This window comes from Misgurnus anguillicaudatus, chromosome 2 (genome assembly GCF_027580225.2).
Source record: "Misgurnus anguillicaudatus chromosome 2, ASM2758022v2, whole genome shotgun sequence".
Classification (NCBI taxonomy): domain Eukaryota; kingdom Metazoa; phylum Chordata; class Actinopteri; order Cypriniformes; family Cobitidae; genus Misgurnus; species Misgurnus anguillicaudatus.
Genome location: NC_073338.2, coordinates 49,293,391 through 49,581,748, shown reverse-complemented (window position 1 = coordinate 49,581,748; position 288,358 = coordinate 49,293,391). Strand labels below are relative to the sequence as shown.

Genomic DNA, 288,358 nt, shown 5'->3' with positions numbered 1-288,358 from the left:
AGGCGGCTCCAGGTTCGATTCCCTTTGAGGCAATATTTTTTTTATATAAACTTTAACCAAGCGACCACCGTTACAACTGGCTTGTAAACGTGAGCTACGCGATCTTTTGGTGTTTGAAAAAAATGAAACCCATGAAATTATATTATATGACACATGACATGCATGCTGGAAGGCACACTTTGTGACCTAAAGAGTTGTTGTCTTTTCCTTTTGCGACAGTGGTGCTGCGCTTGTGGCCTCTAGGGGCACTAGACATGAAAAATACATGTTTAGCAAACCTAGTGGCCAAAAAGTTCCATGGTGTGCCTTTAAGAAATCACTCAATATAAGTAATTATATGTCCACTCTGCCCGCCATAGAGCACGAAAGATACATTAACACATTTCATTTGGTCAATTTAAAAACATGTCCCTTTCATTCTCCCAGCGTCAAATTTGTGTAACAACGCTACCCAGTGGCCAAAGTGTCTTACCTGGACATTTACTCGTACCTCATCGAGTCAACAGGGAAGCCAGTGAATGATTTTACTTCGGATTTGAAAGTTACTTCATATATATTATGTCTTTATATTTAGAGTACAGAGTGCACTTTTCCGTCCAGCTATACAACTAACTGGCTAAGCGATATTTTCAAAATAGAAATACACATTTTACACCTGGAGAATGAAAGGGACATGTTTGTAAATTGACCAAATTGAATCTGTTAATATATCTTTCGCACTATATGACAGGCATGGTGGACATATAATAACTTGATGTGTTTAATCTGAGTGATTTTTTAAGTTATTTACGCCTGCCGGCTGTGTACGAACGTTGCTTTCTAGCTATTTTGTATGGAAGTCTATGGGAAATCTCGTTTGTTTTCCCCCAAAAGTGGGTGTGAACGTGTTTAGAGACATTCTATGATGTTGCACCTGTTGTGCTTATGTTCAGCTTCTGCCGTGAGCAACAGCCGTGACGTTGACGGATCCACAATTCAGTTCGGCAACGCATGATGTCACTCATTAAAAGGAAATGAGAATCGTTAACGCGTACGCCCCGTGTGAATGTACCGTAACCGGCCCGAATCACATTTTACCTGACGTGTGTGACAATATTTTTTAAAGAAAGACCCGACGAGACAAACCACAGAAAATTAGATGCGGTTTCGACCTGAGCGAGTGGCAATTTTTTTTTTATTTGGTATCTGACGACGACACCAAACTAACCACTAAAACGTGCATTCAAAATGAATTCACAGGTCTGGCTCAATGAAAATTAACCTACCGCCAGCCACACTATGTCGCAAGCACAAAAAGATGATGCGTTGGAAAGCGTTGAAAATGCATTGGTCCATTTGGCAAAAATACATTTATTTTAAATTACCCGAGACCCGATGCCGCTAATTTTATAATCGATTCGTGTCTGAAGCACACGCGAAACATTTAGACCCGAACTGTCTCGGGTCAGACCTTGGGTTTTCGGATCTAAGTGGACCTGCGAAGATCTCCTAAATCAGATCTCCCCCGGTCCAGCTGCCTCCTCATCCAGGGTTCCCGTCTACCTCTTGCCCTGGGGTGAAATGTAACCCCAAGCACACATGATTTACCCCCATTTAGGATTCTGATGCCCTGCAGTACAGCAGCCCGGAGTGATGAGGTCACCCATCATGAGGATCTGGCTGTGTGTGTGTCCATTGGATGCCTCACCGCTTGACCCAATTACAATGATGTGTGTAGATTTGGAGTCGGGCAGATGGAGGAGAGTTAGATAGTTATTTGTTTAGGAATAGTAGCTATTTACAGATTTGAATGGTGCTTCGTGGTGTGTAAATGAACTTGTTATTAAGGACATTTGACTTTTATCTGTATGGTTTGGTTTACAGCTCACTTCGACATTGCATGTATTCCCTCTTTGCTTGTGTGTAAAATTTTTGTTTTACTACCCTGCAGTTTTGTTGCTGTCATGGTACTGCATCTAAAAATATCAGAGCCTGATCGGCCAGATCATGTGTCTTTGTTTATTTATGAAGCATGGTTTTTATTTTAAAACCATTTTGATGTGCCAGTAGCATCGTGTGTTTAACTAGTTTGCCTGGTTATTTTTAAGTTGATTTAGACTACAGATTTGAGGGTTTGGAAGAGGTTACAATTTACACACAGTTTAATATTTACAAACTTAGGTTAAAGTTCTTTATAGCTATTGCTCAACTGAGTTCCTCTTAAATGTTGTACGTTGTTGATAAACACACACACGTGTGACTACATGGTTCTGTTTTGTTGGGCAACTATACTGTTATATGTCTACTCTTAGAGATAAAGTTTTAAATATCATTCTAAATTTAGAAGAATAGCGGAGCCCACCCCACAAATACAATGATATGGAACAAAAATATCATTGTGATAACTTGAAGAGCCATGTTTTCAACAGCTGATGAATGACAAACACTGACAGTCAATCCAAAGCCATTCGAATTCAAAGGTCTTTAATTCAGAGTTGAAGGCGGGTGAGCTAGAGGTCTTCTCAGGTCCAAGCAATGTACCCAACCAGAATCACTTTTTACTCAAACACAACGTGCACATTTTTTTGAGAGACAAACCCACGAAAATTAGACCCTAGTCTGACCCGAACCATTGGCAATTGTTTTGAATCCTACTCAATGTAAACCGCACCGACGTGTCTGCATCTCTGCATCCATGCATGCATCAGACAGAAAGAAACCCCATTGGCTTGTTAGCATGGGCGCTGAAAAAACACCCATTATCGGATGAGAAAGTGTTTGTTGACAGTTTCTATTAGTAATATCAGCACAATGACAGATCGCGGTCATACCTGGAGTTGCGAGGAGGTGCGGGCGGAGCCTCAGAAATTAGCTGTCTTTGCCGTTTGTAGTGCATTAAAACAATGCAGTGTTTCCCACAGGATTTTGAGGATACTATGGTGGTGATGACGTTACCCGCTAATTAGCATATATGTGACGTCATCATGTCGTGTTTGAGTTTGATCTAGTGTTGGCACCTGAAATATGTTTCACTTCTACTCTTTGATCTGTATCTGTATTTGATCTGTATTATATATCAAATTATATTTTAAGCCGAATTAAGCTGTTTTAAATAGTGAAATAAAAATGTTAATGGAATCATGAAAATTCTATTTGTGGGGGCCAGTGTTGATTCTGTGGTGGGCCACCACAAATAAATCAATGTATCGGAAACACTGAAATGAACAGTTTGTCTAAAGCGCTGTATATAATCTATGTATATCAACCACGGACATTTGTGCAATTTTGTGCATGTTGATTCTGACCAATCGAGAAGCAGTTTAGGAAATACGTTCAAATACATGGCCAATGAGTGATGTGGATCTTATCACATGACTGAATTTTGGTTTGTTTCAACTAGTGCGGACCGGAGCATTTAGTGTCTGAATCGGTACATAAAATCACAGACGTCGTGTGGGACACGTTAAAACTCAAACGTCGTTTGGAACTCTAATCCCATCCGTATAGTGCTTTTGTCTTTAGAGCAGTTGCGCCTGCCTTTATAACCGGCCAGCTCACACTATTGCAATTCGTTTACCACCATTTTCATTATTACAATTATCAAATAATTGATTAGTTGTTGCAGCTCTATAATACATCTGTAATCTATTTTTTGCTTTACTATTATTCAAATTGTCTCTGGATAGATTAGACTCAAATGTTTGGTCAAACAGGGTTGTCTTTTTTATTTTGTATACTATTTATATTTTAAAAAAGCTAGCATGATACATAGCTTAACAGGTTGTATATTTTTCTGTTTTTTTATGTTTCACAGAGAAGCCAGCCATAGCTCCTCCAGTCTTTGTGTTTCAGAAGGACAAAGCCCAAAAGGTTTGTCTGCTTTCATCTGTATTAAGAAAATATGAATGAAAATAAACTTAATATCTTTATCTGTATTTAACATCTACCATGTTTTCAGTGAAATCTAGTCCTGCCTCAGGATTAGTCGCGACTAGTCATTTGCAGAATAAAATAATAATTATTATACACAGTTCACCCACATATATTATGTAAATAAGTATAAATATTTATTATTTTCTTAAAATTATACATGCATGTGTGTGTATTTATATATACATAATTATTATACACAACACACACACGTATATTATGTAAACAAAAACTTTTATTTTGCAAATGATTAGTCACGACATACCAAAAAGATTTGAAATGGTTTCCCAAACTTTAATACAGAAATAATACTTACTGGGAATCATGTAGGCTTTCTTAATATTAGCCATTCTAGTTTAAATATATGTTAATAAAGGCACTAGGTTAATTTTGTAAAGGCAGAAATATCCTGGGAAAAGATTCATAATCCATTACGTACACGGTTTTGTATTTTATCGCAGTGAAATTATGCATTTTTAATAAAGGTTCAGGCATAGCAAATAATTCATGCCAACTTTCATCGTTGCCAGGTTCACCCACCAACTCTGCTTTCTAGTTTGGCTGGTATTGAGATGAGTTTCATCTGCCGTCTGACATAGATACAAATCATCTCCAAAATATGAATTCCCAGAAACCAATTAAGCAAAGCAAATCAAACAGTGCAATGTTTTAAATGGTTGTTTTTGACCCGGCCATGAAATCGTTTGAAATGTGAATCTTAAGATGTTGTCTTCCAGTAGACTTTGTTTATTTAGCCAACCAATTAAAATGTTTTTTTTCCATCTGTTCTAGAGATCCGCAGATGGGTCGAGCGCGGAGGATGGAGATGGTGAGTTTACAGCAAGAAGTTACAGATGGATAAAGCTCAGTGTCATAGTCAGACGCTCATGTTGTGTCAGACGAAGCTGTCTGCGAATTCTAGCTTCAGTTTCTGATCAGTCTGCCGATTTGCTTTGCCCTCAGATTCGGATCGAGATGATGGAGAGTACTGTCCCCCAGTAAAGAGAGAGAGGACCTCATCTCTGACCCAGTTCCCCCCGTCACATTCAGGTGAACATGCTCTCAGTAATTCCTATACGAGTGATTCTCACGAAAACTTGGTTTTAAAAATGTCAAGCATGAAAATGTAAAAATTGCTTAAATTTACTTTTTTTCCCACCAGACATTGAAAAACAAAGTCTGGAGTAAATGGGAACATTATTTTAAAAACTTTTACTTATCATTTAACACTTTTTGTAACATAATTTAAAAAATGAGTCCTAAAAAATCTCATTACCGCAACAGTCAGAAAACATCAACACTGACATATTTTCAAAATGACATGACAAACCTGAAAGAACATAATTTTGGAGATTCTGCACATGCATTTAAAATCAAAGTATTATGCTTCTATTAATTAAATTAACATTTAATAAGCATCTGTTGTGGTAATGATAATCAAAATGTCGTGTAAGCATTCTGACAAGACAATATTTCAAATTAACTGTAAAAAAATGATCTTACCTGGTAGCCATCTTGAAGTAACTGGTCCATGTGCTTGGTCACTCAAAATCAAACTTTATTAAAATTCTGTATGTGTGCTTAAACTGTTCTCAAAAAGTGTTGCGGAGGATGAGAACATCAGGCATGGACACATCATTTTCCTAATTTTTCTTCATTATTATTATACATGAATATTCAGTAAATATTTTTTCTGTCATCTAAAGTAGTCTAGCAAAACATCCATTTATTTTTTTTTCTTAATATTTTTGTGTTAATTTGATTAAATTACAACATAACGCATGTTCAAACACAGCCGGACACATTGCGGTAATGAGAATTTCAGCAGAAAATGAGATAAAATTTCCAATTATAAATTCTTATGTTGAAATCACACATTGTGCAAGGTAGAACACAGTATTGTGTTAATTCTGATGCTTTTTAACGTTACTGTATTACACATTTTAAAGCTAAAATCATTAGTGCCGTGGTGTTTCAATGGTTTTGTGAGAATCACCCATACACGGTCGTTCATTCTAATGGGTTTGACTGGTTTGTCGTTGTTTTTGTTTTATCAAACTGACAGTATAATACTGCATCTGTTTTTTCACCTGTTACAGTTCCCAAGAATAACATCTTTATGCCCTCAAGTTTATGCCAGTCTCCAACTGGCAATTCAGACTCTGAACCAGGTAAGAAATCACCATTATTTATTATCTATCTTTCCAGTTTTCTCCTTTTGTGGCATTCACAAAAGTGGCACTGGTTTGTTATTTTACTGTGGTACCTCGGTATCAAATGTGCTTCTGTTCCATGTCACGTAATGAAGTTTATTTATCTAAACAGTTCGGGGGAGAAACATGGTCATGTAACTAATAAATGCAACAAGGTCTCTATATAAAGCCATCCCTCACTTCTGTCTCGTGACTATCCCATTTAAGGAGGAGGGAGAGCCCTCCCCTCGGACAACATGCCAAATATGCTTTAGTATCATATCTGATTACGTGTTAATACAAACTCGTGAAATACTGATGAATATGAAATGCATCATCAATGCTGAGATCAAACATACAGTAGTTGTTTTGTTATAGCTTGTGCATGCATGTGTATTTTTTTATTTGCACAATTATTTTATTTTAAACCTAGCTGATTAACAGGTACAATCACAGACCCAGCCTGAGTCTGTACTAGGGATGCTCCGATCGATCGGCCGCAGATCGGTATCGGCCGATAACGTCATTAAATGACTCGATCGGTCCTTGCTAAATTTGCCGAACTCCTAAACCGATCTTTGTGTTTACTTTTGTCAACATACGGCTCCTGAATGCGGCTGCAGTTAGAGACCATTTTTACGCAATGCGAGCATTTTTATAATTTGGATTTGGATTTCTCTCTTTGCCTTTGCAGAGATAAGTGAATTTTCTATGAGGACGCGATCCGATCAACAGCCCGACGCGTCTTTACATCCCCATCAAACAGTGTATACAACACACATCTATCGCGGACAATAGAATCCTCATGCCAAAAGTTTATTATTTGCATGCGTTTTAAAGTTTTGAGCGTTTAAACTTTCATTTTCAACACAGCTGCTCTCGTCCGCGTGAACGGAGGGATCTCTCTCACGTCTTAAAGCTACAGTAACCTAATTCATCTCTCAATAAAATCAATTTCTGCTTTTGACTAAGGAACTGTTATACTTCATACGAATGCGTGTATGTTTAATTCATACAGTTTAGACTGTGAAGTGTTTTATTTTCAGCACTTTTATATTGCTTAAATATGATATATCAGGCCACTTCTTCATTTCATGATTTTAATCATTTTTTGTGTGCTCCCACGACTTGTGTCTTACATAAAGAAAAGGAAATGTGTTTTTATCAATAAGGTGGATAAAGTGCTAATAGTTTAAGCACAAACCTAACCAAGCACACCAAAGCCAAATGTCTTTAAGCTGGGCGCATTCAGAGGCCTGTATGACACCAAGATCTTACAGGAAGTGGTCAGAGCAATTTTCTCTGATGGAAATGAGCCACAAAAGGAGAACTTTAGAAAGATGATGACTGCGGCTGTGTTAAGAATACTAGTGCTTACTGCACAGTATCATTTACTATCTGTTAAAAATAGTAGGTAAACAAACATTCGGTATGCAATAAAAAAATTGTGCTATGTTACATTGTTCTTGCATTGACCTCACCACATTTTAGTTTAGTTCTTTTTCTGTTTTGTCAAATGTCGTTTTATTATTACTTTTGGTTTTGATTATTGTTTGACATATTGGATTGCATTGTGGTTTAGTATCTTACACAGTGTCAAAGGGGTCCAAAATAGTGTTTATTTTGAAAAGCAAGCGCTGTATGTTCTGTGATGTGACTAGTGCAGATGCATGCATTGCGGTGTCAATACTGGAACGATATATTGTGTGGCCCTAATGTACTATACATGGTGCATAAATATTATTATGCCATTTTAAACAATTTTACGGTGTCTTTATTGTTCAAGGCACACACCGCTCCGTCTGATGTTGTGTCTTTAAGGAATAGTCCATTTTCTTAAAAGAAAAATCCAGATAATTTACTCACCACCATGTCATCCAAAATGTTGATGTCTTTCTTTGTTCAGTCGAAAAGAAGTTATATTTTTTGAGATTTTTCTCATTTTAATGGACTTTAATGGACTCCAACACTTAACACTTAACTAAACACGTAACAGTTTTTTTCAACAGAGTTTCAAAGGACTATAAACGATCCCAAACGAGGCATAAGGGTCTTATCTACCTAAACGATTGTCATTTTTGACAAGAAAAATAAAAAATATGCACTTTTAAACCACAACTTTTCGTCTAGGTCTGGTCCAGCACGACTTAACGTAAATGCGTAGTGACGTAGGGAGGTCACGTGTTACATATATAAAACGCACATTTGCGGACCATTGTAAACAATAAACTGACACAAAGACATTCATTAGTATCATTTTGTATTTTTCTTGTCAAAAATGACAATCGTTTTGCTAGATAAGACACTTATGCCTCATTTGGGATCATTTAGAGTCCTTTGATACTCCGGATGACATGGTGGTGAGTGAATTGTCTGGATTTTTCTTTTGAGAAAATTGACTAATCCTTTAAGAATGCACTTTGTGTGTTTGTTTATCCATGAGATTTTTATCTGGTGTTTCATAAGAGATGTTTACTTTAGTGTTTTTTAACGATTATTCTGTTTGTCTGTCCCAGAAGAGAAGCCTGTCGGGTTTAGGTTGAAACCTCCAACCCTCATTCATGGCCAGGCCCCAAGCGCAGGTAAGATCAACTCATTCCTGCTCTTCATATTTTACATGCAAATACACATGACCTTATACTCGTGTTCAAAGGAGATCTGGGAAATTGTTAGTGTTGTAAAATACAGCCTGAAAGCATTAAGAAAAGGAATTAACTTCTTGTTCCTCTTTCGTACCTCTTTTTTTTATTGTCTTACTCTGCTGAAAGATTTTTAAATAGATTTCGAGATCATTTTAAGAAGTTAAATCTAAATTGTTTAAATTAAAATATTTAAAAACTCGCATACAAAAACCAAATCATCTCCAACAGGCATAGTTTGCATCAGTAGCTATGATTACATGCACAACATTTTCTCAGTCCGATTGGAGGTTACAACATGTACCCTAATCTGATTAAAATGTTTGTTTACATGTACACTATATGATGACTTATCACTGCCCTAAACTAAACAACTAATAAATGAAAGCCTTTAATTTTTAACCCACAGAAAAAAATCAGCTTATGGAAACGGTTTAAAAGTACCCCAAATCTAAAGTCCGCAAAAAATGCAGGGGACTTGGCAACGCAGCGCACAGCATCTTTCGTCGAGTTCACGCTTTGTCTCTGGATAAATGTACAAAGTCAAAGTTGATTTGGAGAAAGTTGTTCTTAAGAAGATTTCAGATCTAGACAATAAAAAAAAATACACTTTCTGAAAGGCACAACGCTATTTTATTGCTTTATGTAGCCTAATGTTATAAAATACATGAACGCTGCAAAATGTACAGCGTGTGATCCCATTACCTTGGGGCGGCAGTGGCTCAGTGGTTCATGTAGGTTGTCTACAAACCAGAAGGTTGGTGGTTCAATCCCCGGCCCCACCTCGAGGTGTCCTTGAGCAAGACATCTAACCCCAGCTGCTCCCGACGAGCTGGATGGGACGCCTTGAATGGCTGACACCGTCGTCGGTGTATGAATGTGTGAGTGAATGGGTGAATGCGAGGCAACTTGTTGAAAAGCACTATATAAATGCCGTCCATTTACCATTTTACCTTAATAATGCATGTTTCCATTGCCTCGCTATTGCATTTTCCCTGTGACGAGAATCATGTTATGCGTATATAAGAGGTTTAAAATAAGACGTGAACTCTTCTGCGCATATGCACAATGTATTTTTGCATCCGATTGAGAAAATACTATGATTCACGCGTTTACATGCATACTTTTCTCCTGATGCTCGGATCGCAGATCGGTCTGCACCACACCTTTTAATACGATCGAAATTTGCATCCAATCGACCTCAGTTGCATTGATTAAGGTTTTTACTTGACGGCTTTTCAATCCGATTGGTTGCATGTAAACGTACCTAGTGTTAGTCAACAGCAATCATCACCTGAATTGCTGGGATGTTTTTAGTTGAAGTTTTGGGATGTGTGTGTAACCTGCTGTGTTTGGTTTCTGATTCAATCCGTCAGTAGGTTGTTTTTCAGGCGTTCCAAGTCAAAAGCCTAAGGAACATCAACGTAGTGTACTGAGACCAGCGGTTCTGCAGGCACCACCAGCCAAGACCCTCACGGATTCCATCAAGACCAGTATGTCCTTAAACTAAACACTGCTGTTTCTTATAGTACTTCCCTGTTTTTAATGCATATCTTTTTTGTATTTGTTTTAATAATTTTTTAATATATTCTTTTATGTACAGTGAAGCGCTTTGAATAACCGTCTTGTATGAAATCTGCTATGTAAATGAACTATTTTATTTGCCTTTCTCAAGCAAGCGGAGTCTTTTATGTATTTAGATTATTGTGTGTGACAATTCACTCTAAATTGACTGATTCCTGGTCGTCTTATTTATGATTCATGTTATTCCAAATGAAAAATGTCTTTTCGCAGACTCCAGCTGTGGAACAAATGGCGTGGGGAAGTTTGATGATGCAGCGTCAGAAAGTAGTTCCGTTTTCCAGAACAACACAGAGAGCTCGGACAAGTCGCCGGTGAGTAGGGGTGGGCGATATACCGGTATGATAGTAATTACCGGTATTGTGTCACGCCATGATATGGATTTTGCAAAACCGTTGATACCGGCGTTACATATTTATAAAATCTATTTTTGCACTTATCAAGGTTCCCGCAGGGTGTTAAAAAAACTAACCTTTAGAAAGTTATATTTAAGGCCTTAAAACGGCCAGATCTTCATCCTAGGACTTAAATTTAACTTTATGAATTTTTGTTTTTTAAAAGACCATGCGGGAGCTTACCCAAGTCTCCGTACCCATACCTCCGTTCCCGAGATGTGCTGTCTACAGAAACACAAAACGAAAAGCTCCAATCGCACTTGAATCCATTTTTAATCATCATTTTTTTAAGAGAATGCACATGTAGGCTATTATAGTGCACGCAAATCCTGCCAAAGGATATATTTCAATGGTCACTATCTGCTTTGTGTTTACCATAATTTCTCAAAATATCTCCTTTTGTGTTCATCAGAAAAAAGAAATTCATACAGGTTTACATCAACATGAGGATAAGTAAATGATGTCAGATTTTTCATTTTAAAGTGAACTATCCTTTTAATGTAGCCTAATTCAGAAATATGCCAAAAGGCCACGGACCTGGCAGCGTAAGTACGCTTAGCCCGCGGTGAGAAGCAGCGCCGGATAAACATGTAGCTTGTGTTGCATCAAGAAAAAGTGCCTGACTTTGCGTTGCATGCTTGACTTTGAGCACAAAGCTCACAGCTGGCACCGTATTAAGTTGACACATGTCCGTGCTGTGAGATGAAGAAAAAGTGCCCGACTTTAACTATAAATGTCCGCACTGTCCGACAGTGGTGCAGGAGCATGTGACCAACTAATCGATAATGAAATTCCTGATGAAAAAAGACAGATACTTTTAAAAGGAGCCAGGGAAAAAAGACCTGATGCTGAAAGTATTTGAGCCATCCTGATGAAAGACAGAGACTTTTAAAGACTTGAACGAATTAAGATTAATTTTGTTTCTTTGCAGAAGCGAGAAAAGGACGGTGAAGAAAATGGAGGTGGAAGGAAAGAAGACAGCAGTCAGAAGGACGGTGGAGTGGACTCGACATTTGTCTTTGGCCAGAATATCAAAGAGCGAGCAAAGGTCAGTGATTTTGTTTCTGGGCAGGGCTGTGAAGTTAATCGTTTTTTATTCAAATGATTACAAAACACGATAATTAATTCAAGCGATTAATGTGCCACTTTTCCGTTTTTGCCGTTTCGTTTTGTTAGCGCGTCATAATTAGCTGCACTGCGGCGCGCTTTCTCTCGCACGTGCAGTGAGCTGTGCTTTCGCATCTGTCTGAAGTCAGATCGCTAAGTAGTAGTCTAAGTTTATATTTATATGCAAGTTTTATGCATTTCAAGTGAGCGAAGGCCAACCTATCACTCGCGTTTAAAATATGAATAGCGTGCCACTGGACAGATGTGTTTGTATCCACATCTGAATGCACAACTGCTAGCCGTTGCAACAACACTATAAATGCATTGAATTGAGTACAGTACAACTAGCTCCCTCTAAAGACGCATAGATCATTTTTTACGTTTTAATGTCCCTCTTAGGTTTCATAAATCCCCCTGTACTTTCATAAAAAGTGTAGTTTGTATATTATTATGAAAATATAAATAAAAATGTTTTTTAATTTTGTTCAGGACTACAAAACACTTAGGAAATCATTTCCTAAGCATCAAAATTAGGAAATTTTATAGACTTTCCAAAACAGCAGTTATGGTCAAAGGTCGCACCAAAAGATTTGATGACACTTTAAAAAACAGAAAATTTACAAATGACGAATGGCTTTTAAAAACTTAAAGGATTAGTCAATTTTCTTAAAAAAAAAAATATGATAATTTACTCACCATCATATCATCCAAAATGTTGATGTCTGTTTTTGTTCAGTCGAGAAGAAATTATGTTTTTTTTGAGGAAAACATACCAGGATTTTCTCATTTTAATGGACCCCAACACTTAACAATTTTAATTCAGTTTAAAATTGCAGTTTCGAAGGACTCTAAACTATTTCAAACGAGGCATAAGGGTCTTACTTAGCGAAACGATTGACATTTTTTGACCAGAAAAATAAAAAAATATGCACTTTTAAACCACAACTTCTGTTCTTCCTCCGGCTGTGTGATGAGCCAACGCGACCTCACGTAATTGCGTAATGACGTGGAAAGTTCACATGTTACATATACAATATTGCGGATCATTTTAAACAATAAACTGACACAAAGACATTAATTAGTATCATTCGACATACAACAACGTCGGAACGGTCCTTTTTCTCCACACTTGTAAACACTGGAGTGTAGTTTCGCATATGGCATACGTGACCTCTTGACGTGATGACGTATTACGTGAGGTTGCGCTGGCTCATCACACAGTTGGAGAAAGACGAGAAGTTGTGGTTTAAAAGTGCATATTTTTTTATTTTTGACAATCCTTGACAAATTGTTTCGCTAAATAAATCCCTTATGCCTCATTTGGGATCATTTATGCATTAAAACTTAAGTATTGGGGTCCATTAAAATGAGAAAAATCTTGGTATGTTTTCTTCAAAAAACATCATTTCTGATTTTTTTTTTTTTTTTAAGAAAATGGACTAATCCTTTACAAGTGAGTACATGCATGGGGGAATTACTACATATTTGGGTTTTTTATGCATTAAAACAGAAAATAATGCCATCAGACAGGAAATTTAGGTGTCACGTCATTGACTGGTGTGTATATATAAATCTTTTTTATAGTTGGAGGAAAACAACACAGTCAGCAACTCAAAGGACGGCACACAAGATTCTGCGAGCACAAATTATTTCCTACAGTACATGGGCACCCCTAGGTAACCGACTTTCAACCTTCTTGAATCTTTCCCGCATGTTCTCTTTCTCTGGGTCAAGTATTTATGCCCGGTTCCGTAAACCTTTCTCTGTTTGGTTTTCAGCACTAACGCTGCCAACAGCTCAGATAAAGGCTCCAAGTTTGTCTTTGGCCAGAACATGTCTGAGAGAGTCCTGGTGAGTAAATAATCGGGTGTTTTTACTTCAGACAGATGTGACACTTAAAGGGATGCTTTACACGAAAATAGGGCTGGGCCGATACCACTTTTTCATGTCTGATACCGATATCGATACCACAACCTTGAGTATCTGTCGATACCGATCCAATATCATCTCTATCGCTCTTTTAATCAATTAAGCTGTAAATAACACATGTGCTAGCCGTACAAAAACCTTAAACAGAGCTACAGAACTCAAACATTTTACTGTGCAACAAATGACTCAATGAAACATTGTGCAATACTGCTGCTTCATTTTTATTTTAATGTTTCAGACTAGTAGCAACATTTATGGTTAGCCAGCAAAACAATTAATTATCAAAAATGAAATTTAAGGTGTAACCTTGGACAATTTAAAATGCGAATTTGTGCAAATTCATGTTGCGCAGCAAGTTGCGCTTTACCCCAAGTTGGATCAGATTGTACTTCCCGGCTTATTCGATATTCGATCCTGCCATTTTCGCCAATATCGGACTAATGTCGATACTGAATATCGTATCGGCCCACCCCTACACGAAAACTGTAATTGTCATCATTCTCACGCTCGTGTTGTTTCACACCCACATGACTGACTTGGTTCGGTGTGGCATACATTTTTTCTGAGGTCTGATGTAAATGGAGTCAAAAACAATATCATAAATGTTTTCCCGTGCATCTTGTTCCAGGTCTTAAAAAGCATGATGGACGGATAAATGATGAACTATTCAGAGTTCCCACAAGTCCTTGAAATCCATATTATTCCCTTGTGTAGTGTAGGATAATATTATAAAATCTTTTTGCATAGTTGTGTTTGACACATGAAAATGTCTCGGGTTACGCGCATGTAACTGTTGTTCCCTGAGAAGGGAATGAGACGCTGCATCTCCCTTGCCATACTTCCTGCGTCCCTGTAATGCCGTCTTTGGCAATATTTTAGATAGCGATATACTTCCTGGCTCCCGCATCACCCTGTCTTTGTTGTTAAGCATCACCATTGGTTGAATTTGATGTACACATTCAGATGCATTTACCCCTGTAGGCATCCCCAAAGTGTCACCGCAGTGACGCAGCGCGAGTTCCCTCAAAAGGGTAACAATGTATCTTTAAATGTAACACGATGTAACCTTGCTCTCACTTGAAATGTGTCCCCACATTTAGTCCTTGAATTTGAGTGAATTGGACCTGGAAAGTCCTTGAAATAGGTCCTTGAATTTAAAGTTAACTAAGGTGTGGGAACCCTGACTATTCTTTTACTGTAAATAATTTTAAAACACGAGTAAAAACACAGCGGGTTATGTATCGGATGTATGACGTATGTATTTTTGCATGCTTTGTTTTAGAGCCCACCTAAAGGAGGCGAGCCCCCAACAGAGAGCAGTAAAGATACTTCAGCTCCGGTCTCTGAGCCGTCATCGCAAGAGGCCACGCCTGAAAAGAGTATGTGCTTATTTTCACTGAGTACCATCACAAGTGCAATGTATGTACCATTGTTGGCAGTATGTACCATACAGTTGGGCTGCTTACAGTACAGTCCTGTTGATTTGTACATATGGGCACATAAAATATTTTTGTCCTCCTATGTGCGCATGCCAGATCACAGTGTGACCGAGTCTCTTGAAGAGTCTGCAGCCGCCTACACCAAAGCCACTGCCAAGAAGTGCATTCTCGAGAAGGTGGAAGTCCGTACCGGGGAGGAATCGGAGAGCAATGTCTTACAGATGAAAGATGTTAAAAAGATTACCGGCTGGTCTCATCCTTTTATGCGTGACCGAAAAATAACATTACTCTTACTGGTCACTAAAAGCGTCATCAGACTAGCCAAAATGTACACGAGGAACACATTATATGCAGATCTGATGCATCTTTTGTCCACAGATGCAGTGTAAGTTGTTTGTGTTTGACAAACCAGTTCAGTCGTGGGTCGAGCGAGGCCGCGGACTGCTCAGACTCAACGACATGGCGTCCACCGACGACGGCACGTTACGGTCTAGATTAGGTAAGAGACTTACCGACAAGCCCATCCCAACATTTCACAAGACTATGAATAGATCATCATCAACCAATCCGTCTTTCTCTTTATCGTAGTCATGCGAACACAAGGCAGTCTACGGTTGATTCTGAACACAAAGCTTTGGCCTCAGATGCAGGTGGACAAAGCCAGCGAGAAAAGTGTTCGTATCACAGCAATGGATACGGAGGACCAGGGTGTGAAAGTCTTCCTAATATCGGTAAAACTCTCCTTTAATACTTTTGCTCACAGAAATTGTCTACATTATGTATTAAATCCTTGTTACTTCAGTCATGAAGCCTTGAATTGTATTGAGTTTGCATATCTTTTGCAGTTTATTCCCATTGTTGCTTGTGGCTCATTCTCATGTTTTATTGGTGTTTCTCAGGCGAGCTCTAAAGATGCCGGTCAGCTGGCCGCAGCTCTGCATCACCGAATCCTGGGACTGCGGAGCCGCCTGGAACAAGAGCCCGAGAGCACGCCCGCCCCGGCTGAACCCGAGATACCCCAGTCAAGCGATGATGATGAACCCGCTAACAATAACAGCACCAATAACAACACCGGTGCTGCAAACTCCAGCGTCAGCGGTACGATCCTTTTTACTTTGTGTGTATAAAATGGTTTGATTTGAACCTGAATTTAGAGCGACTTGGGGATGTATTCACATTATTTGAACCATACCCTTGTATGTTTGACCCCAAAGTATGGTTCGTTGGGCTGGTGTGATCGATCCGTACTGTATTAGTGTGCGGTATATGTTAGGGGTGGGAATCGTTTGGATTCTTAAGGACCTAATTCAATTCAAAATCAATTCCCGACTTACTACAGTGTTTCCCACAGGATTTTGAGGAGACTGTGGTGGTGATGACGTCACCTGCTAATTAGCATATATGTGATGTCATCGTGTCATGTTTGTGTTTGATCTAGTGTTGGCATCTGAAATATGTTTCACTTCTACTCTTTGATCTGTATCTCTATTTGATCTGTATTATATATCAAATTATATTTTAAGCCGAATTAAGCTGTTTTAAATAGTGAAATAAAAATGTAAATGGGAATCATGAAAATTCTATTTGTGGGGGCCAGCGTTGATTCTGTGGTGGGCCACCACAAATAAATCAATGTATGGGAAACACTGCTTACTAATTAGCATATTTGGGACGTCATTACGTCACATTTGCGTTCAAAGCCAGACTAGTGTTTGCACTTTTGCTACTAGTCTCTGAACTGTCATATACTGTATTTTAAAGGGACACTCCACTTTTATTTTTAAATATACTCATTTTCCAGCTCCCCTAGATTTAATCATTTGATTTTTACCGTTTTGCAATCCATTCAGCCAATCTCCGGGTCTGGCGGTACCACTTTTAGCATAGCTTAGCATAATCCATTGAATCTAATTAGACCATTAGCACCGTGCTTAAAAATAACCAAAGAGTTTTTTTAAAACTTGACTCTTCTCTAGTTACATTGTGTACTAAGATTGACAGAAAATTTAAATTTGCGATTATTATAATTTTTTTGGGCAGATATGGCTAGGAACTATACTCTTATTCTGGCGTAATAATCAAGGACTTTGCTGCCATAACATGGCTGCAGTAGGCGCAATGATATTACGCAGTGCCCGAAAATAGTCCCCTGCTATTAAAAAAGTTAACAAAAAAGTTATCACTATGCCTCCTGCAGCCATGTTACAGCAGCAAAGTCCTTGATTATTACGCCAGAATGAGAGTATAGTTCCTAGACATATCGGCCTAGAAAATCACAACTTTTAATTTTCCGTTGATCTTAGTACTCAATGTAACTACAGAAGAGTCAAGTTTTAAATAGGAAAATTATTGAAACTCTCTGGTTATTTTTTAGCGCGATGCTAATGGTCTAATCTGATTCAATGGATTGTGTTAAGCTATGCTAAAAGTGCTAGCGCCAGACACGGAGATCAGCTGAATGGATTCCAAAACCGATAAAAATCTAATGTTTAACTCTACGGGAGCTGGAAAATTAGTATATTTTCAAAAAAAAGTAGTGTGTCCCTTTAATGCAACTAAGTGCTCAATAATGTCATTCTTGTATACATATATTTTGTTTCCATTGTTGGACATTAAAACCAGTAAAAAAAGTAATTATAATGTTTTTTTGCTCTAAATCATCAATAATGATGAATAAGGGTCGTATCTAGTGAAACAATCGACACGGAAAAAAAACCTTTTTAACCACAACTTCTTGTCTTGCACCAGCCGTGTGATGCACCAGCATGACCTTATGTATTACGTAATCACGTCGAAAGGTCATGCATGATGTATGCCAAACTACTGCCCTAGTGATTACAAGTCCGGTGAAAGAGGAACATTCAATCATTGTTGCATGTGTAATGATACTAATTAATGCATTTGTGTTAGTGATGCACCGATGCATCGGCCGCCGATATTTATCGGCCGATTTTTGATGAATTTGAAACCATCGACATATCGGCAATAGCACGAGAAAGGCCGATACCGATTGTTTATTAATTAACCGCATAAAGTCAATGAATTGCATGTTCAATTAAAATGATTTAATGTTTGGGTGTGCACTAGGGCTGTTCCGAATACCATTTTTTGAGCTTCAAAGCTCTAGTAGAAATCAAATCAAATATTAAAAGCTTCGGAAGGAGGGGCTGAACATATTTTTCTCTTTAATAAAGGCAGGAATCTGTGTGCGTATGTAGCGGCGTGCCTGTCACGCGTGCTGCGAGAACAGCATTAGTGAAACAAAACACGAGCAATACTTTTAATAAGGTAACGTTAGCCTAACATTTTTCTAACAAACAAACACTCCCGTATAAGAAATTAGAAGCATAGTAATTACTGATAACGTAAAGGGTAACTTAGCCCATTTAAATAAAACAACGTAAATAAATGAACGAATGAAGTTCAACAAACTGTAATAAAACGGTAGCATATACTTTTAAAATCAAGTTTATTTACTAACACTTACACCATCCAATATGTTTTTCATCAGTAGAACAATAAAGAAGATATTTTGCAGAAACCCCAGTGCTCCGTCATGCAAGTAAACCGATCCGCCACTTTAAACATGTATATCTCATACAAAAGTAATCCCCCATAACTCCGTGTGACATATTGATGTCTTGTGAAGCAAATCAATCAGTTTTTGCAAAAAACTGAACGTTATTTACAACACTATTAGTGTGAATGCCAAAGCAGGAAGCCCGCTTTGAGGCGATCTCTTTCTGATCTCTTCTACTGGTGCAGTTTGGTGCTGTTGGCTATGGATGTTGATCTCTCTGCGCCACCTATAGAGCTGGAGCGTGAAGCGCACTTCCTGCTTGGCAAAAGCTCTGCATTAACGCTGTAAAATATATATATATTCGAATCTCAAAACTGAAAATCGAATGTCAACCAACGGAACGAATATTCGAACATTCTGGTCCAGCCCTAGTGTGCACTATACTTAAGCACCGACAGAAAACCTTTGTTGAGCTGGCTCAAATGTCTTGGACAATAAAAGAAACAGACTGCACTTTAGTGGGGCAAGAAGTCCAACTTTTTTGAAGTAGCAATATTTATACTCTGTTTAAAGCAATAAGCACTGACATTATTTATGTTTATTAAAGAAATCCATTATATGTAAAAAAAAAATTAGTTAATGTTGTTAATAAAAGAAATGCTGAATAGCAAAAACCACCTTTGAAGGTTGTCATGTTGTCTTATTATATTTGTTTTAGCTTAATTTGTGCCTCTTATTATGTTGGTCAGTTGAATGTTAATTAGATACAATCCATGTTCAGTAAAAATAATTTGATGCAGAAATAAACTAGCTAATAGACCAACTGTATAGTGTTGTATAGTGTTTAATATCGGTATCGGCATCGGTATCGGCCAGAAGTTGTCTGCTTAAATCGGTATCGGTATCGGCCCAGAAAAATCCTATCGGTGCATCCCTAATTTGTGTCAGTTTATTGTCTAAAATGATCTGCAAGTGTGCTTTTCACATATGTGACACATGACCTTTTGACGTGTTTACGCAGTACGTAAGGTCATGCTGGCGCATCACAAGGATTGTGCAAGACAAGAAGTTGTGGTTTAAAAGTACATATTATTATTTTTATTTATTTTTTGTGAAAATGATGATCGTTTCGCTAGATAAGACCCTTATGCTTGACATCTTGGATGATCTATTTAATTATCAGGATTTTTATTTTATGAAAGTTGTTTTATAAGATGGTAAAGGAGTTCAATTTAAAGGGGTTAATGCAGTACTAAATAAAAGTAATAGCAATACATTACAGCAACATATTTTTTGGAATGGTTAATCACTATTAAATTGCCAACATTAACCATCTAAATATTCACAAAGTCAAAAAGATGTGCAAAGTGATAAACGGATCAATCTCTAAGTTTTGTCAGTGTCATCTGATCACACAGTGATTAACATCAAGAGTTAACATCAAGTTCATTTCACTTTTAGGCAACTGTGAGAACAGCGAGACGGCAACATCTGAGAGCACATAGCACCCTGATCCACCGCTTTACCGACAACTGCCCACCAGGATTTTAGTGCAGGCATCTTTGTGGACAGCCCAGACCTGCACTGCCCCTCAGACCGGTGCTGTGGACCCCAGGGGCGGAGTCTCTCTTACCCAAACTTCTGTAGTTAATTTTCCCTTCTACATTTATTGTAAATCTGGAATTGATTTTTTTTTATCATTTGGTTTGTTTTTAGTTCTTGTTTTTCCTTTTGGACTGCAAATAAACAAATTAAAGACAACAAAAAAGGAAAAAAAAAACACAGAGACTTCTCCATGTATGGCTTTGGACTTGGTTGCTCATCATATTGATGAGCGTGGGGCGTTTCTCCATTTAAACATGGCTCATCAAGACTGCTGTTTCTACCGTGGGACCGTTTTGTACGCATTCTCTATGTCTCTCTCTCTTTCTCTCTTGGGCGGCTCTTGGCTTCAGAACACATCAAGACTTGCAGGCTCTTGCATCATCACGCGAACCGGCCAATCAGCTGGCCGGTAGCACCACAGTCGCCCGACCTCTGATGTACCCCTGTGTTTAGTGTAGTCGTAACATATTCCCAAAATTCAGTTAACTTCTGGCAGTCTCACCATACATCTGCTGGATATGCTCACTGGTTCTTAGGTTACAAGCTGATATACTTACTAGTCTGTTAGTTAGATTTCTCATCTGTTTAACGAATAAAGGACTAAACCAGCACAAGGACTCGTGCTGTAGTGAATCTGTTTCTAGAACTCTCGCCCCTTGTGTAAGAGAAAACTATCCTTACTTCAGTGTCTCTTGAAACATCAAAATGGTTTGTGTAGCGTAATTTAGGGGCAGATAATGTTTATTCGTTTTTAGTTGGTTTGATGAGAATTTAACATTTAAAACAGCATCTCGATATTTGTTTTTATTTTCCATATCCTGAGGGTTTGTATTGTGTTGGCCTTTTTTTTAAATATTGGTTTACTATATTAACTTTTTATCTATTTCCATGTCATTGGAGACCATATGTTCGAAATGAAGATTATTCTTCGTGTGTTGGAAGTTTTGAGTTAATTTAGTCAGGAAAAGGACAAAAAACATGTACCCTTGAATGTTCTGTAAATTTCTATGCGTATATTATCACTTACTAGCACACGGTGTCTCCGACCTCCTTTACAAAATAAATAGTAATATCAAAGTAAAAAAAAGAAACATTTGAAATAAATTTTTGTCTTATGTCGAAACGTGGGCTTCTACTGTAGTTCAATTTCTTAAAAGTGACTGTGAAAAGATAGGAGCAATTGAAAAAAAAACAAGCTATCACTGTAAAAAAATTCAGTAGAAATTTGCAGCTGGCTTGCCGGTAACTTGCTGTAGATTTGGATTTATGTTGTTGCTGGCAACATTTTGTTCAAAGTTAAATGAACATTAAACATTTACAAGTCTTTGTCTTTACAGAATAAAACTAGAAAACTGCATCAAGCAAAACATTCTGGGAAACAAAATCTGAAGCAAAAAAACAGAAAAAGTTTGATGATGATTTCTGGTTCCCAGAATGCTTTGCATGAGGCCGTTATTGCATGGTTTTGTTCTGTAAAGATAAAGACTTGTTGATGTTTGGAGTTTATTCGACTTTGAACAAACTTTTGCCAGTAAATAACATAAATTTAAATCTACGGTAATTTACCGGCAACCCAGCTGCAATGACATTGTAATTTCTACGGATTTTTTACAGTGTATATTTTATATTAATTCATAATTTATTCATAAATAATATAATGTTATTCACATATTATTGTAGCACAGATTGTGCTAAATACAGTGTTGTGTGATATTAGCCATTAATATGTTATAAGCAAATGAAAAAAGACCAAATGTAAGGGCATAACAAAACTTCTCCAGTGCCAATACCTAAATTTTTTAAACAATATTTTAAAAAAAAAAATCAGGAATAATGTGTTTTAAAGTTTTTATTTCAATGTATTTTTGAAAAATGTCAGGTGGTATAACCAATAATTTTCTTTTTGCCAGATAAGTTTTAATGCGCTCTGTGTATCATCATGATTGTTTGTTTACTTGAGTGGCATTTTAAATTATAATCCTAAAATATATTTTAATGTGTAAAACAATATTTTAGCACAAAATAAAAAAAATATATATATAATAATATAGATGTATTAAAATTATTGAAATTATCTGAAAGTTTATTTCATAGGGACATTCATTGCACTTGCACACTTTTACAGGGTTCCCACGGGTCCATGAAATCCTTGAAAGTTTGTGAAACTGGGGGAAATAATTCAAAGCCCTGGGAAGAGTTTGAAAATATACATACGTAGATACAGGTCATTGAAAGTGCTTGAATCTATTTTATGCAACAAAAAAAAATTCTGGGAAAAAAATCATAATATTCCTTGTGTAGTGTAGGATAATATTATAAAAATTCTAGACTTCACACGTGCTAAATGCATATATCTTCTGTATGCCAATGTTGATTCATACCAAAATGCTTTTTTGCATAGTTGTGTTTGACGCATGAAAACATCTCTGGTTACGTATGTAACTGTTGTTCCCTGAGAAGGAAATGAGACGCTGCGTCTCCCTTGCTATACTTCCTGTGTCCCTGTAATGCCATCTTTGGCAATATTTCAGATAGCGATATACTTCCTGGCTCCCGCGTCACCCTGTCTCTGTCGTTAAGCCTCATCATTGGTTGAATTTGATATACACATTCAGACGCACTTACCCCTGGAGGTGTCCCCAAAGTGTCACTGCAGTGACGCAGCGCGAGTTCCCTTAAAAGGGAACAGTAACAATGTATCTTAAAAGGTACCTCAATGTATCCTTGCTCTCACTTGAAATGTGTCCCCACATTTAGTCTTTGATTTTGAGGGTACCTGGAAAGTCCTTGAAAGGTCCTTGAATTTGAAGGTGTGCAAACCCTGCTTTTACTTCCTGGTTGCTCCATCTGACTTTTGCAACTAATTTATATTAAAAAGGCTTCTGCTTGGATGCTTGTATAAATGTTTGTCTCTGATACAAAGTTAATAAATGTAATTTTTAATTAGAATTAAGTTTTTGATCAAATATAATTCTCCTAGTTTTACACTGGTTGTACCACCTGACACAAAAAGTGTACCACCCATTACATTAAAGTAGCTATTTTCCAGTGCTTCAGAGAAATCTAAAATATTTTCATTCAGCCATAAGGATAATTTAGGGGTCCTCTGGATGATGTGATATCATGTCTACTGTTAACATTTGTTAACTTTTTAATAAAAGGCCCATGATAGCGGTTGTACCACCCTGACATTTGAAAACATCCAAATTGTTGGACAAACGTTTTGCAATTATCCCAACCTTCCAACAGCCGCTTCTATTTGTGAAATGTTTTGAACATAAAACCCACATTTTTTTATAATTTAAACACCATTTTTAATAGTTGTCTGTTAATTTGTACGGATATTTCCCCTCCAACTGAATATTTATTATTTAAAAATACTGAAAATGTATTAATACTAAATAGTTTATATAGAATAAAGTACTGCATTTCATTGATCATTTTTACAGTAAATAATGCCCCAGAACACAAAAATCTGCATGTCATGTCATTGACCCATGAATGTTGATTATTGAGCGAATCTCTGCCAACATATATGGGTCATATTTCAACCAAAAATCAAAACCTTGTGTGTAAAATGTACTTTTATCCCTAATAGTTAAAACGCACTTAGTGGGTGCCACATGATGATGTACACAGTAGCTGTTTTTTTACATCGTAGCAAAGCTAAAACATCCTTTTACATAACACCTATATATCAGCATCAAATGTTCAGTAACTAAATATGATTGACTATCACTTTGCTATAGTGGTGTAGTTTTGTGAGTGTTCACCAGATGGCGCTACACAAACAGTGTTTAAATAAGTCTTCCCATAGGAGATAAATTGCATCGATTTAATCAACGCACAAAATTAAAATGTTTTCCTCCTCTGCACAGCTGGTGTGATTTAACAACTGTTTGAACGCTGTTTGTCCGAGAAATCAATAAACATCTTTTGATGCTGACATCTTTCCAACCCAGATTTTGACGAGTGTCATCCAGTCACTTGCGTGTCGTACTTGTAATTTACAATTGAATTGACTGGGAGGAAATTGTTTTACCGTGGTATAAACGCCACGGTTGATGAAATTCAGATGTTCTTGTGAGAGCTCTGAGGGCTTTGCATGCATTTCAGCATTGATGGTCTTCAGGAAACAAACAAACAAACAATGTGCCACGCATTAAAGCAAGATGTAGAAATCAAAGGTTTATTGATAACAGACACAATCATTTGTACAAGTAATTATTTTAGCATAAGCACCATTTTACTATTTAGTATTTTAATGGCGAATCTAATGCACTGTATTTTGAGTTTAAGATGACGTGCAAACATGAACTATTTGATTATTTTCAGTGTTTTTCCAATGTGGCTCCCCAGCACTGCACATTAGTATACATACCTGATTTAATGCATCACTAATCTGCCTGTGTCAGATCAGTGAGATGCTTAAAATATCCCGAGGAGCCAGATTGAGAAACACTGATGTCAACGTTTCAGGACAGATCTGAATGGAAGGCCTCCTGAGGCGTGACTAGAGTTTCCATGCATTTTTCATCATGGTGATGAAATACTCATCACTGTCAATAGAGGCGCTGACTCCGCTGTAGTAGTTTATAAACTCCTCAAGCGTGACCTGGCACATAAAGAAACGAGGTGTTAGCACATCTGACTCATATAGATGCTGAAGGATATACCTAAATATAAAAAAAACTTGAGAGTTTATCTCGGCAACAAGACTGAAATGTATATTTAAGAAGGTCCTTGTTCATTTCTGTACGAGTAGCACATTTCAACAGAGACTGATGAGTTGCAATATCATTTACAAATACTGTTGAAGTCTTAAAATTATAATAGCAGAATACATTGTTTTAATTCTAGGATTCTCGTGAGTGGAAATGCATTAGAAACTAGAAGGTACCTTGCCATCCTTCTCATACGGTGAATCAAAGCTGTCTAGGAAAGAGCGGAAAACTTGTTCCTCTGTCCATTCGCCGCTCTTGTATTTCGGGTGATGTTTGCTGTTGTAAACACCCTGTAGATCTTCTATGGTCACAACTCCATCTCCCGTCTTGTCCAACTTCTGAAAAGCCTGGTTGATCACCTGCTTCCGAGCGTTCGACATGGGTGGCTAAAGCATTGAATCAGAAAAGTAGGAGGGCAATTAGCAGAAAAAATGTTCTTCAGAGTAGGCGGATCTTAGTGCTTTAACTTTAATTGGTTGGGTACATAATACGTTTCTTAATTTAACCCTTAACTTTAGATTTTCAATTCAGTGGCTATTAAAGTTTGTCCTGACCATGGGTGCTGGAGCACATAAATGGTTTTGTAACAGTCAATGTGCATTATACACTATGATTGATAGGGTTCTGGATCTTTACAAGCTCAGCATTGTGACATGCAATGTGTTTTTTAGTGCTGTCAAATTTAACGCATTAACTCTTTCCCCGCCATTGACGAGTTATCTCGTCAATTAAGAGAAAGCGCTTCCGTGCCAATGACGAGTTTTTACGGCAATCTACACTGTTAGACTTTTTATTGTATATATGCGGTAACTTACTGGCCCCATTACAGTACCAAAACTGTACATGTTTTTACAGTATGATGCCCTTACCGCAGTTCCATTTTACAGTATAATACCCTTACTGTAACCTAGTTTTAAAAAATATATTGCCTTGAAGGGGAATCAAACCCGGGTTGTAGGTCTGTAACACTACCACAGTGCCAAAGAGTCACTTGATAAAAGTTACTCGCCACACTCCCCAAGTAACCTCTTATGTCACTCTCCCGACACTCCGAGAAGCGAAATCTTGGCATCACTAGTGCTTTGAAATCTTGAGGTCAAATTCAAATCTGACGGTCAAGCATTTATCCATAATCCCCTTCTTGTTTTTATCTACAATTCTCAATAAATTATTTACACTGCTAAAAAACAATTCACATTGCTTCACTGCTAAAAGCATAACAAATAAAATGTATTTTAATTTCATTTTTCCATTTTATATGCTTTTATAACACTGTTTTACTGCTGTTGTTTACAGCAGTCTACCGCAAATTCAAAACATACAGTAAATCACTGTAAATTAAATGTTAATACCCATAATGCAATGCATATTACAGTAATGAACTGGAAAATAAAATGATGGTATTTTACTGGGCATTTTGTGGTAAGTAACTGTAGAAATTACAGTCAAGTCTAACAGTGTATAGCTACGCTATTATCCACCAGGTGGCGCTCTTACCTAACTTATAAAACACTGAAGCATCAACTGATTCAAAAACAGCAAAAAATCTGTGTATGTTTTGATCTTCGTTCTGAATCTGACCGTTAACAAAAGTCCTTTACAAAAATGCAATTATCTTTTGCTTACTCTTTTGCCTACTCATATGTTTATATATTTAAAGAAGAACATTTTCTGGAAGGCAGTAAACTTCTGTGAAAATCAGAGAAAATGCTGGCAATGACTGACAACTTTTTTAAAATGCTGGTGGGAAAAGAGTTAATAACACATTAAATAAAGTTTTAAATATGGATATTTCTACAACAACACCGCGCGGATTACACTCAGAAGACCTTATCATCCTGGAGCCATTTGGATTTATTTTGTGAAGGATGGACGCACTTTTTTTGGACTTGAAGGTCGTGGACCCCGTAACTTCACATTAAATTAACTGAAAGATCTAAAATGAATTTTTAGCAGTGTTATTGTAATTTGCCTTGCTACCTACCTACGCTATGACCCCTTTAAAAGAGTTATTAAGAGCAACCTGATTTGAAAACATGCACACAGGCCCCGATATATGCACACATAGACAGAATTAATGTTTTAAAAATATCTGTTTTGACAAGAATTCTCGCAGATATAATCTGTTATGTCTTAAGTAAATGTTTGGGTAACGGTTGCGGAAAATATCTGATGTGTAACATAACGCTATATTAAATCTTAGCATTACAGTAGATCTTAAAACAATGTAAATGTCAATAAAACAATAAAAGAAAGAAAAAAGCTTAACATATATTGGTATTGTTTTTAACTTTGCGTGCCAAATCTTACAAATCTTTAACTGGATTTTTTTCAAAATTATTTTTGCTGACTTTCACTAATAATAAATGTACATTCGCATAAAGCATCTATATTTGTCTATCATGCCCATATTGATTAGAGTATTAAAAAGTTAACTCATGATTCATGACAACTCCTGAAGCATGGGCATGCAAAAAAAGTTGCAATACTGTTATGAAAAAAAATGGTAATTAACATGATCATAATTTCATCTGTTACTTTTTAGCAAACTTAGATGAACTTTCGCATCCTCCAAACAGTGATGCATGCTTTTACCCTTAATTTTTCAAGAAATTCATCAAAGTTGATGGAACCGCTACCATCCTTGTCCATCATGGCAAATATCTGCTGGGCTTTTTCCTTCCCAACAGACACGCCATAGTTTTCCAGTCCTTTCTGAAACTCCTGGAAGTCCAGAGATTTACTTCCATCATCATCCATAATTCTAAACGTTCTGGAAAGAATACAGAGACGGGATTTGAGTTTATATTCTCAAATTTCACTCTTAAGCTTCAAATACATTTTTGCCCAGTTATATTTTTCTAGTGGCAGTATGAAATGGAATGATATTAAGAAAAACATCTCTGTTTATAACCCTCATAACCATTGGTTCATTGGTTTCAGCAAAGATATAGTAAGCACCTTATTAGATGCTTCCAAAGAAACAATATTATTGGTAACAAAGGTTCGATCCCAGGGAAACACATGATAAAATTGTACATGTTGAATGCACTTTAAGTTGCAGAAGAATGTAAGTGTTTTCATTTTTTTGTTTTATCGAGTGAAAAGTGATCTGGACCTCTTAAGATCAGATTCAGAATGTCAGACTGGGATCAAACCAACAACTTTACAAGTTTGAATACAGTAAACTATTTCAGTTTGTTCTCATCACAGAATGTAGTTAATCGCAGATGTACAGACGAAAATATTTCACACATGCAGCAGTACCTTCCAAGTCCCTTGATTCCTGATGCACCCCTAATAAGACACTGCTGTCTCAGGTCCTGCAACGCATCTGTACCCATTATCACCTTAGTTGAGGCTCTGTGGATCCCAATTCAGCTATCTGCAAATTAATGGATGTAGATTATATAAATTAAATATATGAGCAAATATATTTTTGTCTTAAAACTCTTTTAGGCATGAGGAATGAGGTGGTCGCCAAAACGTTTATGGTCGTCATGACGTGACATCAGCAAACAAGGAAGTGTTTTATGTATCCAGTTATGTTGCCTTGGAAACATTAAGGAAAAAAGTGTAGCCGTGGAAACTGCAAACATACGCCGCAAATAAAATAAAACAGACGCTAACGTTATGTGATCTTTATATTATGTGATAAAAGACATGTTATATTGGATAACAAGCCTTCATTAAAACTTTTTTAAAAAGACAAGAAATAAATAACAATAAAATAATAACACAAAAAAATCCGAAAGGACAATAAATGAAGAAATCAATCTATCAGTATATAATATTACATAATATTTAGCTTGCTAAGTATATACATATTATATTTATTCAATTACTTATATATATGAATTCAAAGAGATTTAAGATGAGGTAAAGTTACCTAGTTGCTGTGATCTCCAGTGGCAAGCTGAGGGTCTTTTGTGTTTGTATCCCAGGTACACCTGCTGGTTCTTCCGCCTCTCGCAACTCAACTCTTTGTCTGATTGGCTCTCACGTCTGTCAGTCATCGCCTGACGAATCTTCCTGCGATGTGTAAAATGCTCATACTTGTTTACACAGAGAATTGTTTTCAACGCAGAACAACGACGTTTCAATACAGGTAAAAAGAGAAATATGTGGACTAGTTGATATTAACATTTTGTTTCTGTACAAGCACGAACTATTTTGTTTTTGGGAACCTATGTAGCAAAAAAGTTTGCAAGTACTGGGACAGCGCAAACGCGTAACGGAAGTAACCGTTGTTGCCTAGACAACACATTATGATCAATCTCTCACACACACATCAAAACTCAGCTCGTGCATTTCGACTTTTTTATTCATCATTTCTCTTCTTATAATTAATTATATTTCTTATATACTACATACTGAAATTTAATTTATGAACAGTGAAGCTTTACTTATTCAATTAATTAATTTTGTGTAGCTATAACTTTACCCCTGCACAATGAGTTTTGGTGTATGGATCTGCATGAATTTTCGCTGGGATTAATCCATGATCCGGCTACTTTACTTTTAGCACACTACGAATTAAGACATAGGCCTAATAATTGCAATTTCAAATACTATTTGGGGTAAATAGTATGCAAACTGGAATGCAGGGCACGACATGTTTTTACCACAAAATCAAAAGAAAAATTTAAATGAGAAGTTATATTTAAAAGGTACCCCGGTTATAAACACATGTATGATTTAATATATAAACACTGGGATTGGCAATATGAATGTGAAAATAAAAGCAGTACAAATGTCATAGTTTTAATAAGCATGAAAAAAATCTGTTTTTGATCAGAGGTTGTCATTTTGTTTTTATCACTATATATGACATCAATGGTTGCAATATAACCCGTTCTATTAACGCTACAGTGAGCTAAAAGTGGTGAACAAGCCTTTAAAGGGGACATATCAAGAAATCTGACTTTTTACATGTGTAAGTGCTATAATTGGGTCCCCAGTGCTTCTATCAACCTAGAAAATTTGAGAAAGATCAACCCAGTAACTTAGTTTTGGTAAACCATTTAATGCAAGCATGAATTGCAATGATTGATTGAAAAAAGGTCATTGAAATTTGGCTCCCCTTTGTGATGTCAGAAGGGGATCTTCTTATAATAATGCTGCCCCTTAATCTGCACTATTCAACCCTGGCACTGCCATTTAGTGCAGAGATCAGCTCATTTGGATGTTAAAGTCTCCATGAAACGGAAGTAGCGATTGCCTTATTTTCCCCGTGGTGACGTATATCCGAATGAAACGGCTTTTGAGATGAAATAAGGCAGGGCTGGATTTGAATTTGTCCATCGAGATCTGATTGGATCGTTTGAAGTTGGGTCGTGTTGCTAATTGCTAATCGCTGCGATCTTCTCCCGGACCCCGCCCACCAGCCATACTTATGACCGGAAGTGAAGAGAGATCATTTTGAGGAGGGGGGATTTGCATTTTTGATTAAAGATTATGAGCACACACAAATTTTTAGACAAATAATGAAGCTCACAGATAAGTCATTTGTTAATAATACCACAATATTAATATATATATATATATATAAAACGACACATTTTTGCTCACACCTATAAAGTGCAGGGCTTCATAACTTTTTTCACTAGGAGCGCAGTGGCCCCCAACTGCAAATTTTAGGGGCGCAACCAGAAAATTTAGGGGCACACACCGTAAATCAACATCCTAACCAAATATTCACATTTCTACTAATTTCCACTTTATTACTAATAAACACGTTAATAATAGATGCAGAAAGTACAATGTGCTGTTTTGAGATTCAGTGTCACATCACAAAAAAAGGTCAAATTTACTGGTCGCACATGTGCGACTGGATGTAAAATTCATTTGGTGGCAGTCTGGAGCCCTGAAGTGACAATTTTAACATGCTATAACAAATTATCTGTGGGGTATTTTGAGCTAAAACTTCACATATGTACTCTGGAGACATCAAAGATTTTTTTGACATCTTAAAAAAGTCTCGTAAAATGTCCCCTTTAAAATGATTATTAAATGTTGTATTTTTTTAAAAGTAATGACAGTATTTAATGTTTTTACATTGTATTACTTGAAGGCAAATATAGAGTAAGCATTCAAGTCTTCATATTTGGGGTACCTTTAAACACAAGACATATTTAACAAGAAGCCTTTTAAAAATGCTGGGTTATTTTCACCCCAGCATTCATGCTGTAATTTAACTTATGCTGGTTTGTTTTAAACCAAAATGCTGGGTTGTTTTAGCCCATTGTTGGGTCAAATAAATTTTTTTTGGTTAATTTAAACAGCTGGGCTTGTCCCTGTTTGACCCGACACAGGTTTGAAATTAACCCAGCATTGACAATAAAGAAAAAATGTTTTGTTCATGATATTGTTATGAAAATAATTATTCTTATTATTAAGTATTTGTTTCTTTTTGCACGGTTGTCTTGAGATTTACCCAGTGGTGTTTTATGAATGACAGGAAAACTAAACTTGCACTTTAGTTAAGACTAAACATGTTTTTTGGGTGTTTGTGTTTACCATACTTTTGTTTTGACTTACCAATTTTACAGTTTAAGAGTGCAAATGCCGTCTCAGGGGAAGCAGTTGAACTGATTTTACCTGTGATGAATGTGGAAACTCACATCAGTCTTTCCAATTAGTAACACTTTTAGGAAGATTTGAATCTTGGGGCTCTTTAGACAAATAGTTTATTCTAATTTGTTTACTGTGTCTCGGCGGCTTTAAACAAAACCGGATTTCACAAAGTATGTTAGAGGTCACTTTACTCTCACGTAGAGTCAACAGATTCCATTCATGTGCACAACAGAGATATGCACCGGTACAGTCATGGTCTGAATGACGCCCCCAGAACGAAATGGCCCAAATCTGAGAGTCGCCTCACAATACAGTAGGGTAAATGTTTACCACCAATGGCAATGCTTGTATATGGCCAATTCCATGCGCATGTCAGCCATGGAAAATTTGCCATGGAAAATCAGTGAATGAACAAACCCCCCTTGAAATAGTTGATTTTGTATATTTCTAAAATTGGATTTTAGGGAAATGCATTGTTTATACACCACACATGAGGTGTATGCCAACACTGAAACATTTCAACCAGCCATATGTCATGGCTTTAAAAGGGGGATCAAAGGACTACTTATGTCAACAATAATAATTTTCCAGAAAGACTTCTGTGAAATATACAGTAAACGCCCACTTTGTCATAACAGCGCTCCATTCTGTATTTATAATCACAAACAATATTTATACAAATAACTCAAACCTTCTGTCCAAAGCTAATTTATGCCCATTTTAAATATGATCAGCAAATAGTCACCCTTATTTAGTTTAAACAACCATAATTATGAGTTACAGATGCATCAGTGTCAAATTGTAAATCAAAAATGGCAGAACAAAATGTTTATTTTATTTTTAGGTCATTTGATTTTATACTATTATGGCCTGCAATCCATAACAGTGGGGTTTGGTTTTTGTCAGTATATGTCTACTGTTAGCACTAGCAGATATAACACACAAAGCATACTTGAAACGTTAGCCCTAGAGATGCATTCCAAAGTAAGCTTTTCAAAGCACACAGGATTTTATTAAAGCTGTTGGTCACAGACCAGGCATGCATCAGTTTGGGACATATTAAAATAGCAAGTTTGAAGTCTGAAGAAGACAAACAAATTCAGGTCACCTGTTTTACATGCTGAACAACTAAAGGGGGGCCGATAAAGGTTCAAGTGTGTCCTGACAATAGTTCATGTAAAGTTTTGCTTTCGCTGTCTGATAAGGAGACTGTGGTGCTGCAGATCTTGCTTAAAGCTCCACAGATGCTCAATAATATCAGATCTAATCTGCACACTGATCACAGTGTTCCCCTCCGTTGTGTGGTCTGATTGAGATCTAGAGTCATATGCCGTCATGAGCGACAGCTTGGAACCTGACAAAGAGATCTGTTGAGGCATTCCTCACCAAGATCATAGAAATCTTCAAGAGAAACATCTTAACATTGGACCGCCTCAGCTATTCAGTGACAGCTTCATTTTAAAGCTGGTTTCATGTCAATCATTTAATGGCTCTGTGTTTTTACCACTGAATTGGTGCTTTAGATAATGTGGGTCACAATAGTAAACCGTGCAGTGCTTACAGATATCCTCATCAAGCTAGCAGTCTTAAAGATGATTCCTGATGTTATAGAAGAACCAGTTTTGGCTAAATGATTCCACCTTTAGTGTTTCTTTAGATTATAAAAATGCATAAATGAAATGGAACCTTGACTGAGTGGTTCCTTGGGGAACCAAAAATAGTTGGCATCGCTGTAAGGAACCCTTTAAGAACCTTATGCAGCATCATTTGTGGACCATCCAAGCATTAAAATCACTCTGATCACATCCATTGACAGTTTTACTTGTCGACTACTGGCAGGGATGCTCAAATCGTCCATCATACTGAGCCAGTATAGAGGACATTAAAACTGGACGTCTTTTGATCCAGTTTAGGCAAACAAATCATTTAGACAGTTTGTTGGGCTTGTGAATAACCAAGACCATGAGGCACTTGAAGTTTGGTTTCTGAGAAGAAATATATTTTTTTGCATCTTATCTAGTGAGAAAAAAAGCTAGGTGACACTTGACAAACTTTAAATTCAAAGTAGTCATTTTACAAAGACATTGATAATATATTAGAGAGAGAAGAAATACTTTTAATATCTAAATACTCATTTACATGTATTTATTTAAGCAGACACTTTTATCCAAAGTGCTTGCATAAAGTGCAGTTTACAGAGCCAACTTGTTGATTTTGTTAACATATCTATAATATCAATAACAGTTAAATGTTTTAAATGCATGACATTGGTCATATGGTCATCATTACAGACCATTTTTCAATGTTTACAAGAACATTTAGAGATACAATTGACTTTAGAGTTTAGAAAAAGATTTGCTGAACTACTTAAAGGAAAACCAAGCTTACTTGTGTAACTACTCATGTAACAGTCATTTAATATGAAAAACATGGAAGTGTTTGGTGGCTTATAAATTCATCCATGTTTGGAGCTATAGGAATTAATGGGGCTAGGCTAAATGCTAAAACATTCACTAGGGTGACCATACGTGCCATTTTTCCCGGACGCGTCCTGGACAGGATTTCAATGCGTCTTCCGGAAGTCGTATTTGTTGTCCGCATACGCCATTCAGTTAAAAACATAAGACATACAATCATAGTTAAATTCTTACCTTAAAATGTAATGGTTGTTTTTCTGTAATAATAATAATAATAATAATCCTCTATGACGTATGCGGTGGAATAATACGACTTCCGGAAAACGAACCTGAAATCCTGGCCCCGTCCTGGAAGAATGGGACATATGGTCACCCTACATTCACAAGGCGCTGTACAAAGATTAAAAGCGCACACATTGAAAAAAGATAAGTATGTATTAAATTTGTCTAAGCTGAGGTAAGAACATAGTAAAATATTGAAAAACGGTGGTGTTTTCCTTTAAAAATATATTTTGTTAAAGTGCATCTATTTCATGTTATTTTGTGTATTTGGTAATTAATACAATGTGTTTGCATTGTTTATGGTTCAAAAACACATTATTTTCCATATACCGTATGTTTTTGTAGCTCCAGATTTTTCTGTCTTCCTGAAGCGCACTGATTTATGTACAAAACTCATAGATTTGGAAAGTGCTGTCCCTGATTGGCCAGCTAATCTGATTGGCATGAATACCTCTGATGATTATAACATGAATTTTCTACTTTAAACCTAAAATAATCTTAACAAACTATATATAATTGAAAGCTGTAAGAAACCTTTTTGTAGTAATAATAAAGCAATGACAGTAATTTATTATTTGTGACGAGTATGCTGCAAACCAATGACACCTGCAGTAGTGGCATTTGTTGGTAAACCACTAAAAGTGTATGGAAAATGAAATGTCAAATCTTTAATTTAATTTTATTTTTCAATTTGGCCAGAATGATGCTTCATCACTTTGAAAATGAAAATGAAATAATTTAATTTAATGTTTAAATTTTTATTTTATCATTTAATTTTCAAATTTGGGACATATTTTGCGATTGTATTTTTTATTTTATCATTTAATTAATTAATTTAAAACAGTCCAAATACCTTCCATAAAAGTGTGATAAAATTATCAAATTTATATTATACTTTATTGATTTTTTTTTTAAATAAAATGTATATAATACTTTATTGCATTATTTTTGTTTTGGTGACAGTAAAGGGGTTTTAATTATTGTTAAAGTAATTTATTTTTATTCCCATTTTTATCCATCTATATTTTTTGTTCTTAATACTGTACCACCCTCCCTTCTGTTTTTTGAGACATGAAAACATACATAAAACATAAATATTTAAATTATTTTTAGTGTATTGTTTGTCTAATGATTACTTCATATTTAAATTGTTACATGAAGCATATAAAATGTTGCTAAAAATAAAATGTTGGCAGGAAAAGTAAAAGACTGAACTACTGACCTGAATTATTGCTGAGCTTGAAGTTTGCTCTGTTAATTTTGTAACGGTAAAATCCATACATGTGTTGGTAATAAAACAACTACTTACCTTATGTTTTACTACAACACTAAGCTATAGAGTTTTTAATTTGGACTTTTAAGACCAGAAAACTATATATTTTTTTATCAACAGAAACGTGTTCTTTTATCTAAAGTAAAACGTTATTAAACACAAAATAACCACTTGCATAAGTCAAGTCGATATTTAATAGATACCTTTGGCAGTGAATAATGCTTTGAGTCTGTGTGCATAGCTCTGTATCAGCTTTCTACATCTGGCCACCTTTATATGCCACATTTTAACTCTGTGTTAGATTGCATTGAATTTTGTGAGTGAATAGCAAATTTCCAAGAGACCAACAGCCAAGACCACCTATAAAATCCCTATGGGATCTGGACTTTGATTTTGACATTGTTGTTTAAGACATTCCTGTATAGCATTGGCTTTATACTGCTGCTTATTGTCCTGCTGGAATACAAATTCAGTCACAGGTGGTTTGCAGGTTTTTCTTCAGTTTTTTCTGTGTTTAAATTTTACCCTCATTTATTTCACATGGAAACATTCACATTAAAATGCTGTTGTTTACATCATTCACGCATTTGGCAAACACTGTTATCTGAAGCATTTACACCAAAACAGCATTTTGCCATATGTCGCAAAGGGTCAGATAAGAAGCGTGCTTTTGAGATCTATTCCCTGCACTAAAATGCTTTGCTCAGCTGTTTACGTGTCAAATAGTTTCTCAGATGTGTATGCTAACTTGTCAAGCCTGTTAATACTAATGTTTAATAGCATGAATATTAATGACTTTAAAGCGTTTACACTACAGTCATAGGAATATTAATCACTATTTATAGTGAGTGCTTTTTGTTGTGGGTGACCTCATAAATTCAATTAAATTTGTTTATTTGTCACATACAAAGTTATACACATGATACAGCTTGCTGTGAAATGTAGTCAGCGTGTTGTCAGAAGTGAGATGTTTTTATATAATGTAAATCATGCACATTTGTATTGTAAATAGGATTGAGCAGAATATAATTGAATTAATACATAAAGTTCACAGTTGTGTTTTTCTTCTGTATCATCAGGACACGTAAGTGGAACATGGCATTGAGTTGAGACCAGATGTAGGAGTTATAAGGAGCACTCAAAGGTGAGGAGAAATAGAAATTTTTATTTTTTAATTAATTCTCTTTTCAATTAAATTGCTTGGTTAGAAAAACTTGATCTTACTCACTACTGAAATGATTGCTACACACCCCTGCCCATATCTCCCTCAGTTTTGTTGGTCTTCTGAACGAAGAGACCACCAAGAAGATTTCTTGGTGGTCTTGCATGGTCACTCAGTTTTTGAGGACAGTCTGCTCTTGGTAGATTTACAGCTGCGCCATGCTCTTTCAATTTCTTAATAACTGATTTATGTCTGATTCAAAAGATATTCAATTTGACTTGGAGATCTTCTTGTATCCATCCTCTGCTTTGGATTACGTTTTAGCAGAGTTGATTGTAGTGATGTTTTTTCTTCATGATGAAACGTCTTTCACTTTTCTTGACACACCAAAATTTGAACCTTCCCGATTGATGTATATGGAAATTGTACTAGTCAATAGAAACCCCTTGAGTGCACTCAATTGAAATGTTAATGGGATTTCTTAAACAATTATTTTAGGTGTGCCATAAAACGGGGTGAAAAAACCTTTTCCTGATGGCAGGAAAGCATATGCGGAGTTTGGGGGGGTGCAGGGGGAGCACTGCCACCCCAAACCAGATTTGCTTCGGGCTATTACGGAAATAGAAATATGATAATTCATATTTTATTAGTCTTATCTTAATATTGTAGTGGGTAGACTGAGTACCTCAAGGTTAAAATAGTTTTAATTAATTTAAACCATTTTTAAAAACCAATCGCTAATCTCAAGTAGTGCAGTTCCCTTGTTTGGCGATAGGTGCCCCCTCTGCCTATGCAGGAAAGCCAAATTAGGACTTAACCTCTTGAAAAGCTCCCCCACTCTAGCCCAAACCATGAAAAGACCTACTTTCACTAAAATGGTTGTTTTTACTAAACCATTTAAAGCATAAGCATAACTGGTATCATTAGAGAGAAGACACTTTGAGCTTCATTTTCCAGGTTTCAAAATTATTTTAAGTTAAAAATTAAAAAAGTTAGAGAGACTGAAGTTCTTTGGAATAAAACAATTTTTGCATAACATCTGTTTTATTACTAAAAAACTTAATGAAAAATATGTGTGTGAAACCTAGAAATGCAATGATGCCAAAGCCACAAGTCTAAAAAAGTTATGTTTCACGTTTAAAGGTCAATAGGCCCAATTGTGCCTTTTCTAAGTGCCAATCAGCCCCCAAATAAAAGTCTTTTGTTTACATGCATACACGTTCGTATTTATTATTATTATGTATCCTTATGTTAGCATATAAAATGCAGTTTCCACACCAGGAAATAAAACGTCACACAAAGATTGTTGGATTCGTTATCTAATAGGCTTTATGCCCAGCAGCACTACATCCTGAACTTCAGCCAGCTCCTTGTTTCCTGTCTGCCATTATTGGACAAACTGATTAATCCAGGTGTGTCTGATTATTGTTGTTGTGGCTACTGAGGTCAGGCACACCTGGATTAATCAGTTTGTCCAATAATGGCAGACAGGAAACAAGGAGCTGGCTGAAGTTCAGAAAGTAGTGCAGCTGGGCATAAAGCCTATTGGCTCCACGTTCTGTCTATCATTATTATTTTTTCCATGAAGTCATTGGAGGAACGAGCGTGTCAAATGACGTCACGATTTTTGACAGCGCTGTTTGGATTATGTATTATACTCCTGCCTACTTTTTAAAACAAAGTTTGAACGCGGGTTTATGTGTTTAGCGGAACCAAAGTGTGATCTCATATACAGTGTTACGACGTAAATAGTCCTCAGATTGTATATTATATTCTATTACAAGACGTTCATGCGAAATCTGATGTAAACAACAGACTTTATATCTATATTTCACGGATTATACGCATTTGTGGACAAAATTGGTCATTGGATTTATTCTATTAGACGGTTTTCGTGGGTTATTCACACATCTGAAACAGACTGGATTTGACTCGCGATCATTATATCAACACCAGGTTAGAAGTCCCGTTTATATTTAGCATGTTGTCATCTGGGTTTCTGCCACAAAATACTACATTTATGATGCTAGAGCATCTGTATCTCAAAACAGAGACCATACACTGATGCTAAAGCCGTAGATCTTTTAAACAATGTGTAGTAATGTTAATATTATTAATGTTTGTAGATAGTAGGCTATATAGATTTTGTTAGCAGCGTAAAAAAACCTGACGTCATCCCGCCCACGAATTAGTGCACGTCGAGAGGTTAAAGGTGCATTGTGTAACTTTTAGAAGGTCTCTTGATAGAAATGCAATATAATATACAGTACATAACTATATTATCCTTACAAAATAAACTGTTATGTTTTCAATACTTTAGAATGAGCTGGTTTTATCTATATACACCACCGGTCGGTCTCCTTAGTGACAAACTATTTTTTAGAGCGAGTTTTGTCACTAAGATGTCTCAGATAATGTTGTGTTTGTCCTGTGCCGGCTAACGTAGCTTCAGAGCTGTGGACTAAACCGTTGGTTGCAATTCCCATTCTCATCACTAGTTGAAGATAAAAATCTACACAGTGGACCTTTAAATTTTAGTGCTGTAAAGCAACAAGGATATTTTTATAGTTGCATGTTGTTCAATAGCATTTCCTAATTCTAATAAAGTTTTCAGAGCACAGGTGCATCTTAATTGATTTTTTTTACTGTCAAATCACCCCAGAAACTAGCATCATACCAAAAGCTTAAATCCCAAAACTTTGTATACTAGATAGATCACCCAAGTTTGTCCCATCAGAACTGAACTCTTCTGTTTGTGTCCTGAGATTGCAGCTTTGTAAATCTACACTCGTCACATCTGGTGCTTGAGCGTAAACAGGAAAGAAAATTTAGAAAGTCAAGAAAGACAAATAAGCAAGTTTTTTGTTTTAAGCTGGGTATGTTTATTCAGACTTTAGAAATTCCATTTGGCACAAGTGTGAAATAATAAATAAGTTTTTGACTCCCTCAGAACTGAAATATATCTAAATATGAATGAAAAGCATTTTGCAATAAATACCGTTTATCCACAATACAGATGCATTGCATCGACATTTCTGCTGTTGGTGTGAAAAATCCAACATTGACAAAGCCGGACGTCACAGACCGTGAAAAGCTGACATGGGAAACAAACACGCACATACACACACACGCGCGCACACACTCGCATTCATTTAATACTGCCGCAAAACAATCAACTTATCTTTACACACAACTATACACAGTCAAGTCTACCAGACAGATATAAAGTCACTGAACCCTGTGTCGTATTTTTTGGATATTTTTAAAAGTGAAAAAAACTTTGTTTTGTAACCTACTATTTGATTTTTTACGTTATTTTCAGCGCTTTTTGTTCTTCAAAAGAAAATATGAAAGCTTGTCACAATTTTATTTGTATAACCAATCTGTCTGGTTGAAGCAAGCGATCACGTTCTGTATCCCATTAGCAAGCTTAGACACGGTTTAATCACTTAGGGTTCTGTTGGCTAGATGCCCTAAATTTCTAAAAACAGATCTAAAACAGATTGAAGTCCTATCCACTGAGAATTTTCCACATGCCAAGATTCATTCGTTTACATTTGACAGCGTGGTAAAATTATGTCAGTTTCATTTCCATTAAGAAGATTGATTTTAAAATTCGGATGTATTGACAAACCAGATTTTCCGCCTGTTTTATGTTTATGTCTAGAGTACTACTGAACTAAAATGGAAATGAACCATATAATTGACATCATGTTTTATTAGCTGGTAGCTTTTTGCAGTAATTCTGCAGAAATTATCGGAAAGAAAAGAGTGGGCTACATTTTTACAACATGTTTCCAAACCACTAAGGGTTAAACTTAAAGGAATACTTCAGCCAAATATCAAAATTACACCACAATCTACTCACCCTCAAGCAATCCAAGATACCAATGTTCATCATCCCTCAGACAAACACATTTGGAGTTATTGTAGTAAATGTTTTTATTAGATTTATAATGATAGAAAACCGGGATCAGGAACAACTTCTGATGATTTTAAACCCTAAATAAGTGCATTCATCCTTTTTAATCCACATGGCTCCAATGGGTTAAAAAAAATCCAGATTTCAAACTTTATAAACTTTACTAGCTTGCACTTATGGGTCATCTTCGACTCAAGCGCCAGAGCTTTACCATAGTAAGTGTTCGTTGCCATAGGTGCGCAGTGACTCTCGTGAATCGCGTGAGTCCAAGATGGCGTTGTTACCAGGAGCTAGTTATTAAAGTTTATAAAGTTTAAAGGGGACATATCATGAAAATCTGACTTTTTCCATGTTTAAGTGCTATAATTGTGTCCTCAGTGCTTCTATCAACCTAGAAAATGTGAAAAAAGACAATAACCCAGTAACTTAGTTTTGGTAGTCCGTTCTCTGCAAACTTGTGAAAAAATAGGTAATTGAAATTCGGCTCCCCTTGTGATGTCAGAAGGGGGTAATACCGCCAACCTAAATGTCAGTGCCAACCACGGTGCAGAGATCAGCTCATTTGAATTTTAAAGGACACACCCCAAAACGGCACATTTTTGCTTACACCTACAAAGTGGCAATTTTAACATGTTATAATAAATTATCTATACAATATTTTGATCTAAAACTTTACATATGTTCTCTGGGGACACCAAAGACTTATTTTACATCTTAAAAAGGTCCTGTGAAATGTCCCCTTTAACATCTGGATATTTTTCTTACAATATTGCATAGGGATGCACCGATATGGAAATTTTGGCCGATGCCGATAACTCTTTATATTTGGGGGGCGATAACCGATATAGGCCGATAAATATTCATATTAATTTCACAATGAAAAACTCCCAGACCGCGGACATCTTGTCTTTGCGCTAGACCAGCATACCCTTCTTAAGCCCGCAACATGTGTCATCTTCGTGCTATGTCACAGAAAGCACCAATCAAAACTCCACATGGCCAGCAATGAGCAAGTGAAGTGGTTCAACAAACCAAAATAATCCATAATTTATCGGCTTTCATTTGTCGGCCTAATTTTGCTATCAGACCGATAACCGATAATATTAAAAATAAGCAGTTATCGGCCGATAACGATATGTCGGCCGATATATCGTGCATCCCTGATATTGCATCAATTACTCGCAAAATACCTTTATTAAGCTCTTGTCGTATTACCTCTGTGAATGATGAAAGCACTTTTTGGGGGTTTAGAGTCAGAAGTTTTTCCCCGATCCCTGATTTTTCCCATTATAAGCTTGGAAAGCAATAACTCGAAATGTGTTCATCTGAAAGATACTGGACATATGTATCCCGGATTGCTTAAGGGTAAGTATATCATGGGGTAATTTTGATACAGGTATTTGGCTGGAGTATCACTTTAACACTTAGAACCCTCGACTATACTGTTGGCCTTTTATACTTGTCCAGAGACTATGATGTTTTTTCTGATGAGTAATACATTATACACCCCTCAAAACAAGAACTGGAATAAATGCTGAACTTTTTTTTCAAGCACTACAGAAAAATGATTCTCATTACTGTAATATATTACTTATTTATATTATATTATATATATATTATGTATATTTAGCATAAATGGGGCAATTATATTTAAATATGCACAATTTAAAGGCAGAATGTATTATATTGCCATGCTATATACAGGAGCTACATTTTTTTGTATTACAGTAAGGAGAATCTGAGTTTTTTGCCCTTTTTAATTTACCATAATTTGAGGGAAGAGAATGTGTGCAAATTATCAGATAAACGTTTGCCTTTGATTTTGGGGTAAAGTGCTTGATAGGTTTTGTGAAGTTAACCCCTATGCTTTAAAATCCCAGAAACCAATACACTACATAAACATCTATAAAGAACAATATAGCAACGTACAAACACCCAACATGGCCAATTAAATATATTAAAGCGTGTAATGCCTATACAAAAAGGTTGCAATGACACAAACGGCTAAAGTGTTTAAGGATAATTGAAAACTTCTTGAGTTTTAGGAGAAACATGACTGTAGTTCATTGAGGTCTGCAGTTTTAGAAATCTCAGTATCAGAAACTGGCCATTTGTCTGTTGTAAGCATATAAAACTTAGTACAGCTGTACCTCGAGAAGAATGTTTGTTTTGACATGTTTTGGCAAAACACATTTGAGGACTTGATTTATGGTTATTTATGCTTAACATGATATGGTTGCTATTTATAAGACACTCTTGAGAGAGAAGTATTTCACCTTCTGTGTACCTTTGATTCATTTTTGTGAATAGTGTAATCCAGATAGTGGGTGCGGTAGAGCTAGATTCATTGCATGTACATTTCTTCTAAGAAAACAAACAATAAAAAGAAATAAAGGAAGAAATGAGGTAGTTTTCACAGCTGTGTTGCACTTCATACTGCAGTATTCAGGTTGGATTTATAACAAAAGCGAGCAGCTCTCGGTGTAGCCCTGTAACATACATATTTATGTATTTGATTAAGTATTATTTCATCTGGAAAAGTTTCAAGTGGAAGGCAAAAGAAGTCTCCTGCCAGGTATCGGTCTCAGAAAATTAAACCAACAACCCACCTTTGGTTTAAAAAGTGACCTCGTAATATTTTCAGTTTAGTGTCCAATACCCTGTGCCGGTCAAAAGTGAACAGCCCTCTTTGTTTCATAGACTTTCCACAGTTACCAATGGCTTTAGACCTTAGTCCAGGCTTTTTCTTCTTGTAATGGACTTTCTTTCATTTTTTTCCATGGTGGCATACTACACCCCCTTAGCATTTTTTAAAAAATTGCAATTTGCCCTGCGTTCTAGGATCGCTCCACGGTCTCTTGCGCATCATGCGGTAACACTTTCCAAAGTTACCGTGGAATCCTGCACAGCCGCATGCCCTGAAGTATATCCACTGATGCCATGGTAATGAACGAGCAAACTCCCTGAACTTCCCAAAATGTCATACGCAGCCGCACGCCCTTGCAGATACATTCTGAATGGTGTAGAATCTGTCTTTATTGTCAAAGAATGACATTTTCCTCTCAAACTTTGTAGGGCGACAGCAAGGTGTGTAGCGTGCCTTGTCTTTTTTTCCATTTTCCCGCCCTCGCCGGCCTTTCTCACTGGATGCGTTGTTCAACTGCAAATTTTCCATTACAAAGTCGTAGTTGCGTCGTTCATGGGCGCACTTGCCACTGCAGTACCTGAAGCGCACGGTCTCGTCGCTATCATAGCCGAGACCTAAGTCGCTTACGGTCACCTCAAGCTCATGGAGAGAACATGGTTTCGGGCCTTTCCGCGCCCGTTTGGTCCTTCGTCCAGCCTCAGTCCCCATTTCTCTCTCCTTTTTGTCTATCAGGGTTGCGATCACCTTCTGTAGTTCACCCTCGGTGAAGCTTTGAAGGATGTAGGAGACTAGGAGAGAAAAACAAAGTTAATGTGGAACTCATTTAATTTATTAATTTCATTCATCACATTCATTACACTATGCATTTGACCGACAATTTTACCAAAAAGACCATGAACATTTGAAATGCTAGTGCAATTGCGATTGAAGACCACTATAGGCTTCACGATATTGAAGAAAAATGCTTGCTAAGTGATGCAATATATGATATGCAATGTGATAATACTTTACGTTTGTAGAATCTATTTAAATGAAATTAAAAATGTTTTACATTATTACAAAGAAAAGAAATCATTACTCTCTCGGTTTCTCCATGCCAGTTGTTGGCAACAGGCGTCCCGCGGGCCCGCCAGCAATATTATCTGGCAAACACCCAGCCAGATTATTTTATAGTTGCTGGTTCTAAAATAGATCTGTCATGACATCAACAGTTACTAACAAAAGCTATATTTGACTTCACACATCGCTCCAAAAACCAACAGAGTAACGCAAAAGAAATTTGACATCAGATTCCTCGTATGATTTCTCAAATCATTCTCGCGGTAGTTTGATGTCCTCGTCCTGTCAGTAAATGTAGCACCACATGAAGTCAAACACACTTAATCACTTCGTTAATAGTGAGTATGAGCATTTTTGCATTGAAACGTTTGCATATAATGCAGGGCATAAAGTATAACACATTTTCTCTCACCAGCTAGCTTAAATGTTAACATCACCCTGCACATGACATAATAGCGTACCTTCAGCCAGAGGCGTTATGCCCATTTAAACTGAGGGGGCACGTGCCCCCTTGTTTTTTTTTTGTCAAATAGATTTTGCATGCAACCTCAAAATCAAAGAAGCGTCCATTAATCTGTTATTTGTCTTTTAATCTGTTTAATATGCACAATATTATCATTTCTGTGCTGCATCCTTGTCACTTTTCAGAGATTTTCACCGTTTTGATCGTGTCACATTACTTTATTCTGCTTTCTGAGGAATTAAAATGTGTAAGAAACGCTCACAACATTTCCAAACCCCAGTACGGTAATGTGCAGTTAATGTCCTCTGTGTAGAAAATGTGACCGTCTCAATGTTATATTAGTAGAGATTTCTAGATTCATCTTCTTGGTACAACGCCAGAGTTCACGGGGGCGCGGAATCACACATGCTCACATATGAGGTAAAAATTGATGCATTGATGCGTTCCTCTAATAATTTTATCTACACATTTTTTTAAATAATTAATACACATTAAAATCAATCACGTGGCTATAGCTTATGTCGTTTTCGTTGTTTATATACTTTATGGATTTAAAATTACATAAATTTTATAAGATAATGCAGTTGTTGTGCAAAATGCATTAATGACACAATTTAACAAGTAATTTATTAAAACTTAAATAAATAAAACATGCCGTTTCAGATGTAAATATGATACCAATATGTCATTATTCCAATTAAATAGTATTTAATATGAAAGTTAGTCAACACTTTTATTTTGGATGTTTTTGCATGAAAGCAGGGGTCTTCAGATTGTTAGAAATGTAAGTGCCATGGAAAAGACTTAAAGCTCTATAATATTTCGTGTGATGTCTGTGTATGCACAAATTTCTGTGAGCTGTGCACACTGTGCCCCCTTAAAAAAATTAGGGGAAAGGCGCCCCTGCGTTCAGCATGCAAAAATATGCAGTTTGAGGATGCTAAGGAATAATTCTGAGTGTAAAAGTAGGCTATGTAAAACAAAAAAGTTTTTCAAAATTATTACAATAAGTTGTAAGACTTCATTGTGTAACAAGCAAATTAAAATTATACACATTTATTATTCACAATATGAAAAAAGAAAATAAAACTTAATCATGCCGTTAATGGATTTATTCAAGTGCTCTTTTATTTTTTATTTTTTATCCATCTCCAACATTGAAATTAAGGGAATGTTCCAGAACTAACCTTCCCTTGACTATAGCCCTTTCACACAGAGATTACGTAAAAAACACGGAAAATGTGTCCGTGAATTGTTCGGGATCGTAAAGATCTCATAAAGACACGTGTCATATTTAAAGTCCTGTACTTGTTAGGTTTTTTCCACAGCATCTGTTTGCTAATATCCGTGATTTCTCCCTCAAAAAACTGTGAATTTTAGTATATGGCAAGATCATAAGGAGCGTGTGATGCGCTGCTCAGATGCGCTGATGGTGGGGAGCTCCCTGATCTCTGCTTCACTCCAGGACGTTTCTCGTTGTGAATGTTGATCTGCCTTTAAATCTCTGTGTCAAAGAGCTGAGCCATAACTTTTTGTTGCGATGACACGCACGTCCTAACTACAGCACGCCCCTTACGGCATTGTTTCTGCTTCTTGTTTACGCAAGATGTGTTCTGAAAATGTTAAAGCAATGTTCTCTTTACGGAGGCGGTCCCAGAACATTTACGGGACGTGTTTGTGTTCACACAGAAGCGCCTCTGCCAAATCTATAGAATTATTTTGTGACCAAAGTGCTGTGTGAATGGGTTATGTTGTGGCCCACTATCTAGTGTCCACATCTTTATTTTGCCCCAATGCCTCTGCATCTACCGATAACTTTGACTATGGATAACTTTTAAAGTATCAAAGTCATTCAGTTATTGCAAGTTATCACGGTATGCATATTGTGTTATAATTATTTGTGATATACCGGTCTTGCCACCGTAGCATTTGTTATTTTACTGTAGGAGAGATATGGGAAATTATAAGCAAGAAATCACAGTTAAACTTTCCATTTGATCGTATTGCAATCTAGAAGAATCAGTTTGCATATTAAAAAAAATCTTTTTTTCACAGCACAACGGTTCTTCTGTTTTAAAAAAGCGTTTAAAATTTTTATGTAACACACAAAAGGACAGTTTAATGATTATCCTCCAAAGACCCGAGCTTTGGTTTGGCTTGCATTTTAGATTTCTTCCAGCAATTTGGGGTTAGAAAGAACCAATAAATAAAATAACCAAATATGAAGCAATTTAATTTGTCCACATTTGTGTACAACAGGTTTCACATTATACAGAATTAAGTATTATGGTGCAAACATCAAAAAAATGTGTTGTCCACATATGTGCACACACCAGGTCTTAGGAGGTTAAGGTTGTAAACCAGAATTTCATCTTTAAAATGGATTTAAGGCATTTTTGCACTGACCTTATATTAGATGAGAGCCAGCTTTTCGTTGTGGTACAACAAACCTTAGCTATTACTTATGCTTTGGTCAAATTGCTTGTGTGATTATGTACATGTTTACTCCTGTAACCATTTTAACTGATTAATAATTTTTTCCCCGTCAGCGTTTTTTGCCAGCCAGCACCAGCATTTTTCATGATTTTCACAAAAGTGTAATGCCTTCCAGAAAATGTTCTTCTTTAAATATATAAACAAACAAAATGTCAAATGGAAAAAAAAAGGTTTCATCCTACCTTCATTAGTTCTATTTTAATCACCTTTTAAATATGGGAAGGTTTCTTCAAAAACACCCAATTTTGAGCAAAAAGCAGAGATAATTCAATTTTTTTGATCTTTTTGGTTGATCTTTAAAACATACATGGGCTGCGTCCGAAACCGCACACTGTATAGTATGAATCCTGGTAGTATGAATGAGATTCGGACGTACTACATCCGCTATGTTGATACATCACGTGACATACATCGTCATCACGTCATGTCATTTCAGCGCGAAAACAGCCGCATGCCTCTTCTTCCACGTTGGATAACTCCTCTCTCCGGGCATCATGGGATAGTGAAGTGCCCATCGTATGCACGCTGCAAAATCTAACCGGAAGTAGTAGGTCATCCGGGTAATTTTTGCATACTTTTTTTTTTAATACTATGTATTTGGACATATACTCGCCTCGCCTACTGAATTTCGCCTACTATATAGTATGAAGTAGGTGGTTTCGGATGAAGCAATGGAGTTCTTTCTCTTTCATGTGAGGCGCTACTTCCGGGTTGTATAAGTTGCGGAATAATAGTAGTTTTAAGGAAAGCCGGAAATTCTCATCATTGGCAGGGAAGTGTTTTCTCTTAACTGATGAGTTATGACTGGTGACTGGTGACTTCTTTTTTTGAAGCGCACGATGCGAAGTTCGTCACAACATGTATGTAGCTTGTCATGTGTGTGGTTCGTCATTTCAAAATGTGTGTTCTGCGCTTTGAGAGACCGTGTGTGCATCACGTGTCATGCCAAAATAAGTGCCTGCTGCCTTGAACTTGAAAGGAGACGCTTGCGTGTGCCAGATACTCGCACAATCTCATGCGTAATCACAGTTTACTGTTAAGGGAGCGTCTTGCGTGTATATAGGGAACGCAAGCGTCTCTTTTATCATAAACGGTTTTGACGCGTTTCCAGCAGGCACTTATTTTGACAAAACACGTGATGCACACAGGATATTTCCACAAGCATGACACATATTTTGGAAAAGGGAACCACACATGTGAGAATCCGAACACTTATTATGAATTAGCGCATCCTCGGAAGTGCAGTCACGAGCCGCCACTGGTGGTTATTCATGTGAATTCATCATAGTCTGCCCTAACAGCTTATAACGTTTTTGCAATTTTTTATTTGTTGGTTATCCTATATCTTTGATATTCTTGTTCCTAGATACATCTCTGGTATCTCTTGCAATATCAATTAAATTCTTTTAACCTTTTCATTTCTTTTTCATCTGAACCTCCTAGAGCAGTGTTTTTCAGCCCGGGTCCTCAGGGACCCCCTTCCAGAGAGTTTTAGATGTCTCTTTATTTAAAACACCTGAACCAACTCATCAGCCTCCTTCCAGAATGTCTCCCTGTCAAGCTAATAATTAAATCAGGTGTGTTGGTTGAGGAGACATCTGGGGCATTCTGGAAGGGGGTCCTTGAGGACCAGGGTTGAGAAACACTGTCCTAGAGGCCCTGGACCCCTGTTTGAAAACCCCTGGTCTAGTGTGCCCTACACCTTAGCCTTGGTATTTTACCTTAACTGTGTTCTTGTATAGAAACATTCCTCTAATAACTCTTATGGGTGTATATATATTTGATAGAACATGCAGAATTTGTCGGTCTCTGCCCTTTATCATAACATAAGCAAAACCTTTCAGCACATCGGCAAAACCTACAATGTAGTTTAAAGAGTTTAAATCTAAGTGAGTTGACAGACGGTGTTTGTGATATTGATATGTGAGCAGTTCTGCGATCAGTTATTGACTGCTGGGACATGTAGTACAAACACACTTTAGGATCTGAAGAATGACACAGTAATTCCTGCCTGTCAGTCAATGCTGTCACTAAGGAAACATAACTTGTTTTTCTTACACTCGGAGAGAATAGAGGCCATGTCCTCCGTAGCTCTGACCGGCCGCCGGGGTGCTGATTTCCTCACCGTGGTTGTTGATGATGATGATGATGAAGGTGAATCATGTGAGGGTAATAGAGGTGATGATGACAGCCCTAAGGCCTTTGGGTGGGAAGGCCCGACAGGTAACGCGGTTCTCAGAAGCAGGAGGAAAAATGAGGCACCAAACAGGATAAAGAAGAGGGCGACCTCTTTCCATACCCTCATCTTAAAACAGCATGGAGCATTGAAACTCTGAAAGACATCAAACAAAATGGTAGTTGACTGATCGAGTGTTGCATGCTGCATATTTCGGATAGCTGAATGAATGGGCATATACTGTACGCTGTGAGAAGTGAGAAGAAAATGCCTCCCACAATTTTTGTTGTTGATTGATATCAAACCCTAGTTATTTTGGCACATATCTGTCACTTGTAGACTTGCAGCTTGGCAAATCGAGCAGATTTCAACATCAATGTTTTCTTGACATTGTTTATGAAAACCTTGAATAACTGCAAATACACTGTTTAAGGTATGCATGAATATTTACTTATGCAGTGGAGCAAACGTGTCTTCGTTTATTTTATCTCTGGCTATTCCAAAGATTTTCATCTGAAATATTTGATAAATGTCTCTGAAATGTGTGGACTGTACAAGACTTCCCGAAAGTGATGGAAAATGTGCACTTTTAAATTATATCTTCATTTATCATTTGCTCAACCTCACACATTATTTTCTTTTGTGAAACGCAAAGTTTTTGTCACAATGTCTACATTTCTGTTTTTTAAACAACAGAAGTAATTCATTTAAAGGATTCTCCACTTTCAAAAAAAAAGATAATTTACTCACCCACATGTCATCGAAGATGTTTTTGTCTTTTTCTCTTTTTTATAAGGAAAAGATTCCAGGATTTTTCTTAATTTAATAAACTTTACTGGACCTCAATGGTTTACAGTTTCAATGCATCTTCAAAGGGCTCTAAACAATCCCAACCGAGGCATAAGGGTCTTATCTAGTGAAGTGATCGTCATTTTCACACACAAAAAAAAACTTTTTAAACTACACACTTTTCACACAACTTTTCTTATTGCAATAGCTGTGTGGTGCGCCAGCATGACTTTACTCGTCATTTTCACACACACAAAAAAACTTTTTAAACCACACACTTTTCACACAACTTTTCTTATTGCAATAGCTGTGTGGCGCGCCAGCATGACTTTACGTTTTATCTAGTGAAGTGATCGTCATTTTCACAAAAAAAAAAAACTTTTTAAACCACACACTTCTTTTCACACAACTTTTCTTCTTGCATTAGCCGTGTGGCGTGCCAGCATGACTTTACGTTTTATCTAGTGAAGCGATCGTCATTTTCACACACACAAAAAAAACTTTTTAAACTACACACTTTTCACACAACTTTTCTTATTGCAATAGCCGTGTGGCGCGCCAGCATGACTTTACGTTTTATCTAGTGAAGTGATCGTCATTTTCACACACACAAAAAAACTTTTTAAACCACACACTTTTCACACAACTTTTCTTATTGCAATAGCTGTGTGGCGCGCCAGCATGACTTTACGTTTTATCTAGTGAAGTGATCGTCATTTTCACAAAAAAAAAAACCTTTTTAAACCACACACTTCTTTTCACACAACTTTTCTTCTTGCATTAGCCGTGTGGCGTGCCAGCATGACTTTACGTTTTATCTAGTGAAGCGATCGTCATTTTCACACACACAAAAAAAACTTTTTAAACTACACACTTTTCACACAACTTTTCTTATTGCAATAGCCGTGTGGCGCGCCAGTATGACTTTACGTTTTATCTAGTGAAGCGATCGTCATTTTCAAAAAACAAAAAACTTTTTAAACCACACACTTCTTTTCACACAACTTTTCTTCTTGCAATAGCCGTGTGGCGCGCCAGCATGACTTTACGTTTTATCTAGTGAAGCGATCGTCATTTTCAAAAAACAAAAAACTTTTTAAACCACACACTTTTCACACAACTTTTCTTATTGCAATAGCCGTGTGGCGCGCCAGCATGACTTAACGTTTTATCTTGTGAAGCGATCGTCATTTTCACAAAAAAAAACCTTTTTAAACCACACACTTCTTTTCACACAACTTTTCTTCTTGCATTAGCCGTGTGGCGCGCCAGCATGACTTTACGTTTTATCTAGTGAAGCGATCGTCATTTTCACACAAAAAAAAAACTTTTTAAACCACACACTTTTCACACAACTTTTCTTATTGCATTAGCCGTGTGGCGCGCCAGCATGACTTTACATTTTATCTAGTGAAGTGATCGTCATTTTCACAAAAAAAAAACTTTTTAAACCACACACTTTCACACAACTTTTCTTATTGCAATAGCCGTGTGGCGCGCCAGCATGACTTTACGTTTTATCTAGTGAAGTGATCGTCATTTTCACAAAAAAAAACTTTTTAAACCACACACTTTCACACAACTTTTCTTCTTGCATTAGCCGTGTGACGCCCCAGCATGACTTTACGTATTATGTAATCACGTCAAAAGGTCACAAATGACGTGTGCAAAACTACCGCTTGTTTCTCACAGTTTCTGACGTTGTTATTGAATTAACACTTTTTTATTTTTCATCTGAACCTCCTGGAAGCCCCCCGGACCCCAGTTTGAAAACCATTGAAACTATAAACTGTTGAGGTCCAATAAAATCCTCAAAAAACGTTCGTTTCGTCTGAACAAAGAAAGACATAAACGTTTTGGATGACATGGGGTGAGTAAATTATCAAGATTTTTATGAAAGTGAAGTATTCGTTTAAATAGCCTATTTAACTAAAAAAAAAAACACCATAACAGTGTCATAAATAGTTTGCGAGCTCAAATTTTGATTCGTACTTCACACATAAATGACTTGGAGGTGAGCCCATGAGTCGTATGGACTGCTTCAAAGGTGTATTCATTAAATCTTGGCTGTAAAACCGCCATCCAGATTTGCTGTATTAACCAGAGCAGCTTGGATACTCTGCCTAATGTTTCTTTTGTGCTGCAGAAATAATACAGGGTTGAGTAAACGATGACAGAATTTTTATTTTTGGGCGAACTATTCTTTATTGATTGAAACGTGCAAATTATACACACTTATGGGCTTAACCTTTTGCATGATTCTCTAGGTTTAATAGCATACCTGGCATATTTGGCAGAGTGCTTTGACCTCTATGTGGCCTAATACTGTTAAGAATACTACAATACAATCTAAAGAGTTACTGTCTGTGCAAACCAGTTAAAGATCGACATGTTCGGGCGACATGAATAGATAGAGGTTCTCTCTCTCAGGATGCAAACATTTTCACGTATTTGTTTTCTCTTTCTAATTGATCCCTCATCTTTATGAAGGTGTGGAACATCCGCCTGGGTGGAGACCTGACATCATTGTAGACATGCAAGTCCTAACGATTAGTCGTATATTTCCTAGGGGGGAATGCTTTGTGTGCGGAGATGTTCCAGTCAATGGAAGCAGATTTGTTATGGTAAACAGACCTCCATCACTGTTGACATAAAGGGGTGGAGTTAACTCAAAAGAAATAAAGCTAACCACTCACTAATATGCAGGCCCAGACGGAATCCACAGAAATTTCTGGAATTTTTTCCATGCTGATTTAATGTCCGTTCGCAACTATAAAGATTAGTAATGCATCGAATGTTCTGCAACCGAAAGTGCTTAAATATAATATAATTTTCGGTGTTCGGCCGAATAAGTGAATAGGCAAATTAAGTTTATTCATGGGTACCAAAGACGTCACTTCCGCCTTGCCCGACCCCATATTTGTGTCTGTCTTGGCATATCTAATGCACTAAATGGTCACATTTATTAGTTAAATTGAGGGTTTACCAGAGACAAAATGCTGATTGTACAATCTGAAGTTAGATGTCGGCTGCCAGTCAATCCCTTCAGTTGTTCGCGATCGCTGAAGAGCGCAAAATCAACAAAATGTTGAATTTTTGGTATCCTGCATTATTTGTCATATTCTGCATTAAATATTTCCAGAAATTAAAAATGTCTCATAAAAGTACATTAATTGTAATATATCTGCCATTATAAATAGAGTAGACAACCTGGTGAATGTTTTTGGCTGTAATTGAAGAGTTTCGTTGCAAAACGAGATAACCACCGTTTTTTTATTTGTTCAGAAATCTCGTTTTTTGTTTGTGCATTCCAATTAATTTCAATGAAACTGCAGTTGGTTTGTTTTGATTTAAACCTTCATAACTTAAAAATACAGCTAAGAAGCACCATAAAACTAAATAATAACATGATAACATAATAATAAACATGTTTTGTCAAAATTTAAAAAAAAAATGGATTTATCTCGTTTTGCAACGAAACTCTTCAATTTATAACGCGAATGAACAATCCCTCTCATAGCACGCTGTATCCCGTTATCATTAACAGTCATGCACCCCACAGTTAACAGTGAATCACATCTTCTGAGTACGCATAAAACCATTATCTCTACTTTATTCCACGGGTCTGTTGAATGCTGAATTCTGATTGGCTGAGAAATGTTCCGTGGGTATGCATTAATTTCTGATAACCGCACACTTAACTTGTCAAATGTCTTAAAAATAGGCACCAGAGCAATGTTTGTGGTAACCGTGGTATAAGAGGAATAATTGACTCAGGTCCTTTGTATTATTTGAAAATAATGCACACCCTGCTTCGTTTCGTGCCGCATTACGACCTTGGGTGTACATTATTTTCTTATAATTCAATGGCCCGTCATCTATTATTCCTTACTTATACCACGGGTCTGTTGAATGCTGTATTCTGATTGGTTGAGAAATGTTCCATGGGTATGCATTATTTTTTGATAACCGCACACCTAACTTGTCAAATGTCTTAAAAATAGGCACCAGAGCAATGTTTGTGGTAACCGTGGTATAAGAGGAATAATTGACTCCGGTATTTTGAATTATTTGAAAATAATGCACACCCTGCTCCGCGTCGTGCCGCATTACCACCTTGGGTGTACATTATTTTCTTATAATTCAATGGCCCGTCATCAATTATTCCTTACTTATACCACGGGTCTGTTGAATGCTGTATTCTGATTGGTTGAGAAATGTTTTGTGGGTATGCATTATTTTTTGATAACCGCATACCTAACTTGTCAAATGTCTTAAATATAGGCATCAGAGCAATGTTTGTGGTAACCATGGTATGGGGGGAATGGTTGACTTCGGTCCTTTGAATTGTTTAAAAATAATGCACACCCCGCTTCGCGTCGTGCCGCATTACCACCTTGGGTGTGCATTATTTTCTTATAATTCAATGGCCCGTCATCAATTATTCCTTACTTATACCACGGGTCTGTTGAATGCTGTATTCTGATTGGTTGAGAAATGTTCATTGGGTATGCATTATTTTTTGATAACCGCACACCTAACTTGTCAAATGTCTTAAAAATAGGCACCAGAGCAATGTTTGTGGCAACCGTGGTATAAGAGGAATAATTGACTCCGGTATTTTGAATTATTTGAAAATAATGCACACCCTGCTCCGCGTCGTGCCGCATTACCACCTTGGGTGTACATTATTTTCTTATAATTCAATGGCCCGTCATCAATTATTCCTTACTTATACCACGGGTCTGTTGAATGCTGTATTCTGATTGGCTGAGAAATGTTCTGTGGGTCTGCATTATTTTTTGATAACCGCACACCTAACTTGTCAAATGTCTTAAAAATAGGCACCAGAGCAATATTTATGGTAACCATGGTATAAGAGGAATAATTGACTCCGGTCCTTTGAATTTTTGAAAATAATGCACACTCTGCTTCGCGTCCTGCCGCATTACCACCTTGGGTGTGCGTTATTTTCTTATAATTCAATGGCCCGTCATCAATTATTCCTTACTTATACCACGGGTCTGTTGAATGCTGTATTCTGATTGGCTGAGAAATGTTCCGTGGGTATGCATTATTTTTTGATAACTGCACACCTAACTAGTCAAATGTAAAAATAGGCACCAGAGCAATGTTTGTGGTAACTGTAGTATAAGAGGAATAATTGACTCCAGTCCTTTGAATTATTTGAAAATAATGCACACCCTGCTTCGTGTCGTGCCGCATTACCACCTTGGGTGTGCATTATTTTCTTATAATTCAATGGCCCGTCATCAATTATTCCTTACTTATACCACGGGTCTGTTGAATGCTGTATTCTGATTGGCTGAGAAATGTTCCGTGGGTATGCATTATTTTTTGATAACTGCACACCTAACTAGTCAAATGTAAAAATAGGCACCAGAGCAATGTTTGTGGTAACTGTAGTATAAGAGGAATAATTGACTCCAGTCCTTTGAATTATTTGAAAATAATGCACACCCTGCTTCGTGTCGTGCCGCATTACCACCTTGGGTGTGCATTATTTTCTTACAATTCAATGGCCCGTCATCAATTATTCCTTACTTATACCACGGGTCTGTTGAATGCTGTATTCTGATTGGCTGAGAAATGTTCCGTGGGTATGCATTATTTTTTGATAACTGCACACCTAACTAGTCAAATGTAAAAATAGGCACCAGAGCAATGTTTGTGGTAACTGTAGTATAAGAGGAATAATTGACTCCAGTCCTTTGAATTATTTGAAAATAATGCACACCCTGCTTCGTGTCGTGCCGCATTAGGACCTTGGGTGTGCATTATTTTCTTATAATTCAATGGCCCGTCATCAATTATTCCTTACTTATACCACGGGTCTGTTGAATGCTGTATTCTGATTTGCTGAGAAATGTTCCATGGGTATGCATTATTTTTTGATAACCGCACACCTAACTTGTCAAATGTCTTAAAAATAGGCACCAGAGCAATGTTTGTGGTAACCGTGGTATAAGAGGAATAATTGACTCCGGTCCTTTGAATTATTTGAAAATAATTACCACCTTGGGTGTGCATTATTTTCTTATAATTCAATGGCCCGTCGTCAATTATTCCTTGCATATTTCTAAGTTTAATGGTAAGTTATAATGCATTATTTATTTTCTCGCACCTGCTGTCTCATATGCAAGGATCTGGTAAAGCAATATCATAATGCATTACAATTTATTGTTGTGTAGTCCTTAAAATAAGTTGCTGGGACACAAAAGAAAGTCTGCCGCCCATAACATCTCAGCGGGAACAAACGTGCACATGCAGGACTGTGATCTTTTAGCCTTTGACGGTCACATACGCTCATAATTAAGTCAAAATGTTCATTGGCGTGTGTATAAATGTGTATAAAAAGGTTATGTGTAAAATGCAAAGTTTAGGGAAAAGTGTTTTAAAGTGACAGCTGTATATGTTACTCAAAAAACAATCTGCTACTTAATGTTATATTTATTTGTTTAATAATAAATGTAATTATTTTCTCTGTACTTATAATATTATCCCTTACTGCTTACTTGATTATTTAATTACTTGAGAACTTTTTACTGTTCATTTAATATTAGGCAAGCATTTAAGTTATCCTTGGTCACTTCTGATTGAAGGCAATCCTTTATTCTGCCGATTTAACTCCTTTGGAATAGAAAAAAAATGTAGTTCGGGGTTCCTCTGACGACTGTTGTTACAGCCAAAATCGCAACATATCCCGGGCAAATTGTAATCTTGTTGTGAACCTCCTGGGAGTGTTTTATTGATCTCCATCTGGTAGTTGTGCCTGCTGTGAACATAGAATAAAGCAGGGGGCGCACAGCTGTGACCGGACACAAAAATGGCGGCGACGACACACAGTGACATCATGCGATCTGGATGAATAGAACAATAACGTTTTTAATGGACACCATCAAATAGCAACCAGTGTAGAGTGAGAAATGTTACAAATGTTTACAAAATGAACAATTTTGCGTATTGGGCAATGCCGATTCTGTGTGGCACTGCTAATTGGATGTTTTGTTGTGTTTGGTTGGATAAGATAAACAAAGGTCTGTGAAACCTAATTTAGTTCATGCATGCGCGTGTGTGCCTGTTTTTCTTTCACTTTCTCAAAAGGCCAAATTCTTTCACTTCTGAGGAATTTCTTCTCGTGATGATATTGTTTTCTAATGTGGGGGAGAACTGTTGCACGGGTCAGGAAATGGCATATGGGTAATTTTTTTAAGGACAAAACCAGACGGGGTGCTCAAAACGTTTTGGCAGACTGACTAAAGGTGGTCTTGCTAGGTCATGTGGGACGGTCAGACAAGCCTCATTTGCTGTGATCAGTGGCAGCCGGTGAATTCTTTTTTGAGGGCGCACGATGTGAAGCTCGTCACAACATGTATTTAGGCAGTCATGTGTGTGGTTCGTCATTTAAAAAAATATATTTTATATGTGTCATGTAAACTTGTGTCATGTCAAAATAAGTGCCTGCAGCAGATGCGTCAACAGGGTTTATGATAAAAGTCATGTTTGCCAAATACTCGCTTAATCTCATGTGTAATCAGAGTTTAGTTTCATGTTAGTGTCTTGCCAAAGTATTTTGTGAATGTGAGCGTCTCTTTTATCATAAACCCTGTTGATGCATCTGCAGCATGCACTTATTTTGAAATGATGAATGATGCACATAGGTTCACATGATGAAACGAACGCATATTTTTAATTCACGCCCCTCGGAAGAGAAGTCACCGGCCACCACTGGCTGTGATTAAAGGGGTAGTCTTGGTTAAAAAAATATTTAATTGTCCGTGTATTTCACTCCAATATAAGAAATTATATTACAAAAATAATACAGATGAAAAAACAAATTAATAATTTTTAATAAATATACAAATATATTATACATAAAATAATAAAACATTGTCTTACAGCAGTGATGCGGGTCAATGTATAAACAACCCGCACCCGACCAATGGTTTTAACTAACCTGCTCACAACTTGGACCGCGAAAAAAATATTGTACCCGACCTGCTTCCTGGCCTGCTTTTTTTAAGTAGTAAATGTTTAAAATAGTTAATTTTATCTTTATTTCAAATGACCTGACAGCGACCTGAATATCATTAAAAATAATTTTTGATGACTAGTAACCGCAGTTGATCGCAGGCACGCGCTCATTTTGGATCAACCCTTGCATCACTGTCTTACAGTAATAAAACTATAATTAATATGTTAATGTTTATTTAAAAACAATTGTGTGCTGTATGCACCGGTATAGCTCAGTGGAAGAGCAAAGCATAAGCAGTACAAATTGTCATGGGTTTAAACCCAAGAGACACACATACTGATAAAAATCTGATTTTAGTGGAAAAATGTACCTACATTTTATAAAAAATAATGGCACGTGAAATACTTATATGAGCAGTTTCCTGGACAAGGCTTATCTAAGTGCCAGACTAAAACACATGTTTGAGCTGCATTGATTTAAAAACATCTTGCACTAACATATCTTAAAGGGGACATATCATGAAAATCTGACTTTTTCCATCTTTAAGTGCAATAGTTCGGTCCCCTGGGCTTCTGTCAACCTAGAAAATGTGAAAAAGATCAACCTATAACTTAGTTTTAGTAAACCATTCTCCAAATTAGGTCATTGAAATTTGGCACATAATACCGCCCCTTAATCTGCACTATCCAATCACGGCACTGCCATTTACTGCAGAGATCAGCTCATTTGCATTTAGAATTCCCTATTATGTTTTTAAAGGGGTCATAGCGTGATAATCAGACCTTTTTCATGTTTAAGTGCTATAATTGGGTCCCTAGTGCTTCTATCAATCTAGAAGATGTGATAAAGATCAACCCAGTAACTTGATTTGGGTAAGCCATTTTCTGAAAGCATGTGAAAAATTAGGTTGTTCAGATTTCACCTGTTTTGTGGTAGGTAGCAAGGCGAATTACAAAAATACCGCTCTCTTTATCTGCACTATCCAACCACAGCACTGCAATTTAGTGGAGAGAAAGAAAAAAAAATTGACAGCACAATTGAGTTTCAATTACAACAAACCACCATCATTGTGAACAGTGTTTGCACTTCATCCGCTCATTTGCATTTTAAATGACACACCCAAAAACGGCACACTTTTGCTCAGGCCTACAAATTAGCAATTTTAACATGCTATAATAAATTATCTGTGAAGTATTTTGGGACACCAGAGATTTCTTTTACATCTTAAAAAAATCTCATGACCCCAAAAAAAATACTTAATTTGATTCTTTTAGTGTGAAATTATTCAATTTAAAATTGAAAGATTTCAATTTCTAGATGAGTTTATCATGTCGTTGAAAAATATGTGGTAATTTTTGTTGTGTTTTGGTGTCTGTATCTGATTTATTGTCTGTTTTCGAAGCTGTATTATCACTATTCCTCCATGCAAACAAATATAAATCAAAGCATCTCACTTTATGTGAGTGGTAGGAGCAATTTTAGCAATTTTATATAAGGTATAGGTCACAGTATTTTTACTTTGCTAGAAATGCCATGGAAAATAATTTACTTTCAACTCGTACCAGTCTAGCTATTTAAATACGTTTGATGGACAAAATCAAAAAATAAGATCTTTAATGATTTGTATGGCATCAGTGTAAAAACATTTCACAATGCAACATTGCCGTTAAAAACAAAAGGCTCAAAACAGTACAAAAAAAAAATCAATAAACAAAAGTGTAAGGCACTAGAACTATAGATTTTAGTTTGAGCTTTATAATGCACCAGAGTTAGGATAATACATTTTTTAGTTGCCTAAACTATTTTTATTGCGATTATTATATTATTTATTTACATGTTTACATGCATGTGGCAGACACTTTTATCCACTTTTTATCAGTATGTTTCCTCAGTCCAAACCTTTTGCGCTATTAACTCAATGCCGTACCACTGAGCTATAACAGCTGCATTACTGCATTAAAATGCCATTCATGAGATGATAGGCAAGTTGTTTCATGTCTTTTTGTATTATTCCTAAATAAATGTGCATCACATGTTTGTACTCCTTTAAACATTTACCATGGATTTACCATGCTCTGTGTTGGATTTAGTCAAAAACCGCCACGAATCTAATAACAACAAGTTCTTTTTTATCTTGTTAAGCTTTCAGCTGTTTCCACTGAAAATCTAGACTGCCAAAGCATTGAGATATAGCAGTACATGTACACTCCTACATCAATCAAGCCTTTCTTAGACTGCTAGTGTTTGTAAAGGCCTGTCCACTAATGATTTCTCGGCTTTCTGTCATTTTTAATCACTGAGCTAATAATCAAGCAGCGATTTGAGTTTTCAGAGACAGATGTTTGATGAATTGCCCCGTTGAGGTGAATAGCTGCCATCCGTGGTGATTATGAACACAGCGGACAGTTCTCTTTTAAACTCTTTTATACTCTCACTATAGAGTTTGACAGATGCAATTTGTATGATGAATGATTGATAGTTGTTATATCATGATGTCAGCGAAAATTTATTGGTGTAAAAGAAGTGTTACCTCATATGTTACTTTTAAATTGCTCTGATCTGATTGGCCAGCGTGTAATTTAGCCAAAGTCTGTCTGTAGCATACAAAACCGAATCTACGCTTTACTGCTTGCCTCTTAAAGGGATAGTTCACACACACACAAAAAAAAAACTATTCTGTCATCATTTACTAACCCTCAATTCCTTTCAAACCTGAGTAAGTTTCTCTGTTCTGCTCAACACAAATGAGGATACCCTGAAAAATGTTCGCAACCAGACAACATCCTGGGCACCACCGACCTCCATAGCAGGGTAAAAGAATACTATACCGCAGAAGTCAGTGGTGCCCCAGATGTTGTTTGGTTACAAACTTTCTTCAAAATATCTTCATTTGTGTTGAGCAAAACAAAAAATGTGCATAGGTTTGAAACGAATTGAGGATGAGTAAATGATGACAGGATTTTTTGTTTTCAGGATAACTATCGCTTCAATGGAAGTTATTACGAAGCAAGTGCTGCTGGCTCGTGTGACCTAAAATAAAACAAACAAAAAGAATGAAACTGCCTGTTATTCAGGCTGCTGTCTTTGACAAGATCGTTAATAAAATATATCTAAAATTTTATATGTATAAATGATGTATAAATTTAATAAAAATTTTATTTATATGTAAAAAAAATGGTATATAATATAAAAATAATAACAACTAAATGTTTCTTAAATATATACTTGAATGTTTGTAAATTTATAATAATTACAATCATAATAATTACACGGTATACACACATTTTATGCAAACGGGTCAGTGACAAAAACGGTTTGGCAAGATAAGAAATTCAAAAATCTTTAAAAAAAAAACTTGTTTTAAAAGCATTCATAAGGTTAACTTCAATGCACATAGTGTATTTATGTTAATTGTGTGCAATAAAAATTACATTTGCAGCATTTTTGTGAAAGTTAAGACTTAATGGACCTGAAAATGTCAAATGGTGTAACCGCCAAATGCGCCAAAGAATGAGAAATATTAAATATTTTATCCACCTTGATGGCATGTAAACGTAATCATCAAAAAAAAAAAAACAATTTACAATATAATTTTATTAGTACCTAGCCCCTAAGGTGACATTGGAGTAAAAAAATCTAAAGGTTAGTTTCATGTGCTCACGCAAAACCTTCAGGTGCAGAATTTTTTTCAAAGTTTAGTTTCGCGTGCTCGCGTTAAACTATCACGTGCTCGTGTGAAACTCTTGCGTGCGCACGTGAAACTTTTCACATGAAGGTTTTGCGTGAGCACATGAAACTAAACTTTATAAAATTTTTGTCACCTTAGGGGCTCGGTACACGTGTGCATGCAAAACTAAACTTTAAAAAAAAATTCTGCACATTAAGGTTTCGCTTGAGCACATAAAAAGTTTCACGTGAACACGCGAAAGTTTCACATGAGCACATGAAACTAAACTTTAGATTTTTTTACTCCAATGTCACCTTAAGAGCTCGGTATATTAGTTATTTCTAAATGTATATTTTTATGCATTTTTGTAATATTTGTCCTGACATATGCTAAAAACAGCTCTGTTTTCTGTTTACATGCCATCAAGGTGGATAAAATATTTAATATTTCTCATTCTTTGGCACAATTGGCGGTTACACCATTTGACATTTTCAGGTCCATTAAGTCTTAACCTTCACAAAAATGGTGCAAATGTAATGTTTTATTGCATACAATTAACATAAATACACTATGTGCATTGAAGTTAAGCTTATGCATGCTTTATAAACAATTTTTTTTTAAGATTTTTGAATTTCTCATCTTTCCAAACCGTTTTTGTCACTGACCCGTTTGCATAAAATGTGTATATACCATGTAATTATCCCCCAAATATTCTTTCAAAATAAAATTAAACCAGAAATTTTAGACTTGGTTCTCAAAAACAGAGAATATATGCAAGTAATCTGCAAATTTATTTTGAATTTTTAACCCTTTTACATTTAATTTAACAATACAGACACAAAATAATTAACGTCATGTTATTGGCCCAAACAGACTTTTAGTTTGTATGCGATCAATTGCGATTAATCATTTAGCAGCCCTGACTAAATAGTGGGTGTAACTGCAAGAATGTTTGCTGTAATTTTGGATATAGCAAGAAAATTTGCAAATTGCTTCATGCAAAATGATATTAGGATGTTAAAAGCAGTGGCGGCCGGTGACTTGTTTTTTCGAGGCCGCTCAATGCGAACTCCGTCACAACATGTATGTATCCTGTCATGTGTGTGGTTCTATGTGTTCTGCGTGTCGAGACATCCTGTGTGCATCACGTGTCTTGTCAAAATATTGTAAGTGCCTGCTGCATGCGCGTCTAAAGGGTTTATGATAAAAGAGACGCTCACGTTTCCCAGATACTCGCATAATCTCATGCGTAATCAGAGTTTATTGTTAAGGGAGTGTCTTGCGTGTATTTTGAGCGTCGGGTTTGTGCAAAACACGTGATGCACATGGTTCACATGACGCGATGAACACATATTTTGAAAACACAAGCAACACACATGACACTCCGAACACATATTTTGAATTTGGGCTCCTCAGATGAGCAGTCACGGGCTGCCACTGGTTAAAAGATCCTAGTTCCTAGGATGGTACTATTCACCAGCTATGTTGTTTTGAGTGGTTTTGGTGTGTTCCTAAAGTGGCATATGTGAAAGCAGCCGACCCCCAAGATTAATGTAATACATGGGATTTGGAGTTAGTATCTTACCGTAGGCCAGTGCTTCTCAAATAGTGGGGCGGGACCCCCAGGGGGGGCTCGAAGCGACACCAGGGGGGGCGCGCGAGACCCGGGGAAAATACTTTTTCAGGAAGTGATTTTTTTTGCACCGTCACTTAAAGACATTACAACCCAAACACGCTGATAAGCCGCTTGAGTTTTTTATTATTATTTATTGATTATATTTAATTTTTCAGTATCAAATGGTCAAAAAATATACTGTAAATAAGGATTGATTTATTTTATTTCAGGCAAATTGATGCATTTTTAGTCTTTTCTGTTACAGACTTAAAAAACAATGTTAATAAAGTTATTCTTTGTTGTAAGTTGATTGATATTTCTTTTTTTTTGTGTTTTCTTTAATGTTAATAAGGATACAATGTTTTGCAGATGTGTAATTTTATAGACAAATTATACTATTTACAGTCGCGACGGAGAGTTGGGGGGGCGCGAAAAGTTTACTTCTTCCTAGGGGGGGCGTGACAGAAAATAATTGAGAAGCACTGCTGTAGGCTTATAAACCACAAAAATAGTGAGATTTGCAATTGTGTAGATCCTAAATCCACCGGAAAAGCAGTATATTGTACTGTGCATTACAGTTTGCATTTTTTCCCTTTCAGTTCTCATTTTTTAAAATATTAAAGATGTCCTATAGCAAATGTTTAAAGGAGCAGTGAATTAAGGAATCAATTTTAACTTTTGTTTTTGTTATTGTACTTGTACATCATATAAGTTTCAGAACTGAAAACTTCTGAATATCAAATATCACCCAGAATAAGCCCAGAAAATGCCAGGTTAAATGCCACAGTCAAGCGATTTAGATTCTGATGTGCGCTTACCGTGTTGTTACAGTAATTTCTAGGCCCGTCACATTTGAAGATTTGTTGTTTGCTACTTCACCCATATGCATTGTCATTTATGTGTATCATCTCTTGTGCATAGAACATCTTGCGGCTCGAACGGCTTCCATTTTTCCACATCGGTTGTTTTCAAAACAATTCCTCACATGTAATGACTGCGATTGAAAGCTTTACTATATCCAATCATAGCAGTGGGTGTTTACTTCCAGTCTTCAATGTGACCCGCCCATTAAAACTAGGTTACAAAATACCTTATTACTTATAGCTTTAGATGTTTTTGAATGTAAAAACCATGCGAATGACACGTGTAGACCTCAGACAACAGTATTAAAGAATAAAAACGCCCGATTCACAGCACCTTCAATAAAAAGGTTTTCGCTGGAAGGGTGTGTGTTTCTGTATCATTTGAACCATAACAATATATTGTAGGTCAAATCAAATTTTATCAGTTATCTAGACAGATTGTTTACCAAGAAATTCCATGTTATCCTGTCACGGTTTACATGACAGATGACCGGTTTTCTAGAGAAGTGTGCGTTTAATCTGATGAATGAAGAAGTCCAGAGGACTATGCACGGGAAAAAAATGATTCATTGAATTTACTCAATTTTTTTAAGGTAAGTGGTTGCAATCAATTTATTTAAGCTACATTTAAACAAAAAAGATTAGTAAAGTAAAATAAATACAAAACTTTTGTTTAAATGTAGCTTAAATAAATTGATTGCAACCTTTTACCTTAAAAAAATTGAGTAAATTCAATGAATCATTTTTTTAAGTGTGCTGGCGCACATGACACGATGGAATATTTGGGAATAAACGGACATTGTGTTGTTGTTTGGCATCACAGCAGGTATTGATGCCAGCCTTTTAGCTTTCTCTGCCAATCCAATGTCCTGCTTTCCAACAGATATTAGCATTCGGTGCATAATAAAATATAATTAGGGTGTGATATAGGGGTGGGTGGCATGACGTGCCGTATCCGCCATGTGAAGGTAGAAAAATGACAGCTGTATCATTTATTGATGATGTATTTATTAACGGAAAGAACGGCATTACCTAATTGTCTGGGAGTAATGGGAGAATTCAAAGAGGGATATGTCCTAAAATAAAATCCCATTCACACAGCACTTTGCTCCTAGAATATTCCGTAAAATTGGCAGAGGTTTCTGTGTGAACACAAACATGTCCCTTAAATGTTCTGGGGTCGCTCCCATAAAGTGCACATATAACGTAACATAACATTCACGGAAATCATTCTGTGTGAACAAGAGGCAGAAACAATGCCGTAAAGGGAGTGCCGTAGTGAGGACGCGAGTGTTATTGCAACAAGAAGTTATGGTTCAGCTCTTTTAACATTCACGACGAGAAATGTCAGTAAACTGGATTGAAGCAAAGATCAGGGAGCTTGTTACAATCCGCTCTGAAGCTGAGATCATTCACCAGCATGACAGAACAGCACATCACACACTCCTTATGATCTTGTCATAAACAAAAATGTATGCGCGTGGTTTCTCCAGAGAGAATTCACGGATAATTAGCAAACTTCAAACGCTGTGGAAAAAATATGGCACGTGGCTTTACAGGATCTTTATGGTATGTTCTGGAAAATCATTGGCAGTGTGAATGAACCAAAAATCAAATGATCACAGAAAAATCCATGACGCATTTTCCGTAATCTCTGTCTGAAAAGGGTGTAAATCAGATGAGGAATAACTAGGGGGTTTAATGTCCACTTTTTATAAATTTTATAGTTGCAGAGCATTAAAGAGACTTCTGCTGAGTGGTCACATGTACATTTGCGTTTAAAGACTTTGACTTTTGACAGATTTTAGAGTGGGAACTGATTTATAACAGTAGTTTTACTGTTTAGGCTTGCAAGGCTGTTTTACACTAATTCATACTATGAATAATCGTGGTTTGTCTTTATCGAGTTCTACATAAAGACAGAAGATAATCAAATGAAATGAATTACTCTTATTAGTGAAGCATTTGATTTTATTTATGTATTGCCAGATGGTATTAAATACACAAACCTTTATCATTAAAGGCACGTAAGAACTTAGTCACTCTTTCTACACATTTTCTGGGTGGCAGAATGAGGTCGGGAACACACTCAAAAGATCAAGCTGGGATTAGCACTAATGCGGCTTGCTTTATCTAGCATCACGTGGGCTAACACCTGGGATTGGTTTGCGGAGTGTGAAAACAGCCGTCCCGGCTAATCCGGCTGTCACCTCATCCTGTGGATTCACGCATATACGCTAGTCCCATAAACAACACTACACACCAAATACAAATATATCAAAGAAATAGTCACAGCATTTTATGTAAGATTAAGAAGACTTTAACTTGAAATTACCTTGTTTAATTAAATTGACACTGACCCAACTGTATGCAACATATATTTCTACTATACAGCATAGACACAAACTTGCTTAATATGGAATCTGTAATGTATGCACTAAGCTATACGCAATCTATACACTCACATCTACGACACTGAATCTGTAACTGAATCTATGACTTAATGCATAACGTAAAATCTATAGCTACAGTATGCTGAATATAGAATCTACCATATATGCAAACAAATATGCATGATATAGAATTTATATGCAAACTATATTTAATTTAAAATCTACTGTATATGCACACAGCTATGCATTATATAGAATCTGCAAAATCGACATTAAGCTATCATATACAATGTATACTAGGGATTGACCGAAATTGATTTTTTTTGTGCCGATACCGATTTTTGTTTCATCAGCCTAAGCCGATGACCGATACAGGCTGACGATTTTCTTCAGCCGATATTTGGGGCCGATACTGCTTTTGCTCACTCATTTTACATCATAAAAATGACACGATGATGCCAAATGTTACAAGTCTCAATTTAAAAAAAGTAGCATTTATTGAACTTAAAAAAAAAAACAATATTTAACAAATAGTAAAAACAGGTGAGGGTGCTATGGAACCATGAACTGCACTCTTCACAATCTCGAGGAACTATCAGCAAAGGATATTGATTTCTAGCACTTTACTACTATATATATATATTAGGGATGCCACAATTCTCAATACATAATTGAACCGTTCGGTTCGACCCCCACGGTCCAATACGCGCAGGTGAATTGCGGTTTTTCGGTTTATCCATCAAAATCTGTCAGTTTTATATACCCTGCACTTTTGTTAATGTGCGCATGCGCGTGATCTGCACGCTTATAAACGCCACAGCGAGTTGATATCCAGTCACTGTGCGCTAGCTGCGTTAAACTCTGCTTGAAACCTGCTTGCAATGCTGGTGTCAGATTTCATTCGCGTGCACACACACCCAACAGAAGTACGACAACAAAAAGCAGCAGCACGACTGTCTTTTAAATCTGAGGTGTGGATTAATTATTTGTGCGTGTAGATTACATACAACATCAATGTAAAGATGCAAATTCGCGTGCGGCAATGCGAATGACGCAAATTGGGCTTGTTATTGATGCAAACGCGCGTTATTTGCCTCAAACACATCTTCTGCGCAATGATGCTAAAATAAATCCCACCAGTAATGTTGTTTGAGGAATGCATTTTTGGTTTCTACACAGACAGCATGATGTTGGACTTAACAGTAGTGCAGTAAGGTATAGCCTTCATTTACAATGTAAAGTTTAATTTACTAAGTACAGGTATATAAAATGGCCAATTTATGTAATGTAATGAATTCACATGTTCCCCAGTTTTAATAGGATATCATTTTTATATGTCTTTATTTAATTATATCTTATATTGTTGTATCAGGATTCAGTACACTAGAAATATGTAAGATGATTTTTGCATTTACATAAAATAAAGAGAACTGCAATTAAAACCAGTATTTTTGCTTCTTAACATCTCAATGTTCCTGTTACCTAAGCATAGAATAATTAAAAACAGTTTAATAGGCCATGGCATCAGAACCGAAACCGAACCGTAAACCGTGAACAAGAACCGAAATATGTATTGAACCGTGAACTAAGTGTATTGTTGCATCACTAGAATCTACCATATATGCAGACAAGCAGGTTTGATATAGAATGTACTGTATATGCACACAGCTATGATATAAAAATCTGCAGTATAAGCACCAAGCTATGATATACAATCTCTATCACACACACCGCCGTACATAAAACAGAATCTATGGTCATTTCTGATGTACAATCTATAGACATACCATTCATAACCATGTTTAAAATAGAATCTACCATACAGCCACCTTATTTTCGAACATGGTGTGACATATTTTCTTTTTGTTGTGCGAGACTTTCGTTTCAATAGCCATCCGGTAGAACACAATGTCCTAGGAGCAGGCACAAAACATGATTAAAAACCATTATGGAAAAAATTTACTACACCCGTCATGTTTAACCCAGTGTGATGATGAAATAAAGAAGTGGCCTGATATCTCAAATAAATATATATTTGATTATTCGTGTTGTTGCTCTGAGTTGACGGGTCTTGGATTCGCAACTATAAAAGTACAGAGTCATACCTGTACCTGTGCAGTGGGGAAGTCAGTCAGAGTTTGTACACGAAAAATCCAAGAATTCGAGTTTTTACCTTTTTCATGCGTATGTTTAAAATTTCCCAACTGTCTCGCAGGAGTGAGTTTTTGTAAACAGCATTTTTTAAATGACTGTTATAAAGTTTGAGTTTCAATCTTAACACATCAAGATGTGAATGTGGCGCTTCCTCCTGACAGTCAGCAGCAGTATCAACACATTATTTGAGTTATTTGTTCAAACCATATAACATATTAAACTATTACATGTATTCAGTATTGTTTTTCGCTTCTTATGCACTAGAGGAAGACATGGACAAGTAATTTAGGAAGTGACTTGCTTTTTCATTTAAAACTTAAAGTACGGCAAGCACATTAAGAACTATTAAAAACATTAACTAATAAGCAGTTTGTGTTGCATATATTCTATTCTGTAATCTGCTTTGGGAAAAAAACATTTTCGTTATAATATATAATAGCAAAATAAATAAATCAGCATATTTTCATCAGTATAATATTAGTTGTTTTTGAACAATTATTGTATTTATTGTTTGTTTCTATGAAAGGTTTTACTGGATGGATGTGTGGATATGACCATGGGTGCGTGTGCACCACATTCAGCTCTGGTGTGTGGGTTATGGTCAAAACAAATGTTTTGTAGAGATTTACTCTGTTTGTACTAACTATTATGGCAACCTCTAACTGCACAAATGATGCAGTCTTTTTGGATTTCATAATAAACATTAAAAAGGCAGTCAAAACAGCACACTAGTGTCCCTCGCAATACAACTACCATTAGTTTTAGTGGCTCACCGGAAGTCTTACACCATAATAAGGTGGATACAAAACCATCTTCTGTATATGCACACAACAATACATGATATAGAATCTATACACAACCATTCTTAACCATGCTTGGAATCTATACACAAGCATCCTGTACAGAGTAGTATTAAATCCTTCATATCTCCAAAGAGTCTTTAGTTTTATCAGATTTATAAAAGACAGATTAGCTCTAGAGATTCTTTCCGATAACGCAGAGAAACATTCGGAAGGACGAGTCACGAGCTGCAGGAGGAGCGAGTCACGAGTCATGCAACTCTATTCAACACTGGATAACTTATGATTTACTACATGTTCATACCATTTACATTATATGCATAGGTGCCGAATTACAACATAACACAGAAGTCTTACCCCATGCAACTCATGACCCGGCTAGGACTTTTCAGTGTTAAAGGAATAGTCAACTGATTTTCAATATTAAAATATGTTATTACCTTAACTAAGAACTGTTGATACATCCCTCTATCATCTGTGTGCGTGCACGTAAGCGCTGGAGCGCGCTGCAACGCTTCGATAGCATTTAGCTTAGCCCCATTCATTCAATTGTACCATTTAGAGATAAAGTTAGAAGTGACCAAACACATCAACGTTTTTCCTATTTAAGACGAGTAGTTATACGAGCAAGTTTGGTGGTACAAAATAAAACGTAGCGCTTTTCTAAGCGGATTTAAAAGAGGAACTATATTTTATGGCGTAATAGCACTTTTGGGAGTACTTCGACTCGGCGCAGTAACACTTGCTATTACGCCATAAAATATAGTTCCTCTTTTAAATCCGCTTAGAAAAGCGCTACGTTTTATTTTGTACCACCAAACTTGCTCGTATAACTACTCGTCTTAAATAGGAAAAACGTTGATGTGTTTGGTCACTTCTAACTTTATCTCTAAATGGTACAATTGAATGAATGGGGCTAAGCTAAATGCTATCGAAGCGTCGCAGCGCGCTCCAGCGCTTACGTGCACGCACACAGATGATAGAGGGATGTATCAACAATTCTTAGTTAAGGTAATAACATATTTTAGTATTGAAAATGAGTAGACTATTCCTTTAAACAAACACATGCAAAACTCTGTTGCTACCCCGGATAAACAAACTATATCCATTGTTTCCATAATTCTGGCTTACTTCTCCTTACATCCAAAAACACACTTCTTATGCTTCGTTTACACCAGCCGCAGTAGAGTGTGTATTTCAATGTTAAGTCAATGTGAAGACGCGCTGAGGCGTGTCTGGAGGTCTCGTAGAGCAGATGAGGCTTTGGCGCGGAAGACGCGTTTCCCCTCATTTGCGCATCTAGTTTGTGCATTTTGTGTTTGATGCGAATTGGCGGCTGACACCCGAGTGGAAAAATTTTAACTTTGGCGTAATTTCGCGCCACGTTATCCAATCAGGAGCCTGCTTGCTGCTGTGGCGGCAGCCCCGCCCAGAGTCCCTCATTCAACATGTAGGAACACTTGATATTGTCCGTGAGCAGTCACGATGCGATTTTGACGCCTGAAACGCGGTTGGTGTAAACGCAGCATTATTCTGTGCCATTGTTGAGTCTTAATATAAAACAAAGCTGCCACATGAAGTGATGCCTGCCTGTGACTTTTAGCATCCTCGTTTCTCCTTCTCCCGCTGATTGACGTGTAGGCATGCTTCTCCAGGGGAAGTGCCCATAAAAAGAAATGATCCGTATAGCTTACCCCTGATACGTCAGCTGGACCCGTATTCAAAAAAACTTTAAGAATTTTGCATTCGGCATATACTCTGTAACACGTCCAACTGCTTTTTTGACACTTTGCCTATGTTTATCATGAGGAAACCAACTCTTAAACTGTGTAAATAATTCAGAATGCATGAACTTCCGTTACCCCCCCCCCCCCCCCTTTAATTTGTGTGTCACTGTGCCGTTTAGTTCCAGTGTAGTAGGCAGTGTTGTGCATTTTGATCCCTGGGTGTGGTAGTTTCTGGACGTACAGTAAGCTGTGCTTTATTTAAATATAATCCCACAGATTCACTGAAAGTTAATTAAAGTTTGGTATTAATAGCTGATCTGTATATAACAAAACATGAAAAAACTGACGTGTCTTTATGAATGGACCGCATACAAAATGTTCATGATCTAATGTAAAGATCAGATATGTACATGTTATTTAACTTACTTTAACCTTAAATGAATGATGCCACACCTTCGACCATTAGATTTGTGTGTTTGTAGGGATAAACAGCTTCCATGGCAACTAACGCATTGTGTTATAATGCAGGTTATGCTATACATACAATTAACACAGTATAATTTTATTAGATTGTAGTTGCTAAAGTAGTTTACTACAATTATTGTAATAACTCCATCATTAGTTTGTTTGGTATCTAATCTCTGACAAATCACAGATAAAATCTCTTTATTATGTCAATTAAAGCATTTAATTAAGTTTTGTTAACCTACATTTTCCCCATCAAATTTTTTTTTAAGTTTTTTTTATATAAAACTTTCACTTTTTACAGTGATTATTTTGTTTAAACATCACTAAGATTACACTCACCTAAAGGATTATTAGAAACACCTGATCAATTTCTCATTAATGCAATGGTATAATGGTGTGGGGGGTGTTTTCTTGGCGCACTTTAGGCCGCTTAGTGCCAATTGGGCATTGTTTAAATGCCACGGCCTACCTGAGCATTGTTTCTGATCATGTCCATCCCTTTATGACCACCATGTACCCATCCTCTGATGGCAACTTCCAGCATGATAATGCACCATGTCACAAAGCTTGAATCTTTCAAATTGGTTTCTTGAACATGACAATGAGTGCACTGTACTAAAATGGCCTCCACAGTCACCAAATCTCAACCTAATAGAGCATCTTTGGGATGTGGTGGAACGAGAGCTTCATGCCCTGGATGTGCATCCCACAAATCTCCATCAACTGCAAGATGCTATCCTATCAATATAGGCCAACATTTCTAAATAATGCTTTCAGCACCTTATTGAATCAATGCCACGTAGAATTAAGGCAGTTCTGAAGGCAAAAGGGGGTCAAACACATTATTTGTATGGTGTTCCTAATAATCCTTTAGGTGAGTGTAGAGCAAATGTAAACTCATGGAAGTCTCTCCTGTGTCGCGAATATTTCATATAGAAAGACCCAAAAATCTCACCAATGCCTCTTTTAAAGTTTCAAATCAGATCTCTATGATGTCAGAGACTAAGCTCAGATTTTCCAGGTCTGCTGTTAAGTTAATATTTTTACATGAATGCAAATATCATCATGATACTACAGATTTCTTACAGCTCCATATTCTTAATGCATTTTAACAATTGTCTCATTTGTTTCTATTTTGTTTTCTTTAAAGCAATTTTATGAGAAACATCGAGGTAAATAACTGGTTAGCATACTAAGTATCATGACATCCCATCATCCATAGACCCCTAAATATTGAATGTAAACCAAACACACATTCAGGCTCATTTTCAAATTGCTTTGTAAACATTTGACTAACTCCATTAGCATCTGTACTCAGAAATCACATACTGATGTGTGAGTCAACAGCTGTAAATGGCATTTAGTTTGTGTGTTTGGAGGTTGGCCAACGCATGTGTGGACGCTATTCATGAAATGTAACAGCTGTTACATACTGAACCTGTGAAAGTGTGTAAATCTGACTATAGCTCTGACATTATAACCACTGGTTGCGTTATGCTAAACTGGGGGTGGGTGATACTGTATGACCAAAATCTAATATCACAATTAGATTTCTTTTATATCATGATAACCATATGTATCATGGTAGAGTTTTATTTTAATACGGTTTTTATATTTGTATGCCATTGAATTTTCATAATTCTCACAAAAAACTTAAACAAGCATAAAAACAAAAAACCAAACATAACTCAAGCTCACTAAAGACAAACAGTCATTGATGAAATAAGGATAATAAATTTATATACATAATTTAAGACCCAAGTCCGGATCCAATACACTGTTACACATGCATTTCTTTTTTCAGCTGTTTACTTTCTCTTAAGACCTTAATGGCCGTGTTTATGAAAGTTGCAAAGACGGGAATTTGGACGCATGTGTGTATTTAAGTCCAATACAGCGGAAAAATACTCACAAGCTCAATGAGCAGAGGATTCACGCTCCTCTCACACAGAAACAGCGCAGGCATTAAGCACTATTGTTTGTGTTTCAATGGATTAAATACGTTTACAAATGTTACGTTTTTGTGACCACGCACACACCAACATGACGTGGGCGTGTAGTCGCGATAAAGACAATGGGCCCTATCTTGCACCCAGCGCAATTGACTTTGTCAGTGACGCATGTATCATTTCGTATTTTGCACTGGCGCACAGCGGGTTTCTCCCTCCACAGACGCACGTCGGCAAACTAGGGAATGAACTTGCGCTCCCTGGGCGGTTCAGCGCAAAAAAGGAGGCGTGTTCCGGCGCAAACCATCCCTAATGCTACTTTGCAGTTTCAAAAAACAATTGCGCTACTAAGAAAAAAAAACCAGTCTAAAGTCAGTGGCGCGTAGTTCATTATGCTATTTTTAAAGGGCGCATGCTTGACCAAATTGTATATCGTTCACAACGCGCACACATTTTGCTTATCTAATCTACACAGATGCAACAGTTATTTTTGCAAATCATAAATTGTTACAATAAAAAATATTAACACATGAGATAAGGGAAATCATAGTGGTGAGCATTGTGGTGATAGTTTTTATTTATTCTGTGGCAGCGTTTAAAATTTTTTCATGCAAATGATTTGTTGTGTGGCTGTATTACGTTTATTTTATGTAAATAATAATTCAAATGTTTTCATAAGAAACCTTAATGTATATGAACTTGATTTGTAAGTGTACTTTGGGGTTGGACCTTGCTTGCGTTTCTTGTGTCCGATTTCAAAGCCCCCAAACCCTTTAAGCGGTGAGGGTGGACGCAGCGATGTCCTCTGCTGGTGTCAGGTCCTGTGTAGAGGCAGATCCACCTCCCGTTACACACTGTGCCCGATTTATGCTGGCAAGCTTGGGATTCCCCCGTCTCCTGATATCATTGTAGCGGATGCCAACTGATGAGACAATTATGGCTATTTCCTCTCACACCTGTTTAACCGACGCTGATTTGGGCGGGTTTCTCCCATCCCTATACAAAACAACTTCTCTGTCTTTGACTGCTCTTACAAGAACGTCGGTCTCCTCGGCTGTGAACCGCGCCTGGCGTGCGCCTGGTAAATCCGTCATAATAATAGCAACCCACCATGGAACTTGCGCCCTTGCGTTTAAAGGGAATGTTGGATAGCGTTATGATTGGTTTATTTGACGTTACGCCCAAACCACACCTATGAATAATGAACCTACTTCAGACCAACCCCTTATTGATTTGTGCCATGGCGCAAGAGTTATTTCTACCGCCGGGAAAATAGCAACAGCGCCCAAGATCCGCCCACAAAGTCACTTGCGCTTTACGCTTCGCACTTGCATTTCAGATCGTTAAAATAGGGCCCAATAGTCCAAAATCTCTACCAGTTGACAAATTCCTACTATTTTATCATACCTAATGGTTTATCGCCCACCCCTATGCTAAACTATACAGTACATGTCTGTTTGCAGATGAAACATAAACATTGTAGCTGCCAGCATCTGTAAGACAATTTTCAAACATCTCAATGTATACAAGTGATGCGTCAACAATTAGACAAAGTGTTGGAGAAGGTCACAATTGTGATAGCTTCTAGTTTACTCGAGGGTCGTAACCACAATAGATATTAAGGGGAGGTTTGCAAAGCTTGGGAATTTAGGAAATATTCCAAGTTGGAGTCTTAAGAAATTTAAGGACATTTTTTGTACTTTTGGGGTAATTTATACAAACTGTATTACATACAAAAATTAGCGTTCTTTACATCTGATTTAATATCATATGTGTGCCACAATTTCCATATATTCCCATGTAATTTCCATGGAAAGTTTCCCAGACATGCCCCCCCCCCAAAAAAAAAATCAGAAACTTTGGTCTTTTTAATATTTAATGTTTTGGTCTACTCTCGATGTTTAAGATGAGGTTAGGGCCTTGGTTTACTCCTTTTGGGGCTTAAACCTTTTTTCCTATGTCTCATGACATCAAAGTTTGCTGTCACTAATTGATTTTACATTAATTTCAATCTTTGGCATAACCTTACTATGTTCATTCTAAAAATGGCTGGGTTATTTAAGCCATGTTGGGTAAATATTGGACAGAACACATCGCTGGGTTAAAATTGACCTAGCACTGGGTTGTTTTAACCCAAATGCTAGGTTATTATACCCCATGGTTGCATAACAACAACAACCCAACATTGGGTCATTTTTAACCCAGCGGTGTGTTCTGTCCAATATTTACCCAACATGGCTTAAAGGTGCAGTGTGTCAATTTTAGCAGCATCTAGTGGTGAGGTTGTGAATTGCAACCAATGGCTAAGTCCACTGCTCACCCCTCTCTTTTGAAACGCATAGAGAAGCTACGGTAGCCGCCACCGTAAAAACATGTCATAGTCGGAGACAACTTAGTAAAAAAGTTTGTCCGTTAAGGGCTTCTGTAGAAACATGGCGGTACAAAATGGCGACTTCCATGTAAGGGGACCCTCAGTGTATGTAGATAAAAATGTCTCATTCTTAGGTAATAAAAACATAACGGTGCATTATAAAAAGGTCTTTATACACACCTGATAATATAGTTTTGTATATTATTTTGCATTTCTGTCAAGAGATCCTTCTAAAAATTACACACTGCACCTTTAAAATGAACCCAGCTATTTTTAGAGTGTTCTTTACATTACGTAGGATGATTTTATGTAGAAAACAGAAATCACTTAAAAATGACTTTAGCTGCCAACACTAACATAGTCTCATTAGAATACAGTTTAATAAAGCCAGATTCTCTTTCGTCACTGTAAAATGAAACTATGTTTTTGATTCTGTGACGCACAATGGAAGTGCATGAAGATACAGACGAAGCATTTTTTTTTACCAGTGTCACATTCCTAAGGTTTTGCTATTTTCACATAATCTGGCCTGGCCTGTATCTTTAAAGCCATGAAATGGACAGTTTAGTTGAAGAGTTTGATTTGTGGACCCGTTGAGGCAGGAATTTGATAGCATCATCATAGAGTAACTACCTTTCCAAGGTTAGTACAGACATCTCACCCGCTCTGTGAACACTGGAGTGGATTTCCTGTCGTCTCTCTCCCCTTTTCTTCGTGGCTGGCAGTAAAAATGTGTCGTATGTAGGGGAAGCCTTAAACATCTGACAGGCATAAAACTCCAGATGTACGATGGAGGGACGTGCGCATGTGCATCGTATGATTGATAGTCGACAAGGACATGACCTTTATTTATATCATCCTGTACTGCAACACTGTTTTAACGATGTAAACATAATTTATAACTTGCAAAGTTGTTTTGCTGGATAACAGTTATGTTGTTTGTTATCATAAATTGATTTAATACATTTGTAAACCATAAATCTGTTGCGTTGCGTAATTTCACAGTCTGGAATTGGATCCAAGGAGATAAAAGAAAGATTTTGCTTTTATTTGTAAAAATGTTGAGTTTGTTGTCAATTCGGACAGTTTGCATGTCGGAGATACTGGGTTATTTCAACCCATGGCTGGGTAAAATATGGGCAAACCTAACCACCAAAAATTTCCATATTTGACCCAGCCATGGGTTGAAATAACCCAGCATCTCCAACATGCAAAACTGTCTGAATTAACAACAAACTCAACGTTTTCTGGATTAAAACAACACAGCATGGGTTAGTTTAAACCCACTGGATGGATTTGGGCATATTTTCCCCAACCATATAAAAAACCCAGCAAGGGCACTATTAGAGACTGGCATAGTTGAGGGTACATTTCTCTGAGCATGTGGGTAAATGGTTGGCATTGGATGGATTTGACCATATTTGACCCAACCATGGGTTGAAACAACCCAGCATAGGTTAGGTTAAACCTACTGGATGGATTTGGCTATATTTGACCCAACCATGGGTTGAAACAACCCAACAAGTGCACGATTAGGGACAGACATATTGCAGCGCAGCTTTCTTCGAGCATGTCGTAGCAGGACAGATAATGAAACAAAGCCAACAATTGAAGCTCATCTATTTGAACAAAATGTGTCAAAGCGCATGTGTGGTGTTTTGTGTGGATGATGCTGCACCTGCGGTTGCATTTAAAGCCCTGAGGTCATTGAAGTGAGTTTGGGTGAGAGCATCGATTTTACTGTGACCTTTGTCTTCCTTGTGAACTAAGCCTGATTGAATCCCAGGTAACTGGAGTTGAAAGGCTCAAGTGAATATAAGCTTAACCTGCCATACCTCCGAATTGCACCAAATTACCTGTGATTAGGTCATCGTTACTGTTTAGTTACCATACACCAACTACATTAAAGACGAGTTGATAAAAAATAATTAATCTTAGTCGTCAGGGCCACACGATTATGACAAATCATAATTGTTAATTATTCGCCATGGGTGTTGTAAATGCATTTATTATTGCCGATTAATAGCTTATAAGTTTTGAAATGTTTTAACTTTTTAAAGCAGCTGCATGGTCAATTCATCCAAATACATCCAAAACTAAGTAATAAAATGTTAAAGGAATATTCAATTTTCTTAAAAGAAAAATCCAGATAATTTACTCACCACCATGTCATCCAAAATGTTGATGTCTATCTTTGTTAAGTCGAGAAGAAATTATGTTTTTTGAGGAAAACATTGCAGGATTTTTCTCATTTTAATGGACTTTAATAGAGCCCAACATTTAACACTTAAAACTTAACAGTTTTTTTCAACGGAGTTTCAAAGGACAATAAACAATCCCAAACGAGGCATAAGGGTCTTATCTAGCGAAACGATTGTCATTTTTGACAATAAAAATAAAAAATATACACTTTTAAACCACAACTTCTCGTCTAGATCCAGTCGTGATGCGCCAGCGTGACCCCACGCAATACATCATGACGTCAAAAGGTCACAGAGGACGAACGCGAATCTCCGCCCCAGTGTTTACAAGTGTGTTGAAAGAGGACCGTTCCTACGTTGTTGTATGTCAACTGATACGAATTAATGTCTTTGTGTCAGTTTATTGTTTACAATGGTCAGCAAATGTGCGTTTTATATATGTAACACGTGACCTCCCTACGTCACCACGCATTTACGTTAGGTCGAGCTGGACTGGACCTAAACGAAAAGTTGTGGTTTAAAAGAGCATATTTTTTATTTTTCTTGTCAAAAATGACAATCGTTTCACCAGACAAGACCACCATGCCCCGTTTGGGACCGTCTACAGTCCTTCCAAACTCCGTTGAAAAAAACTGTTATGTGTTGAGTTAAGTATCCAATGTTGGGCTCCATTAAAGTCCATTGGAATGAGAAAAATCCTGCAATGTTTTCCTCAAAAATCATAATTTCTTCTCGACTGAACAAAGACAGACATCAACATTTTGGATGACATGGTGGTGAGTAAATTATCTGGATTTTTCTTTTAAGAAAATTGACTATTCCTTCAATAGCAAATAATTATGGGAGTTAGTAAAAATCCAAAACACACTGCTAAAGGATTCAGAGCTGTATTTGGTGCTCAAACATATTGCTGAAATGCACAGAAATAAGCACAAATGGACAGCTGTCATTGGGGCTTTTGGTGATTATGTAATTGTTTCACCTCTCGATTTGTTTTTCGAATAATTGTGCAGCCCTACTAGTTGGTATTTTACAGTATACTCAGTATCACACTGGTAAATAAGAATTAACCCTACATACACAACATACAAAGGTGTACATTCAATTCCTCAAAACTCAATATTTAGCTCTACAGGCATCTGCTTGCCAAAAAGTGTGTATAAAAATAAGACACCGTCAAGCTTCTTGAACTTAAATGGACCTTGTAGTGATGTATGCGGACCCTTAAGGCCTGGCTGTCTTGAGAGCATAGACGGGTATTAAGGTTTCTTAAGGGACTTCATTCTGGGGTTTGTCGTGGTGTAATGTTAAATACACTAAACAGGGATTTCCTGTTCGTGTCTATTGAGTATGAAGCAATATAACATCTGATCGAGATGTCAGCCCTCACTAAAAGAAAAAAGCGTACTTTCCCCAACTTAAACAATAAACAAATACAGAAACATCCACATTTTGATTCAATTAACGAAACAGCCTGTTTACTGTAGTATACTTTATTTTTCCTATAGTAAACTGTACCATATTATACTAATTACTAACTTTGTTAATGTATTTTGCAGAATGACTTAGTAAATTGATAAACTGTAGTACAGAGTATACTTACAATTTTATTTAAGTATAAAAACACTATCTAACAGTTTACTACAGTAAATACTAAAGTATACTACAGTATTTTTTTATGCGAGCAATGATGTCTGCTTTACATTAGTGCCTTAAAGTACTGTAACTGTAAGTAGTAGCAGCTTACACTAACAAAAAAGTTGTGTCCTTACCAAGTGGCCAGCTAAGCCAGACTTATCAGGATGGCGTTGCGTCGGTTGACCTCAGGCAACAGAAGGGGAGCGCAAATCCCTCATGGGGAGCGGAGAGGAAGAATTGGAGGTAATAGCCCGTGCTGTCTTTCCACACGTTATATCCATGTAATCGGGTGAAAGAGCCTTCTGTGTTCTGAAGGGATGGGCTGGATTTATTTGTATGCCTGTTAAGTACTATATTCTCTGTATCATCATGACTTGTGCTGTAGGCTTTCCTGAAATGTTTACATCTCAATGTTTTCCGGCCACTCCGGAGGTGGACTCGGAATGTCCTCGTCCTTTGGCATGATTATGTGAATCAAAAACTAGCAGATTGTGGTTTTCCGGTCGAACATAAATGAGTTTAGGGTGGCCTGCTTGGGTCTAGTCTGGTTTTAGGATTTTAGATCTGAAACAGAATTTAGCATCGTGTTAATCAGACAGCAGGTGGAGTTTTGCTCCAAAATATAATGATTAAATAAGAAATGGACTGTTTTAACCAATATTTATGTTTGCTCTGTATTTTATGCTTATTAGATTGTGTTGTTAGATTAGCCAGCTTGATCTCACGAGAATTCATATTTTACCTGTAAATTCATACAAATGCAAAAATGTATGATTATCATAAAACCAACAATAACAAAACCTAACCCCAACGTCAAAGGGGCAAAGGCAAATCTTACAATAATTTACGAATGTGGTCATACAAATTAACCACCTTGTAAAATAAGTACGAATTGCCATGAGATAGCGTTGGATTAGCAACACCCCTTATGAAAAGTAACCATGTTTTTTTGGTAAAAATGTAGTAACCAGGTTTTTTGGTGTATTGATTACTATTAGCAAAACCATGGTTTTATTAAACAAAACCATGGTTGTCAAAATCATGGTTATTTTGTGGTTACCATGGTTTAACCATGTTTTTTTGTTTTTTGTTGTAGTAAAACCATGGTTGATTTTCGTAAGGGACACTCTATGAAACACATCTCTATGAACACATCTCTATGATAAGGCTGATTATTTGCGTTGGTGTCTTTGTAAAGCTTTTTTAATGAGTTTAAACTCAGTTCGGATGCTTACTTAGATGTCACACAGCGAGGAAACTCAGTAGGGTTGAGTGGAGCCAATGATTTTTAGTGTCCTGTTACTACGATGAACCTTTAAAGGACTTAATTCTTTCCAGACCTCATCCCTCATCTCCTGATGTGAGGTTCAGAAATAAACCAAAGTTGTGACCCAATTTTAAATTTCTGTTTAAACTTTAAACCACACAGTAGCTGTGTGCTGACTTTTTTTCAAATCTCAAATCACAATGATAAGGTACTTAAACAGACTAAGCTTATTTCATGTCCACTTACCATGTGCCATTTGAAGCTTCCAGTCTATCCAAACCCAGGCTTGGTTTCCTCATACAGCCCGGAGTCTTGTAAACGTAAGATCCCTGTCTGTGTTTAAAGCGATGTTTGAGAGCAGGAGTGTGCGTGTGTATGTTTTAGGGTGTGCGTTTGAAGAACTCCCCTTGCTCCCTGTCAATCTTTCCTCCCTGGATTCAGACTCCTCCTCTGCCAGCATGCTGATCGCTGGCTGGCTCAGATTACTGTTGACTATAATTACTTGCATCAAAGTCTTGGATCTTCCTCTTTCTTATTGGACAGAACATAAGGATGCTCAAAACCAATACGTGACACCTGTGTGGGACAATTCATACTGCTTACAGTACAGAGCAGACACTGAATCAACAGATTGTGTGCGACTGTTTGTGCGGCCTTGAGTAGCTGAGTTTCCATTATCCTTTAAATTGCACAAACTGACATTGCAAATAAAAAATACGGCCAATGGAAACATTTGTGCAAAATCTCCCAGTGCAAAAAAGTTTTTATGATTTCACAAGATGGTTTTTCAGAAAAGGTGTATTTCCCAAAACTATAATGGAAACATTTCCAGGTCACCTGATGCAAGTAACATAATGGTTATTTGAAGATGACGCGGTATGTACTTAAACCTCCCAGAAACCCCTCAATACGTGTATGCTCCCAAGTATAATGCGAATAATATTTGGATAATACTCCTTCCCAGCAAACACAGAATGTTACCCTAACGTTAGTTTTTGGTAATCTTTTGGTTATTTTTTTTGGAAACTAAATAATAACGTTCTGGGAACGTTCTTTTTAGGGTTTTTTTAACGTTCCAATAACGTTGCAGGATGGTTATTTTTAAATAACCTAAAAATAACTTATATATAACGTTCTCTAATGGTTTTTTGTAACCATAAAATAACGTTGCAGGATGGTTATTTTTAAATAACCTAAAATAACTTATACAGAACGTTCTTTAATGGTTATTTTTTGCAACCATAAAATAACGTTCCCATAACATTGCAGGATGGTTATTTTTAAATAACCTAAAAATAACTTATATATAACTTTCTCCAATGGTTTTTTTTTTGCAACCATAAAATAACGTTGCAGGATGGTTATTTTTAAATAACCTAAAATAACTTATACAGAACGTTCTTTAATGGTTATTTTTGCAACCATAAAATAACGTCCCATAACATTGCAGGATGGTTATTTTTAAATAACCTAAAAATAACTTATACATAACTTTCTCTTATAGTTATTTTTTGGAACCATAAAATAACATTCCCATAACATTGCAGGGTGGTTATTTTTAAAATAACCTAAAATAACGTTTCTATTACATTGCAGGATGGTTCTTTTTTAAATAACCTAAAAATATCTTATACAGAACGTTCTTTAAAATTTACCATTGTTGTAAAAATAAATAGCGCCTTACTGTGGTAAGATCTTTTAACCTAAAGTAAATGAAATGTTTATTTATTTGTCATTTCGTTTTTACTTCAAAGTCTAACATTATTTTAGCGATTTATTTTTTCTTTTTTCATTAGTAACTTCAATATGTGAAAACGAAAATATGTTTTAATGATTTCCATGAAGAGAATATGATGTTAGAAGCTTTTGATTATTGTAAAAACTGAGAGCTAGCCGGCTAACGTTAAACTGTTCTGTTAACCTAAAGTAAATTAAATGTTTATTAATTTGCAATAAATATCTGTTATACGTCTTTTTTATGGTGTTTAAGTCACTAGTTATTTATTTATAATTGATAAAGTATAATTTTTATTTAAAATAACCTGTGTTATAACATATTCATATAATATTTAGACAATTTTCCCAGTAATAGAATAATTTAATTATTATAGATTTTGTATTAAATAAATTGTTTTATTACTCCTTATATGGAAATGTGTTTTACTTATTTTTGATAGATATGATATATGTTAGTTTTTGGTTTCCAGAATATTATTTTCCAAGGTTTAGACAGAAAAGTTTTCTTTACAGAAATCAAACTTTATTTTTAGGTTAGTTCTAACGTTCCTCTAACGTTAGAATAATGTTCTTATAAAGTTATGGGAACGTTAAACTAACCTAAAAAATTAAGGTTTCTCTAATGTTATGAGAACATCATTCTAACGTTAGGGGAACAATTATACTAACCTAAAAATAACGTTCTACTTTCCTGGCTAACTAAAACCAATCCTTGGAAAATAACGTTATGGGAACCAAAAACTAACATTAGGGAAACGTTTTGGGAACCAAAAATTGTTAGCTGGGTTTCTCTTTTGATTTAAAATAGTGTACTATTACCCCCAAGAAACACTTATACATTGCCGCTCCTAAATATAAGGCCCTTTCCGTGACATTAATGTTTAGATAATACTCTTACATCTCCTTCTGTTAAAAATAATGCCTTGTGTGGTGGATGTGATATTAGTAAACCTACCAACATCAGTCCACGTGATGTTTGGAATTACTTATCCTGAGAGGAAAAAACTTAAGTTTCAGTCGCGTATCATCGGTTAATGGAAATGCTGTCTTTTTGTCGCCATTTAGAAAATAATTGTTTTGCGCAAATCTCCAATGGAAATGTCACCGCAGTCGATTGTGATGTACTCTGGCTGTTTTCACATACAATTTGAATCATTGTAAGTCCAACATACAAATAGTTTGGGTACACCCATAATTAAAGAGCACCTATTTCATTGCTAAAAAACAACGTTATTTTGTGTATTTGGTATAATGCAATGTGTTTGCGTGGTTTATGGTTAAAAAACAGATTATTTTCCACATATCGAACATTTTTGTGGCTCCAGATTTCACTCTCTTTCTGAAACGGACTGATTTGAAAAGCTCTGTGTCCCTAATTGGCAAGCTAATCTATACGTTGTGATTGGTCTATAAATACCTCTTATGTCAGCCGGAAATGTGATGCTCCTTACCATGTTTGAAAGATTCGCGCACAATGCCATGCTAACAGGAATTAATTTAAAGGCTGTGAGTCAAAGCGGGAGGAATTATGATAATGTTGGTCTTTCCTACATAACCAATCCCAGGAAGTAAACTGTTGCCTACAATTCGTGTGTTTGTTGTAGTCCAAGAAAAGAGATTTACGTTGGAAACGATAACTCGCTTCATTGTTTACTTTGGTTTTGCATATCATTAACATGTACTGATACATACCTACACATCAAAGGAAATGTAAAATTGTGAATTGGACCATTGGTGCTCTTTAAAGAAGGCTTTTGTATGTGGTAATTGCAAGTTATGAGTTGTATGATGTTGTTTGATTATGATAAACATGAATGATATTTGCTCTAAATGCCATTTGAACAAGAGTTTCATATTCTTAGAATTTGGTACATCAGTGTGTTAACATCCAAAATGCCAACATGATGCACAGTGCAACTGAAATAAATACATTCACACATGCATTTATTTAAGATGCTTGAATTCAGAGTGAAGGCTATGTTTTTGTAAGTATAGGTGTTACCTGGGAATTAAACCCACAACCGATGTGCTGCCAATTTAGTGCTATTGGTGCTACAAGAACACATCATTTTTTCTCACAGTTACCATTTCTGAAAAGACAGGCTTGGGAAATCATTTCACGGGCACTATGTAAAGTACCGAAACCAACATAAGCTTGGACTTGACACACTGGTGAGGATAACTTGGAGACATTTTGCTGAAATGTTGCCTTGGCATGCTGTTCTCCATATGTTTCTCAGATGCAAAGAGCTGGCTATATCACTTTTTATACATGATGCAAGTACTGTATCTTAAAATTTATGACTTTTAAGCAAAGACGTAGTCTGTCAGGGAGAGATCAGCACATAGGAGACTCAGCATTGCTCTGCGGGAAATCAATACTCAGATTCATGATCCCTCGGAAACGCAGCAGCTCTTGAGTATAGTGTGTTAAAATCAGCTAATGTAAAGCAGATGGAAGACCTTCAGAAGAACTAAATGTCTAACTGTATTGTATCGAATGGCACACTAATTGCTCTATTATAACCTTGTCAAGCGTCAGGTGTGTTAGGAACGGCACACTTGTGTTAAAATAAATCATGTTTATTTAAAGATCACGCATGGAATTGTTTAAATACTGTCTTACTGTATCATATGCATCAAGAAGTTCAGCACTATAACAAACCAAACCTCAAATAAGGTGGGATCAGCTTTCAATCATTTTTGGTAAATGCATTTATACATTTGCAAAGCTAACCATAGAGCAACATATTTCTTGTAGATTCGTGTACATTGGTTTTTTGTAGAGGGCTTCATTGAATTAGAACCCAAATTTTGCTAACCTTGAGTAAAAAAGTGGAACCTTATGTCTCTCTCTCTCTCTCTCTTTCTCTTTCGCTCTCTCTCTCTCTCTCTCTCAAACCGTGCATTGTTATATAGTTCTCTGGAAGTTGCGCTTGCTTACCTGCAACAAATGTGTTCATTTAAGTTTTCACGCACTTGGCAGATAGTCTTCCCCTGAACTTCCTTTATTGCAGTGTATCACACATTTACTGAACCAAGAAAAGAGAACTGACTTTGAAAAATGAAGTGTCGTGAGATGTTGAGATGACAGATGGGATTTTCACATGTAATGTTCATGGGAAATCCTCAGTAAATGGTATTCAGGCCAGCGATGGCATCATTTTCTCAAACTTCAGTGAACTTGTAAAGTATTTGGACCGAGTTAACATGAAATGACACATTCCAGTTTTCTTCGATATGTGATGCATTTCCAGATATTCAACACATGAATGTGAGTATGCATTAGACATAAATGCACATTAACTCTTTCCCCGCCAGCGTTTTTTTAAAGGTGCCAGCATTTTTACACTATACAAACATACGATATATCAAATGAAAGAACAGAACTTTCAAACAAAAAAGTTGCATCCTACCTTCATTAGTTCTCTTTTTATCACCTCTCAAATATCACCTCTCAAATATTGCTCAAAAAAGCTAAGATATTTAAATTTTTGTTAATTTTTGATAGAGATCAGATTTAGAGCGGTCTTTAAAACTTACACGGACATACAGTTGTTTGCCCTAGGGCGATACTTCCGGGTTTTATACGTTGCGGAAGATAATAGCGGTATTGCGGAGAGCCGGAAATACTCGTCATAAGGGATTATCACGCTGATACCTAGTACTTCCGCTTTCAGCGATCTTTGTGCAGGTCCACTTCCGGTGGATCGTAATGCCAGTTCTACTGGTCCAAATTGAACAGAAAAGTTGTTGAGAAAAGTACGTAAAAGAGCAATGGTGTTGTAGAAATGTAGTAAAGTAAACGTTCTGATAATTTGTTGCAAAATGTAACAAAGTAAAAGTATGCACTATAGATTCTACTTAAGTAAAGTACAAATATGTGGAAAATTTACTTGAATACAGTAATGAAGTATTTGTACTTCGTTAACTTAAATTCCACCACTGCCTAACAGGATGTTAGATAGCTAATCTAACTGTGCCGGAAGTGGACATGCACAAAGTTGACAAGTCCCGCCCACGAAACCCGGAAGCGTGATAATCCCCTATTGACAAAGAAGCGTTTTCTCTTAATTGATGAGTTAACTCATCATAGGCGGGGAATAGGGATGCTCACATTGAACGTTTAACCGTTAACCGAAGGTAAGAATTTATGACCGATTACCATTATCAGTTAAAATAAAAAAATATTTGTTAAAATATGGTGCATGTCGTCATGAGCCGACAGACATTTCGCCACTTTTTCTATCTTTAATTTGTGAATGTCCTGTAAATGACACAAATGATTGCTGCCCTGACGGTCTGATAAAGTAATAATTTGTATGAGAAATCATTTGTATGCGTGTTTGGAAGCTGAACGGAGACGCGCGCATGTCCGTGCAAGATGACGCGGTCTGTCTCGCGCACATCCGTACAGACGTTCACTGATGGCCTCTGACCCTGTCCATAAACATCTCTCTTTTTGCACAAACGGAGAAAGACGACGCAAAAGCAAAACTTTCTGAAAAGCATCCTGCTTTAGAAATGACCACTGTGGTAGATGAAACGGAGACAATCTGCCCTTTTTGGATATTAATCCTCTGGACGGATCGCATGCTTTTTAATATGTTGCGTGAATATCTGATAATGTATGAATCCTGGTTCTGTTGTAGATCTGTCGCTGCTGTTTGCACGTTCAAATTAAGTCTTTTGTTTTTACTAGTTCACAGACAACCCTCAACTGTATTTTTACTCAATGACAATTTCATATTAAAATCTTATAAGTTAACGGTTAATGTTCGGTTTAGAAGCTACGGTTGTCGGTCGGGAAAATTAACTGATATGAGCATCCCTAGTGGGGAAACAGTTAACACAAGGAGCATTTTTTTAAGAAAGTAAATAGGGTCAGATTTAACTTCATGTTCAGTTTAGTCCACAATTAAAAATGTCATTGCGTTATGAAAGCTTTAACGGTACATTCACACAGGGCGTAAGCGTTAACGCATCACGGAAGGCTTGTCTGAAGCGTGGCAACAGCCAATCACAGTGGGCGCTACACATGCTCCTGTCTAACCTAAACGTAATTGGCTGGCTCTGCCTAGGTTATTTGCATAAGGCGATCTGATTGGCCGACGCGCGCGTTGCCGCTTGAAAAGTTGAGAAATGTTCAACTTCTGCCGTGAGCAACAGCACTGACGCGGCACCAATTCAGTTTGGCAACGCATGACGTCACCCATTAAAAGGGAATGGGAAGTGTTAACACTTACGCCCCCTGTGAATGCACTGTGAAGCATATCTGCAATCAATAATTCTCAAGCTTTTCTGAAATCTAAGTTTTGAAGTGAACTTTTTGGTTTAAGTGTCTTTAATGCTCATTAACATAAACTAACAAATCAAGAATGTACCACCTGTTTCTGACAAGCAATAGCAAGTAATAAATGGTTCAATTATGGTGCAAGACCACACAATTACATATAGAGACTAGAAATAGCTCACAAACCTCAATATAGAGCTTTATTAGATAAAGAAAAATGCGATCAGCCAATCAGATGCCACTAAATACAAACCCAAAGACCTGTGCTCATGTTGTGAGGCATGCCTAAAGAGCATGTATTTTCTGATTCACGATTTTACACGTCTTTTGATTTGTAAGTGTGAATTAGTAGATGTTAATGAGATGCAAAGGTACAAAATTCAAAATAAACGATGACGCGAGTTATTGTCTCTAACTTAAATCTCTTTTCTTGGACTACAACAAACACAAGGATTGTTTACTTCCTTAAAGGAATAGTCTACTCATTTTCAATATTAAAATATGTTATTACCTTAACTAAGAATTGTTGATACATCCCTCTATCATCTGTGTGCGTGCACGTAAGCGCTGGAGCGCGCTGCGACGCTTCGATAGCATTTAGCTTAGCCCCATTCATTCAATGCTACCATTTAGAGATAAAGTTAGAAGTGACCAAACACATCAACGTTTTTCCTATTTAAGACGAGTAGTTATACGAGCAAGTTTGGTGGTACAAAATAAAACATAGCGCTTTTCTAAGCGGATTTAAAAGAGGAACTATATTTTATAGCGTAATAGCACTTTTGGGAGTACTTCGACTCGGCGCAGTAACACCCTCCCTCTCCCATTATGAGAGGGGGAAGGGGAGCGGACTTTTCAGGTGAGTCGAAGTACTCCCAAAAGTGCTATTACGCCATAAAATATAGTTCCTCTTTTAAATCCGCTTAGAAAAGCACTACGTTTTATTTTGTACCACCAAACTTGCTCGTATAACTACTCGTCTTAAATAGGAAAAACGTTGATGTGTTTGGTCACTTCTAACTTTATCTCTAAATGGTACCATTGAATGAATGGGGCTAAGCTAAATGCTATCGAAGCGTCGCAGCGCGCTCCATCGCTTACGTGCACGCACACAGATGATAGAGGGATGTATCAACAATTCTTAGTTAAGGTAATAACATATTTTAATATTGAAATGAGTAGACTATTCCTTTAACCTGTTGGCGTGGACACAACAGTCATTATCATATTTCCGCCCGCTTTTGGCATAGAGCTGTAACTACTGACCATTTAAACCATGACTCAAATACGAGTTTTGTGCGGTGCAGAGTAGCGCTTGTTTGTCGTTTCTACAATCACAAATGTAGACATGGTTTTATGTTTTATTTTTTTACCTTACCAACCTGTTACGTCCTGCTTAAAGGATTAGTCCATTTTCTTAAAAGAAAAATCCAGATAATTTACTCACCACCATGTCATCCATGATTTTTCTAATTTTAATGGACTTTAATAGAGCCCAACATTTAATACTTAACTCAACACTTAACAGTTTTTTTCAACGGAATTTCAAAGGACTATAAACGATCCCAAACGAGGCATAAGGGTCTTATCTAGCGAAACGATTGTCATTTTTGACAAGAAAAATAAAAAATCTGTACTTTTAAACCACGGCTTTTCGTCTAGGTCCGGTTCAGCGCGACCTAACGTAAATGCGTAGTGACGTAGGGAGGTCACGTGTTACATATATAAAATGCACATTTGCGGACCATTTAAAACAATAAACTGCCACAAAGACATTAATTAGTATCAGTTGACACACAACAATGTAGGAACGGTCCTCTTTCAAGACGCTTGTAAACACTGGGGCGGAGTTTTGCGTTCGTCCTCTGTGACCTCTTGACGTCATGAGGTATTGTGTGGGGTCAGCTGGCGCATCACAACCGGATTTAGACGAGAAGTTGTGCTTTGGGAGTGTATATTTCTTGTTTTTGTTGTCAAAAAGGAAATCGTTTCGCTAGATAAGACCCTTATGCCTCATTTGGGATTGTTTATTGTCCTTTGAAAAAACTGTTAAGTGTTAAGTATTAATTGTTGGGTTCTATTAAAGTCCATTAAAATGGGGAAAATCCTGCAATGTTTTCTGCAAAAAACATAATTTCTTCTCGACTGAACAAAGAAAGACATCAACATTTTGGATGACATGGTGGTGAGTAAATTATCTGGATTTTTCTTTTAAGAAAATAGACTAATCCTTTAAGCCACGCTGGTAAAGTTGATCGATCAGCTTGGTCATCTGCATTTTTTGGACCAGATTTGGCTCGTATTGATAAGGTAGTAGATGATATTAAGTCCTGTCAGCATTGCATTGGAAGCTGATCTTCCAAATACAGTAGGGAGTATCACATCTTATGCTGACAACAGTGATATTCAGGCCAATCACAATGTACTGGTTAGCTGGTAAATCAGAGGACACTGCGCTTTTTAAGCTTTGTACCAAATCAATGCATTTCAAGGAGGCAGGGCATAGAGGAGCAACAATTGAAATGAATGCCTTATTTTGTTCCTGTATAGCTCAGTAGGTAGAGCATTGTGTTAGCAGCACAAGACATAGTTTCTTTAATACCCAGGGAATATACATACTGATATAACTAAATGAATAACTTGTAATGTACTATAAGTCGCTTTGGATAAAAACATCTGCCAAATGCATAAATTTAAAATGTATTGACACTAGATTCACCATTTACACATCATGCTATATTTGTAATGATTTTTTTTTAAATCCCGCTGGTCTTATACTTCATGTCTTCTATAGTATGATGGAAATCGTATGGGAACAGTGTTTCATGTTATCGTATATGGTATGTATGCCAATTTGCTCAATGCTGACAGTTTGAGGGAACGTTGTTTGTGCGCTTGGATATTTTTTTTCTTGATTAGAAGTTGAAGCACTAATCTAGAACAACATGTATTTACATTAGAGATGTGATTTCCACACCAGCATTATGTCGTGCTGTGTTTATTTGCTCTGTAGTGTATAGACTCTTGAAATCTCTCTAAATCCTGCCTTTGGCATTTCCGTTGCAATGTGAGTCTTTTGGCTTGGATATGTTTGACATATGTGCTTATCTGTTGTCTATCTCCGACGTTCAACTGGACCTGCAGGTCTAGATGAGACCAGGGGTGTTCAAAGCAAGAAACAAGACTCTGGGTGTGCCGTTAGGAAACCGGGTGTTCAAGAACCATAGCACAATACAGTAACCGTTTACAGCTATTACTTTCATTTCTTTACAGTGATTTGTTTTGTTAAAAACATGTTACAAAACAAATACTGATAATGACTCTTTTATCAAATTAGGAAGTGCCCATATATTAAGCTTAACATTGAGTGAAGTTACAAAACACAGATCCAAAAACAGAATTTACGTTAGACTGATCCAGCCTTTACAATGAGTGTTTTTTATACAGGGTTCCCACGGGTCCTTGAAATCCTTGAAAGTTTGTAAACCTGTGGGAAAAAATTCAAGGCCCTGGGAAGTTTTTGAAAATATAGATACAGGTCATTGAAAGTGCTTGAATCTATTTTATGCAAGAGGTTTTCTGGAAAAAAAATCCATATCATTCCTTGTAGTGTAGGATAATAATCATAAAATACTTTTTAAGCACACGTGCTAAACTGTTCGCTTTAAATGCTTGTATCTTCTGTATGTGAAAGTTGATTCATACCAAAATGCTTTTTTGCATAATTGTGTTTGAAACATGAAAACGTCTTGGGTTACGTATGTAACTGTTGTTCCCTGAGAAGGGAATGAGACGCTGCGTCTCCCTTGCCAAACTTCCTGCGTCCCTGTAATGTCTTTGGCAATATTTCAAATAGCGATATACTTTTTGACTCCCACGTCACCCTGTCTTTGTTGTTAAACCTCATCATTGGTTGAATTTGATATACACATTCAGACGCATTTACCCCTGGAGGTGTACCTAAAGTGTCACCAACTCACCACAGTGACCCAGCGCAAGTTCCCTCGAAAGAGAAATGTAACAATGTATCTTAAAAGGTAACACATTGTAACCTTGCTCTCACTTGAAATGTGTCCCCACATTTAGTCCTTGAATTTGAAGGTATTGGACCTGGAAAGTCTCTGAAAGGTCCTTGAATTTGAAGTGTGTGGGAACCCTGTTATATAACTACTGTATATAAATGAAATAGCTTGATTGACTGTGTGGCTGTTTTAAATGTTAAATGTTAAAAGAAGATAGTAGTGGGTTGTAAAAAGTACTAAGAACATTCCGTGAACATTACCAACATTCCCAAAAACGTACTGCCGACATGAAAAGTGTCAATTTTTGTGTTTGTTGTTTTTTTAAAAACGTTTCTTGGTTGTCTGAATGTTAGAGAAATGTTTCATTCTATTATTTATTACAAATGTTATGAAAGTGTTGTTTTATTATTTTAAAACTGTCTGAATGTTCTGTAAAAATATTGGTGTAGAAAACACAATTCACCTATTAGGTTTTAGATATTGATTTTTGTTTCATTTAAAATCACCATTATGGTGATCAGTGTTTGTTTTATTTTGTTTATCATTTACATAACAAGCAAAAAGTTAATTTAGAAAACATGAAAGTCATCATAATGTTTAAAAATGATAGAATGTAACATTTCTCTAACGTTCAGACAACCAAGAAACGTTCTTAAAACTGGACACTTGTCATGTTGGCAGAGCGTGTTTGAGAAAGTTGGAAAAGTTTAAGCAACGTTACCTTCTTAGAACTTTTCTCTGTTAGCAGCCCACCGTTATGACTACTGTACAACTTCATGTGCATGTGATTCATAACATTTGCCTCAATATTCACTTCAGTGGCAAACGGGATCTGTTTAAAAACACAAAACTAGTTCCATAGCAACTTTTCCATTAACCTGATTGTTTAAGAATTCAAATATAAAAATCACACACACACATGCATGTTTTTAGTTTGTTGTCCTTTCTTCGTTTCAACTTTCTGGAGGTTTGCATGATGCACACTAGATGAATTCCTAACCCAAGAGTTGTAATTAGGCGTTCGAGTATGTTCAAAATATCCAGATGTTATAAACATGTCTTGTCAAATCATGCAACCAATTACGGTGATTCAAACCACGGCTGCTTGGAGATTCTTCTTCAAGCGTTTTGGTTTTGAAAAACATGTCGTATTTACGTTTCCGAAGTATTTTAAGAGAGCAGCGCTTACTTCCAAATCTCATTTTATGTCATTGAAACCACCAGATAGAGTCTTTGCTTTTGAACGTACTGAAATGTTGCCGAAATACGGATCCTTTTTTCCATACGTCCGGATTATAATTTGTGCCTCAGACAGGCAGACTACACAGACGTTTGGCTATTTAGTAAAAGTTTTGTTCAAATATACATCCAGGGTGGGATTGTCATGTGACCCTTGAGTCACATGATATTATGAAAGCATTCTGAACTCGTTACCATGGCGATGGAGGCTGTAAGTTAGTGCTGTATAAATATTTAGCCCTTTTATTTAAGGTTCATTCTGATCACTTCTGAGAAATCTTCGTGTGTATATAACTTGTAACATTTAGCAAGCCAGATAAAGCTGGATTAGGAGTCAGCAATAGTGAATATGCATTTAAAACACTCAGAAGAAAGATGTTGTTTTGAAAATAGTTTTAGGTTTTGGGGAAAAACATGTAGTTTATGAAATAATAATTAAATTCTTCAGAAACCCTGTTTATATATGTATGTTAAATATATTCTGTTGTCAACAAGTATATCTTTAAGAACAATATCATTGGCTCTCTCTAGTGGATGTCTGATGAGTTCGCAACTGCCCAACATTTTCTGGTATATATTTTCCCTGAAGTTAAACTATAAATTTAAATGATATGATTAAGCAATAGATGAACAAAAAAAATTTAGATTTATTTACCCATGACTTAAAAAGTATGCTATTTTGTTTTGTGACACACAAATGAGATTTTGAAGGTAGGACCGCAGGTTTCAAACTCAAAATCTGGATTAGACCATAATTCACTAAAATTCCCCTTGTTCTCAAATATCATTCATGTTTATAGATATTCGAACTACAGGGAAAGAAAAGCATACATGTTTAAAACAACAGGATGGCAAGTAAATGAGGAAGAAATCGAAATTTTTGGATAAACTATTTAAACGGATACTGTACATATCAAGTAAAACATTTTAGATGCAAAACCCTCTAAGCCTTGTAAATAAGCATTTTTATCAGGCTCTAATGTTTATGTTCAGTAATGAAAAAGTTAATAGAAATGTCTTATTTTCACAAACATCACTTCAGTCATTTCATTGGTATTTAACAAATTTGTCTGTCTTTCCCTGCAAAACCTTTTTTTTTTAAATCCACTTCTTTGGACAAGACAGTAAACAGTTGCACAATAACTTAAGATGCAACTAGAAACATTTCAGATGATGAAAATCAAAAATAAGAAACACATTTGGGGGTGCTGTGATCCATTTTACTGACACATTCGAGTTAGTCTAAGTACTTACAAGGGACACAAGATTTTTTTGCTGAAAAATGAATGTGGCGTTTGGTGGATTCTACCAACAAAGTATTTTTTTCTGAATGGCCTGAGATGTGGATTAAGCAGATTTAAAGCAAAGTTGATAAACATATAACACGTGAAGAGAGCATCCGGTTAATATCCTACCTTTTAACATCTTTTGCATTTGAGCTCCTCATATACTGAGAACATTCAACACTATATTTCACTTTCACACACAAGCACTGTCAAAGAAACAGACAAAAAATATATATGTGTTTTTTATTTTCATTTTCATAATTTTTAATATAGCTTTGTGATATTTCATATGCACATAGTTTCAGGCAGTGCATAATATTCCCATAGATATTTGTAACACACAAATTTGACACGAACTGATCCACAATGTTCACAAAATGACATCAGGACACGACCGAAGGAAGAGGAAATCTTTATCAAATGATCTGTGATCTGCAAACTCCATCTTCTGCAGCAGTTTGTTCACTCACACAGTCAAACAATATTTCTTTTGTCACTTTCAACCCATGAATGAGACATTTGGCAGTATTTAACAGTATTGGCCAGTATTGTTTGTTATTTGATTTCCATGTTTTCTCTTCACTTCAAAACATTAATTCCCAGGCACTCGAAGAAAATCCACAACTACTGTTAGTAGAGTCGTACATAGTAAAAGCAATGTTAGCATCACTGCAGATTACCCTGTTGGATGAATGTTTCTTTATTTTATTGCTACCATCTGTGAATTAGAAAGATGGGATTTGAAATGTCATTTTCCCCCTGCAGTGTTTGCAGAAAAGCTTACAATATTGCACAACTAAAAAACTCTGCTAATGCTCAAAAATATTTTTGTAAGCAGAATTAGACTCTTTTGAAGAAAATCTTTGTGGTGTTGTCTGAGTAAAACCCAATGCCATGATGCCCAGGGTTGGGTGGTTGCCAGGTCTTACTGCACTGTTCATAGTATTGGTATGTGGCTGCTTGGACTTTAATGGATACTTATTGGCCCAAGTGAAAATAATCCACCCTTAAGTCTCTGTTTTGTTTTATATCGGTTTTATCATCTGCCAGGCAAAAAGTCCAACTTTTTTACAACTCTCAAAATTCGTCACAGTTTGAGGTACATTATGGGATAGGTGACGTAAAGAATTTAAATATCTTTTAATGTATAGCTTGCAAAAATAATTGTATTTTACTGTATTGTTACTTCAGTACTTTCAACTTTAATCTCTTAAAAGTCTCCCTATAGGAGCAGTGTTTTACACCTTTTGGATGCATTGACTTCTTACAGTATGGCCTGACATACAGTCCACTAGGTAGGCACTAGGCTAGCAGGAGGTCTGTCGATAGTCACAGCAAATGTGTATGCAAGTTTTTGTTTTTTAAGAGCTGTTTTCCAATTCACAGAAGTGGTCGCAATAAACAAACTATCATGAAGTCACAGTAAACTTGAGTCAAGTTTTAAGGAATATTCTGGGTTACATAAATAACTTAAGTCTTATGTACAACAATGTGGTAAGTTTTACCATAGAAAATGAGTTTGACTCATCCCCCAGTTTGTAAAAACTAAAAAGAAGTGCATTTACAGAATTAAAGGCTATGACATTTCACTGGAAAAAGCTTTATTAACTGTTTCTCTGCCATTAACTCTTTCCCCACCATTGACGAGATATCTCGTCAATCAAGAGAAAACGCTTCCCCGCCAATGACGAGTATTTCCGTCTTTCCGCAATACCGCTATTATCCACTAAGTGGCGCCCTTCCACAACTTTTTAAAACCGGAAGTATTGCCCTATGGTCCGTGTCTGTTTTAAAGATCGCTCTGAATGGGCTCTCTATGAAAAGTCCGTCACAAAAATGGAATTATCTCAGCTTTTTGCTCAAAATGTGGTGTTTTTGCAGAAACCTACCCATATTCAAAAGCTGATTACAAAAGAACTACTGAAGGTAGGATGAAACGTTTTTTTTGTTTGAAAGCAGAGGGTCTCTTCTTTCATTTGGTATATTGTATGTTTATATATTTGAAGAAGTACATTTTCTGGAAGGCATTAAACTTTTCAAATCATGAAAAACGCTGGCGCTGGCTGGCAACTTTAAAAAAAAAAAACGCTGGTGGTGAAAGAGTTAATGAGTTATCTTGTCATTTAACAGAATACACTTCTCGGCCAATGATGAGTTTTTAGGGCAATCCATATTAAAATGCTGGAAGGGAAAAAGTTAAATATGTTTTGGGATACAGTGGGATGAAATATGGGATTTCTAGTGGGATTATTCCTAAATGATCAGTCAAAAAAAAAGTCATAGAGCTTAACTTATTTTGAACCCAGAACATTTGCTTATGTTTACTTATATAGCAAGTGTGCAAGAAGACATTTTTATTTAAGAGATGCTAGAAAATTCTCTTTGATAAATACTGGCATCCTGTTAAAATTACCATTTACCTGTATTCCATTACATCATTTCCTAATTCCTCTTTAAATTAAATATAAATCTTGAAGAATGTCCACAAAAACGAGCTGATAATGCAGTCTAAATGTTTTTTCTGTGGCCAATAAAAGCTGTTGACCTTTATAGAATATTTGTGGATTTTTTACACTGTAAAAAAGATTTGTTGGTTCATTCTAAAAAGTAAGTGTTCACGCTGCCTTAAAATGTTGAGTTACTTCAACTTTAAAATATTAGTTAACTTGAAAAAAAATGTTGAGTCAACTAATATTTTTAAATTGTACTCAAAAAGCAACATATCATGAAAAATCCCATGTTTAAGTGCTATAATTGGGTCCCCAGTGCTTCTATCAACCTAGAAAATGTGAAAAGATCAACCCAAAAACTTAGTTTTGATAAACCATTCTCTGCAAGCATGTGAAAAATTAGGTCACTGAAATTTGGCTCCCGTTGTGATGTCAGAAGGGGATAATACAGCCCCTTTATCTGCACTATCCATTTAGTGCAGAGATCAGCTCATTTGCATTTAAAAGGACACACCCAAAAATAGCACATTTTTGCTCACACCTATAAAGTGGCAATTTTAACATGCTGCAATAAATTATCTATATGATATTTTGAGCTAAAACCATATGTACTCTGGGGACACCAAAGATTTATTTGACATCTTAAAGTTTTGTGAAATGTCCACTTTAAGGCAGCACAAACACTTACTTCTTTAAGTTGAACCAACAATCTTTTTTTACAGTGTAGTGTAATTTCCTTGTAGTAATCTGTGTATCGCTTTATTTTTGGTTTTTGTCAATTATTTCTGCCTTTAGGTCATCTCAGGATGTTCATGCTTACAAGATTGAATATTGTGATGTAGAAAAAACACAATATTTTGTATTTGTGCTGCCTCAGAGAATGCCGGGAGATTTAATTTCCGAAACGAACTAAAGGCAGCATAAACTTCGACATTTTTTACTTTGATATAAGCCACTGTTTGCATGTGTGTGTTCAATTATCATAAACAATTTGAGTTTTATCTCGTTACTTTTATTTCGTCAAAATATAAACAGTTTTCTTCAACTATACGCTCTGCTCGATGCTTTATATGTCAGACAGCAGATATCTCTACGCTTTTGTTCAACATGTGTGTAATTATCTCCCAATGGCCAGACCTCCGGTTCTTAATCCATTTTGCATTTGACTTTGTTGTCATGGTAACCATCGTAAGGTTTTCCAGAAGCCACATTCTATTCTTGCATAGACAGCCGGTCTGTCCCACTTAAGCCTAATCATACAGTACAACATAATTACTGTATGCTCTTCTCACATTACATGTGAATGGATCAATCTGATGGTTAAATATTCATAACATCATTTGAATAAATCTGCAACCCAGACCTGAACATTTGCAATTCTTTACAAAACGTAACAGTATGTATACCGTGCGTGTGCCGCAGTTGCTGCAATGCACTGTTGTAGCTTATAGCTTGTTTTTCCCACAGCACCATATCAAATTGTGACCATCAGCATCATTATAGCTCTCCGCACTCCCTGAATCCGCTCTAATGTCCGACTGCATGGTTGCTAGGAGACGAAATGGTGCGCCTGGCTGGCATGAAATCTCCCAATGCGATGGTTGATTTCCATTTGATAGTATTTGCTTGTCATATTATTGTCCTTCATGTGAAGCAACATCTGTTAAATTCATACAAATTGTTTCAAGTAAAATCATGATGTGAAGCTAGCGTGTGTTGTTTACAGTACATTATCTTTGTTCCACCTCATATGGCTCAAGGAGTTAGATACAGGATTCAATATTTTATGAGATCTTAACTCTTAAGTGATGGATTTGTTTCATGAGGGAAGACATTAAAATGTGTTGATCTGAATATTAGTATTAGTACTAGTACAGTATGATCGAGTTATTCAGAACATTTAACAGTGCGTGATGTGAACACAAGTTCTGTACACACTTCCTTATAAAGTCAACGTGAAATCGACCCTATTTACTGAGCACATATTTCCAGTCTTATTGTGAACAATAATATATGTGAAGTAGCAACGTGTCATGCCTCCCAACTGGCTTGCATTTTTGGTTGATATCACCAAATCCCCTTTATTTTTCTTATACTCCTCCCCTCCAAACACCTGGCTTCATTCATTCTTCATTCTTTACAATCCAATCTAGCTCCATTCAATTTACGTAGTTAAATGCGAATGCCGTTTCATGTTGACTTTAAACACTCCCCATCACAATCCAAAGCAACCTTGCCTGAATGCCATCTTATCTCGCCCAAATGCCTAGACACACTTGATTTCGTCCTCTATTGGACACCCATGTGTTTAAACAGCACAAGAAGGAAAGATATATTGTCCAAAGGTAGCACAGAGAGATACAAAGGCATCACGATGTTATAAATCGCCATGATTGGTCTAAAAATCAGCTGCTTTTTTCACTTCGCTGGATCTCTCTTAAAGAGTCCCAATCTTTCTTACCCTCTTCATGGCACCCGCTTGGACTTTCTGACCCAAAATCAGCTCTCAGCCAAGTCGACGGTCTCGCCATACGCAGCACCTGTCATCAACAGCCTTCTGATTGGTTTGCCCCAAAAACGTCAATCATTTGTGGTTACTTGTTAAGGGGCTTGTTGACCTTGAGAGTCCCGTTGCTGCTGGCCAAGTTAAGCATTTGGACGGGTGTCACGTTGTCAGTCGCGGTCTGATCAGCTGTTACTGTGGCAACCATATCTTTTTTGGAAATGTCAGGTTCCCAGAGGAAAAACTCGTGCAGGAGCGTGTTGACCGTCTCGGGGCATTCCATCATCACCATGTGACTGCCTTCCTCGATCACTTTCAGAAACGCAAACAAGAGGATCTAGAAAAAAGATAAAGCACAATAATGGAATTTTTGTTATTGAAGATTAGGATTTTAAAAGGGTCCAGAGTAACTTTAAATCGTTAAAAAATACATTTGTTATTGATGAAATTCTGTATGGTTAACTTTAAGACCCTCTGATCTAACCAAAAGAGGTCTTCACAAGAGTTAAAGCAGTACAATGAGACACCAGTCTTTCATTCAGCGCACATCTGCGTGTGGACATGCGTAATGCTTTTCTGCTCATGAACAGCCCATTACAGTACAGAGACACTCTTGTGTGCAAAAGAAGAGTCGTAAGAGAGATTTGGAGATCCGGGGAGTTTCTCTTCTCACTTTGTTCAGACAGACAGATTTATATGAAAGGCTGCGTCCCAGTCCACATACCATTCATAGTATCAGGGTTCCCACAGGTCATCGATTTAAAGGACCCGACTGCCCAACACGAATATCATTAAAAATATTTTTGGTTTTGGATGACTCATTTTGAATTAACACGCGAATCACTGGTGGGAATATTATGTATATTATGTATTCATAATAGTTGAGTCATCTGCTAAGGTGCTGCCCAGATGGTAGATCTGTGCATGCTTTTTGGGGTAACATTACCCGGAATTCCTTGAGCTTTAGTAGTTGTAAACAGTACAAAGGCGAAGTTACAGGTACAAACACAGACTTTGTGTGTGAACCTAAAACCAGTTCAGCCAAAAATTAATTTTACTATAATACTCATTTTTATCCAAGTCAACATTTGAAGTAGATCAAACCCTCTTATAAAAGTTCAATTCCAAATACCCATTCTTGTCTTTGGACAACTTTGGATTAACTTTTCTGATTCACTTCAAATGTATACTAGTGTATTGTAAAAAAGCAGCTAAAACAGAAGTTAAAACCACTTGGTTTTGCAAATCAATTCAACCTACTTTTTTAAGTTTTGACTTGTGATAAGTTATGTTGACTTGTTAACAGGGCTCACACAAAAATCATCCAGAGTGGGGTTTAGATTTGATGGGTGCTAGCTGACCTCTGCCATTCTCTGGTCCTCCTCGATAGGCACAAATTTGTCGTACATGCCATGGACCAGCAGTATGGGTACGGTCAGCTCTGCGTGATAAACTTCATCCCCTTCCGGCCAGTACTGACCGCTCATCATCGCTCGCAGCACAAATGGAGAAACGTTAAATGCATTTCCCTCTTTCAGCAGTTGTTTCTCTTTCGCACCCTGCCTGGCAAAACCAGCTCTATGTGAAAGATCAGGAGAAGAAACACAGGAAATGTAAGATGATTAAGAACAAGAGTTTGAGACATTTAACAAACATTTAAATACATATATATTGGATGGCACATTTAAATACAGTAGTTCTGACAACTGTTTTTTTATATTAACTTTTTTAGTTGTTAGGTAAATGATAGATAAACATTTTGCATTTTATTATTTGAAAACTGTTATAAAACATTATTTCTGAATGTTCTGTAAAAATATTGCTGTAGAAAACACAATTCACTTATTAGGCTTAGATGTTGATGTTTTGTTTCATTTAAAGCCACCATTATGGTGATCCGTGTTTGTTTTATTTGGACTCTTGACCCTTGATGTTTTGTTGCTAGTTTTTCCCTGGTTGCATTAACTTTGTGTGTATAAAACCTCAAAGCACAAAGTTGAAAATGTTCAAGGAACATTCTTAGAAAATGTCTCTGTTAGCTGGGATGAAATTTATCCTTTAATAGATGATGTCTTACTTGAGAAAGCTCCAGGCCAGACATGGAGAGAGACAGTGCAGGACACATGAGGGCAGCTGAAAGATGGAGCACAGGCTGGGTTCAAGTGCTGTGGGTCCTCCTCCATTAATCATAACCACCTTATGCACCTGCTCCGGGTACTCGTGAGCCAGGAATGTACAGAACGACACCCTTCAGACGGACAGAAGAATTCTTAACATCAAAACAATGTATCATAATAAATAACAAAGTCTTCTGTAAAATATTCATAAAAAGTTTGATCTGTAGGCTTTGGATTATTCTTAAAGCTAGTTTGGCAGAACAATATTAATTTTGCTAATATGAAACAGATGAAAGTAATAAGTAAGGTGTTTTTTGGCTCAGTTCTCATATTTTCATTTGTTATATCTTTGACTGTGAAATACATTTAATTGAATTGCTTACCCATAGGAGTGACCAATGAGGATGTTCCGTTTTCTTGCATATCTCTTAAATATGGCACGCAGGTCCTCTGCCAGGGCGTAGAAGGTGTACGCCGCTGCAATCTGTGGGGCCGTACTGGCGCCATGACCTGCCAGATCAGGAGCGATGACCTCGTAACCCAGCCGTGAGAAGAAATCCAACTGACTGCCCCAGATATCCAACGAACCGCCAACACCGTGAATGAAGAACAACGCCACATCCGAGTGCGTCCCCTTACAGCTGCTGATGCAACGTTCTGTATCGATCAGCACGGTGCGCTTGGGTTTCCGTCGACGACGTCTGGGTGGAGGGGCGGGCTTCTGTTGGTCAGAGGTGGGAAGAGACGGAACTGGTTTGGGATCTGGGGACGAGGGCGCGGTGGTGTAGTCGGACAGCTCCACCTCAACAGTGGTACATTGTTCCACGTCTCCATTCTGGCACTGCAGGATCTCGGAGTGGAGAACATCGCCCAGGTTCTCGATCACTAGTTGCCCGTTGCGGTACACAGTGATTTTGCGTTTGCAGTGGACGCTGATGTCAGTGTCCGGTTGCTCTTCTGTCGTAGCGGGTCTTTCTGGGAGGATGTGACGCACACGCAGCACTCGACCCGGCTTGACCTCCACAAACTCGAATGCGTCGGCCGGCTTGCCGTCGGACGACTCGACCGGCAATACAACGCCGGTCTTTCCCATCAGACAACAGAAGATGCTCTCTGTAATGCTGGTCAACATCTTTCTGGTTTACCTGAAAACATAGTTACAGTCTGCTCAGTTGGTTACATCTTACAACTAAAACACAATGGTTGCGTTTGAAAAAACTAAGGCAGCTGACTTGTTGCTTCGCTGCCTAAAGCAATGACTTCGGCAGTATGAAGGGAAACGCATTCGGACAGCCTTTATAGGCAGCATAACGAAATTCTGTTTGAAATATAAACACAGCGCCTTTGCGATAACTAGTCCCATACCTACAATACTAATTGCTCGCTAGAAATACAATCAGAAGGTGTAAAAAGTGAAAATAAAACTTCATTTACACTAAATTTGTGCTTTCTTGGTCACCATTTTATTTTTTGAACTTGACCAGGAATCACATTCCCCGCGCACGCCCACGCATAGAATTGTGGGACAAGACAATGAAGGTATCTCAGGAGACAGGAAGTAAACCAACAATGGATTTGGACTACCTGATCTCACAAAATACTTGAAATAGTCACGCATTATTTTGCTCAGTTATGCGTGACATTGTCACGTATTTCCACCATATTACGTGCCCCTGACACAACTTTCTTTTCCGTGACAGTTTCACGTATTGGTTACTCAACTGTTTTTCCTATTTTTAAACAATTGTCGCTTCGGTTTGGGGTTAGATTTGCTGTTTGTGGTACAATGTCACTTAATGTATTGGTTTATAAAAAAAAATTCATATGCTTTTTAAACCATCGTCGCCTGACGTTAGGGTTAGAGTTGGGTTTGGGTAAGGATGTCATTTTATGTAACAGAAAGTTGTTCTAACCCCAAACCGAAGCGACAATTGTAAGAAAATAGGAAAAACAGTTGAGTAACCAATACGTGAAACTGTCACGGAAAAGAAAGTCCTGGCAGGGGAACGTAATATGGTGGAAATACGTGACAATGTCACGCAAAACTGAGCAAAATAATGCGGGACTATTTCACGAAAATTTGTGAGATCAGGTTGGATTTGGACGTGCCTTCATGTCTTCGAATGCTGCCTCCGAAGGTAGCATCTTAAAGATTTTGGACACATCCCAGGTGTGAATGGGAATATTTCTCGGCTACTCGTGATCCGGTTAATCCTTTATTATAGTAGATCCTCTCTAATAAAAGAAAATCGCTTGGTCCTGGATAAAGAAACGAATCCATAATGATCTAACTAAAATCATTACCATATGCATTGAGTTAAAATCTAGCTAACATCACTGCAGACCCAGCTGGGTAATGATGTGTTATTTCATTATGATGGGTATTGCCAAACCCCCTGCAGCCTTTGTGTGAAGTTCAGCTTTGCTGTTTTGCACAATAGAAGTGCTGCATTGCTGTTACTATGAGTGGCGTATGACAGCTGCTGTCAGCGCATTAGCAAAGATACCATAAAAAACACATAGAAAGATCCAGATAGCCTGTACTATTTACATGCACAAAGACCCTTTTGCTTTTGAAGACATTTAAATAAAAATAAACCCTCCGATTCCAAATTGTCAAATCGACCTAATCCATACATCAATGAAAAACGTACTCATCGAACTTTCAGATTATGCATGAATCTCCATAAAAAAGACCCTTATGACTGGTTTTGTGGTTTAGGGTCACATATAAACAAGTGTTTAAGAGAAATCCTTTAAGGCAACACTCATAGAGTACTCAAGTGATATTATAACTGTAACAGAATGTGCTACATGTTACTTTGAGTCCTGACACTGATATCCTAGCAAGCAGAGAGGATGCAATGATTCACATTGTGACCTAGACGGAGATCTAAAAATACCCCGGGCTCCTCCAGCGGGCTTTCCTTTTTGTACTAATGGAGAATATCCATTATATCACATGAGTATAGTATTACCTGCCTTACAGATGAACAGAAATATAAATCATTCTGTGAAAATATAACCTTGATATCTTTTAAAATTGACTGAGTAAAGTCATGTCAAAGATTGAAAAATGTATGTGAAATCAAACTTTGACGTTTCTAATCTCATCATTAGATTATACGATTTTAGCGTGGATTTCACAGACAGGGTCACATATATCCTTATTCAGTCACTGATTGTGTTACTAAAATCATAGATATAATTTAAAATGTGCGTTGTGGTTTATTTTGTTTCTTTGTTTGAGTTTAACATCATGAACAAACACTTTTGATGACCCAGAGACACCAGTAAACAAAAACACAATATTTACTCCAACTCTCTCTTTCTCATCATATCTGTCTCTATACTGTCTTTGTCCGTTTTTCCTTTCAACTTTCATCCTGCTGTGTTTTTCCCAGATTCATCTCTCAGGTGCTATACATTATTCAGACTGAACGAAGGAAGGTTTTTAGCAGTTATGTATTATTAATAATCAAATGTAGAGCTGCTGGCAAACATCTCGTCTCGTCTGAAATGCGCAGTCTCATTGTCTTGCATTTATAGATTTCAGTCATTCGGTTGTTTTCTTTTTAAATTGTGAAATGCTACTATAAATTATGATAATAAATATTAATAATCTGCAATATGCTGTAGTGCAATAAAAACATTTCACTCTTAAAAACAAAGGTGATACAGGACATTTTGAGCTACACGACTATTTGACTTAAGTGTTTTGTTTTGTGTTTTTCTGTATTGTACTTCTATATGTTTATGGTCATTGTAGATGTTACATGTTGGGATATAAGACTTTTATTTGCACATAGATCCTGCCTTGGCTTCATATGTGATTTTATTTGGGCCTGCCGTACCAATAACTTTCTGCATGTGTAGACTTCCCGGCATCCTCAAGAAATTGCTGTTTTTGCTAAAAAAGCTACTCTTGCCCTGTTGGCAGCCACTGCAGCTGTAAAATGTGTCGACTTCAGCACCTACGTAAAAAAATCAATGCCAGTGCATAAGAATTCGAGTCTTATGCAATAAGGTTAATACTAGTATCTTTTTCACAAATAAGGCAGCCGACCTGTCAACCCACCGATATTTTTCTAATCTGATATTTACAGAGAAAGGTGGGCGATTCGGGTCATTCAGATATATGCTTTAAAAATGCTGGGTTGTTTTCAACCCAGCATTTTATCAAAAAGAGACAAATTAACCCAAAATTGTTTTAACCCAAAAAGCTTTGTTGTTCTGTTGGGTCAGATACATATTTTTTTGGGGTTAATTTAATCATATGACCCTTATTGGACAAATAGCATTTTTAGAGTGTACTGTACAGTATCATAATACAATATAATGAGAGCAAATGAGATGTGGGCAGCAAAATGTCTGAAATTAAATGGTTGCTTGTTTTCCTGAATGTTGCTTGTTGACTGATGATAATAGATGATTTTATTTTAGAGTTGAACATCCTAGACCATCAGGAAAAGACTGATGAAAGTTCAGCTAGGACACAAATAAGTGCGACAGTTAGATGGGGAAGGAGACATCGATCGTGCCAACTAGCTAAATGAATCTCCTGGATCAGGTGAGGTTTACCGCATATTCACAGGGAAACTCATAGAAAGTTCCAGACTAGATAGATGCACATAGAGAGAAACAGAAGGACAAAATGATGAAAATCTTTACAGTTAAATGTGTTTTTGATGTAGATGACCTAATAGTTCGATTTATTTAAAAAATATTGTTAAAAAAACCACTCTTCAGCAAGGGCGTAGATTTGTTTTGAACATCGGAGGTGTTGAAGTATACAGTAATCTGTGCATGTTTTCATTAAAAATTGCATACATTTTGGGGGTTTGCAATTGCTGGTTTGTTTACCTCCCCCCAGAAACTACACCTTTTGTAAGCATGCAATCATAATCTTTTATACTAATAATTAATTACAAAAATAGGGTGATCCGGTTAAACCAAAGTTACCTACTTTTTACATTTCTGATATATTGAGGTCAGTAAAACCTTCAAAATCCATAAAAAAGATTTACAACATTATTTCCCATCTAAAATATCCCATCCTTCAATTAAAGTTCAGTTCAGTCATTTATATATAAAACTGTGTGTTGTTTTATCTCTAATAGTTTGAGTTGGGGTTTTATACACCAATATGGTGTTATTATTATCATCTTACTATTGCATGATGATGACAGAGCTGTTTTGAAATGAAAACTGCTTTATAAATCTAATCCTACATGCAATACACAGCAAACACTTCCATGCATGCATTGCCCCACATTTGCCGAGTGGGAGTGTGTTTTGGTGTGTCATCTCTTGGTCTGCATTGCAGAAATGGAGTGTGTAGGCAGACTGCTGTATACAGTACACTGCTATAGTAACCCACATTTGGAACAGTACATACAGTCTCATTGAAGCCATTATGCACATGAATTGCCATTAAAGCATGCTTTTATTTATATTGTGCATGTTAATATATAATGCTTGTCCAATAAAATGATGTGATGCTACACAATAAGTAAACCCCTTTAAAATAATTTGTTATTTTTGGATTATTTAATGAAGCTACTAATGTTAACTATTGTTTGGTTGCAATCCACTGATGGGGTTGCCATGGTTTGCTCTTCATGCGCATACATTGTAACATTTCAACATATCAAATGTCATTGACGAATCGGTTGCTGCGCAACGCGTGAATCAGAGATGCAGGGCTGCAAAATACCGTCGCATCAAGCAAGATGCACAAATAGTTATAAAGCATGCATATTTATTATTATTGCAAACATTAATTTTACATATTACCAAAAACCATATTATCTTACCTGATCCGATGATTTTTGGAACGAAAAGGATCCTCACTAAAGTCCACGATGCAGCAATGATACATTAAAATTAAGTCAATTATGATAGCCTATCTCTAATCTGTTGCGTTTAGCAGTTTAATCTGATTCTGCAAAGCAGATGAGATGTGTCACAACGCTTTCTCATTCTACATGTATGCCATTAAAATTTCATTAAAGCAAATGCACGCCGATTAAACGACCGATCCGGGTTTTTGGCATGGTGCACCGAAAGGAAGGGCTGCGTCTCCCCTCCGCATCCTCACGGGTGGGCAGTTATCCACACCAGTGCCCTTGTTTTCTCCTGTAGTCTGTAAGCATATCTCGGTTCGTTTTCTGTTTGATCGACAGGTCGTATAACAAACAGCGAGGCTTCCGTCACTGGTTGCTGACCAATACAATGGCTCCTGGCGCTGTTGCTAAGCCCAGATGAGATAGAAAGCAAGAACAGCAGATTGATTTTCATACATGGCACACAAACATATATGTGCCTTTAATAGCGTTCTGGATTGTAAGTTTGTGTTTTGTAGATAAATCACAGAAATAGGCAATGTCTAATCATCTTTACAATATTGAATAAGTGATTTCTAAAACCAAGTATTTTATTTCATGTAAAAATTAAACTATACTAGAAATGCTGCACTACAAAATAATGTTGTAAGGGTTATTCAATCCAGTGTTTGGTCAAAAAGGGACTTTTGTTGGGTCATAATTTAACATACATTATATTGGGTTGTTTTAACCCATTATTGGGTCAAATCAAAACAATTTCAGGGTTATTTTGACCCAAAAGCTAGGTTTATCCCTTCAACACCAGGTTTAAAATAAACCAGCATTTTTGGAGTGTGAGTTTTATATGCCTGTATTAAATATATAAAGTATAAAAAATATTGGGTTGTTTTTAACCCAGGGCTGGGTAATTATAGGACAGAACACATTTCTGGGGTTAAAATGACCCAAATAATGGGTTGTTTTAACCCAACTGCTGGGTTGTTTTAACATGGTTGATTAACAATAACCCATGCAGTTGGGTTAAAACAACCCATTATTTGGGTCATTTTAACCCAGAAATGTGTTCTGTCTTATAGTTACCCATCAGCCCTGGGTTAAAAACAACCCAATATTTTTTAGAGTGTATAACATTAGATTATAATCTATAAGGACAATCACATTATAATATTATGCAATACAACTATATATTTTAATATATGATATGATGTATATACTTTGTATTTAATTATTTGCTTTTCTGTTTTTTTCTTCATACTTCTTAAAGGTGCAGTGTGTAATTTTTAGAAGGATCTCTTGACAGCAATGCAAAATAATATAAAAAACTATATTATCAGTGGTATATAAAGACCTTTCATAATGAACTGTTACGTTTTCATTACCTTAGAATGAGACGTTTTTATCTACATACATCGAGGGTCGCATTGTGACGCCATGTTTGTACAGAAGCTCTTAACGGACATTTTTTTACTAAGTTGTCTCCAACGATGACCGTTGTCGTACAGCTGGTATATAATAAACTTTAAGTTTATTAATAAAGAGTCACTGTAAAACAATTAAACCTCAGGTGGTGGTGTTAACTCAAATTTAACCCTCAGGTTGAACTGGTTACAGACATGAAACTCTGTGCTCCTAATCTCTTCATCACAAAGGCTTTTGCACTGTCACATCACTGGGTATCTGCTGAAATATATATGATATTATGTATATATGTTGTTCTGAGATTGCAATTTTATATTCATGTTTGGTTTCATTTTAAAGGTCATGGTGCGATGAGTAAAAAAGTCTCATTTCTATAAGTCTAAGATAAGATGGATCATGGTTTTAGAACTTAGGATAAAATATGCATTTCTTGTAGAGGTGGGGTTTTGCCAGATACTTCAGGCTAGTTTGACCAGGTGCTCTTTAGTATCACTTGATACAGGTCAAACTGGGTTTTTATGTCTTTGTCTCAAGCTGTGTATAAAACGTGGCCTGGCAAAATGTTCTGGGAGCTATTCTGTACCCAGAATCTCCCACACTTTGTGTGAATTCAAACCTTATGGAAGAAACCTTTAACAAGAATCTTCCTACACGATTTTGGGTGAATTATATTCATGATAGAAGTACTCTGTAGCCAGAGTGTCTATTGCCAGGTATGACTTTGTAACTTTTGCAACTGTTGATCATTTTAATTGGAATTGAATCATTTTCTATGCATTTCAAAAGCAAGGGGTGAGCAGTGGACTGAGCCGTTGGTTGCAATTCACAACATCACCACTAGATGCCGCTGAACTTTACACACTGCACCTTGAAAACATTGTTAAAAAACGCTATACAAATAAATACACTTGTTGGAATGCTTTATTCTGATTGGCCAGTCATGACATTTGTAGGTTTGTTATTCCCAGATAAGAACTGTTCAAAACTACTAACACACTGTAATCTGGATGCTGCAAATCATTTTGACGGGTGCAGTTTTATTCCACAAAAAATCATATAAATTTGTCTTTTAATTACATATGTGACATTATATTTGCAAATGATTAAACCAAATAGTGTGTTTGGGACTTATGAATGTCTTGTCTTACCTAAAATGAGAAAATAAAATATTTAAAATAAATATTTAATGTTCACTACTTTACTTATGAGGCAAATCTAATAAGCGGGATAATGTACAGGCAGCCATTGGTTATTGCAAAATAAGCCCCTTCTGTGTGATTTCTTACCTAAAACAACGGTTGGGTTCGTCCATATTTCACCCAATCATATGTTAAAACAACACAGCATTCTTAAAGTGTATAAGAAATTATATTTTGTATTAAGTAAACGACGAGGACTACTTATTTTTATTGTTTTAATTTATGATAAATATTTAAGAGTTAAAAACACACTAAAAAAATTGGCAAAATGAATAAAATAATAGTGCATGATGAAAGCACTTCAATACATCTGAGGTAAGAGCCTAATATGACAAATCTCCCATCTTAATATTTCAATACTGATTTTAAAAAACGGCACATTTTATCACAATTACAAATAACAGGTTCACAGTCACTGCCATCTGTTCTTGCTTGGCAAAGTATTTGATTCCACTTCCCCTATTATGAAGAACATGGAGTCAATTGTTTCAGATTTCCCCCTTCTGTTTTACGTCACTATTGGGTCTCCATACGCACACCTTGCCTCGATGCCGAGGTTGAACCAGTTGCCTTTCCCACCCTTATATGCACTGGTGACAATTCTGGCCCAGCCCGACTCACCCTATAAGAGATCAAACAAGACACCCTGTTTTATTATGAGAACTAGTTAAATTGCAGAATCTGATTTTTTACATAAGATTGCAAAGATGTAAAACAATTTTGTGAATCTTTTCTATTGATTTCGAATTGCTTTAAATCCATTCTGAGAAAAGCATAGCAATTATCAGGGCCATTAACCAGTGGTCTCGTGGGCCCTTTGACCATGTCACAAAAATCCATAATTTATACACTTTGTAAATCTCATATAAATCACATATTGAGCATTAAAGTATTTTACAGTATTTTTTAAAATTGTCTGACTTTGCAAAAACACAAGTTAGAAATGTTTAGCTTAGTATCCAAAACATTGTTGAAGACTCAAATTTTTGATTTTTCAACCCTTATTTTATAAAACAGATCTGAGACCCAAACCCTGTTACGTTACTCACCCAAAATTCGCCCCAGGAGTTGCGGACAATCCAATACTCAGTTCCATCCTCTGCTACGCCCCAGCCTGCCACTGAGATGATGTGGTTTGAAATAGGCAGTATGTGAAATTCAGCAAAAATCCCTCCATTATATGCCTCCAGGCCTTTAGTGGCTTTTATTGCACAGCTGCAACACAGAAATAAAATACAAAAGATATAATAACTATTATACAATGTGCCAGGGCTTTGAGATTTGTGCACAAGTCTATATATGTGCAAAACGTGATATGGGGCTTACACACTGACATTATGCATGAGAAATGTTACAGTATAGGGGGTGACACGGGGTGAAATATATGGCCTTCTACTTTGAAGTTTTATTCTGTTAGAGTTGACCTTCTTTTTCATTAAAGGAGCTATATATATACACTCACCTAAAGAATTATTAGGAACAGTGGCGGTTCTACGCGAAGGCCAAGGGTGGCCCGTGCCTCTGTAGACATGTCACTGGCCACCCCGTGCTGACAAAATAAAAAAGTATAAATTTATTTAGATTTTACACGCGAGCGCCAAAAGCGGAACTAATGCGACGCAACGTTCTACACGAGCAAATTAGAGCGACGCACCCAACCACTGCACTGTTGCTGGCTGCGGGTGATGCTCAGCGAGTGTCTCAATTTGTTCCCAATCTCCCGATGTTGTGAATGTGTATGCAGGTTCGGGCACTGGTAAGGACTCTAGCTCACTTCACATTGGGCACTACTTATTCTCCTGTGACATGGCTGCGCGTTGTGATCATTAACAGCTGTTACTCATCAACAACCGGAAAAACCAACATAAAGTTTACACATTGTAAAAAGCGCTGTAATTATGTTCTTACATATACGTGCATAAAATTGGAGGAATATTATTAAATGTTACATATAAAAATCTTTACAATTTAAAATAAATATTATTTTAAATATTGAGTATTGTGGTCCCTAACTGTCTAGCAATGTGTGTTTATATTTAAACTAAAACAAACGTTTGTCTTTATAAAAGTTTGCATTTCATAAAGTTTATTGAGTAGGCTCGCGTGATTTTCGGTTGGAGGGCTTTAGAAAAGGTCACGTGATTTCCAGTAAGGGAACATAGGGACCATTGATGCTCACTGGTTTTTGCGTTGCATGGAATTTTTAGGTAACTAACGTTTGGCATAAAGGCAGACTACCTAACCACCTGACTACTGAACAAGGGAGCTGATGAGACCCCAGCTCCTCTTTTGCACCTGCACTGTTGTATTAAATAAATATGTATATGATTGTAAAGTAAAATAAAGTTTAAGTTTACGCCAAATTCTGACTCTACCATCTGAATGTCTCAACAGAAATCAAGACTCATCAGACCAGGGAACATTTTCTAGTCTTCTGTCCAATTCTCGTGAAAAATGTAGCCTCTTTTTCCTATTTGTAGTGGAGATGAGTGGTACCCGGTGGGGTCTTCTGCTGTTATAGCCCATCCGCCTCAAGGTTGTGCGTGTTGTGGCTTCACAAATGCTTGCTGCATACCTCGGTTGTAACGAATGGTTATTCTATTCTATCAGGTTATTCTTCTATCATAATGAATCAGTTGGCCCAATCAACAATGCATTTTCGCCAACAGCACTGCCGCATACTGTATGTTTTTTCCTTTCACACCATTCTTTGTAAACCCTAGAAATGGTTGCATGTGAAAACCCCGGTAACTGAGCAGATTGTGAATATTCAGACCGGCCAGTCTGGCACCAACAACCATGCCACGCTCAAAATTGCCTAAATCACCTTTCTTTCCCCATCTGACATTCAGTTTGGAGTTCAGGAGATTGTCTTGACCAGGACCACACCTCTAAATGCATTGAAGCAACTGCCATTTGATTGGTTGATTAGATAATTGCATTAATGAGAAATTGAACAGGTGTTCCTAATAATCCAGACAACCATAGGAAGTTTATTTGCTAAGTTTTACGTTTGAAATGTTTTTTGTTGTTTGCAAATTACAAACCTGCACGTGACGATTTTTTATAACATAATCTGCGGCTCATTTCGGAGTTTGCAACCTCTAGAGGTCTATGGGCCATAGCAGCCTCATTTAAAGGGGACATATCATGAAAGTCTGACTTTCTCCATGTTTAAGTGCTATAATTGGGTCCCCAGTGCTTCTATCAACCTAGGCTGCGTCCGAAAGATCTAAAATGCTGCCTTCTGAGGCAGCATCCAAGGCAGGAAGGCATCAAGGCATGTCCGAATTCAATGTTTGTTTATTTCCTATCTCCTGAGGTACCTCCATTGTCCTGTCCCACAATTCTATGCGTGGGCATACAATGTGATTGGTCGAGCCTGGTCGAGTTTGAAAAAATGAAATGGCGGTCAAGAAGCGTCTGGAGCATAAATGTAGTGCAAATAAAGTTATATATTCACTTTTTACAACTTCTAATTTCATTTCTAGCAAGAAATTAGTATTGTAGTTTTCATATATATATATAATTTTAACATATTATAATAACTTATCTGTGTGGTATTTTGAGCTAATAATTCACATACATACCCTGGGCACACCAAAATAATTAGCAACCAAGCTGTTAAAATGAATTATTGGGTAAATTGGGGGAATTTTTGTGGGTTTGAGACCTGAGTTAATATTTTTTAATGATTCACATAGTTAAAAAAGCCTACAACACATTGATCTTTATAAAGTAACAAAATAGCTTTCTAGTCAAATATTATGTTACATGTCTAATAGCTACAATGACCCTATTGTTACTTTATATTAAAGGTTAGGGTTTAAAACTTGCCTTATTGGTCCATTTTTGTAGATCTCAGCTTTCATTTTGTCCCGTCCAGAGACCGTCCCGTAGTCTCCAACCTTCCACAATGTGTAGTTTTTTATAATGGAGCAGGAACCAAAGAACGAACACGTGCCACATTGGTTAAATAAATTGCACTCTGCAAACACAGATCAAGACTTAAATATGGTATGTAACCCTGTTTGTGAGATCCAGACTCGCATATTGCAATTTATTGTTTGTACTTGATGTTATTTACACTTATTACACGGCTCTCTGGAATGCTTGATTCTGATTGGTCAGTTGAGACATTTGCAGGTTCGTTCTTTTCAAATAATAACCGCTCCAAAGTAATAACGCATAGCCGGTACTACTTGTACGAGTAAAATCGCTCCGCGCCAATAACGATCAATAAAGATTACTGTTTGGCGCCATCTTGTGACAAACACTGGACAACCACGAAAAGACACAGACAGCTTACTGAGACTGAACTTGACAAAATAGAGCATGACAGCTACGAACCCAACACACAAAAAAATACAGAATGGGCATTAAAACTTCTCAAAGACTGGCTAAAAGAGAAAAAAATGGAGACAGACAAGTATGAAGCAGAGGATCTTAATAAGGTATTACGATCATTTTATGCATCTGTGCAAAGTTTCGCGGAAGGATAAAAATGTTAATTTAAAACAAATATGCCAATAAAATGTTTCAAATTCATATTCATGTCCAGTTTTTTTTCTTATGTGGCAAGTAGCCGTGTTATAAGCGGGATAATGTAGAGGCAGCCGGTAGTTATTGGGAAAATAAGCCAAGGAAGCCAGCTTAAAGAAGCACACCTCATTATTCATGTCTATTGGACAAACAGTGGAGAACCATATGCCAAAGTTTAATATTCAAGTTTTGTGCCGTTTTAAAGTTATTGTCTTACTTTGATTGCGGGCTTGGTAATTATTGCAGGTCTCATCGGGAATGCCCTGCTGGTGTGCATATGCATATACACCCAGATCATTACCGCCATAGCATGACCCCGCATCTCCACAATCAATCACATTCTGCACAGACAAGTAAGCAGATGGCCAAGCCCCCTTTCTCTTGATGTTAATGCGATCTTTAAAGGAGGGAGAAAAACATAAGAGTAACTGACTTTACTGACAGAGTTAACATACTACTAGTTACTAATTTAGTAGACTTTCATCCAAAGCTAACACTAAGGGGATGGTTTATAGATCACCCTTTGTTTTTATGTAAAATGAATAGTTCTGAATAAATTAAACTCTCACCTGCGAGCGCGCTGGTGGCGCCCATGGCCCAGCACGAGCCGCAGTACTGAGGAATGTGCTGGTTGCGTGTGATGCTCACATAGTTTTTGCCATCAATGTTGCGCCAATCCCAGGATGCCGGGAGATCAGAAGCATTTATATGTTCATGAGGTCTGGGATATGTCCTAAAAACACACGTGTTAAATATTATTACACAATTTGTGCTATATTAGTCAAGTTAAATACAAAATCAAACATAACCCATAACATTATCTTTGGTGTCACATTATTGATGGAAAAATACTTTTGACGAGTGAGAGTAAGCAATGAATTAATAACCTAAATTAGTGATGTTACATTTGAACCGAGGCTTCTGAGCTTGTGTCAAGCAAAAATGGGCATGCCAGAAGAAGTTTTGATTCGAGTTATAGCAGCCAGGGAAAAACTAGTAAGCCATAAGTAAAGGGACAAGAGCCCGACTAAAACAAACACTGATCACCATAATGTTGACTTTAAATAAAACAAAACATCAACATCTAAGCCTAATAAATTAATTGTGTTCTCAAAAATGGGCATGCCAGGTTAAGCTTTGATTTTGACGCTTTGTGTGTCAAAACTTTCGCAACCCAGATGTTTTTTATATCCCTCATAATGCTTTATAGATAGTATTGTTTGTAAATATACCTGTGCATGTGAACATTATTCAGCAAAATACAGTATCGAATTGTATGAATTTTAACTCATACTGAAATGTATTGCCACACTTGAATGAGTAAATACATTTATTATATTGACCATTCACATACATGTTGTCTAAGCTTTATTTGTTCACATAGCCTTAAAATTCATCTGAATTTCATCAGCTTGTTGCTTAATTGACGGAGCTTATTCCAGAAGTTACTGCTATATGTTTTATTAACCAAAAGATTGCGCTGTTTTGGACACCCTCAAAGCTTTGAATCATTGTTTGAATCAACAGTCAAGGGACGTATCAGTCGAGGCTTCATTTTCCCCATCACTAACTTAAATCACTAGATGTTGAGCACTACTATCAGATACTAACCACAACAACTATAATACTAAATCACAAGCTTCTTTATGCCATAACAAACGTGATTTTAACACACAAAGTTATAGCAGCCAAGAAAAAAACTAGTAAGCTATAAGTCAAGGGTCCAACTAAAACAAACACTGATCGCCATAATTGTGACTTTAAATGAAACAAACCATCAACATCTTAGCTGCCTTATAAATTATTTGTGTTCTCTGAAGCAATATTTTGACTGAACATTCAGAAATAGTGTTTTATAACAGTTTTAAAAGAAAAAACAAGGTTTCACTATCATTTACATAACAAGCTAAAAAGTAAATATAGAAAACTGTCGTTTTAAACATTGTGTGAACATTTAAGGTGTTTTCACACCTAGTTCGTTTGAGCCCTCCAAACGCTCTCAGATCAGTTCAGGGTATGTGAACAAACCAAGTGATCTCAGACCCCCTTAAAAGGACCCAGAAGTGAACCGAACTCAGACCACGTCAGGAGGTAGTCTGAGTACGGTTCGCTTTTGGGTTCTTTTGTGGTTCGATTTCTTTTTGATAGGTGAAATCAATGAGGTCCTGGTCCGCTTTGCGTGTTGTTTGGACATTGTATCAAAATCAACTGCTGCACAGAAAGCTGGGATCTGAGTTCTTATGAAGTTGTGATGTGAACAAGAAAAGGTCTGAGATCACTTCAGTTCTGAAGAGGACCAAAAAAAGAACTGGGTCTTCTTTTGAGTCCACTATATTGTGAACACCAAAAGGACTGAGGTCACATTCAGCTAGTTCCTTTTCTGGTTCACTTTAAGTGAACTGGGTTTGGTTCTTTTAAAATGAACTATATGTGAAAACACCCTTAAACATAATGTTTGAAAATGATAGAATGTAACATTTCTATTCATCCGCATCCAGGATATTTTTTTCTGGCCTGCCACATTTGAACCATTACAGTTTTGGCTACCTAAGACACATTCATATATAAGTTTGTGCTTATATTTCTTGACTGTATCTATCTTACAAACTTCATGAAAAAACTTACTTTAAAGTACTTCCTTGTATTGGTAAAATACCATGGTGCGTTAATGTTATTAAAGGGTAATACCATGGTACTTTATGTTGATATATGAATTATTACCAAATGTATTAATCATGGCATTCACCTGAGACTTCAGAGTACTTTAATATACACATACAAAAACACACTGGTAAGTTACTGCCATGGTTTTGTATATGCACTATGGTAGTACTATGGACCTAAATATAAAAGTATACCATATATCTAATAATATCAATTACAGCACCAATACTTTTTGTAAGGGTAGTCCATGGTATTAAACAACTCAATTTTGTGCTATATGTGATTACGTTAATAAGTTAATGCAAAGTACACAATTTAACACACAGAATTGTCTATAACTGTTACCTTATAAATGATGGTCTGCTGTCCTCGATGGGTTTAAAACATGCGTGTGATATCTCCTGATCATCATTAATTTCCCCTGCAGATATATTTACAGCTAAACTAAACAATATTGACAACCAAAACAAACCGCTTGCCATGTTCGGTGTTTACTTGCGGCGTATAAACAATGCGGAAATCTTAGTTCCGCTCGACTTCATCCAGCGCTGCGCAGGTCGATCGACTTATGACGTCGAAGTACCGCGAGAGCACAGCTTTCACGTTACTTCGATCGAACCTCTTAAAAACATGCATTTATCGCCCTCTACAGCATTATACAGAATAAAACCACTTAGGCAATGAAAATCCCAATGTTGAATTGTATATTAATGGTAGAAAAATCTAAATTGTAGGCTCTCGGGTTGTCAAGCAATGTAGTAACTTGATTGATTGAAAAAAAATACGTACACATCACAATTTTAAAGTTTTAAAATCATTATGATTTAAGATAATATTGGCGACCACCACATAACTATAACGATTGTGGAAAAGAGGAATACATGTTTTTATTATAGTTTTATACTTTGAAAAACAATAATTTCAAATCATTTCTTTGGATCACTTTCAAAACGATTTGTCTAGCTTATGACATTCATATAATTATTAGTGTATTATAATTATAGTGTCTTTTAATCTCTAATAATTTTGTTTTTGACTATTGAATTCCAGTCTGTTTAGGCAATATGTCACAAGTATGACTAAAAATGTAAAACTGTAAAGATTAAAATGAATTTAAATGTTTCATTAACTTATTATTTAATACTGATAAACAGTATACAATAACAAATTAATCATACATTTGAGAAATGTAATGACAATTAAACTTTTTCTACACAGTAATTCCTCCAAGCAATATCAGTTTTGTTTTGTTTCGTAAAATACATGATTTAATAGATATTTGAAGGTCTGATGAAGTGAACTGTAGTAATTAATTTTTACCACAAGGTGGCATTAAAACGCTTTGTATTTATTTTTAAGTCTCCATCTTTCGGGTAGCTGAGGAATGAAGTTCTGTAAAACTTGTAAAATACATAAATAAATAAAACAAAAACAATATTAAAATCGATTGGGAAATATTGTCCTTTCTAGTACAAATAATGTCATATAATATGGGAAATATTTTTTTTAAATCTAAAAAAATGCCAAAACCTGATTGTAAGGGTTAAAAGACCTAATTATTAAATTATGAGGTCATTTAAAGTCCACTAACATAATTTAACAGGGCACAATTGGTATCTTTTATATGCAATTTTATAATATAGTATCTAATATATAGTATATCCTCTATACGATCGATTTCTTCTTCGCTGTCAAGGTTTTTTCTCCCTATGACTTTTCCCAATGGGTTTTTCTCCTAGGAGTTTTTTAAACCCCTAGGGAATCGGCTGACATTGGCTTAACTTAGCACCCTATACATTACATTATTACATCACTCGTTAGTACGGTTTAATTTTAGCCCCTGTATTCTGCTTTTTATGTTGTCCACAGATTTTTCTGTGTTTTCTCTGCTTTTTAATGTATTCTTCTATTGTTCTGTGGTTCTATAAATGTCTAGTGTCTATGGATTAATCTATGCAATAATTATAAAAAGTTTAATTTAAGAACAGAAGTCAATGCCGTTGATGTTTTTTTTCAACTTTGTACATAAGTGCTTTCTGATAGGCCAGGAAGCCTATGCGTGTAATTTCTTGATCAAACTTTTATGTAATGAAATTATTGTAAGTACTCTTAACAGTCGGAAGTTATTTAATGACTTGTGTTTGTCCAGTCAGCAGAGTGCATACACTGAGATTGCCATGTGATTCAATTTGACAGAGTTGTGTTGCTTTTAAAAGCAGTTCATAATATCCTCCCGGTTCAATTAAGTATTCAGTGCATGTACCGTATCGCCTAACTCAGTCAAAGTGATGAGAGTTTTTCCACTGTGTTATGTACTTTTTGAAAGTAAATTATGAGGTAGTTTCGTGACACAACAGGCACTTTGTTGAATTGATTCATAGATTTTGATCATAGATTTTGCAAGGACTCGGGGAGCAGAAATTGAAGGTATACATTAATTCATTACCATAGTGACTGCTCTTGGATTCCATCATCTTAGGCATTAAATACATTAAACAAGGTAAAGTGTTTTATATTTATTGTGCTATAGTAATTAATTATCTTAATTGTAAAATCAAATAATATATTTATTTTACACTCACCTAAAGGATTATTAGGAACACCTGTTCAATTTCTCATTAATGCAATTATCTAATCAACCAATCACATGGCAGTTGCTTCAATGCATTTAGGGGTGTAGTCCTGGTCAAGACAATCTCCTGAACTCCAAATTGAATGTCAGAATGGGAAAGAGAGGTGATTTAAGCAATTTTGAGCGTGGCATAGTTGTTTGTGCCAGACGGGCCGGTCTGAGTATTTCACAATCTGCTCAGTTACTGGGATTTTCACACATACCCATTTCTAGGGTTTACAAAGAATGGTGTGAAAAGGAAAAAACATCCAGTATGTGGCAGTCCTGTGGGTGAAAATGTCTTGTTGATGTTAGAGATCAGAGGAGAATGAGCCGACTGATTCAAGCTGATAGAAGAGCAACTTTGACTGAAATAACCACTCTTACAACCGAGGTATGCAGCAAAGCATTTGTGAAGCCACAACACGCACAACCTTGAGGCGGATGGGCTATAACAGCAGAAGACCCCACCGGGTACCACTCATCTTCACTACAAATAGGAAAAAGATGCTACAGTTTGCACAAGCTCACCAAAATTGGACAGTTGAAGACTGGAAAAATGTTGTCTGGTCTGATGAGTCTTGATTTCTGTTGAGACATTCAGAGTCAGAATGAGAGTCGTAAACCGGATGAGAACATGGATCCATCATGCCTTGTTATCACTGTGTAGGCTGGTGATGGTGTTGTAATGGTGTGGGTGATGTTTTCTTGGCACACTTTAGGCCCCTTACTGCCATTTGGGCATCGTTTAAATGCCACAGCCTACCTGAGCATTGTTTCTGACCATGTCCATCTCTTTATGACCACCATGTACACATCCTCTGATGGCTATTCCAGCAGTATAATGCACCATGTCACAAAGCTCAAATCATTTTAAATTGGTTTCTTGAACATGACAATGAGTTCACTGTACTAAAATGGCCTCCACAGTCACCAGATCTCAACCCAATAGAGCATCTTTGGGATGTGGTGGAACGGGAGCTTCATGCCCTGGATGTGCATCCCACAAATTTCTGTCAACTGCAAGATGCTATCCTATTAATATGGGCCAACATTTCTAAAGAATGCTTTCAGCATCTTGTTGAATCAATGCCACAGAGAATTAAGGCAGTTCTGAAGGCAAAAGGGGGTCAAACACAGTATTAGTATGGTGTTCCTAATAATCCTTTAGGTGAGTGGACATGCACCACCAATTTGAGTAAACCTTTGAAGTAGACAAAATATACCAAAACATAAGCTCTGTAGTCAGAAAATTATTAAGTGGACAACCAACACAATCAGCCTTTATGAGATGCTTTTATCCACAGCAACTTACTGTATAGTGCATTCAATGTATATGCATACCATGTATTTCCTCATCAGTATGTGGTTATACAGTATAGTTCAGTTGGTACACTGCAAAAAAGCAAACAAGCAAAACAATCTGCCAATGGGGTAAGCAAATATTTCTAGAATTTTTCTTGAATTTAGTGTTTAAGAAAAATGTTCAAGATTTTTTTGCTTACCCCATTGGCAGATTTTTTTTTTGCTTGTTTTATGCACAAAATCACTAACATTTGATATTTTTGGTCGTTTTGCTCATCAAGAAAAAGCATCTAAATTTAAGAATTTTTAGATATTTTTACTGAAAACAAGACAAAAATACTAAGATTTTTTTTCTTGAAAATCATTTTTTGCAGTGTAGGTACAACATTTCCTAAACCAAGATGCATTTTATTGATTAGTAAAATGGCCTAAGAAAATAGGTCTAGTTTTTAGACAAAAAATATCAAAATTGAAGTAAATTTGTGCTTAAAACAAGCAAAAAAAATCTGCCAATGGGGTGAGAATTATTATTTTTTAAATAAGTAAACTTTATTCTTTAACACTTAATTAAAGGAAATTCAAGAAAAAATGTCTTACCCCATTGGCAGATTGTTTTTTAAGTACGAATTCACTTAAATTTGATGTTTTTGTCTAAAAACTAGACTTATCTCAGATAATTTTGCTCATTAAGAAAATTCATCTTGATTTAAGGATTTTTGTACTAAAAACAAGACAAAAATACACAGTAAGAAAGTCTTTTTTGCAGTGCATCACCACAAAGGCCATGACTTCGTTCAACAGGGAATACATATCGATAAAAATGCACAGCTTGAATGTTATATAATAAAAGCATCTGACATCTTTACGTTCTGGAAAGTGTTCTTTATTTGTCTGGACATTGTAAAAGGGGTTTTCTTTATCATGGAGAGGATAATGCGATCATCCACCTCTGTTATCCTATATAGATATACAGGATTTTTATGTTGCTGGACTCACATTATGTTATTTTTAGTCAGGATGTACCAAATTGTTGATCTGGTGGTCACTCTTAAGGTTCCTGCTATCTCTCTGATGGATTTGTTGTGTTTTTGAAACCTAAATATGGTCTGTATCACGTGCATGGAGATCTCCCTGAACCGCATGACTTGGGTTTACACCCACAGCTTTCAAATGCAAATGCCACACTTAAAATCAACTCCAGATCTTTAACATGCTTCAAATGATTTAACAAATAGACAATACGTGTCCATAAAACAGTTTTAAGTCAACTGTTCCATTACTTTTGGCCTCTTTATAAAGAGGGGAGGGGGTACATTTTAAACGTCTGTAATTCTTAAACCCTTTAGACAATCTCAATGTCAATACTCTCTTAGTAAAGCTGAGAGTGTGCACTTTAAGCCACTATATGACTATAACTGGAATACATTTTGGTAAAAAGCTATAAACATAAAATGTGCTTCTGTTCCAATATTTATAGAGGTGACTGTATATGTTACATTGGAAATTTCTTTTTTGCTAATTAAGATATAAAAAGTCATTGTTTTTTGCCCAGTAACACATTAACAGTTAATTTGATTTCCCACAACATATACTGAAATAATACTTTGCTGGGTGTGTATTAAAATAAAAAAATACATTTTCAAAAAAAAAAATTTATTTGATTTGCTTTTCCCCAACATATTTTTCAAGATAGATAACGGTGACCATTAGGAGTCAAAGCAACACATTTAGTTCAGAAAGATACCTCCAAACTATAACTTATAACTTAAACAACAACTTATTCTCAGATTGACTTTTGCTACAACATGATGTATATGAAAACTGTATCTTTTCAGGAAAGGTTTAACCACATGAAAACGGAAAACAGGAAGTTAACTTGTAGAATAATTTGTGTAGAAACTGTGAATTATTTTTACAGACGTATAGGCTATATCCGAAATAGACCCCTATACCCTTAAATAGTGCACTATTCAAGGGAACATCCATTTTTAGTGGTGTCCGAAATCATGGTGGATATTATTAAGTGCACTCATTTAGCAATGCACCGCAATAATGAGAGTACAACTGATGTACTCGAAGCAAGCCATGCATTTCTCGTCCACAGACGCTCGCACCTAATGAATTCTCGTGTCTTCTGCCCACACTGCTGAGCTTCCGGTGAGCTCAAGTGTCCGAATTCACTTATTTGTTTTCATTCATTCATTCGAGTGAACTATATTAGTGGACTTATGTAGGGAATAGTGAACGAGGGAATAGAAGGCCTGTTTTGGACCAACCTATTTTCAAGGCAAATTGTGGTACTGTTTGATTTATTTTTAGTGTTCATGCACGATTTTCTGGGTTTTTTAGTGTCACGGAGTACGAATGTCTTTTTCATGTCACTCAGCACAAATTTCTATAAATAGTTTATGGTTTGTCATGTTATGTATTGTTTTCTCATTTATTTCTATTTATTTATCATTTTCGCTTAGACATCCTAACCCCAACTCCAATCCCAACCCCAAGTGAAATCGTAAAAAAACGGTACACACAAAATACATCCAAACCCCAAATCTAACTCCAACCCCAAGTGAAATTGATTTAAAAATTAAAAAAAGGAAAAAACAATACATAAAATGACATGAAAAAAGTTGTGCAAGGGACATGACTCTTCCCACTGGGTTTTTCTCCTAGGAGTTTTTTTCAACCCCTAGGGAGTCGGCTGACATTGGCTTAACTTTGCACCCTCTTCTATACGTTACATTATTACTGCGGTCAGTAGTACGGTTTAATCTTAGCCGCTGTATTCTGCTTTCTTATTTTGTCCACTGATTTTTCTGTGTTTTCTCCTGCTTTTATAATGTATTCTTCTATTGTTGTGTGGTTCTCACTTGAAAAACAGTTTTATAAATGTCTAGTGTCTATGGAGAATCGGAAGAAAAACATGTAGAAACCAATACATAAAATGACATCCAAACCCCAAATCTAACCCCAACCCCAGGCGACAATGATTTAAAAATAGAAAAAAACTATACATAAAATTACCTGGAAAAGAAAGTCGTACTAGGGACACGAAAAACTATTTATAGAAATTTGTGCTAAGTGACATAAGAAAAGCAAAAGCGGAAAATTGTGTACACGATCACAAATAAATAAATACAATATTTTGTGACTATACAAAAAAAATGCCTTGAGGTAGGGTTGATTGAACACAGCACTGTGATTTGGATTTGTAGTTCCCAGCATGCTTTTGAGACTGCATTGGGAGAGTACATTTTAAAATTAAATTATTTTATGTGTTTCATTTAAAGAAAGACTTGTTAGTGTTTATGTTTATTTATTTTTAAGAGTTTCTTTGTTTGTTTTGTTTTATGATTACCATTGTTCAGAAGAGTATTGCTTGTGTAGGTGAAACAATAATAATCATGATGTTTGTTAATTCATTCAGTGAGCTGAGACTAGTCTCTTCTTACTTGGGTGATTCTCACGAAAACTTGGTTTTAAAAATGTCAAGCATGAAAATGTAAAAATTGCTTAAATTTACTTTTTTTCCCACCAGACATTGAAAAACAAAGTCTGGAGTAAATGGGAACATTAATTTAAAAACTTTTACTTATCATTTAACACTTTTTGTAACATAATTTAAAAAATTAGTCCTAAAAAATCTCATTACCGCAACAGTCAGAAAACATCAACACTGACATATTTTCAAAATGACATGACAAACCTGAAAGAACATAATTTGGAGATTCTGCACATGCATTTAAAATCAAAGTATTATGCTTCTATTAATTAAATTAACATTTAATAAGCATCTGTTGCGGTAATGATAATCAAAATGTCGTGTAAGCATTCTGACAAGACAATATTTCAAATTAACTGTAAAAAAATGATCTTACCTGGTAGCCATCTTGAAGTAACAGGTCCATGTGCTTGGTCACTCAAAATCAAACTTTATTAAAATGTTGTATGTGTGCTTAAAATGTTCTCAAAAAGTGTTGCGGAGGATGAGAACATCAGGCATGGACACATCATTTTCCTAATTTTTCTTCATTATTATTATTATACATGAATATTCAGTAAATATTTTTTCTGTCATCTAAAGTAGTCTAGCAAAACATCCATTTATTTTTTTCTTAACATTTTTGTGTTAATTTGATTAAATTACAACATAACGCATGTTCAAACACAGCCGGACACATTGCGGTAATGAGAATTTCAGCAGAAAATTAGATCAAATTTCCAATTATAAATTCTTATGTTGAAATCACACATTGTGCAAGGTAGAACACAGTATTGTGTTAATTCTGATGCTTTTTAATGTTACTATATTACACATTTTAAAGCTAAAATCATTAGTGCCGTGGTGTTTCAATGGTTTCGTGTGAATCACCCACTTGCTTATCATATCGTGGTATATAATAATAAATGTTAAATTAATGTTTTAATGTTAAAAAATGAAGAAAAGCTGTAAACGTTATGTTAACAGCTTGTGATCTGTTCCCGTCATTTTATTGAGTAGCTATAGTGTAATCTTTCTTACAGTGTAGGTTGAACTAATTTAACAATTTGAGTAATGTTATATGATTTAATCAGATTCCATTAAAAGTACTTTAAAATATTGTGTGTAATATTGTTACCAAATGTTTTTTTTACAGTGTATGTTGTCTATTTTTCCCAGTAATAGTAGCTTAAAGAACATTTGACTGCTATCTCTGTTGAGTATGTGACAGACAAACTTTTAAAGTTGAGGCTTAAAAGCTTTAGCCAGCTCTCCAATGCAAATTCTAATTGTATAGATGGCCGAAGAGCGTTTAATAATGCAAAGCTTTAAGGGTAGAATGGTCATTCGCGGTTAAGAGGTTATCATCAATGTTTTAGGGCTATAATGAGGATGAGGATGCTATGAAGCAAGTGATACCTGGAACACCACACCCAGGTAAAGCTTTGCAGACAAACAAGAGCACTTGAGATTAAAGTGTAAGATGTTGCACAACAGATGCAGTGATTGTTTAATCATACGATGATATTACTTTCGTGTATAGGAATCCATTACTGATATTCGGATTATTATGAGACGTTACTGTCAGAAGTACTGCGAGTATTAGGAAAATGTCATGGAAATGTAAATGGTTTCTTGTCATGACGTTTTAAACACACAAAGTTATGGCAGTAAGAAAAAAAACTAACAAGCTAAGAGTCAAAAGTCAAATCCAACTAAAAGAAACACTGATCACCATAATTATGACTTTAAATGAAACAGCCAACATCTAAATCTAAGTTAAGAAAATAACTCCACAACTAAAATGCAATTTTAGGTTTCAAACAGAGATGGTGATAGAGAGGATAAAGTTACAGATTGCAGCTTCATGTATTTTCACATACTTAATACGATTTTATACATGTGTTTTTTTTAGTTATTTTACAAAGATAAACTGTATTTTAAAATAATATTACTGTATAAATACAGAGCAATTTAATAAAATAACTAATAAAAGCCGTATATTTACAGGGATTGATCTGAAAAGTAGTTGTATTTCGTGTATTTTCACATAATTTATCTGTTTTTCTACAGTTTTATAACTTATTTATTAACAGTAATATTCTGTAATTTAATGAATTAGGACTGTAAAATATTCTCTGTATTTTTACGGTTTTTGTATGTAATTTTGAAAAACATTTTTTACCGTAATTTGACGGAATTTCTCTGGCAACTTTGCTGCCAGAGATTTACCGTTTTTTTACGGATTTTTTTTACAGTGTGTTACTTTTAAACACACTGTAAGATTGGGACAATATATACACCCAGCAGTGTTCATTTAACTCTGGAGATTTTACTGTGTAGATAAAACCCTCTGAATCTTTACTCTCATGTCAAATTAAATGATTATGGGTCTTCTTAGTACTGCATGAGCAATATAATGTCTTGAACTACTGACTATGAGTAAATGTATAGTTAATTTCCCATAGGTTTAGTTTGTTCATGATACTAGATACTAGTTTGTTCAAGTAATATTAGGACGAATTACTTTGGTTATGATGTATTGCTTTGATGTTTTATAAGTCACTTTGGATAAAAGCTTCGGCTAAATGCTTGAATGTAAATACCGATGTCTAATACAGATCGAATAAATTCTTAGACATTGTTCTTACAGCTACAAGTAATGCATGGTGCTAGCGTTTACATTTAGGCATTTAGCAGACGCTTTTATCCAAAGTAATTTTACAAAAGTGAAGAAACCCACAGAATGATTCATCTTAGACAGTAATATGAGAAGTGCTATACAATGTTACTATAGATATTTGTATGTCACACCCCGGGGCGGACCCAAATAGACTAAAGGGTCACACCCCTCTTAACCCTTCCACCTCGAGGAGTTTCCCAAGACCACCCCAATGACCAGACAGACGAGTATACTATAATTAAAACAAACTTTATTAAATATTTAAAAAGGGAAAGGGGGACGGAAAAAAGGGAAATTTAAAACTAATATGGCTCTTCTTTGCCTCCAGGGCCACTTGGGGAAAAGACTGGGGGACCGGGGCTCTGGCCCAGCAATCTGTGGCGCGCTCCGCTTCTCCTGGAGGCAGAATCAAACACCGTCAGACCAGGGTAAGTACTCCTTTGCTACTCACAGTACTGGGGGATCCTCGTTCCCACACAGAGCTTCACTGGTTCAGGTAGGTAGTTGCTATAAGCACAGTACAGGTTTAGTTCACAGGTGGCGTTACTCACAATGCCGGGGGATCCTCGTTCCCACACAGAGCTTCGCTGGTTCAGGTAGGTAGTTGCTATAAGCACAGTACAGGGTTACTTCACAGGTTGCGTTACTCACAGTGCCGGGGGATCCTCGTTCCCACACAAAGCTTCACTGGTTCAGGTAGGTAGTTGCTATAAGCACAGTACAGGTTTAGTTCACAGGTGGCGTTACTCACAATGCCGGGGGATCCTCGTTCCCACACAGAGCTTCGCTGGTTCAGGTAGGTAGTTGCTATAAGCACAGTACAGGGTTACTTCACAGGTTGCGTTACTCACAGTGCCGGGGGATCCTCGTTCCCACACAAAGCTTCACTGGTTCAGGTAGGTAGTTGCTATAAGCACAGTACAGGTTTAGTTCACAGGTGGCGTTACTCACAATGCCGGGGGATCCTCGTTCCCACACAGAGCTTCGCTGGTTCAGGTAGGTAGTTGCTATAAGCACAGTACAGGGTTACTTCACAGGTTGCGTTACTCACAGTGCCGGGGGATCCTCGTTCCCACACAAAGCTTCACTGGTGCAGGTAGGTAGTTGCTATAAGCACAGAACAGGGTTACTTCACAGGTTGCGTTACTCACAGTGCCGGGGGATCCTCGTTCCCACACAAAGCTTCACTGGTGCAGGTAGGTAGTTGCTATAAGCACAGAACAGGGTTACTTCACAGGTTGCGTTACTCACAGTGCCGGGGGATCCTCGTTCCCACACAAAGCTTCACTGGTGCAGGTAGGTAGTTGCTATAAGCACAGAACAGGGTTACTTCACAGGTTGCGTTACTCACAGTGCCGGGGGATCCTCGTTCCCACACAAAGCTTCACTGGTGCAGGTAGGTAGTTGCTATAAGCAGAGAACAGGGTTACTTCACAGGTTGCGTTACTCACAGTGCCGGGGGATCCTCGTTCCCACACAAAGCTTCACTGATGCAGGTAGGTAGTTGCTATAAGCACAGAACAGGGTTACTTCACAGGTTGCGTTACTCACAATGCCGGGGGATCCTCGTTCCCACACAGAGCTTCACTGGTGCAGGTAGGTAGTTACTATAAGCACAGCACAGGTCTATTTCACAGGTTGCATTACTCACAGTGCCGGGGGATCCTCGTTCCCACACAAAGCTTCACTGGTGCAGGTAGGTAGTTGCTATAAGCACAGAACAGGGTTACTTCACAGGTTGCGTTACTCACAGTGCCGGGGGATCCTCGTTCCCACACAAAGCTTCACTGGTGCAGGTAGGTAGTTGCTATAAGCACAGAACAGGGTTACTTCACAGGTTGCGTTACTCACAGTGCCGGGGGATCCTCGTTCCCACACAAAGCTTCACTGGTGCAGGTAGGTAGTTGCTATAAGCACAGAACAGGGTTACTTCACAGGTTGCGTTACTCACAGTGCCGGGGGATCCTCGTTCCCACACAAAGCTTCACTGGTGCAGGTAGGTAGTTGCTATAAGCACAGAACAGGGTTACTTCACAGGTTGCGTTACTCACAGTGCCGGGGGATCCTCGTTCCCACACAAAGCTTCACTGGTGCAGGTAGGTAGTTGCTATAAGCACAGAACAGGGTTACTTCACAGGTTGCGTTACTCACAGTGCCGGGGGATCCTCGTTCCCACACAAAGCTTCACTGGTGCAGGTAGGTAGTTGCTATAAGCACAGAACAGGGTTACTTCACAGGTTGCGTTACTCACAGTGCCGGGGGATCCTCGTTCCCACACAAAGCTTCACTGGTGCAGGTAGGTAGTTGCTATAAGCACAGAACAGGGTTACTTCACAGGTTGCGTTACTCACAGTGCCGGGGGATCCTCGTTCCCACACAAAGCTTCACTGGTTTCAGGTAGGTAGTTGCTATAAGCACAGAACAGGTTTATTTCACAGGTTGCGTTACTCACAGTGCCGGGGGATCCTCGTTCCCACACAGAGCTTCACTGGTTCAGGTAGGTAGTTGCTATATACAGTGGATTTCGCTACAGTGTCAGTGTACCGTATTCCTTCGCCCCTCCAGTTTGGCTGTCCGGGCGTCGTAGGGACTAGTGGGTCCGATGACCGGAGCCGAACGCTTCCCAAACTCCCCCTCCTTCTTCCACGACCGGGGTCACGAGCTGGGGCGAACTTTCGTCGGGGCTCCGTTCAGCACAAGCTTCTGTTGAAGAGGTCAGTACACACACCGTTACGACCCACAATCCGCATGGTACACACTTGATACTACTCACTGTGTTTTACCACTGTCTGTTCTGTGTACAAACGAAGCTCTCGTTGTCACACCCCGGGCACCGGGCTTGGTTTTCTCTCTCTCTGTAGGACTCAGGCCACAACGGATGTCGTCATCTCGTGACTCGTCGGAGGCTCGGCAGTTTGAACGCTACAAGCACAGCATACACACAGCAAGTAAAGCTTAAACACCATCAATCAGTGAAACTCACCCACAGCACTCTTATACAATTTCACGTGAATTTTAGATCGTCCTTGCCACCTGACTACGACGACCTCGAGAGGATGGTTGGGCAACAACTGGATCACAATTGAGGGAGAGATATGTGATATTCACAGGCCCGGCGTGTTGGTTATCACTCCCCTGGCTCACCTGCACTTCCTTTTTTCCCACAGGGCCACTGGCTTACTGGTGAACGGTGCTTCGTCCGTGCTTCCGGTCAACCCGCGGCTCACCCACGCTTTCCTCTCCAGTGGGGCCAGGGACCTCAAGAAACACAAAAAGCACACACCAGGACAACTCTTCATACAAGTTATGTACAGATAAGTACCACAGCGGTTACTCACGCTTTGTTGCCAATAACCTCTGTTCACTGCGCTCTTGATGGCTCTGTGTCCACTCTTTCTCACTGGAACTCCACAATATTCCTTCGTCAGCTGATTGTCTCTTCCTCTCTTCCCCAGGAGAGCGATCCGACCAGCGTGGTCCGTCTGCAAAGCAGCAACACAGCGTACACAAAGTATACCACCAGCACCCCGTTTGAAGTCTTCATTTCAAAGGTGTTTTTATACACTGACTCTTCTCCTTGTCAGCCTATTAGCAACCGCTGTGTAAATTATCCCCACCTGCGCGCAATCAGGCTTAATTTTGACTTTGGGGAAACCCCGGAAATGAAATGTGGAAGACGGGTTCCGCCCGTCGTCGGTTCAACCAAGGATGTGGAAGACGGGTTCCGCCCGTCGTTGGTTCAAAACATCACCTGTGACATGTATGTATTTATTGAAGGTCGCTTTGAACAAACACATCTGCCAAATGCATTTGGGGCAAGCCAGGTGACAAATAGTTTGTTTTACATTTTAAATTTGATATATTGCTGTGACCATCAAATTTTTGGTTACGGTCGATACTGAGCAAAAGAAAGCAACATCCCCTGGCGTCGTTTTATGGTCTGACCATCAATCAGGATGCATTTTTCATAGATGCAGGCCATGGAAACATGACAGTCAGAACAATATTTGCCGAGCGATAAATGAGCTCTGTGTGATCAATCGTATTTATGTCTAATTGAAATGACAGACAAGATGATCTTTATCTATGATGTATAGGGCTGGATGCAAATCAGACGGGACTTTTCCTCCTCTCTGATGAATTATGGATAAAAGGGTGAATGTTTCCTGACATTTGTTTGTCATAGAGTCTCAGCCCTTAAAGAACAATCGTAAAACCTGTAGATATTGATCAACGGCTTCCTTTTTGCTTTGTATTGATCAGTTGGAAGCCACTTAGGCAAGATAGCACTTTGTTTGGTTGACTATGAAGAAGGACGGGCGCTTTTGTCAAATCTGTGTGTTAAAACAATGAAAGGCGATCTCTTTATAACTCTCGGGAGAGCAAAGAAATGCTGACATGAATGCAATCTCGAGATTCCTATATGAAACCTCTTATAACGCTTTATAAGAACTTTCTCATTAGCTAACTTGATTTGCGGTGTTTGCATCATTACTGTTGTCTAAACAATTTGTTTTACAGTATTTCACAGTAAAAGTGATTTGTTGTCTCAACAACCATGGCATATTATGATAGGCTATAGTTTACTTAACTCATTCCCCGCCAGACATTTTTTGAAAAGTTGTCTGGCAGCATTTTTTGTGATTTTCACAAAATGCCTTCCAGGAAAATTTTCTTCTAAAAATATATAAACATACAAATATATCAAATGAAAGAACAGACCTCTCTGCTTTCAAACAAACAAATCTGGAAAAAAGTTTCATCCTACCTATATTTAACTCTTAAATATGAGTATTTTTCTGAAAAAATATTTTTTTTAGCAAAAAGCTGAAATAATTGCATTTTTGTGAAGGAATTAGAGATCAGATTCAGAATGATTATCAAAACATACGCAGTTTAAAATTAGTAAACCATTTTTTACTTCAGTTTTTTTTTATAAATTGGGTAAGAGCCATCTAGTGGATAATTGCGGCACTACAGATTAACATAAAGCCTCACCAGGAACACTTTTTTATGCAATTTTTTTTCGTTATTAACAGATAATTTGTCATTGGCGGGGAAAGAGCTAAAGGGATAGTTCACCCAAAAATAAAAATTGTGTCATCATTTTCTCATTCTCGTGTTGTTCTAAATCTGTATGAATTTTATTTATTTGATCAACACAAAAGAATATATTTTAATAAACGACGGTAAGCACACAGTTGATGGTACCCATCGAATTCCATCATATTTGTTTTTCCTACTATGGAAGTCAATGGTTACAATCAGCTTCCCATCATTTATCAAAATATCTTCTTTTGTGTTCATCAGAAAATAGAAATTCATACAGGTTTGTATTAAAATGGGGATGAGAAAATGATTACAGAATTTTAATTTCATGGGTGAACTATCCCTTTAAAAAAATATTTAAAGTGCAATGAACTTACAATTATGAATATAAATGTTGTGAGCAAAACCCATAATCCCTTGCGTCTGAATATTTTGATTATTTGTGTATTTTTTTTAAACAGTAAGTACTGATTGTTCATTTAAACAAGTTGTTAATAAGAGGTAGAAAATGTTTTAAGCTGTTTAATTCCACTGATGTAAATGATAGTTTTATCTGTCACTGTACAAGTGATCATTGTTTGCTTTGGTAAACATGGACCCTGTTCAACAGTTATATTTCTCTCCACAATAATAAAGACCCACATTAAAAATGCCCTTTGCTGTGTATTTATGTGGTGATGCCCATACAATAAGCAGTCACCATGTACTCTTTCTTATGATATGCATTAGTACCCTATCACTAAGTTAAATTAATTTAACAAATTGAATACAGTTCAGAAGAGAATTTTAAGTTAAGTGAACTGATATTGCATATTTTTTAAATTAAAAAGTTGAGTAAACTCTAATATTTGTGTAAATAATGAAATGAAAATGCCACACTGCAAAAAAATGATTTTCAAGAAAAAAAAATATTTGTATTTTTTCTTGTTTTTAGTAAAAATATCTAAAAATTCTTAGAGGTGCAATGTGTAATTTTTAGAAGGACCTCTTGACAGAAATGGAAAATAATATACAAAACTATATTATCAGGGGTGTATAAAGAGTTTTTATAATGAACCGTTATGTTTTTATTACCTTAGAATGAGACGTTTTTATCTACATACAGAGAGGGTCCCCTTAGGTGGAAGTCGCCATTTTGTGCCGCCACGTTTCTACAGAAGCCCTTAATGGACAAGCTTTTTTAACTAAGTTGTCTCCGTCAATTACATGATTTTCCGGTGGTGGCTACCGTAGCTTCATTATGCATTTCAAAAGCGAGGGGTGAGCGGTGGACTGAGCCATTGGTTGCAATTCGCAACCTCACCACTGAATGCCACTAAAATTTACACACTGCACCTTTAAATTAAGATGCTATTTCATGATGAGCAAAATGACCCAAGAAAATAAGTCTAGTTTTTGGACCAAAAATATAGAATTTAAGTGGTTTTGTGCATAAAACAAGCAAAAAAATCTTGAACATTTTTCTTAAACACTAAATTCGAGAAAAATTTGCTTACCCCATTGAGAGATTTTTTTAGCTTGTTTTATGCACAAAATCCCTTAAATTTGATATTTTGGTCTAAAAACTAGACTTATTTTCTTTGGTCGTTTTGTTCATCCAGAAAAATCATCTTAATTTAAGAATTTTTAGATTTTTTACTGAAAACAAGACAAAACTACTAAGAATTTTTTCTCTTAAAAATCATTTTTTGCAGTGCACATTTTTGAATTATGCTTTTTTAGTAAATCCAACACATCCTTTTTTACAGTGGTGGCTATTTTTAAATTATTAGACAATTTCCAAATGTGTGCAATATCAGAAAAAGACTTAAAACTGTACCTTTTCTGTTGCTGAGGTGGTAACCTAAAGTTCTGTTTTACTTAACAGATATACAAAACATAATACAATGTTGTACCTTTTTTGGTACATTACTGTACCTTGAGGATCTATTGTGTACCTTTAAAGGTACAGTTTTAAAATTTAACTGTAACAAAATTGTTGTTTTTTTTAATGGGGAAATATCATGAAATCTGACTTACAGTGCTATAATTGGGTCTCAGTGCTTCAATCAACCTACAAAATGTGTAAAAGATCAATCCAGTAACTTAGTTTTGCTAAATCATTCTCTTTCAAGCATGTGAAAAATTATGTAATTAAAATGTGGCTCCCCTTGTGATGTCAGAAAGGGAACTTATTATTATAATAATACCACCCCTTAAAGGAATATTCCATTTTCTTAAAAGAAAAATCCAGATAATTTACTCACCACCATGTCATCCAAAATGTTGATGTCTTTCTTTGTTCAGTCGAGAAGAAATTATGTTTATTGAGGAAAGCATTGCAGGATTTTTCTCGATTTGGTGGACTTTGATAGACACCAACATTTAATACTTAGCACTTTTTTTCAACGGAGTTTTAAAGGACTATAAACGATCCCAAACGAGGCATAAGGGTCTTATCTAGCGAAACGATTGTCATTTTTGACAATAAAAATAACAAATATACACTTTTAAAGCACAACTTCTCGTCTAGATCCGGTCGTGATATGCCAGCTGACCCCACGTAATACGTCATGACGTCAAGAGGTCACAGAGGACAAACGCGAAACTCCGCCCCAGTGTTTACAAGTGTGTTGAAAGAGGACCGTTCCTACATTGTTGTATGTCAACTGAAACGAATTAATGTCTTTGTGTCAGTTTATTGTTTAAAATGGTCCGCAAATGTGCGTTTTATATGTATAACACGTGACCTCCCTACGTCACTACGCATTTACGTTAGGTCGCGCTGGACCGGATCTAGACGAGAAATTGTGCTTTAAAAGTGTATATTTGTTCTTTTTCTTGTCAAAAATGACAATTGTTTTGCTAGATAAGACCCTTATGCTTCGTTTGGGATAGTCCTTTGAAACTCCGTTGAAAAAAACTGTTACGTGTTGAGTTAAGTGTTAATTGTTGGTGTCTATTAAAGTCCATTAAAATGAGAAAAATCCTCAAAAAACATAATTTTTTCTGGACTGAACAAAGAAAGACATCAACATTTTGGATGACATGGTGGTGAGTAAATTATCTGGATTTTTCTTTTATGAAAATGGAATATTCCTTTAATCTGCACTAAACATATTTAACCATTGAAAATAATTTTTCTATTACGAACTGCAAGTGAATAAAAAGTGCTTTACATTTTTTTATTTTCTTGTAAAACAGTAAATTAGGAAATTAGGAAAAAACAACAATAATATTGTAACATTATAAATACTACAGTGATTAAAAAGCTTACAAATAGTGCTGGATTAACCATTAAAGAAACATAAAGAAATGATTTTGGTAATCACCAATAATTTAGTTTAGTGTCTGTAGCACAAACTTTACAATGGGTGGTGGTTTAATAAATTGCACTGTTTGTGATGTAGTTTTAGGACAATTTGTCTCATTAGCTACATATAGTGGTAAAAAGCAAACAAAGAGTTATAAAACTTAATATATAAAAGTTATAAAAACTATGGTGATTACCTATTGGACATAGGCAGTAAACTTGTCCTGCACTGTTTGTGCTGCGGACATATTGTTTGCCTTGTTAAGGTGTTTTATGAGTCGTATTATAGGTTTACAATTACAAAATGGGCTGACAAATCACATGGAGCTATACGAAAGACCTTGTACAAGTAAGCACTTTTAAATTAGCCAGTAAACAAGGTTATAGTTTGCTCTGGACTACATAAAGATTAATTTTGTTTAGTTTTTCATCTTTCATCCTGTAGTAAAGACATTCGGAGTGCCAAACTCGATCAAGAAGCACATAGTAACACATAATCCAGTCTAGACACGGTGTCAATGTGAAGTTTCCATAAAAAACTACTTTTTTTTAAACCTGACTGTGCCATGCATAACCTGCATGGTGTGTGTGGTCTATCATACAGTGTGGCTGTACAGCTTATTAAGATTGTTTAAATATTTATGCTTAATATATTAAATCCAAAAGTGGACGTTTATGTGTGTATGGGTATTAAATGTGGACACAGACCGCAAAGTATATGGATTATAGACATTATTCTATTCTTAGGTAGTTGATCTGGTGTAAGTGCTTTGTGTTGAAATTTTGATGTCATCCTCAGGCTATGAGTTGAAAGAGTTGTCGATCCATGCTCGCAGTTCTTTTATAATAAACACCGATTATGAACTGACTTAGTGATGAGCACTTATAGTATTCAGATTAACTAAGCTGTGTAACTTGGGCATTGAACCTTTGCTGTGTCTCAATCAACTCCAGAGGTCGTGAATCAGTACATTTTGTACATAAGTTTGGGCATTAAGGACCCTAGCTTACTTCACATTGGGACACTGTTTGCTTATTTTCCTGTGATGTGGCTGCTTAAAGGGGTCATAACGTGAAAATCTTACTTTTTCAATGTTTAAGTGCTATAATTGGGTCCCTATTGCTGCTATCATCCTAGAAAATGTGAAAAATAACAACTCACGTTGTTAACTTTGTTATGGTAAACCATTCTCTGCAAGCATTAGTTCAGATCTGGCCTGATTTGTGACATAGCTATCTGTTTTAAAGATCGCTCTGAATGGGATCTCTATGAAAAGTCCGTCACAAAAATGGAATTATCTCTGCTTTTTCCTCAAAATGTGGTGTTTTTGCAGAAACCTACCCATATTCAAAAGCGGATTACAAAAGAACTACTGAAGGTAGGATGAAATGTTTTTTTTTTTTTTTTTTTGAAAGCAGAGGGTCTGTTCTTTCATTTGGTATATTGTATGTTTATATATTTTAAGAAGAACATTTTCTGGAAGGCATTAAACTTTTGTGAAAATCATAAAAAACGCTGGCGCTGGCTGGCAACTTTTTTAAAAAACGCTGGCGGTGAAAGAGTTAATCTGCACTATCCAACCACGGCACTGCCATTAAGTGCAGAGAGAAAGAGAGAAAAAAATAATTGACATCACAATTGAGTTTCAATTTCAACAAACCACCATTATGGTGATCAGTGTTTGCATTTCTCATTTCAATCTTAAACGACACACCCAAAAACGGCACATTTTGCTCGCACGTACTAAGTGTCAATTTTAACATGATATAATAAATTATTAATTCTCCTTGTTTCAATTCATAGATAAGTACACTAGATGTCGCCTTGGCTACGGCAGTTTATTGGAACGAATGCGTCAAATAGAGGCGCCATCTTGAAACAGGGGAGCCCTGCATCAGTGTCATTGTAGTCAAATGTGTAACGAAAATAAAATCTCCATAAATCCTGAATGTGATTTATTAGTTTTTTTTTGTTCGTTACAACAGTCAGACATGTATTAAGCATTGTGTCCAGAAAAAATTAAAGTTTTAATATTATGAAAATCTACTTTTTCTAACTACAATGAATAGTGCTAGTATGTCTAACATCCATACGCAGCACCAAAGTCCGGCATTTTGTCCATGAATTCGTAGTACAGGCAGAGATAACAGCACTACCTAGCTACTTCCTATGGCAAGACCCCTGTTTCAAGATGGCGGCGGTTTTGACTCATGCTTTAAAGGTGCAGTATGTAATTTTTTTAAAAGGATCTCTTGACAGAAATGCAAAATAATATGATCAGTGGTGTATAAAGACCTTTCATAATGAACTGTTATGTGTTTTTTGCCTTAGAATGAGACGTTTTATCTACATACACAGAGGGTCCCCTTACATGGAAGCCGCCATTTTGAGCAGCCATGTTTCTACAGAAGCCCTTAACAGACAAACTTTTTTACTAAGTTGTCTCCAACAATGACATGTTTGTCCGGTGGCGGCTACCGTAGCTTCTCTAAGGGTTTTAAAAGCAAGAGGTGAGCAGTGGACTGAGCCGTTGGTTGCAATTCACAACCTCACCACTAGATGCCACTAAAATGGACACACTGCACCTTTAATTAAAGAAAATCTGACCAAAACTTTATTTACAGGTATTTGAATTCCAGATTTTCAGTGAACGCCACTGTATTTATGAACACAAACACACGTGTTGATCAATGCCATGCTGGGTTCACTGTGGGTTCAAATAAGTAGGGGAGACCGGGGCTGGTTGTCTCATGGGTTGGTTGTCACACTGCTTATTCCAGACATACTACATGGTGCTGTGGTACAATTTTGATATCAATTTGTTAGCCTTTAATAGCTTACTCATTTGCACTTGAAATTTTGCTGAGCAGACAGAAAACATTGAGGTGAGAAGACAATTTTTTATTTTTATGGGTCAGAGTAAATTTTCATGTTGGTGTTGTTTTTGTGTTGAGATCTTGTAGGATATAAGTCATTCAAAAACAAAACACTCATTAAAAAGCCAAAAGTATTAGCTTTATTTTGAGTCATATTTTAGCTATCAAGTTAAAGCCGTGCGGCAGCTAGCTTATCATGTTTGTCAAGAAGTCAGTTGGGGATGGTTGTCACATAGCTTGCGGGGTTGGTTGTCACATAAGAATATTGGACATGCAGACCTTTTAAGACTGTTCGTCTGTTTGTCTGTTTTTGTTTGCTGTTAAAATAAAATAAAGCATTAAATAAAGAGGTTTTAACACTAAAAATTATTTCATTTTATTTCTCAACACAGTAGGCTTTATGCCCAGCTGCACTACTTCCTGAACTTCAGCTAGCTTCTTGTTTCCTGTCTGCCATTATTGGACAAACTGATTAATCCAGGTGTGCCTGACCTCAGTAGTCACAACAACAATAATCAGACACACCTGAATTAATCAGTTTGTCCAATAATGGCAGACAGGAAACAAGGAGCTGGCCGAAGCTCATAGTGCAGCTGGGCATAAAGCCCACTCAAGTAACTGATCACCCACTTTAATCCCACTGTTTAAACATAAGGGGCATTAATAACAACTATCATAGGGGTGGATTCATATTAAAATGTATTTGCAGTTTCTAGCTTAAAAAACTAAAAAGTTACACATTATCTTTTCAGATCCCAATTTATCACTGAAATCCTTTTGAACCTCTATAGGGACAACCAACCCCATACCCTGTGACAACCAACCCCGTGATGGGGTTGGTTGTCACATTGTGTCAGAGTGTCTTTGATGGTTAATTACTTCCTGTTACAATACATTTGAAAAGTAAAAAGTATACACATTTAAAGCCAAGACTCCAAAGTTTCATTTCATGTAGGAATTACTGCTGAAAGATTTTTTGAAGATGAGCAATTCATGCATGAGTAAAAATTGTGACAACCAACCCTGGTCTCCCCTATCTAATTTTGACTGAAGTGGCATTTAGAGCTCCTTATGGGTGAACTTGGGTAATATTGAAAATGTTTTTATTTTAAATAACGTTGGTTCCCTGAATTTAACCTTCTGAATACAATGATGGACCAACTCAATGTTAGATACTCTATTGATTAAACTTGAAATGTGATCTGCTTGAACGTAGGCTACTGTACAAAATGTATTTCAACCTAATGTAACCTAATGAAAATTCGCTTCATGTGGTAGCATCTATATTAAACTGTTTAATATAACAAATATTCCAATATGAGTGAACCATTGTGACTGCACTAATGAAAGTCATCTTAAAGGATAATATTGGTGGGAGTTCTTAGGATAACGAAACCACTTTATCCAGCACACTGATAAATAAGTAATACTTTACAGGTCCTGTAAGCATTGTCAGCTGCTTTATGATAGAAAAAGTGCACGTGTCATGATCAATATGGTCTGCTTTGGACCCCAAAGTGATTTTTTGGAGACTTTTGGAGCCAGATTAGAAATGCTAGAAAAATATGTGATGAAGCCATATTGTTATGTCCATTAACATCTTTTAAATGTTATGTTAGTGTTTTACTAAAGTTTCTTACTCTTTACCTGTTTTTCTATTTTTGCACAATGCAAGTCCCTACATATATTCAAAACAACTACCCTCTGGGGTTCTGATCAGTTCAACAAGTTCTCTCTAAACCTCCCCTCCTTCAAAGACACGTCAACAAATCTCATGTCAGCAATCCACACAATGATTGACGGGCAGAAATGGGCCCTGACTTGTGTATGATTTGCCACAGGTCATTCCTCAGGTGTGATTTTTCAGGTTGATTATTCATTTAATATCTGTCAGATGTACACACTTAAAAATAATATTTTTATAAACTTTTTTGATGTAGTCAACACATTTGGTGTGTTGTATAGGCATTTTCCTGCATTCTTTTATGTTTGATAAAGTTTTAGTTACTCCATTTCATTAGCATTTCAGGTTTCCACCTGCTTTATTACTTGTTTAAATAACATTTCTCTCCTTAAAAAAAATTATTTAACCATGCAAGTGTATCAACCGAATAAATTGATAGGCAGCTAAAAACGAGTGCAACACATATTGTGATAAAATCTTTTCTAGAAGCCTCGTTATGATGATGGGTTCCTAGTAAAACAGCAGTCAAATGGAGCGTCCCTCAGGGGCCAAATGGCCCTCCTCCCGCCGGCTCTTATTGGATACGCGCTACATCACTTATGGAGGGCTGTGTTTGTCATTGACCGGAATCTGTGCGCCTTTCAGAACAGCGTTGAGTGCATACAAACTAGTGTCGGAAAGTCATCTAGCCAACGCGTAAAAGTGAGACAGGGACAGTTTAGTTGCTCTTACGACACGGCAATACATTTACTACCTTGTTGTTCCGCGGGACACCAAGTTTCCCTGGATAAACGCGCCGTTTCGGACGCATCCTGTGCGCTTTGGCGCACACCGGGAGCTCGCCGCCGTATCCAAAAAGCGCAGGAGAAAACTACAAAATGGAAAACTAAATGTCAGCATGAGTTAGATTATTCACCGTGACCTCACTCGAGATAGACATAAAGCCATTTTACGCACTGATGCGGACCGGGGGACACTGATTTGGAGTTTTAGACCTCATTGGCTCTCTTTGGACTCATGCAGGACGCACGCAGTTACCCGTTTAACGGGACGGGTGTGCGGTGAATTTTTAGGACCATTGAATGATGGGTCGAGAAGAGACCGGTGTTTGACATCTGGATGCAGGATACTGCAGTTTGTTCTTTAAACCTCGTCTGGATGTGACGGAGCGATGGCTTCTGAGGTTGTGTGTGGATTGATCTTCAGACTGTTGTTGCCTGTGTGTCTGGCGGCAGGTAAGTCTCGGACCTCACACACGTGCTTATTATTTGATCTCGTTTAGGAGATTTTAGGCTTTAAGCTAAACGTACGGATCTCCGCAATGTTTTCATTTGCGCAGCAGGTGTAGACGACCACGAACAGTTTTCTTTGGTTACTAGAGTTTATTCCAAGATAGCGACTGGTGAAAATGCTGCCAAAGAGGACAAAACTTTAAGAAAAGGGAAGGTGTTGTAGACTAATTCGTGAATAAAAGGTTTATTTATAGGCTAAAGTAAGACTACAGTAAAGACGCGGGAATGGCAGTGCGCACCGGCGCTCAGCATCATCTCTGAATGACAGGCCTGTGTATTAGTTTTCATCTTATTGTCCCATTTAAAAACTCACAATATGTTTGACATGAAAGAAAAAATCAGAGTCATATTTTAACATATTTTTGGGTAGTTCAAGGTTGAGTGAGTTCAATGTCAAATATTTCAATGTTATCTATCTCAATGTCAAAAAGTGAACCAATCTCCCTAAATGTGCATTATTATAACAGAGTAAAGCCTTCATAATCCTTAAAAAGTGATGCTACTTTCTTGCTTAAGTGTTTTATACAAAGTTGTGCCACCAGTAGGTGAGACCGGGGCTTGTTGTCACACTGTCAATACTCTCAATTTGGCATATTTTTTCAAGGTTTATTTTAAAGATATCTCTGTATAGACGCAAATTTTACAGAAGTCTTCTGATAATTTCCACATTTACTGTCCATTCAGAGAAGTGTAGCAGAATTGTTGTAAAGTTTAAGACAAATTGACCGCATAATGGGGCATGTTGTCACACTAAGTTGTGCCAGTAGGAACCTGATGTTTATTGATTGAATAATAAAGAAAAGCTATTTTCCTGAACAAATCTGTATGTATTCAATTGCTTTTCAGGCAAATGTTTAACTGTAAAACAAAATTAAAGCATACAGTAAAACTGTGTGTTAAACATCATATGTGGGGGAAAGTAACAAAAGGTAGCAGAAATATCAAATCATTGTTTTGGCTAACAGAATTGTAATTAAATGTATTGTTGAGAAATACTAAAACACACTTTATACGGTAAAGCTTGGATGCATAACTCTGTTCACTTGTTTTTCCAGCATATTACAAAATATTTAAATATATTTCAGTGTTTAAGTTTGTAGAGGAGAATGAGTGGAAAAATTACGACACATATTAACAGTTTTGATAAATGTGATGATGGTGTTTTAAACTACAGTAACACGACAGCTGTAACGCTTTAATGAGATGTAGATCTTTTGACAACTTCATGTGTCTTGTCTATTTGTAATTCTAATATTTTTTGCATTGCTCCATTTTAAGACAAACAAAAAGGCTTGACTGACAATAATCATGTTGAATATTATAATAATAGACTCTTGTTGCCTACTAATATACTACTATACTATACCGTAAATATACAGTATTACTGTACTATAATTTATAAAAAGGCATATCTGGTTTCCCATCTTTTTTTGATATTGGTATCTTGCATAAATTTGGTTTCAAGAGAGCTTGCAGGTTTTACTACAATGCTTGGGTAATATAAACCATGTCAGAGCAAAAGGTTTATTAACTGATGTAATTATATGTTTTACTTCGCAGCAGCATATCAGTCCTCGTGTTGACTGTTTTATTGTACTGTAGGGTGTACTTGATGACTCTTTGGTCATTGGGGAAGATTTGCTGTCACAGATTATTGATGAAAGGATGTGCCAAACCTCCTCAGAGTCTTTAAAAGACATTTAACACCATTGACTATTACATAAAATGAAAATTTCTGGGTTGTCTAATTAATACCGTTTAGTTTATCTGTAACCCTGTGCGGGATGTACATTGCTGTATTTGTTACCCAACTTTTTGGGATATAATCCTGATTTTAGATTGATGATGAGTCCTGATTATATGTCATAACATGTCCCCAATCTTTTTCTCCTCGTACCTATCCTGACGTGATCTATCTGTCTGTCTGTCTATCTAACCATCCATCTACCCATCTATCTAGTGTCAGTACCCTCTATTTAATACATTCACGCTTATTCATTAAGCAGATGCTTTCATCCAAAGTGACTTAGAAATGAGAAAGCATTTAGCATTTAATAGGTAACACAACAATAACTTCAATTAATGATAAAGTTGAACACTACAAACAATAACATAATGGAAACGAATAAAAAACCATTCAGCCATAAACGGCCTGATTAAATGGTGAAGTGTGTCGTTTTTTAAAAGGAACGACATGTTTAAACGTGAACATTAGTATAGGTCATCTATATTCACTCCGACACTTGTCATTGATCCATATTAACTCTTGTGCTTTGCTGCTCGAATCCATTCAGCGATAATTGAGGTCTTTGTGATTAATTTAATAAATACCGTTACTTTTCCCATCTCAAAAATAATCTACATCAAGGTTCACAGTCTGTTTAATAGGATCTGTGTCCATAATTTACCTTTATTTACAATTCCCCTGTTTTTGTATGTGGATACATATATGATCGTGCATACATTGCGGACTCTTTCTCTCTCTTTTAGCAAGTGGGGTGCTTCCTATAGGTAGATAAGATCCACTCTATAAGATGGTAATGTGTCTCTTGACAGCCTAAGTTCTTTCTTTTCATCCAAACACAACTGCCAAGCTGCGGAGCATCTCCATTAATCGGTGGAAAGTCGTTTTAACCGCATGAATTAATAATGTGGCATCAGAGGGGGAAGAATTGGCTGCCCATTATCGTAAACATGCCTTTAATATTTGATGATTTTATTTTTTCGGTTGAAGTAGTACTGAGCAAAGGTCATACAGCAAAAAAATAATAAAGAAATGACAGGAAAACTAACTCTTGGCAATAAATGTAATATAAACAGTTAAAGACCCCATGATTTTATTTTATGAATGCCGCTTTCGCTTTATAAATGTCCTATCAAAACTGAAAGGGTAATTCGCCATTTGGTTTTAGTTTACTTCACGGCAGTAAACGCAAAGTTCTTGCTATTGGCGCTCAAGTAGGGGGTATAAAGGGGGGCTACAGAGAGCCATTTACATTTATGCATTTGCCAGACACATAAATTCAGTATGTGTGTTTATTTTTACGCTGCATGCTAAAACAGGAACACCTTCATTGGACGAAATACTGATTCATGTGTCGTGAATATTTTTATCTGTTTTCCTGGGAAAATGTAAATATGCATCTGTGCTCCTGTATAGTTTAATGGTAGAACATGCATTAGCAGCGCAAAAGGTCATGGGTTCGAACCGTGTACTTATAAAAAAGCTGTAATACCTTTGGACTGCAAGTTGGTTTGAATAAAAGTCTCTGCAAAATGCAGTGCACAAATGTCTGCATCTGTTAATTTCAATACAGTTTTTTAAACATATTTTGCAAGGCTGGGAATCCAAATTTTTGTACGATTTACTTTCGCCCCTGTGATGTTTACTGTTAAAAATGTCTATAGAAATTACAGTATTACTGGCAGCTATTTGGCAGTAACTTACTGTAGATTTAAATTTATTTTAATTACTGGCAACAGTTTGTTCAAAGGTAAATAAACATTAAATATTTACAAGTCTTTATCTTTACAGAATAAAATTAAATAACAGCCTCATGCGAAGCATTCTGGGAATCAAAACCTGAAAAAAAAAAACGTTTTAATGAGGATTTCTGGTTCCCAGAATGCTTTGCATGAGGCTGTTATTTTAGTTTTATTCTGTAAAGACAAAGGACCCTATTTTAATGGTCTAAAGAGCACAGCGCTCAGTCTAAATGGGCGTGTGCGAATTCACTTTTGCTAATTTAACGACAGAAAAAATGGACAGCCTAAAAGGGTTGTTCCTATTCTAGTTATGAGTAATGGGTGTTTTTTGGGCGTAACGTGCAATAAACCTATGAGAGTCTCAGCTTTCATCCCCTTCTGAAAAACTAAAAACTAAATGAAAAACTAAATGAATGAAGAAGACCCCTGTGACGTGCCGTTGGGTTCATCCTACTTTAGCCGGCAGTGGGATGGGTCTTCATTGATATAGTAATTTCTAACACCTGTTGATCACTATTAAAATCTGTGTGATGTTGTGGTGCGGTGGTCATTGTTCTGTTACCCCTTTTGGCCTTTGGTTAATTTTTGTGTTCTACGTTTGTTTATCGTGGTATGTATTAGTTTAGTTATTTTGGATATTTATGCGTTAATTATGTAGTTTTATTTTAAAAGATTATATTTTTCTAAGGGATTTATCCTTGTTTAAAATGTTTTTTTTTTTAAGTTTATTTTGTTAATAAATATCCTTTGCAAAGAAATTGTTTTCGTTGCCTCCCTTATTTGTCACGGCGTGAGCCGGTCATGACAAATATGGGGGCTCGTCCGGGATATTTAAAATAAAATTACATAATTAACGCAAGCACAAATATACAAAATAACTAAACTAATTACCCTAATTACAAACACTTTAAGATTAATGTTCTTTCAGTCATGGAAGTAAAAATAGCAGTTTTTATTGTTAATGGATACCCTACATGATCAGTGTTATCTTAAAAATGTATTTACAAATATGCAAGAAAAGGTTTGTACTCTAAAATACTTTATTTGTAACAAACAAGAGATACAAAATTAACAAACATGTGGTGACCTGTGAGTAAAAAGCATTACTTAAAAAGGTTCTCATCTCATATCCACAGGTACAAAGTCATCATATACAATAAATCCGTGGGGTAGCATTAAAAAAACATTTCAAAATAGATGCAATATTTGTTTAAAGCAAAACATTTATTTACCAGACTACAGGTGAAGCAGCTCTTTACGCCTTCTAACGTCTGATAATCGGTGCTCAATAATAATCTTTTACATTTCAATCCTTTAATTTTTTATATTTTAAAACGTTTTTGTGCTGCTGCGCATCCATGTGTGTTATAAGCAAGTGCACGTTGTCGTCCCGTTTATAGGCGTATATTCCTAATGCGCCCATTAAATAACAAAAACAATATTGCGCCATTGACTTTAGACTTTAAACCAGGTTTTAGTTGGTCAGTGGCATAGTCTATTTTAGTTGCCTCAAAATAGCAACGCGCCAACAATGCACCTAAACACACCTTGTTTTAAGACCAAATGCTCATAGGGCGCAAAATTACTAATTACTATTACTAACTACAAAATGATTGCGCCGGGTTGAAACTAGCAGAAGACACTTGCGTTGTGCAATGTACTGCATTGCGTCAGGGTGAATGATAGAGCACAAAGACTTGTTAATGTTTAATGTTCATTTAACTTTGAAAATACTGTTTCTAGTAAATAACATAAATTTCAATAGTGGGTTTAGGGGTAGGGCATCATTGTATTTTTTATAACTAACCTGCATGTTTCTACGATTCACTTGTATGTACGAGTTCATACAAATTAGCCAATTCATAAAATACATATGAATTCCTGTGAGGTCAGGTTTGTTAATTTTGATAATTTTGTCAACTTTTCAAAGTGCACTTGCATTTAGATGATAGACATGGGCTAAAGTAACAGTTTTGATTTAATGGACTCTTTCTTCTCTTTAGAAACATTAATTATTCCTGAGATGGGTGGTGGTTTTAGTGTGGTCGGTGTGGTTTCAGCTACTGTCTCTAAAGGGAAGACAGCTGAAGCTCTGTGAAGGAATTAAGCTGGATTTTGATATAGTCACATTTTATTACCGTGTCTGTCAAGTTAATTTTCCATGTCAGAAGGAAAGATGATATCCAAAAGATAATATCTACATGTACACTCTAAAAAATATTGGGTTGTTTTATCCCAAAAGCTGGGTAAATATAGGAGAGAAAATGTGGCTCAACCCAGTGTTTGAGTAGAAAAAAATCAGCCCAGTCTCCTGAAATTGCGTATAAATAGCACGATGTGTAAAACTCGTGCAATACATACGCCAAATTCCACTTTGGCGTGCATATGATACGCAAGTCCTTCCCATTCACTTAAACGGGGCATCTTTTTTTGTCGTTTTATTTATTGGTTTCTCAATTTTTTTGCTATTTTTTTACCATTTTCGCTTGGGTTTAGGGTTAGAACAACTTTTTGTTATATAAAAATGACATCCTAACCCAAACCCCAACTCTAACCCCAACTCCAAGCGACCATGGCTTAAATATAGACAAAAACATGGAGAAACCTGTATATTAAATAACCTTATTAAGCTAATCTAAAATCTGACCCTAAACCCAAGCGAAAATGGTTTAAAGGACGGAAAAAAGTTGAGAAACCAATAAATAAAACGACAAAAAAAGATGCCCCGTTTAAGTGAATGGGAAGGACTTGCGTATCATATGCACGCCAAAGTGGAATTTGGCGTATGTATTGCACGAGTTTTACACATCGTGCTATTTATACGCAACCTCAGGAGACTGGGTAGAAAAAAATAACCCAGCATTTTTTTTAGAGTGTAATTAGATCCATACAGCCATAAGCGCCATACGGGTATATATTTGAACTTTTTATTTTAATTAGTTAGCTCACTTTTATTTAACACCTTATAGTTTTGCTTGCTAAGTCATTCATTATTATTTTTTTCTTATACGTGAGGTTTAGTGATTTGAACAAACATTTGATGCTGGAGATTGAACTTGACTGTGTAACTTTGTCCTGCACCGATTATAATAGAGTGATGATGACGGTGAGCTCATAAAATGATAAAATATCCACTTGGGAGACTCCAGATATCGCTACAACACTCTAGTAACTGCATAGCAATGCAAAGGAACACTCCACTTTTTTGAAATATGCTCATTTTCCAGCTTCCCTAGAATATAGCAATGATATTATGCAGTGCCCGAAAATAGTCCCCTGCTATTCAGTTTACCCAGAATGAGAGTATAGTCCTAGCCATATCTGCCTAGAAAATATTTTAATTTAAACTTTTAATTTTCCATCAGAAGAGTCAACTTTTAGGAAAATAATCCTAACTCTTAGGAAAATAGGAAAAATATCGAAACTCTTTGGTTATTTTTAGCGCAATGCTAATGGTCTAATCAATGGATTGTGCTAAGCTAAGCTAAAAGTAGAAGCACCAGACCCGCAGATCAGCTGAATGGATTCCAAGACGGTAGGAATCGGGTGTTTAACTCTAGGGGAGCTGGAAAATTAGCGTATTTTCAAAAAAGTGGAGTGTCCCTTTAATGTGACAGAACATTCTACTTTTGAATGGACAAGCAACACTGCATTCTTTATATATGTTTAAAAAAAGTGTATTACCTATGGTGTTAGTCATAATTGATTAGCTACTGAAGCCATCCGATTGAAGTACATTTACATTTATGCATTTGGCAGATGCCTTCATCAAAAGTGACTTACCTGTACAGTGCATTAAGATTCCCTGGAATCGAACCCACAACTTGGGCTGTCCAATAATTTCAAAAATCATCTGATCGCAATTGTCTGACCTCATAGCGATGATTTCAAATCACCGCCATGATTGCACATGTGTTTACAAAACACAAGGGGGAGCTGGAGCGCCTGTATAAGATGGCTTTCCTTGTAACACCAAACATTATGCAAAGCCATTCAGGAAAAAAAACATAATTTAAAGAAATTCTGCAAAACTTTGATAATTATAAACTGACAGGTAAAACATCCATTTCCAAAACAGCAATTCCAAATTTAGGGAAGTGAAGGATGCTTTTCTTGAGGATCTGTAAGGAATAGATTTTTTTGCAGCCACTACAGACATGTGGTCCAGTACTAATATGACCTTAGTATGATCGACTTCTATTTAAGGCCTGTTCTGGTATAGTCAGTTTATTTTGATTGACGTTATTTTTCAAAGACTTTATTGTGTTTATTTCTTATGAAGAATTTTCAGTGTTTGAAAGATATATTTGTTTGAAAATTATTTCAGGAATAAACAAAAAAGGCAATTAATTCTTAAAGTCCTAAAACAGGCAATTAATCGTCACAATTTATTAGACAATTAACCGTCAGCCAAATTTCATAATCGTGACAGCCCTTCCCACAACCTTTGGACTGCTAACACAACGCTCTATCAACTGAGCTACATGAGTGATATATTAAGTATTTTAAAGAATATTCCCGACACTTTTTACCTTAAACCTTTGAGAGGTTTTGAGCGCTTTGGTGTCAGATGATTTTGTTAAAGTCTTTTTCCTCTGCCTGCTGCTTTTTTAACAGGATAAATGTCTGTGCTGTAATCTGTGAGGCTTGGTTTAATGGCTTCTCTTTCTCTCTCTCTCTCTCTCTCTCTCTCTCTCTCTCTCTCTCTCTCTCTCTCTCTCTCTCTCTCTCTCTCTCTCGGCCAGAGATCTGCAACCGGACGGTTTTTGTATTTTTTCAGCCGATTTTTCCGGAAGTGCACTCGGAAATACGCACAGACTACATTTTTATAATTCTATTTAATTCTAATTTATAATTTACTGTGAGATACATGCATTTCAGTCAGTTTACACACTCACATCTTGTATTTCTAAGAGACTGATAACTTTTCCTGCTATATACAATTAATGGAAGAGGCGCAGGGAAGTTATCTATCGAGTTTAGCTGTCTCGAGTTTTTCTCGCGCTCCTATGATGTCAATTGGAAGTGAAAAGATCCGATAGAGTGAAAGATCCGATAAATGCTGTAAATAACGCAGGTTTCTTGTATATAGCCAAATAAATTATGTGTTAAATTATGCTTGATTTATTAAAAAACTCTCCAACTGCTTTGCAATCAGAAGCTTTAGCTTACCTGAAACTGTAGAGGCTTCCTGAAATTAATGAAATGACCAGAGATGTATTTTATGTAGTACTGAACATGTAATCTTATCTCTCTCTTAAACGCAGCTTAAAATACACGCTGATGGCAAGTGCTGCAATCCTACTGTATACAATACAGATTTCATTTTGAAACATTTGTATTTTTTTATATGTAGAAAAATTTATTTAATTTGGATAAATTTGTTTGTCTTTTATCAGACTTACCAATTGTTATAATGTATATTTGTGCTGGTCAGTTATGAATAATAGGTAACATTGAACTGCTAGCAAAAACTTGAGAATTTAGTGGGGCAGAGGGGTTTCCCCCCTAATAGATGTTATCTCACTCCAAACTTTTAAATAAAACCTGAGAGCCCTGCATTCACCACAACAAACTTGGTCAGACATTTAAGTTCATCACCTGATAGAACACAATAAGTATCAAAAGTCTGTTTATAATGCAAAACAGGCAAGACCATCAACCCTCACTCAACCATCCATGTCATGGTCTCATTTAACCACTTATGTTTGTATTGAATGTAGCCTACTGCACAGTTACTCATTTTAGATGGTTACAGTTATTGTTTTCAGTAGCCAAACCAAGTTTAGCCTGTTAAATACCGAATAAACATATTGTTTATGTATACTTTCATTCTTTCTTGTTTGTTGCTTGATAAGAAAAAAAATCGGAAATCAGATCGGAATCGGCCAATTTGCTTGTTAAGAAAATTGGTATAAAAACCGGCCATGAAAAATTAAGATCGTGCATCCCTAACAAATAGTAAGTCAAATCTATTTAAAGAAACAAGCTAATTTCATACAGATACTGTATGTTACAAAATGTTATGTGACCTTAAAGGTATTGCGGAGGATTTTCTTGTTCCGGGTGGATCATCAAGACTATTGGTCCTCCTAGTTGTCAATCAGAAGTGTTGCCCATTTGCATTTTTTTTTTAAAGTGGAGAAGGCGGTTCTTTTCTAAAATTCGAGAAAATCCTCCACTACACCTTTAATAATTGATCACTTTTGCACAAGATGATAAAGTGAGAGATTTGTTAATGTTTAATATTCAGTTACCTTATATGAGTTTTGTGGGTTACCATTGTGTTGGAGAGTAAAGTCAAGGACAGACAGTAAATCTTTCTTGTTATGATGCCTATTGCTTTATTTAAAAGCAGTAACTGTGTAGTTTGCTCATGGTGACCTGTATGAGATTTGTGTGAAACTGATATCACCATTATGCATGAAGTGTTTTCAGTTATATTGAGTAATATTGTTTTTAGTGGATTCCAATGAAATAAGTTCCCAGTACTAACATCACATACATATTTGTTTTTTTTCACTTGCATGGTGCAAGAGAATTGGTTTCCCAATAAAATGTGTTTGCTTCCTGGGTATTATAGGGAGCTGTTAAATAATGGTAGTAAAACTGTAAGTTAACTTAAATTTATTTATTAAAATAAACCTTGTTAAAGAGAACGTTTACAAGATCTGAGATTGTTAATGATAATATGCTTCTACTGAAGTCATACAGTATGTCAATGTTTTTCCACTTTGTTGATTGAAACACGCATTTTAAGTCCCACTGTGGTGAAAATTAAATGTTTAATATGCTTTAAGACAAACCATGTACAAATTCATCATTCAACACCATTGCTGAGTTTTTTACCTATAATTTTGGAGTCTCATTCCCGCGGTTTGAAATTGCCTTGGTTTGCTTTCTCACACACATGTAACCAATCACATTTGAACTCACACGTGCTGAACTCACGTGAAGTGTGTATTAGTCTAAACTGGTTACATCAGGGCAAAAACAATTAGTGGGGCAAACACGCTCACGGAAATTCCGAAATTCCAATTTTGCGTATAATGCACGCCATTCCTTCCCATTCACTTATTAGTGTGCATCTCAATATTTTAATCCATTTTCGCTTGGGTTTGAGGTTAGATTTGGGATTTGCTTTAGGATGTCATTTAAAATATAGGGTTCTCCATGTTTTTATCTATTTTTAAATCAAGGTCACTTAGAGTTGGGGTTAGAATTGTGGTTTGGGTTAGGATGTTATTTTATGTAACAAAAAGTTGTTCTAACCCCAAACCCAAGCAACAATTGAGAATTGATCATTAAAAATTGAGAAACATAAAACGGCTCGAAAAAGAAGCGGCATATTAAGTGAACGGAAGGACTGGTGTATCATATGAACGCAAAACTGGAATTTGGCGTATGCATTGTACGAGTTTTCACACTGTGTGCTATTTATACACATCTCCGTGAGACTGGACTCGCAGTTCACGTATGCAGTGTGAAACTGAACTTGGCAGTTGTGTCTGAAACGGCATCTATTTATGTGTATGAAAAGGTGGAGGCGGGGACTTATTCGCATATTCATATATGTGGTCTGAGGTGTGCAATTGAGTAGAGGCGGAGACTAATTAGCATATTTGCCAGTCCCCAGTAATGAAGGAATTACATTCATACTGTTTTAAAGCATGTAAAAATTACTGTCACAGGAAAAACTTTTACATATGCTATTATGATGCTCAAAGATGAGTTTTAAGTTATAACATTATTTACTACAGGGAGACTTTAAATGAGCTGCATTCTCCAGTACCCATAATCCTGAAAAGAGATCTTGTTCCTATTAAAACCTCTTGTTTATTTCATTTGGAGCATTAGTTAAAGCTCTAATGCTCCTTTTGTTTCTGTAACAGCTTATACTCTTATAAGAAGGTTGTTCACTTTATTTTGGAAAGTGGAGGCAGCATTTTAGAAACATTTAGACTAAAGCACAAACAGGTGCTGATGTTTGGTGACTCTATCTGTGTTCTGACAGCATCATGTCCTACTTTTACATTACTTTTATACATTTTGCAGACGCTACTTTTCCAGGTGCAACTTACATTGCGGTAGAAGCAATAATGTAAATGTTTTATCATGTGTTTTCTGGGTTTGAACCCATGACATTTTGTAATGTTATCACAATGCTCTACCACTGAGCTAGACAGGAGCACACCGTTTGCTGATTGGATCAACTGTTTAGACTAGTCGTAATTGTTTTTCTTCAGGTCTGGTCATAACTTTTTAAATTTAGTTTTTTGTTTATTTAATTTGAATCTGACAAGTAAGACTGGTTACCCTTAACTAATTGCTAGTTGTCCAGACTAACAGACACTTAAGAACTTAACTTGGTGACTTTGTTTATGCAAATGGACCCAGATTGTCGCACAGACATTTACTACAATAGCTTAGTACACGGCTCTCTGGAATGCTTGATTCTGATTGGTCAGTTGAGACATTCGCAGGTTCGTTCTTTTCAAATAATAACCGCTCCAAAGTAATAACGCATAGCCGGACTACTTGTATGTTTTAAATCCCTCTGCGCCAACAAAGATTACTGTTTGGCGCCATCTTGTGACAAACACTGGACAACCACAATTAAGAATTGAAAATTTTGACATTCATTTTAACATGTACGGAAAAAACAAAACATTTAAATAGTGGATAGAAGAACGAACAACGACAAGACACAGAGAGCTTACTGAGACTGAACAAAATAGAGCATGACAGCTACGAAGCCAACACAAAAAAAAACAAAACAGAATGGGCATTAAAACTTCTCAAAGACTGGCTAAAAGAGAAAAAAGGAGAGGATCTTAATAAGGTATTATGATCATTTTATGCATCTGTGCAAAGTTTCGCGGAAGGATAAAAATGTTAATTTAAAACAAATATGCCAATAAAATGTTTCAAATTCATATTCATGTCCAGTTTTTTTTCTTATGTGGCAAGTAGCCGTGTAATAAGCAGGATAATGTAGAGGCAGCCGGTAGTTATTGGGAAATAAGCCCCTTCAGTGTGATACAAGACCCTCCGCTTCGCGTCGGGTCCTGATCACACTGTCGGGGCTTATTTCCCAATAACTACCGGCTGCCTCTACATTATCCCTTACTTAACTCATTTTTTTCAGTCGCACTGCAACCATTATCACAGCGCTACACAGCAAAGCGCGATCTTAACAGCTGTGTGCAAATACTTAAAATGACACACAAGTTCTGTGTGATGCACCACAGCCTGTTATCGCAATTTAATGTGTCTCTAGCGTCGGAAATCACGTGCATTGAAGTTTTTTTCAAGTTCAGGTCCTCCTCTGAAACGCAACAGGCTATCAAATAATTATTACAAAAAATGTGATACTAAAATGGTAGTGTAGTATCACATTATTAGAAAAATACTTAAGCAATGAATTAATAACTCAAATCCTTAGATGTTCAGCATTACCATCAGACACTAACCACAACCATCATACTAAATTAAAAGCTTCTTTTGCCTACAGTATAAGCTATAAGTCAAATGTCTAGAGCCCACCTAAAACAAACACTGATCACCATATTTGGAACTTGAGTTTAAATGAAACAAAACATCAACATCTAAACCTAATAAGTGAATTGTGTTTTCTAAAGCAATATTTCACCAAACATTCAGAAATAATGTTTATAACAGTTTTAAAATATGTTTTATGTAACGCTATGTTTCTTTATTATTTACATAACAAGCAAAAAAAGTAAATATAGAAGCAGTTGTTTTAAACATTGTGTGAACATTAAAACATGACATTGTCATAACATTTGAAAATGATAGAATATAACATTTCTCTAAAGTTCAGACAACCAAGAAACGTTTTTAAAACATAAAAGAAACTAGACACTTTTAACATTGACAGAACATGTTTGGGAATGTTGGAAACGTTCAAGGAACGTTCTTAGAACTTTTCAATGCACCTCTTAGCTGGGATGCACCTCTGAGCAAGGCCGCCTTAATGCACGGGCTTACCTGGGCTGAAGCCCAGGGGCCTCCCAAGTTCAAGGGCCTCCCAAGTTTGCGTTCATGATTAGCTGAAAAGGTCATATTGTTTTGTAACTTGTCAGGTTTTCTGTCAATCACTCTAATTGCACGTTTCATGGCTGCTGATTGGTCCGTTGTAACTTAACGTGAAATAAAGTGTTAGACGTAACATATTTTTTATTCCGCGTAATGTAATTAAGTGCGCGTTGTCAACTTGACATTCCTGCACGTTAGACTGAGTGTGACAGAGAAACGGGAAATAATCCACCAACAAATGAAAGGGTAATTTCTGAAATTTCATAATAAGCACAAGCACTAGTGAGGTGCAGATCTCTCTCTCTTTCGTGCCCGCGCTCGCTCGTTCGCTCTCTCTGTGCTCCTGCAGCTGTCTGAGTCTCTGGCATGAAGAAGTCTCTTCAAACGTGCGCAAGAAACTGTGCAGCTAAATTAAGAAAGGAGTTTCCGCACATAATGCTGTTACTGTAGTTGTTATAAAGTTTAAGTTTACTCGCGTTTATATCAGTGACGCGTGCGCAGCGGGAGGGATGTAGTTTGACGCGCCGTTAGTTTAGAAAGAGGAGAAAGAGACGCAACGGTAAAGGTGCAAGTCTTAGAAAGTAAAGAGCGACAAGACCATATCAAATGATCATCCCCTGATAGCACCATTCATATTTATAATCTCATTATCTAAAGATCTTATATACAGGTATGTTCCCTGTCTGTATTGTGCATATTCATACTTGGTCGTTTTACATGCTTATGTATGCATAAATACTAAATACAATGCATACTATATCTTCAATAGCCTACAAAATAAATAAATGATTAAAAAACAAGATTCTGTCTATAAAGACTTATCTTTTGTTATCATTAATGCATTTTCACTTTAAAACTAACTTTAACTTATCATATTTTTAAAACTGTACTGAGCATTTAGTTAGTGAGTGGCAATTTTCTGCAAATTTGTATATTCCAAAAACTATATAAATATAAAGCTTATAAACATATATACTTTCACACATTTTGGTTTTATTATCACCACATGTTGATGTGTGTGGTTGTTAAATAAAGTGTCTTGTGTTTATGCTCAAGTGGGCTCAGTGATGTTAAAGGCGGAGTCCATGATGTTTCAAAGCAAATGTTGATATTTGAAATCACCTAAACAAACACGCCCCTACCCCAATAGAATCTGGACCTTCTGTTGATAGACCCGCCCCACACATACGCAACCCGGCATTTGATTTGATTTGATTGGCTATAAGTGTGTTTTGGTAGTCGGCCCGTCTTCTTTTCCAATGCGTTTTTCAAACATCGTGGACTCCGCCTTTAATAATGATATTATGGTGTTTTCTGGCTCAAAGAGGGAAAACTCACTGTTGTATGTCTCAAAAGAAACTAATGCATTTTGATATGTAGATTACCTAGATATTACACTTAAAAAAAAGACCATAAAGCGAGGGGAAGGGGGACTACAAAACCTCTTAGCCCCGGGGCCTCACATTAGGTTAAGGCGGCCCTGCCTCTGAGGTACTAATCTTTAGATCATGGGTGCCCAAACTTTTTCCTACCAAGGGCCAAAAATCAAACTGTGTTATATTAAAATGAAAGTTGCCCTCATTCTCCTGATTGATAATTTTTTAATATTTAAAAAACAAATAAGCAAACATTAGTCTGTTTATGCATAACTAAGAGGTAAATGTTGTAAATACTAAATAATTTTGCACATAATTTTTAAAAATTTTTTTGGTTTGTGTGTCACTGCCTTGACCTCTCCAATATTAGCCTATAGTACCCGAGTTCATTGGGTTTTGGGTTACATGTTATACATCTTTAAGTATGCATGTACATAAAAAAAATATTCACCTCAATTTCTTGCATTTAATTTCAATTTACGTTTTTGTAATTTACAAATAAAACAAAAAATGTTACATTTGAGAAAATGTTTAATCAAAAATATGAACATCTGGGTCAATGACGTTTATATTTCTCCTTATCTCATGTGACATGATGGGCCAAATTAAAGGTCATTTCAGGCAAACTTGCAGGGCCTAGTTTGGGCCTAGATGCATAGTGTACTTTTAAAGTGTATCACCCAAGTGACAGCTATAGGTACCTTTTCTGACCATTTTTTAACAATATTCATTGTTGGTATTTTTTACAAGTTCTTCTTAAAACAAAATGATATTACTTATCTGCGGTATGTTTAATGATAATGTATCTGTGACGTCATGGATTCAAGTTGTCTTTCTTTTAAAGTTTATGACATAACTAGTCCATGAATGTCTTTTTATTTATGATGTTAGTATTAATGACTATGTATTAGTGGAGAGATGATAATAATTACATTTTCTTATTTCACCATGATAATCAATGTTTCACATTTCACAATCAATTTTTTATTTAAGAGTGTAGGATAATCATTTTACTTCACTATTATCCTGCATGCATAACAATTCAAGAAAGTTGAAGAACAGAAAAAAAACGATAGTTTCAAGAAATGCCTTCAAGAACAGTTTCTTTAATTCACCACCTAATAATGTGTTTTTCTGATGTCTTCTCTCTGCAGCATGTCTGTTCAGATACAACGGTCTGTCCTTCATCTACCTCCTGTACCTGCTGCTCATCCCTCTCTTCCCCGAACCCTCCAGCGTAACCATGCAAGGTAAGCGACGCATTACCGCATCACTACAGTGACACACAACCACTGCAGCAAGTTCATCTATTTGGTCCATGGACAATCCAGAAACGCTTGCAAAGCATCAGATAAAAGCATTGTACACTGAAGTGGCCATATATTGTGGCTTTGGTTCAGAAGAATGGATTCGTGCATGCACACTGTGAAAGAGGCAAGATTTAAGGTTTGATAAAGGCTTAAATTAGTTTTGATCCATTTAGTTGAAAAGGTGCTATTGTTACTGAGAACTTATCACAATGATTAGTCACAAGTCAAGTCAGGCTGTTTTATTTCTCAATTGCATGGTTTACACAAGCTTTACTGGCCAGTCAAAAAGATGTTGCTGAGACTGCAGATGCTGACTGTGAGATACAGACATTGATGCTACAGAGACTGTATGCATAAAACAAGAGACAGGCCAAACACAAGGAACTAATAGAAACGAAAGACATATAAAATGTATTTAAAGGGGACATTTTTAAGATGTTAAATAAATCTTTGTTGTCCCCAGAGTACATATGTGAAGTTTTAGCTCAAGATACCATATAGATAATTTATTATAGCATGTTAAAATTGACACTTTGTAAGTGTGAGGAAAAATTTGCTGTTTTGTGTGTGTTTTTTTTGTGTGCACTAAAATGACAATGCTGTGGTTGGATAGTGCAGATTAAGGGGCGGTAATATTATAATAAGATTTCCTTATGACATCACAGGGAAGCCAAATTCTATGAGCTATGTTTTTGTCTTACGTGTTTACGGACTTCTGGTTCATTCCTGTACTGAAGATAGCAGCTCTCTTGAGGTACAGTATATACTGTACGTATGCTTGTTTTCTGTTTGTTAATTATGTATAAGAGAACGGTTTCGTGGAATGAGATGAAAGAGGAAGAGGAAAGGAGATTTTTAAGTGGTCCACTTACACTCTCATCAATAGTTAAGCAGAAGTGGATGCCTGGCTTCAGAGAGACTTATCAGGGCTTTCTCTGGATTTCAGTCGTGGGAATATGCAAATGTGATTAAGCATTTATGGAAATGTAGACTATAAAATTAACTATTATGGGATGTTAGTGTTTTGCCAAGTGTTATCCACTTAATGTGCACAGTGCCTTGAAGAAGAATCCAACTCCAATGTCTCAGTGACAACCTTTTTACTTTTTTTAAGTGTATAAACAAAATGTATTTTGGTACTTGTGCCACCTGCCTTTGAGGTTACCCGAGTACTAAATCTGGCAATTATTTAGTATTTCGTGCCTAGGGTTGGGCATTATATTGAATGTTACAGTACGTATTATTGAGATAAATGTGCAGTACGTGTTATTGAGATAAAATGACAGAATATGTTTTTTTTCTGACTTTATTTAATTGGGATGGAAGAAGATTGAATTTTTAACTATTCTAGAGCGAAAATATTGAGAAACATATCTAGTATCATCAAAGTGTGGAAATATATCAAGACATCAAATTTTAGGTATATTGCCCAGGGGCCTCATTTATAAAACTGTGCGTAGGATCCTTACTAAAAGTCTACGTACGCACAAAAGCCAAAAATGGCATACACCAAACAATATGAAGACTTATAAAACAACAACGTGATCTCATGAGAATACGTGTGTATTTTTACGTTTCAGTGTGGTTGTACAATACGTACATTTACTTACGTTTAAAACACACTGAAACGTACAATATCGACGTTTTGACAGGACTAATACGTAAATTATTTACGTATTTACAGCTTTACAAACGTACAAATTTGTACGTAAGTTACTCCTATTCATAAATATTAAAATCGCGGGCATTTGCGTTTCTTACTCATAACAATGACATGTTTTCAGTCATATTTTCTGGCTTATTTATTTAAGACAGTACCCATTTACCTAATGAAATGATTATGATATTCAGAGAATTTCACAATATTTAACATTTTAAAACATTAAAATGAATAGCATTTCTGTATTTATATTTAGTTTGTTTGCCATGACACACAATAACGCGTTTTCTCATACTGTCTTCTATGCAATACACTATTATTACTACTAAGCAATAATTACAACAAAATACAACATAAATTCACAAAAGAGGTTACTTTTATTCATTTGTTGTAATCGACATCTTTATAATTCATACGATTGCGAGGAACAGATCCAAATTCAGCCCTTTATCCAGCGATCTTGATTCGAGTTCTCATCAGCAACCGTAACGTCAGATCGCGCGTTCGTTAATGTAAATTCAAATATCCAGCCTCAAGAAGCTTTACGACACATTACTTTATGGCAGTGATATCAAAAGCTCATTGGCTCTTTGAGTGCCACGTGACATATTTGCGTAATTTCCATTTCCGATGGTTTACGTTTGAAATTAAAAAAGCGCGCCGTGACAGAGGGAAGCCGGATCAACGCTGATCAAACTCTTGGATTAATAACTTTAATACTTCTCTTTACTTTACTTCATATACTCCAGAGAGGTCCTTGGCTGCAGCACATTGTCATTTTAACTACTTTTGGTACTGATTTTAATATTGGCAATAAATAAGTTGTTGTGATCACACACTTGTCTGTCTGTTATGATTTTTTGAAACAGTTACGTTAAATGATTTTATTAAACTGTTATTAAAATATCTTTTGAATGCTATATTGTTATTAATATGTTCCTAAACATATCTGTCCGTTAAGTTGCATAATTTAAAAAGAATACATTACGTATTTAAACATTTTGTATAAAAAGAGTTTGGGTTTAGGGTAAGGTTTGGGTTTAGGGTAAGGTTTGGGTAGGGTTAAGGTGGTAAATTATCGCTAAAATGGTTAAAAGGAAATTATACAGCAATCTTTATGGAATGAAAGATACATAAATGTTTTACGTTTTTTAGCTGTCAAAACGTAATAATGCTACGTTTAAATGTTGTAAATACATCTACATTGTACTTTTTAGCATCTATTTAAATGTACAAAAAAATAAGTTTTTTGCTTTTTAAAGTTACGTGAAAATACTACGTATTAACAGTGAGACCAGGCTGAAAACAAAGCAATGTTCCCTTTATAAATCACAGATCACCTGCAAGTGTGTGTACATGAATCATCCTATCCCACCCTGCAAGCCCATTCTCCCAATCAATTTTTATTTTTTATAAATCACAACTTTTGCGTGGGAACTGGCGTACGCACGTTTCCAGCCCTGTTTTGTGCGTACGCACACTTTATAAATGAGGCCCCTGCTCTGTTACGATCCCAAAGTAAGGTACCATGGCAATACCATCTGATACCATTAATAGCCGGGTTTCCATCACCATGATGTTATGCGCATTTTGAAGTGTCACATATGAAACGAGTGATGGAAAACCCTTAATTCACAAATGAGTTAATACGCTCGCTTGAGGTGGATTTTTATTTATGCGATAAAGAGTAAATGTGAATAATTGGAGATGGAAACGCATTAGCCAAATCAATTCTGATCTAACGAACATTAAACCCCCAATCCTGACCGTCTAGCTGTTTCTGCTGGAGTTGTCTTTCCCATATATGGGGCTCGATGTCGTCATAATGCCCTTGCTACTAGTGCCTACATCAAAAATGCTGCATTCCTTCTTCTGTGCACAGCATTCGGTTTGGCAATTACAAGCTGCACTGCTAGTAAATTTATAACTTGCCCGGTCGTAACTAAATGCAGTCCTGTCTCCATTTTCTAAGCGTGCCTTGTTTTATTTACTGTTGGTTACTAATTTACCAATATCACCATCATTCGCTCGAACAACTTGATGGAAACGCACCTAATTCGCATTTATTTGTTTTTCTTTTTTTTTTGTTAATTTTGAAAAAAATTGATTCACCTTTGGATGGAAACCCATATAGCTTAACATGACACAGACACAATGCTTTTCTTTCATTTAACTTTATTCACCCTATATTTATTATTATTTTGTTTAAATTCTGGAACTACTGTTGAATGCTCTTAAAACCGATTTATTAAAGGGATACTTCACCCAAAAATTAAAATTCTGTCATCATTTACTCATCCTTATGTTGATCCTGTATGAGTTTCTTTATGTCATTGAATACATAAGAAAATGCTTTAATAAATGATGGTAACCACATAGTTTACGATACCCATTGACTTCCACAGTTGGAAAACAAATACTATGGAAGTCAATTGATGCTGTCAAATGTGCTTACCATCTATGATCAAAATATCTTTTTTTGTGTTCAACACAATAAAGAAACCGGTTTAGATCAACATGAAGGTGAGTAAACGATGACAGAATTTTCATTTTAGGTTGAACTATCTCTTTAAGCTTTAAAGGGTTGTGTTGTTGAATGGATATAAGTATTTGAACTATTTGTTTATTACGTCTAAAGCTATGAGTTGATTTTTCACTGGATTTATCTGAACATAATGTTGAAGAGATTTTAATCTGTTAGATTCTGTTAAGCATTGATTTGTTAAAGATCTGTTTATACTGGGTGTCGTGTTATTTATCTTGGGTTGGTTCAGTCTTGTTTGATACTCATATGCTAGTTACAAAGCACTGCCTGTAGTATTATATACTGTAGTATATACAGTATGCTGATACCTTGAAGGTGGTTCATAAGCGGTCAATCTTAAGGGTAAGATGATTTTATTTGTGGAAGAAACATTTTGGTATTTGTGGTATGATCATTGGGCCAGTTTTCATTGAGCGTTGGGGTGGTTTTGTTTGGCAGGTCTGACAACCCTGCATGTTCTTTTATTTCATCGGAAAAAGGCTCTTTGCCACAGATACGCACCTGGCCCAAAATTAACATCCGGTCTGTGTTTGTTTATTGCTCTATATAAATTGACCTCTGGAACAAATACCTTAATAAAATAAAAAATGTTGGGTTTCCTCAAGATGAGGAGAGACGACAAGCATGGATCACAGCTGTACGGAGAGGTTTAGCAGCCAGGCAAGAATTCAAGGATCTGTAGCTAACATTGTATACATTCATTTTAATTTAATGCAATTCAATTTAATTTATATAGCGCTTTTAACAATTGTTTAATTGTTACCAAAGCTTTTAATAAAAACAAAAGAAAACACACAAAAAATCAGAGGACAACAAAAGTAGCAAAGTACAGGGGCTAAGATTAAACCTTACTAGTAAGCGTAGTAATAAGTAAGGAATAATTGACGACCGGCTGTTGAATTATTAGAAAAATAATGCATACCCGAAGTGGTGACGCATTATTCAGGTGTGCATTATTTTTAAATAATTCAAAGGCCTGGAGTCAATTATTCCCCTTATACTACGGTTACCACACCTCAAGACATCGATCACATGATATATTTGAAGGGATTCGTTTGTTTTTTGTACTTAAATCACTATTGTGAGTAGGACTATTTCTTCCACGTTTCATCCAATGGCTCTTTTGCCTGTTCTAAAACGTCATTTTAAAGCTGGCCATTGATAGCATTCTAATGCAGTTATTAATGAAGTTATTAGAAAGAGAGCGAGAGCGACAGAGACACACAGATAGAAAGAAAGAGAGAGAGAGAGAGAGAGAGAGAGAGAGAGAGAGAGAGAGAGAGAGGGCGAGCGATAAAGAGAGAGAGATTATGTGAACGAGGCTACCTCTGTGCGTCTCTAAACAGCGCTGTTATTGCCTCTGAAAATCGTCTGTCATGTTGTTTTTGTTAGTCTGTTATTACAGTTAACTATGTGAAGTGATATGGAACGGTAAGAGAGCTGCCTGGAACTACGTTCACTGTGTGTTTCCCAGAAAATAATTGCACACCTCAGAACGTTTATCAGCCAATTCAGCGATTCAAGCATTCAACAGACCCGTAGTATAATGTAACGTATTGAATAGAGTTCTAAGTTAAGCCAATGTCAGATGACTCCCTAGGGGTTGAAAAAAACTCCTAGGAAAAAAACCTTTGAGAGACCGAGCCAGACATAGGTGATCCTATAGAAGATAAACTACATATTAAATAGCATATTATAAAATTTTATGGGAATTCAAATTCGGTCGGTGGTCGTAGGTCAGACATCATCTGGGCATCACATTGAAGGAAGGCCAGTAGATGAGTGGTGTGATGAGCTTCACGGCAGCAGGAACTAGCTCTGTTAGGGGGCGTGCACACCAACCCTTTTACGCCTGCGGCCGGCGCATGTTTTCAATTGTTTCCAATGGAAGCTCTGCGTTTTTCAAATAAGCCAGCAGCTAGCGGGTTTTTTCCGCGCTGAAAACCGGCGCTCTGCGTTTTTTTCCGCGCTGAAAACCGGTGCTCGGCGGTTTTTCCGGGCTCGGCGCTGAGCGTCGAGAGTTGACAGAGATTCAACTTTGGGAGAAAAGCTCCGCTCGTCAATGTCAGTTCTCACACGGCTGCCCAATCACAGTGGAGGAGGGGCGGGACATTACCACAGCAACCAACCGGCTCGCAGCTGAAGTATCACAGCTACCAAAGCGCTCAGCTGAAGAAAGCTGGCACTTAGCTGAAAAACAGCTGGCATTCGGGGTCCTCAAGGCGTTTTCAGCCGCGTTTAAAAGTTTTGGTGTGTCCAGCCCCTTAGTCTCATTGTCCTCGGGTTCAAGGACGAGACAGGGAGAGAGAAACAAAATCCTATTAGCGTAGGGACCGCTCACATATAATGTAAGTGTCATACAGTATAATGGATGAAACTGTGCTCTGTTCCGGACAAGCTAACTATTGCAGCATAAGTATATTTATTATTTACTAGACAAATTATGTCAATGCTTTGTTAAAGAGAAATGTCTTTAGTTTAGTCTTTAAATTGATCGACTGTGTCTGATTCTCGAACATTGATGGGTAATTTATTCCAGAGCTTGGGGGCTAAGTAGGAAAAAGATCTCCCACATTTAGACACTTTGATATTCTAGAATTTGCCACCGCAAAATTTTACACAGTAACGTTAACTCATTGTAGTACTTGATACGCTTTAGCTATGATTGGGACTAAGACAATTTACTTTTTTATTTAGCTTGTTATTAAAATAATCTACTCTAGAAGAACTTTGGTGTTATTGATTGTTTGTGGACGTCTACTTGGAGTTGAGTTTGGGCCACAAAAGCTGTTTGATTATTTTGTTGCCATAAAACCATCCAAGCGAGAATGGAAAGCAAACGGTGACTACTTTACACCACCCCTGAAAGATGCATAAAATATATTTAAAAAATTCAACAAGAAACGGATGTAAAAACAAAGATTAGTCTTTAAAATGACTATAAAGAAAAAATTCTGAATTAAGAAATTTCTTAAAGAGTTCATATTTTTGAGGAGGCTTGGCTCTGAAGGGAGGGTCACATTATTACGATAACTATAACGTTAACTATAACAATAACTATATTAGCGTCCACACCACCCGACGATAACAATAACTTTGTTAATTTGTGGGCAGAACTCGCTCAAATCACTTGCCTTTAATGGCAATAAAGGCACACCGTGGAACATTTTGGCCACTAGGGGGCGCTAGACATGTATTTTTCACGCCTAGCGCCCCTAGAGGCCACAAGTGCCGCAGCACTGTCGCAAAGGAAAATAACTGGCCAACCTTAAAACTAAACTAAAAACTAAACCTTTAAAATGCTAAATGATCAACATTATGAGGCATCAGGGAGAAACGCAGTCATGTTAATACAACTTTCTGATGAGGAACTCGTGGCAGAAGCCATTTCTCAATCTGAAGGTTGCAGCCTCCGGATGTCGTATTTCTAAGCTGCATACGTCATCAAGACTGTCTTATTTCAGAATATTAACAATTATAAAGTTGATTGTTATACTTAGTTAATCGTAAATTGTTGCAGTATGCTTATGACTTGCGAATGTGAATGCGAATTTGACCTCCGGAGGCTGCAGCCTTCCAATTGAGAAACGACCAGAAGTATTTCCTTGCCTTTTTCCAAACAAATATTGTTGCATCGTCTCTCTCTCCCTCGCCACCAGGATTTTCCGCAATGGCGCTCGTTTTTCCTCTCTTTTATGTGAAAATTGTAGCTCCAAATCCAAGTAAACCGATGTGTTTACTAGGTCTGCGTCTGCCGCTTTGTAATACGTCACGCGAGTGACAGCGGAACGCAGCAAATGAGGAAGAGAGAAGAGAGAAACGCTCGAATCTGATTGGTGAATGAATAGGGTTTGATTTTACACTGTGTGAGTTTGAGCAAGTTTGACTGCTATAGCATCCTGGATTGTAATGTAAATATAGACAGTAAAAGAAATGTAAATACGTGAACATGTGAATGCAGCATCTGAATACAGGGAACTATATGCAAGATATATTTATGTATGAATCAAGATTGTGAGTTTATATAAAAAATTGCCTTAAAGGAGAATCGAACCTGGGTCATAGGTACGTGACACTAACACGGTGCCACAGAGTCACATAATAGAAGTTGCTCTCTACACTCCTTAAGTAGCCTCCAGCAAAATTCACGATAAAAAAATTGTGCTGAGGAAGTGACGTATGCCGTAAAGCAGTCGAATTTTGTAGTTTTTTTTGTGCTCTGGTTACTACCAGAAACCCTAAGTTTTAAAGTACGAGTAAAAGCGATACAGACCCCGTCAGGCTATGGTAGAAATGTCATTCAACCTATTTAAAGTCGAAGTACTATCACAATGGTCTTGAAAATGTATTATGAAGTTTGAAAAATTACATGGTGTCGCTTTAATATTGCATATTTCTTGTAATAAAAACTTTTGCAATTGTTTACATGTCACTGAATATGTAAATATGGTGTTGCATTAACACACTGGTAACCAGCAAATGTCCTAAACACGCTGCATTTTGCGTAACTCTAAACAGTGAATTTAGTAGTTTGTGTAATACGTAGTGCGTAGTCAGTGTAGTACAATAAAAAGCATTACATAGTGTATTTCACAGCAACTGCATCAGCGCTGGAGACCTGAGATCATTTTATGTTATAGACCTCAGCAATGAGCTTCTCCACTGTCATTGTACTTGACGTTCAAATAGATCTGATTGGCTGTCAATGGTTTGTCGTTCATCAGGTGGAAAAAAGTGCTTCCAACAATATCGTTCATTGTATCTTTATCGCTATAGTTGTGGTGTGAACTCCGCTAATCTCTTTATAAAATAATTTTTAAAACTATATTTTTATAGTTATCATTATAATGTGGACGGCCCTTTACACTTTCAGTGTTAGCTTTATATGGCTAGCCTTTATGAAATTGCCTATCTTACCTTTTAATGATGTACAGTAGGGATGTGATGTGTACTGTATGCAAAAAAATGGTTATATAAGAAAACCCCATTTTCACAACAATTATTTTATGGATGCCCAATTTGGTTTCAGCAAAAACATGTTAGTGAAAAATGTAATCAAACAAAGATAAAAAAGATTGAGACAGAATTTTTTTTCTGGAGCATGTTAAATATGTTTTTTTAAGATATTTAAAGTCCTAACAGTAATGACAAACGTAGATGTGAAAAACACCCACTTTAGGTTATTTGGGGAGATGCATTTAAAACATAGCACATTTTTTATCTTACAGTTTGTCTCAGGTATTAAACGTGCGATGTTAAAAAGGTTTTGCAGCAAATTGGACATGGAGTCCCAGTTGAACTCCAGAAACTTTATGACTGTTTGGGGTAAATTAGTGCAATTTTTTTTGCCCATTCTGTTTTAAATAAGCCAGAACAAGTCACACCCAAAGCAGGGGACAGAGTTAGCACTTCACATTATTGCATCTGGCAGAGCTTTGCACCGTCTGGTTTCTCACAAATATGTCTCACTTGTGGCTGAAATGATTTCCATTAGAAAGCATTACATATGATGGGCTGCACAGTACGCTCGAGCCTGCATGCTGCATTGGAAAATATTGATTGCTGGTAAAGAAAAAACACTCTAAAAATACTTTAATACTTCATTTGACCTTGGTGTTATGCTATTTGAGAGCGCTGAAACAAAGTGGCTCTCACGGTTAGCATTTGTTCGTCTTGCAAGAACAACAAAGAACGCTTCAGCATTAGTAACTCAGCCAAACATTAGCATCGTCTGAAATAGCCGTAAGCCTCCATAAACAAGCATGTGTGATGCAGATGCACAAACAGGTTACGTCGTGCTGCGGTTTACAACTAGCGATTTCTTACGTGAAGAGCTGAGATTTTTTTGTGACTTCTGTGGGCCCAAACTTTTAAAGTCCCCCTGTGCTGTTTGTTTTTGTATTTCTGTCTGTAATGATTTGCTATCGGTCTTCTAAGTGTGCTAACAACTTAGCAAGTAAATATCTAGAAGTAAATATCTATCTTAGAATTACAGTGCTTATCTAATCTAATGTACCCGATGAGATCTAATATAAATAACACCAATTTTGCTATTGTTGGCACACGTTGTCGACAAGAAAATAAAAAACAATGTTTTCACAAAAAGGAAAACAGAGTGGAAAGGTTGCAAAGGCAGTTCAACATTGCAAACATGGATTTAAAGCTCCAGCATGTAAATCATTTTGGGGTGGTCTCCCAGACAGGGATTATCTTAAGCCAGGACTAGGTCTTAGTTAAATTAGGAAATATAACTAGTTTTAACAAACATGCCTGACTAAAACATTACTTTAGGCAAAACAAATGGCACTGATGTATTTTAAGATATGTCAGTGTCAGAGCCGATGGCGTAGTGGACAGTGATCCGACATATGGTGCAAACGCACTTCCGGCAACCCGAGTCGAATCCCGGCTCGAGGTCCTTTGCCGATCCCATACCCCTCTCTTTACCCTTTACTTTCCTGTCGTCTCTCAATTACTTACTGTCTATCAATAAAGGCAAAATGGCCCCAAAAATAACTTACAAAAAAGATATGTCAGTGCAAGATGTTTTAGGTTTTGACAGCTCTTATATTTATTTTAGTCTAGGACTATTCTAATCCCTCTCCAGGAAACCGCCACATAGAATATTAAGCAGTTTTGTCACACTGTAATTCTTGTTATTAAGTATATTTTCCATTATAATCACTTCTCTTAGTTGATACTAATCAATAACACATAATTATATTATATGTAATATTTTGTTAAAACCATATAAATTATGCCCCCCCCAAGTCCCCCCTTTTTGGTTTGGGCCCCTGCCCATTAAAATGTCTTTGCACGACCCTGATGTGGCATTTTTCTTAATTTTGGTACATAAATAATATCTGTCCATTTTGCACAAGTTTTTTGATATATTTTAGTGTTGTGTAATAGTCACATGACATGCAGATTAAACAAATAAATTGTTTATATTTTTATGTAACTGTTCATTTTATGATTTAACTGTAATAAATAATTTATTTCATCAATTCACAAACCCCCTGTAAACCCAGTTTGGCAAACCCTGTTATAAACAATGACATAATCTTGTTTGTGCAACTTCATGTGGCGCCGCGAGAACCAATCATCAAAATACCGCAAGAGTCTAGAAATTTTACGGAGGAATCAGCTGTCAATCCACTCTCGTGGTACTGTGATGTCAGCCAACTGTCAGCCGAATGTCAGCCGATAGTGTGAGCTGGTGTGAGCTAGTGTGACTTAGTGACGGCGGGACTAATTTGCGTGTACATAAAAATAATGCATTTGGGTAGTAGCTACATTCAAGATATTTTAAGTTATTTTTAGTGGGAAAATGTTTGATTTGATGAATATGAACTTTAGGGGGATATAATAATCAACTACAGATTGACTTTAAGAGCTTTAACGTAACATTCTGGACCTTTTGGTGTTATAAATGTATGCAATCTCTGTCTAAATTTTGCATTTGGCCCTTCAAAATCCCCCTTGAAGTACAAATTAAAAAAGTAAACATTTTGTTTAAAGCAAATTACATTACACATATTACAAAAAGTTCTTATTTAATAATATAATTTTTTTAATTATTTATTTATTTCCCTTTATGTCGTTCCATACATGGATGCTGTAATGTTTCATCACAAGAAAGGTTTGAAGTTTTGGTTGCTATTCAACATTGTTTATATACAGAAATACCATAAAGCTGGAGACCGCAGTCTCCAAATGGGAATGAGGCTTTATCTTTTATTGTAATGACCCACGTCCCACTTTGGAGTTTCCCACCATCATTTAGAGATCTCCAGGTTGAAGTTATACCCTTCTTCACAAGTACATTTTTGACCTCTGATGTCTGTTTCTGTTTCTCTTCCAGGCCACACGGGGCATCTGCTGAAGTCTTTATGTTTCTGCAGTATGAGCTTCCTCTTGTTCCACATCATCTATCAAATCACAGTCCACAGTTTGCTGGCTGGACACAATCTCAGACGTGACTTTAACTGTAAGTTCAACTTGCACATCTTATAAGAGCTTAAAATCACACCCGTGAAGGTTCATCAAAGGTTCATTTCTCATAACATGTTTTAACCTATTTTATTGGTGTTAGATCTTAGTTAGATCAGGGCTTGGCTTTCAGAGGTTCCAAAATGTTTTTGCCATCTTTTTCCATTGCCATGTTGTAAAACTTTGACCTCCCCTGTGAACCAAAGAAGAAAGTTTGACTTAAAGTGTTTCAGATGACATGAGGTTGTGCAGTGTAGTGGATGTGAAAAGGTCTATGTTGCTACTAAAGTATCTTTGCTTCCAGTACCTAAATAATTGTTTATCATTTAAATTGTACCCTATATTTGGAAAATACAATGAATGTTGATTTTAAATAGTAATAATAATGAGAAATATCAAGAAATGTTGGCACATAAGACACCAGGAACCAAATAAAGATGGCTTTTGTCTGATGATGTGAGAGCTAAGCAAGTTAGTCAGGTTGATGATCCACAGGAATCTAACAATGTTAAAAGTAAACGTATTAGGGGTCACTGTCTTTCTCAATATCCAGAGGACTTTATTGTTTAGAGGAGGGCAGGCCTTGGACGGGGGTCACTGATCTCAGATCTGCATCTTTCCATTGATCTCAAGCATCACTGATTCTGCTGAGCATTCACATTTTTCATCATTCCACCAGATATGAATTATAGGCATAGATGAGCTAACACTATATTATACTGACAGCGGGTGCTGAGGTATATTGGAGTGAGATATGGACATTTATAACATGAAACATCAGCTGAAAAGTTTGCCATTGTAAAAACCCTGACTCAGTAATGAACTTTAAAGCTACATTTAGACTTCTTTTAAGTGCTTATATTTAAAGGGGTCATAGCGTGAAAATCTGACTTTTTCCATGTTTATGTGCTATAATCGGTTCCCCAGTCCTTCTATTAACCTAGAAAATGTGAAAAAGAACATCCCAGTTACAAAATTTTGGTAAACCATTCTCTGCAAGCATGTGAAAAATTTGGTTGTTCAGATTTCAGCTCTTTTGTGATGTAGGTAGCAAGTCTTGTTACAAAAATACCACCCCTTAATCTGAACTATATCCAACCACAAAACACTGTTATTTAGTGCAGAGAGAGAAAAAAAGGGGAGAAAAAAATATTGACGGCACAATTGAGTTTCATTGTCAACAAACCACCATTATGGTGATCAGTGTTTGCATTTCATCCGCTCTTTTGCATTATAAAGGACACACTCAAAAACGGCACATTTTTGCTCACACCTACAAAGTGGGAATTTTATCATGCTATATCATTAGCTAAAACTTCACATATACACTCTGGGGACGCCAAAGATTTACTTTACATCTTTAAAAAGTCTCATAATATGACCCCTTTAAAGAAATATAACATGTCAGTTAAAGTCACCATGAAATCGAAATTCACAATTCTTATTTTGTAGTTTTTTGTAATAAATTATTTATCCTTATTTCATTTAAAAAATAAACAAAGTGGCCTCATTATCTTAAAGTTATGTGCAAGAGCTGGGCTATTAAGGACCAGTGATGGGAATAACGCCGTTATAAGTAATTGGCGTTAGTAACTGCTTTATTTTTTTCAGTAACGAGTAATCAAATAAATTACTGTTTCCCTCGTTATAACGCAGTTATCGTTACTGACATTAAAATGCTGCACGTTACTAAAATTGATCTCACTGTATTGATTTTTACCCGCGTATGCTCGCTCTCTCAGCCAAACACTGTTTTTCTCTTGTGTGTGTATGTGTGTGTTGTGAGAAACATAACTGATGATGATTGGTATGTGTGTGTTAGAGGGGGTGGGAGAACCGCATAGCTGATGATGATTGGCTTAATTTCCATCGTTAGCCAACCAGAGGCAGAGTTCACAAACAGACACGCATACTCGCACAGTCCGAGTCCGAGCGAGCAGTGTAAAAAAGTCTAAGCAACTTGGTCACTTTGTCACTAGATTTAGCAACTTTCTATCACTTTAGCGACTTTATAGGACAAATCTAGCGATCTTTTCTGGCGTGGTTGGAGACTTTTGTAGACTGACATGAAAATACGCGTCGTTTTATCTTCTCAACGAGCAGTGGTGCTGCTGCTGTGCCCCATCTCAAAGCACTGACATGCAGCCCGGTCATCAATCACTCCGAAAACACGGGCGACAGGGTGATGGCAAGTACAACAAGCTCAAAGGTAGCGGTCGCAAACACAAAGTATAAAGCACTACTTTTCCATTGTTGAGGTGAAAGGCAAGAATGTTTGTGTAATGTGCATCTAATGCCCAGGAAGAAAAAGTCTCTTCACGTCTGTAGCAAGTAGGGCTGCACGATTTGGGTAATTTTTCCCATTGCGGTTATTGATGCTAATATTGCGATGTGCGCTTGCGATTATACTAAATGGTATCATGAGTCAACTTGATGGGTTTTAAGGAAAATCCACACACAGTTTAGCTAAAATGTGTATTTGTAAAACTAGAAATGGTTTCGTATTGCCACGTGATGTAGCAACTGCTCAGTGTCAGTAATCCTAAATCCAAAATACCGCCATACAACAGACATAGAGGTTTTTTTAGCTACCAGATCACTGTCAACCTCTTCTGTATCCATCTTCGCTCTGGTATAAGTGACGACACGCACACCACACACGTGCATGCCACAAGTGCACTGCCTTTTTTGTTAGTTTTTCTTTCTTTTTTTAAACAGCAAGGAAAATCATCAAACTGTTATCAGAAAGTTTGTGTTTACAAGTCCACACATTTATTTATTTAATATAATTGCAACATTTTGCTGTCATATAATCGCACAGGCTAACATCGCGATTGCGATGCGATTAATTGTGCAGCACTAGTGGCAAGTAATTCTGATCTAATAAAGCACCTCACATCGTCACATGCTGCCACAAAATTTTTGATTTCTCTTTAGTATCCATTTTAGTCATTTAACATATTTAATTTTGTAAGGGGCATTCAAGTTATTTGAAATATTAGAATTTTTTAAGTAACGCAGTAATGACTTTTCCTGGTAATTAATTACTTTTATAATAATGTAACCAGTTACTATTTGTGAGAAGTAATTAGTAACTATAACTAATTACTTTTTTAAAGTAACGTTCCCAACACTGTTAAGGACTCGTCTCTGTGTTATGTTAGCAACACCCAACAACCCAATAATTATAGAATGGACCAAATTAAGTCCTGCCCTAAATTTTGTTCTCATTTCAGAAGCCGTTTTACTTGGATATACACCAAGATAGAGAAAAAAGACAATCAAAACTCCAGTTTCATGCCGAATTTAAGATAAATGTTTAACATAAATAGAGCCCGATCTATATGTTTTTTTGAGGGCCGATGCCGTTACAGGTCAAAGCCTTATGAGCCTTGAATGTAGTAGTTGTGTTGCTGTCAATTGGGGATTTCGGATAAAAATAATAATACAAAATATCTTAATTTGTGTTCCGAAGATCTAAACAAAGGTCTTACGGATTTGAACGTCATAAGGGTGAGTAATTAATGATAAGAATTTTATTCTGGGGTGAATTATCCATTTCAATAACTGAGCTGGAGACTCGTGGGAAATCTGTCACTGAGATTCGTCATTGGCTTCCAGTTGTTGTCTTCTAAACAACAGATGCACATCATTCCAGTAATCACGGACTGGATTAAAGCTGGGAATTACTTAAACTTTCTAATGTTTCCATTCCTAACAATTCTTTTGTAATACTTTCCAGAGGTTAGACTTTCTTGTGTTCAGAAACATTCCTTGCTGTCCCATCCTAAAAGTGAGCTCACATTTTAGTTTTTTAATACTTAACTTTGAATTACACATGAGATTAAGCGAGTACCTGGCAAACGTGAGTGTCACTTTTATTATAAACCCATTCGAAACGTCTGCAGCCGGCATTTATTTTGACATGACACATAATGCACATGGTTCACATGATGCGCCGTTTTTATGTATATGCAAATGTACGTGCACAGGCTTAAGGGCTCGTTATAGTCGTGCGTAGGTCCTACGGCGTAGCAGCGACGGCGTAGGTTCCGCGTCGGTTTTCATTTATACTTTTGCGTCGTCGTCCGCGTCGACGTGCAAACACACGCGCGACCGCTGGTATGCAGTATCCACGAGTGTAACCACACTAGCAGCACAAACGTGAAAGAAGAAGAAGCTTAGCAAGTTAACCCACAAACGAAGAAGAAACAGCAACTTGTTGTGTATAATTTGAGAAGACCAGCAATGATGGAAGTAAATAAACAGCGACTTTTGATGCAGTTTGAGTTAAATCACTTCTCAACTTGGCTCATCTTTGTTTTCACCGTCACAAACGGAAATACCTATGACGCAGTTTTTTTTACCTGACGGGAGGGGTTCTGATGGACCAATCACAGCGCTTGCGGTCAGCCTAGATCTGACGCGCTGTTAAATTTTTTGTGAGGTGCGCGTCAGGCTACGCAGAGCTACGGCGTAGAACCTACGCACGACTATAAATCGCCCTTAACACACAGCTTTGTAAACCATAGTTTATTTTCCATGAAGAATAGGTGTACACTAGGTATGCCACAATTCTCCATATAATATTGAACCGTTCGGTTCGACCCCTACGGTCCAATACGCGCGTGTGAATTGCAGTTTTTCTTTTTATCCATCCAAATCTGTCAGTTTTATATTCCCTGCACTTTTGTTAATGTGCGCGTCCGCATGATCTGCACGCTAATAAATGCCACAGCGAGTTGATTTCCAGTCACTGTGTGCTTGCTGCTTTAACGCTGCTTGAACTCCGCTTGCAATGCTGGTGTCAGATTTTATTCGCGCGCGCACACACCCAACAGAAATACGACAACAAAAAGAACAGCACCACTGTCTTTAAAATCTGAGGTGTGGATTAATTATTTGCGCGTGTAGATTACATACAACATCAATGTAAAGATGCAGATTCGCGTGGGGCAATGCGAATGACGCAAATTGGGCTTGTTATTGATGCAAACGCACATTATTTGCCTCAAACACGTCTTCCGTCCTCAAAAAGTTCAACTCAAGAAGAGAATGCGCATGATGCTAAAATAAATCCCACCCGTAATCTTGATTGAGGAATTAATTTTGGTTTCTACACAGACAGCATGATGTTGGATTTAACAGTAGTGCAGTAAGGTATAGCCTTCATTTACAATGTAAAGTTTAATTTACTAAGTACAGGTATATAAAATGGCCAATTTATGTAGTGTAATGAATTCACATGTTCCCCAGTTTAGATGGTGTCAGGATTCGGGATGCAGAAGAACCAAAGCGCGGACGTGAATAGACAACACTAGACTTTATTGACAAAACTAGGTAAAAACAGGAAAACAAAACCCACGAGGGGGCAAACAGAACAGGGCAAACAATAATCTAACAAGACAACACTAAACACTATAACTTAAACAAAACACTAAACATTAACTGGAACACAAGATATTCAATGTGAAACTCACTGGTAACACTTTGACAAACAGAGTAACAATGACGAACCCGCACTGGACAACAAACACAAGGACTCTTAAATAGGGAGAAAGTAAATTACAAACACCTGGAAATAATCACAAGTAAGGGATCGGGGAAAAAGTGACGAGACCCAGGAAATGCATGGTCAGAATAAACCAATACTAAAACCATGCATCTCCCACATAAAACATATGTAATGTCAGAACCCTGCCATGCTAAACTAGATCTAAATACAAACAAGGATCTGGCAGGATTCTGACAGATAGGATATCATTTTTATATATCTTTATATCTTCATTTAATTATATCTTATATTATTGTATCAATACACTAGAAATGTGTAAGATGATATTTGCATTTACATAAAATAAAGAGAACTGCAAATAAAACCAGTATTTTTGCTTCTTAACATCTCACTTTTCCTGTTACCTAAACATAGAATAATTAAAAAACACTTTAATAGGCCAAGGCATCAGAACCGAAACCGAACCGAAAACAGTGGACAAGAACCAAAAATTTTATTGAACCGTGAACTAAGTGTATAATTGCATCCCTAGTGTACATAGATGTTCAATGCACAGGCTTTGCGACAAAATGTAATGCATCTCCTGGGCTACATACTGCATTCATCTGTTTGCACATGCACGTCACATTTGTACAAAGTGTGCGTGGTTACAAAAACTGTGTGTGGGTATACTAATAGCGAAATTTGCGGCACACGCACTGACGTATTTTCAGTAAAAGTATCTAAAAATTCTTAAATTAAGATGCTTTTTCTTGATGAGCAAAACGACCCAAGAAAATAAGTCTAGTTTTTAGAAATATCAAATTTAAGTGATTTCGTGCATAAAACAAGCAAAAAAATCTGCCAATGGGGTAAGCAAAAATCTTGAAAATTTTTCTTAAACACTAAATTCAAGAAAAGTTCTAGAAAAATGAACTTACCCCATTGGCAGATTTTTTTTTGCTTTTTTTATCCACAAAATCACTTTTTATATTTTTAGTCTAAAAACTAGACTTGTTTTCTTGGGTCGTTTTGCTAATCAAGAAAAAGCATCTTAATTTAGATATTTTTACTGAAAACAAGACAAAAATACTAAGAACATTTTTCTTAAATAATTTTTTGCAGTGTTCGAGAAGGGAATTGACTTCAGTTTCCTGTCCATAGCGTACGGTATTTGATCCAGGTCTGTCTGCGGTTGCAGGGTAATTTGAGAAAAATAGTTGTTGTATTCTTGACAGCCCTTGAGTTTTACTAGGGTCTATGACATCATTTATTGCAAACCATTAGTTACAGTTTACCAGGCTTTGGCCCTCTTTAATATGTGCCTACAGGAAAGATGTAATACGTTTGTATTTTTTGTTTTTAAAACTCACTACATGTGTGTCCCAGTAAGCCTGTTTGCAGAAGTCTATCAGTGTGATGTTGGGTTGAAGCCTTGTTTAAAGTCAGCCACTGAACCCTGTCTGTAACAGTACCTCGCTCTCAACGGCTATTTAATACATAATTACTTTTCTAATTGACTAAAAAGACAGTCTGACATATTGATGAATAATACAGTCACATTTACTGTAATGAAGTGATGTGAGAGCTCAACAGAGTCAAACAATAGTGCATTGAGCCATATAAAGCCAAGCGTTTTAGAAGATTACAGTGCTTATGAAATTACTTTGCAGCTATTTTATTGACTGTTTAGCAACGTCTTTAAACGTGGGTCATTCAATCAATCTACGTATCATTCTAGAAACTTCTAGAAAAAAATGGTCCCTTGCTATCACTAAGGTAGCGTGCACACCAAGGCCGGCGTATGTTTTCAATTGTTTCCAATGGAAGCACAGCAAAAACGCCAGCAGCTGGCAGGTTTTCGGCATTTTTTCCACACTCGTTCAACGACCGATAAACAAAGCAGAAGCAATCAAAGCACAATCAAAAGCTGGAAAGCGTTTCAGACGCGTTTAAAGCGTAACTAAACCCCTGGTCAGAGCCTGACTCCACCCACTGCAATATTTGAAAAATGCATGAAAAGTGGGCAGATCCCAACGGAGATAGAGGGGACGAACTAAGTGTGTGGTGAGATCGTAACAAGGGCGTGGTAAGCTTGAACCTGCTTACGTCACGAGTCATTTTTTGGACCCAACATCCAATAGGAAAATTCAACTGCAGTAGCCACCGTTCAACCTGAAGAGGGCAGCACTCAGACGTTTTTACACCATATATTGTAGTATTGAAACACTTTATATCCAAATGTCAAAAAACTTACTAAAATCAATGAACAGCACTAATAAAGCATCATTCTTACAGATCATTAACTAAAAAAAGTTGGTTTAGGGTTTAGTTACCCTTTAAACACTTTGGTGTGCACGCCCCCTAAAACAGTACCCTTTTAAAAAGTACACATTTGTACCTAAAGTGTTCATAATAGTATCTCAGTGGTACATACTGTACTTGAGACTAAAGAGTGCATATTAGTACCTCAAAAGTACATATTGGTACCAAATGTATACATATACATATTAGGACCTTTTAAAGGGTACCATTCCATTGACAGCAAGGGACCATTTTTTCTGATAGTGACAGTGTACAGTACATGAATTGTGTTGTTTGTAAAGGTGTTTAAAAGCTTTTCTGAACATAACTGATAGTCTGTGAAATGTGTGTCAAAACGTATCAATAAAAAATGTTGGGTTGTTTCAACCCATGCTGTGGTTAAATATGGACAACCCCAACATTTTAGTTAAATTAACCCATTATAAAAATTGCAGAAATTTTGCGATATGCTACACTGCAAAAAATGATTTTCAAGAAAAAAATGTCTTAGTATTTTTTTGTTTTGTTTTCAGTAAAATATACTTTAATTAAGATGCTTTTTCTTGATGAGCAAAACGACCCAAGAAAATAGGTCTAGTTTTTAGACCAAAAATATCCAATTTAAGGGATTTTGGGCATAAAACAAGCAAACAAATCTGCCAATGGGGTAAGCAAAAAAATCTTGAACATTTTTCAAAACACTAAATTCAAGAAAATTCAAGAAAAATTTGCTTGTTTTATGCACAAAATCCTTAAAATTTTATATTTTTGCTCTAAAAACTAGACTTATTTTCTTGGGTCGTTTTGCTCATCAAGAAAAAGCATCTTAATTTAGAATTTTTAGATATTTTTATTGAAAACAATGCTCCTATGCAAATATTTCCTGTCACTGTTTAAGTTTAGAGATAAGAAGAATGCTATCTAGTGGTCTGGATGTAAACTCCGAACTAATCGACTGCTATGAACAATGTATCATTTTAATTTTAACTCTTTCCCCGCCATTGATGAGATATCTCGTCAATTAAGGGAAAACGCTTCCCCGCCAATGACGAGATTTTCCGTCTTTCCGCAATACCGCTATTATCCACCAGGTGGCGCCCTTCCGCAACTTTTTAAACCCGGAAGTATTGCCCTCTGGCAAGCTGCTGCATGTCCGTGTCTGTTTTAAAGATCGCTCTGAATGGGATCTCTATGAAAAGTCCGTCACAAAAATGGAATTATCTCTGCTTTTTGCTCAAAATGTGGTGTTTTTGCAGAAACCTACCCATATTCAAAAGCTGATTACAAAAGAACCACTGAAGGTAGGAAGAAACGTTTTTTTTTTGTTTGAAAGCAGAGGGTCTGTTCTGTCATTTGGTATATTGTATGTTTATATATTCAAAGAAGAACATTTTCTGGAAGGCATTAAACTTTGGTGAAAATCATGAAAAACGCTGGCGCTGGCTGGCGCTGGCTGGCAACTTTTTAAAAAAACGCTGGCGGTGAAAGAGTTAAAGAGGTCATAAAATGAGGTTTTTTTGTAATTGTAGATTAAATCTTTGGTGTCACCCGAGTGTGTATGTGAAGTTTTAGCTCAAAATATCTTACAGATAATTTTTTATAGTATGTTAAAATTGCCACTTTGTAGGTGCGAGCAAAAATGTGCAGTTTTTGGGCGTGTCCTTTAAAATGCAAATGAAATGATGAAATGCAAACACTGATCACTATAATGGTGGTGGTTTGTTAAAATTGAAACTTAATTGTGCTGTCAATCATTTTCTCTTTTTCTTTCTCTCAGCACTAAATTGCAGTGCTGTGGTTGGATAGTCCAGATTAAGGGGTGGTATAAGAGTTGCTACCTGTGTCAAAAAACAGGCGAAATCTGAATGAGCTATTTTTTCACATGCTTGCACAGAATGGTTTACCAAAACAAAGTTACTGGGTTGTTCTTTTTCACATTTTCTAGGTTGATACAAGCACTGGGAACCCAATTATAGCACTTAAACATGGAAAAAGTCAGATTTTTATGCTATGACCCCTTTAAAAAAAAATCTTTTTTTTACATCAATACATTATTGGCGAACAAAAAAATCACGATATGTATACACCCCTAATAACATGCTGAGATTTGGTTAATATCATTATCTTATCACCAAGGTTGCATTTAGAGGCTTTTGCATCTTATTTTTGCATTCATATATTTTCATAAATATTATTGTATCGCAAATTGCACAACAAGTTATTGTACATCAAATTTTTATCCAATATCGTCCAGTCCTATAAGCTATATTGGACTGTTTCAACTCATGGTTGGGTAAAAATTAAAATGTTTTATGTACACGTTACCTGGCTTTAAAAGTGTATAAGAAAAATTTAAGAAGTAACCAAAGGCACTGAAATGGAGGTAGAAATGTGTGTGTGTTTTTTAAAGAACCTTCCATTTTAAAGGATAAGATGTATTATCTCATTAGTCATCACTAGACAAAGTTTTATGTGTTCTTTAAAGTTCTGCAGAAATGACCTTGCCGTTCGCCAAAGAAAATCAATTTGTCTTTTGTTATACTTTTGTCAGCCCCTAGTGCCCATATAATTACTATTGTAGCTTAATCACAGTGCTCTTACAAAGTCAATGTAGTGGAAAATAATATACAGTAGGTAGTAAACCTTTATCTTTCTTTTTACCAGGTTCAGTGTGGGAGAAATCGATACGACAAATCGGCTTTGAGAGGTGAGTCCAAGCACTTATTTGAGTCCCAAGCTTATGAATTGCCTCAGAAATGTATGTGTATTTACATACTGCATTAAATCTTTTAAGCTTTTTACAATCACATTTAACAGTAGGACACAAAACATTTAACCATCTCAGATTATTGATTCAGTGGAAAAACATTATTGTTGCTTTGAGAGGACAGTAATAAAAAACAGGATCTTTATTGTTACAAAATACAATCGCATGGTTAATTCATTGGTCAATGAGTCGATTAACAGCTTTCGGTATGGCGCACACACCTGGTTGCATTGACCTTTCTGGCTTTATAACTAACAGGATTTGTTAGTTATTTTTAATTGTCCTTCATGCTGCAAAATGCAAGGTCACATCAGTTGTAATGAAGGAGGAGGAATAAATTGATGTTCTTGTGATCTGATGGTGGCGGACATTACAAGCGGCATCCGACCTTCCTCTGAGTGTGTGAACAGTGTTTTGTCGGCTAATTGATCGACCGTTTGATTGATAAACTGTATGCGTATCCCTCACGGCCTTGTTTGCATTTGTCACGCTCTCGTTCATTTATCAGTAACCCTGCAATACATTTAGAGATCATAAAAACTTTGGCAGAGTCGCTAGTAACCAGTGCTAGAAGTAACTTAAAAATAATTTGCGGCTTCACGTTTTAGGATATCGCCTGCCTGGTTGTTTAGACCTTTTTGGTGCCTGTGGGATTTCAAACACGCCGAATCACTTAAAATCATGTAAGCACAGGCACATAAGAGGGATGCGTTTTCGGTTTTAAGTACCTCAGCTAACAGGGCAGGATAATATTACACTCCACTTACATCAGTGGCGAGCTGTCTGCCCGTCTCCCGTCGCGGCTCCAAACTTCAACTTCCAAACCAGCGGTTTTCCGTGATGAACACTAAACCCAATTAAACGTGACCCACTCTTGACAGCCCAATTTTTCAAAGCCTGCCTTGATGTTTGTATGCACTCGCTTGACTGTAATTCTATTGGCTGCGGTTTCCTGAGTACGGGAATCTCCGACCTGCAACTTTTTTCCAAGCAGCTCTGGTCGGAGGATGGCTTGATTCACCGTAAGTGGCAGGAAGCTTGGTTGTAAACTGTTTATGCGCCTAATTGACCTGTTAGTTGAGTGTAGGCATCTATCCGTGACATAACGCTTCACTCACGCTTCTGTGCTTTCTGGCAGGGAATTATGGGAAACGAGTTAAATAGAGGTGCAAAATGGACTTAAAGATTGACTTTAGGCAGAAATGTTTGATTTTTACAGTAATGTCATAGAAGTCAAAGGTTTGAAAAAAAAACGTTCTGGTATTTTAATACCTTTGTTTAATACGTTTGTGCAACAGAAAGGGTAAATCAAAACCTCTCTTAAAAATAAATGCTTATTTTTTATATTTATTATACAAATAAATGTGAAGTATTCCAACTTATTTTGGGGTGCATGAAGCTGTCATAGAATGAAACATTTTGGGACAAATGTTTACCGTTTTCGAAGAAGCTAGTATGTGTTTATAGTCCTTTAATAGGGTGCAAGTCTGATTTTATTATACCGGGTGGAGCAGCATATTAAACAGCCAGTGTATTCAAGCACACAACACATGCGAGAAGCTGGAATTGAAAAATAAAACTCACAGACATTCCTGCCCCAGATGCTGTGTGCTTTAACAGGCTGAAGTTTATTTGTTATAGTCATCAACACAGGTTCATGCGAATTCTGGAAATCTCAATAAACAAAGACATTTGAAAGAAAATAAGGTCAAAAGTACAAATAATGTAAAATAGCTATTTTCTATATCTATTTTCTCTTATCTTTTCTCTAAATAATAAGTAATGTTATTGCATTTTCATTTTTTCTTATTCCATTTCTTAGTCCATAATCATATTTAACAATGACCTATTTTTTATTCACTATCTTTGATGTAAATATCTAATACTAACATGTGTGCATGTGTGTAGTGTGATAGGTGCGGATGCAGGCAATGGGATTCGGGTTTTCCTCCCGGACATCGGGATGTTTATGGCGAGCTTGTCTGCGTGGATGCTGTGCAGAAAATTAGGGCACAAACGACCCACTGAAGAGATGGCCCAGGACAACCACGACTTTGAGTCAGAAGAACAGGTGGGTCGGTTGGTGCGTACCTTAAAGGAATAGTTTACTCATTTTCAATATTAAAATATGTTATTACCTTAACTAAGAATTGTTGATGCATCCCTCTATCGTCTGTGTGCATGCACGTAAGCGATGGAGCGCGCTGCGACACTTCGATAGCATTTAGCTTAGCCCCATTCATTCAATGGTACCACTCAGAGATAAAGTTAGAAGTGACCAAACACATCAATGTTTTTCCTATTTAAGACGAGTAGTTATACGAGCAAGTTTGGTGGTACAAAATAAAATGTAGGGCTATCCTAAGCGGATTTAAAAGAGGAACTATATTTTATGGCGTAATAGCACTTTTGGGAGTACTTTGACTCGCCTGAAAAGTCCGCTCCCCTTCTCACTCTCATAATGGGAGAGGGAGGGTGTTACTGCGCCGAGTCGAAGTACTCCCAAAAGTGCTATTACACCATAAAATATAGTTCCTCTTTTAAATCCGCTTAGAAAAGCGCTACGTTTTATTTTCTACCACCAAACTTGCTCGTATAACTACTCGTCTTAAATAGGAAAAACGTTGATGTGTTTGGTCACTTCTAACTTTATCTCTAAATGGTAGCATTGAATGAATGGGGCTAAGCTAAATGCTATCGAAGCGTCGCAGCGCGCTCCAGCGCTTACGTGCATGCACACAGATGATAGAGGGATGTATCAACAGTTCTTAGTTAAGGTAATAACATATTTTAATATTGAAAATGAGTAGACTATTCCTTTAAAAACACTCTTAAAGGGATAGCTCACCGGAAAATTAAAAATACCCCATAATTTACTCCGAGATACATCTTCTTTCAGACGATATCAAAAAGTACACCTTTGCACACAAAGAGTTCATATTATAACCTCAGCGATGCATTTTAGTATCTCAAAGGTACATATTGGTACCCAAATGAATACAAATCTGTATCTTATTAAAGGGACACTCCACTTTTTTTAAAAAAGTATTCTTATTTTCCAGCTTCTCTAGAGTTTTGGAATCCTGATCTCCGGGTCTGGTGCTAGCACTTTTAGCATAGCTTAACACAATCCATTGAATCTGATTAGACCTTTAGCATCGAGCTAAATAATAACCAAGTCGTTTTTTAATACTTTTCCTATTTAAAAATTGACTCTTCTGTAGTTACACCATGTACTAAGACTAACAGAACATTAAAAGTTGTGATTTTCTAGGCTGATATTCAGTGATGGGGTTTAATTTAAATGAGTTCGTTACTCGCGTTACTCTATTTTGTAAAAAATAGACAAGACATATCTGATGTCGCAGGACCGTAGTTGGCGGCGCAATGATTCATTACACTTCATCATAGCTGACAGTGCATATAGAATGAACATGAAAAATCTAAACGGGACAACATACCTTTGTTTAAAAATTGTGCGCAAGTCATAATCCATCCGGACTCATGTTTGTAAATTATCTTCACCAAGCAATCGCAGTATGACATCAACTTGCATTTGTAGTCCACAAAGGTAATAAATCTAAGAAATGTTCATATATTCTTAGATGTTTACATCGGCCTTCATGGAAGAGAACGATCCGCGATTGTTGTTTCCACTAAAATATTTACACTGCACTGTACACCCGTGTTAAAACTCCATAGTATGTGTGAGCTCGCTTTTAGTTTTAGTTTCAGTCTCTCCGTATCCGAACAAACAATCCATTCGCTCTGTGTCCGTCTGACAAAACAATCCATTCGCTCTGTGTCCGTCTGACAAAACAATCCACTCGCTCTGTGTCCGCCCGACAAAACAATCCACGTAGCCTACTCCGTTTTCTGATTAAATATCTTCCTTTAATCCTGTGTATCATTTAAATCCAACAGAAAACAAACAGTATATGACCAAAGAGCACAGTCCCTGCGGCAAGCTTCAGAAGCTGTGTTCCAATTCAAGGGCTGCACCCTACTAAGCATGTGATAAAAGGTGAGCACTCGGCCTTTCAAGGCGCTCAGAAGTTTGCGAAGAGAACTGAAATGAGACGGTCTAACCTTCGGAGGACCCATAATTTGCCTCATCTGCTGCACGCGCATCGCGCCTGTCAGGGGGACACAGCGGAGACATTTCTAACTTATTAAAATAAATATGAAATTAGAAAAATTATAATTTATTTTAGAAAATATGACATGTTGACACAATTGTCTCCAAATTTTTAAAGAGACACAACACAATTTTAACACATTATATATTTTTGTAAACATGCAGAATATTTGTCTAAATGGTCTAAATGATATACATAAATAAACTAAGTTTACATATAAAGATAATTTCTAAAAAAAATATTCAAACGTTGAATCTAAAGCAAAATAGGCTCCTACAGTATGAGATATATTAGAGTCATACGTGTACAATAGCCCAACCCGATTATTTTATAGTTTGACTGTTCATTACTGTTCATATTTACATTTAAAAAGCAGACATAAAAGTAAATCAAAAGTAACCTTAAAAGTAACTAATTACTTTTGATATACATTAACTGGTAGAGTAATTCAGTTACTTTTAAAAGAAGTAACTAGTAACTGTAACTAATTACCAATTTTCAGTAACTTGCCCAACACTGCTGATATGGCTAGGAACTATACTCTCATTCTGGCGTAATAATCAGTGACTTTGCTGATGTAACATGGCTGCAGCAGGCACAATGATATTACACAGTGCCTGAAAATAGTCCCCTGCTATTGAAAGTAACAAGGGGACTATTTTTGGGCAGTGTGTAATATCACTACACCTGCTGCAGCCATGTTACAGCAGCAAAATCCTTGATTATTACACGAGAATGAGAGTATAGTTCATAGCAATATCTGCCTAAAAATCGCAATTTTAATTTTCTGTCAGTCTTAGTACATGAAAGTAACTACAGAAGAGTCAAGTTTTAAATAGGAAAAAATTGAAACTCTTTGGTTATTATTTAGCGCGATGCTAATGGTCTAATCTGATTCAATGGATTATGCTATAAGCTATGCTAAAAGTGCTAACGCCAGACCCGGAGATCAGCTAAATGGATTCCAAAACGGTAAGAATCAAATGATTAACTTTAGGGGATCTGAAAATGAGCATATTTTTAAAAATAGTGGAGTGTCCCTTTAAAGGTTACTGCCCGGTGACAAGTTATGTGCATTGGTCAGTTGGGCATTTTGTGTTCTCTTTATACTGTAGCTGGTATTCCCGCATGATAAACTCTAATCAATGTCTATTTCATTTTTTTGCAATAGCTGCGTATTCAGTCAGATAATGTACAGTCAGCAGAAATATAAAAGAACACATTTATTCTGTGATAACGAATGCCTGGCTATGCATTAATCCTTATGCAATAATCCTTTATATTTTAGTGTTTAGATGAATTATAACATGCAGGCTTTGGATGTCAACCAGAGCCTCAGAAATCTCATCAACAAGATGTAGTAGATGAAATGAAACACCATTTACTTGAAACCTACAGTACCCCAGTCAAGCGTTCAGACTTTTTGTTTTCCTTTTTTTTTTTGGATTTTTTTTTTCTAAGCTGGTTACCCATTCAGGCTTGTTGGCTGGTTTAAGAGAGCGTTTTAAGCAGGGTGGAAGATCTGCTGGTCTACAGTAAAACCAGTATTTAATCAACTAAGCCAAGCCGGTCATAAAAGTGAATAACTAGTTTTGCTTCATTTTTGTAGCTGAACTTTAACTGTTGTTTAGTAGTCTATGCTACGTTTAGGGAAAGTTGTTTGCTGTGCTAAAGGCCAGAGATATGGTGCAGCTGCACACTGTTTTGGTTTATTGATTGTGTTTGTGGATCTGTGTGTGAGGGATTGTGAGATCAGTGTTAATCTAAAACAGATCCAACGTGTTATGCAACATGTTAGAAATAGACAAGTGTACTGCATACTGTGTGTACGGTACACTAATAAAACTATAAAAATCAACATTTATTACATTTTGGCAGTCCTATGAAAAATGAATTAAATGGCGTTATGCCAACTACTGCTTTCGTTTATTTCATCAGATGAGAAAGTCAAGCATTGCATTTGTTGGATACAGGTCTCACTATTCAATCTGCTCTGGTTGTATACATTTTTTACTTTTAAGCATTTGGCAGACATTTTTATCCAAAGTGACCAAAGTGGGATCGAATGCAATGCTCCACCAGTTACAGGAACACAAGATGTTTAGTAAGTGTGTGTAAAAATGTAAATGAATTTGATGTTATCCATGCACAGGAGGGGTGCGATGAGAAGGTGGAACTGGACGATGATGATGTGCTCGTAGATGAAGACTTTGATGCTGAAGATGAAGCAGAGGAAGAAGAGGGGGTGGAAGATGGCCTGGATGAGGAAGAGGAGGAGGAAGAGGTTCAGGAGAGCACAAAGATGAAGGTCCTGCGTATAGTAGCAGGAGTGGCCAGTAAACTCAAGGAGATTATCGGTAACCTGATAACAACAGCTGGTCAGGTGGTGGTCACCATTCTGCTGGGCCTAACAGGTTAGAGAGCCATCGACACGCATGCTGTCACTCTTTCATCCCTGAGTTCATTTACCATTTTCTGTATATGTAATAAATACTCTAAAGATGAGATTAGGAGCATTAATGTTTTTGTGTTTTCTTGCTTTACACAAAAGTACATTTTTGGGTGGTTTCCTGGGCAGGGCTAAATGCATGTTTGAGCTGCCTTCATTTAAAAATCTTAACATATATCCATGCCATTGTTTTGTCTCAAGATGAGCACCAGTATACTACTTAAATGTCCTAATACAACTAAGGCCTAGTCCTGGCTTGACCTAAACCATGTTCGGTTAACCACCTCTATATATTCCTCGTCAACAGGTATCATGCTGCCCTCTCTGACGTCGGCTGTCTACTTCTTTGTGTTTTTGGGTCTGTGCACGTGGTGGTCTTTCTGCAGGACCTTTGACAGGCTCCTCTTCAGTTGTCTGTGCGTTCTCATGGCCATCTTCAGCGCTGGACATCTCATCATACTTTATTCCAACCAGTTTCAGTTTCTTCAGGAGGCCATCAGACCCAATGACAGCTATTCCAGGTCAGAGATGCTCATACTGTATATTTAATCTAAGCCAGGTGTGTCTTGGTAAAGGCCCTGGGCAGCTAATTTGGTAATACTGGGGTATTTAGGGAATTATAATTTGCAAATGTCACATCATTTAAAGGAGCATTTCACCCGTAGGAACACAATCTTTATTGGAAGTGTGTCATATTTGTAGTCGAAATGTAACATACATTTAGAATTTGGTGCCTATTTTTTTCAGAGAAAAAGTTTGTAGTCTCACTCACTCAACAAAGATATTGGACTTCCTTCTTTCAATGATGCAAAATGATGATTTTTACATCATTGAAAGAAGGAAGTGCAACACTGAAATCTGTATTTCTCCAGTCTCAGCGGCAACTGAGAAACTTATGCCTGGCCATTCAAAAACATGGTTCTAACTTCACAAAGCTTTATGCAAATGGGCGAAGTGTCCCTTTAATGGTCTGAAGTCCAACCTTATATTAACTTTACTCTTTTTTTTTACATGATATAAAATAAGTGAAGGGGCGGTCACACTACACTACACTTTTAGTCCAACTAAAACAAACACTGATCGCCATAATGGTGACTTCAAATGAAACAAAACATGTGTTTTGAGAAAAGTGAATTGTGTTTTCTACAGTAATATTTTTATCAAACATTCAGAAATAATGTTTTATAACAGTTTTTAAATCAAATTAAATTTTTCTCTAACATTTACGTAACAAGCAAAAAAAAACGTTGCTTTAAACATTGTGTGAACAGTAAAAGATGACATTGAAAACGTTTGAAAATGGTAGAATGTAACATTCTGTTATGGTTTGGTGAAGGATGAACCCAAATGCAGACTGAGATGAACACTAAAGACCTTTATTGTGACAAAACTGAAAATAAAACCCACGAGGGGGCAAAACAACATAACAAGATACTAAATGAACACCTAACTGGACAAGACTAGACTATGACATAAAACACTAAACTTGACAATACACACTTGATATATATAAACACTAGACTAGACTTTTAAACAGAGTACTCACAGGTAAGGGCACAATGCACAAGCACAGGACAATGAATACAAGAGGATTAAATAGGGGAACAAATCAAGAGGGGAACAGGTGATATAAATCAAACAATAATGGGATAATTAATGAGGAAACAAGGGGGCGGGGTCAAGAGACGAGACTGAGAGCACATGGCTAGGAATAAACAAAGCCAGTACTCTCACACAAAACATGGGTCTGTCATGGTTCTGCCACAAGACTAGATTAAACAAAGGACAAAATGGCAGAACCATGACAGAATCCCCCCCTTAAGGAGCGGCTACCAGACGCTCCCCAAGGGGAACACTAAACACGAGACATGACAGACTGACAGAAAGACAGACACCAAGAAAACATGATAAATATACACAGGGGCAGACAAGATAACATTACAAGAGGGTTGGGGTGACACAATAAAAACAACAAACAAGGGAGGGGGGGCGGAGGCAAAACAGAGTTCACGTGAGGAAGTCCAGGTAGGGTGGAGCTGGGTGGGCAAGGGGTCTTGGGTTCAGGGGTGGTGGAGGGCTTAGGACGAGGAGTCCGGGCAGACTTGGTGGGGCTCTTGGAGGGTACAGACTTGCTTGGGGATGCAGACTGGGTAAGGGGAACAAAAGGAGGCAAGGTAGGGTTCCAGGGCGTGGTAGGGGAAGACAAGGGAGCAGATGAGGGCGAGCCAGGACTCACAGGGTAGGGGAGAGAGTCAAGGGAGGACATGGAGACAGTGGCAGGGGACCAGGCAGACGAACAGGATGACAGTGCTGGGGAGGAAACAACAGAAGGAGCTGGAGAGACAGGGGGTGCTGCGTCCGGCAGCGGAGACGAGACAGGAACAGAGACAGGGGGCGCTGCGTCCGGCAGCGGAGACGAGACAGTGACAGGGGGCGCTGCGTCCGGCAGCGGAGACGAGACAGGGTCCGTGACAGGGGGCGCTGCGTACGGCAGCGGAGTCGAGACAGAATCCGAGACATGGGACGCTGCGTCCGGCAGCGCGGACAAGACAGTGACAGGGTCAGTGACAGGGGGCGCTGCGTCCGGCAGCGCGGACGAGACAGGGACCGTGACAGGGGACGCTGCGTCCGGCAGCGCGGACGAGACAGGGACCGTGACAGGGGGCGCTGCGTCCGGCAGCGCTGACGTGACAGGGACCGTGACAGGGGGCGCTGCGTCCGGCCGCGCGGACGAGACAGGGACCGGGAGAGGGGGCGCTGCGTCCGGCAGCGCTGGCGAGACAGGGACCGTGACAGGGGGCGCTGCGTGCGGCAGCGCAGACGGCAGGGGCTGCAGCGGTGGCTGCGCAGACTGAGGCTGAGGGTCCACAACACCTCTCCTCCTCCTCTTCTTGCGCGGACGTGGCGCAGATGTTGTGGCAGGTGAGGTGAGGACAGTGGTGGGAGCAGCAGGCTCCGAAGAGGACCCCTCGGACGGCGACTCCCACGAAACCCTCCTCTCACGCTTACCACGAAGGTCAGTGGGCTGGACAGAGCTGGCAGGAACTGGAGTGGTGATCGCTGGGTCCTCCAGCGCCAGAACTCCCACGGTGAGACCCTCCGGGATGGCAGACAAAGGGATGGGACCAGCGGTTCTGGCTGGCTCCCTCCTAGAATTGACCCCGGGTCCAAACAGGAGAGGATCGTACCAGGTGGGACCTGGTTCAAGTACCACAGAAAAGCTGCGTCCTCTCCTCGCACAGCGCCGGTACATCCAGTCTGCTGGGTTCTTAAAGGGCTTGTGCATTCTGTTAAGGTTTGGTGAAGGATGAACCCAAATGCAGACTGAGATGAACACTAAAGACCTTTATTGTGACAAAACTGAAAATAAAACCCACGAGGGGGCAAAACAACATAACAAGATACTAAATGAACACCTAACTGGACAAGACTAGACTATGACATAAAACACTAAACTTGACAATACACACTTGATATATATAAACACTAGACTAGACTTTTAAACAGAGTACTCACAGGTATGGACAACAATGCACAAGCACAGGACAATGAATACAAGAGGATTAAATAGGGGAACAAATCAAGAGGGGAACAGGTGATATAAATCAAACAATAATGGGATAATTAATGAAGAAACAAGGGGGCGGGGTCAAGAGACGAGACTGAGAGCACATGGCTAGGAATAAACAAAGCCAGTACTCTCACACAAAACATGGGTCTGTCATGGTTCTGCCACAAGACTAGATTAAACAAAGGACAAAATGGCAGAACCATGACACATTCCTCTAATGTTCAGACAACCAAGAAAAATGTTGGAACGTTGTTTTTGGAAACGTTGGGAACTTTCAAGGAACATTCGTAGACTTTCACTTTGCAAAGCAATAGACTCTGAATATAAATGCTGTAAGCTCTTACAACAGGCCCAGTAACACTGATATATTATGTCATATTACTGTATGTGTGCATATTCACTTGCATCATAAATAATAAATATAATACCTATCATACCCGCAGCGTATTACAGCCCAATTTCCTGTGTCTGGCCTCTGGTAGACAGACATGACCCAGGAGGTGCAAAAAATTACCTGTTTTCCATCTGGCCTTGTCTGGTCTGACAATAACCCATCCGCGAAATGTATCATGTGAAGTGTGCGTCGATAGCTTTTATAAATGTATTGTCCTAAACGCACATCTAACACATGTTGTGTGCTTTGTGTTTGGCCTTTGTTAGATTTATATGTTATTATGAACCAGCAATAGGGCCCCTAGGGGAGATGGGGCCGACCATTACTGTACATATTGGACTCTCCAACACGATTAGATACATAAAACAAACACAGGGTCTTACATTTTACAAGAGGGCTGGTAAATGGAGCCATCTATCAATGTGTGTGTGCTGTATGTAGAGGTTTCAATGTTTGGGTCCTGGGGTGAAGTAACATTTCACTGCATCTTGACAGCATATCCACTAACAAAATCCTATTATGAGTTTTATCACCAGTTGTTGTGTTCATTTCCACCTGTATTCTCTGTACAGCCTTAGGCCTAGTCCACACAGACATGGGTATTTTTAAACTGTGACCTTTTTTACCCGGTTCGGCCGTTTGTCCACACGGAAACACAGTATCTGCAGTAGGTGAGGTTTTTCAGAAACACCGGTTGCAGGGTTTTTGCTTATGATTAAGGCTTCTGATTGGCCAACGTGGCTTTACGATTAGGGTTATATCACCGCCTGCTAGTGTGGTATGCTCTTGACAGCGCGTGATCATGTGTTTTTGCGTGTTCATGTAGGTGAAGATTTCTTTTAAACCGAGCATGTGTGGAATGCCAATATATATATATATATATATATATATATTTTTTAATTTGCTCATTCCAACTCCAACTAATTTTGCCAGCATGGGTCACATTTACTTAAAGTCGCCATGAAACGAAAGTAGTGATTGTCTTATTTTCCCCGTGGTGACGTATATCCGAATGAAACGGCTTCTGGAATGAAATAAGGCAGGGCTGGATTTGAATTTGTCCATCGAGATCTGATTGGATCGTTTGTAGTTGGGTCGTGTTGCTCATTGTTAATCGCTGCGATTTTCTCCCGGACCCCGCCCACATGCCATACCATATGACTGAAAGTGAAGAGAGATCGTTTTGAGGAGGGGAGGAGATTTGAAGAGTTTGGTTCCAAAACGCAATAAATGGCTTTTTTGAAAAAAATTAATTACTGCCAGAATCAGTATTATATCAGGTCAGTATTTAAAAGTAAATTCTTAATTTTACGCAAAATCCAATATCCGCCGTGTTATTCTGTCATCTTTTCTCCCTTTTTCCCAAAACGCAATAAACGCCACTCCTCCTTTTCTACAGAATGCAATAAATTCGCTCCACAAATTACAGCCCACCGTTCCACGCAATGTAAACAAACAATGGCGGCGTGTTGAGTACATGGAATCCTAATTTTCCTCATCTACTTTGTACTTCTTCATCAACAAACAAACAAAAACAAAATATTACTTTAATGGCATTGATAAACCTGTGATGTTTTTTTGTAACGGGAAAGAAACGTAAGCCATCAACAACGAATAATTCACGCAAGAGGAACTCGACACATTGACCTCAGGGGATTTTATGAAAAACTTTCCATAATTTTACTCAAAGTCAATGGAAATCGAGCAGGACCAAAACATTTTACAGCTGATCGCTGTGAAAAATGTTAAGCAACGATGTCAAGTATAACCGAAGCAATGACAGTGTTCTTAATATGACAAAGTAAGTGTTTTGATTAATGCCATTAATGTTAATGTTTTTTTTATCAGTGTATAACACTAGTCAACTAAATGAATATAAAATGGAAAAGATGAATGCACATTTATATAGGCAATTGATTCAATAGATTTATAGCATTTTGAAAAAAAACTTGTCATGGGTTTATTGCATATTGTGGAAAAAATAATCCGTTTTTATAATAAATCTTTAAAAATCAAGTTATGGATTTGAATTTTTAATGTTGTTATAACCTAAAGATGCTATGTGAAAGTTTGTAACAGAAAATAGTGGTTTTCATCTTGTCACTTCCAAAATTTGTCAAAATGGATTTATTGCGTTTTGGAACCAAACTCTTAATTAGCATTTTTGATTAAAGATTATGAGCACACACTAATTTTTTTAAAAATAATGAAGCTCACAGATAAGTAATTTGTTAATAATACCACAATATTAATGTATATTACAGATAAGTAATTTGTTAATAAAACCATAATATTAATATATATTGTTTTTCATTTTAATTTCATTGCGCCTTTAAATAACTCCAATTGTGTTTGTCTGAAACATTGTGGACATATGTATCTTAGATTGTGTGAGGGTAAATCATGAGGTGATTTTGATATTTGGCTGGAGTATCACTTTAAGAACTTTTGTCTGAAAGGTTCTTTGGGGAACCAAAAAAGGTTATTCGCTGAAAAAATGGCATCTGCACCCTATGATAATTTACCCTTGATGCTATTGCCCTTGACTGTATATACTGTATGGGTATCGATTCAATGAATGCCTCGTCTCAGACAGCCATTACGTCTGTATGTATTGTAGAGATGCCTTATTTGAACTCTGTTTCCGCTCATTCTTTTGGTTAATGTTTTGCTTTGTATAAGTGCAAACAATTCAGATGGGTTTATCAGTATAAGGAATGTTATGTTATTCTTTCCACTACAAGCACTTTCATTTCTGCCTTAGGCTGTTGTTTTTTTTAACTAAAAGACGAGGGCTGCACAATATATCTTTCAGCATTAACATCACAATGCCAGAAGCGACACTGCAATAGTCACATTGCAGAACATACAGAACATTTTTTCTGAAAATAAACTATTTTGGACTTTTTTATATAAAAAGGTTTCAGATTGCAAAAGGAAATCACAGATATCCCTGAGAGAAATCAGTCAAAAAAATGCGAAGCAGAAGTTAATTTCTCTTAAACGCAGCTTTAAGTCATCCAGTATTTCTCACCTCGCAAATGTACATCGCAGAAAAACAAAACATTTGTAATGTTAGTTCCCCCCAATATTGTGCAGGCCTATAACAGACTTCATGTTTGGTTTTGTTCCATAATTTACCCAAATATAAGTTGAAACAACCCAACATTTTTTATTTTTTTAAAAGAAGATTTATTTGTTTTATAGTTCTTACCTGCCTTACCTCTTAAGATTAATTTGAACAGAAAATGACAGAGCACATGTGTTATGTAATGTCTTAACATAATCCAGCTGTTTGGTATTAGTTGCTTTGTTTTAAAAGCGGTTTTGGCATGAACACAGGCATCGCCTTGATCTGCATCAATGCTGAGTGACAGCGTTGACAGACTTTGCTTCTGACATCACTTCCTGTTTTTCCCTGAACATGGCCCATGGTCATGTGACTATTCTCTTCCTGTCTCTTGAAGTGAACATACAGTACTGTGCAAAAGTCTTAGACCACCACCACCAGCTTTGTCGTTTTAGCAAAGTTTTAATCTCCATCCATATTTATTTCTCACTTTTAAATTAAGACACAAAGGGAAAATAAACCCACAAAATAAAAAAAAATTGTGTGTGACCTCTCTTGGCACTAATAATGAAATAACAAAAATCGGCACACTGCTAATACTGCTCTAAATATTAAAAAACAACGTTTCGACCACAGGTCTTCATCAGCTCCCTTGGCCATAAACACATCTTGAGCTTTTTTGTCATTCAATTAAAATTATAAATTAGGATTTAATTTTGTTTCGGTTTAAGAGATCCTGCAGCTGCCTGCTATTGCTCAAGTGAAAGGGGAGTTTACTTTAAAAACTTGACACTTCAGCTTATACTTTTATACAGTTTTTAATACTACATACACATTTCGGTAACACTTTACTTGAAGGGGTGTTCATCATGAACATGAAGGAGATTTTATGACAACAGTCATTAAAGGCGGAGTCGACGATGTTTGAAAAACGCTTTGGAAAAGGAGACGGGCCGACTACCAAAACACACTTATAGCCAATCAGCAGTAAGGAGCGTGTCTACTAACCGACATCCTTGCCGGGTTGCGTATGTGTGGGGCGGGTCTATCAACAGAAGGTCCAGATTCTATTGGGGTAGGGGCGTGTTTGTTTAGGTGATTTCAAATATCAACATTGGCTTTCAAACATCGTGGACTCCGCCTTTAAGTGTCATTTGCTCAATTATGTCATTTTTAATGCAAAGATGACATTGTTTGAAATGTCTTTGTTATGGCAACTTGTACATCATAACTTGTAATAAATGTGTCATAAACATGACATAGAAGAATAGTTATTAAACTTCTTCTAAAGAATCTACTAGCTTAATGTGTTAACATTACAAATAATTGTCAAATAATTTTAAATACCTTGCAACAGACATGTCAAAATATTTTACTTAGCTTTATGTGTTTGCTCAATATCTCAAAAAAAAAGACAACTAACACTAACTAATTAATACACAAATTATCTGACATAGAAGGAAAACATGAACAAAACATTTAATCAATTTTATTTAATGTAATTAACTTTGCAGCGATATGGATCCAAGCTGCATGGCTTAACCCATTATTGTAATGTTTTCATTTAATTTTAGGTGAATCGGTCTCCAAATACAGTACAATAAAATATAATTTTATCGATTTTAATTAGGCAAGGCAAGGCAGGTTTATTTGTATAGCACATTTCATACACAGAGGTCATTCAAAGTGCTTTACATAGAAATGAGAAAACAATATATAAAAGAGAAAAAAAGAAAATGTAAAATCACAATAAAAACAAAGATTATTATTATTATTATTATTTTTATTGAATCATTGATTTTATTTCTTAAACACCTGGAGGAAACTTAAAAAAAAAACATTATAAGCTGAGGAATATTCATGACATTGTTATAAAACCATTTGACAAAGTATTAACACTTAAAGGCGGAGTCCATGATGTTTGCAAGCCAATGTTGATATTTGAAATCACCAAAACAAACACGCCCCTGCCCCAATAGAATCTGGACCTTCTGTTGATAGACCCGCCCCACACATACACAACCCCGCATTTGATTTGATTTGATTAGCTATAAGTGTGTTTTGGTAGTCGGCCCGTCTCATTTTCCAACGCGTTTTTCAAACATCGTGGAGTCCGCCTTTAATGATATTTTAATGGGTATGTATTGGTTAATGTCAAGTTGTCATAAAAACCATCTCGAACAATGTCATCTTTGCATTAAAAATTATATAACTGACATTTTTCATAAACGTGCATAAAATCTCCTTCATGTTCATGGCACGTGTCATGTCAGTTTTATGAACATCCCTTGACGTAAAGTGTTAACCGAAATGTGTGGTAGTTTCTGTTGTATTCTAATAAAGAGACTGAGAAATAATTACATATGATCACTATAACATTGCAAAAAAAAAAAAAATAATGGTGACTTAAGACTTACTGTATATCAAAGTTACTTTGTACATTTTTTAACTTCTGTACATTTTTGACACGCACCATATGTATTGTGTCTATAATCTATAAAGAAACATTAAAAAATGTTTTCCATTGTACTTGTTCACAGTACTTGTACATATGACAATTGCAGCATGATCTCACAAAGGTCCGTGGGATAGTCACAGAATTTTTTGCTCATTTTTCCATTCTCACGGATCTCCGCATTTTTCTAACTGTCTATTTCCGTGGCATTCTCATGGATTGGTTACTCAACTGCTTTTTCCTATTTTCAAACCATTGTCGCATCAGTTTAGGGTTAGATTTGGTGTTTGCGTTAGTATGTCACTTTAAGTATTGGTTTATAAAAAATTTTCTGCTTTACTCTTTTATATTTTCTAAACTTTAAACAATTGTCGCCTGGTGTTGGGGTTAGAGTTGGGTTTGGGTAGGGATGTCATTTTATGTAAATCTAACCATAAAGCGAAGCGACAGTGGTAGGAAAATAGGTTGAGTAACCAATCCGTGAGAATGCCACGGAAAAAGACAGTTCGTGGCAGAGCCATGGAAAAATGCGGAGATCTGTGAAAATGCCACGGAAAAATTAGCAAAAAATTCCGTGACTATCCCACGGAAATTCCTGAGATCAGGTTTTACAGTAAATGACAAATATTAACCATTTCTGTCCTAATGCATTTACATCTACATCCAAAGCAACTTAAAAGTGCATTACATCGTATAAAAAATTTTTATCAGTGTGTGTGTTCTCCAGACTCGAACCCATGACCTTTTGTGTTTCAAATGCTCTACCACTGATCCACTGAACAGTATATAGGAGCATAATGCAGATTACAGCTCTTGTGTGAACTATTCATTAAAGTTTTCATATTTTCATTTTACATCCTGTTGCATTTGGAAAATATGTCCCATTATAAACGTAAAATCTTCGTTCTTCCACAGTTTGTTTGGTATATCCTCTATTGTTCGGACGGACTGCTCTTCGACCTGGAAGTTTGAGGTCAACAGTGGGCTAAAATGGTACCATTTTGTCAATCCCATCATGCTTTTGGTACTATACTACACATTGGCCACCTTGATTCGTCTGTGGTTGCAAGACCCTACGATTGTGGTGAGCTTAGTTCTGCATTCAAATAATGTATTGGAGTAGTTTAATTGTATAATTTACTGCCGTACATGCAGTATGTTTCTGTGTAGGTAGGTATTGCATATGAGTAGCATAAAAATCTGGGTTTATATTTTATTACACAGATATTATTGTGTCTCTACATTCGTATCAGTTGTACACCTAAACATTGATTTCATTGCTATAAAACTCGCTATACACTCTTTGTTTCAAAAATCATAAAAAAATATATGGGTGATTCTCACGAAAACTTGGTTTTAAAAATGTCAAGCATGAAAATGTAAAAATTGCTTAAATTTACTTTTTTTCCCACCAGACATTGAAAAACAAAGTCTGGAGTAAATGGGAACATTAATTTATAAACTTTTACTTATCATTGAACACTTTTTGTAACATAATTTAAAAAATTAGTCCTAAAAAATCTCATTACCGCAACAGTCAGAAAACATCAACACTTTTCAAAATGTGTCAATTTTCAAAATGACATGACAAACCTGAAAGAACATAATTTGAAGATTCTGCACATGCATTTAAAATCAAAGTATTATGCTTCTATTAATTAAATTAACATTTAAAAAGCATCTGTTGCGGTAATGATAATCAAAATGTCGTGTAAGCATTCTGACAAGACAATATTTCAAATTAACTGTAAAAAAAATGATCTTACCTGGTAGCCATCTTGAAGTAACTGGTCCATGTGCTTGGTCACTCAAAATCAAACTTTATTAAAATTCTGTATGTGTGCTTAAACTGTTCTCAAAAAGTGTTGCGGAGGATGAGAACATCAGGCATGGACACATCATTTTCCTAATTTTTCTTCATTATTATTATACATGAATATTCAGTAAATATTTTTTCTGTCATCTAAAGTAGTCTAGCAAAACATCCATTTATTTATTTTTTCTTAATATTTTTGTGTTAATTTGATTAAATTACAACATAACGCATGTTCAAACACAGCCAGACACATTGCGGTAATGAGAATTTCAGCAGAAAATGAGATAAAATTTCCAATTATAAATTCTTATGTTGAAATCACACATTGTGCAAGATAGAACACAGTATTGTGTTAATTCTGATGCTTTTTGATGTTACTATATTACACATTTTAAAGCTAAAATCATTAGTGCCGTGGTGTTTCAATGGTTTCGTGAGAATCACCCATATATATTTCGATTGGTAACACTTTGTACAGCTTTCACTTTTTACAGTGTATAAGAGTTAAAAACAGAACTGTCTTTTTATACAAGTAATCCTGTTGAAGGAGGAATTTGAGGAATGTTTGAGGACTCATAATTTATACCTTTTCACCTGCACGCATTACAGATCAAAGCTATTTTTTAAACACCAACGCCTTTAATCTCCCTAAATCATTTCTTACCCTCCGACCATCTGCCCTTCACGCCGCAGTGCCCAGGTTTATATACCGGGTCAATACACGGCCTCTTTAAAACCCTACATGTGTGAGCTTATTGATTCATTAGCTTTAAAGTTTGATTATTGTGTGACATGACGGTCATGATGACAGCGTAAATCTGAGACCATGAAAAGAGACTTCAAAGAAAGATCAATGTTGGATCATAAACACTGGTCATGAAGTCACTCGATCAAATGATTTGTGCATTGTCCTATCGCACGAAGTCGCTCTGTTAAGCATCTTTATTATATCCTGGATATGCTACATGATGCATGTAATATAATTAAATTCTCGCTGTTATATTCCTTCAGGATGAGTGTGAGGAAGATGAGGTGAACGAGGAAAATGAGGAAAACGAGGTTGTGGGCAATAATGTCCCTCACACATCCGACAGAAAGCGTCTGCTTTGGTGGAAAGTCCGTCAGAAAACAGAGGAAAGAAATGTGAGGAGCATCAAGCCGTTTATCTGTCAACATCAATCTGTGTTACTTTATCTTCATCCAGGGAATTGGCATGGTGATGTGTAAATAATGTTGTTTGACGTCATACTGATTACAGGATCTTGTTTAATTACCTTTATCTTCAGGGTTATGTGTCATTCAGCGTTGAATTGAAAATGTGTTATATAATACAATTTAATAAACAGTAAAAGTAAATGGGAATGAAGTGTAAAGCAATTTAAAGCTGTTGTTTTTATTATCGCTTTGGATAAAAGTGTCTGCTAGATGCCTAAGTGTAAATATTTGTGGATTTGTTTTAATATGAATTACTCATTTAGCAAATGCTTTTATCCAACGCTACATGCAAGGCCATCAAGGATGTTGATGCAGGACCATCTAAGTGAAATCACATTCAAAGGGTGGTGATGTTTTCTGAAGCTATAGCGTCTATCTTAGCGCACTGCCCTCATCAGCATTACAGGATTTTTTCTAGGAGTGCCGGTCTCTATACGTGCCGCTGTGTTTTGCTCGACTCAGCACTGATGTTAGTGAACAGCATAATGTTATCGACCCTGTGATCTGCTCAATACATTCGCCTAACCTTGTCTGCTGTCTCTCTTTGTCTCGTTCTCTCTCTTTAGCTCATTTCCACTCAGGACGGTTACAGCACCTCCGAGGTTTGCGCTCAAGTGGTTTTGCCAAGTCTTATGCAACTCTGTGTTTGCAAATTTTAACTTGAGACAAATATAGTGTAATTGATTCTGGCTTTTTGTGGCTTGTGTTTGTGTGTGTGATGCTCTTGATTCAATGGCTTTTGGGTTAAATACTGTAGTAAATGAAGTCTTTGGGTCAGGCTCACAAATCCAGGTCATATTTTTAAAATCAAGCAAACACAATAAAATATCATTTAAATACTTATTTCTCATTACTGTAATTTTTATAGATTTTAAAGGGGACAAAGTATGTGAAATAAGTAAAAAGAAAATAAAGTATGCATGTGAAAGTCTAGCTCAAAATATCATATATATAATTTATTATACACTCTCAGAAATAAAGGCACAACAGCTGCCACTGGGACAGTACCCCTTCAAAAAGGTACACCTTTGTACCCAAAGAGGGCATATTAGTACTTTGAACCGCCAAAATGTACCTTTAAAGGAACATATTTGTACCTAAATGGTACATATTAGGACCTTTTTTAAAGGGTACTGCCCCAGTGACAGCTTCGTACCTTTATTTTTTGACAGTGTAACATGTTAAAATCACCACTTTGTAGGTGTGAGCAAAAATGTGCCATTTTTAAAATACAAATGAGCTGATCTCATTTTCTAGGTTGATAGAAGCACTGGGGACCCCATTAATGGCAGTTGAATATGGAAAAGTCAGATTTTCATCATATGTCCACTTTCAAATAAAATTGTTTGCATTTGAGATATTAATGAATTTTATCTTTTGCATTACGGTACTGAGAATTGACAAATCACAATGCAATAATGTTTAATAAAAAATTATATGTAATAATATTTTTAAATTAAATATGACATAATATATATGTTGGTTCAAATTTTAAATCTATAACATGAATCAGTATACAATTTAACATGCTTAACGTAAAATTAAGCATTAAACCCTTACAATGTGCAACAGGCAAGAGTTATAGTATAGTATAGTATAGTATAGTATAGTATAGTATAGTATAGTATTTTTCATATTAGTATTTAAAGAAATACTATTTTATCAAAATGGGATATCCTGATATTTCCAGCTTCCAATATAGGGCTTGGGCGCCGCGTTGCATTCTGGGACGTCGAGGCCGTGTTGGTGGCCTCGCGAATGTAAACATACAGCAAGTTGAACGAGGAGAAGCGGCGGAGTTGGGAGAATTAAAAGAAAGAAAAAAGATGTTAAAATCCGGAAAAGGATGTGGAATTTACTGGGATACGTTAAACAGGGAAGCAGGGACCGGTATGTGGACAAAATCGGAACTATTAACGGTTAGGATCCATATGAAAAAAGAGTTAATAAAGAGCCTTTTAAGATAACAGCGTGGTTGTTGTGAGAGCACGATTTCACGCCAATCTGTAAGCAAAGTCACGTATGACCTAGCTTCACAAGTAGCTTAGTTAATGCAGCAGTTTTTGCTGTCAGCAGAGGGATAGCAACAGAAAGATGAATGTTGAAATTTTCCCGTATTTTGGGCGAGTAAACCGGGACAGTTCCCTTATGTTCAATGTTGACTTAAGCTATATAAATTAATATTCAGATGTTATACTTCACTGTCGTATATATAAATGTCATTTATATGTCATGTATACACATTACTGAGGGGTTGAGGTTAATGTTTGGTTTCCGATATTGAATAAAACATAATGAAGTTTTCTGTAATCTGTCATTTTTAATGTAAATTACTTTTAATGTGAACTTTATTATTAATACAGCAACGGTTTACCATGGTTGAAAAAATAACGACAAATTAATTAAATTAAGACACACAATTGAGAGAAAGTATGTCTATAAACAGAGCGCAGCATGGAGCGCAGCAGTAAAGGAGGCAACCAACATGGCCGCCACGACAAGTAATGACGTCACGACGCCCAAGCCCTATTGCTCAAAACTATATTATTGGCTATTAACAATATGCTCACCAAAAGTTGTGCATATCTTGACTTTAATTTGTTACAACTGATACTTTTGATGTGTTGGTCACATTTAAATAGCTTGTCAATTTAAATAGCACCAATAAAAATGCATATTATGCCCAGAGGTTGCATTAAAGGGGTCATAGAGTGAAAAACTTTATCCATGTTTAAGTGCTATAATTGGGTCCCCAGTGCTTCTATTAACCTAGAAAATGTGAAAAGGATCAACCCAGTAACATAGTTTTGGTAAACCATTCTCTGCAAACCTGTGAAAAAATTGGTTATTTAGATTTCGCCTGTACTAACACGGTCTCACACCCGTGGCGTCAATATTTGACGACACTTGACCATGCGTCAATATGTTGACGCGGAGGGTATACCTTTCGCGTCATTTTTTGACGAACTGGGGACTTCAATACTATTAGGTACGCGAAATTAAACAGTTGTCGCCTGGCATTGGGGTTAGGGAAAGGTTTGGGTAGGGATGTCATTATGTAAATCTAACCCTAAACCGACGCGAAAATGGTAGAAAATGGTAAGAAAATAGGAAAGATAATGCAACGGACTTAATAGTATTGAAGTCCCCAGTTCGTCAAAAAATGACGCGAAAGGTATACCCTCCGCGTCAACATATTGACGCATGGTCAAGTGTCGTCAAATATTGACGCCATGGGGTGAGACTGGGTTGCCTGTACACGTGCTGGGTTAAAAATTACTCTGTTCTGGGTTCAAAATGACCCAATGTTGGGTTGTTGTTATCCAACCATGGGGTATAATAACCCACAGTTGGGTTAAAATAACCCAGCATTGGGTCAATTTTTAACTCAGCACGTGTTCTGTCCAGTATTTACCCCATTATGGGTCAAAAATAACCCAGCCATTTTTAGAGTGGAGGTAGTGAGTCTTATTACAATAATACCCCCCCTTAAAGGCAGGGTCCATGATCTCTGAAAGCCAATGTTGACATTTGAAATTACCTAAACAAACATGCCCATACCCCAGTAGAATCTGGACCATCTTTTGATAGACCCGCCCCACACATACGCAACCCAGGCAATAATGTTGATCATTGGACACCTTACTGCTGATTGGCTCCAAGTGTGTTTTGGTAGTCGGACCAACTCCCTTTTCCAAAGTGTTTTTCAGAAATCGTGCACTCCGCCTTTAATCTGAACTATCCTACCATAGCACGGCCATTTAGTGCAGAGAGAAAGAGAGTGAAAAGATAACAATTTACAACACAATTTAGTTTTAATTTCAACAAACCACCATTATGGTGATCAGTGTTTGCATTTCATCAGCTCATTTGCATTTTAAAGGACACACCCAAAAACTGCACATTTTTGCTCGCACCTACAAAGTGGCAATTTTAACATACTATAGTAAATTATCTGTGAAATATTTTGAGCTAAAACTTCACATATGTACTCTGGGGACACTAAAGACTTATTTTACATCGTGAAAAAAATCTCATAATATGACCCCTTTAACAATGTAAGATGGCACTGATAAGTACTGCATGCTTCTGCATGTTATACAAGTTTATAATTATGTATATCATGTAAGTTTTATGTACAGAGGTCCTCTACTGTGACCTTTCCTTTTGTGTAATTCTTGTGTTTGTGCTTATTTTAAAGATGGTTATGGTCACCTCCAACGGGACATCTTTTGACTACGTGTCTGCAGTGCCTATTGAGAATGGACCGATGAGTCTTGACAGATACTCCACACCACAGTATAAAGTGGAACAACCTATAGAGTCCGAGGGTACGAGATTCATTAATATCTTTATTTTGAAACTAGTCTTTTGGCTTTTAGTATGAATATGTAAGCCTTAGGGATATCTATAAACTAGTATGCAGTCGGAGCAGATGGTGTAGTGAGCAGCGCTCCGACATATGGTGCAAACGCACTTCCGGCGACCCGAGTTCGATTCGCGGCTCGAGGTCCTTTGCCGATCCCATACCCCTCTCTCCACCTTCTACACTGTAAAAAATACTCTGCTGCCTTAAAGCAACACTATGTAGTTTTTCTTACCTTAAAATAATGTCTCTAAAATTATTTCAGTGATAGAACCACTTTTAACTGGACAAATTGTACTGTTGCTGCAACCTGAGCAGCCTCCTAGCTGCTACAAGCACACTCTGAAAATGGCGGTGGAGGGTAGAGCACACAGCCCCGCCCCTCCCCCTGCCCACAGAAGACTGTCTGATACCAGGCACTGTTGCGCTTTTCAACCACATGGGGGAGCTGTAAGTCATTTTTACACAAAACTACATAGTGTTGCTTTAAAATTTCAACTCGGATTTACAAGTAATTTCAACTTACTATTATTTATCTTGACTAGAGATGAGTTGTTATAACTACAGGTGAGTTGTAGTGCACCTTGACACTTAACAAAAATTCAATTTGGAAGTTGTAAACGTTATAAACTTAAAGCCTCTAATTTCCGCCAATACGGAGCAATGATTTTAATGACATCGTTCTGCACTTTAGCTTCTTATGAGATTCCAAGCTGTGAAGTTAACTGTGCACTATTAGCTATTTCAGAAGGGGAAGAACTACTCAATATGTCCCACAACTTCCTGTATCAGTGGAAAAAACATTACAAAAGCTGTGCATTTTAGGGCACTTCTGTGGGTCTTTAAATAATAAAACACATCAACATGACAAGCGACTAACAAAGTAATTTTTTTTTTTGTATTTACCTTAAAGGCGGAGTCCATGATGTTTGAAAGCCAATGTTGATATTTGAAATCACCTAAACAAACACGCCCCTACCCCAATAGAATCTGGACCTTCTGTTGATAGACCCGCCCCACACATACGCAAACCGGCATTTGATTTGATTTGATTGGCTATAAGTGTGTTTTGGTAGTCGGCCCGTCTCCTTTTCCAACGCGTTTTTCAAACATCGTTGACTCCGCCTTTAACAGCCTCAGTTTGAGTTCTCATTTGTCCTGTTAGATTGCATTTACATTTTTTCAAAGCCTCATGCATTCAACCAATATGATTTATCAGCATGGGTGTTCTCTTGGGATCGATCTCATGAACTGTGCATTGCTTTTGGGTTGCTTAGTCTATACACCATTTAATGCATTATCCAAAATGTAATGACGATACAAATGATTTCAGTTTTGGCCAAGATTTCTCTTTCCAGTGCATCGCTACCAAATGAAACACTGTGTTATTGACCCACACAGAGAAGACAGTTGTGTATACAGACGAGGTCCTGGACACACATCAGGATGAGGAGGAAGAGGAGGAGGAGGAAGAGAAGACAGAGGAGGAGGAAGAGGGGGGTGGACCACCGAAAGCTCTTGTAAAAATCTTTAAGTTCATCATGAAGCAAAGCTACATCTGTGCACTGATCGCTATGATGGTGAGAGAGTTCATCCAAAATGAATTGACATTGTCTCATGCCATTCCAAACGTATTATTCACTTGCTTACATAAGTATCCTGTGCCAAGGACAAACAAATCCCTTTTAAAGGGCACCTATTATGCTCATTCTTTACAAGGTGTGCCCAAAATGTGTCTGTAAAGTTTCAGCTCAAAATACCTCACAGATGATTTATTATAGCATGATCAAAATGTCCCTATTTTGGTGGGAGCAAAAATGCACTGATTTCCTGTCTGTACCTTTAAATGCAAATGAGCTACCATAAGTCAAAAACAGATCTGATTCCTGTGAATACAGTCTGAGACAATAGTGTCTCACTATTGAGATATGGGGGACAGTGTACAAATCGTTGAGAGCAAAAACTACGGTAATTAAGGACTGTGAGTCAGTGGGTGTGGGCGGGGCTATATCAGTGTGACATCACATTGATGATAGAATCAAAACAGCATGTTAAATGAGACTACTTGGGTTTAATGGGGGGAAAAAATGAAGGAGTGGGTGGATTTTTTTCTCATTGTAGTGATGTTTGGACATAATAAACACACATTAATTTCCAATCACCTTGTGGATAATAGATGCCCTTTAAGGTTTCACATAAGAGTACGATAGGTTTTTGTGAGTACCTCTTTTCTGTTAGGAATGGCACGTGATTTAGAAAATGCACAGTACATTCAAGCACACACCAGTTTGTGTGTTAGAAAATGGTTCAACAATATAGATATGAAATAAAGATATAAAACTGTGAATCTTAGGTTATGTTTCTTTGTTTATTTGCAAGGCGTGGAGTATAACATACATCAGCTGGCCGACGTTTGTATTTTTGCTCTGGTCGTGCACTCTGTGGATGGTGCGAGACCGGAGGAAGTACGCCATGCTGACCTCACCCTTTATGGTGGCGTATGGAAACTTTCTGCTCGTGCTTCAGTACATCTGGAGTTTTGAGCAGATACAACCAGTGCCTGGATTCTTCCGGAAAATGAACGTGCCCTGCAGAGAAATAGGCGCCAAGGTAACATTTAGTGATAGACATAGGCTTAGGTCAATTAAAGGCGGGATGCATGATCTCTGAAAGCCAATGTTGATATTTGAAGTCACCTAAACAATCACCCCCCTAACCCAATAGAATCTGAACCTTCTTTTGAGAGACCCGCCCCACACATAAGCAACCCAGGCAATGATGTCTGTTAGTAGACACGCCCCTTACTGCTGATTGGCTACAAGTGTGTTTTGGTACTCGGCCCAAGTGTTTTTCAAAAATCATGCACCCCGCCATTAAAATGGCTGAAATTTGCATATTGAGATTAGCATTAATGATGCGTACTTGTGTTTTATAGCAACTTTTTTTTTTTCGAAACAAATGTAATTTAATTAAATGTGTCCTTTGTCAGCTTCTTTGTCAACTCAGCTTCTGGCTGTTGCTCAGACAAACTCTGATGGAACGACAAGAGAAGTTAGAGGAAGACGCAACCCTGTCTGATGTGAAAGTAGAGGAGCAGAAGAAAGGTGGGACGTTTATTCATAAAATAAAGCCCTGTTCACACCGCCCTCAACTTTGACGCTGTGTGTCGCACGTCTTTTTCAATGAGTATGTTCCTAATTTTGGTTGTCCTAATAGCAACAAATGAGTGCAGTAACAAGCAGTGTTTCCATTAACCTTTAAATTTGCAAAATGACATTGCGAATTGAAAATACAGCCAATAGAAACACATCAATATTGCAAAAAAGTTTTTACGCTCGCATGAGGTGGTCTTTCAGGCAATTCGGAAAAGGTGTATACTCACTGCAATAGGAAAAGAAGTTTGTTTGCATTTTCAGGTCACCTAATGCAAGCAAGTCACATACTGTAATTTTTATTTGAAGATGAAGCGGTATGTACTAAAACCTCCCAGATACATGTCCGGATCATATGGAGGTTTTTTGAAGCCAATAATTGGCAGAGCCGGACAGTAACGGAGTACATTTACTTGAGTACAGTACTTAAGTACAATTTTGAGGGATCTGTACTTTACTCGAGTATTATTTTTGGGGAGTACTCATGACTTTACTCAAGTACATTTGAGAGGCAAATATTGTACTCTTTACTCCACTACATTTCTATCCATAACCGTGAGTACCCGTTACTTCTTATAAAAAAAAAGAAAAAAAGAAAAATCTCAGAAACCCTCGAATTGTTGTTTCCCTTTTCTCAAACGTGATTGGATTGTGCAGGCGCCACTGATTGGGACAGCCTATCAGCTATCACCTTCAGCTTTCCGCCAAAGTCCCAATAGTCAAATTTAGATAAGAGAAGAAACCATGGACGAAACAATGGATGAAGACACAGCAGACTATTTTAATTTTCTAAACAAGTTTAATGATAGTTTTCGCTTTAAATGTTTGCTGTGTTTACCAAAACAGAGCTTCATCACCGCTTACAAAAATTCTACCCCTTGAGAGCGGCGGGGGTCACTGGTGATCCCAGATTATTGTTGTTCAAAATTCATTACTCTTCAAAACATCACACTCTTACTTGATCTGGACAAACTCAGCATCACAAGACAGGTTTAAGACTCCAGCTTCGACATTTGACGACTGTTTGTTATTAAACTGGTTTGCAGTGACATTCATTTCTTAATTTATGCCAGGAGTGCAAAATAATTCACCTGAAACGTTAGTTTTTTTTTAAAGAAATCATTAAACATTTATTCTCGTCTTCTCCGGTTTATTTGTATTCAAATACATAAAATATACAGAATCCCCCAGGGCTATTAGTACATTGGTGCGCATATTTGAAGAAATAATGATTAATTATCACATGTTAGTAAAATATTTAGTCTTACAGAATAAGATTTCTATTTGTTTTCCACTGAATTATGCGATCTGAAGAGCTCAAAGAGCGAACGGAGTGAGATGTGTGTCTCCTCTTCCTGATTCGTGTCAAATTTGACCTCAGAGCTCTATCATTTGCTGTACAGCTGTCAATCATCTCACATGGTTCAATGTGCACTGTGGCAGTAGTAATGCAAAATTTAAAAATGTACTCTTGTACTCTTGATACTCAAGTACTTTTAAAAACAAGTACTTTTTACTTTTACTTGAGTAGACATCTGACTGGTTTACTTTTACTTGTACTTGAGTAAAATTTAGCAAGTGGTAACTGTACTCTTACTCAAGTAATGAACCTGTGTACTCTGTCCGCCTCTGATAATTGGCATAGCCTGTCGTTGCCATTTTGGCCGCACGTCACTGCGCATCACTCGCAAATAATTGAAAATGGGTAAAGAGGCAGGACGTGGGTGGAGCTGAGGTGGCTGGTTGCTGGTAGTGATAGCAGTGGCAGTTCACCCATCACTTCCGTGGCCAAGCTCTTAATTATGCAGAACTTTAAGGCTTAATATAATTTAAATGGATGAGTTACAAAAAATTTCACTCCCCTCACAGTTGTCATGAAGGGCAAAATTAGCTATAAAGACCAAAAAACTTTTTGTACCTGGCTGTAAACATATTATTTTTTACTGTAAAGTTGGGCGTTTTAAATAGGGGTCTAACTGGCTGTTCACACCAGATGCGGTAGAGGCATGACTTGTATTAAGTCAATGCAAAGACGCGATTAGGCATCCTGCGGCACGGTACGTTTGGTAGAGGTGGTGCGAATGGCACGGACTAACTAAGGGTGTTTTCAAATATACACTGTTTAGGTCGGCCCAAATGACGTGTCGCTCCGAGTACGGTTCGTTTGGGTCAGTGTGAACACAACAGCCGCACTAAACGGCCGCTCCAAGACTGCTCTAAACAGGTGGTCTCGGAGTGGCTGTCGCCGAACTCTGGGGCGACCCACCTGTGGTGTGAACACTGCTGGACCTCGGGCCGAACCAAATACAGGAAGTTCTTCACATGTTTAAGCCACTGGGCTTACGTTGTGATGTGATCCGGGTGTTATATTGTGGGTTAACAACAAACAAGCCAAACCTGGTCCGTTGCAGAGATTCGCTGTCTCCTTTACGTTTAAGCTGATGATTTTATAAATGCATAGCTGTCCTCCACACACAAATAGTGACATTACGGGCTTTTTAGCAAACGGCTCCGTGAGAAAGGCTTTAATAGAACAGCTACGCAATTTCGCGTTAAACAAAGAAACTTCGCAAAGACGTGCATCGTTTATCTCCACATCTTGATAGCTGCGTTCTCCCTGTCAGGCTGGTTGTTGTGGAAACTTGGGGGTGGTCATGAGACGGTAAGAGCTGTCAGAGACCAATGACAGCGGTGACCGTTGTCACGTGGTGTACGGTGCGGCATTTCGAGTACAGTAAAAATAATAATATGTGAACACGGACCGCACTAACTGAAAAATGATACAATGTATTTTGGTGCGCTCCGAGGCTGCACCACGGTGCGCACCAACATATGTGAAAACACCCTAAGCGAGCGGAGCGGAGTCGCAGAAGCCCTCCCATGACGCAAATTTCAGCGTAAATGTCTCAAATTACTAGAATTTCACGCGCGGCTTTCACACGCAAATGAAGCGAGTAAACTTAAAATGTTCAAACATCCAATTACGCGCAATTATGGTGTGAACACACCATAAGAGAATTGACTCCTCTAGCGGCCAGTTGATGAATTGCAGTTTAAGGTTGCCCCTCGGTCTGCTTTCAAGTATAAGAGACTTACTTGCCAATAATGTCTGGATAACACTCTCACATTTTTTGATTTAAAATAATCTACTGTTACCTCCAAAAAACACCTATACGTTGCTGCTCCTAAGTATAAGGGGCTTTCCTTGGCATTAGGGCTTGGATAATACTCTTACGTCTCATTTGGTTAAAAATAATGCCTAGTGCTGTGGATGTGATATTAGTAAACCTACTAACATCGGTCCACATGATGTTTGGGTTGACTTAGTGCGAGAAGAAAAACTAAGTTTCAGTCGCATATCATCGGTTAATGGAAACGCTGTCATCCTGCAATTGTCCTTTGTTGACATTTAGGAAATTTTGACACAAATATGTAATGGAAACGCAGCTAATATCAAGAGATGAATGACGTGAGCTCTTCTGCTTTACACCCATTGGTAGTCAGTCTCAAAAGTCGCTTAAAGTTACATTTTCTTTAACTGGTATTTTATAATCTGGCTTATAGATGAAGAAAAGGAGGAAGAGGAAGGAGATGAGAGTGACCTGATGCAGGTTATAGGGAAGCTGGTGATGGCTCTGTTGGTAAAATACTGGATCTACATCTGTGGAGGAATGTTCTTCTTCGTCAGCTTCGAGGGAGACATGGTCATGTACAAGATCGTCTATATGATGATGTTTCTGTTCTGCGTGGCTCTGTACCAGGTGCTGCTCTTCAGTGAGGGGCATGGCAATAAATATTTATTTTATCTAAAAAAACTAATTATAGAAGTATTACCTGTTTATTATTAACGTCTTTGACGTTGGGGTTATCTTTCAGGTCCATTATGAATGGTGGCGCAGAATCCTGAAGTATTTCTGGATGTCTGTTGTGGTCTACACGATGCTAGTGCTGATTTTAATCTACACCTGTCAGTTCGAGAACGCCATTGATACCTGGGCTAGCATGACGGGCCTGACACCAAAAATGTGAGTTTTAAAGACTTTAGATGGTAGATGGTTAGATTTGCATCAAGTATACATACAACCCCTGAGAGGTCTTTCTATCTCTCCATCATGCAGACTGAAAGATATCGGGCTGGTGAAGTACGGCCTGTCTGATTTGTTCACTCGTATCTTCATCCCCACGTCCTTTCTGCTGGTGTGCATTCTGCATCTACATTATTTTCACGATCATTTCCTGGAGCTGACTGATCTCCAAGCAGTGGTCAGCAAAGAGGACAGCACCGTTTACAGGTGGGTCAGCCCATTACTGTATGTTCTTGTGCTTGGTTTTGAAAAGTGTACTTTGTTGTCAGCCAAATATTGGTCTTGGGCCTAGTCCACAGGGACACAGGTATTTTTATAACCAGAGTTTTTCCTCCAAAAAAGTCGTGTCTACACATGGTTCAATTCAATTCAATTTTATTTATATAGCGCTTTTCACAATTGTTAATTGTTTCAAACCAGCTTTGCATTAATAGATGCAGGAAAAGCATAGAAAAGCGAGCGTAGTAATAATGTAACGTATACAGTAAAGTATTAAGTTAAGCCAATGGTGGTGGACTCTCCAGGGGATGAAAAAACTCCTAGGAGGAGAAAACCCCCTGAGAGAGAGACATATATTTATATATACAAATACTATAGGGTTATGTGAACTGGTAAGCCAATTAAACTGGTTCCGCCGGTGGTCACCGGTCAGGCATCGGCTGGGCATCTCGTTTAAGGACGATAGTCGGTTTAAAAGAAATCTCTGTCCTCATGAAAAAGCAAAAACACGCTATCAAGCGCTGTCAAGAGCATGTCACACCAGCAGGCGGCGATATAACCCAAATGGTAAAGCCACCTTGGCCAATCAGAAGCCTAACAAAAGTGATGTCGTAAAGCAAAAACCTCGGCTTTACTCTCTACACGACAACACTGCAACTGGCGTTTCTTAAAATCTTTACCCTGGCAGGGGTTTTCAAAAATGTTCGGTTTCAGTGTCCTGATACTGCGTTTTCATGTGGATGAACGGCCGAACCGTGTAAAAATGTCATGGTTATAAAAAAACCCGTGTTCGTGTGGACTAGGCCTTAAAGTGGACTTAATTTCATGAAAATAAACTAGTGCTGTCAAAGGATTAATCACATACAAAATAAAAGTTTGTGTTTGCATAATATATGTATGTGTGTGTACTGTGTGTATATATTATTTATATATACTGTAAATACACATTGAATTTATGAATTTAAGAAAAAGGTTATTTAGGTATTTTATATATATATATATATATATATATATATATATATATATATATATATATATATATATATATATATATATATATATATATGGAGAGTTTACACACATATATATATACATACACACACACACACACACACACGTTAATGTTTCTTATATATATATATTTTTTACACACAGTGCACACACATAAATTATTCAAAAAACGTTTATTTTGCATGTGATTAATCTTTTGACAGCGCTAAAATAAACTGATGCTAATTTATATCTAACGATATGGGGAAAAGATGTGACACTAAGATGTTTTATGATGTATAATGTATATTAATCCTTTTTTTATGAATTTTATTATGTTTTTAAGATATCAGCGGACATACAAGTAGATTGCAGTTTTTTATACACAGATATTTCAGTGACACATCTGTTTGTTAAATTTAAAGGAACAGTTCACCTTTCAAATGTCATTTATGTCATCATGTACTTACCCTCATATCATTTAGTTTCATATCATCATATCATTTAGTTTCTTTCACTTACCACATAAATAGATTGGGGTATTAGATCTAGAATTTATTTACATTTATGGTTATGCATTTGGCAGACGCTTTTATCCAAAGCGACATACAGTGTATCACAAGGTATACAGTATATGTTTTTATCAATATGTGTGTTCCCTAAATTCGAACCCATGAATCAAAGTTTTTTCCGGTAGCTCTTATAAATTTTGCAGATTTACTTCCCTTCATCTTTCCAAAGCACTTAGGCGCTCCCGTAGCGTCTGCCGTTGCTAAGCAACCTAAGCTTTGGGTGATGTTGTACTGAGTACCCACTGGAGAAAAAGAAATTTGCAACTATATAAAAAACAGTCGGTTTTTATCTTCTAAACATGATATGAGTAAAATATGATACCCATATTATTATTATTATGTGTGGACTGTTCCTTTAACGTAACTTTGTTTTAACCTCCTCGCTTTATAGTGGAAACGTGCAGATAGCTTCTGTGTTTTACACAGAAAAGTACAGTAGACATCTCTTGCCATCGTCTTTATTCGATTTCAATAGATTTTGTTTTAACCAATCATCTGCTTGCATCTTTCCCCTGCCATCCCTCATGCAACAGCTATGCTAAAGTCAGTGGTCGTATCTATTTGATCGTGGATAGGTGGGTGGCTGTTTTCTTTCTCTGGCATCCTTGGAAATCACATCCAATGTTCACCTTTCACCTTCTCCCTGATTTCAATCCACCCCTCTGTTTGTTCACCAAAAACAATTTCCCGTTTTCTCACTTCATGTTGTCATATTACACCAGACAAATCCGTGCATCATTTAATTCACTAGTTTCCCTGTTTAGAGAATTTTAACCTTTGCTTTTAAACATGACCTAACTTCACTTAATGTCAACATGAAACAACATTTGCAACCCCATTTAACTTCCATATTGTGATGAATAAAAATTATTTTGTTTGTCACAAACTTATTGGATGGCGAAAAGTGGGCGTAACATACCAGAATAGAAGTCATGAATCAGAATTGCATGATACAGATGGAAATTTTGTGACAGAATTCAGGCCAAACTAGTTTTAATAAAGTGCTTTTGATGCTTCGAGATGGTGAAGCATCAAAAGCATCACCATTTATCACACCCTTAACTACATTGATGTTAATTTCATTATTGTTTTAAAACTGTACAATTACAGTAATGAGTTGGAGCAGCCAGATAGCAATGAGATTCCGGGGCAGATCCGTGCCGGAGCTGCCGGCTTACATTTTAAAAGATATAGCAGAGACTAAACTTTTATTTTTTGGAGGATAATCGTACACAATAAGACCAAAAGTTTAGTTGATGGGGTAGATGTTGATTTCATGTTGTCTTTGCCTGGTCAACTGCATTTAGAAAGTCCCATTATACATCCATATCTCAAGTCTTGTATCCTAACAATAACATGACATTCTCAATCCTAAGCATGACGTCATCCCTTCTCCTCAGAGCATCAATCATATCTGTAGCATTCCAGCTCCAATTCCCTAAATATCTCCCATTCCCTGTTTCATCATCTTATGGAGTTGTTGAGTTGTGACTTATACATATAAAACTTGATTTCATTTATTTCCATTGTGTAAATTACTTCAACAGCATCAAGCAAAAAATATCTTCTCCTCAGAACAAGTAAGTGAGGTATAAACGAGGTAAAACTCGCTATGAAATGAAGCCACATCATGCAAGCGTTCAAAACCCTTAATAACAGCAAGAGGCATCTGGAAGAGGCCATGTGCTCTTATGACAACGTAGTGTTTATATCACACTACGTTTCTGGATGAAGGTTGTTTTTTTTTTGGTTTAAGCTTTTCTTTCATGTAATTCATTTTTGGCAAAGACACATGCATTGCTTTTTTGAAGAAGGCCCCTGACATTGTAATGCACACCGGCTTGTTCCTTATGGATCTAATGCACACAGCCTCCATGATATCCATCCAAACCCTGCTTGTGGAAACCAATAAATAAACATCCTGATTCAAGGTTGATGTCATACACTAACAACTAATAATCTGAATCAATTTGTAACCCAATCTGAGGTCACTTAATCTGCATGTCATCTAATTTAAAACAAACAAGGTATGCATGATTCTTCAATTAGAGAAAAAGGTATTACAAAATATTATAGATTATAAACATTTCATTGCAACCATTAATTTACATTTTCAGATTTTTAATTAGAAGTGAATGATTCATTTGTCAGAATGCTTTTAGTTTTTGGCTTTATCATTTTTAGCAGAAATGTTAAATAATATTAAGGGTTAAATAATATATTTTCTTATTAAAAATGTCATTGGCATCAGCCAATTTTTAACATATTAATATTATAAGTTTATACAATCTTAAAGGTGCTTCATGATGCAATAAAATACCAATGGTTCTTGGAGAAACCAAAAATGGCATTGGTGTGAAGAAAGCACCTTTATTTTTTAACTGTAAAAGAGACATTGGATCAACATAAAAAAATACTTCAATTGGTAAATAAAGTATAAATAAAGTAACATAAAGTAAAAATAATGTAACATTATAAGTTGAACCAACTTTTCACTTTTTACGGAAAAGTTTTTCATTTCTGTTAAAAAATATCTTTTCAGGGTAAATATATTGCATTATATCTTAAAACTTTGCTTTGTTTTATCCCATTTTTGTTTGTTACGTAATCATAAACAGGTAACACTTTACGGTATAGGTTCATTAGTTAACTGCATTAGTTAACATGAACTAATAATGAACTGCACATATACAGCATTTATTAATCTTTGTTAATGTTAATTTCAAAAATTACTAATACTTTATTAAAATCTTGTTAACATTAGTTAATGCACTGTGAAACTGAACAAACAATTAAAAGCTTTATTTCTATTAATTAACTTTAAGATGAATTAATACTGTAACAAATGTATTGATCATGGTTTGTTTATGTTAGTTGATACATTAACTAATGTTAACTAATGAACCTTATTGTAAAGTGTTACCCATTAACTCTTTCACCGCCAGCGTTTAAAAAAAAAAGTTGTCAGCAGGCGCCAGCGTTTTTCATGATTTTCACAAAAGTTTAATGCCTTCCAGAAAATTTTCTTCTTCAAATATATAAACATACAATATACCAAATGAAAGAACAGACCTTCTGCTTTAAAACAAAAAAAACGTTTCATCCTACCTTCAGCAGTTCTTTTGTAATCAGCTTTTGAATATGGGTAGGTTTCTGCAAAAACACCACATTTTGAGCAAAAAGCAAAGATAATTCCATTTTTGTGACAGACTGTTCATAGAGATCCCATTCAGAGCGATCTTTAAAACAAACACGGACATGGAGCAGCTTGCCATAGGGCAATACTTCCGGTTTTAAAAAGTTGCGGAACCTAGTGGATAATAGCGGTATTGCGGAAAGACGGAAATACTCGTCATTGGCGTGGAAGCGTTTTCTCTTGATTGACGAGATATCTCGTCAATGGCGGGGAAAGAGTTAAAGTTGTCAGATTCATGTTTAAAAAAAAACTGATTAAAACATTTTGTGGTAAAAAAATTCACACATTATACAAAAATGGACTTAAAGATTGTCCCAGACCATCATTATTCACTCCAGGACATGATACTTGTTTTATTCAAGTTGTCAAAGGTGTCTCTAATTGAAGAATCATGATACATAGACAATCCCATGTAGTAGTTACTGATATAGGAAAAGACTGATGTGTCTCGGGTTTCCTAAGGAAATATTTTTGATTCACAGACTGGCTCATCCAGATGGCAGTTTGGCTGATCTCACGATGGTGAGCACATCTCCAGAACCTCTGCTGAAGGAAGCACAGGACAAAGAATCTGTGAACGAGATGCTGGTCGTGGACTGCATAGAGGAGGAGAAAAAGAAAGATTCATCCTCTATTCATTCTGCTCATCAGTCCAGCCAGGAGGACCTTCAGCAGTCCAGTGCTGCCACAGATCCAGAAGCCCCCTCAGAACAGAGCTCAGGTACTGAAGTCTACTCAAGACTTTCTTCTGTTGGGTTTTATTCTGTATCATTAGGGCCCGAGCACGAGGAGCAGGCCAGATCTAGAATTTTCGTTAAAGGCCGTGTCCGTGGAGGCCTGGCAGTTTGATGCTTTACCATAACAGCTGCTGTAGCTCAGGCATACAATGTCCGACGTGTCTCAGACTTCATGCAATTGACAAGGGTCCTGGCCCGAAGACATCATAAAAGGCAATATTCACTTACAAATATAGCGCCACCAGCTGTCAAGATGAGGTCTGGCATATCAAAATTTCTTTGAATATGCACCTATATATACTCAATTAAATTCATATCCCCACTGTGCACTTCTTTCCGAAAGGGCATCGGGTAGTGGTGCCCATGCGTGCGAGGGCCGTTCCATTGCTGCTTGCAGCTTTAAGGCAACATTTAAGAGTTTTTGCTCTTTGCTCCCCCTACAGGTTGGAAGCGGAATTGTCCATTACCACTGTCGTAAATAATTTAGCCTACTGCAGCAAAGCTGGCTCTGATTTGGTTGTAGGTCTGTCATAAAGCAAGTTTTTGTAGTTTTAACTGCGACCCGACGGTTGGAAACTTTTTTAGTGCGGTTTTGGCCGATAGAGTGCTGCAAAGCAAATGTGAAAGTGCTGTTCACCCTGTTTCGAGTGAATGAACGACTGAACTTTTTTGGAAATGTTATTTTAAGGTACAAAAAAATCTTTGGTGTTGCTTTAATTTTATTTTGTTCTCCCATAGAAAAGAATAGTACCCTATGCCAGGGGTTTTCAAACTTTATGATGCCAAAGACTTGTTGCGATGACACGCTTGTCCTCACTACGGCGCGCCCCTTACAGAATTGTTTCTGCGTCTCATTTATCATTACCTGATAACTGCTTCCGTCCAGTTTGCTGACATTTTTTAGTTGTGAATGTTGATCTGCATGTAAATCTCTCATTTTAAAGAGCTGAACCAAAACTTCATTGTTGCGATGACACATGCGTCCTCACTACGACACGCCCATTACAGTATTGTTCACACTGACGGCACATTCACACGGGGCGTCAGCGTTAACGCTTCCCATTCACATTTAATGGGAGACTTCATGCGTTGCCGAACTGAATTGTGGATCCTTTGGTGCCGCGCCAGGGCCGTTGCTCGCGGCAGAAGTTGAACATTTCTCAACTTTTCAAGCGGCAACGCGTGCGTCAGCCAATCAGATCGCCTTATGCAAATTTCCTAGACAGAGCCAGCCAATTACGTTTATGAAAGAACGGAGCATGTGTAGCGGCCACTGTGATTGGCTGTTGGCCACGCTTCAGACAAGCCTTCCGTTAAGCGTTAACGCTGACGCCCCGTGTGAATGCGCCGTGAGGGTTTTCCGGGGATCTAACGGCAAGTTACTAGGTCCTCTTTCCGGGAACGATCTTAGAAGATTTACAGGATGTGTTGGCGTTCACACAGAAGCTTGTCTGCCAATTTTACAGGGATTTCCTGGGGTTAAGTGCTGTGTGAATGAGGGTTAAGTAAGTGTAACATTTATGACAAAAATTATATCCTGCAAAGGTGGCTGTACAAGTAATATGGCCAAACACTTGCTCCAGCACGGCATAAATCTCAAATCAAATGTTTGAGAACTACTGCTCCTAACATGTCCACTTCACCATGCAGGAAACCTGACTAGGACAACTTCAACAAGAATAAATTATATAGTTACTGAAAATATCAATTCACTCTACATTTATTTTGACAGAGATTAATAAACACAAATGGAATGGTTTAAGTATTGTGCATTATTTTTCATATTTCTTCATTATAATGGAATCGGAACTGGAAAATTTGTAAGTATACCTAACCCTAATGCTGCGTTCAGACCAGCCGCGGTAGAGGCGTCAAGCACAAGTGTTTTTTAATGTTAAGTCAATGTACAGACGCGTTGACGTGTGTCTGGCGCAAATAAGGCGTTTAGTGCGGTGCGGTAGATGCGATTCCACCTCATTCACGCGTCTAATCTGTGTGAATGGCGCGAATTGAGCATTGCCGCGGCAAACGCGCAAGTTGAAAAATTTGAACTTTTGCGGAAAAACGTTCCGCGTTAACCAATGAGGAGCTTGCTCTAGTAGTGACGAAAATTTTAGTCATTCACGCGTCAATTTGCATCCAGGTCGCGCCGCGAGACCTCCAGACGCGCACAAACGCGTCTTTACATTGACTGAACATTGAAATCATTTGCGCCAGACGCTCTATTTGCGTTTGGTGTGAACGCAGTATAAATGCACCCCATAAACACAATCAAACCTTCAAAAACAGCCGAATTACCACCCTTTTAAATAATTTATCTTACTTTCTCAAGTAATTGGCTAGTACTGGACAGGTTTTGTTAAACGTACCTGACACTGTATAGCGTGTCTGAAGCAACCAGGTCTTCATTATTTACTGGCTTTTTGTTTCAGACCTAAAGAACAAATGGCATCTGGTGGTGGACCGGCTCACAGTGCTATTCCTCAAGTTCCTAGAATACTTTCATAAGCTGAAGGTCTTCATCTGGTGGCTGTTGGAAATGCATATCATCAAGCTCGTAGCCGGCTACATCATTGTCCTTTCTGTCACAGAGGTAAAACCAGTCAACTTCCAGGTCATTATTATACCTGAGAAACATTTCAGGTATTTTATTTTAAAAAAAGGTATTTGATGGAATGACATACTTCATTTAAAAAAAGTTGCGCAATATTTACAGAAATGATTATTGTGCACTGGCCCCATTCAGGTCCTTAAGGAAATTAAACTTGTTTTTCTCTTTTATGTGTTGCAGGTTTCGCTGCTGAATTATGTATTTCTGATCTCATGGGCGTTTGCTCTGCCTTATAAGCAATTTCGGATTCTCGCTTCGAGCGCGTGCACGATGTGGACATGTGTTATTATCATCTGCAAAATGTTTTACCAACTAGAATCCATCCAACCAAACAACTACTCAAGCATTTGTATCATGGTAAGTCTTATTTCTTCTGTTTGGGTGATATGGATCTTCTGTGATTATCGTGTACTGAATTAAATGTCATTGGGAATAAAAAATGTCATTGCAGCCCCACAACTACACATTAGAAGAAAAGGTGAGGATGAATACGTCCCTGCTGTACAGCAAACCAGTGGATCCTGCAAACTGGGTTGGCCGTGAGAAGTTTGAGAAACCTATTCTGCCAAACCTGAGGGTGAGGAGACCTACAGTACAGAAGCCAAACAAAATGTCTCATCATAGGGTTACATTGATAACCTTTTGTATATGGGTGATTCTCACGAAAACTTGGTTTTAAAAATGTCATGCATGAAAATGTAAAAATTACTTAAATTTACTTTTTTTCCCACCAGACATTGAAAAACAAAGTATGGAGTAAATGGGAACATTAATTTAAAAACTTTTACTTATCATTTAACACTTTTTTCCTAAAAAATCTCATTACCACAACAGTCAGAAAACATCAACACTGACATATTTTCAAAATGAAATGACAAACCTGAAAGAACATAATTTGGAGATTCTGCACATGCATTTAAAATCAAAGTATTATGCTTCTATTAATTAAATTAACATTTAATAAGCATCTGTTGCGGTAATGATAATCAAATGTCGTGTAAGCATTCTGACAAAACAATATTTCAAATTAACTGTAAAAAAATGTTACCTGGTAGCCATCTTGAAGTAACTGGTCCATGTGCTTGGTCACTCAAAATCAAACTTTATTAGAATTCTGTATGTGTGCTTAAACTGTTCTCAAAAAGTGTTGCGGAGGATGAGAACATCAGGCATGGACACATCATTTTCCAAATTTTTCTTCATTATTATTATACATGAATATTCAGTAAATATTTTTTCTGTCATCTAAAGTAGTCTAGCAAAACATCCATTTATTTTTTTTCTTAATTTTTTGTGTTAATTTAATTAAATTACAACATAACGCATTTTCAAACACAGCCAGACACATTGCGGTAATGAGAATTTCAGCAGAAAATGAGATAAAATTTCCAATTATAAATTCTTATGTTGAAATCACACATTGTGCAAGGTAGAACACAGTATTGTGTTAATTCTGATGCTTTTTAATGTTAATGTTTAATGGTTTCGTGAGAATCACCCATATGGCAAAAACATACTTTGTGAACTTTCTGTTGGATGCATGCTTAATAAAGGAATAAACTAAAAGCTCAGTTTGGTTCCAACCGGAGATAACTTGTTTTTGCATTATACATTCCAAGTAATCAACAAACTGCAATTTTTCATAGCTAAGTAGCACAATAAAACATTTGTATTTATATATCATTTTTAAAGTGTATATGTATATATATATATATATATACACACACACACACACACACACACACACACACACACACGTATATAGATGTTGAATTTAAAAAGTTAATTTAAAAGACCAAAGTTAATTTAAAAGATCTGCCATTTTACACAACTTTAATATATTTTATTTAATTAAAATCTTTAACCCGTGCTAGGGTACTTTTCTTAAGGGTCTTTTATATTTTTTAACTAATAATAAAAATGATGACACAAAACAGGAATGCAAAATTGGCAATCTAGACAAAACAATTCCTCTCATGATGAACATCATTTTCTGATCCCTTAAGCATATAATAAAATTACTTTGAAAAGTGATTTGAAAAAATCGTTTGATTGCATTTGTGTGTCTTTGTTTGTGGAAAGTGAATGTAATCTATTTTTTTGACTCAAAATCTTTTTCGTCTCTTTCTTCACCAGAATAACTTGTTGATGTTAGCCATCTTGGCCTTTGAGGTCACCATTTATAGACACCAGGAGTTTTTCCGTCTGAGAAACAAACTTTCCCCTCCACCTTCTTGCACCATCTTTCATGACATCACCCGGCAACACCTCGACAATGGGATAATTGATTGTGCCAAATATTTCATAAACTATTTCTTCTACAAGTTTGGTCTAGAGGTACATTTTCGGTTTATTCCACATTTTACATTTGTTAATAAAAGATTCATGAATTTCTAATCTCAAAATAAGTTTGCTTTATTTTGTACCTTTTCTCCTTCATGTGAACATGAAAACAGAATAACACTTTTCATGTGCACCAATGCATTTGTGTATTTTCATCCAGTAATATTTTAATACGCTACACTTGAACGGGTGTCTCGTCTTGTCATGATTCATTTGTTTTGTCAGGTGTGTTTCCTGTTGGCAATAAATGTGATGGGACAGCGGATGGACTTTTACTCCATGCTGCATGGCTTCGCTCTGGCCGTAGTCATGTTCAGGCGCAGACGAAAAGCCATCGCTGAGATCTGGCCCAAATACTGCTGCTTTCTAGCCTGCATGATCACATTCCAGTATTTTGTGTGTATTGGGATCCCACCTGCTGCTTGTAAAGGTGCGTGTCTGTATGATTTTAAGAAGCAGAAAGCAAAAGTAAGATGTCCAGTTTATCTTAAATGTGCAGTTTGCTAATTCAAGACCACTAAAGCATTCTGGGTGCTAATTCTTCAAAAGGGCTTTTCACACTGTACTTATGAACAGTGTTATTGACCAATTCTCCTTTGCCGAGATAATCCATCCACCTTACAGTGCTGTTGTATACATGGTGTCGTATACGCCGATCGAGAACATCTTAAACATGCTCAATGGGTAACATGTTCGGGGAATATGCTTGCCACTCAAGAACTGGGATGTTTTCAGCTTCCATGAATTGTGTACAGATCCTTGCAACATGAGATCATGCATTATCATCCTGTAACATTAGGTGGTGGTCATGGATGAATGGCACAACAATGGGCCTCAGGAACTCGTCACAGTATTGTTGTCCATAACATACGCCTGCCCATACCATAACCACACTGCCACCATGGGTCACTCGATCTAAAACGTTGACATCAGCAAACCTGCCATCTGCCCAGTACAGTAAAAATTGGGATTCATGCATAATGAGAACATTTTCCAAAGTGCCAGATGCCATCAAATATAAGCATTTGCCCATTCAAGTCAGTTATGACAATGAAGCGTAGTCAGGTCGAAACCCAGATGAGGATGACGAGCATACAGATGAGCTTCCCCAAGAAGGTTTCTGACAGTTTGTGTAGAAATTTTTTGGTTATGCAAACCGATTGTTGTAGCAGCTATCAGGGTGACTGCTCTCAGATGATCTTGGAGGTGAAGATCCTGGATCTGTAGGTCCTGGGCTGGTGTGGTTACATGTGGTCTGTGGCCAAATTCTCTGAAACGGCTTATGGTAGAGAAATGAACATTCAATTCACGGGCAACAGCTCTGGTGGACATTTCTGCAGTCAGCATGCCAATTGCACGCTCCCTCAAAACTTGCGACATTTGTGGCATTGTGCTGTGTGATAAAAGGGCATATTTTAGAGTGGCCTTTTATTGTGGCCAGCCTAAGGCACACCTGTGCAATAATCATGCTGTCAAATCAGCATCTTGACTTGACACACCTGTGAGGATGATGGATTATCTCGGCAAAGGATAAGTGCTCACTAAAACAGATTTAAGATAGATTTGTGAACAATATTTGAGAGAAATAGGCCTTTTGTGTACATCGAAAAAGTCTTAGATCTTTGAGTTTGGCTCAAATAGGGGCAAAATATATATATATATATATGGTAGGCGAATTGAGACACAGGGAAACGAAAGAATGCGGACCTCATATCACAAGTTTTGTGTACGGCCACAAAATAAAAAAAAGTAAAAAAAATACAGTCAAACGTGACAGAAAACACTTAAAATACAGTAAAAAAGAATGTACAAGCACGAGATAAGGAGTTATTGAAAGCCAAAGCTCTTTTAAATTCCAAGTGTGAAATGTTCCTCTACCCAGTGTTAAAAGCGCAGTTAAAAAACAAAGATAACCTGGGGTTACATGCATTGTTTAAAGCTCTTTAAATATCTTATTTTTATAATTGTGTTTAAAATTTTGTGCAGACCTATTAACACCTGGTATTAACATCTGTCTGCGATGATCTAATAGCAACTATACACTTAAGCTCCATACACACAAAATGCCAATTCAACGATTTGCACATGTAGATTACATACAAAGTCAATACAAAGCCACGATTGCCGCAATTACACACACTATTCGCTTTAAATGCATCTTCTGGACAAGTTGAAAATATTCAACTCAAGCGAAAAAAGTTGCATAACATGAAGTTAAATCCCGCGAGTAATCTAGAGAGAGATACACGATGCTTCGCGTTTGGTGTGTACGCAGCATAAGTTTCATAGGTGTGAATTCTTTTAACATTTTTTGATACTTTCCCACAGAGACCACATTTGGAAATGGTCAGGAAATCATGTGTCTACATTGCATTTGTTGCATAAATGTGATGCATCCCAGTATGTTATAGATAATGTTACAGTTTTTTACAGTCACTTTGCTACTATTTTCAGAACCTTGATGTCATTTTTCACAACTCTAGATACAAAACTCAAAACGGTAATCACTTGTAACACAGGCTGTCTAGTGTTCAAAACATTGCATTGTGCATTCACATCTTTAAAGACATCTTGCACTTGCACAATCATTGTTTCAAAACACAAATTTACTGTGAAATACCATGGAAACATAACTATAGATCACCCACACACAATCAACTGATAGTTTCACTAAGTCATTGTTTGTACAATCATTAAATATTGTAGAACAAAATTGGTGATACAGATTTCATTATGGTACATGTAGAGCAAATACATATCTGTAAAAGTACTGCAGTAGTAGAGAGAATACGACAGACACATTGGAATCATTGAACAAAGTTTGTAATGTATTGATGAAAACACTACAGTTGTCAGGATTCTGCCACGAGAGTGTGGTTTTATATTTATGTTTTATTGTGATGGCAGAGTCCTGACAGTCTCTTGTTTAATGTGGAGGTTCATGCCTTGTTATGTTTGGCATGCGCCTCTGGTGTCTTGTCTTGTCCCCGCCTCCTTGTTCTCCCTGTTAATTATTCATTATCAGTTCATCCCTCTCACCTGTGTTGCCCTTGTTATCTTGTTTAGTTTCTCCTATTTAAACTCCTCTTGTCTCTTTGTCGAGTGCTGGATCATTGAGTTGTATCTTGTCATGTTTCGTAGTCTATCATGTTTATTCAGTTTAAGTTTCATCAGAATGGTTCTTGTCTAGTCAGTACTGTTATTTCATGTTTCTATGTCGTGTTGCCCCCTCGTGGGCTTTTTGGTTTTCTTGTTTATTTAATAAATGTTCTTTGTTCACTCCCCGATGTCGTCTGCGCTTGGGTTCTCTTGCTCCTTGTCTCCAGTCCTCACAACAGTACAATCACAACATAGGTCACATCATTTCACAATCTGCACTCAATCATCAGTAACAAGTTGGCAGAATTGGACAAGCAATTACAAGGGCCTGCATCTATACAGTGCAGTGATAATTGGTTCATGCTCCATGCTTATTGGTTACAATGAACCTCATTATCTTGAAACTTTCATGATTTTCAGTAAACATGGAAGATTCTTTGTCTGTTTCCATACAACTATTACGAATAATGCAACAGTTACTTATCATTTTGGGCAGTTGTATTGATTGATAGTTAGATCATTGTAAGAAAATGAATAGACACTTATTTGAAATGTGATGTGTGAATAGTCTTTTGAAACAGTAGTACTTTGATGTTAAGTTGTGTCATATTGAACATGTGATTTTGGTTGAATGAACAAATGATCCAAGTTTTATGTGTATTGTATCCAAGCAATTGAGAAAAGAGTTAAGAGTTTTGAAAAATGTGCATTTTGATCTTTGGTTGTGAGTTTTGTGTCTATAGTTGTGAAAAATGACATCAATGTTCTGAAAATAGTAGCAAAGTGATTGTAAAAAACTGTAAATGATGCCTACTTGCCTAATTCGCCTGGTTTAAGCGCCTACAGTCAGTAAAACGAGCATTCAGATACATGAGACTTTATGATTGAATCATCTGAGGTAGATCTTAAAACCAGGTGTAAACAAGGCTTACTGGTATTTTGAGATCTTCTAGCTACATGCAATCTTTCAAATAATTTAGTTTTAGGATTTTCGACACTATTTGTAGTATACAATGTGTTTGTTGTCACCTCAGCTCACCAATCAACGTAACAACATTTTGCACTGTGTGTTTGATGGATTTTTCTCATGTTATCTGTTGGATTCAATCAATCTGGTTTAGTGACAGAGATCTAGTACTAAAACTCTCTTGCTTCCAGATTATCCCTGGAGGTTTCCTGGCTCCATGACAGAATCTAATGTGATTAAATGGCTCTTCCTCCCTGATTTCCACACCCAGCCCAACTCCATGTTCCTCGTCTGTGAGTTATTACTAAAGCAGACCTTGCAGAAACACAGTTAACACTTAATTTACATTTATGCATTTGATAGATGCTTTTCTCCAAAGTAACTTACAGTGCATTCAAGGTATAGATTTATCAGTATGTGTGCACCCTGGGAATCAACCTACAATCTTTGCACTGATAACCCAATGCTCTTTGTGTATCATGTAGATGATTTTATGCTGTTGCTGTGCGCGTCGCTGCAGAGGCAGGTGTTCGATGATGAAAATAAAGCGGCCGTTCGTCTGATGGCGGGAGATAATGTTGAAATCTGCCGAGATTTGGATGCGGCAACGTTCAGCGTTCATAACCCTGTACCAGATTTCATACACTGCAGGTACTGTACTGTACAGAAACGCAAGTTTTTTTATTTCACTTCATAGGACTCTACCTAAAAACAAACCTTTAATTTACCTTTACCTATACTTACCTATACTATACTATAATGCATATTTTTCATTACAGTGAATGAGAATTGTTATAAAACTAATTTTGCAATGCAATAATTTTCTAAATAAAAAAAATGAAGAGCTCCGATGCAAAAGCTGCTAAATTCCACCTCGGTCAAACATGAGATAATGAAATTGACAAAATGCTCTCGCCATTATATGCTATTAAAGGTGCAATATGGGACTTTTAGAAGGATCTCTTGACAGAAATGCATTATAACATACATAACTATATTATCAGTCAGGCCTGGATTAGATAATCGGGAGCACGGGGAGAATTCCCGGTGGGCCGGTCTTGCCACAGTGTGAAAGGTGGTTGTCCCTAGGCTGCCTGCACTTACAGCAGCCCTACTCGCATAATTTGCGGGTGGTAAATGTCCTCACACTGCTTTATGTCTAAGTTGATTGTGTCCTGACCACTTATTGGAAGAAATGTAAAAACATTATTGCGGTAGGTGTGTCCATTAACATCTACAATGCATGGAAATGCGGGACGCACTGCTTTCTTCTGCTTTTCAAAGTGCTGTTTGCCTTTGCTACCAGTCCCACTCACTTGTTTCAGTCGTGTTGTCTCAGAGGACATGTTTGTTCATGTAGCTTCTCTCTGCGTTTTGTAATTGAGGCTGGTTGCAATTTGCAATCTCAGGACTAGATGCAGCTAAAACCCATTCTGTACCTTTAAATTCAATTAAGCCCAATTCCATTTCTCCCCCTTACCCCTACACTTTCCCCTTCCCCTCCATTTAGCACGTTCACATGAAGGGCTATGAATGTCCCAATTCTCTTTTAGTTGGAGGGGTAGGGGAAGGGGTACTAGTTCCCACACTCTGGTCGCGTCCTGGTTCCCCCGCTCTGACTGCGTCCTTGTTCCCCCGGTCTGATTGGGTCCCTGTTCTCCCGGTCTGATCGTGTCTCTGTTCCCCTGGTCTGATCGCGTCCTGGTTCCCCCCAGTCTGATTGTGTCCAGTTTCCACCCATCTGATCGCATCCCTGTTCCCCCGGTCTGATCACGGCATGGTTCCCTGCAGTATTATTGTGTTTAGTTTTCCCCGGTCTGATCACATCCTGTTTCCCCCAGTCTGATCATGTCCAGTTCCCCCAGTCTGATCGCGTCCCTGATCCCCTGATGTGATCGCGTCCTGGTTCCCTCCAGTCTGATCACGTCCAGTATCCCTCGGGCTGATCGCGTTCCTGTTTCTCTGGTTCCCCCGGCCTGTTTGCGTCCCTGTTCCCCCGGTCTGATCGCGTCCCTGTTCCCCCGGTCTGATCGCGTCCCTGTTCCCCAAGTCTGATCACATCCTGGTTCCCCCTAGTCTGATCACGTCCAGTTTCCCCCAGTCTGATCGCGTCCTGGTTCCCACCAGTCTGATCACATCCAGTATCCCTGGTCTGATCGCGTCCTAGTTCTCCCCCAGTCTGATCACGTCCAGTTCCCCTTAGTCTGTTCACGTCCAGTTTCCCCCGGTCTGATCGCGTCCCTGTTTCCCCAGTCTGATCGTGTCCTGGTTCCCCCCAGTCTGATTATGTCCGGTTTTCCCCAATTTGATAACATCCTGGTTCCCCCCAGTCTGATTGCATCCCTGTTCCCCCAGTCTGATCGCGTCCCTGTTCCCCCAGTCTGATCGTGTCCCGGTTCCCCCAGTCTGATTGTGTCCTGGTTCCCCCAGTCTGATCACATCCAGTATCCCTGGTCTGATCGCGTCCTAGTTCTCCCCCAGTCTGTTCACGTCCAGTTCCCCCTAGTCTGATCACGTCTAGTTTCCCCCGGTCTGATCGCGTCCTAGTTCCCCCCCAGTCTGATCACGTCCAGTTTCACCTGGTCTGATCGCGTCCCTGTTTCCCCAGTCTGATTGTGTCCTGGTTCCCCCCAGTCTGATTGCGTCCAGTTTTCCCCGATCTGATAACATCCTGGTTCCCCCCAGTCTGATTGCATCCCTGTTCCCCCAGTCTTATCGCGTCCCTGTTCCCCCGGTCTGATCGCGTCCCGGTTCCCCCAGTCTGATCGTGTCCTTGTTCCCCCAGTCTGACTAAATCCAGTATCCTTGGTTTGATCGCGTCCTAGTTCTCCCCCTGTCTGATCACGTCCAGTTCCCCCTAGTCTGATCACGTCCAGTTTCCCCCAGTCTGATCGCGTCCTAGTTCCCCCCCAGTCTGATCACGTCCAGTTCCCCCTGGTCTGATCGCGTCCCTGTTTCCCCAGTCTGATCGTGTCCTGGTTCCCCCCAGTCTGATTGCGTCCAGTTTTCCCCGATCTGATAGCATCCTGGTTCCCCCCAGTCTGATTGCATCCCTGTTCCCCCAGTCTGATCGCGTCCCTGTTCCCCCAGTCTGATCCCGTCCCGTTTCCCCCAGTCTGATCGTGTCCTGGTTCCCCCAGTTTGATCACATCCAGTATCCCTGGTCTGATCGCGTCCTAGTTCTCCCCCAGTCTGATTACGTCCAGTTCCCCCTAGTCTGATCACGTCCAGTTTCCCCCTGGTCTGATCGCGTCCTAGTTCTTTTATTTTTTTTTTTTTTATTTTTTTTTTAATTTCGAATTGAGAAAAGCAAATTACAACAAAAAAGTAATTTACATTAGCTCACCTCATTCGAAAAGGGATAGGTAGAAGCCCTAGGCTTATCAAAAACCTATCCCCAAACATCACAGTACCTAAAGCTCACATCAAACAATTTAAAATCAAAAACACAGCTTTTAAAATAAACACACACAAAAAAAATACATCAAAAAATAAAGAAAAGAAAAAAAATCAAAATCAGGCAGTAGCAGTTTTCCAACTCACCCCTCTCTTATATACTTAGCGAAAATAGATTTTTTAAACCTTTTTTTTAAATTGAAATATATGAACACTTTCTTTTATCTGGTTGTTCAAACTATTCCACAATATCACTCCACGGATTGAAATACAAATTCTTTTAAGCTCAGTCCGAGCATAATGTTGTCTCATATCTAAAGTCCTTCTTAAGTTATAACCACATTCTATATCTGTAAACAATTTTTGTATGTTCCCAGGTAGTTGTTTATTTTTTGCTTTATAAATAATTTGAGCAGTTTTTAAATCTACTAAATCATTAAACTTTAGAGTTTGTAATTTTAAGAATAATAAATTAGTATGTTCATGGTATCCTACATTATTTACTATCCTTATAGCTCTTTTTTGTATTGTAATTAATGATTGCAAGGTTGATATGTAGGTATTACCCCATACTTCCACACAATAATTTAAGTATGGCATAACAAATGAACTATACAAAATATAAAGTGCTTTCTCATTCACTAAATTCCGTACTTTCATCATTACACCAACACTTCTTGCCACTTTTGCTCTCACATATTTAATATGGGGTTTCCAGCAGATTTTGTGATCAAGAATCACACCCAAAAATTTATTTTCATACACTCTTTCTATTTCAGTATTATTAATCATAATTTTTATTTGTTTATCAATCTTACGATTTCCAAACAACATAAATTTGGTTTTCTCTAGATTCAATGATAATTTATTTAAATCAAACCACTCTTTTACCTTATTAACTTCAGCTGTGACCATGTCCAAAAGCTGTTGCAAATTTTCCCCAGAACAAAAAATATTGGTGTCATCAGCAAACATTACAAATTTAAGGAGGTTTGTAACCCTGCATATATCATTTATATATAATATAAATAATACTGGTCCCAAGATCGACCCCTGAGGAACTCCACAAGTGATCTCTCTAAATTCTGATCTGTAGACTCCCATTTGTACAAACTGTAATCTATTACTTATATAGCTTTTCAACCAATCCAAAGCAATCCCTCTAATACCATACATTTCCAACTTATTAACCAATACACTATGATCAACCGTATCAAAAGCTTTTTTTAAATCTATAAAAACTCCCACTGCATATTTTTTATTGTCTATAGATCTTGTAATGTCTTCAATTAACTCCATTAAAGCCATAGATGTCGATCTACTTGATCTAAATCCATACTGACTCTCAACTAACAGATTATACCTCTCTACAAAATTTTCTAATCTTTTAGCATACAATTTTTCCAAAATTTTCGAAAACTGTGAAAGTAAGGACACCGGCCTATAATTAGTGAATTGATTTCTTTCACCAGATTTATATAATGGAATTACTTTTGCAACTTTCATTTTACTTGGAAATACACCTGATGTGAAAGACAGATTAAAAATATAAACTAAAGGAGTAACAATTGCAACAATGATTTCCTTAATTAAAGCCATGTCAATATCATTCCAATCAGTTGATTTTTTATTCTTCCATTGATTAACAATTTCAAAAATCTCATTTTCATTGGTTGGTTTCAAGTATATTGAGTTTGGATTATTATTTAGAAAATCCACCGCCTTCACCTCACCTACATGTTTCTTTTGAATTTTAATTTCTTCTGCCAGTCTTGGCCCCACATTTACAAAAAAATCATTAATTCCATTAACCACTTCATTCATATTATTTAGAGATCTCTCATTGTCCATGAAATTTTTTGGATATTCTACCTTCGTTATTCCTCTCCTGATAATTTTATTTAATACATTCCATACACCCTTAATGTCATTTTTATTATCGTTAAATTTTTTATTATAATAATCTTTTTTACTTATCCTAATGATGCTAGTCAATTTATTTTTATACCTTTTATACTTATATTCTGCGTCCACTGTTTTATTTTTTATAAATTTTTTGTACAAGATATTCTTTTTTTTACATGCATTTTGTAAACCCTTTGTCATCCATGGAATCCCATTAAATTTCTTATTTTTATTATACTCTTTTAAAGGGCAATGCTCATCATATAATGAATTAAATACTGTCAGGAATATTTCATATGCTTTATCAGTATCAGTTTCACTATACAATGATTCCCAATTATATTCTAATAATTCATTTCTGAGTTTGCTTATTGTTTTCACTGTTCTTACTCTTCTGTAACTAATTCCATTAACATCTTTTCGACTCTCAAAATCAGAAGTACACATCATAAAAACTGGTAAATGGTCACTTATATCATTTATTAATAAACCACTTTTTATACTATCCATTTGATTTGTAAATATATTATCTATCAAAGTTGCACTATGAGATGTTATTCTACTTGGCTTAGTTATTAATGGAAAAAAACTCATACTAAACATTAAATCAATGAATTCATCAATCAATTTCTGATTACTGGGATTTAAGAGATCTATATTAAAATCCCCACATATGTAAACAGATTTATAATATTTTTTAACAAATAATCTTTCCATACAATTTTTAAATGCTTCGATATCAGAACCAGTTCCTCCCCAGTCTGATCACGTCCAGTTCCCCCTGGTCTGATCCCGTCCCTTTTTCCCCAGTCTGATCGTGTCCTGGTTCCCCCCAGTCTGATCGCGTCCCTTTTCCTCCCATCTGATCGCATCTTTGTACCCCCGATCTGATTGTGTCCCTGTTCACCCAGTCTCATCGCATCCAGGTTCCCCCAGTCTGATCGCATCCCTGTTCCCCTGATCTATTGCGTCCTGGTTTCCACCGGTCTGATCATGTCCCTATTCCCCCGGTCTGATTGCATCAGATTCAGATTACCAGTCCACTACACCAATTTCAAACAGACTTCTTAAAACCAGGATGTGAGACCGAGAGAGAGCATCCAGCCCAGTCTCCTGAAATTGCGTATAAATAGCACGATGTGTAAAACTCGTGCAATACATACGCCAAATTCCACTTTGGCGTGCATATGATACGCAAGTCCTTCCCATTCACTTAAACGGTGCATCTTTTTTTGTCGTTTTATTTATTGGTTTCTCAATTTTTTTGCTATTTTTTTACCATCTTCGCTTGGGTTTAGGGCTAGAACAACTTTTTGTTATATAAAAATGACATCCTAACCCAAACCCCAACTCTAACCCCAACTCCAAGCGACCATGGCTTAAATATAGACAAAAACATGGAGAAACCTGTATATTAAATAACCTTATTAAGCTAATCTAAAATCTAACCCTAAACCCAAGCGAAAATGGTTTAAAAAACAGAAAAAAATAGAGAAACCAACAAATAAAACGACAAAAAAAGATGCCCCGCCCAAGTGAATGGGAAGGACCTGCGCACCACACGCACGCCAAAGTGGAATTTGGCGTATGTATTGCACGAGTTTTACACATCGTGCTATTTATACGCAACCTCAGGAGACTGGGTAGCAGCATCTGAATCACAAACAGAGGGGTGTGTGGTGCGCTGCTTTTGGGCTTCCAGTGCCACTTTTTAGGCTAACTAAACTTATATGAATACAAATGAAAGCGGCATCTTTTAAGTTTATGACTATACTTTACATCTACTTCGTAGGACGTATGATGTCATATGACATTGTAGTGGTCCTGTTCCATTTTTTAATGGAATAGAATTGGAATTGGGCCTAAACCCAGCCTTAGGCCATTCAGAAATACTGGTTTGTTAGTAGAATCCGTTAGGCACTACAATGATTTTTCAAGTCGTCTTCAAAGTGCACAGAAAAAGTATTGGATAAACGGTGCGCACATGTCAAGGTTTTTACCGGGTTAAAATAGGCTTACCAAATATATTGAGATTTTTTTTAACTTTCTACCTTCATTTAGAAAGGATAGCGAAGAGTGACTGGGGATTTGTTTAGAAGTCTAATTAGCTAAATACTGTACAAGTGAAATGATAAAGTGACATTTGTGAAAATAAGTCATTTCAATTACTGACTAATAATGAAATTATTAACCCTTAACATAACAAGAGTCTGAAAAAATATGCTTATTTACAAGAAAACATGTGAGACATACTTCGAGCTCTTCAAATATTTTTTCTTTTTGGGACTGCAGTGTGACCCAGACATGGTCTGTCTTCGTGGTTTGATGCACAGTATATGTTTTGTGATGGCCGAGGACTTTTTACTCATCACTCTACTCAACCCCTTTTTCTCCCTCACTTTCCAAGAATTTCCATGGCTCATATTGCAGAAAGAGGGAAAAATCCATAACACGCCATCGCAAGCTCTCTCTCTCTCTCTCTCTCTCTGTCTGAGCTCTAACCCAATAAGTAGCTTTTAAGTATGGACTGATCTTTTTTCTACAAGGGGATTGATTTTTGAGGAGGAAGCATCTACTTGTTGTGGTCCATCAATGCTAGAACATCTCAGCTTTTCATCATAGCTTTTAGTACAGGCCTGTGGCTAAGCATCACGGCTATGTGGGCAAACAGAGAGGATGGACTTTAACCTTTGGAGTGGCGGGTCTAAAGTGCATTCCAAGATCCACACAGGCTTTCAGCGTCAAGCGTCATGTGAAGGAATTCAGTTCTGGCTATCGATTCACTCTTTATGATTATGGCATCATTAGGTCGCATAACCCATTCAATCAATCTCATCAATAAAAGCACACCGCATCCCTGTTTGCATACTTTGGATATCATTCCAATTTGGATGCGGCTGGTGTATTAAAGGTCGGCTAAATGCATTTAAACTTGGTTTTTCTTTCTTCTCTCAGGTCGTATCTGGACATGCTAAAGGTGATTATGTTCAGCTACCTGTTCTGGTTTGTCCTGACCATCATCTTCATCACAGGAACGACTCGCATCAGCATCTTCTGCATGGGTTACCTGGTGGCCTGTTTTTACTTCCTGCTGTTCGGTGGGGATCTTTTACTTAAGCCGATCAAAGTGATTCTCAAATACTGGGACTTTCTCATCGCTTACAACGTTTTCGTCATCACCATGAAAAATGTCTTTGCTGTGAGTGAAATCTGATTTTAAATTCATTTAATTGTCAGCCATAAAAGATGAGTAGATAATAGAACTGTGACATTAGATGATGTGGAATATGGGTAGTTTTTAATATTTGATGCCATTGTGTTTTCAGATTTTGGCTTGTGGTTACATCAAGTCTTTGATGGTGAAAAGCTGCTGGCTTATACAGTTGCTCAGTCTTGCCTGCACAATAAAAGAGTATGAAGATCTACCAGGTATGAAGCTCATGAAGCTTTGTGGTCGAAGCTTTGCCACCACCACCTACTGTAACCTTGTGGTTTCTAATCCTTGCTAACATTATTTAATGTTAATTAATGGATAGATGCGTCTCTCTCTACAGTAGTTAACGTATAAAACGCTGCCATTAAAGATTTGCATTTGAAGAAATTCGCCGAATGCATTTTGATGAGTAAAACGAATGATAAATAAAGCGAACGTAAATTATTTAGTAATGAAAACAATTGATAAAGTAGCAGTCAAGGAACAAAATAAGTAACATGAAATGCAACAAAACACTCCTAACACTTCTAATGTCCTTCATGTCTGTTTTCTCTGTAGTTCCAGCGATAGGAAGTTCCAAGGTGTGCGATTTGCCGCGGGATGAGGCCGGGATTATATGGGATAGCATTTGTTTCACCTTCCTGCTTCTACAGAGACGTGTATTTATGAGCTACTACTTTCTACATGTGATCGCTGACATCCGAGCTGGACAGATACTTGCATCTCGGTACAATCTGCTAAACTGCACACATGCTAAATTTTCTTAATACACGACTCTCTTGAAAACGTTATTTTGATCAGTCAGTGGCGACATTTCAAGGTCTCTTTAAACTGCTAACATATTAATTTTAAAGTATCACTCTGCTTTTTCTTTTCATGCTAATGTTAGGGCTGCTCGATTATGGGCAAAATCATAATCACGGTTATTTTGGTAAAAATCATAATCACGATTATTTAACTCTTTTCCTGCCACTGACGAGTTATATTGTCAATTAAGAGAAAACGCCAATAACGCTTTCCTGATGAGTTTTTACGGTAATCTGTAATTCCGCTATTATCCACTAGATGATAATCTTACCCAATTTAAAAGTGAAGCAATAAAAAACTGATGCAAAAACATTTTTTTTATATATTATACTCTGTGTATGTTTTGATAACTAAAGTCCTTTACAAAAATGCAATTATTTCAGCTTTTTTTAACTTATATTTGAGAGGTTATAAAAAGAGAACAAATGAAGATAGTATAAAATGTTTTTTCCCGCGTTGTTTGTTTGTTTAAAAGCAGAGGGCCTGCTCTTTCATTTGAGATATTTGTATGTTTATATATTTATAAATGAAAATATTCCATGGCTGGCGGGGAATGAGTTATCACGATTACTCAGTGACTTTGACTTAAATATGCATTTATTTAACCTTTTTATTAAAAAAAGGATACATGTGCAATAGGATACACGTGTCAAAGCAGTGGTGCCTTTAAAAGTGCCTTACAAGCACAACAAATGAAGCTATTTATATTTTAATCACACAAAAATGTTTTACCTCGATTATCTTGTTTTTGTAATTGTTTAAATCAAAACATTAAATTGAAAATGAAAATTGATTAATTGCACAGCGCTAGCCAACATAAACATAATACATTACCAGCAAGCAAAATATTTCAAATCAGCGCTTGGTGACTAATTATTTATTAATGTGACAATTAGTCATTCACTACTTTGGGGCCCTTCTTTTGCTGGATTAAAGTTCAGCCGAACATAAATTATAGCAAAAAATATTATTTTTATAACAACTAACATCCTAACTAACTCCCTTAACATGTATTTGGTCCTGGTTTTGAATGTGATTTGTAAGTTGCTTTGGTCAGAAAGTTTTCATTGAAAATGTATATACACTACCTGTCCAAAGTTTTGGAAAACTCACTCGTTCTTTATTCATATTTTTCCACATTACAGAATAATAATAATCTCGTCCAAACTATGGCATAACACAAATGTAACTGAGGAAATCATGTTGGTGACTAACAGCATCCAATATTAATCCAAACTTTGTAATAATTTGAATCTTAGAAATTGCAAAAACATACTCGTGTCAGTTTATAATTTAAGCTTCTTGAAGTTTCACCATAGGATGAATTTAAACGAATATCAAAGAAGTTCACGTTTTATCTGGGCTCTTATTGGCTGCTTCTCCTTCTCTATTCAGTCTAAGATAATATAAATAAAAATAATATTTAAAAATACAATTTTAGTTTTTTAATAACAGAAATTAATCTGTTTGGCACAGGTATATTTTTGTCTACAAAAGTAATTTTAAGCATTTAACCATACACCTTCAGATTAAATGATTTTTAAGATCATAGTTAACATTTTTTTCAAGTGTTGTAGTAAAACTTTTGCCTTGTAGTGTACATCCATGCAATGTATTTGGGTGTCGATTTTTGACTGCATGTTTTGATGTGTTATAGAGGAGCTGAGCTGTTTCAGGCAAGCATCGTGAAGGCCGTCAGAGCTCGCCTGGAAGAGGAGAAGAGATCCATGGAGCAGCTGAAGAGACAGTAAGACTTACTGATCACTTTAACACTTTCACTTTACTGGAAAAGTGTTTTTTTAGCGTTTGATTACATGTAAAAAGTCAGCTATTCATTCTCTCAAAGCTATAAACCTATGAGGGAATTAATGAACTACTTATTGTGACTTTAAGGGAACACGCCCACACCCCCGCTAGCCTAGCTTAGCACAAAGACTGGAAGTGAATGGGTCCAGCTAGCATACTGCTCCCAATATGAGAAAAAATAACGCAAACATTTCCACATTTATATGTTGTGATTTGTATAGTCACAGCGTGCACAAACAACAAGGTGATATGAGACACAGCCACCCTCCAACAGCGCACATACCGGGAACTACACCCTCAGAAGACGAAGCACTGCCACTTGGGGGGAGTGATTTGCTCGTAGCACCCGAGAATCCCAGTGGGGAGGAGCAGAGAGTTTGCTCAGAGTCACTCCGCACATGTAGCAGTGCGGAGCTAGTCCTAAAAGTTCACTTTTAACAGAGATTCGCATTTATTAAATTAAGTTCCCTTTCGTGGGAACTCTACGCTGCGTCAGGGAGCTGATGCTGTGGGAATGTCTACAGCGTGACAACGTCTGAGTATGTATATCAAATGGTTGGGTGTGATGTCACAGGCGAAAGCCAGAGAGCATAAAAGGACGCACAGGAACGTCCACTTGCATATGTTGAAGCGGGTGTACAGGTACGCTGGAAGTATGGCAGAGATGCAGGGTCTTGTTCCCTTCTTAGAGAACAGAGGTTAAATACGTAACCTAGAGATGTTTTTCTCTTTTTAAAAATGAAAAAAAAAATATTGATAACTCATCTTGCACCACACAGATTACAAATCTATGAGAATTGCCCCCTGTTATCCCTATCAATTGTTATACATTGTATGTGATTTCTCTGGTGACTATGAACACGTTCATTTAGGATGGATCGCATTAAGACCCGGCAGCAGAAGTTTAAGAGGGGAAAGGAGAAGATGCTGAGCATGTCACAGGAGTCGGGAGACGGACAGAAACTCATTCCTCCTGAGGATAACGATGATGATGATGATGATGAGGGTATGACAATGTATATTATGATGGTGGGAGAGTATGAGTTTAATAGTTTCTTTTATGGGAACTTTAGCTTATTTGACACTTTTAAGAAAAAAGCTTTTTAAGAGCTTTTTTAGCCACATTTTATGATACAGTTGCACTATTGTTGAAAGGTTTGGAATCACTATGGTCAGGCTCTTATTATAGGATTTTTAAAATCGTGCCTGATTAGGATATCTAGTTGCCGCACACACACACTCACACTCCAAGATTTATGAAAAATCTAATTGCATCACACACTACAGAATATTATTAAGATTGTTGAGCCAGAAGATGGCTTCATTTCGTTGCTAGTGCGCTAGAAACTTTCTTGTTTAAAACCGAGGTGATTTCTCCTCAACTGTTGGTTTTGAGGGATTCGATCGTGATATATTGTCACAGGCAGTCTTGTTGTTTCTGCCCTTCTATAAGCCGTGTCTTCCGGACGTACAGCAGTTTTTGTAAAATTTGCTTTGTTGCATATTTTAAAGGTACCGTAGAATGTAAAACTGTATTTACCATGCATAGATGAATAATAAGAGTTCTGTACATGGTAATGCATATCGAGAGCTTCAAACATGACTGTTTCCTCGTTTTTATGGAAACCTTGTGCATGCAGAAGACAGCTGGAAAACAGACCAATCTCAACATAACACAAACCGTGAGGTTACAGTACAGTTGCGATGTACGCCACAGCATTAAATTACACATTAAATTTGTTACAATGTTAAAAACAAAGTGGTGACTGCTGAGTTAGCGCTATATGCTAGTTAATGCTAAATGCTAAGATTTAGCCTGAAGTTCTACTATTGACGTTAAAGTTACGTTTTGCAGATCCTTACGGAAAAAACACAAACTTATCACTCATTATCTATTTCTGATACAGACTCAAACACAGTGTTGTTTTTGGCAGCCCTTTTAGTTTTAGTCTTAGTCTTTTGGACGAAAATTCAATTCAATTCAATTTTATTTATATAGCGCTTTTCACAATTTGGTAATTGTATCAAGCAGCTTTACATTAATAGAAGCAGTGAAAAGCACAGAAAATTGACAGATAGCATAACATAATACAGATAGCATAAGCAGCAGAATTTGCTGCGGCTATGCATCAACATTATAAGCGAGCGTATTACTAATGTAACTTAGCACCCTCTTTTATAAGTTAAGCCCAAGAAGGCTGACTCCCCGGGTTGAAAAACCCCCTAGGAGAAAAAACCCGGACTTTTTAGCCGGGGAAGTAAAAAAAGTCCTAGGAGGGAAAAACCCTTGGGAGATACATATATATATACATTGAAACGGATAAGGAGATTAAGCGGAGATTAAGCGAGTTCTGCCGGTGGTCGTTGGTCAGGCATCAGCTGGGCATCACGTTGAAGTACAGCCAGTAGATCCGACTTTCACATTTACCCAGAACTGGATCTGTTTGTCTCATTGTCCTCGGGAACGAGGACGAGACAGGGAGAGAGAAACAAAATCTTATTAGCGTAGGGGCCGTTCACATGTAAAGCAAGTGTCACACAGTGTTAAGTTAAGTCAGCTTGGTTCCGGACAGGTAAACTATTGCTGGTTAAGTGTATTACATATAGTTGATGATTTTAGAGAATTTGTGGGCCCAGGGTGAGTCTATGTATGGGCCCCCCCATATGATCTTTAAAACAGAAACAGAAACTCGTTATGGTGGTATGGATGAAAATGGTTTTTAGTTTTAGTCACATTTTAGTCACTTATAAACTTGAAAGTTTTAGTCAAGTTTTAGTCGACGAAAACACAAAAAGGTTTTAGTCAAGTTTAAGTCAATGTTAGTATTCTTTAACAAATGAATTTAGGTTAAAAAGTGTGGTGTATTTAATACTATTAAAATGTGCATTAAGGTTGTCCCTGAGGGCTTGCCCTTGTTTTAGTCGTGTGCCTTCTGCGCATGTCATAACAAAAAAGTTGAGCCTGATATCCCCTGATGTTGAGTTTGTGTGTTACGCTGAGACCTCGCTTATAAAGTTGAGAAACGCGTGCCTTGCCTTGTTATTTAAATACACCACAAAAAGTATTGGAAATGGGCTTAGGTTTGAGAAGTAGATACATGTAAAACCTTAAGCTTACCATGAAATGTGTCACAAGCCGATTGTCGAGTAAAATTGAATGTATATGATATGTTAACAGAGTCGTTACATTTAAAAAATATTAGCGTGATGAGCATTCAGGTGCCGCTTGAGGTTGCTGGTATTCTTCCCACCTAGTTTGTGGCCACATTTACCGTCGTCTCCCAATATGCATTCCGTTTTTCTGTCTGATGGATTATACTGAAAGTATGTCCATAAATCATCTCGTCGTTTCCGTTTATTGCTCACCGCCACATTCCTTCGAACTCGCCACAGTCGCAGGTGTGTTGTTGTTGTTGTTGTGTGAGATCTGGTGCGCGTGCGCGGCATGGCGGAGCCGGGTGGTGGGCGTGAGTGAGACTGAGACTGTGTTGACCCAAAACAGGGATAGGAAGCAGCAGCATTGCTGATACTTTTTAGCTAAAAACAGACAGGTTTCACGCAAAATTGACAGAAATGACATGCATTGTGAACGCCAGACTTATAATCATTTTTGTTTGGTCTCTTGTCAACGAAAACTCGAAAGCGTCTCGTCATGTTTTCGTCACCTTAGAGACATTTTTACCTAGTCATAGTTGCGTTAGCGTCATAAAAAATAGGTGCGTCATCGAAATCATTTCGTTATCGTTGATGAAAACAACACTGCTCAAACATAAAGTCCGTTTACACACACACACAGAGCTACTGAAGGAGCTGCTCTGAGAAACAGCCAATTAGAGCAGAGCTCAACATTATTATTCATGACCCTTTCAAATAAGATAATAATAGACAATTTCATTCTAAAGACAAATCATAGCCATGTAAATATAGTCACATACCTTCTATGTAGATATCAAAGAACAAATTAATATATTATTTCAATGCATTCTTTGGCACCTTTAAAGGTTTGTCATTCACATAGGTTATTGTGGAAGTACTGATGTAATCATAAAATCCAAAATATCAAATTTCATGCAGGAGATCAAGAGGTGTACTATTTGATCTGTAAACATCACACATCAGATGATAATCTGAGCTTAACATCGAAGTCCAGGAATCGATTTTCTCTTGGATTCTCGGGAGGGGATAATGGGGGTAAATTTGGGCCAAAATCCTGTAGTGTGAGCCTGACTTTTTAATGAAAGCAGTTGGTTGCCTTAACTGATGATGTGCAATTCATTACAATACTGTAAATTACTGTAAAAAAAAAAAAAAGTTTTGTGGATGGACATAAGGCAAAGATGATCCTATAGATCCATTAGAAATAGAAGTAGAAGTCAATCGCATATATGGGAAATGCCACAATGCACTGCTCTCCTTAATGCAAATAAGAGTGTTAGTTGAAATAACGAGTCATTTGCATAAAGCATCTTTTGTGAATAAGATTTCATAGTGATTCTGAACTTTTTAACTGTAGCGTTTAAAGCTTTATTTGATAGCTGAAGGTCTTTTGGTTTTCTTTGACCGTCAGATTTTGGACAGATAGATGTGCTTTATTAATACTCTGACGTTTCATTTGCAGAGAGAAAGAGAAACAAGGTGAATAAAAAGCAGTGGTGGAGGCCATGGGTTGATCATGCGTCCAGTAGGTTCAACACAACATCATTATCTACTCTCACTGTCCTTGTGTCCTTAAGCAGAAGTCCGAGGATTTCAATACTGCACCTGAACTCGGTCACACCTCCTCCAGCAGACTCCACCTCCAGACTTGAAACCTTTCTCATTTCTATTTAAGGCTTCTGAGGCTAGACATCATATTGGAGGCATTCCTGTAATGCAGGACCTTTTGAACTTTCCACAAATTATAAACTAGATGATAACATAATGACAAAATGAAAAAAAAATGTACTCAAGCCATCCGAGATACATATGTTCATCATCTTTCAGACGAACACAGTCATGGGGTAATTTTCTTTTTGTCGCTAAACTATTGCTTTAAGTTGTATTAATTTAAGTCGACAATTAATATTCATACTTCCCATCAGTATAGTATTAAAAAACAACAATTTAATGTATTTAAGGAACTGGCTTCAGTTAATAGGATTTAGTTAATAGTTGAGTTCCACTTTAAATATTTAATTTGGACAAAAAGGTAAAAATGAAGAAACTGTTGAAATATTTAAAATATATTTTTATGCTAATTTGTCATACTGGACTTTATTGCACTTGGCCAATAAATTGATTTATAATTCTTGCCATATTCATTTAATATTATAATAAAATAAATATTAAAATGAATAAATAAAAGTGTATATATATGATTTCATTCCCCCAGTAATATTGTTGTGATTTATTGTTTTCTACAATGGAAACATTAAAAGTTGGATCCACTTAAAAAAATAACTTCAATTGGTAACGTCTAAAGTTTTTTAAATTAAATGTTCTCGCTTTAAAGGGGACATATCATGAAAATCTGACTTTTTCTATGTTTAAGTGCTATAATTGGGTCCCCAGTTCTTCGATCAACCTAGAATATGTGAAAAAAGATCAACCCAGTTACTTAGTTTTGGTAAATCATTCTCTGCAAGCATGTGAAAAAATCTATCATTGAAATTTGGCTCCCCTTGTGATGTCAGAAGGAGATCTTATTATAATAACCATGGCCCTGCCATTTAGTGCAGAGAGAAAGAGAGAGAGAGAGAAAATAATTGACAACACAATAAAGTTTAAATTTCAACAAAACGCCAATGTGGTGATCAGTATTTGCATTTCGTCAACTCATCTGCATTTAACTCTTTTACCGCCAGCATTTTTTAAAAAAGTTGCCAGCCAGCGCCAGCGTTTTTCATGATTTTCACCAAAGTTTAATGCCTTCCAGATAATGTTCTTCTTTGAATATATAAACATACAATATACCAAATGAAAGAACAGACCCTCTGCTTTCAAACAAAAAAAACTTTTCTTCCTACCTTGAGTAGTTCTTTTGTAATCAGCTTTTGAATATGGGTAGGTTTCTGCAAAAACACCACATTTTGAGCCAAAAGCAGAGATAATTCCATTTTTGTGACGGACTTTTCATAGAGATCCCATTCAGAGCGATCTTTAAAACAGACACGGACATGCAGCTGCTTGCCATAGGGCAATACTTCCGGGTTTAAAAAGTTGCGGAAGTGCGCCACCTAGTGGATAATAGCGGTATTGCGGAAAGATGGAAAATCTCGTCATTGGCGGGGAAGCGTTTTCTCTTAATTGATATCTCGACGAGATATCTCGCCATTGACGAGATATCTCGTCAATGGCGGGGAAAGAGTTAAAAAGTGAAATGTTCCCTTTAAGTGAAAAATTTAAGTTGAAAATGTTTAAATATTTTGGGTGTTACCAAATGAAGTACGTTTTTTTAAGTAGAGCAGCTTTCACTTTTTAAATGTCTATATAAAATATACTGCATACTAGGAACTGATGTAAAATTAACTGTTTTCCACTGATGTAAAAGCTTTTTTATGCTTTAAACCAAATATTTATTAAGCCATATAAGCAGGAGTATCTGTAATGAAGCCTTAAATAGATACTGAAGAGCAGCCGGAGGAAAGGTTTCATGTCTGGATGGTGCTGGTTTGTTGTTATATGGATGTAGGATGTGGTGAACAGAGTTCACAGTAGAGAATCACTCGGCTTTAATCAAATCCATTGAGAAACTTACATGTGTAAAAGAGAGATTTCCTGCATCGGCTGCTCGACCATCACTGCTCACCCAAAACCTAAAATTCTGTGCATTTGTCCGTCCGAAAAGAAATGGAACGTATAAATGTGAAAGAATCACGAATCTATATGTTTTTAGCATTTTAAACATTAACTGACAAACTACACCGGAAACACAGTGGTATACATACAAACAGTTAACAAAACAGTTAGGGTGGGGCACGGGTGTGCCTTATACATGCTGCTGACTCTTTGATCGCCCTCTGGTGGCTGGATGCAGTACAAGTCATTAACTCCGCCCTCTCCACGCAAACGAACGGGAAATAAATTACACTTCCAATAACATTTTCCGAAAGATGGTTTTGATCCTTTAAGATAGTTGTTATCACGCTTATATGTTCAATTGTTCATTTTTGTAATAAGTTTCATTTTAGCTAGTAATTTGATGCTATAGAAATGGTGTGTGTCGTTATGATCGACATTTGTGATTGACAGCTTATCTGAGCGGACTCTCTGAGCTTCAAGGGAAGATTGAAGATACAACTAACTACTTTCGATTTCTGTGTTATTTCAACAAAATGAGTTGTGTTAAACTTACCTTATTTTAGCAATCCAGTCGATCAAGGGGTGTGGTTGAATTTGGCGCGCGTGCATTTGGGCGAAAGTGTGATATGGTGGCTCTACGAACAATTCCTTCTGCCAAGCCCTAGCTCCAAACTGTCGTTTTTGCGTAACATGTCAGCACCCATCGTCAGACACTTTACATTCAGTTAATTACAAAGGAAGGATGTGCCGTTGCTTCGTCCATCTTTTTTTACAGTCTATGGCGGGGCCACAGTGAAAGAACTACAAAAAACACAGAAAAAACTACAACAGGAAGTGATGACATAATACAAAATATAACACATGACAACAAATCACAAAACACATTACACAATTATTTTTTTTCTCTTATGGAGCACAAAATAAGGTATTAATCATTTCTCCGAATAACATGCCATTTAATAATTTACGTTTATGCATTTGGCAGATGCTTTCATCCACACAGTCCGAGTATATACAGTACTATACTGTACATTTTACAGTTTTACTATAGATGTGCTCCCTGGGAATCAAACTCACAACCTCAAAAGTGGTCAAATGTTCATTTTGTGCATGTTTTAAACACCATGAGGCAGAGAAATGACAGAATTTTTATTTTGGGGTGATTTTTTTCATCTTAAAACTAAATGGGCAGGATCTCTCTCTTCAAGAGCTGGAAACGGTTTTAGATATTGGGTTTGCTATATCATCAAAATTAAAAGCCATTAAAATCATCAAAAGTGAAAGAAATACCATCAGACTTACAGTTTTAGTGCTGTTTTATTGTCTAACAGATGGGGTGGTGATGGTATTTCTTTTATTTTTTTGATGTGCTGATCTCAGTTATCAGCTTAATACTCAAACACACTTGATATGCGTTCATAACAAATCAAAGTAATTCAGTTTGATTTAATATAGTGACTGGAATGCTATTTGATATTAAAAATAAAGCATGACTTACAAAAAAGGTCTGTGGTGATACCATAGTACAGTGATGGTATCGGACTGTAACACTGTACTATGATATCCGATTGAATATGATATGAATATGATGGCTGTATTCATATATCATGGTATTTACATTACAGTACATGGTGTTTAAGGTACTGCCAATAATACCATTGTATTACAACATGGTATTACTGTGGTACCTTGTAAAAACCATGGTAATACCATGGTACTTTTTTTGTAAGGAGACATTCCAATCACTATATACTGTAAGATAATATTTAATATTTTTACCAGGACTTTATAGGGTCATTATTTGACTCTGTCCTTTAAAAGTGTATAAAGTATTTTCCCAGCATCCTCCCCTGCCCTCCCTCTCCACCGTGGCTCTTCTGTTCAAGGACACAAGGCAGTTTCTGTATTCCAATTTCTGTTTTGCTATTTCACTGTGTAACTGCGAACACAGAATTTTGAAGGGAATTTCTTTTTTCAGATGACTAACTAACCCTCCACGAAAATGATCAGAGATATGCTTTCAGTTCATTTTAATGTTGATGTGGCTGTGACATTTTTAATTGTATCATTATTTATACCCGTTTAATTGTTGTTGTGGTGCTTAAACTGAAAATACCGACTATATTTACTCACCCTCATGACTGACTTGTACACTATATTCATCTGAAGACATAAACTCTATACTGATGTCCTGAAATGTCTGTGTTTCTAAGAAACAGCCATTGATGCAAATTGCCAAATTGGTGATTCTCACGAAATCCAGATTTAGAAGGTGTCCAGCATCAGAATTTTTAAAAAGCCCTTAAAGCCTATTTTTTTGCACATATAAGATTAAGGTCTGAACTTACTTTAACCATTATTTTTAGAGGATTTAAAAAATATTTCCTATTGAATTATTTACATTTTTTAGATTATCATGATCAAAAATGATCATTACCGCAACATGATATTATGCACTTACAAACTCATGTTTCGGTAATGAGAACTAAAAAGTTATCTAGACACTATGACAAACAAAATTTTAACTTTTATCTGGAAAGAAAAAAATAAGATCAACTTAACTTTTTTTGGAAAATGTTAGTTAATTGAGTGCTTAAACACGATTGAAAATTGTTGTGGAGGATGAGAAAATTGGTCTTGGACACATTTATATTCCTTTTTGTCTCTACATTTACTAATGATCACCAAATACCACATGTTTCTTTACTGTAAATGTTTATAATATAACATGCACTGAAGCTTTTTATTTTTTTATTTTTTTTTAATTATAAATTTTCCATGTCAAAGAACCCAAATCCAGTCATTGACACGTTGCGGTAATGAAAATTTTCCCCTTAAATGTGGAAAAAACAACAAAATTGGTTTGTACGATGTCATTTGAAATCATGTGCAAAATATTACATGAAGAGAAAAGTTATTTACTTTTTTATCAAAATGTTTCATGACACCTCATAAGTCTAATTTCGCGAGAATCACCACATGCTGTTAGTTGTGGCACATGAAGTAAGTTAATATAATGTGCCAGTTGAAAATGATCTGTCTTTCTCACAAAGGTGTTACTGCTTTTAAAGCTTTGTTATGTTGACTTTTATGGTGCTTTTATGTACTGCATTTGGAGTTTCATAGACAAAGTTTTGTTAATTAAAAATGAGCTCTTGTTTTGTTTCTTATAAGCACACATACAGTAAAAGTGGAATGACATAAGGATGAGTAAATAATGTCAGTATGCTCGTGTTTGTGTGAACTGTTTCTTATGTATGACCATACGGTTTTCAGATTCATTTTTATATTAATGACATTTGTTTCAGGTCAAAGGATTGGTTGGTATTTTTCTATATAGAGATATGTGTCTACAAAGTTGATGATGAATGCAAACAAGCACTTTCGATCTTTATATCTTATGTTTAAATAACATTCTTCATGCTAAACATTCTCATCGTTCCTCTATCAGTGGTTAGAAGTGGTGATTATTACCTGTTTGAAACTGACAGCGAAGAGGAGGAGGAGGAAGAGAAAAAAGAAGAAGAATTGCCTAAGAAATCTGCCTTTCAGGTGAGTGTCATACTGCGTTGTCATTCAGAAGGGAAACTTTTCTTTCTAAAGTTTTCATTTATAGAAGAGAAACATTCAACTTTTGTGTTTATGAATAAAAAAAAGTTGTCTTGCATAGTCCACTTGAAATTATACACTCTTAAAAATTCTGAGTAATTTATAATCCAGCGTTGGGTCAAAAAGGGACAAGCCCAGACCCTTGGGTTGTAATTTAATTAGTGCTAGGCAAAGATTAATCGCGAATAATCGCATGCAAAATAAAAGTGATTTTTTTTGCATAATATATGAGTGTGTGTAATTATTATGTATATTTAAATAAATACACACACATTCATGTACAGTACAGGGCAAAAGTTTGGACACACTTGACTAAAATGTTAACTATTATGGAGTGAAAACAGTATCAGAACCTTACAAAACTTTTGACAATATGACAAAGCCGTTAAATTCAAAACCTCAAAAAACTTTTAATATACTTAATTCTGTTATAAAGTATATTTGATTGTATTGTATGCAGTGTTGGGTGTAACTAGTTACTAAGTAATTAGTTACAGTAATTTAAATACTTTTCCCTTGAAAAAGTAAAGTAAGGGATTACTCTTATTTTTCTTGTAATCTAATTACAGTTACTTTTGATGTAACTAAATACTGTGTATGGACTGTAAAACAATTATTTATACTAAAATACAATAGTGGATTTAACTTGGTTTTAGTGTACAATTCTCACTATTAACTGGTTGATTATTATTAGCATTAATATTAATGAGATGTTGGCTGTTTATTAATACTTAATAGCACATATTAATGCCTGAATCTGCAAAACCTTATTCTACATCCTTAACCCTCCCCATATCTACCAATACTTAAAATTATCAACTTCTTTAGTATTAATAAGCAGTAGTTGGAGTATATTGAGGCAAAAGTAGTTAATAGTTAGTTAATAAAGAAAATTGGACCCTAAAGTGGGACCAGAATAATTGATCTATCCTTGTATCATATACTAAATAGGATTTAGAAAGTAATTAGTAATAAGTAATTAAATACTTTTTGGAGAAAGTAATTTGTAAAGTAATCTAATTACATGATTGAAGATGTAATTAGTAACTAGTAATTAATTACTTTTTTTGAGTAACTTACCCAACACTGATTGTATGTTTTGTAAATTGTGATGTCCGTCTACCCCCTGTTATCTGTTCATTGTTGTCTTAAATCTGTTAAATAAAAAAAAATAAAAAATAAAAAACAGTATCAAAACCTCTCACAAATGCACACAAAAGTACACACGTGCACCATAGTTCACAAATGCACACAATAAATCCAGATGCACGCACAGTAATTCACAAATGCGTGCAGGAGATCCACGCGCACTCATGAGAATTCATAAATGCACACAGAATTCACACACTAAAATCTACAAATGCACACAAAAAATTCACACACTGAAATCCACAGATGCACACAAAAAATTCACACACTAAAATCTACAAATGCACAAAAAAAATTCACACACTGAAATCCACGTAGAAGATTCACACTAACGTTAACATGAAAAATTTTAAATCAATCCTCCTTGAGTCTTTAACCGAGTGTGTGATTTTTGTGTGTGTATTTTTGGATTTCAGTGTGTGAATTTTTTGTGTGTACTTTTGGATTTCACTGTGTGAATTATTTTGTGTGCATTTGTGGATTTTCAGTGTGAATATCCTGTGTGCATTTGTGAATTACTGTGCGCGCATCTGGATTTATTGTGTGCATTTGTGAACTACAGTGCACATTTGTGTGCATTTGTGGAAGGTTTTGATACTGTTTTCACTCCATAACTATGATTTAAAAAAAATGTAATCTGAAGGTTTATGGTTAAATGCATGCAATTATGTTTGTAGAAAAAACTATACCTGTGCCAAACAGATTAATTTCTGTTATTAGAAAACTAAACTAAAATGTTATTTTAAAATATTATTTTTTTAAATAGATGACTTTCACTGAATATTAAAGAAAAATCTGGCAATAAGAGCCCAGATTAAATGTGAAGTCCTTCAATATTCTTTAAAATTCAGTCTAAAGTAAAACTTCAAAAAGCTTCTTGATAAAATGACACGAGTATGGTTTTGCAATTTCTAGGCAAAGGGTGACTACACTTCAGATAATAAAATATAACAGAATTTTGGTTTATTTTGGATGCTTTCAGTCACCAACATAATTCCCACAGTTGCATTTGTGTTATGCCATAGTTTGGACGAGTTTATTATTATTATGTTATGTGGAAAAATATATAAATAAAGAAGGATTGTGTCCAAACTTTTGGCCTGTATGTATTTAAGCAACATTTACATGTGTGTGTGTATATTTATTTAGATTTTTATATACTCTCTATTATATATTAACGATAAACTTGATATATAAATAAAAATGTTCAGAAATGTATATATGTATGTGTTTAAATATATATAATAATTACACACAGTACACGCACACATATATTAGGCAAAAATTCACATTTATTTTGTATGCGATTAAAGGAATAGTCTACTCATTTTCAATATTAAAGTATGTTATTACCTTAACTAAGAATTTTTGATACATCCCTCTATCATCTGTGTGCGTGCACGTAAGCGCTGGAGCGCGCTGCGACGCTTCGATAGCATTTAGCTTAGCCCCATTCATTCAATGCTGTCATTTAGAGATAAAGTTAGAAGTGACCAAACATATCCACGTTTTTCCTATTTAAGACGAGTAGTTATACAAGCAAGTTTGGTGGTACAAAATAAAACGTAGCGCTTTTCTAAGCGGATTTAAAAGAGTAACTATATTTTATGGCGTAATAACACTTTTGGGAGTACTTCGACTCGCCTGAAAAGTCCGCTCCCCTTCTCACTCTCATAATGGGAGAGGGAGGGTGTTACTGCGCCGAGTCAAAGTACTCCCAAAAGTGCTATTACGCCATAAAATATAGTTCCTCTTTTAAATCCGCTTAGAAAAGCGCTACGTTTTATTTTGTACCACCAAACTTGCTCGTATAACTACTCGTCTTAAATAGGAAAAACGTTGATGTGTTTGGTCACTTCTAACTTTATCTCTAAATGGTACCATTGAATGAATGGGGCTAAGCTAAATGCTATCGAAGCGTCGCAGCGCGCTCCAGCGCTTACGTGCACGCACACAGATGATAGAGGGATGTATCAACAATTCTTAGTTAAGGTAATAACATATTTTAATATTGAAAATGAGTAGACTATTTCTTTAATCGTGATTAGTCTTTGACCAGCACTAAATTTAATCTATGCTTGGTTGTTTCAACTCAAAATACTGGATTGTTTTAACTGGGATAATTTAACCCAATGGCTGGGCTTGACCCTGGGTTAACAATAACCCAGCATTTTAAAGTGTAATCACAACCCATCTGATGTCTGTAATGGCTCATGTTTTTGTAGTGCAAAAATGTATAATTCAGACTCCTTTTAATATAATTCCAGCATAACAAAATTCATACCTATTTTAAACACATATAAGTAATGTATATCTATTGTATAATGTAGTGTTGTGTAGTAGGACTTGTGGATATTGATGCTGTGACTCTTTCAATCTCTCTCCCTGGTTTTTTTGTTCTCAGCGAGCAATCAGAAAGTTTGCTTCGGCCCTCGTGGCTTTACCCAAATCAGTCATTAAACTGCCCAAAACCATTCTTCAGTATATTATCAGGGCGGCAAAGGTATCACCACCGCGGTGGGGTGAACATGTGATCTGGTCTGCTTTAGTCTGTGTGTTTGTTGGTGGTGTTCATGTTAATATTTTAAGCTGCCTTTCCATTCCATGTTATTGCAATGATACATTTGAAGTTATTAAGAAAATATTCAAATGTCAAAATAATAACTCACATAAGCGGGCATGGAATGGAAATGCTTTAGATGTATTTCCCATTGTGACTTGTGTGGTGGTGTCCATGATAGGATTTGTTTGTTTTTGTTTTTGTTCTGCTAAATGATGTTGTCGCTCCACTTTATGCTAATGGTATTGGAAATTGAATTGATTTGGCACTACAAATACCCATGTAGTGCCAAATCATGTTTTTAGTGGAGTGCACCATATTTACTCTTTTGTCCTATCTTTTGTGTACTGAATTCAAACAACTTCATCAAAATATTCATATGCACTCAAGTTTCACTTGAAACTTAAAAAATAGTTGTTTGTATTCAGCGTATTGGATATGATTGTTTGTCGTGGGTTTGTGTCAAAATCCTGCCTTTTCAGGAGATGAGAAAAAAACTCATTAAAAAGCATTATTTTTTCATCTAAAGATAATTTACTTATGGCTTATATTGGGATAAATATACATTTTGTGTTTAAATTCACCTAATTTCCTGAAATGGCTGGATGTCCAACATGGTTATGTATTGATATCATTGGGAAACTTTGTGTTCAAATGCATTAATAAATGAATTTACATTGATGTTACTTTGTAGTTTGTGTATCGTGCCTGGATCACCGACTCAAAGACGGCGCTGAAAGAGAGAACCAAAGGGAGGCGACATTTCTGGAAGCGATATGGCCGCGGTCATCGACATAAAAAAGACAATAAAGAAGGTATTAAGCAACTATTAGCAGTCACTATCAGGTCATCTAAAGCACAGTATGCTACGGTTGTCGCCTTATGTTTGGTTGAAGGAATTTTGTGGTTTTAGGATAAGCTCGATAACTATTGACTGAGTTTGTGCCACGCTGCTGATGACCTCGGAAAGCTCCTTCTTTTGTCTGTCATACTGTTTATAGTAATGCACTTACAGTTAAAGTCGATAGGGCGAGACATTTTATTTATGGGACATTTCACATATTTATGGGAAACAAGCTCCACCTATAGGAATGATGTCGGTAATGCTAAAGATCGTTCATCTAGAACAGCCGAGTAGCCCAGCATTTAACTAAATAAAAAAAGTAAGTCCTAAAAACAGGAGAACAAGTAAGTTTACAGATTTATTCCCTTAAACATTAAATATTTCTCCGTAGTTAATGCCAATACAATACAATTGTTCATGTTAGTTCATTGTGCTTTAGCTAATGTTAACATTTAAAATGTTTGATTTTAAAAATGTATAAGTAAATGCTGTGCATAACAAACTATGGTTAATGAATGCCTTAGAACAGGGGTTTCAAAACCATTTAGGCCACATATATCAAACATAAGGCCTGGAGGCCAGATCAGGCCCGCGTAATGATTTTTGTTAAGTTTTTAATTGATCTTGGTCTGCTTTAATTCGGGCCATGTATTTGACACATGTGCCTTAGAAGTATTATTTATTGTTAGTTCATGTTGTCTAACGGTGACGGCCGGTGACTTCTTTTTTCTAAGGCGCTCGATGCGAAGTTCGTCACATCATGTATGTAGCCCATCATGTGTGTGGTTCGTAATTTCAAAATATGTGTTCTGCGCATCGAATGATCCTGTGTGCATCACGTGTCTTGTCAAAATAAGTGCCTGCTGCAGACGCGTCTAAAGGGTTTATGATAAAAGAGACGCTTGCGTTTGCCAGATACTCGCATAATCTCATGTGTAATCAGAGTTTACTGTTAAGAGAGTGTCTTCCGTGTATTTTGCGAACGTCTCTTTTATCAAAAACAGTTTTGACGCGTGTGCAGCAGGCACTTATTTTGACAAAACACATGATGCAGATGGTTCACATGACGCAACAAATACATATTTTGAAAACACGAGCAACACACATGACACTCCGGACACATATTTTGAATTTGTGCCCCTCGGATGAGCAGTCACAAGCTGCCACTGTTGTCTAATGCATTACTGTAAGTAATGTAAAAGGGCTAAGACCAATTTGTCAATAGCAACATATTTAAAAACTAAGACTTAAACATGAACGGTAAAAAGCAACCTTATCTGTATGTTGTGTAGGTCATGTGGCAATAGAAATTGGTGAAGAGGATCGTCAGAGTTCAGAGGATGAAAAAAACGGACCAGGTACCTTCATAAAAAAAATTTTTTATGATCTTCATGATAAAAACCTTTAAAAAAGTTTCCCTCTGCGGTGAAAATCAAGTTTTTATTTTGGTTTATATATCTATGTGGTGTTTTAATATGCTTTAAAGGTGCAGTGTGGAAATATTAGAAGGATCTTTTGACAGAATTGCAATATTATATAGACAACTATGCTTTCAGTGGTGTTTAAAGATGTGACAAAATGAACTGTATTGTTTTTATTACTTTAGAATGAGCTGTTTTTATCTACATACATCGGTGGTCCCCTTACATGGAGGCAGCCATTTTGTGCCATCATGATTCTACAGTAGCCCTAAACGAACAAACTACGTTGTCTCAGACAAATTCATCATTCAAAACCATTGTTGAGAATTTTCATCATAAAATTGGAGTTTTCCAAAAACTCCAAACCGTAGTTTGAAATCGCCTTTTCTACGTCACAAACATGTAACCAATCACATCATCACAGTTAAACGAGTGGATCAGAGTTTGAGCCATAGATATTGTATATGGATTCAGCATAGACTCAGCGCTGAAACGATGGCTGCTCAGCTTAATTTTCAAAAAGTCACATATATCTTAGCAGAAAGCTGGAAAATGTTGCATTTACTTTACACAAGCGCAGCCATGTCCCCATGGGGACGTTATGAAGTGACGTAATTACGCGACGTGGGGAATCACTTTTATTTCTTTTTCATCCAACCGCAGTTTTTGCAATTTCCCGCAATTTTCCGCAATTTTTGCAAGTTCCCGCATTTTCATTGCGTAAAATTGCATAAATATCCCACATATTCCATCGCATTTTTTTATAAAAAAAACATGTCCCCATGTTGCCATGGGAACGTTATGAAGTGACGTAATTACCCGACATGAAACAACAGGGTTTTGGGAATCACTTTTTTTTCTTTTTCATCCAACAGCAGTTTTTGCAATTTCCCGCAATTTTTGCAAGTTCCCGCATTTTCATTGCATAAAATTGCATAAATGTCCCGCATATTCCATCGCATTTTTTTTAACAAAAACGTGCCGCAAGATCAAGCATTTTTGCCCGCAACAATTACAAAGTTTTTCTGGAAGGACTGTTATGTGTCTGAAATTGCTGAATGTAGCATCTATTTGCATATATATCTATGGTCCGGGGTGGAGGCAAGGCCTAATTCGCATATTCATATATCTATGGTCCGACTCTGTGCGACTGAGTAGAGATGGGGCTAATTTGCATATTCATAGATCTGCATATACTAATGAGGCAATGGTGTAGAGTCACATTAAAGCTGTTTGAATGCATGAAAAAAACTACTGTCACAAGTAATACTTTTATTATTATGCTCAAAGATGAGTTTTAAGTGAAAAAATTATTGAGAGCAAGGGGGACTTTAAATGGTTCTTTGTCAGGCTGTATGGTTCCATAAAGAACCTTTAACATTCGTAGAACACAGGTTCTTGTAAAGGGAAAAGGTTTTGCAGAATATAAAAAGTTATGAAAGAAAGTGAAAGATTCGTTGGGGAACCCAAAATGGGATAATTTTTAAGATTGTGTGGTGTCCAGTGTTGGGGAAAGTTACTTTTAAAAGTAATGCATTACAATATTTAGTTACTTCGCCAAAAAGTAACTAATTGCGTTACTTAGTTAATTTTCATGGAAAGTAATCCTTATGTTACTTTTAAGTTACTTTGCGTTACTTTTTCTTGGCTGAGGCTTGATCTCTTTCAGGCCTTGCAGGTGTTTTTATGACTGAGAAGTTCCGCATTCAGAAATTGCATATTTCCATCGCAAAAATGTCGAGCTCTGGCCTGCCATCTCAGACTCAAACTGTTCCCACACAGGCATGTACGCATAGAGAGCATAATGTGACTACGTTAAGTTTAATTCAGTACATTATTTTTTTTAAATCAATTAATTAAACTAAAAAGTAATTCGCATTACTTTTTTATAAAAGTAACTTAAATATGAATGTGTACACTTATAAAGTAATGCGTTACTTTACTCGTTACTTCAGAAAAGTAATAATATTACATAATGCACGTTACTTGTAATGCGTTACCCCCAACACTGGTGGTGTCATATGAAAAAAAACTTTAGGTACAGCTCATAACTTAAAACTTAAACGTTTTGCTTCTCCCATTCCTGCAGACAACATCATCAAGAGGGTTTTCAACATCATCAAGTTCACCTGGGTGCTGTTTCTGACCACCATTGAGAGCATCACCAAGTGGCTGAACTCCGTCTGCAGAGAGTACATTGACATATCCACAGTTCTGCGCATCGAACGCTGCATGCTGACCAGAGAAGTCAAAAAGGTTCACAGTGAACAATTCTACCAATGTAACATCTGATCTTTCATGCTTTTAGGTTAAATATGTCATTTTTTCATTAATATATTTTTATAATAACTAGTGTGATATCTAAAGAAAATGTGTTGGATGTTAGTCTGACAGGCATTACAACAAAATAAACTACATTAGGTTATGATGTAGGGTCTTGTATCAGCCTACAGGATACTTGCTTTATAAATGAGCAGGTGGTGAAATATTAAAGTCGCCATGAAACGGAAATAGTGATTGTCCCCATCTTGATGTATATCCAAGTGAAATGGCTTCTAAATAAAAATGTATGTATCATGGCAACATTAATTAAATAATAATTTAAATTGAAATGATCATGTGAGATGAATGAGAACGTAGGATGCAGGATGATACCTAAATCGCAGTAAAGTATGTAGGATTTCTATTTTATTATCAGCACTGGCAACAACTGGTCCATCTGGTCAGCTCAACGCACAGGGATGGGACACCCCCTAGCCATCGCAAGAGCCAAATTGATTGATTGATTGAGTTCGCTTGATGTGCCGCGTGACATGAAATGTTGACCGTTCTGTCGGTTAATAATCCGCTAAAATTTCGTCCCTCAGGGAAACGTCCCATCACGGGAGAGTATTCACGTGTACTATCAGAAGCAGATGAAGCTGAATGTGTCTCGTGAGTCTGGGCTGGATCGGATCAGCGAGGAGGATTCGGGTTCGGGTTCACACAGAGCGCGTCGTCGACGGGCCGGACACAGTACGGACTCTTTTGCGTCTAGAGACAGCATCTCCAGGTCTTTATTACTTTGTCTTGTTGTTTTACATCAAACCTGTAATAGTAGAAATGGGTCATAAAGCTTTTCTAATGAATGAATTGCATTAAAAAAAAGATGTTGTGTCCATATCATAATCTCATGCTTCATCATATAGGTACAGTACATATAACAAAATGTCCATTTTTGTAGAATTAGCAATACACTGAGATGGATCAAATTTTTTGGGGAAATCATCATTCCTCATAAATTCATCTTTTTGTCATTGAGTTCCACATCTGTTCATGTTTCCATCCATCAGTGGATATACAGAAGCCACCATGCTGTTTTCCCGTCAGTCCACCTTGGATGACCTGGACGATATGCCCCAGAATATTCCCAAAACCAGCGAGCGCGCTCGTCCCAAACTGCGCAAAATGTACGGCCTGGAAATGTCCAACTCCTCCGCGGACAGCGGCAGCAGCATCATCTCCAGGTGTCCATGTTCACTTCTTCATCACACTCATCTTCACACCCATCACTGTCAGTTTTGTGTTATTGTTTTGATGAAAGTCGTAGGAGAATGAAGATGTGATTCTAGTGTATTCTAGCACCTTATCATTGCAAATTTCTCATGTTGTTTTGTGTTTTTTTTTTTTCCAGTGAAGCCACCCAGTGCATCACACTGTTTTCTCGGCAAGGCACCGACGACACCATAGATGAGGCTGAGAACGAGCAGGACCAGTTGGACGCAGACAAAATTAAGGAAAAAGACGAAGGAGCTGACTTGACACAGCAGTCCATCGAGGATAAACCTGAGGAGGCAGGTCTTGAAGACGTGAAACTGGATATTACAGAGGATGAAATGGCAGAAATAACCGAGAAAGTAAGCGAAGACGTGATGCAGGACAAGACAGAGGAAGTGATGGAGGAAAGTCAGTGGGATCCGGTAGATTCAGATGAAGGACGTGAAGATGTTCAGGTCTCTCAGGGGGAGTTTGAGGTGCACATGGAAGAAGAACAATTTGTTACTGAAGAGGAAGATGGAGAAGAGCCTCTTCGAAGGGATGACGGCGAATCATCAGGAGCTGAGAATGGGCAAACAGACTTACACAGCGGGCAGCTTTTAACCCCAGATACAGAGATGCCCAACACCTCTGATGCAGATGTGCCACCTAGTTACAGCAAAGCCGTGAGTTTCGACCGGCTGTCTATGAGCTCAGACGAAAGTGACAGTGATAAACGTCTGATGCTAATGACGCCCGACAGCAAGTCTGATCTGGACGACTCTCTGTTGCCCTCTATGACCACTGAACTGACTGCCAGCGAGCTACTGCTTAACAAGTGAGTAAACTTAGATAGCCAGATGTTTGACAAAGTCTTTCCATAGTTCAGATTAGCAATAACAGCCATGTTTCCATCACCGTAATTTTATGCGCATTTTGAAGTATCAAGAACGAGCGATGGAAATGCCAAATTTCAAAAATACAAATCTTTTAATTCGCAAAAAGTTTTTACACTCGCTTGAGGTGCTTTTTGACTTATGCGGAAAAAGTAAATGTAAATAATTGGAGATGGAAACATTGTCTTTACCATATATGTTGTTGTCATAATGCCCTTGCTGCCAGTGCCTGCATCAAAAATTCTGCATTCCTTCTTTTGTGCTAAAAATTCAGTTTGGCAATTACAAGCTGCACTGCTAGTAAATTAATAACTTGCCCCATCGTGACTACATGCAGGGCTCGACATTAAGGCTTGTCCGCTTGTCCGGGACAAGTGGATTTTTTGAAGGACAAGTGTAAGAGAAAATTTGTTGTCCGACTGGACAAGTTAAATTTCAAACAATGTTACTTAACGTTATGTGCGGTTAACGACAGAGCAGAACACGCAGCGCAAACATCGAGCGGAATATTGAAGTGTATAAATGACAGACACTTCAACTGCGTTTTCATCACTGTGTGTCAAAAAAGCCGATTTAAGTCCGCATTTTTTCTCTTCTAAAGTTCGGTAAAAACACATAATGGGCCTAAAATCTTGTTTAAGAATCGGTCGAATTCACGAAAACATTCTTAAGACAAAAAATAAGAAAGTTCTTAAGATAAATTATAAGAAGTGCGTAAGAATGTTCCTAAGTGCAATTCTCAAACATTTCTTAAGAAGTTCTCATTTTTTTCTTAAGAATATCTTAAATTTGTGTCTTAAGAGTAAAATGACAAGCTTTTAAATGAATTAAGATACCCTGTTAATGAGGTAACAATACGCTTATCCATTAATCTTTTGACTACCTTGCGATCATTTACGCGATACAAACCAGCGACCCGCGCTCACATGAAGCGGAGGATGAAGCGTGCATGCGGTTTCGGAGCCCTCGACTCACATGACGGAGCAATTACCGGTTCGCCTCCTGCTTACCCCCCATTCAGACAGCCAGCAACCAGCAATAGCAGAGCGACGCAATCTCATTCATTTCAATGGAAACCAGGCGACTTCCGGCGACATGAGCGAAAGTGACCGTTGGCGACCGTAAGGGCGTGTCCAGCGCCGCGAGAAAGTTACGAAAAGTTTAACTTTATGCAAATGTCGAGCGAATTTCGGGAGCGACTACCAATGAGAACGAAGCAGTGGAGTTTACGTCATCCTTCTCTCGTCAGTTACTGGCGTAGATGGTACTCATTTGTTTATGACAAGCAGATTTAGAAACGCCTCATTGAAAGAGATGGGCGACACACAGCGATGACATCGCTGGCTGTCTGAATGCGGCGTTAGAGCGACTTTTAGCTGTTAAGTAATTTCACAATGAATGCAGGCTATTACGGAGGAAGTTAAATGTTTGCTTATATTATCACTAATACTTATTTGTGTTTCATGACATAAGTAAGCCATTAAACTTAATTATATGACGATGAAATTCCTCTTTAAACTAATCTATGTGAAGTAAACTGATTAAATTGCCATTTCAGACTACAAAATTCAACATGTCACATTTAAAACAGTCACATTAACGTATAAAACATCCTACATTTTGAGATTTAAGACTACTGTAAGGTTATCCTAACTTTAAGATGTTATGTAAGACAGTTTATTTTTCGAGAATTGGAATACTTCTTAAGTTTTTTCTTAAGAACATACTTAAGGAAAAAAAAAAGAACTTTCTTAAGAAGCTTTTTTTTGAGAATAAAAAATATTCTTAAATTTTTTCTTAAGCTTGAATTTAAGATAAAATGGCAGTTAAGAAGATTTTTCTTCTTAAGAATGTTTTGTGAATCCAGCCCCTGTTTTATAATGAGAATCTCTCTTTCAGCGCGCCTATGTGTGTGTGTGCGCCGCGCGGCAAACGATTTGAATCTGACAAAGTTCGTCACTGTACATTAAAAAATCCCACACAAACATTACAGCATAAATGCTAGAATTAAGGTTGATTTTATATATAACAGATAATCTAGATACATTTACCCTAATACGTTTTTTAAAACATGTTAATGTTTTAATGTTTTGCTTTAGCGTTTTAATGTCAGACAATCATTGAAATGTGGGAAAAATGAAGAGAAAGGCAGCAGATATAGCATCCTTCTTTAGAAAGAGTAACAAGAAGTAGCCAAATGAATCTTAGTAAAATACATTTCAGTGGCCTAAAAAATTCACGTGATTTTCTGGTCTCTATAGTTTTTTCAGCAATGGGAGATATAAATTCTGGTTTCAAAGTAAATTTCAAAAGTTTTATTTTATTAAATAGTTTTAAAAAACATGATGTTGAATTATGACTATAAATTGTATGTTAATCTCAATTCAATTTAATTAAAATTAAAGTATTGTAGCAATTGTATGTTATAAATCATTGTGATTAACACACCTATAATACTTAAAAGTATTTTAAGGTTGGATGATAGAGATTTTATATGCCACCCCAGAGTAACTGCTGGCCCCTGCCTGGCCACCCCTATGAAAAATCCCTTGCTCCGCCACTCATTAGCAAAACACAAACAATACATTATATTATAAATCTTTACCCGGACAAGTGATTTTTGTGCATGGACAAGTGAAACATAAATTTACTTGTCCAAAGGACAAGTTCCTCAAAAAGTTAATGTCACGCCCTGACATGCATCTTGTCTCCATTATCCAAGCGTGATTCGCTTCGAAACCCAGCTAGTAAGTCTGGGGGCGTCTCACAAATACTGGACATTTCCGAAACCAGGATTGTTTTTTCAGACTTTTCAAGTGGTAGATTTCCTCAGAATCTTTTTTACTAAAGTCTTGAAAGCCATGCAGCATTACTTTTTGTCGTTCTTGTTTTCTTGTGATCGAGACATAAAACAGTTCATGAGATGATGTAAAAGAAAACAATACTACAGTACATGGCGATGGAATGGTTCAAAAACACTTTTGCAGACTTATGCCGAGTTCAGACTGTATGATTTTCAAATTAGTCGGGTCACCTGTGGTTTCACACTGCGTGATTATCAGGGGAAGCGTTCAGTCGCTGCTGTTTCACACTGCATGATGGATTGGCGACAGGGGTCTTCATTCTGCATGACTTTACCGTAAGAAGAATCGCCGATAACTTTTTCCCGGTCCGCAAACTACGTCTCACAACCAAACGCACGCGAGAAGTGACGCGAAGGAAACGGCGCGAGGTCACGCGTGCAAGACCGGAGTTCTCACGTGAGACTGGGATTATTATTAAAAATAGTCACCCGCAAGAAGTTTACCATGTGCGCTCATTTGCAGCAGAAAGAAGAAGAAATAAAAATTATGAATGAGGAAATGTTTGGAGAGGCTCCTCCCCGAACTTCCAGCTGTCTTGTATGTTGCTCTCTCATTGGCTGTAGGTCATCGCCGATGTTATTGTCAGTCAAAACACATTTCACATGGAATGATTTTGAATCGCCGACCGGTCCAGATATTTAGCATGCCAAATATCTCACGGGTGTTGGCGACTCGTAGGCGATCCTCTCAGAACGCGTCTTTTATAATTCACACTGTGTGATTGTCACTCGCGTGCACGAGCATCGATTCGCCTGTGATTTCGGCCATTTGTCGGCGATTTCTCAAAACCTGTCGGCGAGTCAAAATCAGGGCTAAAATCGTGCAGTCTGAACTCGGCATTAGTAACAATGCCAAGATCATAGCTTTGATCCAAAATTAAAATTGTTTGAGTGCAAGAAGAAATAATATTTATAATTACATAATTTTTAGGGCTGTCAAAAGATTAATCGCATACAAAATAAAAGATAATTTTTTTATATTATATATAGATAAAAAAATACATAAATAACATTTTTCTTAAATGCATATGTGTATGTGTGTATTTATATATACAAAATAATTACACACAATTCATGCACATATATTATGGAAAAACAAACTTTTATTTTGTATGCAATTAATCGCGATACATTTTTTTACATCCCTAATAATTATATAGTTATTCATATTTATATTACGATCAAGTGGTTGCATTTAATTTATGAATGTTATATAGTTTTTATTAATAATTTTTTTATTTTTTTATTTTGTATGTAACTTCTGATATCTGTACTCTTGTTCTTCCTCCAGAATGTTCTATGACGAGGAACTGGATAATTCAGAGCGTTTTTATACTTCCCAGCCGCTGGGTCTGCAGCTATGTTATGCTCTTTATAACCTGCTAGTGGCGCATTCAGAGATGGTGTGTTACCTGGTGATCATCCTCAACCACATGATCTCAGCGTCCATGGCAACGCTAGTACTGCCCATCTCCATCTTTCTATGGGCAATGCTTTCTGTTCCACGACCTAGCAAACGCTTTTGGATGACTGCTATTGTATACACAGAGGTAAGGTTTTGAGGTATATTTGGTATCTTTAATTAATTGTCTTCTTGAATTAAGTCTTTAAATTTTCCCTAACATAAGCAGAAAACTATAGAAATTAAGGGAGAAGGTAGAAAAAGGTTATATAGTTTAACCTTCTTAATGGTTTTTATGTACCCAACTTTCATCATGTAAATATCACTTGGTAACAGTTTACAATGAGGTTGTATTTGTTAACTTTAGTTAATGCAATAGCTAATGAAAAATGAAGTAACATGAACAATTGTACTGGCATTAACTAAAGCCCACTCGATCGTCTTCGTTGTTGAACCGATTATATTATTCGATTTTCCTGTTGTGCATGGTGTGTTTGTGAAAACTATATTGCCTATTTATTGTTAGTTTATGTTAGTAAAAATGTACTAAAATGTACAACTTTATTGTAAAGTGTTACTCATTAAAAAACTCTAAATAGTTTCTTTTTCTGTCTTTCAGGTTACCATTGTCATCAAATACTTCTTCCAGTTCAGCTTTTTCCCATTCAACCAGGACCTGGAGATGCACAAGAAGAAGCCGTACCATCCGCCCAACATCATCGGGGTGGAGAAGAAAGATGGTTATGTACTTTATGACCTCGTCCAGCTGCTTGCACTGTTTTTTCACCGATCCATACTGAAGGTTCCTATTTTAAATCTTCTGCATGCTGTCAGCTGTAGTGTTCATGAAAATCCCATTCAAACTGTGAGCAAGAACTTTCACCATATAAATTAGCAGCCATGTTGCCTGAATATAGGTTGCGTCTCATTCAGCTCCCTTTTTCAGTAGTCCAGGGAGTCGACCATTTCAAGGAGTGTCTTAGGTGCAATCCTTCCAGTGCACTGGAACGTTCATTCCCTAAAAATTCCCAAGGTGCAATGCAAAAACCAGTGAGCATCGATTTGATTGGTCCCTATATTTCCTTAATCACGTGACCCTTTCTCAAGCTCTCCAACTGAAACTGCGTGAGCCAACTCAATAAACTTTTTGAAACGCGTTTAAAAAGACAACCGTTTGTTTTAATTGTAATATCATATTACAAAATATTTAAAATAATATTTAAAATGTAATATTCCTCGAAATGTATGCATGAATATGTAAGAGACTAATGAAAGTGATGAAGTCATGAGATATTGATTTTGCCGGTTGTTGATGAATAACAGCTGTGAATTATCATAATGGGCCCTATTTTATTGTCTAAATCGCACGGCGCATGGTCTAAATGGGCATATTACTAACGCACTCTCTAAATAACAAAAATAATATTTCACCATTGATTTTAGACTTTAGAGCAGGTTTTTGTTGGTCAATGGCGTAGTCTATTTAAGTTGCCTCAAAATAGCAACGCCGCGTATGCGGTCGACAAATACGACTTTGGGATAACACACCCGAAATCTTGGCCAGGACATGTCCTGGAAAAATAGCATGTATGGTCACCCTCAGCTTAATACTTACAAATAAAAGGTAATTAATGTATCAATCAATGTAATATAAATATGCATAATTAATAACATATAAGATTTTATTTACACATGATAAAACAAAATTCATATTCGTCTTGTTTAGACTTGAGCGCATTTTGGCTGCTAGGAGACATGTATTCAATGAATTCAATTTGCATTATTTACAAAATGAGTTAATAAAATATATCAAATCAATATTTGTTTGTATATATTTAGTTTTGTGGCAAGTAGCCGTATAATAAGCAGGATAATTTACAGGCAGATGGGTTGTTTTCGCAAATAAATCCTCCGCTTAGCATCGTAATCCTGATCACCCTGTCGGGATTTATCCTGCAATTATTCTGAACTGTCTGGCTGTGCATTATCCCTCACATAATGATAAATGGCATTAGTCTAATGTAGTTATATAACTTTTCTGGCTGCATTGTAGAAACGGTGCAGAGTTTAAGGTGCTGAAGAATGTAAAACTGTATTTATGTAGGCATTGATGAGTTTTGTACATGGTAATGACATTGTGAGCCTTAAACACTATTGTTTCCTCCTTTTATTTAAACCTCATACATGCAAAAGACATCAGGCCAATCTCAACATAACACCAACTGTGACATCACAGTCGAGATGTACACCCCAACATTAAATTAAAATTTTTGCACTTAACTCATACCCTGCCAGCCATTTTTTTTTTAAGTTGCCCGCCAGCATTTTTTTGTGATTTGCATAAAAGTTTTAAAAATTCCCAGGAAAATTTTTTTTCTAAAAAAATATAAACATACAAATCAAATGAAAGAACAGAACCTCTGCTTTCAAACAAACAATAAACAAACAAACATATGCTAACTATATTTTTTCTCTGCTTATAAACTCTTAAATATGGGTATTTTTCTTAAAAAAAAAAATATATATATATATATATTAAATGTGTTATTTAGAGATCAGATTCATAACAATTATCAAAACATACGCAGAGTTTAAAATGAGTAAATAACGTTTTGGCTTCAGTTTTTTCATAAATTGGGTAAGTGGATAATCGCGGTATTGCAGATTAACATAAAAATTCATCAGGAACATGTTTTTGTATGCAAATGTTTTCTCTTTTTTGACGAGATAACTCGTCAATGGCGGGGAAAGAGTTAATAAAGACACAAACCTTCTATAGACATTTGTTCATATCAATAACCTATAGGAGGAAATATTAATCATGAGTTTTGAATTACAGAATCAATCATAGGTCTTAAGATCTTTAAAACAATTCACACTGATCTATTGCAGGTGTTGTAAAGTCTTGTTCTTGTTCAGTAGCCTAATCATTTTCTGTTTTAGGTTTGAGATATTTTCCAGCCTCCAGTAAAGGACGCCAAGATAGAAACATAATTTATCAGACATTATGAGATGTAAACAAAGCCACTGGACTGTTGAAAGCTTAAAAACCATAAAATGGATTTAAAATCAATTTCGTAATGCTCGTGAAATAATGCTAGCGTAAGGTTGCTCTTCTTTAAAGGTTCCAGTGTGGTTTTGATTTTGCTCTTTTTGTGAGGGCGCTAGTAAAAAGTGCATTGTCAATTTTTTTGTTGGTTTTGACTGTGGGTTGATAAAGAGCGCTTGTAAAAACACAGTAAATGTGTGATTTACAGCACACCCATAAAAGGCACAAAACATCCAGAAAAATGCTGCTATTGGCACTATATATGCTGAGGTTTATTTCAAAATGTCCAAATAGTTTATTGTGATCAAGAATTTGATTTGTGCTAAAAATATATCTTTTGTCTCTCTTTGTGCCTTTTATCTCCATGTAGTTTAGAGCTTTGAATGAACAGGCAATGTTTTGTTTTTGAGTCTCGCAGTACTTTAAAAGCTTGGTTTTCATCTGTTTTGATTATCCGCATCGTCTCTCTTCGATTCAGTGTCACGGCCTCTGGGATGAAGACGACCCTAAAATGTCACGGAGCGGTGGTTGTACCAGTGAAGACGAATCTGAGGACGAGGGGAAAATGACGGTGGCAATGACGTGTGATGAGGAGAAGAGGAGTTCTCCGGCGTTCTCGCTCAAGTCTGTAAACCTTGGGACATCCGTGGACTCGCAGCAGGTGAACGTGCAGATCCGTTATCCCGAGCAGCGGGCATATCTGCGACGTCAGAGCACCAGCGGCGGGTCTCACATTTCTAGACGCTCCTCTGCCAGATCCAAACGAGGTGAGGAGTCTCATACAGCTTTACTTTTTATAATTTAGTTTTTCTAATGCCAAAAATGAGTGTTGTAATATATACGTTTTAAAATATATTTAATTAAATTCTACCTCCATGTTAAGAAATAGTTATAGATGGTAAAATGCCTACTGTATGTGTACACTAGAGGTCTTCACGGGTCCACTTAGATCCAAAAACCCAAGGTCCGACTCGAGACCCGAGCTGGTTTGGGTCTAAAAGTTTCACGTGTGTCTCGGACACGGATCAGGTATAGTGGCATCGGCACTTGGGGAAGACCCGAACTCAGAGCCGGCGCCAGACCATAACTAACAGGGGGGCACTCGGCTTCCAACGGGGGGCACGCAATAGCAACAATAACTTGCAAAAACAAGACATTGAAACAACAAATACAGCAAGCACACACTCATACAACTAGTACAGACTGTCAGCTCATTTCCCGTATAAAGTGCAAAAGACCACAAACTATGCGCAAAACTATTGAACTTCGACCGCAGCGTGAGCGCAAGCTGAGCTTCCCTGCGCTCGCGCTTGGCTCGACGCAACAACAAACCGCCCTCGCGCGGCGCAAGCCATTGAAATGAATGGGTTTCATAGCGCAGCGCACACCGTGTCCTAGCTTTAAAAAAGCCGCTTTACCATAATCACGTTGTAATGCTGTTAACGATCTATAGCCACACTTCACATTTAAGCTTACGTAATTTAAAACAACGTTAACTTACCTTTAAAATAGCTGAAGATGGCGTGTACGAACATTAAACGTCCTTAAAACAGTGTCCTGTAGATTTGTAAATTCCACCTCGACCTCTAATCTCTGAGTTTGAGGCAGTCTGTGTTTGCATGAAGCAGGCGGTGCTGGTTCGTTCTAAATGTTCTAATATCCATATTTTACACGATCCATAAAATGCCGCGAAAAAATAGGTTGCTAGTATCAAGTCACAAATATGCTAAAGACGTAAGACGTGTGAGACGTGGCAATACATCCAATCAGAGAAACTGGTCTATTTTAATTAAAGAAAACATATATCAACTATATTTACCTCATTTGATTACATTACAAGTCATGAAACATTCAATGTTTAATTTATTTTAATTATTCTTGATATATATTAAAGTAATAAAAAAACTTTCTAGGGGGGGCACAACAACCTGTTCGGGGGGCACTGCCCGCGAATGCCTCCCTTGACGCCGGCCCTGCCCGAACTATCTTGCGTGTGTGCATCAAGTCCATTTCCAATGCCTTCTCTGTTTGCCAATAGCGCTTGCGACATTATGTGGCTGTCTGTCTGGTGCGTGCAGGGCTGCAGACTTCACACACGTCGCTGGCGTTTAAATTCGGGTTCAGTCGGGTAAAAAAATTGGGGTCGGATTCAGGTCTAGTTTTTCTCGGGTTTTTCTTGGGTCGGGTCTCTTAAAAATATATATTTATACACCTCGGGTTCGGGTAAAAAGTGATTTGGGTCATTTCTGGTTCTTTGGACCCGGGAAGACCTTTATGGTACACACAATCTACACGTGGCCATAGTAAACAAAACCAGTGAAAATACACCATTTACTTACAAGTAACTTAAATGTAACTCTCTACGATAAGTGACAGTGTAACGTAATATTAAATGTATTATTTGTAAATGACACTATCAGTAACACCACATTTACGGATGATTCGATTTGTTTGGGTTTGGTTTGCGGTGACGATTGTTGGTGGTTTGTTTCGCAGGCAGCACGAGTACGCGTAACAGCAGCCGGAGAGCAGACGATGAGCCTGAAATACCACAGAAGAGCCGTAAGGAGATGATCACGGAGAAGATCCGAGAACAGCTCATTAGAGCCAAGGTTTACCTGATCAAGAAGTAAGTGTTAGTGTGTGGGTGCCTATTTAACCATATTTTGGGGATAAATTGGTACCCGAAAGTAAGCAACACTTCACAGTGTCTTTTTTGTATGCAAAAAATATAGCAAAGAAATTATTTTATTGTTTAGGTCAGTGGTTCCCAAACTTTTTCAGCGTTCGGCCCCCCTTGTGTAAGGTACATTCCTTCGCGGCCCCCCAAAGAAAATTTGTGACAAAAAACTGTTCTAAAACTCAAAATTTTAATTAAAAAAAACATTAAATTATACAAAAAAGTAGTGCTTTTGGTTAGTAGCCTTATTTTTTTAGATTTAATTACACAGAATTAATAATAAATTAATGTATTTCATAAAATGTCATAAAACTGGGGCCCCCCTGGCACCATCTCGCAGCCCCCAGTTTGAAAACCACTGGTTTAGGTAACAAGACAGTGATTAAAATAATATAAGGTTGGATTTGGTGACTTACACACCCAACTCAGAAATTGAAAAAAAAAAACGTAAGATGAAGAAATGTACTTCCATGCCTCCATAACACCCTTTGTTCAATAACAAAAACACATCAAAACTTTTCTTCTGACAATAAGAGAAAAAGACCAAAAGCACAGATTGCTCGGCCTTGTATAAATATGTAAAGTAGCCAGGTTACATTTAACCCCGCGTTAGTTTATGCCCCGCTCACCCCTATGTGTGTTCATGGGATCAAACCCACGACCTTTTACACTGCTAATGCAATGCTCTACTATTGAGCTACAGGAACACATTTCTACATAGGGACATGCCATATGATAGTTGATTATAAAGTAAATGTGATTGTGAACATTATTTACTTTCTAAGAAATGTTCATGACATTGTATGCATGTTGTTTTATTTGCTATTTTTAATCAACATATGCAACTTTCTTCACTTCTGTGTAGACTTTTATTTTCTAATGTAATAATCCAGTCAAATCCTCATCTATAAATTCTAGTCAGGGCTTTGAACCAGATTTTTTCCCAATTGGTTCGTTCCAAACAGAAACAGTATTTTAACGTTTCCGGTTTTCGGATCAACCCTAAAATGGACGTTCCTGAACCGGTTTATAACGTTCCATGTCAGCTGTGGGACATACAAATAAGTAGGCTGATCATTAGGACATCAAACTTTAATTATTATTAGTCTACATAATTTTCCTTAAATCTCTATCGTGTCATCAAACATTAAAAAAGGCTACGTAAGCGGCATAACTGTAATTCTGATATGCCTACATCTGTTGAGTCCACTTAAACACGCTCACACACACAGATGGAGGACGAATTCCAGCATAAACAGTTGCATAAAGTGAAAATTGCGTTGTTTTTCAGTGCTTTATTCGCCAAATGTATTTTAATGGACTACAGTATGAGACACAGCAGCGCAACTCTCTCTCAAGTTTATACATGAAGAGTTCTGATCTTTGAAGGGCATAGGGATAATCACGTTTGATTGGAGTTGGACCGGACACATTTAACCGCATGTGCGTACAGAAAATTGTTCACTTTAGCGCCTTTTTGCAGTTAAATTGTTTAAAATCACTTAAGTGTTAACATTTGCAAGCCTTTGAAACATGTGCAAATGATCAACTTTCACCCTATTTAAATTTGCGCATTAATCCGCGAATCGCATGCAAGGCGAACCGTGGGTCGTGATCTGTACTCTTTCACCACTAATTAGTATTAAAAAAACAAACATCTTGAGATACTTGGTAGCCTACAATATTTACCTCTTATGATTAAGCATTAGAGAGTTGGGCTTGAGTAGGCTACTTGCTGGTGGCTTTTCATTTCTCAGACGAGTCAACGACGACCGGAATTGAACTTTACTGAGTATTGCACAGAAATCTTGTTGAGGAATTAAAAAAATAACGGTATTAACCATTTACCATTATTTTAAATAAATATTGGATTCTGTTCCGGAACATATTTTTGGAAAGGTTTCTGGTGTTCGTTTTCGTTCCGTGAACCGGTTCAAAGCCATGATTCTAGTACACAAAGATTATGGCAATAATGCAAAACATTACTATTGATTTTATTGTTAGCTTCTCTGATAAAATATTAAATGCTCTCTCAGTTGTAATTTGCTTTTGATAAAAGCGTCTGCTAAATGAATAAACATAAAGAAAAAAGCATTCGATTCACATTCATCAAGATGCTCTGAATGTGTTTCCCACAATCCACAATCATTTTTAATCTTATAAAACATCATGTTTCATTCAGAACTGCATTATGCACATCAGGTTGTAAATGCTCCAAAATTCATTTTTATTATATATTTTAGATAAATTCTTCCTCTCTGTCTGTTTTGTGACTGTTTGTCTTTTCAGATTGGTGGAGATCTATCAGCCCATTCGTCAGTTCTTCTACAATCTGATTCACCCCGAGTACAACGCCGTCACGGACGTTTACGTCTTGATGTTTCTTGCTGACACTGTTGACTTTATCATTATTGTCTTTGGCTTTTGGGCATTTGGAGTAAGTCTGATATTCTTTTATAAGCGAAGTATGTAATTTTGGATGTTAAAGTCCCCATGAACAGGAAGTCACGGTTGACTTCCGTGTTGTGACCAGGGGTGAAAATGGGGGAAACGTGATGAGATGAGTTCTGGGAAGTGAATTTCAAGGGGAGCGGAGTTTTAAGGAAACAAAAAAAAGTTATATTATTTTAAACCGAAGTCATCTAAAATCCCCCCAGTAAATTTGTGTCATTTTTGTTGTGATGTATTTCAGAGTAAAACTAAATATCACATGAGGGAAAGAGCAAGCATATTCAGAAATAGAAACTGTAGTAGACTGACAATTGGAGGGGGCGGGGTTAACAGATGCTCCGTTCAAGCCGTCAAACTTTTTTAGATTAATACAAAAATAATAATGACCCACACAGATAAATTGCTTACAATGAACACTGCAATATTCCATTAATAAATAAAAATTCAGAAGTTCAGATGCAAAAGCCTCTAAACATCAAAAACACAAAATGCCCTCAGCACGTTAGAAGTCTGATAAAAAATGCTCATTGACAAGAAAACATGTCAGACGCACTTAAAGGGTTTTGCATCTGTGCTCTTCAATTGTCAGTTTTGACCCCATGGGGACTTTAAAAAAGTTACTACTAATCAGTCCTTCTAGAAAAACGCGGAGTTTTTTTGTGATTGTTGCGGGCAAAAATCCTCGATTTTGCGGCACGTTTTCTTAAAAAATGCGATGGAATATGCGGGATATTTATGCAATTTACTGTATGCGATGGAATTGCGGGAATTTGCGAAAATTGCGGAACTTGCAAAAACTGCGGAAACTTGCAAAAGCTGCAATGATGTTCACGTCACATAATCACGTCACTTCATAATGTTCCCATGACAATAGAGGACACGGCTGCGCTTTTGGGAAGTAAATGCAACATTTTTCAACTTTCTGCTAATATATATTTGACTTTTTGCTACAAAAATGCTGAGATTATGAAATCATGCAAGCCCCGCATATTTTGTGCGCGGAAATATGTAATTAATGCGGCGAAAGTGCGTCGTATTTGGAAAAAAAGGCAGCCCCGCATAAATATCGCACAATCGCGTTTTTCTGGAGGGACTGACTAATGCTGCGTTCAGACCAGCCGTGGTAGAGGCGTCAAGTGTGAGTGATTTCAATGTTAAGTCAATGTGAAGACGTGTTGACGCGCGTCTGGAGGTCTCGCGGCACGAATAAGGCGTTTAGTGCTGCACGGTAGATGCGGTAGACGCGATTCCGCCTCATTCGTACGTCTAGTTCGCACGAATTGAGCGTTGCCGCAGCAAATGCGTGAGTTGAGAAATTTGAACTTTGCCAATAATGATGTGATTACAGAAAACAAGCCGAGTCGCAGAAGCCCCTCCCTTGACGCGAATTTCTGCGTGAGAGTCTCGATGACTAGAATTTCACGCACGAATTTCACACGCGAATGAAGCGTGTAAACTCCAAATGTTTAAGCGGCAAACTAGACGCGGTAGACGCGATTTTGACGCCTCAAACGCGGCTGGTGTGAACCCACGATAAGACTTCATGCTACCTTACAAAACATCAAGTGCTCTTAAAAACAGCCACACTTTGGTTCGATTAGGCAATGTGTTGTTTTATGGGTCTTTTTTGTTGATGCTTGTTATCTTTGGCTCACAGAAACATCAGGGAGGTGCCGATATCACATCCTCACTATCTGAGGATCAAGTGCCCGGCCCGTTCCTCGTCATGGTTCTTATCCAGTTTGGCACTATGGTGGTGGATCGTGCCCTTTACCTGCGTAAGACAGTGATGGGGAAAGTGGTATTCCAAGTTATCCTGGTGTTTGGCATACATTTCTGGATGTTTTTCATCCTACCGGGAATCACGGAGAGGTAAAGGAATACTGTGAATTTGGCGTCAAAGTAAATTTCTATTAAAGGGGCATTGTGTAACTTTTAGAAGGATCTCTTGACAGAAATGCAAGGTAATATACGTAACTATATTATAAGTGATGTACAAAGACCGTACATAATGAACTGTCTTGTATATTATCTTAGAATGAGACGTTTTTATCTACATACAACGCGGGTTTCCTTACATGGAAGTCGCCGTCATGTTTCTACGGTAGCCCTAAATTGACAAACTGCTCTACTGTCTCAGACGATGACATGTTTGTCCTGTGGTGGCTACAGTAGCTTCTCTATGCGTTTTCTCTATGCGGTTGCAATTCACAGTCTCACCACTAAATGTCGCTAAAAATCTACACACTGATCCTTTAAACTGCTGGACTTTAATACGTGTCTTGCAGATCTGGCTTCCGTCACTGCTAAATAAACATTCAATGATGGAAAATATTCAGTTAAAGGCACACAAGGCAAGTCTGAGTATTATTTCTCTACTAGCTCCCCCTAGTGTCTGGGAGTAAATGCTTTCTATATCTGAGACTTTACGGGACTGAAGGACACCGGGTCGGATACAGCGAACTTGCAAGTGGGGTATTCTTCCTACAGACGGTAGGGGCGGGCGAGGGGTCTTCATTCGTCATGTAATGAGTCATTTAACCATATACCGACTTACGAAGATGATTTATTAACATAAAAATGCTGCCTTGTGTCCCTTTAACGCATCATCTGTTTTTTAGCGTTCCAGATGGTTCATAAGCAGAATTGTGATTCTTGTATTTCTAGTTAAGTAAAATGGTTGTAAATTAGTCATGTCTTTTGTAACAGAAATGCTACAAATAATCTGATCATGTTTTTCATCTCTCTTCTCTGCAGGCGCTTCAGTCAGAACAAAATAGCTCAGTTGTGGTACTTTGTGAAATGTATTTATTTCGGCCTCTCTGCGTATCAGATTCGCTGTGGCTATCCAACTCGTATACTTGGGAACTTCCTCACCAAGAGCTACAACTACGTCAACCTCTTTCTCTTCCAGGGGTGAGCGGGAATATTGCATGACATACTTTTTAAGTGATAAGTCAGAAAATATGGCCTATACGCTTACTCTCAGAGATGAAGAAGTGGTTTGGTTGGATAGAAACATTTATAGCATGGTAAAATGTTAAAAAAAAAATCAATGGACAACAATTACCAGGAAATGATAGGGAACGTAATATTGAAAAATCATGACCCCAATATTCTCAACCAAACATAATGAGAACAAAGTCCTGTGTCAACATCTTTATAGCCACTTAAAGGGTTTTATGGCACTCTTGACAAAAAAGCACTTTCTTAAATCAAATTGTTTGTAATGGAATAATCAAGAGCGATAAAACAAAATAGTTTTTTAATCTTCCTCCACCATGAGATTGTGTTCAGGATTGTAACTATTTAAAGTGTTGTTTTAATTATATAGTTCCTATAACTTTTAAATAATGGAACTTAATATTCAGTCTATTAATTTGTGTGTTCCTTGGCAGAAAGAAAGGCATACAGGTACATTTATACCATTTTAAACTTGGCTTGATTCTGATTGGCCAGTTGTGACATTTGCAGGTTTGTTATTCCCAGATAACAGCTCTCTCAAAATTAATAACACACGGTAACCCAAATGCTGCAAATAATTTTGACAGGTATGGTTTAATATTACACAAAAATTACATATAAATATGTCTTTAAATAACATATTTGACATTATTTTTTACAAATTATTAAACCAAATAGTGTGTTTGTGACATCTGAATGTCTTATCTCACCTTAAAGGGATAGCTCACCCAAAAATTCTGTCATCATTTACTCACACTCATGTTGTTACAAATCTGTATGAAGTTCTTTGTTTTGATGAACACAAAGGAAGATATCTTGAGGAATATTTGTAAACGCTGTTGATCTAATCAATTAAGAGAAACGCTTCCCTGTTAATGATGAGTTTTTACAGCAATCCATATTTCCGCTATTATCCACTAGGTGGCGTTCTTACCCAATTTATAAAACACTGAAGTATCCACTGATCCAAAAACAGTAAAAACTAACAAAAGTCCTTTACCAAAATGCAATTATCTCAGCTTTTTGTTCAAAATGATGTATTTTTGAAGAAATCTACCCATATTTGAGAGGTGATGAAAATATAACAAATGAAGATAAGATAAAAAAACTTTTGTGTGTTTGAAAGCAGAGGGTCTGTTCTTTTATTTGATATTGATATACAATTTGATATTGTATGTTTATAAATTTAAAGAAGAACATTTTCTGCAATGCATTTTTAGTAACTTTTGTAAAAATCATGGCGGGGAAAGAATTAAGGTGCAAAGGTGTACTTTTTGACACTTTTTCTGATGGTGCATGTACAGTAAACCTACTTTACCACGCTTATTGTCAAAAACTCAAATGATTTCGAAATCATCTTGTATTGTTTGCAGGAAATTTCATAGTGATTTATTATAATTTTACAGTAACTCTACTGTAATATAAAGTTTAGTAAGGGAAAAGAACAGAAAACGAGCCCCACAGTTTTATAAACCAATGGTTCTCAAACTGGGGGCCGCAACATTATGCAGCATTTTATAAAATACATTAATTTATCATGAATTTTGTGTAATCACCCCCCCCCCCCAAAAAAAAATTAACAGTTTTTTGTCATACATTTTCTTTGGGGGGGGCGTGAAGGAATGCATCGTACACAAGGGGGCCGCACGCTGAAAAATTTTAAGAACCACTGTTTTAAACAATCAGTCTGATATTTAAAGTGTGTGTTGTGTGTTCAAGGTTCCGTCTCATCCCGTTCCTAACGGAGTTGCGAGCGGTGATGGACTGGGTCTGGACAGACACGACCCTCAGCTTGTCCAGCTGGATCTGTGTGGAGGACATCTACGCACACATCTTCATCCTGAAATGCTGGAGGGAATCTGAGAAGGTCAGAGGCAGTGGGTGAAGCAGAAGAGAACCTACAATCATAAAAATCAAGGGTTTTCACACCTGAACGTTGGTTTCGGAACCTGCTGCATTTTCTCCCTCGGTTCGGTTTGTTTGCTTAATGATTAGAAAGCAATCTGACCAAGTGGACCAATAAACAAGGCTGAATATGATGCATAATGACATACAAGCAGCGGTGTGTGCAAAAACATATTTCAGATTCAGACCAACTGTCCAAAACACTTTAAAGTACAAAAATGAGCAAGGTGTTTAGTGAGCGCCTTAAAGAGCTCAGAGGAACAGTGCTGCTATCAAAATGATTTAATAATATAAGCAAAGCTATAAAGACACCCATAATAATCCTGCAGCTGTTGTCTGACAGATGACAGCTATGAGTGAAATCCCAGAACATACACCAGTGCATTATCTTTAAGGACTTTTAAGAACTTTTTAAAACTTTGCCTTGTAAAAGCGAACCAAACTAAGAAAAAAATGCTATATTGTAACTATTTTAATCCCTGTTTCAAAATAAACGGAAGTGGTCTACAGGTCTGAAAACTTGGAAATTGGTCTTTGTCAGGCTGTATGGTTCTTAATGGTGCGTTCACACCAGATGCAAAAGAAGCGTAATAAGTTTTACACATAAAGTCAATGCAAAATGCAAAGACGTGATAGACATCCTATTGTGCGAATAATGCGATTTGACACGCATAACGTAATCCGTTGAAAAATCGGAACTTTGGCGGATATTTGAAGAAACAGTCTAACAATCAGGGGTGTGTTTCCCGAACAACGACGTAACTTGCTGCTGAACCAACATAGTACGATGCATAGTTGGAGAAACAAACTACCTTGTCACGACTGTTTCCCGAAAGCATAGTAACTTTGTCACACATTCGTCATTTGAACCATGTTGGTTTAACAATATAGTTGATGATGTCACGTGGGAGGTGAATTACTAATTAATCTGGGCAAATCGATTTAATGTCCGATTATTGCTGCAAATAATATATATTGCATCAGAAGACTGATTTTTTTGTTGTTGTGATTTAGTTATCTGTTGTTTATTTTCAAGATATTCAATTCATGCGCAAGTTCCCTCTTACGTCACTCCTCCCAGGGACTCCCCAGGGTCTTAAAGCTCGTATGACTGTGCCCATGCACAATTTTCAAATGCAGCGCTTTCATTCTGTCTACATATTTAAAGACGTAAAATAACATTTTAATATATTTAGAATGATGGATATAGAATGTACTACGTTTTTTTTGCTTATTTTGTTCAAAAGCATGATCAACGTAAGTCTACATATTATAATAACAAGGAACGTGGCTTCTAACGACAGGTAAAGACCTGTCGTTCAAACCACACAAGTTTGCAATGCAGCTTGCGAATGTTCGTTTGAACTTTGTTTTCGGGAAACACCAAATCCTTGAACTTTGTCAGTTACGACAATACTTACAAAAGTAGTTGGCTAACGATGCTTTCGAGAAACGCACCCCTGGTAAGTTGTAAAAAAGGCTCTTTACTCAATTTATGCTCTATATATAGATATTAAACTACACGATAGTTAAAGCCGGCAAATTGAGCATATTCGCATCTAAATTTCACACGCTAATGATGCTAAATGAGTTAAAGGGGACATTTCAAAAGACTTTTTTAAGATGTCAAATAAATCTTTGGGTATCTCCAGAGTACATATGTGAAGTTTTAGCTCAAAATACCATCTAGATAATTTATTATACATGTTAAAATTGCCACTTTTAGGTGTGTGCAAAAATGACATTTTAACATGCAAATGAGCTGATCTCTGTACTAAATGGCAGTGGCGTGGTTGGATAGTGCAGATTAAGGGGCAGTATTATCCCCTTGTGACATCACAAGGGGAGCGAAATTTCAATGACCTATTTTTTAAATGCTTGCAGAGAATGGTTTACCAAAACTAAGTTACTGGGTTGATCTTATTCACATGTTCTAGCTTGATAAAAGCACTGGGGACCCAATTATAGCACTTAAATATGGAAAAAGTCAAATTTTCATGGTATGTTCCCTTTAACTCAAAATGTTAAAGCTTCCAACTACACCTAAATAGCAAGATTTTTTGGCTTCATTTGCATCTGGCGTGAATGCACAATTAAAAGGCCATGAAACTGAAGTAGCAATTGTCTTATTTTCCCCGTGGTGACGGTTAGTTATATCTGAGTGAAATGGCTTTTGATAAGATAAAAAGTAGGACTGGACTTAAATCAGTCCATCGATAATTGACTGAATTGTTTGAAGTTGGGTCCTGTTGATATTTGCTAATCACTGCATCACCCTGCCCACCTGCCATATCATTAAACCGGAAGTAAAGAGAGATAGTTTTGTGAAGTGGACATTTGCATTTTTGATTAAAGATTAAAAAAATACCACAATATTCTAAAACAAATGACATTTCAATTCATTTCATTTCAATTTCATTGCGACTTTAAAAAACCTTTAACTTTTTTGGATTCTTCGGAGAACCAAAATATGGTTCTTGCTGCGAATGGCATTGAATCTGCCAAATGATTAAATGAAGTACAGGGTCACTTCACAGAGCCCTGAGATGAAGTCCTGTGTGTTATGTTACAGCGTTACCCTCAGCCACGTGGGCAGAAGAAGAAGAAGGTGGTGAAGTATGGAATGGGAGGAATGATCGTCATGCTCCTCATCTGTATCGTATGGTTTCCACTGCTCTTCATGTCGCTGGTCAAATCTGTGGCAGGGGTCGTCAACACTCCTCTGGACGTCTCTGTAACACTAACACTGGGCGGACTGCAGGTTAGCCTGACATCGAAGATGCATTTGCATGAACACATTCAGTAATCCCACAGTAACAGGTTGCTCTTTCATAGCACAGAGGATTTAATGGAGTTCTCTAAAAGTTTTATTTTTATCACTGATTCAGTCTTTGACATAACCGTACTCACTCAATATTAAATATATTAAAGTTATGTTTTATTTACATTATGTAGGATGATTTTATGTAGAAAACAGTAAATCTGGATTTTCACAGGCAGGGTCACATATTGGGGTTGAGCTCTGCTCTAAAACACTAGTGGAGATTTACTCAAAAGTCTCCAATACTGTAGCTCCGCATGTTCATTGCTGTGTAGAAGAAATCATTGTAAACATTTTTAAGTTTCAAACGGTCTGCATATTGAAAATGATTTCACATGTTGTATTTTTTGAATGTTCTCTTGTTCTTTCCAGCCGATCTTTACGATGAGCGCTCAGCAGACAAATCTGAAGAACATCACTTTCTCTGAATTTGAAAAGTTCAAACGTGACTATGGCAATGATGCAGTAAGGAAATGATTAATGTTGTCCTTTTGTACAAAATTAAACAAAACAAGCATTGTATGTTCTCATAGTGTGAACTATGATATGAGGACCATATCTATAAGCCAAATAAGCTTGGGGCTTGGCTCTTTCAACTAAGCCTGATGGTGGACTCTTATCTATTCTTGTTTTACTCAACTTGAGTGCAGCTTTCGACACAATTTTACATAGTATTCTTTTAAACCGTTTATCTGACATTGGTATCACTGGTGTTCCTTATGCCTGATTTTTATCATACCTTTCTAATCGCACACAGTTGTACAACTGAAAAAAATTTAACTCCCAACCTTCTCCTGTTAGCTGTGGTGTTCCCCAAGGTTCTGTTTTAGGACCCCTATTGTTCCTAATTTACCTTCTCCCACTCGGCAATATCTTTTCAAAATTCTGGATTAAATTCCACTGTTACGCTGATGATACACAGCTTTACATATCCACTAACCAGCTTTACATATCCACTTCGCTCCTCTTCATTGGGTCTCCTTCATACACCTTCTGCTCGCCTAACCACCATGGGCCATAGGGCCTTTGGCCGTGTTTCTCCTCATCTCTGGAATTCTCTCCCAGCTAACATCCGTATATCAGATTCATTAAATCAATTCAAAGTCAAACTTAAAACTCATTTATTTAGAACCACTTATCTTTCTTGATTACTTTGTACACTCAAGTCTAGTAGTTTTTTATTTGTGTTTTTATTGATACTTTTGTTTGTTGTTACTTCTGATATTATTGTTACTGTTGCTTCTTGTTGTACGGTGACCTTGAGTGGTTTGAAAGGCGTCTTAAATAAAATGCATTATTATAATTATTATTAAGCCCGTAATCAACCAACCACCACGCCAAAATATTTCTAATGCTTGGTATCAACATCCCAGCAACCAATCACACCTAGCAACACTTAAATAATCTTGAAGAAAATTTTGGGATTTTTTTACACAAAATCTTTTTGACGACAGGCCGTTGAATTATTTGTAAATATTTTTTTTAATAATTCCACGGTCCATCATCAATTATTTTGTATTTTATGGTTAAATTTATCTCCAGTCAGAGCTTAAATATAATTCATTTTTAAGTCAAATCAGGAATCAAAATAAAAAAACATTTTAACTTTTTCCCTGCCAGCATTTTTTAAAAGTTGCCAGCAAGCGCCAGCATTTTTTCTGATTTTTACAAAAGTTTAATGCCTGTAATGTAGGCTGCTTACACGAAGCGAGAGAGAGAGAGAGACGAATCCATATGCAAGGGGTTTATTCGTAAAATCCCAAAAGGGCAGGCAAACAAATCCAACACAGGGCAATCCAAAAACGTAATCCAAAAAACAGCCAACAGGTCAAAATCCATCAATACGAAACAAGACATGAAACAAAATACAAACAATGACTATGAAACGCTTGGTAATGCAGCTGTAACACATACAATACTTCGCAGTAAGATGATGCCAATGAACCAGATATATAGATTTCAAAATAGAAGAGCGGAAACAGAACATGATGTCAAACTAAAAGACCTAATAACAAAACAAACAGAACACAAGACAAAACCCTTACAATGCCTTTCAGAAATTTTTTAAATATATTAACATAGAATATATCAAATGAAAGATCAGACCCTCTGCTTTCAAAACAAAAACTTGTTTTATCCTATCTTCATTTGTTCTCTTTTTAATCACCTCTCAAATATGGGAAGGTTTCTTTAAAATACAAAATTTTTAACAAATAATTGCATTTTTCTAAAGAACTTTTGTTAAAGGTCAGATTCAGAGTGATGATCACAACATACACAGAGTTTTTATTGTTTTTGAATCATAGGATGCTTCAGTGTTTAGTGTAAGAGCGCCACCTATTGGATAATAGCAAAAATATGGATTAGCAATTATGTCATTAGCAAGGAAGCATTTTCTCTTAATTGAAGAAATAATTTAATGGTGGGGAAAGAGTTAATGTAGAAAATATATTATCTGCTCCTATAACATTTTAAACATTCATTTCTGTATTACCGTGTGCTGCGTGTGACGTAGTAGTGTTCTTTTGTGCATGCGATGCAGTTTAGGACCACGAACAGTTCACACATCTGTCTGATTTTAGCCACATAATGTGAACAGTCAAAAAACAAACAAAAAATGAACAAAGTCTTACTGTTTCTAAAGAGAAATGACTAGGCTGTGAGTCTAAGTGTGGTTGTTTTGTCCTGTAGACTGCCATGCAATTTCTGGAGGCTTATATCCATGAAGACTTGACAATAGCGGATCTAGAAGGAAGTTCCAACTCGCTTTGGACCATCAGCCCTCCAAGTAGAAAAAACCTTATTGAAAAACTCAATAGGACAGATGAACACTTCCCTCTCACCCTCACCTGGTCCATACAGAGGTAGGAGATTAACACATAACTACAGCTTAACTATTACAACTTGATCTCAAAATCGTTTTCTTGGTGAATCTCACTAAACGTGTCTATTCAACAGAATGCAACTTTATTATTGTGTGTTTAATCTATTTGGTATTTGTCCTTTAGGAATCTCACTTTAGGTGCTAAAGCTGAAATGGCGATAGGGAAATACACCACCGACCTGGACCCAACCACCAGACAGGCGTTAGGAAAATTATTAGAGCACAGTGGAGAGAGCACTCAAGATCAGCATGTGTGAGTTCAAGATATGAAACACTTTTTGTGTATAGTGTAACTGCTGTGCCAGTGTAAATGGTTAATTCATTTGCTTTTTTTAGGCTCATCCAAAATATTTTTCCAAGATACCTCAGAGCACCGAGTGACTCAAATGCCAAGCCTATTGACCAGCTTTACAAGGGTAATACACACGCCATCTCTGTCATAAATACACCTTCAACATTACTATTTTTACTGCACCATCATGAGTTGATCAAAATGCTTCTCTCTTTCGCCCTCTCCTTTCTATTGGCACCGTAAGATGAAAAATTCATGAATATCACACTGTCTCTACGCAAGTCAAGTGCGAACAGTTCCTCAGGCATCCAGGAGTGGTGGATTGTGAATCAGACCGAACGTGGGCCGATACTTTCCGGGTTGAAGTTTCAGAACGAATCCGGTCTTGAGATCTATGTGTTCAGTGATCAAGTCAGTCCACCCAGCCTCGGCTTTCTGGCTGGATATGGGTATGTCAACGTCTACAGTTTAAGTTAATTTTAAACATTTAAAGTTTCAGAGTTGTGGTCCTGTAACTCAATTGGTAAAGCCTTGCAGTCATACTGGTACAATGTATTGCTTGAATGCGTAAATGTTAGTTATTTGATTGTTCTCACATATGCACATTACGAAAAAACAAACATATTACACCAACTAAATAAAAAGTTGATTAAAGGGTCAAGTTCAGCAAATTTTTTTACGCGTATGTGAGGCTCCGTATACAGTGTGTAACACAATTTTCTTAACTGTTCTCACATATGACACATTACGAGATGAAGAAGAATTAGGACCAAGCTAAAATAAAAAATAAAACCATCTTGACATTAAAGTCATAAAAATGCGAGAGTGAAGTCGTTATTTGACGAGAATAAAGTCGTTGTTTAACGAGAATAAAGTCGTTATTTAACGAGAATAAAGTCGTTATTTAACAAGAAAAAAGTCATTATTTAATGAGAATAAAGTCGTTATTTAACGAGAATAAAGTCGTTATTTAACGAGCATAAAGTCGTTATTTAACGAGAATAAAGTCGTTATTTAACGAGAATAAAGTCGTTATTTAACGAGAATAAAGTCGTTATTTAAAGAGAATAAAGTCGTTATTTAACAAGAATAAAGTTGATATTTAATGAGAAAAAAGTCAGAATAAATATAATTTCGAGAATAAAGTTGTTATTTAACAAGAATAAAGTTGTTATTTAACCAGAATAAAGTAGTTATTTAACAAGAATAAAGTTGTTATATTTCGAGAAAAAAAGTTGTTATTTAACGAGAAAAAAGACAGAATAAATATAATTTTGAGAATAAAGTCGTTATTTAATGAGAATAAAGTCGTTATTTAACGAGAATAAAGTCGTTATTTAACAAGAATAAAGTCTTTATTTAACGAGAATAAAGTCGTTATTTAACGAGAATAAAGTCGTTATTTAACAACAATAAAGTTGTTATTTAATGAGAAAAAAGTCAGAATAAATATCATTTAGAGAATAAAGTCTTTATTTAACAAGAATAAAGTCGTTATTTAACAAGAATAAAGTCTTTATTTAACAAGAATAAAGTCGTTATTTAACGACAATAAAGTCGTTATTTAACGACAATAAAGTTGTTATTTAATGAGAAAAAAGTCAGAATAAATATAATTTAGAGAATAAAGTTGTTATTTAACAAGAATAAAGTCGTTATTTAACAAGAATAAAGTCTTTATTTAACAAGAATAAAGTCGTTATTTAACGAGAATAAAGTCGTTATTTAACGAGAATAAAGTTGTTATTTAATGAGAAAAAAGTCAGAATAAATATAATTTCGAGAATAAAGTCTTTATTTAACGAGAATAAAGTCGTTATTTAACGAGAATAAAGTCGTTATTTAACAAGAATAAAGTCTTTATTTAACAAGAATAAAGTCGTTATTTAACGAGAATAAAGTCGTTATTTAACGACAATAAAGTTGTTATTTAATGAGAAAAAAGTCAGAATAAATATAATTTCGAGAATAAAGTTGTTATTTAACAAGAATAAAGTTGTTATTTAACGAGAATAAAGTCGTATAAAAGGCAATATGGGGGGAGATAATGTGAACAAACAAAATTTGGTGCACACCTTAATAAAACAGGCATGCAATGAACAGAATATCGTGATGAATAATGGGTTTTGTTAATTGGGTAGGGTAAAGTAGCTATACGCACATGGAGGCGCACCTAAATGACAGTGCACAGGTGATGGGGGATATTAATTGTATGGCCGAGAGAGGAATGGAAAGACTCTGCGGCTTTGTGAACTAAAGGGCTCGTTATAGTCGTGCGTAGGTCCTACGGCGTAGCAGCGACGGCGTAGGTTCCGCGTCGGTTTTCATTTATACTTTTGCGTCGTCGTCCGCGTGGACGTGCAAGCACACGCGTGGCCGCTGGTAGGCAGTATCCACGCGTGTAACCACAGTAGCAGCACAAACGTGAAAGAAGAAGCAGCTTAGCAAGTTAACCCACAAACGAAGAAGAAACAGCAACTTGTTGTGTATAATTTGAGAAGACCAGCAATGATGGAAGTAAATAAACAGCGACTTTTGATGCAGTTTGAGTTAAATCACTCCTCAACTTGGCTCATCTTTGTTTTCACCGTCACAAACGGAAATACCTATGACGCAGTTTTTTTACCTGACGGGAGGGGTTCTGGTGGACCAATCACAGCGCTTGCGGTCCACGTAGATCTGACGCGCTGTTAAATTTTTTGTGAGGTGCGCGTCAGGCTACGCAGAGCTACGCACAGGCTACGGATAGCCTACGCCGCTACGGCGTAGAACCTACGCACGACTATAAATCGCCCTTAACAATTGAGGTAAATACAAGAACTAGGCTACGTTTCACTTTAGGCGTGTTCTTATGAAAGCAACAATATAAAAGCTTTACGTAGACCCTTATAAAACCCTAAAAGACAACATTGAATGTGGATTAATGCATCAACACTGTAATATTAAAACACCAAATTCAGCAAACATTTTATTAATAAAAACATTCGTTGTACAGGCAAGCAGAAGATCCCAGAATAAGAACACAAACCGCTAAAGGGCACGTTAATTTCCTTCAATGAAAACAAGCACATTATTCTCGTTAAATAACGAGTTTATTCTCGAAATTATATTTATTCTGACTTTTTTCTCGTTAAATAATGACTTTATTCTCGAGATGGTTTTATTTTTTATTTTAGCTTGGCCCTAATCGTCCTTCCTATTACAAAAAGAGACAGTTACAAACCTCTATGTTCCTTGCGGATAACACAATTTTCGTAATATTTTTTTGTGTTCACATATGACACAATACGTAAAGAAACAGTTATAAACCTCACAAATATAAACAAAAAAGTTTATTAAAGGCCGAAGTATATTCCATTTTTAAACGTACGCGATGGTTCACGTATAGTTCGCGTTGCACAATTTGCGCAAGTTATTTTCCTGTTCTCACATATAACACATTACGAAACGAAATAGTAATAACCCTAACTAAAAAAAAAACACAAAAAAGCTTATTAAAGGCCTGAAGTATCGTCCATTTTTACACGTACACAAGGGTCCGCGTACAGTGCGCATTACAAAATTTTTATTTAGTAGTTTATTAAAGTTATTTTCAGTTCTCACATATGACACATTACGAAAAGAAACAATATTAACCCTAACTAAAAAGAAAAGTTAAAGTTTATTCCATTTTTACACGATGCTGTTTTCGTAATCATTCGCGCATATGCGCGTACAGGAGTATGTAGGCCAAAAAAGGTATTGCAAAATGGTATGCACGTGTATGAGTCAAATGAACTATGCAAGGCTGGGCATTCGACTGCGCGTACGCTCACGTATGCATAAAAAACAGACTATACCCAGGGCTTTTCAGTCCGGTGTTTTCAAACTTTTTGGTCAGTCAAACCGCCTTGACCTAAAATATTTACTTGAAGTACCCCCCAAAATTTTAAGTGAATATTTAAATAATTTAATAGCACATTTGTGAGTTTAACTTCAAAAACTTTGGATTTTTATTGCTATATAAACATATTTGTTAATTTTGCATATATTGTAGTATTGTGTGATGGTCACATGTTAAGCGAATAAAATGTATATTTTTGTTAGTATTTGCTAACGTGGGTATTTTTAGTATTTGTTAGTATTTTTTAAACGTGAATTTAAACCAGTGATTTGAAAATGTCTTACTTGTGCACAGGATCATGGGTCTGTACATGTCGGTGGTTCTGGTTATTGGAAAGTTCGTGCGAGAGTTCTTCAGCGGGATCTCTCACACCATCATGTTCGAAGAGCTGCCCAACGTGGACCGCATCCTCAAACTCTGCACCGACATCTTCTTGGTACGAGAGACGGGCGAACTGGACCTGGAGGAAGACCTGTACTCCAAGCTGATCTTCCTCTACCGCTCTCCAGAAACCATGATCAAATGGACCAGAGAGAAAAACGAGTGAAGACGGATAAGGATTCCCATCCGGAGTAATTCAGAGCTTCATGCTGGACCTACTTGGTTTTGTGAGCACACAGTTGGATTAGACTGAAGAAAAGCCCTTCTTGCTCATGAAACATTGGTACTTGGACCATAACACTTTGGATTGGATAAAGACGAGTAGTGGGCGTGGTCTCTGGTTTGCCATATTTACCATTTTTTAAGGGCTTCCTGTTTATAAGTGATGAATTTTAGGGCTTCCAGGCATGCGTCACTTTGAATACGACCTTTCATCTTTGGGAGTGCATGCGACATTGGGAGGTCCGTCATGATGGATTCAAATCTTGCCACGTTTAAGACAAGAAATACCGAACCTACTTCAGACTCTTCTGCTTAATTTTTAAAGGACGGTTTTGCAGAAAGTGAAACCAAAGCCCGTGGGGGTGCTGTGATTCACAAGACAATCTATATTTGCCTTATTTCCTTCGTACAATCGACTAAATGCATTATTATTCACTACCTTTCTCAGGAATACATATGGATCATTTTATCACGGAGAAACTTTGATGTTTTTTCTCGAACAACAACAATGAAAAGGAATGTACCCAACAGTAATAACTTTTCTCCTGTGAAACTTTAAAGCCATCATCCGTAATTTATGAAAACAGATTTGAGACAAAAAAGGACTTTTAGTAAAAGGACTTTTAGTGTTTTATAAGGCTCGAAGTATATTGACTTTTTCGTAATTTAGGGGAGATTGACGTTGCACCGCAATTAATAATGAATCGGTTTCAGCAAATCTTAGATTTTTTTTAAACAATGCTCATCATTTACGAGTTGTGAGGAGGATAGATGTGTGTTGTAGTTCTTCGTAAATCAAATACGACTTAAATTGTTACACTGCGACAATTTACGTAAAAAGTTGTTTCCCAAGCAGTTTACAGGAATATGTTCCTCTCGCGTGTCACGAATTAGCAGAACGAATTTCTGTTGTAGATCATCGTAAATGTTGTTACATTGTGACTATTTACGCAAAAATGCTTTTATGGGCAGTTTACAGGAATTTGTTCCTCTCGCGTCATGAATTAGCAGAACGAATTTCTGTTGTAGTTTTTAGTAAATCAAATGCGACATAAATTGTTACACTGCAACAATTTATGTAAAAATGGTTTTACGAGCAGTTTACAGAAATTCCTCTTGTGTTTTACAAATAAGTAGAACGTATTTCTGTTGTAGTTCATCAAAACTCCATTGCGACATGAATTGTTACATTGCGACAATTTACGTTAACAATTATTTTACGAACAAATGAACAGAAATTTGTTCCTCTCATGTTTCACGAATGACACTTTAGATAAAACATTTGACCTGTGGTGAGAGTTAACCAGGCGTATATAGTGAATAATGAATATTAGTAACTGGTAGACTACATTGTTGAAGGCATGAAGGAGATTTGTAGATAGCTAGTGTTATTAAACATGCCCTGCAAGGCCTGGAGAAGTGGTTTGTACATGAGGAGTAATCTGACTTACATTTGTACAATGTACTTGTTTGTATTTATTTGAGCAATACGATAGACAGGCGACAGTAAAGGATATGAAATGCATTCATATCGTACACCTTCAGCAGCCATACTCAGGAAAGAGCATTTCTATGGATCAGGGTATAGCAGATGTACAGACGGAGTCTTCAATAGGCTGTATGTAGATTTACAGCGGGAAAACGTACGATATACTATCAATGTGAGCTTCACGCAGATGGATTGTGGTTGCTGTTATGATGCTTGAGAAGAATATCTCCATCTCCGAACTATGCATTACAGACTATAAGCATGAATGACAAAATAATGTTTGACATGAAACACTTTCATTACGTTACGTGTGCATCGTTTTTTTCAGCAATGAGAAAGTGGGGGAAAACATAACTGTGTGTACTGGATGAAATGGGTTGAGGGAGTTTACTGACTTCAAATAAAGCACACAATTAAAGGATAGAGGCTTGTTTTACTCTACTTTCATGCACTTATGTTGAATGTATAAGAGATTGATATGGGATGCATACCACGCCCACTCGTGGAAAAGCTGTTGTCTTAACTTTCAAATACCGCTACAACCTGAATAGATGCTTGTGATTTTGTTAAGGGCGGGGCCAGTGCATCATCAAGCCAACGCTTTATAATAATCCTGAACCAAGGGGCAACCTTCCGATCTCTCTGATGAAGCCAATACGAAAGTGACTTAAACTGCAATTCATCGACTGGCCACTAGAGGCAGGCTCCAAAAGGGAGTCAATTCCCAT

At 36.9% G+C, this 288,358-nt stretch overlaps 6 protein-coding genes and 1 long non-coding RNA gene across 10 annotated transcripts in view; 3 read left to right on the top strand and 4 right to left on the bottom strand.

Annotated features, from left to right (window-relative positions):
• Nucleotides 1-21,439, top strand: part of LOC129443168 (ran-binding protein 3) — a 23,608-nt gene extending 2,169 nt beyond the window's left edge. Inside the window, exons 2-17 of one of the 3 annotated variants that reach the window (XM_073857108.1) lie at nucleotides 3,794-3,849; nucleotides 4,702-4,738; nucleotides 4,873-4,959; nucleotides 6,009-6,080; nucleotides 8,618-8,683; nucleotides 10,132-10,233; nucleotides 10,535-10,635; nucleotides 11,648-11,764; nucleotides 13,408-13,499; nucleotides 13,602-13,674; nucleotides 15,035-15,131; nucleotides 15,288-15,415; nucleotides 15,573-15,690; nucleotides 15,780-15,922; nucleotides 16,091-16,289; nucleotides 20,173-21,439. In XM_073857108.1, the coding sequence (XP_073713209.1) occupies nucleotides 3,794-3,849; nucleotides 4,702-4,738; nucleotides 4,873-4,959; nucleotides 6,009-6,080; nucleotides 8,618-8,683; nucleotides 10,132-10,233; nucleotides 10,535-10,635; nucleotides 11,648-11,764; nucleotides 13,408-13,499; nucleotides 13,602-13,674; nucleotides 15,035-15,131; nucleotides 15,288-15,415; nucleotides 15,573-15,690; nucleotides 15,780-15,922; nucleotides 16,091-16,289; nucleotides 20,173-20,216 (1,532 nt within the window). In that variant the 3' untranslated portion in view covers nucleotides 20,217-21,439. Of the gene's footprint in view, nucleotides 1-3,793; nucleotides 3,850-4,701; nucleotides 4,739-4,872; nucleotides 4,960-6,008; nucleotides 6,081-8,617; nucleotides 8,684-10,119; nucleotides 10,234-10,534; nucleotides 10,636-11,647; nucleotides 11,765-13,407; nucleotides 13,500-13,601; nucleotides 13,675-15,034; nucleotides 15,132-15,287; nucleotides 15,416-15,572; nucleotides 15,691-15,779; nucleotides 15,923-16,090; nucleotides 16,290-20,172 lie in introns of all 3 variants that reach the window. The other 2 variants (XM_073857099.1, XM_073857113.1) reach the window with 2 other exon arrangements.
• A 3,039-nt stretch (nucleotides 21,440-24,478) lies between these two features.
• On the bottom strand, nucleotides 24,479-28,549 carry LOC141351041 (calcyphosin-like protein). Its single transcript, XM_073857119.1, has 4 exons — nucleotides 28,308-28,549; nucleotides 27,636-27,813; nucleotides 25,217-25,426; nucleotides 24,479-24,931 (listed from the first exon to the last, which is right to left on the bottom strand). The coding sequence occupies exons 1-4, from the start codon at nucleotides 28,382-28,384 to the stop codon at nucleotides 24,830-24,832; spliced, it is 567 nt and encodes a 188-aa protein (XP_073713220.1). The 5' UTR covers nucleotides 28,385-28,549; the 3' UTR covers nucleotides 24,479-24,829.
• Nucleotides 28,550-28,989: 440 nt separating this feature from the next.
• Nucleotides 28,990-102,165, top strand: LOC129443177 (uncharacterized). 2 transcript variants are annotated; one of them, XR_012359182.1, is made up of 4 exons: nucleotides 28,990-29,148; nucleotides 36,668-36,732; nucleotides 101,332-101,554; nucleotides 102,028-102,165. It is a non-coding gene; the product is annotated as an uncharacterized lncRNA (long non-coding RNA). The 2 variants fall into 2 exon arrangements; XR_012359181.1 differs by having other exon boundaries at nucleotides 102,007-102,122.
• Nucleotides 42,116-81,942, bottom strand: LOC129443173 (neurturin). The gene is made up of 4 exons (XM_055203620.2): nucleotides 81,658-81,942; nucleotides 80,279-80,708; nucleotides 49,396-49,669; nucleotides 42,116-44,107 (listed from the first exon to the last, which is right to left on the bottom strand). Exons 3-4 carry the CDS (start codon nucleotides 49,640-49,642, stop codon nucleotides 43,653-43,655), a joined length of 702 nt encoding a protein of 233 aa, XP_055059595.2. The 5' UTR covers nucleotides 49,643-49,669; nucleotides 80,279-80,708; nucleotides 81,658-81,942; the 3' UTR covers nucleotides 42,116-43,652.
• Nucleotides 95,218-108,212, bottom strand: LOC141351037 (protein ABHD8-like). The gene is made up of 5 exons (XM_073857085.1): nucleotides 107,875-108,212; nucleotides 102,442-103,203; nucleotides 102,019-102,189; nucleotides 101,303-101,519; nucleotides 95,218-100,278 (listed from the first exon to the last, which is right to left on the bottom strand). The coding sequence occupies exons 2-5, from the start codon at nucleotides 103,188-103,190 to the stop codon at nucleotides 100,033-100,035; spliced, it is 1,383 nt and encodes a 460-aa protein (XP_073713186.1). The 5' UTR covers nucleotides 103,191-103,203; nucleotides 107,875-108,212; the 3' UTR covers nucleotides 95,218-100,032.
• Nucleotides 108,213-110,226: 2,014 nt separating this feature from the next.
• On the bottom strand, nucleotides 110,227-118,259 carry LOC141351036 (cathepsin Z-like). Its single transcript, XM_073857079.1, has 6 exons — nucleotides 118,074-118,259; nucleotides 115,634-115,797; nucleotides 115,282-115,461; nucleotides 114,360-114,510; nucleotides 111,572-111,737; nucleotides 110,227-111,144 (listed from the first exon to the last, which is right to left on the bottom strand). Exons 1-6 carry the CDS (start codon nucleotides 118,208-118,210, stop codon nucleotides 111,031-111,033), a joined length of 912 nt encoding a protein of 303 aa, XP_073713180.1. The 5' UTR covers nucleotides 118,211-118,259; the 3' UTR covers nucleotides 110,227-111,030.
• Nucleotides 118,260-141,379: 23,120 nt separating this feature from the next.
• LOC129443167 (piezo-type mechanosensitive ion channel component 2) lies at nucleotides 141,380-288,053 on the top strand. The gene is made up of 56 exons (XM_073857068.1): nucleotides 141,380-141,945; nucleotides 158,078-158,173; nucleotides 170,303-170,428; nucleotides 180,893-180,935; nucleotides 182,904-183,066; nucleotides 187,287-187,548; nucleotides 187,891-188,104; nucleotides 197,989-198,157; nucleotides 199,901-200,032; nucleotides 200,671-200,706; nucleotides 204,306-204,435; nucleotides 205,872-206,050; nucleotides 206,850-207,080; nucleotides 207,460-207,574; nucleotides 211,187-211,383; nucleotides 211,499-211,647; nucleotides 211,741-211,914; nucleotides 214,022-214,063; nucleotides 215,036-215,068; nucleotides 217,167-217,405; nucleotides 219,854-220,014; nucleotides 220,213-220,389; nucleotides 220,484-220,609; nucleotides 222,169-222,369; nucleotides 222,601-222,805; nucleotides 226,633-226,734; nucleotides 226,927-227,092; nucleotides 234,698-234,941; nucleotides 235,069-235,171; nucleotides 235,515-235,683; nucleotides 237,421-237,510; nucleotides 238,442-238,575; nucleotides 242,188-242,250; nucleotides 247,801-247,901; nucleotides 251,512-251,610; nucleotides 252,362-252,482; nucleotides 253,804-253,869; nucleotides 256,022-256,188; nucleotides 256,800-256,984; nucleotides 257,265-257,438; nucleotides 257,606-258,286; nucleotides 262,499-262,757; nucleotides 263,229-263,411; nucleotides 266,137-266,425; nucleotides 268,155-268,287; nucleotides 270,628-270,775; nucleotides 272,447-272,661; nucleotides 273,547-273,705; nucleotides 275,473-275,620; nucleotides 278,231-278,419; nucleotides 278,852-278,944; nucleotides 281,171-281,343; nucleotides 281,488-281,616; nucleotides 281,700-281,779; nucleotides 281,900-282,104; nucleotides 285,833-288,053. The coding sequence occupies exons 1-56, from the start codon at nucleotides 141,882-141,884 to the stop codon at nucleotides 286,083-286,085; spliced, it is 8,985 nt and encodes a 2,994-aa protein (XP_073713169.1). The 5' UTR covers nucleotides 141,380-141,881; the 3' UTR covers nucleotides 286,086-288,053.
• Nucleotides 288,054-288,358: the final 305 nt, after the last annotated feature.

Excerpts from the sequence above, each read along its gene's own strand:
- LOC141351041 (XM_073857119.1), bottom strand. The coding sequence starts at position 28,384 with ATGGGTACAGATGCGTTGCAGGACCTGAGACAGCAGTGTCTTATTAGG. Across the intron at positions 27,814-28,307 it reads GGAATCAAGGGACTTGGAAG|AACGTTTAGAATTATGGATG; the intron begins GTACTGCTGCAT and ends TATTCTTTCCAG. Across the intron at positions 24,932-25,216 it reads CGTATGAGAAGGATGGCAAG|GTCACGCTTGAGGAGTTTAT; the intron begins GTACCTTCTAGT and ends TTTATGTGCCAG.
- LOC129443173 (XM_055203620.2), bottom strand. The coding sequence starts at position 49,642 with ATGAGGGTATGGAAAGAGGTCGCCCTCTTCTTTATCCTGTTTGGTGCC. Across the intron at positions 44,108-49,395 it reads GGCCTCTATTCTCTCCGAGT|TCTCCTACATCCTTCAAAGC; the intron begins GTAAGAAAAACA and ends TTTCTCTCCTAG.
- LOC141351037 (XM_073857085.1), bottom strand. The coding sequence starts at position 103,190 with ATGTTGACCAGCATTACAGAGAGCATCTTCTGTTGTCTGATGGGAAAG. Across the intron at positions 102,190-102,441 it reads CTCATTGGTCACTCCTATGG|GGTGTCGTTCTGTACATTCC; the intron begins GTAAGCAATTCA and ends GTCCGTCTGAAG. Across the intron at positions 101,520-102,018 it reads CTGGCCTGGAGCTTTCTCAA|AGCTGGTTTTGCCAGGCAGG; the intron begins GTAAGACATCAT and ends TCTTTCACATAG.
- LOC141351036 (XM_073857079.1), bottom strand. The coding sequence starts at position 118,210 with ATGGCAAGCGGTTTGTTTTGGTTGTCAATATTGTTTAGTTTAGCTGTA. Across the intron at positions 115,462-115,633 it reads CGCCACCAGCGCGCTCGCAG|ATCGCATTAACATCAAGAGA; the intron begins GTGAGAGTTTAA and ends CCTCCTTTAAAG. Across the intron at positions 111,738-114,359 it reads TACAAAAATGGACCAATAAG|CTGTGCAATAAAAGCCACTA; the intron begins GCAAGTTTTAAA and ends TCTGTGTTGCAG.
- LOC129443167 (XM_073857068.1), top strand. The coding sequence starts at position 141,882 with ATGGCTTCTGAGGTTGTGTGTGGATTGATCTTCAGACTGTTGTTGCCT. Across the intron at positions 198,158-199,900 it reads TGCAAGACCCTACGATTGTG|GATGAGTGTGAGGAAGATGA; the intron begins GTGAGCTTAGTT and ends ATATTCCTTCAG. Across the intron at positions 281,617-281,699 it reads AGCACTCAAGATCAGCATGT|GCTCATCCAAAATATTTTTC; the intron begins GTGAGTTCAAGA and ends TGCTTTTTTTAG.